This window comes from Anastrepha obliqua, chromosome 4, assembly GCF_027943255.1.
Source record: "Anastrepha obliqua isolate idAnaObli1 chromosome 4, idAnaObli1_1.0, whole genome shotgun sequence".
NCBI lineage: Eukaryota > Metazoa > Arthropoda > Insecta > Diptera > Tephritidae > Anastrepha > Anastrepha obliqua.
In genome coordinates, this window is record NC_072895.1 from 112,149,085 (window position 1) to 112,436,561 (window position 287,477).

Sequence of the window (287,477 nt, forward strand, 5' to 3'; positions counted from 1 at the left end):
TTATCAGTACAGGGAGCGAGTAATGCCACAATTTTCGGCCACCCAAATAAGACGAGCTTTGTTCTGTTTTACAACACTGTTCAGTTTTGTCTACATCCACCGACTAATTTCGAAGAGCAGCCTGGGTTAGCAAGGGCTATTAGTGCAGCTTAACTGCCACTACAAATTCCATCGTAGGAGTACTTTGTCTTCATCTAAGTACTATCCAGATTCGTTACCATCACTGCTTTTGCATCCATCGGTGTAGAAAGCGTACTGCAATCCCGTTATTAAGTTCTCTGGGCTCAACCATTGATCTCTAACGGGGATCAAAACGTCATACTTCCTACCGAAGCTAACGTAAGACACCCGATCGCCCGCTGGCATCGCGAACAGTGTGCACCAACCGCTCCGACAACTGGTGGCATATCTAACTAAAAAACAGTTACTTGTGGCACATAATTGATTATTTTTAGTTAGTTTTACACTGCCCTGTACTTTAATCTTTCTTATCGCTCTTTGATTACATTTCGCCAAAATTTAATTTTTACTAGAGTCATTCAGACATAGTAATGCGCTTTTGCTGATAGTTTTCGAGCGGGTGTATTGGCAGAAGGTTGAAAAAAGGGTGCAAATTTCCATAAAATTCTTTTGAAAATGTCGCAACTCGCAGTACGCGCCCTGAGCCCACAACTCCAGCAAGCTGCTATTACCCAGTTGCACGAGGTGCCTGAACGTGTTGCAGCCGACATAGAGGCGCTACGCACTTGGATCCAACAACAGCCGCATTTGCGTGCACGTGAGGATGATCAATTTCTGCTTAGCTTTCTGCGTGGCTGCAAATACAGTTTGGAAAAGGCAAAACTTAAGATTGATAAATTCTACACATTACGCACAAAATATCCGGAATTCTTTGCCGTCAACGATGTGGACGATGAGAAGCTTCGAAAGCTCATTAATTGCGGGTATGCTACTCTGTCAATCAAGCAGCGTCTGTCAGTCATTTACATTCGTGAAAAATTAAACTATTTGTATTTTTTTCGTAGCATCCTCGTTTATTTGCCAACACCTCTATTTGAGTGTGGGCCACGTATTGCTTATCTGCGCAGTGGCGTTTACTCAGCTGATGAATTTAAAGTAGACGATGTTGCGCGTGCCATGGAGGGCATACAAGAGATTTTACTACTCGAGGATGACTATGCGGTGGTCTATGGTGTGGTTAGTATAGTTGATCTGGAAAAGGCGAGTATGGCACATTTTATGCTAATGACGCCAACCAGTCTGAAAAAGATGGTCGTGTTCTCAGAAGAAGCTTTGCCATTGCGAACAAAGGGGGCGCACTTCATAAATACACAAAGCGGTTTCGAAACGTTCTTCAATTTATTTAAGCCAATGCTGCCGAAGAAGAGCCAAAAGAGGGTAAGTGATTGGTATGCGATGAAGGGAGTGAGTGGAGGGTTGAGTTGTAGTGCTATCTATAAAAAAAGTGAGGAGAGGTTTGAATTCTAATGCAAAAAAGTGAGCTGATGTGATAAATTGTCCAAAACACAGAAACTGTGAAAGAATATTTTAAACTCTTTGGAAGATGAGCTACCTGGCACTCCAATTATTTATTGCATTTTTTTTTCGTGTTAAGAAAAGTTTCCCCCGGAAGCGAACGCTTGTTGTTGTTGCTGTAGCAGTATAAACATTTCCCATACATGCACGGGGAATGCTGCTGGAGTGACAGTCCTTGACCGGATATAAATCCGGGCAGTTCCGGCAACGTAGAACCAACAGCCATGGGAAACCAACGCTTCTTACGTGACGCTGCAGGAAGGGGGATGACATTACCACAATGAGCTAGCTGGTGTATACAAAATCATTGCTGCCCTTGAGAATAGTTTAAAGTTCAACAACAATCAAATTTTCTCACATGCAACTCATCGCTAGTAAGTTTGATGTGTCGCTTTCCGGTTACGCGGCCATCAGTCTACCGCGAGAAGGTGTTCACTATGGCACGGCAGTAGGGGAAAAATCGAATTAGTGTTGCAATGATATACCATAGATGATTAGTGTCTGGATCAGGTCGAACAAGATATATACTGGGTCGAGCATCCTTGGTTAGGTGTTTGGCCGAGGTTTTCCTCCAACTTGGGGTATTCGCCTTAATTTTGTCTTATAAATGAAGTGACCTATTTTTTTTTGCAACTCCGAGCGACAAATGATTTTTATAAGGATTTTTTTAGCATAGCAGAAATGCAAACGGGAGTTTGCCATTACCAGCCAACCGCTATTAGAAACATATTTTTCTTTAATTTGGTGATTGATTTCGACCAGAAATGGTAGGTTTAAGATAGTATAATCTAGGTGGCATGAAACCAGACGTAGACCTTTTAGTCCATAGTGATAGCAGTTGGACTGCGACCCTTGAAGTAAACACTAGGTCACATGGTTGAAGTGCCAGTCCGGCACTCCTCAAGAAGCACTGAAACGCCGTTTTGATAAAACACTAAGTAAGTATAGAATATCAGCGCTCTTTGAGATGTTTTCTAGGTTATCAAATTAGGAGAGCCCCAGCGCTTAAGGGGTCCCGGTGGTCTACAGCTCGAAAATTTAGGATATTTTCAGGCATTTTTTTTTTTACAAAAAAAAATTAAAAAGATTTTTAAATTTTTTAGGCTTTTTATTTAACTTCTTTTACATACATGAAAATGAAAATAGTTCTTTTTATTTCAATAATTTTAAAAATGGCGTTCAAGTTTATATATAAGGTTGTCAAAAAAGTCTTGCGGTATTTTTATTGAATTTTCAATTGTTCATAAAATTGGTTGTATATATGTATATAATTGGCGCGTACACCCTTTTTGGGTGTTTGGCCGAGATCCTCCTCCTATTTGTGGTGTTCGTCTTGATGTTGTTCCACAAATGGAGGGACCTACAGTTTCAAGCCGACTCCGAACGGCAGATATTTTTATGAGGAGTTTTTCATGGCAGAAATACACTCGGAGGTTTGCCATTGCCTGCCGAGGGGCGACCGCTATAAAACATTTTTCTAATAGAAATAATTGATTAATTCTATATAGTACGTGCGATAGTCATTTTAGCTGTGAACAACATATTAAAATTTTAGACGATTCGGTTGAATAGTTCTTTTTTTTTGACAACACCAGGCCGAAAGAAGTAGTTTTGAGATAATTGAGTTTAAAGTTTTGACCATTAATATGCGATCATTGATGCCTTCCAAATTTGGCAGTATATTCTTAAAAGCCTATACTTTCGAAATATCAAAAAAAAACCAATTTTGTGACAATTCTAGACCGCCGGAACCCCTTAAGTCACCACAGAGTAGACACAAGGAGATATCCAAGGTTTACCCTGTTCTTTGCCCATTATACTTCCTACTTATGTGAGTAGGTATGTCATAAGTGATGATTCCCGTTTTGCATACAGGTCTCGCTAGCAAGATGTTGTTAGGCAGATACTGGGTTTTGCTGGTGACCAAATTTGGGTAGGAGAATATTTTCTATGACATAAATTTATGCTGCTTTGCATTACAAAATTACTTTTCCCGAAATATTTCGTACTCATCCCTTTACAATCATTACTTACAATCTACTTTTCTTCGTTCCTTTAAACATCGCTCCCTACTTCACTTTCAGCTCTCTGTGCACGGTAACAATTTGGATAAACTTTACGAACACGTCCCATTGAAATATTTACCCAAAGAATGTGGTGGTGAGAATGGTTCCATTGCGGAGGGCATTGTCGAGCTGAATAAGAAACTTGATGAATACCGAAACTATTTCAAGGAAAATGCACAATATGGCACCGATGAGACACTGCGTGTGGGAGAAACCACGGATTTCGATAATCTCTTCGGAACACAGGGTTCGTTTAGAAAGTTAGAAGTGGATTAAATTATAAACGAAAAAACCATATATATTACATACATACATATATATGTATTCATATGATTGTATGTGCAAATTTATTATATTTCGTTCATATATGCACAGGTATAAAACTAAAGATTAGCTAATTTTAAATGACTATTATTTTGTGGCGATTGAAGCTTATCTGGTAGCCAGGCAATCAATTGTTATTTGATCATAAAATATATGATATGTATGTACATATGTACCTATGTATGAATGGAAAAATTAAAAAAAAATTATTTTTGATAATCAAGACTTTAATTTTCTGTGTTACTAGTCTAAGTGTTTTGTTAAAATAAAATAAAAGATAAGCAACCGGCTTATTTTCATGCTTCTCTGTTTTGATGACATTCTTATCAATTTATCATTCTGCCGAAGGTACGTAACTATAAACTCCAAAAACAAAACAACTTTCAGTGGGTACTCCAGTTGAGCACAAAAAGTTGTGCTTGGCTTCAACAAAAACATTATATTGCACAATATTTTTGCACAAACACAAAGTATGTGCTAGAAATACATGTTGCGCAACTTTGTTGCTAGCAACAAAAGGCTGGTTATAACAGAGAATGTTTATATCATTTGTACTGAAATATTTAACAGTAACATTTACACCTTCTCATTCATTAAAATATTCTGATAGAATTGAGACATTGGCTTGGTGAGTAGTTGTCATTAATGCTAAATTTTGGGAATTTCACTTGTTTACTCTGTTATGTACAACCAAAAGAGAACGAAAGTAATGAAGCTGCTGAAATATAAAAAAAAATCCATGCTTATCATAAGTTGCGGTTAGGGAACAATAAAATTGCAGAAGACGACTGGCTACTTAACGAGCTAAGAACCATATTTTTCGCGATATTGATTCGCTGTACGTATTTGAATATAAATCGAAAAGTTAAGGGAGTTTCATTATGAAACTTGCAACGATTACTGAGCTAATAAAAAAGAAATAAAAAAATCTAAGAGATTTAAAAAAAACAATTATAATAAAATTTTGCTTCCCAAAACATTTTGTTAAAAAAATTTTCACATTTTTTTTTAAATATATAATATTTTATTAAAACAAAAACTGGTAATTTGTTTTTACAAAATTTTTTCTAAAGAACCAAAGATACATAAATTATCAAAAAATCCAAGAGGAAATTTAAAAAAAAAATTATAATATATACAATAAAACAAATTATAATAAAGTTGACAAAATCTTTTTTTATTTTATTTTTTATTTTTAAGGGTGGTTAAATTTCAAGGGCCGATGTTGAATGTGAACCACACCTAAACGTCAAATTTCTTTTCTGCATTTCGTTTCACATTTTTCAATTTCAGACTAATTCAATTTGAACCATGGAAAGATACACAATCGAGCAATGCGTTAAAGTTATTCAGGCTTATTATGAAAACGGGCGTTCAAATCAAAATGCATATCGCGCACTTCGTGAAGAAAATCATCTTCAGTCATGAGGCACATTTTCACCTCAGTGGATTCGTCAATAAGCAGAATTACCGCATTTGGGCGAATGATAATCCAAGAGTGATTGCCGAAACACCAAAGCACCCACAAAGAGTGACTGTTTGTTGCGGTTTATGGGCCGGCGGCATCATTGGGCCGTATTTTTTCCAAAATGAGACCGGTCAGGCAGTTACTGTGAATAGTGTTCGCTATCGTGAGATGATAACGAACTTTTTATGGCCCCAATTGGAAGATATGGATGTGGACGATATGTGGTTTCAACAGGACGGTGCCACTTGTCACACAGCTATCGAAACAATGGCACTTTTGCTCGAAAAATTTGATGACCGAATAATCTCACGTCGCGGCGATGTCAATTGGCTGCCAAGATCATGTGATTTGACACCACCGTTGGACTTCCTTCTTTGGGGTTATTTGAAAGAAAAGGTGTACGTCGATAACAACAATTCAAGAGCTAAAGGATGAGATAATTCGGCACATTAACGGCATAGAACCTCAATTATGCCTCAGCGTCAGGGATAATTTGGACCATCGGATGGAGGTGTGCCGCCTAGGTCGCGCCGGCCATTTTGCCGATATTTTGTTTCATACGTAATTGAGTCACACCAATATTATCATAATGAAGAGAAATTACAATAACTTCCTAAAATATTGTATTTTATTCAAAATCAACAGCGGCCTTTGAAACTTAACCAGCCTTTATAATATATTTCATTAAAAAATACCAGGAAATTTATCTTTTACCACAGTACCAAAGAACCGAAGATACATATTTTAATTACAAAAAAATATTAAAAGAATTAAATTATATATTAATTTAAATTTAATATTAAAACTAAATTATCAAGAAATCTTAGAGGGAACTTTATTCAAAAAATAATAATAATAAATATAATAAATAATATAAAAAAATTATAATAATTTTGACAAAAGTTTTTTCACAAATATTTTTTTTAATAATATATTTCATTTAAAATAAATGGAAATTTTTCTTTTATTAAAATTTAGAAAGAATCGAAAATACAAATTTTAATTTAAAAAGCTGTAATAATAAATAAAAAATTAAATTTAATATTACAATAAAAAGAAATTATGAAAAACTCTAAGAGGAAATTTTCTTCAAAAAAATTGTAATGAAATTTTGCTGTCCAAAAAATTTTAACAAATATTTTCCAAAAATTTTTTTTAAGACAATTAAGACATTCCTCATGTCAGTAACTTTAGCCGCTGTTTGTGCGAGATCCAACATTGCGCTTGCAGTTGCTTCTTCTGGAATAGCAGCCACATTGTTAGAAGGATGCCGTACGGCTCATTCAGCATTAAAATTGCCGTTAAATCTTCAAAAAATTGAAGAACCAACATGTAATATTTCAAAAAACTCAGCAATGGCCAAAGTTTTATCAGCATCGAAAATCATCATCTGGGACGAATGCACATTGGCGCATAAACGTGCATTAGAAGCACTTAACCGAACATTGAAAGATATACGCACATACTTCCGCCAAACACTGCCAGTAATTCCAAGATCAACGGCTGCTGACGAAATAAACGCTTGCCTCAAATCATCGAATCTATGGTATTCCCAAACCTCATTAATAACTACAAAAATAATGTGTGGTTGAGTGAGCGAGCAATTTTAGCGGCTAAGAATAAAGATGTAGATGACCTAAACTACATAATTCAAAATGATATCATTGGAACAATGCTTTCATTCAAATCCATTGACTGTATAACAAATGAAGATGAAGCCACCAACTATCCAATTGAATTTTTAAACTCCTTGGATGTGCCTGGCTTACCCCCGCACAATTTACGACTAAAAGTTGGCTTCGTAGTAATCATGCTTCGAAACATAAGCCCACCAAAACTTTGCAACGGTATGAGTTTGGTGGTAAATAAATTGATGAACAATGTGATTTACGCGACGATACTCAAAGGAAAATTCGAAGGTGAAGAAGTTCTCATTCCGAGGATCCCGACGATCCCAACCGATCTTCTGTTTGAGTTTAAAAGACTTCAATTTCCGATCCGTCTTGCTTTCGCTATAACCATTAACAAATCACAAGGCCAATCCTTGAAAATTTGTGGTCTGAATCTAGAAAATCAATGTTTCTCACATGGTCAATTATATGTGGCATGTTCAAGGGTCGGAAAACCATCTTCGTTGTTTGTTCTTGCAGCTGATAATAAAACAAAAAGTGTCGTGTATCACAAGTTGCTTAACTGAAGAGTGCAATCTATTAAAGCTTCATTGAAATACTTGATTAATAAAAAAATTAACTTAATAAAATCAAAAATCTGCTTTTTTATTCCCTCTAGGGCGGAATAAAGTTCGCGGGTCAGCTAGTAAATAATATAAAAACTTTATAATAATTTTAACAAAAATGAAAAAAAAAAATTTTTACTAACATTTTTTTAATAATATATGTATTTTATTTAAAAAAAACTGGAAAAATCCTAGAAAACACCGAAGATGCATATTTCAGTTCCAAAAACTATACGCCAGAATTTTCAACATGAAATAAATCTCGAAATTATTTTTTTTTTTTTTAATATTTACAGTTATACTTAAGCCTACAAATAAACAAATTTTTTGAAGAATTGACATCACTGGACTGGAGCCACTCATAACGAATTATATGTGTTTTATGTCGTTCGTGATATGTCAACTGCAATCACTTCAAATAAGGTTATTATGTAATAAGAAAGTGTTTGATGAGGTCATTGGGAAGCTCTTAGGGCATCTGTGGTATTTGACTCCTGAGTGGGGACGCTGGGCGTCGATCTCACTGTTTGTTGAATTGAGAAGTAGAATAAAACATTCAGTTCCATGAGAAAAGGCTACATGCCTTCATGCTTGGCTTTAAAAAAAACAATATTCTCAAGCCGAAAGATGAATAAAATTTTTTTGAGAAAGGTTTTGATGAGCTACTAGATCAGAGAAGCATAAAAAAAATTGCATAGAGCCGAAATTCTCTCAACATAAACTTTGAATACAGTCCAGTACTTTTGCAACTTTTTTTAATCCAGTGTAGTAATGCACATGAAATCATTGACTAAGAGCTTTGACTTAAAGCAGCCTTAAAGTCTTTGATTCCTTCACTAAATGCACTGATCTCAATTTAGGCGCTTCTGCTAGTGGCAACCGACCGTTTTGCTTCAAAAAAGTAAAACAATACTGCCTCTTTAGGCAGGTTATAGGGTCATCGCCCGCTTTCGAACATTTTCAGGTAATTTTCAAACAAATTTCAGGTAAAAATTAGCTGTGTGCCGCACAAGAAACAAAGAAAACTGCGAATTTTCGAGGAAAAAGGGGAATATTATGTGTGGCTGGCCACAGAACTGATCTGTAGTAATTCAGTAGTTTGTACCCAGCCTCAGTTCCTAATTCTAAGGTATTATTTTACTGATCCTATGGAGGAAAGAGCACTAAATACCACACGTTGGTTTTAACGTTTTTGTATTATATTATTTGAACATTTCTAAACACCGAATTTCTAGAATGACTATTGTAGAACATGTCCTGTGAAGGAACAAACGCTGTATTGAATACATACTTTCCTTCATGTCAGCATTTTATTTTAGAAATAAGGATCGAATCTGCGGCCACTGCATAATTTGTTTTAGAGAGACTTTACTGCACTTAGAGTGCAATTCAAATTAATGGAACTCCGCCTTAGTGAGCGTCTACTGTATTTGAGTTCTGCTAAGAGCCCATCAAGATGAAGGTAATTTAGTCCATTAAAGTTCCAAAGTTTATCAATAAATATCTACTGTTTTAAATAACTTTTTATAATCAATACAGCGATATCAAGCAATCAATTTGTATTGAATTTTGATAAAACATCTAATCATTTTCGTACGAATCCTTTGTCGCTTTCGTTAACTTTTGCAATTTAGTTTGCTTTCAAGTTCATTGCCGAGCAGTTCTAATACTTGCTCAACTACGCTAACTAATCTCGCACACCCAACCACGTCATGGCACAGCTCAATGTACGCCCCATCAGCAAAGAGCTGCAACAGATCGCCATTAAGCAGCTGAATGAAGTGCCCGAACGCATAGGCGCCGACATTGAAGCACTGCGCACCTGGATTCAACAACAGCCGCATTTGCGTGCACGTGACGATGATCAGTTTCTGTTGAGCTTTTTGCGAGGCTGCAAATTCAGTTTGGAAAAGGCAAAAAGCAAGATCGATAAATTCTATACATTACGCACAAAATATCCGGAATTCTTTGGTGCCTACGATGCGGATGAGGCGATCGTTAGAGCGCTCATCAATGCTGGGTAAGCAGCGCAAATAGCGTAAGAAGTATATTGAAATATATTTTTTATTTTTTATTTTAATTTTCGAAACATGTAGCTTAATTTTATTGCTGCCAACGCCATTGAATGAAAGTGGGCCACGTATTATACTTATCCACCAGGGTGGGCTGCCCGCTGACAAATATACGTTTGAGCAGTTCTCTCGCGCCGTTAGTCACTTACAAGAAATCATAATACGTGACGACGACTATGCCATCATATCCGGCATGATTTCGATTATTGATGTTGAGGATTGTACGCCCGCACATGTCATGCAAATGACGCCGAGCATTATGAAGAAAATGTCCATACATGCGGAGGAGGCGGTGCCGTTGCGTCCGCAACAACAGCATTTCATACATATCCCAAGTGGTTTTGAGGCGTTTTTCAATTTAATGAAGCCACTGATGACCAAAAAACAACAGGAGCGAGTAAATTGAGAATGAAATTGAAAATAAATTTTATATTAAATTTCTAAATTTGATAATTGTCCGTACACTTTTCAGATTTCAGTGCACGCCGACAAATTGGATAGATTTTACGATCACGTTCCTCAGCGTTATTTGCCAGTCGAATATGGAGGCGATAATGGCACCATAAAAGATATTATAGATTACACAAATAAACAGTTAGACGAGTATCGTGAATATTTTAAGGAAAATGTGAACTATGGCACCGATGAGAGTTTACGTATGGGTAAGCCCATCGATTTTGATAATTTGTTCGGAGTGGAAGGTTCTTTCAGAAAATTGGAAGTAGACTAGTAGCGTTAAATTTTGTATGAATTGTTATTAGAACATGGTTTAATATATTGTAAAGATCTACATAGAAAAAAATATATAATATATATACTAGGTTGTTCAATAAGTTTTGCGGTTCGATAAGAAAAACACAATTTTATGGTTTGAAATACACTTTAATATTTAGTGGAGGCTCCCTGAGCATCAATGCTCTAGTTCCAGTGAGACTCCAATTTATGAATTCCATCCCTGAAATGAGAGTATGGATGGGCTGCAAAATACGCTTCCACAGTTGTTATGGCCTCATTTAAAGAAAAACGCTTTTCACGCATTAATTTTTTTAGGTCTGGAAACAGAGGGTAGTCTGGGGAATATGGCGGATGGCCAACAATTCGAATTTTAATTCATAGATCTTGTGACGCGACACATTGTCCTAATGAAAAATAGTTTTTTTACTTTTGCAAACTGAGTATTTTTTCACGAATTTTTTCCTTCAGCTGGTTTAAAAGGTTACAATAATATACAGAATTTATTATATTACCAGTTTGCAGGTAATCTACAAACAAAATTCCTTTTGCATCCCAAAAAACTGAAGCTTACACCTTCTTGGCCGATTTTTGGACACAAACTCGTTTCGGAGCCGAAGCACCGGGCTCACACCACTCTTTTGCCTCTTATTTTGATTTAGGATTATCGTGGCGATCCTTCTGGTGATCACAAAATCTACTTTAGCCTTTCGAAAACGCTCTAAATGTTGCTGTGGAAGTCTCATTTAAATGTTTTTTTTGTTCCACTGTTATCGAATGCCGCAAACGTTGAGCGCACAGCTTTCTGAAACTGAATACTTCAGTCAAAATATTGCTTTCACAGCACAATGAGATGCCTAGAGTGGTAGCCTAGACCAACAACAACGTTTTGTACATAAGAATGTGTGGACGAAAGATTATAGAAAAGAAAGGGACGAACTGTGTTGAACAGCCGACATGCAGTTGAAGTTAGAAGTATTTTGTACTGGCATCTAAATGTACACGGCGAAAAAAAAAAACAAATCAGCTGGTCTAGCTGAAGGGACTCCCTTCCTCGCACCTGGACCTCGACGGTGGCGGTTGGGTGGCTTGCGTGCATCTGTGAAAGGCTGAGCTGTGCCAACGGAGTGCTTAGGTACTCGAAAAGGGTTACCCATGTTGGAGAGGTCAGCCTGGAGATGCCAGACAAAGACAGGTACGAGTCCGTCTGTGTTTTGAAACCAAAATCTTTGCCTCACCGAACAACTTTTCCGTAGGTCATCAACGTCCGTAAATCCAGAAGCGTCTGTCTCCAAATAAGCTGCTTCTCAACACAATATTATATTACCAAGCCTTTCACTGAATTTTAACAAACGTATAATTTCTATTCCTCAAAGCAACCGCCCTCAAACCAATTCTGTCCTACCGATGCGGTATACGGCGTTGGAAAACTGTACAGCAGCAAGCACAATTGACCGCACGGTATGAGCGACTTTCTCATTGTAAGCTTCGTCGTCTGAGCTTCATGGCTATATCACAAAGCAATGAAATTCAAATAAATTTTGCTGCGACCTTTAAAAAATCATTAATTGCTATCAAAGCGGAAGTTTGCGCAATGGAAAGATGCGCTCACTTTAACCTTGAACGCACAACAGAAGCATAGTCACTCTTACTGAGAGTCAGACAGCAATCAAGGCTTTCATCTCTCTCCGGGTTACATTATAACTGACGCTGGAATGTCTTGATAAGCTTATGATTTCTTACGCCAGAATAGTGAGGTACGTATTCTATGGTTTCCAGGGCATATAAAAATTAAGAGTAACGAAATGACAGATAAATTAGTCACGAAAGAGCGGCCCACATTTATAGGCCCAGAGTTATTTTGTGACCTAGGAAAGTGTAACTTTTCCTTTCTTATTCCGGAAGTAGAGAAAAGCCAAAGAAGATGAAACAGGGACAATCTACCGGGCTTCAAATCGCAATCAAAATCAATGATAGATAGCTTTAACCAAAACGAATTTACAAATTGTATTGATCGCCTGCCATCATAACAGGATTGGGGCTAAAATGGAGTCCGCAAGGAAGCAGAAGTCGCGGTCGCTCAAAAAACACTTGGAGACTATCAACACTACGCGAACCTGCAGCAGTCAATAAAATGTGGGGCAAGGCAAAAATAACTGCCTGGGCTCTCAGATGAAAAAGTCTTATAGCCCAAGAAGAGCAAAACAAGGAAGATTGATTGAATTAATAAGAATATTTTTTTATTTAGAATAATTACAGGAATTTAACAGGGCATTATCGATTAAAATTAAACGTATGCTAGAACCCAAGTATACATTATTAGTATAAGGCGGTTATGCGACCAATTTTAACGTATGGCTCGGTTGTTTGATGGAAAGCTCTAGAGAGAGAATACAACATCAAATTACTTGGGCAAAGTACAAAGATCAGCGTGCAATAACAGTCGGTGCAATCAGACCATGTCCTAGGGAGGCTCTGAACGCACTGACACACGTTATTCCGATAGATCTACATATCAAGAAGATGGCAACCATGAGTGCATTTAGGTTAAATGAAGCGGGTCGCTGGAAGACAAAACTTTATGGCCATGTCATTCTATTACAGCGACAAACCCAGTATACCTCGAAGAGGACTGACTACATCGTCCCGACGGTAACATTCAATAGAAATTTCGCCACTCTCTTTCCATGTAGGAAAGAATGGAATAAGGGATTCTCACTAAACAACTTCGACACTACAGTCGATACAGATGGCAGTAAAATGAATTGTGGTGTTGGAGCTGGTATATATTCTCATAGACTTAGAACTGAAAAATTTGTGCGTCTCCCTAATACTTGCAGTGTCTTTCAGGCGGAAGTACTGGCAATTGGAGAAGCTTGTAGATTACTAATCGCAGATCCCTCTCTTAAGGGTAATATCGCTATTCTTTCGGGTAGCCAAGTTGCGATCCAGGCACTGGATTCGGCGACAACAACCTCTAAACTGGTGGAACAAAGTAGGACTAGCCTTACCACCTTAAGCGAAAACCATAAAGTAACCTTAATCTGGGTCCCGGGTCACCGGAACATTGAAGGTAACGAAAAAGCAGATGAACTGACACGAGGGGGATCTGTCATGACTAACGATCTGGTGGAATCGGTATTCACACCAATACAATTTCCCTAAAATACCTCCGAATCGCGGATTGTAGATGGAGAGACCAGACGAAATGCAAAATTAGCAGAACGTTATGGCCCACCTACAACCTTAAGCAGTCGTCAGCATTGGTAAACATGAAACGATGGGATGCCTAGAGGCTAACGGCACTCATAACCGGCTTTTGGTCTGTGAGAGAACCAGCAGCCAAAATGGGCATCCCTCACAACGCATACTGCCATAGCTGCAAACAACCGGAGAAAAACGAAACAATCTTCCATTTCTTCTGTGAATGCCCTAGCCTATGGAAGGACAGAATGTTAACCCAGGGAAAACCGCTGTTCGGCATAGATGTCAACGACCTGATAAGGTTCCTGAGCCGCACAGACTGGATATAGTCATGCTGCAAATAACTGGTAAACAAGTTGGTAACGGGGATGTGGCAACAAAATGGTGCGGAAACGCTAGTTGGATTCTGGACGAATCACTACTTAAACCAACCAACCAACTATCGATTGAATTATCATCTTATTAAACTGCGAATGGAACTTGCGTTGTCGAACATAACTAATACCATATTTTTGAGCAGCTACCGCTTACGGCCCTCGTGTGAGTACCTGTATTTCCTTTTCCGAAACTCAAATTTCCGTTGCGAAGTCCATGCCAGAAAGGGCTTAAAGAAATGCTTCAAAGCGTAGAATAAATGTTGACAAAAACAAAGGTATTGCATATAGAGGTGAGGAGAGTACTTCGAAGGCTTCAAAATATTATATTTTTTGATGATTAAATTCTATTGTTCTATTGGTTCCATTGTCAAATTCCGATTAGAATTTTTTGCTGAGTAATTATTGTTATTCTACCATTTTTACTATTTTAAATTAGATGAAATATATTTATTTAATCAACATATCTTTTTTTGTTTTGTAAAAGTTCATTGAATTGTCTTTTTTTTTAATTTTTTTAAATTCCTATCAATATCGTTTTTCTTTCTTGTTCTCTTTCGCTGAAATCCTTATATTACCCTTATCTTATCATTTGGCTGATATTGCAAGACAACGAACGGCACGGAATAAATACAGTGACGGATGAGAAAAAGTAACGGCGTCCAGACGGCTGGTTTTGTACTGAGCGCTATTATACAATAATTTTTTTTTGTTTTTTTTTTGTTTTTTTGGTGTAGTCATAGACTGTGCTAATCGTCATATGTCTCCTAAGAGAACTGAGGTTTAGTCATAGAAAACTTCGCAGGCGCACAACGCACAGAAGTGAAAATTCAGTGAGACGGTTTGTGGAGACATTTGACTTGACTTGAGACGGTTCGCAAATGTCGTTTATTTTTCGGTCCACATAATGGATCTTCTTTAGAAAAGGTATTTAGAAGACGATGGCTAAATGAAAAATATAATAATTTAATTTGGCTGAGAATTCATGGGTGACGCTTTAACGCCCCATGCATCCACCACAAGTCACTGCTTGATGCACGTTCTGGTTTGGGAGAGTAATTATTGGGCTGCTCTTCATCGTGAATACTAAAATTTAGATGTAATGCAAAACTTTCTCAAAAGAACTAATGAGTCTAGTCAGATATTAGTTTTCAAAATTTGAAAATGTGCTATCTGAATGGAACATCTTTGATAAGATTCGATGCAGTTCTTATATGTTGTTATCAGTTTATTTTTTATGACAGAATTGGATCTTTTAAGCCCATATAACCACATATGAATATAATCGTAAATTAGGTCCACTTAACTACAACGAGGTGAGAGGAGGTCATGCTAGGGGCAATTATGAAAATATGTACATTAGGGTGCTTTACCAAAAAGAGATTTCATTGAGATTTATATATTTTAAGACTTCCACCAAACTATTTGGAAAAATATTAAGATTTACGTGAGCTGGATCCGTTTCCAGGTACCTTCAAAGATCGCAGATTTTATAAATGAAACTAGTTTCAAAAACATTTTTTTCTAAAAAATCACCTCAGGTGGGATCACAAAGGACTAATTTCTTGATTTTCGTTCAAGTGTTACCTCTCTATGGGCAACCATTTTAACCTAACCACCTCAGACGAGAGAAGAGTTTTAGCATAAAAGATTTGCAAACAAATTTAAAAAAAATTATCAGCGGAATCAAAGTAATAAGATTTTTTATGCAATTTTTTACTTTTTTTGGAAGTTATTTTTAAAGAAAACTTAAATAACTTAGCAAAATCGGAACCAATTTGGACGCCTAAGGTAACATCGGAAAGCTATTTTGTTATACTGTGCAGAAAACCTACCTACTTACTCACGTTTTAATCTTTTTTTTCGTATTTATTACTATTGTGATTTTGTTGATAAAATTTTTAAATAATAATCACTCCTGTAGGCATTTGCCAGAGGCTGAGCCACCTGCCAGGCGAGTCAAGAGACAACTGTTCGCCTACACTGACGAGATCCAGTACTAGACATTACTGCAGTTACTGGACCGGACAGTATACCGATAGTCTATTCTACGTTGCCAGCACCACACGTATTCATATCTAGTCAAGGAGTGATAGAATTCAGCAGCATTCCCGGTGAAATGTTTATGCTGCTTTAACAATAATATTAAACGATATTCATTGGGAGTCTCTCACCACCTTCCTAAGCTCCCGACCCCTGAATACCGTCATCAGAGTTCAGCCACCACCCATCGCAGACGAAGCGCTTCAGCTGTCTCGTGAGACCCGCTCAATTACGTTTTGCATATTGTAGTAGGTTAAACAACTACTTATCCAGAATCGACTTCGACATACTCCAGCATGGGCCCAGGTATGTCGCACGATACTTTTCATAAGCTGTATCCCCTTTACCTCGAGACCCAACTCATCAAAACAGCTTGTTTCCTGGGCCTACCGTTAGATGAGCTAGACGATGACTATCGGTGACTACACTGCACTGGCAGGGCTTGATGATTTAGACTTTACATACCCTCACAAACAAAAGTCCAAAAGTGTGATAACACACGATTTTTGTCGCCAGCCCACTGGTCCGAGACAAGAGATAAATTGCTCACTGAAACGATGACGCAGTAAATCTATTGTTTCACGAGGTGTAGAGTAAGTAACGCCATCTTGTTAGAACCAAATGTTGTGAGGATCACGGTCCTCAATTTCTGACATCCGGCATCAAAATCTCGTTTATCGTGGCGCGATAGCGTTCACCATTCACAGTTACATTGGCGGTAGCCTCTCCTTGAAGAAATATAGGCCGATGAACTCTCCAGCCCATAGGCCGCCCCAAATAGTTATTTTCAATGGATGTAATGGCTGTTCTTCAATGGCTTCGGGTTGCTCTTCAGCCCGAATAAGACAATTTTGCTTATAGACGTAGCGACTAAACCAAAAATGATCCTCATCGCTGAATACCATAAGTTGGGCCTAAGCGCACGATGAACACTTTTCATAGAGCGTCAATTTTCGTAAAGCATTTGTACGATTTGTAAACGTTGTGGAGGGGTAAGTCTTTCCACGATGAAATGCCAAAGAATACTGAAAAAAATAAGGATTTAGTTTGACAGCACTCCCGCTTGATCTGTCAAAAAGCCGCTATTGGAAACAGTACCTCCAATCTAATCACCCTTTATGTATAATCTATATTATATACTATATACATCCTTTATTGGATATTTTGCCTAGCTCCTCCTCCTATTTGCGGCGTGCGTCTGGATGTTGTTCCACAATTGGAGAGACCTACAGTTTTAAACCGACTCCGAAGGGCAAGTGATTTTTTATGAGCAGCTTTTTTTAGCAGCTTTTGGGAGGTTTGCCATTACCATTTATTAGAAAAATTTGGCATGACACGGAGATTCGAACCGGTGCATTTGAACTGTAAAATTGATTTCTGATTATTTAAAAAAGCATTCGTAATAACTTAACTTCTTATGAAACACCCAGTAATTGTAAAGATTACAAAAAAGCTTGCAATTTTTTTTTTTTTTTTTTTTTTGATTTAATACAACCTAAGTACTTACGCAAACCAACAAAACAACTACAGTCACATTTAGCACTTTGCTCGCATTATCTTTTGGTGTAATAATAATCATAAAAACTAATGAGACTAATATTAAATTAAACGACCCAACGATCAGCATTGGATGGCTTAAGTTCGATGAAAAAGCAACCTTCCGGTGAATGCTCACACTTTTTAATGCTATTTATAAATAAATTCAAATAACTATTACGCGCATTTAAGCCACACCAGCAGTCAGCGGACTACCGCAGTTAGGCGTAGTTAATAGTTTACTCTTCATCTAAAGGGCCCCTATCAACGACAAATGGCATTGCCCAATATACGTCCACTACCGGAGCACCTACAAAAGGTGGCGATCGAGGAGTTGAATGAAAAACCTGAGCGATTAGCGGAGGATCTGCAGGCGCTGAAGAGCTGGGCCGTGAAGGAGCCACATTTGAATGTGCGACTCAACGATCAGCTCCTGGTAGGATTCTTACGTGGCTGTAAATTCAGCTTAGAGAAGGCAAAGTCAAAGCTCGATTGGTTTTATACGTTGAAGACCAAGTATCCAGATTTTTACACCATTCCCGATGTGACCGATCCGAGTGTGGAGGAGCGCTTGAGATTTGGGTAAAGAGATGAGATTTTTTTTTTTTTTGAAAACAGAAAAGATTCCTAAAATGTATTGTTTATTCCAGTTCGGGTTCGTTGTTGCCCACACCCCTACATGAGACCGGTCCGCGCATAATGTTCATACGCGCCGGCAATTACCCAGCCGATAAATATACCTTCAAAGAAATAATGGCAGTGGCGCATGCGCTACAAGAATTGTGGGTGCTCGAAGATGACTATGCGACTGTGAATGGTTTTATTGATGTACTGGATATATCCCGTCTAACGGCAGCACATTTTGCACAGCATACGCCGAGTATTGTGAAAAAAATGCTAGTTTTTGCCGAGAAAGGTCTGCCCCTGCGGCAACGTGCCACTCATTTCATTAACATACCGGCGGGTTTCGACAAAGTATTCAATGTCTTGAAGCCGCTAATGCCAGCCAAGCAGCAGGAGCGTGTGAGTATAAAGTGAAGACGAAAACGAAAATATTATTTTACCAAAAAAACAAATGAAAATTTATTAAATTAAATTTAAAAAAATTCCACCAACAGCTTTATTTGCATGGCAACAACTTGGAGTCACTGTACGCACATATCCCCCAAAAATATTTGCCCATAGAGTATGGCGGTGAAAATGGTTCTCTTGAAGAGATTACAGAAGCCTCAACGAAATTTTTCCTGGATAGACGTGATTACTTAGAGGAAGATCAAAAATATCGGAACAATGAAAAGTTGCGTGTCGGCAAGCAGCCGGACTTTGACAGTATATTTGGCATGGAAGGCTCATTTCGAAAACTGGATGTGGATTAAGCAAAGGAAAACTACATGCGCTGAAGGGAAGAGGGCGAAGGGTGCTTTTATCTTTTTTTGTAATTATTATTTTTTTTGTAGTTACTATGTTGTTTTTTTTTTGTAATTATTTTTTTCGGGTTTAATATTGGAAATACATTGCATTAAAGGCAAGTAAAGATTAGTGAACTCGTTTGATTCGAAGATGAAAGCAGACACTTTTTTGACAACTTTTCGAGCAAGACATGTTTCGTGATTTTCGCTAAGATGGAAAAAGAGCAGTATCGGTTGGTTTCGCTTTTAGTTTTTGGATGGAAACAAATGCGAGGAGATAAAAGCAAAGTTGGATGCTGTCTATGGTGACGCTTCGCCATCTATGATCACCGTTAGATATTATTAGATTCAACGACTTTAAACGTGGGCGAACATCCGTTTATGATGAGCAGCAACCAGGACGCCCGGCAGAGATGCTTACCGAGGAAATCATTCAAAAAGTCCGCGACATGATTTTCGCTGATCGACAAACGAAAGTGCGCGAAGTAACAGAGTCCATTGGTATGTCGACCGGAACGGCAATTAATATTTTGGCGATGAAAAAATTGTCGGTCCAATAGCTCACAAGCAACAACAAGCGGATGCGGCTGTTAACTTTGAAGCAGTGTTTGGGGCAATTTAAGCGAGATCCGAAGGAATTTTTACGTCGAGTTCCCACCGTTGATGAAACCTGGATAGACGTGAAACCTGGATTTATTATTACACACCAAAAACTAAGCAACAATCAAAACAATAGATTTCTCCCGGTGAATCTGCTCGAAAGAAGGCGAAGACAGGCCCATCGGCCGGAAAGCTCATAGCGACGATTTTTTAGGATGGATTTTTTTAGAAAAGGAAGAACGATCACAGGGTAATACTTCAGTGAGTTATTGGACCTCTTTCACAAAAAAATTCATCTGGAGTTGTCGCCACCTAACTGCCACCGTATTCACCGATCTGGCTGCCTGCAACTTTTTCTTTTTCCCTAACATGACGAAATGGCTCGCGGCAAAAAAATTTAATTCAAACGAGGAAGCCATCGAAGAGATAGTGGCGTATTTTGGAGAGTTCGACAAATCCTATTTTTTGGAGGGGTTCAAAAATGGCCGGAGCGTTGGGAGAAGAATAACTTTCTAAAGGGGAATATGTTGAAAAATAGTTTTTTTTTTAAATAGTGTCTTCATTTCTAACACGGGTACTTATTGTACCCCCCTTGTATTTGATAATTTTTCTCCGCAAATTTTAGCCATCGTATTCCATGCCTCTTTTTAAAGTTTGCTACCCAGCCATTGCCAGCGTTGAAGCCTTCAGACTTTTCCTGGAAGAACCACGCCCTCTGACGATCTTTTCTTCAAACCTCCCCTAGATTTGGTTGGTAAACAGAATGCAGACAAAATTGTTGCTCGGCTTAATGCAGGTGTTGAACATTCTGCCTTAACACTCGCTCTGGGTCCAACTAATCCTTTTGACTTTTGTTTGAATGAACCATAATCATATTTTAAGGGGTTATTTAGTATATTACTATAATTCCAGCTAGACATGAGTGAGTTGACAATATACCGGGTCGGAAAAACTATTACAGTTCTTTACTGTTGGTTCAAAGCTTCACGATAAAGTTGGCTTTGGGGTCTACTGTAAAAAGCCAAAGGTAAACGTTTCGGCTCGCCTTCCTAATCATTGTAGCGTATTTCAGACTGAAATTCTGATGGTCTGAAGCTGATGGTTAGGCAAAAATGTGACTACCTTTAGAGAAATCTATATTTACTTCGGTTGCAAACCGGCGACTAAATCTCTTGTTGGGGTTGTCACTAATTCCATCATTGCTCGCAAATGCCGGGCATCTCTTAACGAAATGGCGGAATATTTCCGCATCCATTTGATATGGGTGTCAGACCGTAGTGACATACCAGGGAATTGTACGGCAGACGAATTAGCGAGAGAGGACACTACCAGTTGCCCCCCCTCTTATTTATGGAGATTGTAGGTAAACCCCTCTCAACTTACAAACTGAGTGGTACAAGTAGCCACTTCAGTCAACTCGAGATGGGTTGATAGTCTGACATGTAACACTACAAAATGAATTTGGCCAAAATGGGACATCAGGCGCTCAAAAGCGCTACTTAATCGCCCAATCGTCTTTATGTCTCCGATAGGACGGCATACTCAAAGATTGAATGTACCTCATTTCGACTATTGCAGAAGTTGCAAGAATGGATAGGAGGAAGCATCCCTCAGAAATCTTCTCTGTGTCACTGTCCTACGTGGCATGCCACTAGGTTTAGATACTTTGGCTCATCGTTCTTGAATGATATGAGTGTCAGCCAGTTCAATAGGTTTGCACTTAAAGCAAAATGGTTTAACGAGGAGCAGCAGGTAAACCGATGACAATATACGATGAGGCGTTCCTCCTTGGAGTGTTTGAGAGAAAAATTCTGCGGAAGACTTTTGAACTTCTGCGCGTTGGCGACGGCGAGTATCGTAGGCGATGGAACAATGAGCTGTTAGAGTTTTACGGCGACATAGACATTGAGCAGCGAATAAAAATCCAGCGGCTTCGTTGACTGGGTCATGTCGTCCGAATGCATGCACACGCTCTGGCCCTGAAAGTATTCGATGAGCAAAAGAAGACCTTCTCTGAAGAAGAAAACGCATGCAAACTTCTACTGTGGTATCACAATGGATCGACAACGGCCTGAATGAGTTTGTTTAAAGACCAACTGCCGCTTCTACCTACCTCCCTACACCCCTTTCCCTCTGGTTCCATCCTGTTGAAACTGCATGCTCCCAGGGTCTATCGTTAGATGAGATAGACGACGACGGTTGATGGTTTCACTGTGCTAGGCAGGGTTTCATAAACTGCTGCCATATATACTTTTACTATACACTTATTCTTTCCGCTCCATAGCGAAGCATAGGGCCACAACTGCCTCAATAACAACAGCTATAAAGTCGATTGAAACCTTTCAAGACTAGGATGCATTGTCTTACAAATAATTATTATATTATTTCTGTTTAGGAACTCGAAAGTTTATGGTATTTACTGGAGGTTTGCCCGGGGCGAACACCATTATGTTTTTCCATCATTTTCTTATTTGAGTTTCAAAGTAGACGTCGACTCTACAACCTTTGTATTATTAACCAATTTGTCATGTACCCTTCACTGACTTAAAATTAATTAGCAGATAGAGAAAGCATTTCAGAATTAAAGAGGCATAGAAAATGTGTTTGGAAAACTATTCGCTAAGCTACAATACGTAGCGAGTTTAATTTTATTTCACTCTACGAAACTCACATATGCGTATGTATGTAATAACTAAATTTACAATTAAAATATATATGTAAACAAATTACTTTATGTATGTAGTTGTATGACAATGTAGGAAAATTGTGCGCTGATAAACAAAAAGGCTCATTGTTCCGTTATCATTACAAAAATGGAACAGACCACAAGCAGATATCAGTAGTAGCAGTCATGGTGAAATTCACAATCATTTTCAACTCCAGCCATTTACGAATTCTTCTGTGTAATCTTCATAATCACGCTCTTCACTTCTGTGTAGTTCTGCAGCGCATATTCGCCATTCTCGCGACCGTGGCCGGACATCTTGTAGCCACCGAAAGGCATTTGTGCGCCGAATGCGTTGTACGTATTCACCCAGACGGTGCCGGCACGCAGGCCTTGCACAACGTAGTTGGCCTTGTCGAGGTCACGAGTGAAGACAGCCGCCGCCAAGCCATAGTCAGAATTGTTGGCACGCTCGATTACCTCATCCAAGCTCTTGAAGCGGATGAGTTGTTGCACGGGACCGAAGATTTCTTCGCGCGCAATCGTCATATGATCGTGCACATCGGCGAATACAGTGGGTTCGACGAAATAGCCAGGTAAGTGGTCAGGGCGATTGCCGCCTGCCACCAGTTTGGCGCCTTGCTTTTTACCTTCCTCGATCATGCCGAGAATGCGATGCAGCTGTTCCTGATCGACTTGTGGTCCTTGCTCCACATGCAATTCGAAGGGATTGCCAAGTGTGCGCTTCTTGGCGCGCTCAGCACTACGCTCCACAAATTCATCGTAGATTTTTTCTTCGACAAATGTACGAGAGCCAGCGCAACAAGTTTGTCCCATATTGAAGAAGAGACCAAAGTGAGCAGATTCGACGGCATAATCCAAATCGGTATCAGCCAAAACAATGTTAGGGCTTTTGCCGCCCAATTCCAAAGTGACACGCTTCAAATTGGTATGACCGGAAGCTTGCTGGATCAGTTTGCCCACTTCAGTCGAACCGGTGAAGGCGACTTTGTCGACGTCGTAATGATTGGCCAAAGCTGCGCCAGCTTCGCCGAAACCGGGCAACACATTGACCACACCTTCTGGGAAGCCAGCTTCCTTGACCAATTCCGCAATGTAAAGTGCGGTCAAGCTGGTCTGTTCGGCTGGTTTCAGTACAATGGTGTTGCCAGTAGCCAGAGCTGGACCCAACTTCCAGGCCATCATCAAAATTGGGAAATTCCATGGGATGATTTGGGCGCACACACCAACCGGTTCGTGGCGAGTGTAAGCGAAGTAGTCACCATCCATGGGAACGGTCTTGCCATGATTCTTATCCGCCCAACCGGCAAAATAGCGCAGATTCTTCACAGCCGTAGGTACGTCCACATTGTAAGCGACTGCATAGGGTTTGCCATTGTCCAATGTTTCCAAACTCTATAAAAGTTGCAAGTGTTATCAAGGGTGTGCCGCTATTACAAAAACAAAAACAAAAAAGGAAGAAAACGAAAACTTACGGCCAAGTAGACGCGGTCACGTTCGATCAGATCCGCCAAGCGATTGATATGCACACCACGTTCGGAGGCGTCCATGCGGCGCCATGGTGAACCAACTCTGTGAGCGATAAACAAAATTCACTTTAACATTTGATAAATGTATGTGAATGTAAGAGGTTTAACAAACTTGAAAGCGGTGCGTGCGGCCTGTACAGCAATGTCGACATCCTCCTTGCCAGCGCATTGGATTTCAGCAACCTGTTTTTCGGTGGCAGGATTAATGGAACCGAATGTTTTGCCACTTTTGCTTTTGTGCCATTCATTGTTAATGAAAAGCTGGAAATAGATATGAATTTAACAGGTAAATAAGGCAAAAAACTCAATAGAATTCTTAACTGATGCAAAATAATATTTTAGGCTTCAAACGCTATTTCTACGACCAAAAAAAAATTCTCAAAAATCAGTGTAATTTTTGATCTACTTGAAACTTGCACTTTATTATACCAAAATTCAATGCTCTATAAAACTGCATACCGGAAATTTTTCTAAATGTTTGAAATTTAGAGAAAATTGCCGAATTTTCGCAAAGTTTATACAAAGTGCGAAATTTCAATTTACATATTATATATGGTTTTTGTTGTAGTGTGAACTATATTTTTATTAAAAAAAAAATAAATAAATGAATAGTCAAAACTTATTAAAATGTGGCGTACACTTTACTGTACTTAGTCCTGCCATAAGTTCTATTACAAGTTAAATCCGTTATATTAGATATGAAATTAGAATACTTTTTGTAATGCAGTTAGTTTTATTTAATCATGTAAAAATAATAAAAAAAAATTTCAATTTTCATTCGAAATGATCACCATTTGCTTTTTCACAAGCCTTCAAGCGATTAGGCCATTCAGCTATTGCAGCACACATGGCTTCCATGCTCGTATCAAAGATTGCTTGAGACTCTACAAATTTCTGTGAGGTCTTCAACATGACCAGTTCTCCAATTCTTATCACAAACTGTTCAATGAATTCAGATCTGGACTTCCAGACGGCCAATCTTTTGCGGCTATGAACCCAGGAATATTGTTTTTTAGCATTTTTAACATTTTTAAACACAGCATAAAAGAAGAGCTTGTAGTCATTTCTGCATACTTATCTAAACAAATATTTTTTTGTTTATTTCTTTATTGACATAGAAACTTAATTTCATGCAAATGACTTCACGGCAGCCCATTTTGGCAACCAAATTTTTCAGTACATTTTTGCGAGTTCCAGCATTTACCTCATTAACGGTAACTTCTGCAATTTTCACTGAACTTTTTTAAATTTAATTTTTAATTTTAATATTTATCCTCAACGTCGCCCGAAAAATAATTTATCGCAGCTTACACAGAGTTTGAGCGTAATTTTGGTTGTTTTAACCCTACTTTTCGCACAAACCTAACCTCAACCTACCTATACTCAAATTAAAGCCTGAAAATTTATTGCAAAGGTTCTTGCAAAAGTGATACCTAGGTACATTTTTTAATGTTAGATGTTTTTTTCCTTATTCAGTGTTTTTTGGTCGACCGCAACCTGCGGGTTCCAGTCCAATGCCATGGCGCGTTAAATTTTATTAAAAATTATTATGAAAATTGTCCATCTTTAAGAAGAACATAGCGCAAAATTCCATTCTTTTTTTTTTTGTGGCAATAATCGCCCGAATGCGTCGACAATTCAAGGGTTGGTGAAAAAATTTCAAAAAACTGATTAAGATCGAATTGGAAAATCTCATGAGCTTATCGCATAAAGATTACTGCTCGAAGGTCTTTACAAATCCGAAGTTGGTTTTTCAAAATTCGAATTGGCAGATTCTGGATGACGGACGGAAAAATTAAAAACCTGAGCTAAGGTCAGGTCAGATTTTCGGTGTTGTTGTTGTTGTTTTTAACAGCGTAGCTAGCCCTGTCAGTGCAGGTATATCATCTGTCGTCTTCGTCTAGCTCATCTAGGGGTAGGCCCAGGAAACATGCTGTTTCGACAGGTTGGGTCCAGAGGGAGAGGGGGGTTAGATGAGTCTGTTTGAGGGGGCATGTGAAGAGGTGGTTAGTGTCGTGCGGGGTCCCTTCACATGCCGGACATGTGTTTGGTATGTCGGGGTCAATTCTGGATAGGTAGGAGTTTAACCTGCTACAATATCCAGAACGTAATTGTGCCAATGTTACACGAGTCTCACGGGGAAGCTGGAGCTCTTCATCTGCAATAGGTGGTGGTTGGACTCCGATTACGGCATTCACAGGACGGGAGTTCATGAAGGTGGTAACGGTCTCCCGGTGAATGTCGTTTATTGACTGTCTGAATACTGTCCTGTCCAGTAGGTCTCGGTTAGTTTTGTCCTGGAGTTCGTCAGCGTAGTCGAGGAGATGTCTCCTGACGTGCCTGGGAGGCGGCTCGGGCTCAAGCAGGTGTCTGCAGGGGTGAAACCTGCGGTAACACCCCAGCAGGAACTGCTTGCTGAGCAATTTGTTGTGCTCCGCAACTGGGAGCATTTGCGCCTCGTTGTGCAGGTGTTGTATGGGTGACATCAGGAGGCACCCGGTCGCTGTCCGAATGGCGGTATTCTGACAAGTCTGCAGCTTTGTCCACTGCGAATCACTAGTACCAGGCGACCAGACAGGCGCAGCATAGTTTAGAACCGGCCGGCCAATTGCCTTAAATGTCGAAAGCAACAGTTCTTTGTCCTTGCCCCAAGTGCTGCCGGCCAGCGATTTGAGGACCTTGTTGCGATTTTGGACTTTAGTGGCAATTGCGGTTGTGTGCGCAGAGAAGGAGAGCAAGCTGTCAAAGGTTACACCCAAAATTTTGGGGTTATTCACAGTCGGAATTGGTGTGTCATCGACTTTTACCTTAAGGGACAGCTTGACCTCCTTTGTCCAGGTGGTGAAAAGGGTCGCCGTGGACTTGGTGGGGGAAAGTTGGAGATTCCTCGCAGTGAAAAAGCGAGAAAGGTCGGCGAGGTAGTCGTTCACTTTGGAACACAGGCCATCGATGTCATTGCCCGACGCCATTATCGTGCAATCGTCAGCGTATGAGATCAGGGAAACTCCCGCTGGTGGTTGGGGGAGCTTCGAGATGTAGAAGTTAAAAAGCAAGGGTGAAAGGACACCACCCTGCGGTACGCCTTGCTTAATCTTCCTCTGCTTTGACATTTGATCTCGAAAAATCACTGACGACTGCCGACCGCTCAGGTAGTTCGCGGACCACCTCTTCAGCCCTGGCGGGAGTGTCGACTGATAAATATCATCTAGTAGCGTGGAATGGCTGACTGTATCGAAAGCCTTCTTTAGGTCCAACGCTACTAGGACAGTCCTCTCGCAGGGGCGGTTTTGGTTAAGCCCGCGATTTATCTGGGCGTTTATGGCGGTGAGTGCCGTGGTGGTGCTGTGCACTCGTCGGAATCCGTGCTGATGTGGGGCTGGGGCCAGGTGTGTCGTGAAGAGTGGGAGTAGGAGGGCCTCAAGTGTCTTCACTACTGGGGAAAGGAGAGTTATCGGCCGATAAGACTCCCCTTGGTTGGCGGGTTTCCCAGGTTTCAATAGTGGGACCACTCTCCCTGCTTTCCACTTGTCAGGGATGATGAGAGTGGCCAGAGACAAATTGAAGACCCTTGTGAGATATCCTACTCCCAGGGGTCCCAGATGTTTCAGCATCAGCGCGTTAAGTCCGTCAGGGCCAATGGCTTTCGATGTTTTCGATTTGTTGATGGCCCCCTGAACCTCATCACCGGAGAAGGTAAGTGGCGCACTGTCGTTCGTCAGTTTGTGCAGCCTTCTGGTAACACGACGTTTGGTTCTGTCGCCCGGAGGATGCAGTGTGAACAGCCGGCTAAAATAGCTCGCGCATCGCTTCGGGTCCGACGAAGTACAACCGTTGAAGGTGATTGCCACCTTGTCGTTGTGTTTCGTCGGGTTCGACAGGGACCTAACGGTGGTCCAGAGCTTACCCACTCCGGAGGTGAGGTTACAAGTCTTCAAGTGCTCAACCCATTTAGTCCGCTTGTGTTGATCTACCAGTTGCCGGATCTCCAAATTGAGATCCCTTATGCGGGGATCCCCGGGATCGGCCTGGCGTAGGTGGTCACGCTCGGTTGCTAAACTGGCTGCTTCTGCTGGGAAGTGAGGACGTATGTCCTTATAACATCCAGCTGGGATGAAGCGAGCCGCAGCAGCAGTGAGCACCTTGCGGAATGCGCGTTCGCCAACGCGCACATCAGTGGGGATGGGAAGAGCGGCGAAGGTGTCCTCGGTGAATTCCGTGAAGCCGGCCCAATTAGCTTTTTTAAAGTTAAAATAGGACCGGTGATTCGCGGAAACGAAATCGGCAGGTCTCTCGATCGAGATGATAATGGGCAAGTGGTCTGATGCAAGCGATAGCATAGGTCGCCACGTTATGCTATTTATCAGACCAGCGCTAGCAATTGTTAGGTCAGGCGAGCTGCTGCAATTGCCCACTACCCTGGTGGGGGCGTCGTCGTTTACTGTGCTGAATGTCGAGTCGTCTATCTGCTCTGCCAATTGCTGTCCCCTACGATCATTTGGCAGGCTTGAATGCCAAAGATCGTGATGCGCATTTAAGTCGCCTACTACCAATCGGTTTTCACCTCTGAGGAGCGCACCTATATCAGGGTGATATCCAGCCGGGCAGCAGGTGACAGGGGGTATATATATATTAAATATTTCGAGCTCGGAATCGCCTGACCGGACAGCTATGCCTTGACATTCTAAGGTGCTGTCCCTGCGGTCGGTTCCTTCATCGATAAGACGATACTGCACAGTGTGGTGGACTATAAACGCTAGGCCACCACCATTGTCTCGCTCGCGATCACGTCTGTGCACGTTATAGCCATCCCTGGTGATCAGAGATGACCTAGCGTGCAACTTTGTTTCCTGGACCGCAGCTATCTTGATACTGTGCCGATTCATGAAGTCGACTATCTCGTCGACCTTACTCGTAAGTCCGTTGCAGTTTAGCTGGAGAAGCTTGAAGCTTCTCGGTGAGGTCAGTGTAATCCGGGGGGTGAGGGACGCGTGGTGTTGTCTGCGTTGGGCCTGCTGCGCAATCCACTGTGGCTGTTGCGGCCTGATGGTGGTGGGCGGCCGCGCCTCCGAGGGCGGTTGTGGGTGCAGAGCTCTGCAGCAGGGGGCAACGTAGGCAGTTGTCCACTCACGGGTGGTGCGCAGGCCGGAACATCTCCGAAAATGGCACCAGCCATTGCAGGAATTGCACTGGACTGTTACCAGATTCCGAGGTATTACGACCTGACACACGGAACAGACTGTGCGGGGGACCAGGAGCTGCTGGTTTGTCCCCGCACTGGGGTTGGAGCTGGAAGGGAGGGGAGGGGTTGAAGGGGAGTTGTGTTGCTCCGATAGGCTCCTCACCGTGGAGGTGTGGGTTGTGGTGGCGGTTGGTATTGCCGGCCTATCAGGGGGTGTGCTAGCCGTGGAGGCATCAGACGCTTGTTGGCGGGAGCAACACGTGGCCACATACCGTGTGGTCCACTCCCTGTGTGACTTAAGGCCTGAGCAGGTCTTAAGGTGGCTCCACCCGTTGCACTTATTGCACCTAACCGAGGTGGAGTTCGGGTGGAGCCGTTGATGGCAGACGCAGCAGTAGAATACCTCTGGCCCAGGGTTGGATTCAACTCCAGCCCTGAGGAGAAGTATTTGGAGCAGGTTTGCTGCGAGAGTTTGCTCCTGTGACGTAAGAGTTTGGTTGATATACGGTGCACTAGACAGGGCTAGTGTACTGGGGCGGCAGCCCTTGGTCGGGAAAAACCCGAGTCATTCCGGTAACGTAGAACCGGCTGCCATGGGAATGGATTTTCGGTGTTGCGCCTTGATGAAGTAGGAAAAAAAATTGGCAATTGATGTACAGGAGGTCACATTTATGAGAAAAGCAGGGGTAAAAAACATCCAACAATAAGTTTCCATGGACTTCTCCCTAACCCTAACTTGATAGGCACTTTCAGAAAACAAAATAGTGGTCCACGCACAAAAACTCATCGGAAGATTGCCTCTGATAAAAACAAAACAAAACTATGTCGGCTTGTGTTACTTAATTTCCTAAAAGTGTCCAATATTTTTGGTAAACTACTACAACAACAACATAAGTAAATAAACTATTTGGAGGAATTTTTGAAAGTTCCTTTAAAAAATTTAAAAGTAGGAAATATTAAGAAAAAAAAACCAAAAATGTGTCTAATTGAATTCAACCCAGACTGTAATGTTATACGAGGGTCGTTTGAAGATCCGTAGAAAGTCAGAGAGATGGCACTACTGGCGTGTGCTAAGAGTAGGCTTAGTTAGTAACATCTCTTGCAGAACACACACCAAGTTTCAACCAGAACGATCTTTGGCTTTGTGTTTGGCATTCGTTTGAATCGAGCAATTCGAGTGATTTTCCTTCCTTCGATCCCCCGACAGTCGGTTCTACGCTACCGAAACGACCCGGTTTTACAATATATCCGGCCAAGGACTGTGACTCCAGCAGCACTCCACGTACATGTATGTATGGGGAATCTTTTTGCCTCTACAGCAACAACAACAACAGGGATTTTCCCTTTTCCATCACGACAACGCACCAGCTCACGCCTCAGCAGTTGTGGTCGCCAAATGAATGGCTTCCAATTCGTTTGACAGACTTGGCTTCCTCGGATCGCTCGGACCACTATTGATGCCCCAATTTAAAGAAATAGCTGGCGTGAAAAAGATTTTATTCATAGGAGGAGGTAATTGCAGAAACAGACTTGTACAAATCCTATCATTTCGAAAGTAATCAACAAACTAGAACAGCGTTGGACATTCCTTTGGCAGCCGGTTCTACGTTACCGTAATGACTTGGGTTTTTTCCGACCAAGGGCTGCCGCCACAGTAAACTTGCCCTGTCTAGTGCAAAACTATTGTTGGACGAAGTGCGCAAGTTTTTCTAGGCTTGTCGAAAAATATTTTAAAAAAAGTTTACTCCTAACATTAAAGTAGTTTTTATTTTCACACGGACTTTTCAAACGACTCTCGTGCGTACTTAACTAAACATCTGAATTGATTTTATTGCCAACGAAAGCTAAAATCAATTCAGTCAAGCCGACTCCGAACGGCAGATACTGTTTTTTTATTTTGTTTTTTTTTTTTATGAGGAGCTTTTTTATGGCAGAAATACACTCGGAGGTTTTCCATTGCCTGCCGAGGGGCGACCGCTATTAGAAAATACTTTTTCTTCATTTTGGTGTTTCACCGAATTGTGTGTAGTCACGCAACAACCCATTCGGGTACGGCGGCTAATTTGCTAAATATATTTTATAAAACATCCAGCTTAGCTTGCTGAAGAAATGCTCATAGCTCTTTTTTCTCTATTTCCAAATACAGTGCGCAGTAATAAAATGTTCACAAAGCGCTTTTAACGTGGAATTGTCTCCAAGATCATGTGGTTTGGCGCGATCTCAACTGATTATGGTGGCGCTATTTTGGTCATTGGTCATTGGTCTTGGCGTATAAGCTAAAAATTATTCCAGATTTATCGTTGAAATTTAGATGGCCGTGTAAGCAGCAGCTACAATTTCAAATTAAAACTGAGTGTTGAAACTTCGCAATTTGGAACTTGTGGAAACTTCGCTTGCTTGTTTTTTTTCGCCTCACACAACTTAATACACATTTTCTTATTAAAGTTATTATTAATATTATTATTATTATTTTTATTATTATTTACATAAATAATTTATATCAACAAAAATATGATGAGAAACGCTTTAGATTTTAACAGCATTACTTTTAAGAGTTCAAGACAAAACACCAAAAAAAAAAACAAAATCGAATATCAATTTCACAATTTTATCTCGAGTATGGCGATTGGGTCATTGCTACAAACTGCACCGAAAAGTAGTCGTAATAGTAATGTTGGGTTGCGATTTCCCTATAACGTATGGCCAAACAACGTGCATCACGAATCGCAAGTGAAATCTCCCCAAACAAGCAATAAACTCCCAATGAGCTTTGCCGCGCCTTCATCCACCTCGGCGACCAAATCTCATAAATTTCACCTGTGATATTTGTCAAACCAACATCGGTGTATGTTGGGCAACGCATCGATGCTACTCTACTCGATATAAGCTGGGATACGGTACCTAGTACGCCCATGTCTGCGTTGGTATTTCTCAAAGTATACTTAGTAGAACAACCGGCGATACGAAGAATACAATACAAAATGATTTGAACGTCTTCTCGTAAATGATTTGGCCCATAATCCGGTGGCATAATATCGTAGGGATTTAAAAGACAAACGCTTGGTTCGAATTGTTCCTCCTCAGCAGCGCATTTATATTTAGTAAATACACCGTATTTTCTTCTAGAACCCCATTTTGCACCAGGAATTGGATTATATTTCCAAAAGATGTAACGCGTTCGCTCGTCAGTGCGCGGATCGGCAAGCAAATTGACAGTATCGTGTAAATTATGGAAATTAACATTAATTGGATCGCAACAGCTATTGTGTATCAAGCACGGAAATCGTGGTATAAAAGTATCTTTGAAATAACGCGTAAAACCAACGACCGATAATAATCTATGTATTGCGATGAAGTCTACATCCAGCTTATCGAGTTCATTTAGGGAATCGCTATCTATGAATATTGGAGGTTCGAAGCCAGGTACGATTCCATTTACATATTGTAGGGAGTTATTTATTTTCAGATGTATTCTCAATAGCGTGACGCGATACAGCGCGTTGGTCAGCTTATAGAAATCGCAAACATCGCTTAGCTCGCTTTTCATGGCAGCAATAAGAAAGCGAACGGTAAATCCAACTCCACGCGTACTGATCGGTACCATTATGTGACAGGACGCCATATTGCAGTGATTATTAAATAATTACTTTATTCAAAGAAATAATTTAATATTAAAAACTGTAAACATTTAATTCTTCTCTTTAAGTTATTTATTTATCTTTTGCACAATGTCGAATGTGTGCGATCTCCAAACCAAACATTTACCGTTTTTGTTTCCACACAAATAGTTCCCAATGTGGATTATAGGACAATATTCAGTTGACCATGTTGCCAGGGGCTAATGCAGGCGTCGGCAAACTGAGGCGCGCGAGCCACATGCGGGTATGTATTTAATAAAAAAAAGAAAAAAATTAAAAAATCTTATTAAATCGATTAACAACCGATTCCATCTCTCAAGCATTTAAGAATACACACAGAAAATTTAATATTGTTCCAGTGAATATTTTTGAAAAATTGAAAAGGCGCTTCAGAGTGCTTGTAAAATGCTTTTCAAACTTTAAACGCGTTTTGCTGAAAATGGTGTTTTCAAAGTCGGTGAGCAACATTACTCGAAAACGGCTAAACCGATTAGTCTCAAATTTTAACACGAGATTCTTAAATATATTTTTTAGTAATTAATCGAAGATTTTTTCTCACCCATAAATATTTTTTTATAAACAATTTAAAGCCAAAATTTTGGTCGAAAATCGATTTTTTTTTTTTTTTGAGAAAACGCCATTTTGTCAAAAAAAATTATTTTGCTTATTCCTTCGATTGCTTATTCCTAGATTGAACATTACTTTAACGAAATCTGTTTGGTTTAATATATAATTTCAGTAGATCCAGTTCAGAGATATAGTGGTCACCGCAAAACGTCGTTTTTGAGAGAAGCTCCTGGAGATCAGCTGTAGTTCCTTTCCAAATAAATACTTTTTCTAATACTAAGACTCAAAATATAGTTAAAAGATAACATAATACGTGTACAAAATTTTTAGATCAATAAATTTAAAAGTTTTCTCAGAAAAAATTCTGCAAAATTTTTTTGGCCTTCTAACTGTATAAATGAGTTGAATCTGAAACTGCAAGGTAAAGGAAACCCAGCCTGTATTGTTTGGTAGAAAAATTGGTTTGTTTTGAAGAAAAATTACAAAAGATATTCAGAGCGGTAAATTACTTCATTTTCAATTACTAAAGCAATATCGTAAATAAAAAAGTAATAACCAGGGCAACATTTGACATGTTTTCCTCCAGCACAGCTGTAAAAAAAATTAAAGATGAATTCGCTGACAGATTTGAGCAATTCAAAACCAGCAAAGCCACTCTAGCATTCATAGTAAATCCTCGCAACACAAATATTTAGTAGCGAAACCCACATTCAGACGTTTGGAATTGTTACTGGGTCACTAGAATGCAATTGAACAATTTAAAAACTAAAGCTTTGTGGAGTGAAAATTCGCAGAATTGAAAAACAAGTTGGAGGAGTTGCAGAGCTGCTTAGTATTGCTACTACAACAACAACAGTTGGAGTTTCAGAAATGTATGTACATATGTACGCAACGCAACAAAAGTGCGCAGCTTTAAAAGAAATGCCGTAAGTTGATGCATTTCTGTGAGGTGAAGTAGTTGCCATTTGGAGTGCGATTATCTTCGAAGCGACATATTCGTGCGAGCAAACGTTCGATTGCATGAAAAAAATTAAAAATAAAGTAAGCAGCCAACTAACAAATGAAAATTTAGAGTCATTTTTGAAACTTAAAACAACAAATTATGAGCCAAATTTATCCAAACTTTCTAAAACCTTGCGAAGCCAACGCTCCCATTGAATTTATTTGCTCAAATGGTCGTTATTGAAGCACAAATTAGTAAATAAATGTTAAATTCTTTTAATTTTTCACTTAATAAATAATTATTAATAATGCCATATACTTATATATTATTTAAGGTATTGAATGAATAAATAAATTGAATTTTTTGAATTGAATGAATAAATAATATTTTTTCTTAAGAATAAATATATACATCCTTTTTCTTATGAACAAACAGATATTTTTTCTTATTATTTATTTTTATTTTTATTTTTTATTATTATTTTATTATCTTTTCATTTATTTCATTTTTTATTATTCTTTTATTATTTTTTATTTATTTAAGTATTTTTTTTTTTAATAGAAAAACTTTATGCGAGTACTATTTATTGTGGGCAAGAAAAAATTGTGTGACTCTTTAAAAACTTTAAAATTTTGTAAATTGTAATTTTTCACTCCCCCGACTCAAAAGATTGCCGGCCTCTGGGCTAGTGGAACGTATTTAGCAAAAGTGTAGCCAAATTAAATGAACGGAATTGGAGTTTACCTACAAAGCTTAAGCTTACGGTGCACAATCAAACTTTCGCTCTCCAAATATTTGCTACATTTTCAATATACACACATACAAATACCGACAGTGTGTTTAAGAAAAATTCGCTTACTTCTTGTAAGGTGCAAGAAAAATAGATTATAAAGGTTTTTCCAATAACAGGTGTTATTGGTGAATGGATTGCGCTATTTTCTTATGAACGGAATTGGATGGTATTGATCTGGACAACGTTTATTTTCAACAAGACGGCGATACGTGCCATACAAGCAACGAAACCATTGATCTTTTACGGGAAAAGTTTCCGGACCGTGTTATCTCTCGAAGAGGTGATCACAATTGGCCACCGAGACCTTGTGACTATTTTTCCTTTGGGGCCACGTGAAAGAGAAGGTCTACGCCAACGCACCAATAGCCTCAAAGATGGAATTCATAAGGCTATCGAGGACATAGGGCAGCCACTTTGCCATTCAGTTACGGAAAATTTCATGAAAAGGATATTGTCCTGTAAGGGTGACCGTGGTGGTCATTTGCCTGATGTTATTTTCCACTATTAACGGCATACCTCTCTCTTTATACTGAAATAAACATCCGATAATTTATATTAAAAAATAGATTTTTTCTTTGAATATCAAAAAAACTATTCTGTTTGGAAAACCCACATATTAAGAAAAAAAAATATATTGCAAAAAATAGAATTTTTATAGGATAGTACAAAATTAGTATAGTGTGCAATAGCCGACGAAAAGTAGTGAAGGTAAATGTAGTAATTTACTTTTAAATTACATATTATTTGGTTTTACATAATTTTGAAAAAAAAAAATGTTTAAAACCTTCGGGTGGGCACCCGGGTCTGTTGTAATTATTATTCAACCAAAAATGAAAACTACCAATAATTAGTAAAATAAATTAAATTTTTCGAAACAACAGCGGTATATCGTTCATAAAAACGGATATTTTCTACATCGATGTTTTTCAAGATGTTTTAGTCTTGACTAAAATGTTTGATGTTTTTATGAACGCTGGTGCATCCCTAGTCTTTACTCAGATCCTTCACAAATCGTATCAAAATAATATACTGCTCACATATTCAGTTAGATTATAACAGTACTTAAAAAAAAAAACACAAATACGAAAAATCAAAGTGCTCTACACAGGGCGTGTACTGTGAAAAGAAAATAATATTTATAATTCTGGTAGTAAAATTGCTACTTTTTGTGGCGAGTCAACCTATTATATGTACATATAAGTATATTTACAAATCAAAACTTAAAACAACAAAAAAATATATTAAAACTTTTAATATCACTTTTAGTTAGAAGAGATATTTGCTGTGTCATGAAGATTTTCTTTGATAAGAAATATATTTATAATTAATTTTTTTTTAATGTACTTAAGATTTTTAATACCTGAATATATTTTCCTAAACATTTACTACATATATGTATGTATGTACCTACATGCGTGCAAACAAATACTTACATATGTATGTGTCTTTATCATGCAAGTACTCGTACTAGGCTTGTCGCAAAGTAAAACGTACGTGGAAAAAAAAGTTATCAATTTCTTTATCATAGGCTTATTTTGCATAAGGACATTTACTATTATTAGAGTACTGATAATCTGAATAATCTGAGTGTGTCTGCACATACTAATTATTTCATAACTATAGAAGAGGATACGCAGCGGGGTGGAGAGTTGAAAGCTCTTTAGAAATATTCGTAATAACAGTTATTAAGATAAGGAGAGTTCGCTATCTGTATGTGACTGACCATTAGACTAAGAATTTGTGCTATTTTTCCCTAAATCCAAGCTCTCTAAAAATGCTTGTTTTAATTTGCAAGCTCGTCTTGTCCAATCAGCCCAATGCTTGAATTTTCAATTTGCTTTCTATACTATTCTTCTAATTTTTTTAAAATTAGCAACCAACAAAAACAACACAAGGTTCGCGAATAAACGAATGAGCGCTGTCTAATAAGCAAGTGCTGAGCGCCGACTTGAAAAAGTATCACCTACATGTATGTATGTATATGTGCTTGTAGTACTCACTCACCACAGTGTTTTTTATTATATTATTACTTATTCATTTATTTATGCGGCGTGAAATTCTAAGCCACAAAAGCAAAAGCAATTTGTTTAATTGTAATTCATCGAACGCAAATCTTCTGTATAGGGTAATTTTATCTATTCGATCGTTAATTATATAATGAATGAGTTAATTTATTTATTGCACTAATATTTAATGTACCGGTATGGCTATTATAAATTATTTCGGATGTGAACTAATCTATACGAGTGGAGAAACAAAATTGTTTGCCATAAAAATTAGACTATTCCAAACTGTTATACATATATACTTTCATGAGATTAGAAGTATATCTACCCGGCGACAAAGTGCATATATCATATCTTTATATGTATAAATATTTATTGTAGCTACATGAAATGAAAGTGAATGAGAGTTAGTTGCAATTGTATAAATTCATATACATATGCATACATATGAAGGTAATAAGTCGAATTTTTATTATATCATAAACTAGTCATATCCGGCATGCGTTGCTACGGTTAAAATTTTTATTGCTAAATATCTCGGCCGCTACCAAGCGGGCCAATTATAAGGAAAAGTATTTATTTCCTCTTAGCCCATGTAGATATGTACGTGCATATGATTTGAATTTGAGCCAAAGAGCCAAATCGGACTATAACTAGCATTTTTAGAATTATTTCGACGTCACGAACAGTTGAAGAACTTGAACTGCTCGGAAAATGTCTCGGTCAATCAGTGAAAGATCCGCCAAGGTTCATACGATCCGTAGATCATCGTATTAATACAGACAAACTGACACACGAAGTTTTCAAAAATGAGTTTATCATATCTGAAGCAGGGTTGCTTCAATTGTTCCAATAATTATATGCAATAATTATATAAAGATTACAAGAACTACTCCTCAAAAGAAGCTATAAAAAGGGATATCGAAGAGTATTTTGGCTCCAAGGACAAACAATTTTTTGAGCAGGGAATTAAAAATGTGCCTAAACGTAAATAATGAAGGAAAATATATTATTGATTAATAAATATTTTAAACATCTTTTTTATTAATTTTAAAACCACCTTTAAAAAATGCACGAACTTATGGACTGACCTGATACTAATTTTAAGAATTTTGTTTCGTTGATATAAAAATAAAATATTTAATAATAAAAGAATTGCGTTTTGTTTGTTATGTGAAAAATATACAAAGAAAATTGGTTTGATATTATTTTCTGATAATTTAAGCTTTTTGTTTTTGTTTTTTTTTATAATTATTGAAAAGTATATTTTTGTTATACACTGAACGGCAATACTGCTGTTTCCGTGGCGCCGCAAGTTAATGGCGGATTCTTATAGAACTCGACAAAAGAAAACGGAATGAAAGAGTAAAATTTTTTGATATCTCGCTTAGTTGTCGAGATATTAAATAAAAAATAATAATAATTTTTTCTTCAGTTTCGATAGAATTCGGCGAGATAAGACAAAATATAGGAGTAAAATTTCTCGATATCTCGTTTAGTTTTCGAGATGTGTTTTATCATCGATCGATGTGTTTTATCATTTTTGCGTAGAACTCCTTATCGCGTGGGCGGCCTTTGGCCGCGCTTCAAAAAAATAACCCTCATCAGTCCGACTCCGGCTACGCAATCCACCGTATTTTTGCGTAGAACTCCTTTTCGCGCGGGTTGGCGAAAGTTCCAAAGTTTCTTTGTGTGAAGTTCCAAAGGGCATTTTGAAGGCAAATAATTATGAAATTATTATTTTCCGAATAGTTTGGAGTTATAGAGTGTTCCTTAACACCTCACTAACATCTCCACCAAGTTTCATTAATAAAGACATAATAGTTTGCCAAAAATTGCCCAATATATGTACATTATTTTAAATTCCAGCCTTTTTTTTATTCAATATCTCGAAAACTAAGCGAGATATCAAAAAATTTTAATCTTTCATTTCGTTTTCTTTTGTCGAGTTCTATAAGATTGCGGCGCCACGAGAACAGCGGAATCCCCCACTGAACGTTATAACTTAATATAATTATTTTGAAAATAATTAAAATTAAACAATTTGTTTAAATATATTTTTTGATAATTAACGAATTTTTGTTTTTTGGTAATTATTAAAAAAAATTTTTGTTTGTTATTCACTTAACATTACAACTTAATATAAATTATTTCAGCAAAAAAAATAAATTTAATTCTACTTGATAAAATTAATTTCATTATTATCGACTGAATATTTATTATGCAGACACGACAATCCCACAGCTTCATTACAGTAGGTATATACATATATATGTATACAAAGTCGAACGAAACTAAAGCCCGAAGCTTGCACACATACATGAATATGTATCAAATAAGCATTTTGTGCAATTTAAAGTGCAGGCATGTATGCGATGTGTGGCTATCAAATAACAAGACTGGCGCTGCTGTAGAGTATGGCTGACTTCCTAAACGTCACGATGCAATGTGTACTGCGATGCGAAATCCATTGCGATGCAATTTTTCGATACCACTGCATTGCTTTGCATACATCTAGGTGGCAGCATTGTTTCATTTAAGAACACAGCTGATGCAATCAAAATGGATGTGACGGTGAAAAAATTAGCAATTTGCTCTTTCGCTGAGTTATTTAGTGAAAATCAATCCAGTAGTGATTTACTTATTGCAAAAAAGATGAGAAAAAGACACAAATTGATTTTTCACTTGTGGAAGACGCAGAGAATCGCGAGAAATATTCCAAAATGCAAAAAGTTTCTCGAGTGCATTGAAGAAATGCCCAACGATGTCTTTTATAGCCATTTCAGGATGCAAATACAAACATTCCAGGTAGTATACATAAATAATAAATATTAACGTAGTTTTATATTAATATTTTATATTTCAGACTCTTTGCGAAATAGTACAACCCTTTTGGCCGGCAAAAAATGCAGGACGTCCCAATATACCATTGAAGCTAGCATTGCATATTACGCTTTGGAGATTAGGAAATCAAAATAGTTTCCGTGAATTAAGTAATATATTTAACGTTGGTATTGGTGCTACTTATCGGGTATTTTTCAAAACGATTAAAATCTTATTAAAACTAAAAAGTCGTATCATAAAATTTCCCTTGACCGCATCAGAGCGTCGGATTGTTATGGAAAAATTTCAGGCAATGCGCAGCAACCCATTTCCGTTTGTCCTAGGATGCGTAGATGGGACACACATCAAAATCACCCAACCAACGCAAAGCAGCATCAGTTTTTATAATAGAAAAGGCACATTTTCAGTAATAGCGCAAGCTGTTGTGGATAGCGAATTGCGTTTTATCGACGTTTTTGCTGGATATCCTGGGAGGTGTCACGACGCTTCCGTGTGGCAAAGCAGCCCTTTACGTCAAGCAATAATAAACGGAGATATTCCCTTTCCTCCTGAGTGCCATTTGCTGGGAGATGCAGCTTATCCACTGGAGAGATTTCTTATGGTACCATATAAAGATACCGGCTTTTTAAGTGAGGGACAACAAAGATTTAATACTATTTTAAGTAGTACAAGAGTCTGCGTGGAACAAGCGTTTGGAATTTTAAAGAAAAAGTTCCGTATACTGAATTTCATTGAAATTCGCAACATCAAGCTTGTAAAAAATATTATAATTTCATGTATGATACTCCATAACATCATTATAAATAACGAAAGTTTTACCACTTCGGATCTTCCTGATATATTAGAAGATACAAGTACGGAATCCCGAGCAGACATCGAAGAGTTGGATGGTAGATCAAAACGAGATCAATTAACCAATTTATTATCAGCTTAAAACTTTAGTTTTTACAAAGAGCAACCTGAACTTTAAATTTCATTTTACGACATACATATGTATACGTACATTCCTTTAACATAAACAAAATAAAACTAATATCAACTAAAAATAAAACTAATGTTTTGTATTTCAACACATTTATTTTCTATTATTATTCAGGTTTTAACCTATTCAGGTAACAGTTCAAATGTAGCGTTTTTGTTTCAGTCTTTATGTTACCAAAATAAAATTAACATAAAAATTGTTTTATTAAAAATTTAAATTAATAGGAAAATCACTGCATGTTTGATAACAACTCTCGCAATTTTTTCATTTCTTCTATTTTCAAGCGTTCAATTTCCAACTTCTCTTTTTCCATTTGCAAAAACTCCTCCATGTACTTCTTGTCTGTCTCACAAATATCACTCATAATTTCCTTAACATCACGTTTAGATCTCTTTGAAGTGAAAGCAGGTTGCTCCTCACTTTCAGACAATTCTAATATTGATGAATCCAAGATATCTTCAGGAACCACAATATCTGCGCGTGTGCCGTAAATTTCATCTAAAAGATCAAAAAACTCCCAATTTGTCGCACCTTGCCCAGATGTGTTGTTCCTTTTTTTAATGCGCCTATAGGTTACCATTAGATTTAAAAACTTTCGAGTTATATCGTCACGAGTGAATGTCAGTCCTGGTTCAGTTTCTTTCATTTTAAGGAGCACCTGCTGCCACAAAACTGTCTTTTTGCGTTTTTTGCCCGCAAACTCCGGTTCACTTTCCAGCCTGGTCGTGATCAATAACTTGGTCAAATTGAATGTCCACTTCTTTTCACTAAAATGTAAATAATAAATAAATTAGTTGGGTACAACTCAAATTATTTTACAATTAAGCACATTTACTTACGTTTCAACCTCTGCCATTTTAATTGCCTTTTAAAATACAAGTATCACAAAATTTAGTGATGCGCAAATTTCGATTACGATGCAAGTCGATACCTGATGCATGCATTTAGGAATTTTCGACGGTAACGTATAATCGACTTTTGCATTTAGGAACATTTGACTTTGTACTTATGCAGCGCAAATGGCATTTAGGAAGTCAGCCTATGCATGCGCGAAACCCCACCGAGCGCCAGCTGTTTAGTGTGAAACTTTCTACTCGGTATGCAGTATCTCCTGCTTCTGTAGACAAATCAGTATTCCTGCGCATTACCGTTCATTTGTAACGCCAATCTAGAGTGAAAAGTTGCCAAGTTCACTTTTTCTAAAACAAACATCTATTTTAATGTAAGCAGCAAGAAATATAAAAAATGCATCGCTTCCTTCCGTGTTAAGCAATTTTGCCAATTCCAAAATAGTCAACGCAAATGTGATAAGTCACAAAGAATACAACTTTTGTTGTGGAAATCGATTCATTTGGATTTGTTTAGCCTTGGAATAAGCGAAATCTTGTGCTGGAGATGCTTGAAAATAAGTGCTTGAACAAAATGACTTTGAAATATTATTATTTTTCTCTTAATCACTTTTCACTCTAAGCTATTTTTAATATATATTTAATTTTTTTTGTTTGGTCAAAAAACTATAAAGTTTTAAAAATGGAAGAACGAATCATAGTGACATTTGTTTCTAAATCTTTCAACAATTAAATCAAGCTGTTAAATTTTGAATTGAGGCAGTTATAAGTTATATGCATAAAAGAGAGAGAGAAAAAGCATAAGCACTAATTAACCTTCAATCTAAAGCAGTGGAAAGAATTTCGCATACATCTTCGTATATTTGCATTTCTTATCTTCAAGAAAGCTTTCTAATCTCTTTAAAAACAAAACTCATTTCAATTTTAATTTCTTTCCTTTGCAGTAAAATTTGCCTCCTCATTTCAGTGTTTGTGTCTAGGCTCGACTGTTTTAAAAGTCATCAATCAATTAGTAAGTCACCGGCGTATGACAATTAGAAGCTAAGCGTCGACTAAACGCGCTTGCTCAGCCTCGGTTATCAGTTCGAATTCTTTATTATTTATGTTACTTATATATGTAGCTCACAATTATTAGCAAAAATTTGCCGCATTTAGAGGCAATGCATTTTGTACAGTGATTTTCAATTTATATGTATGTATGTATATAAATATATACGCATGTATTTTAAGCGCGTATTTTTTGCAATTCAGGAATTTCTTTTGCTATTTATAATTATAATGAGTTTTGCGTCATGAAATTTAACAACATACAATTAGTTAAATCATCCGTTTGTTTGGAGAACTGTAGCCCATGGTAGTGTCTCGGTAAAATGCGGAGCAGCGAGAGAAATGGTGTGCCGAACGACAAGGTACATGTGAAATTGAATCAACAGTTGTTTTTGGGAACATTGAGAGAAATAAGCATGATAAGCATGATGTGTATACAGAGATTTCAATATTGATAATTAACTTTTTATGCTTCTCAAAAAATGTCCAGTCATTTCGTGTTGAAATAAATACAGGGGCAAGTAAGCACGACGTTTGCAATTGGAAAAGTAGCATAGTTCCATATGCTAAATGCTTACACTGCCCAATGTCTCTGCAGAATAAGTGCGGCATGGGAAACAGGGTGTTAATCGCTCTGACCTAAACTGAGAGGCAACAAGTAAAATTCCATAGATTATAAAATTCTATGCCACACTATGTTCTAATCACATATATATTCATATACATACACATGTACATATGTATGTATATATAACAAACGATAAGTGCGTTCTCGCCTTCTCAATGCCATTGATCGGCAATATTTCATTTCATTTGGAATGAACACGTGAGTTGACCATCGCTGTTGTTGAGTCAAATTGACTAATTTCTTTAAAGAAACACGGTGTCAGTGAGATAGCAAATCGCTTATTTCAATCGCAAATAGTTATCATTTAAGAAGTATATGAACGTATTATATTTGAGTGTTTTTAGCAGATATAAATACATACATACATTTGTATATACAACTGGCGCACAAAAATTTCCAAGTCATTGGAGTGGATGACGGCAAAGAAGAATTATTATTATATATACACATATATACATATGTGTGGGCAAATCTTCGCGTTTGCATGTCATATATGTATGTATATACATCTATGTACGAATACATATAAACAAAAAACAAAGTATTTTCGCACGCGTTGCAGAATTAATAATATGAAAAACCAGTTTGCCTGAAATAACAGCTGCGAAGCACTAGCCCACATAGTTATTTAAATCAAAGTTTTTTATGTATGTGTGTGATACAATGTAGCTGCATACTGTGTGCATGCCCTATAGAGAAAACCTGAACAACGAATTGTTGAGAAAAGCTATAGGGCGTTTTCATTAGCATGCGAAGAGACTACGAAATGAATATTGCGTGCGAAAATTGTCATTATCTCGTTTTTTTTTAAATTATCTAATCAAAAAATTCCTATACAATTTTTTTATACCGCTGTTTCTGCAGTTTCAGAACTTAATATAATAATAAAAAAAGTTTAAATTTATTATATTTATTAAAGGGAAACTTCGAGTGGGAAAAAACTCCAAACTCGTTTAAATACGTATAAATACGATGTTTGAATAATAATAAAGTCAATAGTTTGTATAGCTTTTTATTTTATTTTTGTGTTCGCGATTTTAAAATTCTGCTAGCCGTTTTCGTTTTTGGCATGTGTTCAATGTGTTAAGAGATGCATATGCAATATGTTGCGATTGACAAAATACGTAAATAGGTAAAGAGATAAATATTTTGTTTTTGCCAGTCATCATGATTCCACAAAATAAAGTGAGGGTGTGTTTATTTTGGGCCGATGCCAACTAAGATTATGTTTTAAATGTATTTCTAAAAAAATACGCCAAAAATTATACCATATATATTAATATTCATACTATCTTTTTAGTGTTTTTGCGCTTTACTCTTCGTATTGATTTTCCCGCTTCAATAATTAATTTTGGCGATAAAATCAATCAATTAATATTTTAATTCACTGTGAAAGAGATAAGAGCATAGTTTCGTACGCAAATGTAGAAGTTTCAAAAGCTGCCCATTTGAGGCATTCAATTTTTCACAGAAAAAACTATTTGAGTAGTGAATTTTTTTTTTTTTTTTAACGAATCCATACCAGAATAAAAAACAAATAATAAACTCATGCATTTCACCCTCAGAACTTGAATTTCCACAAAAAATCTGTTTTTGCTGTTAAAAAACAAACAAAAACTGATACATATTTATTTCTTTAATTTCTTGCGGTTCATTTTTAATACGTTTATTTCTTTGAATAATGACTCATCTTAATTCGTTATTCGTTATCAAGGAGACAATTAAAACTTGCCGAATTACTCGACATAAAAATATCTCTGTACACATATGAATACATAGCATTATTACTATTAGTTATATTACTTAAATAGTTTATAAAACAAAAAGGTACCCAATTAATTACTAGAAGTGACGCCCAGGCAAGGCATTTTTGTTTTATCGCTGCCTGCACTATAATTTCTGCGTGAATTGCCAGAATATGCTAGAGTCGCTCTCGCCAGTTTAGCCACTGCAACCACAGCTAAAGAGCATCACTAAGCAGTGATTGAAGTACTGAAGCACGACGCAACGGTGACATAAATAGTAAAGTTATACATAAATTTTATTATTATTATTACTGTTCGAAACCGTAGATTTCCCTACAGGGTCGCACAGTTATGATCAAAGTAGGTACGTAAGTACATACATACACATGTATATGCAATACATAAATACACATTGGGGTATATACACACCGACACACACTTTAAAACGCATTAAAAGAGAATATGACTAGCAAAATTTAAAGGCGGCACGTAGAACAGCACAAAATATTGTACTAATACAAAAACCACTAACAACAACAAAATAATCGCAACCGGCTGCCGGTGGCCGATACATACAAATGCACATTCTATTTACTTTCTACTATTTATTCTCCTATGTCATATGTTCGCATTGGGTGAGACTAAAATAAACATAACACAAGTAAAGAAAATAAAGGGGAAATGTATTTTCTAGATGCGCTCGTGCGATAACTAATATCTAAGTTGAATTCCTGTACTGAAGTTGAGGCCGTGATTACGGCTGTAAAACAGATTTCGATTAACAATAGGGTGAACGCAAGCAACGCAGAGATTTTAAGAAATTCCACATGAAGTCGTAAACGCGCTCAAGCAGGAAATTGTGCGGATAAGATTAGCACAATCGTTCAATTGATCGCAAATATGTAGATTATGCACGCAAACATATGTACATACATAAATATAAATAGTGTGTGTATGTAGGTAAATATGCAAAGTTCGTTCAAAAACAGTAAAAACGTAAATTTTACTTACTCCAGTGTAAAGGACCTCGGGATTAATATGTGGATCTGGCACCTGGCTTGAGTATTTGGCAACTCCACCATTCATTGCCCCAATCAGTGATTTGCCGGAAGACACCAGCGCGTTACTTCTCAACAAACGCAACATTTTATTCAGCTACTAGACACTTTTTTGCACCGAAAAAAAATATTGTAAATTAACACTTAAGTTTAGAAACCAAAAAAGAATTAATTTGCAGTAGTCAATTGACTATTCGATTTCTTCTCTTTTCTTGACTCTTCTAGGCAACAAACTAGCGTTTACTTTGAAGTGTTTATGGCAACTGTTGGCCGTGCCAGTGCCTCATATACATATATTTTTGTATATTGCGAGCTGTGCCGCGTTCGGCCGCGGTCGATGATAGGCAGAAATCGTACGAATAGCTGAAGGTGTCAGCTGTTTTGTTCGTGCCTGGGTACAGTTTTAGTGGAGTTTCATTTTTAATGGGAACACAACTGCTAAGCGTTACTATTTAAAAATTTTACTGAAAGCTGTGTGTACGAACTTAACTGTGCTTTTGTAATTGAAAAGCCTTATTCATATAAAGTGGAAACAGTTTGAAGATTCAATAGATAAGAAAAAAAATTCATAAAAGCAGAAAGAATTTAAGAAATTGTAAAAGAAAAATAGTTCACAACGGACCCATTTCGTGGTCTAAGTGGCATCGTTGTCTCTATGTGCGATGCGGCTGCCAAAAGAAAAATAAATTACAAGAAATTATAAAGTAAAAGAAAGTTCATAAATAAAAAACTTATAAATTATAAAATAAATGAAAACAAAAACTATAAATAACAACCATAAATTAAAAACATTATAAATAAAACAAAAAATAAGTAAATAAATAAAATAATTGTAAATACATATAAAAAAACTATAAATAAAAATATATAAATTAAAAAGATAATAAGAAGATAATAAAAATAAATAAGATAATAATAACTTCAACAAATAACACTAGATATAAATAAAAAAGAGATATATTTAAAAAAAATAATCATTTAAAAAAATATCAATTCAGGACAGAAATAAAAACAAATAAAAAAAAACGTTACAAATTAAAAAAAGAAAATATTATAAAAACAATTATAAATTAAAAAAAAATTATAAATTAAAAAAAAAAAACTTTAAATTTAAGCAATAATTAAAAAAATATTTAAATTAACCAAAATTATAAATTAAGAACGAACAATAATTAAAAAAATATAACTTAAAAAACATCAATTAAAGACGGAAATAAATAAAATAAATTAGAACAAAAAAAATTAATATATAAATTAAACAAAAATATAACTTAAAAAAAGTGTCAATTAAAAACATAAATAAAAAAATAAATGAAAAAACCATAAATTTAAATTTAAGTAATAATTTAAGTTTTAATAATAATTTAAATAAAAAAAATGTTAATGAAAAAAAGAAGAAGAAGAAATAAAAAAACTATTATAGATTTAAAAATATATAAATTTAAAAAAATTCTAAATTAAAAAAAAAATCTACATTAAAAAAAATTTTTTAATTAAAAAACAATCTAAATTAAAAAAAAATCTAAATAAAAAACAAAGAAAATGTAAATATAAAAAGCAAATTAGTTTAAAAAAACTATAAATAAAAAAAAAAAATTATAAATTAAAAAACACGTTATTACATTAACATTAAAAAAGTATAAATTTAAAAAAATTCTTAATTAAAAAAGCAATAAAATAAAAACAATAAAATATAATGTAAAACAATTACAATTAAAAAATATAGAAAAAAGAAATTATAAATAATAAAGATTAATTAATTAAAAAAAAACTATAAATAAAAATATATATATAAAACAATTATAAATTTAAAAAAAATTATAAATTAAAAATAAGTAAAAAAAGAACGAATTAAACAAACCTATAATAAAAAACCAATTATACTAGGGCAACACAAAGGACCCAACTTGCGGTCTATGTGGCACTCCGATGCGGGGTCACCCTTAAACCAACCAACCAACCAATTATACGTAAAACAAAATGTAAATTTAAAAAAATGTAAATAAAAAATATAAATTGCACAAAATTATTATAAATCAAAACAACATAAAAATTAAAAACAAATTTAATTAAAAAAAACTATAATTAAAACAAACCATAATTTAAAAAAATATATAAATAAAAAAGAAATTATTAATTTAAAAAATTTAATTTAATTTAGTTAACTAAAAAAATCAATCATAAATAAATACATATATATAAATTAAATAAATAGATATATATAAATTAAATAAATATATATATATAAATATATATATACATATATAAACATAATATATAAGGGAGAATGGGGAGTTGTGAGACGGGTTTTGTTTTTGGACCCGTATTCTTCAAAATCTTAATTTTCTGCATATGTCAACGATGGAATCTTTAATCAATGAATACTGGAAGCTATTGGTATGGCCTATTTAACAAAACTACAATTTTCCTTAAAATTAAAATTGTATATAATAATATAAAATATAATACAAAATACAAAAATGTGGGGAGTTGTGAGACACCATGGCTTAAATCAATAAAAATTATTTATTTTAGTTGTCAGTTCTTTATTAAGATGAAAAATAAAAAAAAAAGACAATTGTTATAAAAAAGTATATAAAAAATGCAATGCCATCAATCTGATGATTCGCAGTGAGAACATGTATAATAACCAGTTCGTAAATTGGCACACTTTAGGTGCACAGCTCGATCGCATACATTGCAATGAATGGAGTTGTTTCTGCTTAACTTTTTCGGCATTGCACCTTTGCAGATGATATATATACAAACAATGCAGGAATATTGCGAGGTACTTATGAAAGATGCGTTAAAACATCGAAAAAAACGGTGTCTCACAACTCCCCACATTTGTTGTCTTACAACTCCCCAAATCGTTTTTTTTATAAATGACCGCGTAGTCATAAACACATCGAACGTTCATGCCCAAGTGAATGTGTAAATTCAAAGCTAATAGGACAATTAATAATTTGTATATATTGACATTTGCAATTTGCTATAACAACTGATCGAATGTATCGCAAAACAAATGATGAAAAAAACTTACCGAGACATTCCAAAACACAGTAACTGGAGAGACGCGTCGAATGCGTGTAAATATGACCAATGCTAGCTGAAAAGTGAGATCGCATCGAGAACACTTGTTGACACTTAAAATCGAATGTAAACAAATGAATAATGCCGAAAGGTAACAATGTCTCACAACTCCCTGTGTCTCACAACTCCCCATTTTCCCCTAATTATAACTTTTTTATTTATTTATTTATAGTTTTTTAAAATTAACTTTTTTTTATTTATAATTGTTTTTTCTTATTTTTTTTATTTATAATTTTTTTATTTATTTCGAACTATTTTTATTTAAATTTTTTTTATTTATAATTGTTTTTTCATTTATAGGTTTTTAAAATAATTTTTTTTTTCATTTATAATTGTTTTTTAATTAACTTTTTTTATTTATATTTCTTTATTTATTTAGAATTGTTTTTATTTAGAATTTTTTTATTTATATGTTTTTTATTTATAGTATTTTTTTATAAATGAAAAAAAGAATAGAATACAAATGCGACAAAGTTTTGATCATTTTATTTATTTTTTATTTTACTTATTTATATTTCATCCACTTCTTTTTTTATAAGAATATAGCACTTGTAGTATGCCAAAAACATATAACTCATTGTACCATCAAATTTTTAAACTTTTAACCAGAATTTATAGAAATTTCGGGGATGTAATTTTTTAAATCCATTAAATTTTAATATAAATGTGTGCTTATTAGTTTGTTTGCGGTGTATGTATTTTCTTCCAATCAACGAATGCTCAAAATTTTTTTACGTAGAAGAAAATGCACCTGCAACAGAAAAGGTTGTATTTTGAGCCATTCTAAACTTAACTTGTGCATGTCCATATGGAAGAAAAGCTCAGCATCGTGTGCAAAAAAAAAATTAAAAAAAAAATCAACGCGAATTTTTAAGCAACTTCAAACTTATACTTTATTATGCTAAAATTGAAAAGCCACATAACTAAAAAATTTCCAAGAATTCAGATGAAAAAATTGAAAATGACAATTTTTTGCGATTTGCGAATTTTGTGTAAGTTTGCAATTTTGTTTTATAAGGTTTTTGTTATGCAAAGAATTATATTTAAAAAAAACTTAACATAACATAACTTTATTATGCAAGCAAAAGTGTATGTATGTAAGCAATTTTATTACTCACAGTGCATCATCCACTAGCAGCTCAGCTGCACAGCTCGGCGTTAGCTTAAATTAATGTGGGGAACACTCGTTTAAACGCAACAACAATTGTTAGCAACTGTCAGAAAGACGTTCTCAACATTATAGAATTTTTTCATTGTGATTACACTTTGGTATGGATTAAGATTAATTGATTAATAGAAAGTGCAAGGCGCAATTCAATAAATATTTGAGTGAAACTGAAAATAGTCAAGTTTTATCTGTCGACGATGTCGAAGAAGGTCAATAGGAAAATAGGACGCATTGACTGGCATTGGAAGATAGTTTTTGCAAAAACCAGGAAAACAATGGCATTCAAAACTCATTCATAAGATCAGCTCCTGATTTCATTTGGAAGAAATTAAGAAAAAAAGCAATGGACGAAACACAGGAATAGAAAAAATTTCATTTAGTTGCTGTACACAAGGCGAATCTATTAAAGGTGGAATCGAAAACCAGCTGATTTGCCTTTTTTCCTTCGCCGTGTCCATCCAGATGTCAGCATAAAATGAAACGACGAAAACCCGTTCCATTCGCAATATCGCCATTTGCTTCTAGCTACAACTTCATGTCGGCTGTGCAACATAGTTCATCTTTTTCTTTTCTACTCTCTTTTTGTCGTGATATTCCAATGTACAAAACGTTGTTGTTGGGCTAGTGGAACCCCTTCGAAGTTCCACTTATACTGGCTTCAGAGGGTCATAACAAGGTTTATGACAAAAACAAACAGGTCTGCTAACAAATAGAAGAGAGAAGAGATAAAAACTTCAAGGAAAGAGAAAAAAAAGAAAAATATGGAAACTGCAAAAAAAAATTGTGCATATCTTTCTGGAGGGTATAATCAAAAATCTAAAAAATATCTAATTCATTAATACAAAAATATTTATTTATATCAAAAACAAAAAAGATCGTAAAATCATCACGTTAATAATAGTATACATATGTACGAAAAATTAAAAATTTGTATGAAAAATTTAAAAAAATTTGTATGAAAAATTAAAAATTTGCCCACATAACGAAGAATTTCTGAACATTACTTCTAATTGAGGTCGAAATATCGGCAAATATGTATGTAAATTGAAGCAATAATTCAATATGCTGTTTTGTTGTTAAAATTCAGATTAGAGTTTACAAATAAAAAAGAAAATACCAAAACTAAATCGTTGCCATGATAGATGGTTCTAAGTTACCGTAACTATCCCGATTTATACCTGACTAAAGCTACGATTAGTGGTGTCGTACCTTAGCCCTAACCGTAACCATAACAATCAGCTGTTCTGATCAAACATATGGGCAGCACTTATAAATGATAAACAACGTCATAACCGTAACCAGCCAGCACCACAGCCCCACCCACTGGTATAGAAATTTCAAAATTTCGATTTTTTTTGATATTTCGAAAGTAAAGGGTTTTCCAATAACAGGTGCTATTTTGAATGGCCCGCTATTTCGGTAGATGTCGCTTTTGAAGCTGTCATTTTTTGATATTTGACAAGTAGAAACTACACCATTAATAAAAATGGAACGATACACGCTTAAACAACGCATTGAAATTATTAAAATTCACTATAAAAATGGTGAAAATTTGGCAGAGACGGTTCGTAAAACTCGAACATATTTGGGTCATTCGGGCACCTTGTCGGACCGCAATACAGAAATTGGTGAAAAAGTTCGAGCTGTTGGCACAAGTTAGTGATGTGAAGAATAAAACCCGTCGACGTCGCTCAAGAACAGCCCAAAATATTGCTGTTGTAGCCGAAAGTGTTGAAGAAAACCCAGATTTGTCCATTCCTCGTCGCTCTTTGGAATTGGGCATTCCACAAACATCATTACACCGTATTCTGCATAACACCTTAAGGCTTATAAATTCCTATTAATACAAGAACTCAAGCCGGCCGATCATCAACAACGTCGTGTCCTTGCTGATTGCTGATTGGGTCGTTGAAATTCGTGAAAATGATCCGGAATTCATCGAAAAATCATCTTGAGGGATGAGGCCCATTTCGTGGCTTCGTCAACAAGCAAAATTGTCGGATCCGGGGCTCAGAAAATCCAAGAGTTATTGTTGAAAGAGAGGCTTTTCATCCTCAACGTGTGACTGTTTGGTGCAGTTTATGTTCCGGCAGAGTCAGAGGACCTTACTTTTTCGAAAATGAAGCTGGAGCAACAGTTACGGTGAATGGATTGCGCTATCGAGAGATGATTAACGATGTTTTATGGCTGGAATTGTATGGTATGGGTTTGAACAACGTTTATTTTGAACAAGACGGCGCTACGTGCCTCACAAGTAACGATACCATTGATCTTTTACGGGAATAATAACTCTTATTGGAAAACCCTTTATAGTATCTTAAGAATATACTTTGAAATTTTCATGCGGAAATTCCCAATATTATAGCTTCTACAGCCCGTTAAGGAGGTAGAGAGCGATCCGCGTGCTCCTGTACGTCAAACTTTGAACTCATTTATCTCGAAACGACTTTTTTTGGCCTGGTGTTGTCACAAAAAAAAAAACTATTCAACTGAATAGTCTGAAATTTTAATATGTTGTTTAGAACATCAATGGCTATCGCCCGTACTAGAATCATATTATCATTTCAATTATTTCGTATTTTTTTGATTAAAAAACTGAAAACAAACCAAACTTTAGAGTGTCAAATTCAAAATCACGCCATTTTGTCAAATTTTTTTCTTTTTAATTTTTTATTCTAGTACGGGCCATAGCTACAGTCATACTGACTAATAATTTTTTGGTTTTTGTGTTTCAGATAAATGTTTAACACAGTCCAGGTCCAATTTTTCGGGAGGGTCAACTTCAGCGCCATTTTTAAAATTATTAAAATTAAAAATTTTTGTTTTCAATTTTGTATGTTAAATAAGTTTTATTTAACTAAAAACTTTCAAGAACATTTTTCATTTTTTTATTGTCTACAAAAATTCCTAAAAGTACTCTAAATTTTCGAGCTCTAGACTACCGGAACCCCTTAAGAGCTGTTACATCAACAGCATGCTTCTAACTTTTCATTACAACAACAACAACAACTAAATATTTGGAGACCAGTAAAACAATTTAAGACAATTATTAAAATATTCCTCAAAGGTTGCCAGATATTTGTGCTCTAAAGAAAATCTTGTAAGGACTTTTTTGTTTTTTATTTCTGCATTTTGAAATTTTTGTGATTAGAAATAATTACATATTAATAATGATAATAATATTATTAGCCCTAATCCCATGTCGTTCCATCTGGCACCTTAATCCCATGTCGATGGGTCGTTCGCGTTCGGCGCTTATTTCTACTATATAACGCCAACAGAAAATTAGAAAAAAATCACAAGGTAATATATATTTTAAGCCTTAACTAAATATATCCGGAGATATTCTTTCAAAATTTTTTATTTAAATAATATTTTATCATAAACAAAAAGTATGAAACATGCACTGTGCAGTAGTTTCATGAAAAATTCATGATTAATGGACGGACACGAACGAACCATCGACATGGGATTAGGGTTAATTACGTAAATATAAAATTACTTATGTAAAAATATTATTAATTATTTAAAAAAATTTATTATTATTTTTTTTTATTTCATACAGCACAGCTGGGGCACTCTAGTAGAATTAGCGGAAGGAGGTGAATTCGATTTCAAATTCGGCTTTTGAAAAGTGTTTTAAAGATTGGAACAAGCTCGGGAATATTTGCATTGGTTGCCATGTGGATTATTTTGAAGAGAATCAGAAAATTATCAATGAATAATTAAACAGTTTCTTGTTTCATTCATGAATTCCGGCCACTTTTTAAATAAATGGCCACATTTTTTATGAGAAATATGAAATGAGTTTTTACAAATTTATGGAAAGAAATTATTTTCAGCTTGTCAAGATTCTGCAAACGTAAATATGTATCGCCTACCACATACATATATATTTTTATAATTCCTTGTAACACTGTTCCTACTGGCACACCTGCATGCGGTCACGTTTAATAAAGTGTTTGATATTGCAAATAATCGCTCGAGTGAAAAATAAATAAACAAAACACCACACATACAAACGTAAGTACATACATTTTTTATGGCGACATATTATATAAACCTAAAAGTAATTTTTTAATATCTAATCGAAAAGCATTCAATAGTAAACCGGCCATAAACGAGCAGTCATTATAACTCTGGCACTGGAAGTTTCCTCTGCATTGCATTAAAGTTCAAAGAGTTTTGAAACCCACCAGTATTTCGCCATTCCTAGAGTAGTACAGCATACACAGCGAAAAAGAAACCGACTAAATACGAACATGTCCACGCCCACACTAGACATACGCCCACTAACGCCGGTATTGCAACAGAAGGCAATCGCCGAATTGAACGAGGTGCCCGAACGACTACACGCGGACATCGCTGCGCTCAGAGAGTGGCTCCTAAAGCAGCCACACTTGAAGGCACGCACAAGTGATCAATTTCTCGTAAGCTTCTTGCGTGGCTGTAAGTTCAGTCTAGAGAAAGCGAAGCGAAAACTCGATCAGTACTACACTTTGCGCACAGCGCTGCCCGAATTGCATCAACACACATTCGTGGATGATCAACGTTTGCGCGCCATCATACGTTTGGGGTAAGACGAATACAAATTTATATACGGGTACAAATATACTATAAAGACGTAAATTATGTGAAATTCTTTATGCACTCCTCTAGTGTCACCCTCTATCTGCCACTACCGCTTATGGACGATGGGCCATGTATGGTGTTGATGCGCCCTGGCAAGTACGATCCAAATGCATTCAATATAACAGATATACTGCGCGCCAGCATCATATTACAGGATATATTTATAATAAACAATGATAATGCCATTGTTGGTGGTTTTATGCAAATCGGCGACTTTGAGGACTTCGGTTGGGCACATTTTCTACAAATGAGTCCATCACTCATGAAACGATTCAGTTTGTACGCCGAAGAGGGTTTACCGATACGCATTAAAAATTCACATTTTTTCAATACGGGTGCGGTCTTTGAAAAGCTGTTTGCCGTGCTAAAATTAGTGATGCCAAGCCAGATGATTGAAAGGGTGAGTTGGCGTGGAAGATGTGAAAATATAGAGTATATTTAATAGTAAATGTGTAATAATAGTAATATTGGTGTTAGCGTTGTTGTTGTTGCTGTTGGTGGTGATGGTGTTAGTGTTGTTGTTGTTATTGTAGCAGTAGAAACCTACATGTACGGGGAATCCAAATAGTTCCAATTTAGTACAACCGACTGTTGAAGGAACAGTAGTCGAGTGTTGTTGTAGCTGTTTACAAAAACGTAGTGTCTTTATGTGTGGCAAGTATAGAAATGAGAGGTTCCGAAGATTGCTCGATGAATGGTAACAGCATTTTTTTTTTAGCGTTCGTCCAGTTCACACTGCTGAAACCGAACTCGCAGGCTTGAAGCACTTGTGTTTAATATTTTATACTCCCGCATATCTCTATTTTTCCTAAAATATTTTGAAGGGAAATACGTTTAAAAATAATTCCATCTAAAATGGAAAAAATAATAGAAAAATTCTCAACTTATAGAAAACTATTAATTAATATTATATATTCAATGTTTACCCCTCTTCCACAGTTTCACGTACACCCCACATTTGATTCCCTGTGCGAAGCCGTGCCAATAAAGTACCTGCCAAAGGACTATGGTGGTGAAAATTACAGCATTGAGGAGATTATCGCAAGAAGTGAGCAAAAAATTTTGGAGTATCGTGAATATTTGTTGGATGAAGAAAATTATGGTGTGGATGAAAAGCTACGCGTAGGCGGTGCAACTAATTTCGAGGCACTGTTCGGACAGGAAGGTTCATTCAGAAAGCTGGACGTGGATTGACGTGGAATGTGAGGTTAGAATTGGAGATAATACTTCTTAGTGTGATTAATTTAATAATGCAAGTAAACCTTTTTGTTTCTGTTTGTAGGAGACAAGCACGCACAGCCAGAGACACATTTTGAAACTTAGTTAACTTAGAAACCAATTTACGCGTGTGGAATCTCGAGAGTCTGAAATAAATTGAGTTGAATATTAGTTGTGTTCGATACCACGCAAATTTGTAAAAGTTTTCCTAGTTTTTGCAAGCAGATGTTCGTTAACGAGAAAAAATTATCCATCATCCAAGAATTGAGAGCGCAAATTCACAGTTGTATGCAAGAGAGACGTTGATTTTGTGCTGGAGAGCTTTCGGCAGAAAAAAAATTTGATTGAACTTTTCCTGAATAAACTAATACATTTTTTGTGGAACCTGGTATTTTGTGCACTTTTGCCCTTGCCCAGATTTAAAGTTTGTAGTTTATAGACAGAAATAACAATATGAAAAATTTATCAAGAAAAAAACGAGAGTAGATAAATATATTTTTATATATTTTTTCAACTATTATTGAAATGGCTGTATGAAAATCCACAAAGTGTCATGGTATTCCACTTTTTTTTATTTTTTCATCATAAAACTGTACTCCGTCTGTTCCGTTATTACGGCAGCTTATTATACTTACATATATATGTCTATATAATTTATAATTATTTGTGATTATATTCGTAAAAAACTCTATCAAGAAAAGTCTTATGAACTTCACCACGCCGAGGTGAAAGGTTCCTTGCTGGAAAACAGAGAGTTGTAACTTTTTGTCATCTTAATTTATGAATTTGTGTTGTGGTTGATTTATTCTTAAAAAACTCGATCAAGAAAAAATCGTATGAACTTCACCACGGCGCGGTGAAAAGTTCCTTGTTGGGACAGTTGTAACCAAGGATGATAGATACCAGGTTTGCTCGTTGGGTAGGTAGGTAGGTTGGGTGGTTGTCGTAAAGACACACTTAGACCTTTCGCAGGTCCATTGTGATACCACTGGAGCTTATCTTTACACCCCATGGGTTCCTTTTCAAACCATCCGGTAGCTTTAATAAACGAGCAACGCTTCGTTAGTTTTAGATGGGCTATGTCCGCTACATCGGTTAGAAATGCTGTATCAAGAGTGCGCAGCCTTCTCATAGCTAAGCTTTCACACTCACATAAAAGGTGTCTGACTGTTTCCTCTTCTTCTGTATTAAAACAGCTTCTATAGAAATCGAAGTACGGGAGTCCTAACCTTCTAGCGTGGATGCCTATTAAACACTGACCAGTTAATACACCTATCACTTTTCTTATAGCTTCTCCGTTAAATCTTAACAAAATCTTCGATCGACCGCTGTTCCAGTTCGGCCATGTCTGTCTGCGTAGTTCGCATATTGAGAGGTTTTGACAACTTGTATTTACCTTTGTGATGGTTTCCCTGTCTGTAAGTAATTTACAAGTAGCTATGGGCATGGGTATCAGCGCCTTATCCGGTTTGAGATCGAGCGTTTTACCGGTTCGAGCAAGTTTATCCGCCATGCAGTTTCCTGCTATATTCCTGTGGCCTGGCACCCAGATAAGGTGCACTTTGTAGTATTTTGATACGTCATTTAGAAGTTTAAAACTTTCTAAAACTGTTTTTGACGAGTGAGTTTTAGATTTAAGCGCTTTTATTGCCGCTTGACTGTCCGAGTAAATGAAGACTTCATTTGTGGATGATACTCTCGTTTTTATTACCGTAAGCTCGTTCGGTATGATGAAAAACAATTTTTTTGAGGGGAACTTTAGGTTCTACGTCATTCGTTTTGTGTTTCACAAAATTTAGCTTTAGCTGTCAAATTCGCTCAGAGCCGAATAACGGTCTACTAGGTAGTACACCTTTAAGAATCTTTTCACTGTGAGTTGTAACTTTTTATCATCTCAATTTAGGAATTTTTGTTGTGGTTTTATTCCTAAAAAACTATCAAGAAAGTCTGATGAACACCACGACGAGGTGAAAAGTTCTTTGCTGGAAAACAGAGAGTTATACTTTTTTTGTTATCTCAATTTTTAAATTTTTGTTATGGTTTTGTTCTTACAAAATATTACTATCACTACGGTAAGATGAAAAGAAAATAGAGAAACAGAGAGTAATAATTCTTCTATAATGGGCAAGATCTTCAGCATTTATTTTTTTTCCTACATTTCTCAAAAATCCCCTATGTAGACAGACTAAGAAAGTTAGAGAGAAACCCACTGTGGAAACTACTTACAAACTTCAACTCTCGGTGCTTTGCAAAACCTTCTTTTGTTGAAGGTTCTCCCAGAACTGGGTTGCCTTTATTGCTACTAGTTTATACTTTTCGCAAACGCAAACTATTCTTTTTGGAGCGACTTCAATCCACTGGATACTCAGTGCGCTGTTTGGCGCCAATGGTGCACATTAGGAAGCTATACACCACGATTTTTGGTCCCCAAAAGTTCGGCAACATGGCGTGAAAGATCTTCGGTTTCAGCAGAACGCTGCTAGGTGCCATTATGCCCTCGAAAAAGTTGATTTATTAAAGGAAGTGTTCGATGATTACGACCGGAAATGTTCATCCTAACTAAGCAGCAAGTTAAGTGAGTTTTCCCCTCGGTCATTTGAAAAGTAATTTGCCTAAGCAAATAAGCCAGCCTTGACGACCATATGCTCAAAATCATTTTCCACCAATTATTTCATGAAACTGTGTACCAATCGAAAAAATATCATTTTTCTAGCTTTTTTTTATTTCAACTCATAATCCTACAGCTTTTCATCAACACCCTTTAGTATTATCTGCCATATAAAAACAAAAACCATATCGTTGGCAACAGTCTTGTTATCAGCTGCATACACACAAATGAGCTTACATTTTCACCACTGAATAAATAAATTAATTAAACCTAATTGCAAAATTTGTGTTTATTTCTTGGTGGAAATAATCGTTCGAATGAGTCGAATATTCAAAGGCAGGTGAAAAAATTCCAATAAACTGGTTCTGTCGAGGAAAGAAAACGGCCCTAAACAGGTCGTTCTGTTGAGAATATTCCTACCATAGCGCAAAGTGCTGCTGAACAACAACAGCAACAGCGACATCAATATCGATATCTCGACGTTCTCAGCAATGACGCATTCATGTATCGACCGATTGGCTATTTTTGCTTCAAAAGTAGTAGAAAAGTTCAAATAAAATTACAAGTTTTCTCGATATTTTAATTTTTTGAATTATGCCATCAGGAAACGGGCAATACGTACTATCTCATAAAATTTCAGTTTTCAGATTTGTTTTTAATAAAACAATAGTCTACAAAGTCTGCCCCATTAACTTTTCATTATCATTGTAGCCATGTTAGCGTTGTGCGGGTGGCCTGATAATTACTTTGTCTTTAGCTGTGGCAATCCCATCAATAATTCCATTGGCAACATGGATAAGTATATATCTCTTACACAATATAATATTATATGTACCTATAGCATAACATTTTCTAAAATGAAGGCAATGTTAAATTATTTCATACCAAAATGTTTTCAAAATTTTCGCAGAAAGAAATTTTCAACGAAATCTTCAAATACCACTGTCAAAATATAGTCGAATTAAATTTAACCAAGTCGGGAGAGCCTCTTATGGTCCCCCATCCAAGTACTAACCGTGCCCGACGCTGCTTAATTTCGGTGATCGGACGAGAGCCGATGTTTTCAAATGGCCTTTGACAGGACAGTCTGTTTTGCGTAATCGCAACGATCCGGATTTAAATCCGGCTAAGAACTGTCTTCACTCAAGCAGCATTCCTCGTATAAATGTATATGGAGAATGTTTATACTGCAACAACAAAAACAACAAGCCTCTAATGGTCGTTTACAGCAAAGAGAACTGTAATGAATTATGTTATGTTCTTTTGTTATGTTAGTAGAGAATGTTGATGAACCATTTCAACTAACATTCTCTATTAGAGCTGTTACAGCGAGAAATGTTAATTTGGGCACTGTCGGTTGACATGTGTGGAGACGACACAAACATAACAACAGGCAAACGAGAAAACAAATATGTAATTATTGAAGAGCAGATAAATTTAAAAATAATGTTAAAAAACTGCCCTTAAAGGTTATTTTCAGCAGTCAGATTCTTTTTTTTTAAGAGTAATTAAAAATTTTCAACGCAGCTGGGCAGTACCATTTTTTCAAGCACATATGTATGTATGTATGTAATTGTGAGTAAGGAGCTTTCCCAAATTGACAAATAGGTGAATTGTTAAAACAAAGATAACACATAATATATAATAACCTTTAAGAGTCATTGCTGTTTGCTACATTTATAGGTACATAATGTTGATTTTAGTTTCAGATTAAGAAATGTACTCGCAAACAAACAACACTATGCGAACATGTGAAAAAAATTAGTGTGAAAATTGATGACGGCATAAAAACGTTTAAATGCGAAAAATAAGCAAAGCGGCAGCATTATCAAGAAAAAGGCGTATATTACAGTTGTAGGCAAAATTATAGTAATGCACATAAAGGAAACACAAAACAGCGAATTCCTATATATAACTAACAACCATTTTTTTGTAGATTAGGAACTTTAATAATTTTGCGAAAATTTGAAGACTTTCATTCCGACAAAAATTTTTAATGGCATTGCCAATTACTATTAAATGGAAAAAATGTACTATACAATTTCATTAAATATTAGAATACGAGCGAAAGTTATTTAAAGCAGCTGTAATTCAAAAATATTTTTTATTAACGTTGCCACCTACTTTTTAATGGGAAGATAAAAATTAATTACAAAATCAAACAGCTTTCAATAGACTAAGAAGAATTTATTGGGAAACTTAACTAAATATTAGAATATGCGTGTCAACCGACAGTTGTTTAAGGTACTTTAGTACAAAAATATTTTTATCAGCTACTTTTTAATGAAAAAAATAGAAATTAAATATAAAATAAAGTAAATATTTATTAGCATATGGTTATCACACGAATTAGGATCAAAAGAAGAAGAAAGATTCCATTAATATTTTTTATGGCGTTGCCAACTAACTTTTAAGGAAAAAATGTTAAATAAGTGAAATTATATAGTAATTTTTTGTCTTACTGTTTCAAAAATATAATTTTCGGAGGGGTTTTATTTAACGTATTATATTTCTGGCTATTCTCTTTAAGGGGGGAGCCTGGTTTATAAAGTCAAAAAAATCAATTTTTTTTTTCATTTTAAGCGATTCCTAATATATTTCAGAATATTCACACAAAGTTACAGAGCCTAATTCTCAATATTTCCGTAGAAACAAAGCCAAAGGTAGGCGACCGTTAGGTAGTTACGCTGTGAGCGGACAGCTATAGTACAAACTTTATCTTCTTTTCTCGACTTTTCATTTCTTGTTCCCTTCAGTATTAAATTCTCTTCTATTTGAACTAACAAAATAGGTAAAAAAAAATGTTTCAAGATTTTTATACCAAGTTGAGGTGAATTTTTTTTTATACAAAGGCATTTTTTTCTTTAAAACCTCCAAAAAGTTGAAATTTTTGAATTTCTCTCAGTTTTCTTAGTTCATCTAGAACCTCCAAAAAGTTGAAATTTTTGAATTTCTCTCAGTTTTCTTAGTTCATCTAGAATAAAAAATCATGATAATTAGAAATCCATTTGAATTTTTTGCTTTAGTAATAATTACGAGCTATATCTTGTACGCCAGTTGGAAACTCCAGCTGCAACACTGCTCTACTAATTTCTATGTTAAACATTTTTTTCAACTTATTTTAACCAGTACAAAAATTTTTATACTTTTTAAATGTTCATTAAAAGATAGAAAAACAAAGTAAGTGCTAAAGTAATTTTTTCCTTAAAAAAAAAATCGCAAAGAGATGCAATTTTTAGACCTCATAAACCAGGCTCCCCTTTAAATAGATTTCTAGAATAACAAAAATTTTCCGAAAAATTAGAAAATCAATAGAAAAAACTGATTTTTTTTTTTTTTTTTTTTTTTTTTTTTTTTTTGTCGGGACAACTAGCAAGTGCAGCACTCAGACATTAATTGAGTCCATTGTACTACACTTGGATTCCCTTTTAATTTTCTTTAAATCTACCCGATCTCCGAAGAAATCTGAGTAGATCTTGTGGTGCCAAGGAGCCAAGATGGTCGCTTCTTAACACATCAGTGCCAAAGACCTCAAACCTGATTCGGGCGAAGGCGGGGCAGACACACAGGAAGTGGTCCGCCGTCTCATCCTCCTCTTCACAAGCTGGGCAGAGTACACTGTCTGAGATGCCCAACCTTTCCATGTGCTTTGCCCACAGAAAGTGGCCCGTCATTAGTCCAACCAGCCGTCTGCACTCCCCTCTGCTTAATGACAGAAGGGTTTGCGACAGTTGATCGGACATGACAGGTAACATCAGTTTTGTCCATCTGCAGCCTCTCTCAGCCTGCCAAGCTCGCTTGTGGGTAGTAGTTACCCATTTGCTAACCGTGGCCGTGATGGCCGCAGAGGGGAGTGGCAAAGCGGGCTCTGGGCCAAAGAAGTTGGCTTCAGAGCCCATCTTAGCTAAGGAGTCAGAGGTCTCGTTACCCGCGATACCCACGTGTCCCGGGACCCATGTTAGCATCAGGCTGTTATGTCTGCCGACATAGTTCAGCCTGGATTTACAGGACTTCACTACCCCTGATGTGGTTTGAGGGCTGTCTAAGGCCATAAGCGCTGCTTGGCTGTCGCTGCAGACACAAATAGATCTGCCTCTCCATCGTTTTTCCACAACAAAGTTCATCGCTTCTTGAACTGCATACACCTCCGCTTGAAACACAGATGCATGCATTCCAAGAGCAAAGTGCAGTTTTGTCCCGCTGGATTCCACGTAGACCCCAGAGCCGGAGCCATGCTCGGTCCTGGAGCCATCCGTAAAAATGCGAAAACAGTGTTTGCCGGGCTCATTTTCTGAGTCTCCCCACAACTGAGCCTCTGGTAACACTACACTGTATCTCTTTTCAAGTACGACTCTTGATGGCATTGAGTCAAGGGGCATGGAGAGAATCGTTGGATCGATGTCCATGCCTTCTCTGTGTTCCAATGCTGGACAAGGGCCGTACCAGTTCCCACTGTGTTTCAGTCTGCAGATGGCCTTCAGGGCCTCTCCTCGGATGAAAGCATCAAGTGGTGGTAAACCAATCAGAGCATCTAGTGCCGGGCCTGAAGTAGTCGGAAAAGCTTCGGTGCAACAGATGGCCACAGTGCGTTGTAGTCTCGATAAGGTCCTCCTGACTCCCACTAGGGATAGTCTACTCATCCAGACCACTGATGCATAGGTGATAATGGGTCTTATCATAGCTGTGTAGATCCATAGGACCTTGCTAGGAGAGAGACCCCACGTTTTCCCAAAGACACCTTTGCACTGCCAGAAGGCTGTCAGCGCTTTGGATGCCTTTGTCTCAACGTGTGATTTCCATAGGAGCTTACTATCGAGGATTACTCCTAGATATTTAATTTCCTTGGATAGCTGGATTGTGACTCCTTTTAGCTTTGGCAGAACTATTCCGTCAAGCTTCCTCCTTCTGGTAAAGAGGACAATACCAGTCTTGGCGGGATTTGCCGACAGCCCGTTCGCACAGCACCAAGTGTCAATCCGATCCAGAGTTTTCTGCACTTTCCTGCAGATGTTCATAAGCGAAGAGCCTGTTACTAAACAAGCAACGTCGTCCGCATATGCTGGTGCGTAGACTCCCGAATTGTTTAAGGTGGTGAGCAGAGGATCGATTACCATGCACCAGAGTAACGGAGACAGCACGCCGCCTTGGGGGCAGCCTCTGTTAACCCCAGATGACACCAGCAGATCTTCCTCTGCTCGCACCGAAACGATTCTTTGGGCCAGCATCGAACGAATCCAATTTACTAGCACCCGGTCTACGCCGTGCCTACTAGCAGAGTTACACATACTATCAAAAGTGGCATTATCAAACGCCCCCTCTATGTCTAAAAAGATACCCATAGCGTAGTCCCTCCTGTCGATGGCCAGCTCTATCCTAGCAACAAGGTTTTGCAGTGCCGACTCGCAGGATTTTCCACTCTGATAGGCATGCTGAAATAGAGACAGAGGGTGAGCCTTCAGCGACTTCTGACGTATGCGCAGTTCCACCAGTCGTTCGAGACTTTTCAGCATGAAAGAGGTCATGCTGATTGGTCTAAAGCTTTTGGGGCTGGTGTAGTCGTCTTTTCCAACCTTTGGGATGAAAGCGACCCTCACCATCCTCCAAGAGCGTGGTATGTAAGCCAGTGCCAGGCATGCCGAGAAGATTTTCTTCAGGGCTGCTGTCACGAACTCTGCACCCTCCTTCAGCATGGCAGGAAATATGCCATCTGGCCCGGGCGACTTGTAGTCGTCAAAAGATTTGATGGCAAATCGAATGGCGGCCTCATTCACCACAGATCTGGCAACGAACCAGTCATGCCGAGAAGGTGTAGCAGCTCTGACAACTGCCTCTATCAATAAGGGCTGTTGCCGGCTGATGCTTATCTGATTACCAGGAAAGTGAGACTCCATCAGCAAGCTGAGTGTCTCACTTTTCCGCTCCGTGAAGGAGCCATCAGATTTCCTAAGTGACCCCAGCTTTGCCGTTGGGTCCCTTTTCAGGATCCTAACCAACTTCGCCGTGTCACTCAGAGATTCAATACCGCTGCAGAATTCCCTATATGAGGCTTTTTTCGATTCCCGAATAAGCCTCTTGTAGTTCTTCTGAACATCACGGTATCGCTCCCAGTCCTCTGCAAGGTTAGTCTTGAGGGCCCGGTTTAGAAGTTTTCTCGACTCACGCCTCAGCATCTGGAGCTCTTGGTTCCACCACGGAACGGGAGTCCGGCTCGGGAGAGGTCGAGTTGGACAGGCTGACTCAAAACAGTCGGTTAGGGCAGCGTTAAGTTTCTCAACAGCCGCCTCAATGGCCTGTTCTTTTCGAAGTCTTGGTGGCGCAACGTCAAGGTCCCGCAACGCCTCCCTAAACTTCTGCCAGTCTGTTTTTCTTGGGTTTCTAGAGGGCAATGGCATATGTGCCTCCTCGCCACACTGAAACTCAATGTACCTGTGGTCCGAGCACGAATCTTCGGCAAGGACTCTCCAGTTCTTGATTGACCACCCAAGTTTTGAGTTTGATAGGGTTAGATCAATCACCTCCTGTCTTCTAGACGTTACAAACGTTGGCTGTGAGCCCTTGTTTTGTATGTCTAGGCAGGAGGACGCGATAAAAAACTGATAGTACTTCCTTCTAGGGAGTTTTTATCAGGACCATAACTCCCGATTCGAAATATAAGTAAAATAAGTTTGGGAAAGCTTTAATAATACAACATTCTAAACAGTGTTGCCACCTTTAACAAATTATATATATTTAATTTTTCGCCATAACCGCATGGTTTGCATTTTTCGAAAGTGGGACAATAAATAATAGAAGTTTTTTCTAACAGCGGTCACCTCATGGTAGGTGAATCTTCTATTACATTTTTGCCATAAAAGGGATCGTCACGAAAACCCATCTGTAATTCAGAGGGGGCATAAAACTGGAAGTAGGTGCACTCATTGAAGATCAGCAAACTGGAGGAAAAGCCAACGAAGTTTGAGTAAAAACTCTGGCATGGTTGATAATCGTACAAATTCATAACTCCAGAATCCATAGAAACACCAGAATTCATAAAAACTGCCGAATTCATATAAAATTAAAAAAATGGTAATAAAACACCGCACTCATTGCTCGCTGGTTTTGGGCACTACTACTATTGTTTCGACCTCAGCTGTATGTACTATACTTATACTCACCTGCGTATACATTTGTATTTGTAATACCTACGTATATTAGGTGTTTGTACTGATAAAATAATTTTATTAAATAGGGAGATTTTTTTTTATTTTTCTCGCTTTATTATTTTATAATTTCTACACGTACCTGATTTTAATTGCATGTATTCGTCTGAAGGCTTACACACAAATATTTTTATATAGTCATTTAGGTTTCAGTACCCAACTGGAATTTGACTCAGATAATTGATGAATAGCAAATGATTTTGAAAACCGACTGTGAGTATACCTATTTCTGGCGTGCATGACAAGATTTGAACAAAAATATACATATATTATATATGTATATATATTAATAGAATTAAAAAAAAAAAATACAAAAAAAAATAAAAAAAAAAATTACAAAAAAAAATATAAAAAAAATTAAAAAAATGTTTTCCAATTATGCCGGGCATTGGTAAGTTTCCAATTCATTTCTGACAAGTAAAACCCTATTAGCCGTTCCGATGCTGCATAAAATTATGAAATGTGCTGTTAAATTCTTTTCATATTCTGAAAAATAATTTTTCGTAATCGCATCGACGAAGATGGTTCTTAGCGTATAGAAAATAAGAAGTGCAATCTAGGGTTAAGAACACATAAGCGCCGCATTTTCTTCCATCATATCTTAATTTCGCCAAATCAGTTTCTGGTATTTCCATAATTCCATGTATGTATGTGTGTATGTACACTCTCAGCGAATGCGATTATTAATATTTTTCCGTAATTTTTGTTGTTTGTTTTATGTTAAATACTTTTGATTAATAACACAGGCCTGCGAAATCTCGCTTTCTTACAGTTTCTACAACCGCTATGGGTTTTTCTTGAAGGTTTTTTTATGCTAAATAGTATAACTTTTTTTATAATAATCGTAAAAATATCTTTAAAAATGAATTTTAAAGCAGAAAACTAGTACTTTGCGATGCCGTTGTGGAAAATTAAAAAAAAAACTTGCTGGAGCATTTTCAAGGTCATATTCGTTTTCAGCATAAAAAACCCATAGCCGTTTTAGAAACTGTACCTCGCAGGACTGTGAAATATATCCGATACATTTTGGTACATAAACTTTATTTTTACTTAATTGTGAAATGTGAAAAATTGATGGGTGATATAACTTTTTAATAATTTTTTTCGTAATTAGGACACCAAATTACAAAGTAATTAGTTAAAATTATCGAAAAAGTTTTTTGGTTGTTGGCCTGTGTAATTAAATTGCTTACGAAAAATCCAATGCATTTTGTTGGCTACACTCTGCACTAATCCAGCATCAATTCTTTGCTCTGTTCACTCTTTTTTCAAAAATTAGCTAGACAAGTTTTAATTGAAGATGTCGCTGACTATGATAAACTTACAACTAACTGAGTAGTTACTCAGCTGCGCGCGAGCTAGAATGTACAGAGGAGTCTTAAGTTGACATTCAAGATTAAAGTCATGTTTTCTGCAAACTACTCACTGTTTTATTTTAAATATATAATTCGCGCTTAAATAGTAGTAGAGATTTTGTATGCATGTGACATGATTTTTAGATTAGATTTGTGGAGGGTTGGACAAGTCCAAGCACATCAACATAGCCCTAGTTTTTTTTACTAATAAAGCCAGCTACATCAACATAGCCCTAGTCTTTTTACTAATATCGAAAGGTAGCGCGACGATCTGCCTACGGAACAATCATAATTCTTATGCACGAATTTGGCTAGATGAGATTTTAAAAATTTGAATGAATTTGCAACAAACTCTACATGGACTTGTGATTCCCTGTGGTATTTTTTTTTTTTTTTTTGTTTTTTAACTAATACCATGTTAAGACAGACATGGTTGATACACTATAGACAAAGTGGCTGACTATAGAGTATAGAAAAAATTTCCAGCTGGGTCTATACTAAGGCATTCACAAGCGAATCAATTTGTAAATCCCCGTATTTCATGGATTTAAGCATACAATCCCCATAACGCGGCATTCCGCGATATAATTTACGATATCGCGATTTCAATTTGGTACTAACCCAGTTTGAATAAACTTGCCTGTGCGCGTATGAAAATATTTAAATAAAACTAAATTTGAATGCCATTAAATAAAAAATCCTTGTATTTGCAACATTTAACTAAATTCATTATAGAGCCGGTATGCAGGAATTATTTTTTTAAATATTTTGCAATTTTAATTCTCGTCTAAGCACACTACGTCAAAAATTCGTTTTCCGTAGCAAGTTTAGCCAATGGGAGGCGTTTGAAAGCGCTTATAGCGCTTAATTTACCAGAAATAATGGGCCTATTCTATTCGCCAATTTCCTGCTCGCTATCTTTCTGCTTGGTTATGGCTAACTTAACGAAAAATTTGCATGTGAAAGCAACAACAAAGTTATTTGCCGCCAGCGAGTATGGTTGTGCCTCATTAGACTGGTATAACTCACTGCCTTACAAACACATGTAATTGAAGGCAGCTCTATTCCCGCGTTGCCAACATATGTTCAGCTATACTAGTTGCTACTTCTATTCGCCAAGCGTTAGCAAGTGGCTTTTTGTTGTTGCTTTCGCATGCAAATTTTTCGTCAAGTTAATCGAGCATAGAGATATCAAGTGGGGAAATGGCGAACAGAAGAGGTCAAATGGCAATTTCATTAAACACAGGGCGCTTCTTATGATTAAAAGTAATTATTTTGATGCAAGGTTTTAGCACTTCCGAAGGATTTATTTTCGGAATAAAGCAAGCAGTATACGAATACTAGGAATTCTGGATGCCAAGTTTCGGTATCAGTTGTTTTAGTATCTACACATACAAGTGAAACAAGTTTCTGGTTCAGAACTAGTACGATTTCATCAATTACGAACCACTTCGCTACTAGTCTGTCTTCTGAGTGAGATTATCGCAAAGCAGAAAAACGTACGTAAAATTCGCTATATGTGCCCATAACGACCTTGGTGTTTTGTGCTGAGAATGGCTTCTGCCTATGTAAATAATTGGATCCAGTCAGGCTGGAAAAGGATGCTGCTTTTTCGAATTCAATTAAAGAATTTGTGATAATTGTAACACATTTGAGTTTAATAATATAAAAGGTGGCGAAAAATTCATTTTGTATTTGAAAAACTTTTTGACTAAATAAAAATAATAATTTTGAGTGATGGAAATTTTGTTTTTAATCTTTGCGCGTTCCATTGCTTGTCTGTTTGTATACTGCAGCTGTTCACTGCACAAGTGTTGTTATTCGCAAAAATTATAAATCTTCCGATCGGGTGATTAATTTTACGTCACCTTGTACAAGTTTTTAAATTTTTACATTGGAGTACAAATAGAAAAGAAGAAAGATCAAAAAATTATTTGCCTGCTGAATAATCAAACTCAGGGTCTCTACACCATCGCTGAGCCAGCGACAGCAGCGAAAGCTAGAAAACAGAAAACACAATTTGTCGAATCCAGCAAAAAAACTAACTTTGCCTCGGAATCATCAAAAAAAAGCACGGAAAAACGCACTACTCCTCGAAGCTATCAAAGAAAGACAATGCAGCGAAAAATTATTACCAACTTCGACGCCGGCGCCAAAACATTTTCCAGCAGGGTATTATCAGCCAATTATGACGCTAGCAAAATATAATTCATTAAGGCGGTTCAGTTGCATGCCTATCACAGCCGGTGACAGTTGCCTATAGCCAGTAGATCAGACCAGCTCAGTGTGTTACAAAATAAAAGCGGCTGCAGTGTAAGTTAATTTCAAAATAAGTGAAGCAAAAATCAATCAAAAGCAAAAAAACGAAAAAAAGCATTACTGATAAAATGATAATAATTTTTAATAATAAAAATTTGCTTGTATAAGGGAAATTAAGCAAAACTGAAAGGCGGTGTTAAGAGCAGAATATTTTGTATATGCTGTTGTTGTAGCGGTATTACAGAATATTTTGTATTACAATTTGGTGAGATCAGGTTTAATTACCCAAGATGAAAGTACAAATAATACATATACAGTGGCAAGCAAAACCGAGTGTCTGTTCAAACTTTATACAAAATTTGGAAAAATTCAACAAAATATCAACTACGTTTTGAACTTTTAAGTCTAAGTTTTTAGAAAATTTCGAGTATGCAGTTTATAGTTCATTGAATTTTGTTATTAAACCAAAGTGCAAGCGCAAGTGCAAGTTTTAAGTGGCCAAAGAATCGCGTTGATTTTTAAAAAATATTTTTTTGGTGGCGACTCTTGCGGTTTTTTTTCATGTAAAAAGTGCGATTTATAAAAACTGGAGTTGATACTTTTTAATTTGTTTTTTTGCGCATTTTCTTCCATCAGAAATTAATTTTTATACAGAATAAAGCACAAAATCCCATCAGAAAAACAATTTTTAAAAATCTAAGCAACTTTTTGGCAGCTTAAAACTTCCACTTATTTCATGAGCACTCATTTCGGCCGCCGTAGCCGAATGCATTGGTGCGTAGCTACCATTCGGAAGTGCGTAGGTTCGAATGTCCGTGCATGAAACAGCAAAATGATAGAAAAGGTTTTTTCTAATAGCGATCGCCCGTCGGCAGACAATGGCAAAGTTCTGAGTGTATTTCTGTCATGAAAAAGTAAGTGGAGAAAAACACCTAAGAGAAGTGTACGCGCCACTTTTGAATTTCTTTATTTATTTTTAAATGTAAAAAAGTATTAGAAAAAAATGCTAAAAAATCCAGGTAATTTTTTAGCCACTTAAAACTTTCATTTCTTTTACTACATGTTGTTGTACCCTTCCAAATTGTCTAAAATTCAGATTAAGAAGTGCAAAATTTGTTGAATTTTTCTATATTTTGTATGAAGTTTGATTTACATGATTTTGATTAAATAATAAAAAATATGAAAATTTTTGTGTTTGAAATTTAACTTGGAAAACTTCGTAAATATTAAAAAAATTATTCATGCACTCATTTATGCTCGCCACTGTACATACATACATAAGGGTTGTTTAAACAATAATGCCATTAAAATTCAAGTTGCTGTTTATTAAATGAGTGTTTCAGTTAAAAAGGAAACAAACAAGAAAAGCAAATGAGTAATGAAACAACCGGATATTAATTAGTGCCCATTTATGCCATTTTCTTATAAATAAAGATTAAAAAAATATTTTGAGCTACAGGTATAGCATGCTAAAGTTAAACTGATATGTACATACAGGGTTGGCCATATTAAACTGACCCATGTGATTATTAAAAAAATATGGAAAAAGAAACATTTTCTTGTGTTTCATTGTGAAAAACATTTAATTTAGTTCAAGGAGATTCGTTTACATCGCTTTTTGAATATGATATCGCGCAAGTGGTCGCCCTTAGCTCGTATAGCGTAATGTGCCCGTTTTTCGGCGTTTTCCATAGTTTTGGCCAGCGTCTCGGCCGATATGGCGGCTATTTCCCGTCGGATATTGGCCTTAAGTGCGCCTAGTGTCTTTGGCTTGTTGACGTAAACCTTAGATTTCAAATTACAGTAAAAAGTTATAGGGTTACTCAATGGGTCAGTTTAATATGGCCAACCCTGTACATAGGTACGTACGTACAAGGAATTTTCAGTTCAAGTTTTTTAGCAGTATTTTGTTTTGACAGCTGTCACAGTTCGATAATGTTTGAATTCCCAGGTGTTAAGCAGAAAATGCAAAAATTACCAAAATGAACTCAATTCAGCTCAAGAAAGAATTAAAAAAATAAGAAAAAATATATAAAAAAATATAAAAAAATAAAAAGATAAATTAAAAAAATAAAAAATAAAAAAAAAAACAAAAACATTTTCAAAAATAACTAAAATCCATTACGAAAATGACAAATCTGTTAAATTCGTAATTTCACTAAATTGCATATAGTTTTGGTCATTATAATCGTGCTTTAGAGTCCGGAGTTAGGCCAGTGAACTGAAAACTGTCAATGTTTTGGCACTGGAAAATGTTGAGAAGCCTTTGCATTCCACGCCTCTTCACATTTGAGCCATTCTTAGTATAAAATGCAGCTGGAAGCAGCAGCTAACTGTCTACGGATCGCGAAATACTACAGTACGTTATTTTGCCAATACAGGGTCCGGCACTCGAAGTGTAACCAATTAAAAAGGCCATACATTTAGTTTGGAAAATTAATTTCATTAATTCAAAGTAAAAAATGTGTGAAAATAATACAAAATTAAGAATCAATTGCTTTTGCTCGATATGACTACCTTTTGCCTTGACTATGGACTTGAGACGGTCCAGAAACGAGTCGCAAGCTGCCCGAATGTGACTTGCAGTTATTTTGACCCATTTGCGGGCAATGGCTTTTGTCAGCGTCTCGAAACTGATGAATCTTTTAGTTCGGACCTTGCTCTCCAAAGTGGCCTAAAGAGAATAATCCATCGGGTTCGCGTCTGATGAATTTGAGAGTCATTGTGTTGAGCTCGAGCTTTGTGAGACGGGGCGGAGTGCTGTTGAAACGTCTATGGTCTGCTATCGAAATGTTTGTTTGCCCACGGCTTCAAAGTAACCTCGAGAATACTTTCCCCGATAATATTTTACATTTACCTTGATGCCAGGCTCGATGAAAACGATTGGAGAGCGGCCATCTGCGGTTACAGCGGCCCGAACCATTACCTGTGGTGGGTGCTGCCTCCTGGTGGCCAATCGATGACTCAAATTCTCGTATGAACGGCCGGTCAAACAAACCCTATCGTTTTTGCAGTTTACGAATTGCGCAAATTTAAAATTTTCTTGTCACACAATGTTCGGAAATTGACCGCTTTCGTCCAAGCGAAGCAACTCCTTCGCTCTCTCAAGTCTGACTTGCTGCTACTTGGGTGTGAGATCATGCGCCTTTTGGATCTTGTAGGACTTGACTTTGAGCTCATTTTTCAATATGCGGCGGATGCTACAGTCAGATATTTTCAGTTCTTTCGCCATTTGATTGGCACTTCATCGGGAATTTCGCTCAGATTGCTTCTTCACTTTTTGAACCATTTCATGTGACTTTGCAGTCTTTTGATGACCACCTCCATGACGTTTCGCAATGCTGCCAGTATCATCGTAACGAGTAATGGTGCGACAAATAAAAACTTTATTTACTTTAAGGTGCTCGAGCTCACGAACAATCACTGGTTGTGATTTTTCAGCCAAATATAATGTAAGCACACTATTCAGTTTGAAATTTATTACAGATTTCCTTTTTTCGCGTTTACTCTCAGCAAAATGCTTCCGCGCGCTTGTAAACAATACTCTGGGCTGTCATTTAGCCCACAGACAGCTGATTCCCGTAAATCAGCTGCGCAAGCGGTCTGAAGTTGGTTGCACTTGGAGTGCCGAACCCTGTGGTTGATGGTATGAATATTAGTTAGGGATATGTGATTTCCACAAGACGATGCCACCTGCCACACAGACCCAGCAAAATAATAAATTTACGACAAAGAAAGTTCCTATGAAGAATAATTTCATGTTATTTTACAGCAATTTAGCCTTACAGATCGCCTCTTTTAAAACTTTGGACTATTTGCGTAGGTAAATAAAACAAAAACATTTTAAGCTTTTAACTATAATATTCGTTGCTAAATTGCCGAGGCAGAGGCCAAATTCTGACTCAATGTCATTGAAATTTTCACCAAAAGTATCGACCACGACAGTCGGTTCTACCGGAACGACCCGCATTTATAACCGGCCGAGGATTGTCACTCTAGCAGCATTCCACGTACATGTACGCTGCTACAACAACAACAAAAAACAGCAAAAACTGTTTCAAATCACTTATCAGTCATAAATTTTAGTCCCACTGTGCATAAGTCAATAAGCAGATAATGAATTTACATTTAAAATTTATGTTTGTTAAAAAATCAACTCGCTGTAGAAAGGCCTTGTAAACTTCTTACAACAACAACTCACGTCGAATTAGTCCATTCTGAAGGATGATTTTTTAAGAGCTATAGGAAAGTTTGTCAAAAAAACACACGTAAAATTCAGGAAAAGGCTTGAAATTTTTATTTAAATCGATAGTACATATAATTTATTGTTTGAAGATTATTTCATGCAAACGTTGACCGCGACTGCGCTTCAAATGGTCCATCCGCTTAGTCCAATTTTGACTACTCTTTCCAATGTTTCGGCCGGTATCTCACATATAAATGCTTTAATGTTGTCTTCCAATGCGTTAATTGAAGCTGGCTTGTCTGAATAGACATGAGCTTTATCATAGCCCCACAAAAAATAATCTAAAGGCGTTATATCGCACGATCTGGGTGGCCAATTGACAGGTCCCGAACGTGAAATAAAATGTTCACCGAACTCGCCTCTCAACAAGTCCATTGTTACGCGTGTTGTGTGGCATGTGGCACCGTCTTGCTGAAACCACATGTCATGCAAGTCAAGCTCTTGCATTTTGGGCAAAAAAAAAGTTAGATATCATTTCACGGTAGCGCTCACCATTCACAGTTATATTACGTTACGATTCACAGCATCTTTAAAGAAGTACGGACCAATGAGACCTCCAGCTCATAAACGGCACCAAACTGTGACCTTTTCTGGATACATTGGTAGCTCTTGTAATTCTTCTGGGTGATCTTCACTCCAAAATCGACAATTCTGCTTATTTACGTACCCATTGATCCAAAAATGAGCTTCGACGCTGAACACAATTTTTCGATAAAAAAAGTGGATTTTCGGCCAACTTTCCAAGAGCCCATTCACCAAAAATGCTGCCCTGCGGTAGGTCGTTCGGCTTCAATTCTTGCACCAGCTGTATTTTGAAAGGCTTCACACCTAAATCCTTTCACAAAATTTTCCGCGTTGTTGAGTAGCAGAGGTCCAATTGCTGCGAACGGCGACGAATCGATAATTGATGGTCATCATTAACACTGGCCGATACAGCTGCGATATTTTCTTCAGTTCGCACTCTACGTAAGCGTGTTGATGGTTTGATGTCCAATAATGTAAATTTGGTTCTAAATTTAGTCACAATAGCTCGAATAGCCGCTTCAGTGGGTCGATTAAACTGACCATAAAATGGAAGAAGCACACGATAAACTTTCTTAACAGAACACTCATTAATAACTAAAAAATCACCCTTTATATGACAGGCAGTAAATTGCTGGAAAAAGTACTAATCATTCATATCTGATAAATTACAGTTTATACATTTCCTATGAAACATAAGTATTTATGAGTATAGAAACACAAATAGCTGCAGTCAAATAAGTTGTTTTGTGAAAAGTCTACAGATGACTTCACTTTGCGCAAACTCCAAAAAACAAAATAAAATAAGAAAGAAAATAAAAAAAATACCTTCAAAAAGTATGACCAATTTTGCAGCGATTGAGCTATAAATAACATTAAATTAGCTAGCTATAAAAGTACTTATAAAATGGTTGCTTATCCGACTATCAGCTTTGAAATTGACTAATAAATGAAAATAATTTTTTTTCTGACTAAAGCAGCATTTAATCAGTAACACCTCAGTAATCTAGACTCGCATATACGAAATAAAAACAGTAGTTAAATTTCGCTTCATGAGCATATCAAAATGTCATGACGAAATTATTAATAAATATATGTATATGTATATGCATACGAGTACATACATATGCGCATATGCTACAAAAATTGGCAACACATGGCGTATGAGTAATCCTACGGTGAGTAATCCTACAGAACACTCGTGCACTTGAACTTTCTAAACTATCATGACTGCCGTCGCCCCTGAAAGAGGGGTTAGGGGTGACTACGATTCGATTTTGTTCCGGGCTAAAGTCTGCTGCGGAAATAAAACGTCAAATGATAAAACATTTTTTTCTAATCGCGATCTCCAACGGGCAGGTAATCGCAAACTTCGAGTGTATTTTCTGCCATGAAAAAAGTTCTCAATAAAGCAACTGCCGTACGGAATTGAAATACAATTATAGGACTCTCAATTTGCAGAGCCAATCACATAGGTAGCACAACAAAAATTTAAGGAGCACCTAAAAAAAGGATGCATGCGTCAATTGCTTGTATAATATATAAAAGTTAGTTACATACATTTGTATGTACAAGTATATAAACGACCTTCTTCGAACGATAACAGCATAGGCAGAAAAAAAAATAAATACATACACATATGCACATACATTAAAACACGTGCGAATACATTTACTTGCGTGTTTTACCGCTGTTACTTTGGTGTTCTCTGTTAAATTTGTAACTGACGGTTCATTTGTACTTGTCTGTGCGTATATGTGTGCACATGGATTCAGCTTATCACTGCTGTTATTCTATTCCATTATCATTTCATGATATCTTACAGCTACATACGTATGTACATATATGTAATATAATTTCTTAACCCTCTAGCGTCTGAACCTTCGCTTAGGCGAACGCAATATTAGCTCTGGACTATTTTGTCAAGAAACTGAGTTCAGATACGCGATATCTATTACAGCTTATGCGCTCGGTGCGCTGAAACTGGTTAGTAAGTTGCTGCAACAACAGCAACAACATGACTCTGATTCCGCGCCCTATACCTGGCTAGCTTACTGGAGCGGCAGCCTGTGGTCGGGAAAACCCCGAGTCATTCCGGTACGTGGAACCGGCTGCCGTAGGAATGTGTCCGGCATTCGAAGGTACCCCGCATAAAATTAACCAACTATTCACATGGCCTCTTAAACCCACTCACCTAAACTCCTCTCCCTTTGGACCCAACCCGCCGAAACAGCATTTTTCCTGGGACTTGCGTTAGCTGAGCTAGACGATGGCGATCGGTGACTACACCGCACTGGCAGGGTTTGATGAGCTACTACAACAACAATAACATAACACTGATTCACAAATTTTGATTTTTTTTTTGTGTTTTTGTTTTTGTTCTTCGCATGCCATTATTTCTCATTTGCTTTGGTTTGTTTTAAGATATACGAGATTAAGTGGAACCACATTTTTATTTTGGCGGAATAACGGTAAATTGCAAATATCTCAGAATTTTTCACATACGAAAAAGGGAATGGGATAGTGGCATCCGGTGCCCATTCTTGCTGTAAACCAGTGTAATCTAATGTCTGCCTGTACAATTGGCACACAAAATTTATATTTTATTTTATATCAAATTTTACCAAAATTTACATTTCGAAAATCAAAACAAGTTTCTGTATCTGATGAGAGCATACGGCCGATAGCCTCTGCTGCTAGATGCCTTGATTTTGTAATATGATTATTTATAATTATATTTCAAGTAAATAAATAAATAAATAAATAAAAAAATTAGTTTTTTTTGCATTTTTGACTGCCAACAAAGACACTTCTGCCACTCTATTAACAATAACTTAGCAATTTTTTATCGATATTTATTCAAATTAGTTGCTGTTGTTGTTGTAGCAGCATTAACATTCCTCACATATATACAGTGAATGCTACTTGACCGGATATAAATCCGGATTAAGTAGAACCGACTGCCATGGAAACGAATCAAATTGGTCTTCCCGATGTCTTCCTCAATGTCAAATGGTATAAAATATTTCATTTTGAATATGAGTGCCTTCAAGCATTAGAGGACGTTGGCGGGTTAAACCAATATAAATTCAGTAAATTTAAAACATTTTAAGGCTTCACGCATTTTCTTTTGTTCGTTTCTTTTCTTTTGTTGTCAGTATTAGTTCACTGACTTTTATAAAAGTATCGCTGGATGAACGGTCGGTCGTCTGAACACTTGGTCAGTTAGCCAGCAAACGACATTTTGTCACATTCGCTCCTAAATTACATTTAACTTAGTCTGCTATTTCCTGCTGTCACAATTTACTATTATCTCCAAATTATTTTTGACTTTCCTATGAATTTATGTGTGTTTTGTATTTGAGTTGAGCTGTATTTGAGAAACACCACGCGGCAAAACGATGGCATATCAGCATTTGACTATTTTTTTCTTATTTATATATTTTGTAATATTTTTGTATAATTTTATAGCCCATTGTGTGTATCTAATTTTAAAATTTTATGTAAAAAAAATATCGCACATTTGTTATATGGAGCAAATGTACAAGATCGTCAGGGGAAAAAGTTTTTAAAAGTCAACGGAATTTTTTAGCAACTGAAAACTTCCATTTTATCATACTAAAATTTAATAAGCCATAAAACTGCATATAAAAATTTCTAGGGTATGAAATTAAATCCCTCACAAAGCAGCCGCCGTAGATGAATGACTTGGTGCGTGACTACCATTTGGGAGTGCGAATCTCTGTGAATGAACTAGCATGACTCGGCATCCAGTTGGCTGACGTAGGCATGCAGAACAACGAATGCACTTCAAGAAGCGACCGACGATTGTGGCCGAAAATGCTAAATGCACAGAATTTCTGCTAAGCCAAAAAAAATACTGAGTGATAGCAGACTGTCTGATAGGCAGACATGCCCAGAAGTTGGACGTGCGCACATATGGCTTCTGTTGAAGCTGTTTAATTAAAGAAGAGGAACAGACGAACTCGCACCTTCTGTGCCACTATCCAGCTCTATTCAGACGTAGGTAGACCATCCGCACCTTAGGTAAACAATTTTTTAACGACTTGAAAGATCTGGGTACTGTGAAAATCAGGAATCTTCTAAAGTTTTTGAAAAGTTCACATTGGAGTCGAATCACCACACCCGTGCAATGTACAACAAAAATAAATACAACTAAAATATAATATAATATAAATCACGCGGCATCACAATGGGCTATGAGCCCGAGTGTGTACCGTAGTGGACAGCCGCAACAATCTAACCTTGCCTAACCTAACCTCTAATTATAATAGATACCTCACGAAAATACTGTGGAGTTATTAATTTGTATGTAAAGTTTGAAATTTGGAGTTATATGGATTTTAACAGTGGGCAATAACCTATACTTTTATACAAAAATAAAGAAAATTAAAAAAACAAAAAAACAACAATCGTCATAACAGATCAATTGCCTCGAGCTGCCCACATTTTAATGAAACCTTTTAAACTAAATCCTTAATATAAAGTAAGTGGACAAATTAGATAGGCTAAAACCAAAAATGATATGCTCACCTTATATGAATAGGTCAACTTTAATTTTTTTTTAATTTGATATTTTATTTAAAATTTAAAATTTTTTTAATATTTGATATTTCATTCTATAAAATTGATAGAGGGACTGGAAATATCTACATTGCTTTTTTTTTGTTGGGACAACTAGCGAGTACAGCACTCAGATAACATTAAGTCCAATGTACTGCACTCGGGTTCCCTTTTTAATTTTCTTTAAATCTACCCCCGACCACCGAAGAAATCTGAGTAGATCTTGCGGTGCCAAGAGGCCAAGGTGGTCGCTTCTTAACACATCTGTGCCAAAGACTTTAAGTCTGATCCGAGCGAAGGCCGGGCAGACGCACAGAAAGTGGTGGAGGAAGAAGAAATCTGAGTAGATTTACATATAAAACCAATCGTTACCTGCAGCGCGCTGAGACTCAGAGACATAGGAAGCTGGACAACAAGGTCGTACGGACTACGCAGTCCCCGACCTTAACTTCAAGAAAGACTTTACGGTACGTTGTCCACCGACAGCCGAATGGAACGAAGGAAAAGTGATTGGTATATTCGACATTTAAATCTACACTGACGGTTCTAAGATGAACTGTGGTGTGGGAGCTGGCTTCCATTCGGAGCTACTCAACCTATCTCAGTCAATTAGACTTCCTGACTATGCCAGCGTGTTCCAGGCAGAACTTCTAGCTATCAAAGAAGCATGCAAATCACTAAAACTCAACAAGGAAGTTGGTGCAAGGGTAGCCATCTTTTCAGACATTCAAGCAGCTATCAAGGCCTTAGACTCCAACTCCATTTCATCCAAGCTAGTCTTACAGTGTAGAGAGGAACTGGAGTTACTTAGTCATCGACTTGAAATTACTCTGATATGGGTTTCCGGTCATAGGAATATACGGGGTATTGAGATAGCGGATGAGCTAGCAAGAAAAGGTTCGACACTAGACTTAGCAGAGGTGGTGGCAATCTGCACCTCACTCAACACATTAAAAGCATCCATTGCTTCACACTATCATGCTTTAGCCGAAAGAGGATGGAAGCAATTAACTACATGTATTACAACAAAAAACACATGGCCGTCGTACAAAATCCAAAGGATGAATGATCTGTTAGGATGTGCTCGGCCAAACATTTCACGCATCACTGCAACCCTTACAGGCCATTGAAAGGTAGGTGATCATGCAGCTAGACTCAACCTACCCTTCAACCCCATCTGCAGAAGCTGACATTCACTACTTATGTGAATGTCCAGGGCTAGCTAGGGCACGACTCCGTTCCTTCGGCAAGCCTTTCTTGCAGCAAATTAATGAGATCTCAGACATCGAGATAAGGAATTTGCTGCTGTACTTGGACCTCACTAAATGGATCTGACTTTGAACAAACAAAAAAAAAACAAAAACATCCATCAACCCACGAGGGCAGTGGTAGTAAAACGGCGCTGGTCACTAATTAGGATTATTTCAGGGGAAATAATCAACCACTTCAACAACTATAACAACAGATCCATTGGTTGATAAGCCAACAATATTATACATTTTTTACAAACAATTTTAGGACGACTTTTTTTTAATTTTGCACAATTAATACATCAAAATGAACCCCAAGTACTTCTGTCGATGCTCCCATGATCGAGTATAATCGGGTCAAAAAATGTTCTCAGTGCAGTTGATCCAGCCACGCTACTTTCGTGTAATACTTAAAAACAAAAAAAAAAAAAACAATAATGTGAGGCATTTATAATAAAGGGCCTCTTTCAGATATGATATTCATTTCATTATGTAATTTCCAAAATATGCACATTTTTCCCCTGCAATTGCAGCCTTACCCCGCTTTTTTCATTAAAAGCAAATTATAAAAACAATCTGAAATTATGTATGTGCATAATGTGAAGTATACGGGTCTCAACTTTATTAACCTCGCCGCCAAACGCAATGCCACATACACATACTCATATATAGTACATTTATATGTATGTGTTTATGCATTTGTTTAAGTGCCTCAAATTCTCACAGTTAATTGAGTTTATTTCAAATTGAACGTTTATGGCAGTCAATTTGTGAGACCTTACGATGGAAGCCAATTGAATTGCAAAAAAATTGTTTTTGTTTTAATTTAGTACGAAATCTATAGATTTGAGATAATTTTTATCTAAATGCGGTTACATTAATAAATATGTAAAAGTTAATTTGTGCAAGTTTACGTGCATATGTATGTGTGCTTACCGTCAACTGTTTGTGCTTTAGTATTGACTTTGTTTCCACTCTAATAATACAAAAACTAATAATATCAGATACCAAATACTGCGCTAAATAACTATAGCACTAGGAATTATTGACAATTTGTTAGCTTCTCATTTAATTTTAATGATTTTTCAAGAAAATATATTTCATTCTCCAACAAAACCCATAGAAATCCAAGCTCCAAACAGTGCGAAAATTTAAAAAAAAAATCAAAAAATTGTCATTAAAATTTCACACTTTTTTAACAGAAATTTAGAGTATACTCCATTAAATTTTGCTGCAAGAACGTGCAAATTTCGAACATAAAATATCTCGGAGTGTCGGCCATTGGACGCACTGCAAAAACTAAGTGCATATTCCAAGTGTCTCATAGCTCGCGTTGATTTTTTATATAATTTTTTCCCCAAGTGGTGCTATGCATTTTCCCCATAAAACGAATATACAATATTGTTTTTGCATGCGATGTGGACAATTTTCTTCCTTACAAAACACATGTTTGGAAGTCCTTCATATGGAAGAAAATGCGCAACAATTTCTAAAATTAGCGTGAGTTTTCAGCCACTTGAAATGTGTACTTTTTTATACTAAAATGGAATGGGCTATAAAACTGTATACCCAGAATTTTTACAAAGATTCTAACTAACAAGTTTGAAGTTTTAGTGTAAATTTGCCGAATTTTTATAAATTTTGTATAAAGTTTGAAACTTTGCGTTATATGTTTTGTTTAGTTTTTGAACTTTGTTTAAAAAAAATGTAAAAAATTAAGAAAATTAAACTTTTTTAAATAAAAAAAAAAAACATTAAAAAAAATTATTTTTTTCGGTCACACCTAAGGCGAATCTATTAAAGGATGCATCGGTAAACCAGCTGATTTGACTTTTTTCTTTCTCCGTGTCCATCCAGATATCAGCATAAAATAAAATGACAAAAAGCCGTTCCATTTGCAATATCATCGTATGTTTCTGGTTCCAATTTCATGTGGGCTGTGCAACATAGTCCGTCGTTTTCTTTTTCTTTTCTACTCTCTTTCGTCATGATATTCCATTGTATAAAACTTTGTTGTTAATCTAGTGCCACCACCTTAAATGAATACCCCTTGGTCACACCTGAAAGCAAACGTTTTCGTAGAGGTACGAGGAGTGTCGGAATAGTGGCTTCATTGCTCATGTGGGTCGGCATATTCCAGGGCAAGCAATAGCGATAACGATAAAGAGAGAGAGAGAGAGAGAGATAAAAAAAGAGACAGAGGGTTATAGTGTAAGAGAGATAGAGAGCAGAGATCAAAAGCCAACAAAGCTAAAGTAACTTACCTCCATTGAAGAAACCTGCTTGTACCAACAAACAAAATATTTTCTTCACAAAAATCTGTGTACGAGTAATTCGAAGTTATTGGGTTTAATCCCTTTTGCAAATATGTTGGTAGGCGATTATCATTCGCTATTACGATAGAGAAAATAATGAAGAGGCACCAATCGTGGTACCGCTATTCTGCTCTCAGCGAAGCCGCTGTGTGTGTATCATCTATGGTGTGTGTGACGTTGCACTTGTGCGATTTATTCGTGTGTTCTTTGTGTTTTTCGTCTTCTTTTTGCGTTCTTGTTTGCGCTATTTCGCCTTCTTTTTGCATTCTTAGTCACATTTTCACATCTCTCTCATGCAACCTATTCTTGTTTCTATGGTTCTTGAGTCGGTACATAATCTATAATATTTACAAAGCAAAACATACAAAAACGTCTGTCTGGCAGAAGCTATATAAAACCATAGAACCCTTCATTTGCTCAAACAAAGTTTAGACATCCTGATCTTCAGCTATTTCAAAAATTTTATCTGCAAGTCAACAACAGTCAGATAAAAAATTGTTCATTCGTTGATTGCTTTCGAGGTATCGATTTTTGGGGCCTGTTGAAATTGATCAGATATACTGAATGGTACAGCAAGAGGACTAAATGAGCCTGCGGTATTAATGGAGTCTCCTTATTGTAGTTACTGTTGTTGTTGTAGCAGTACAAACATTCCCAATGCATGTATGGAGGACGCTGCTGGAAAGACAGCTCTTGGCCGGATATAAATCCGGGTCGTTGCGGTGAAGTAGCACCGACTGTCGTGGGGATTCTATTTTCGGCGGCAGCCACTGCAATCTAATCCAACCTAAGTTGGAAATGTACCGTAGAACCGAATACCTTTCGTCCCTTATGTGGCGTAAACCCAGTTAATATTTTCACACCAAACTATTTCGCTAAATATCCCTAATGAGGTGTATTTATGAGAAAAGTATGGTTTCGCCTAACTTCGATTTTTCTCTGTTTTTTATTCATTTTATTTATAAGAGAAATTTGCATTTGAATCACTTTTTGTAGGCATACACATTTATTCTAACCCATACTATCCTATCAAATACTCCAATAAAGATAAACGGCAAATAAACGCAAACATAAAAAAATGAGATGAATAATGAATTGCGCATTTTGCTCCAAAGTGACATAACTCAAAATTTTCCGAAATCGAGTTTTCCATAATTTTAGTATTCCCACATACTAATTAGCAAAAGATGAGCTCACTTTTTGTTGAAAATTTCTGCCAAAATATTTTCCCCGTCATGTACCACCTCAGTTATACTGCCTTAAAATTTTTCCTTTTAATTTTCTGATGAAAAAAACACTTTGAGTTAAAATTTTGCGGATTTTAGTTATGTCCCTTTTGAAGAATACGTGCGAAGTATTATATTTTTACCAAGTAATAAGTGCGTTCATAAAAAGCTTAACTCAAGCCATCTAAAGATTAGCAATTAATGGAGCAAATGCGTTGCAATTTACATAAAAATATTTACTGCTTCGTAGTGCCCTGAGGTTAAGTAACAGCTGTTGGTTTTCAGTGGATCAAATGATAATCAGAATCAGGTAAATACATACACGTGAAAGCGTTTAAATAGAGCAAAGGCATAAAAATAATAAAATGAATCTGGGTATAGGATGTCTCATTGAGGGGCACTCTTTTGAAATTAAAAACAAAGAACTTCTCATCTTTTTTTTTGAAAAAGAAATATAGAAATGCAGGTTATGTATGAAACACAACATTCGATGACACTTGTTTGATTTTTTGATGGATCTTTTGCTGGCTCTTTGTCATAGTGCCGGTACTTATTTGTTCTTCCGATGAAATTTTCGATAAAAGTTTGGCACAACGCTGGCATAATTTCATCAATGCTGCATCTTCCAAGGCGGAAATTCTTTTGCGCTAAATAAAAGTTTCAAGCTTTACGTAAAACTTAGAATATTCTAAAAATTTTATATACAATTCCACGGTTTTAAATAGAATTAAAACAAAATAATTGTATAGCTCATTAATACAGTGAAGGTTTGAAATTGTTGAAACCACTATTTATTTTTTATAATTTTTTAGCTAAGAGTCTTATGCACTTTCTTCCATATAAAAAATTGTTTGTGAATACAAGTTTTTCAAATGATTACACTTAAAAACAGTCAAAATGTAAAAAAGACACCAAGAGATAGCGACGCTTTTTGTGCACTTCTAACGGGTGATTTTGTAGCTATTATCTTTTTAAGCAGTTGGTTTAAACAGCTGACGCACGTTTCGTGTTTTGTTTCACTGTAAAACATCTTCAGTTTGGTTTAAAATTTAACCATGAATCGTCTTACAAACGAACAACGCTTGCAAATCATTGAATTTTATTATAAAAATGCGTGTTCTGTTAAGAAAGTTTATCGCGCGCTTCTTCCATTTTATGGTCAGTTTAATCGACCCACTGAAGCGGCTATTCGAGCTATTGTGACTAAATTTAGAACCAAATTTATATTATTGGACATCAAACCACCAACACGCTTACGTAGAGTGCGAACTGAAGAAAATATCGCAGCTGTATCGGCCAGTGTTATCGATGACCATCAATTATCGATTCGTCGACGTTCGCAGCAATTGGGCCTCTGTTACTCAGCAACGTGGAAAATTTTGTGAAAGGATTTAGGTGTGAAGCCTTTCAAAATACAGCTGGTGGAAGAATTGAAGCCGAGCGACCTACCGCAACGCAGAATTTTTGGTGAATGGGCTCTTGGAAAGTTGGCCGAAGATCCACATTTCTATCGAAAAATTTTGTTCAGCGACGAAGCTCATAAATATAAGCAGAATTGTCGATTTTGGAGTGAAAATCAGCTACCAATGTATGCAGAAAAGATCACAGTTTGGTGCGGTTTATGGGCTGTAGGTATCATTGGACCGTACTTCTTCAAAGATGCTGCGAATCGTAACGTAACTGTGAATGGTGAGCGCTGCCGTGAAATGATGTCCAACTTTTTTTTGCCCAAAATACAAGAACTTGACTTGCATGACATGTGGTTTCAGCAAGACGGTGCCACATGCCACACAGAACGAGTAACAATGGACTTGTTGAGAGGCGAGTTCGGTGAACATTTTATTTCACGTTCGGGACCTGTCAATTGGCCACCCAGATCGTGCGATACAACGCTTTTAGATTATTTTTTGTGGGGCTATGTTAAAGCTCATGTCTATTCAGACAAGCCTGTTTCAATTAACGCATTGGAAGACAACATTAAAGCATTTATATGTGAGATAACGGCCGAAACATTGGAAAGAGTATGCCAAAATTGGACTAAGCGGATGGACCATTTGAAGCGCAGTCGCGGTCAACATTTGCATGAAATAATCTTCAAACATTAAATTATAGGGACTGTAATATCGATTTAAATAAAAATTTAAAGCATTTTCCTGAACTTTACGTGTGTTTTTTTGACAAACTTTCCTATAGCTCTTAAAAATCGCCCTTTAAAATCTTAAGTGCTAAATTATTTTGTGCTAAGATATAAGCGTAAAAATTAGTACTAAATGTTTTCATTTTCCAGAAGCAACTTTTTCAGGACGTCATTTGTGCTTAATTTCGCTTTCATTCGGAACTTCACGATCTATTTTCCTTTCAAAAAACTATTTACTTTCGCTAACAGCAGCAACGCTCCGTGTGCCACCTAGTCAATTAATAAAGTCCCCTCGCTATCTCAGAAAATTTGATTCATGATCTTTGATGTTGATTTTCCAATTTAAATTTCTTTGTGACTTTTCTCCCGCTTCTTTTCTTACTGCACCGACTCGTGCTTAGACTCAGCATTATATTATTAAATATTATTATATGAACGAATCCAGGCTTCATCCATGGAAATTTCATTCAAATCGGTCGAACACAAATCCAAAAAATCTTTACAAATCTCAAATAGTCACTGCTTGTCGACCTGTCTGAGCATTGGCAATACTCAATACGTACTATTTATTCATATTTTTATGTAAAATATCTTCAATTAGTATATTAATTTTTCGCTAATTTTTAGTTCATCTGCTATGATGCAATTTAATTATACGATCGGCGAATTTATCGAATTTTCATACATTTTCTTCAGTCACTCTCTTCACTGGGCGATCTGAGTGGGGTAGTTTCCACAAGTCTCTCGACCTTATTGAAATAGCCCAATCGTTTTTTTTTACCACTTAAAGGTTTGAGAAGATGTGGAGCCCTGAAGAAATGGTGGCACTGCTTCAAAAATTTGTTATTTTGTGTTATTTGAACTAACATTTATTTGTTTTTTTTTTTGTGCTGAAGTAGGGTTGAAAATGTCTTTGCACCATAGAGTAACCGCCATTACTACGTGTGTGGTGGCTCCACAAGACACATTTCTCCTCTTCGTCATCGTATTCAGTATCTCCATAATTGCAATTTGGTAGGTTCACCTTTCCCATTAGCCACAAATACTTGCGAAAGGACCCGTGTTTGGATATACATATTTTCCCCCCAAAAACACTGTTAAAGACATTAAATCGCTTGATATTAATTCACATCGCCTCAACCCGAATTCCTTTTCCTACCATCTCCGTAAAACTCTTTGCTTTTCGGTAATGGATTTTCACAATTTCTATGCTTGTGCGCCCGTAAAAATTCTCTACTACTAAACTTCAGTATTCACGCATGACAGCTGACAAAAAAATTCCGCTAAATTAAATAATAAATAAATAAAAATAATAAATAGACAGTCTTAATGGTACACCCCATACTCGAGAGTATAAGCAAATTTTCTACTATTCCAACTCAATGATAATCAGCAAAAAAATCGAAATTGCCAATCTAATCAGTCGGAACGTAGTCTGACTCATACGAGCATGAGAGCTTGAGACAGCGCATAAATCAGTTCGTCTGTTAGTTAGTTAGTTAGTTAGCACTTGGGTAACAGGTGTTCATTAGCTCAACAAAAGTACTTAAATTGAGTTGTACGCAAACAAATTGAAACTATTATATAAGGTCTGGTGTTTAGTTAAGTCATTTGGCAAAGGTCAATATTAAGAAAAAATTAAAAAAAAAACATATATTTGTAAAATTTTAAGTAATAATCAAATTTTATTCTATTTCTCTCTTTCAGCCTCACAAGCACAAGTGGCATCAAGTCAATTCTGAAATAAAACCAAAATCATGGCCAATATACGACCACTTACGCCAGAGTTGGCCAAACGTGCCAAAGAGGAGTTGGGTGAAGTGCCCGAACGCATCGATGCAGATATACAACAACTACGCGATTGGATATTGAAGCAGCCACATCTCACCGCTCGTACGGATGATCAATTTTTAGTAGCATTTCTGCGCGGCTGCAAATATAGTGTGGAGAAGGCGAAACATAAGTTCGATAACTACTATGCCATGAGAGGTGCGGTGCCCGAATTGTATAAGGATCGTTTCGTTAATGATGCAGCGATTGATATTCTACGATCGGGGTGAGTAAAAAGTGGCAAAAAAAGAAACAAAATTGTAAGTTCGATTATCAAAAAAAAACCTCAAATAATGAATAACAGACGTCCCAGAATCAGTAGCAATCTATTGCGATGTGTCGAACCGAAATGTCGAACCGAAAAGAGAGCGAAATGTTAGTGCGAATTTACTAGGAAGCGCTTTGGTGCAAAAAAAAAAATATATTAAGATTTTTTTTGTCTAAGTTAATGCAAAGAATAAAAAAGGGAACATCTCGTACATTAGAATGGAATAGATTTGATTTGAGATATGCACTTCGACTTCATGGTCTTTTGTTTCCTCTACCAAACCCAGTTCCCTTATTAAATTTAAGATAGAACTGGGTTGGGCTGAGTGTATATGCGTTTCTTCTGGCTGCTGTCGCATTAGATCAAATGACCTTCTCAGCCGAAAAAACCTCGTTAAAATGTTGATTTTTTTTTAATATGTTTTGCGCTAAACGGCACTCTAGCAACCGGTTTTGGTTAAAAACTAATTGCGGATGCATATCCTTCGTACCCGAAAGCCACAGAAAAACCATTGATGTTGAAAATATTTGCATTTCAATTAATTGTAATTTTTTTTAATACTTTTTTATGTGACTGGCACTAACATTTATACGATTTATCCTTGCTGTGCTAGGATCGATACATTTTTTTCCCTTGTTCACTCCACTCGAGAGCATAGAGCCTCGACAAGACTTAGCCTTGCATTGGTTTCGTTAATCTATTTTGCTTTCTGACAGGGTAGGTGATTAGCCTGCCGCTACCAGCCTTAAGTAGTGGGAATGCCCATCTGTCGTTGCTTAGGCACAACGCCTTCTAACTGCTTGGAGTGCCATCTGTGTTTCACATTTTGATGGCAGAAGGATCGCAAAGATGTTTGAGGACTTCGCTAAATTTCGTGTGTCTGCGCTATTACCGCGGCCGCCCGCTTCTTCTTGGTGTCGCCACTGATGCAATGTGTAACCGTGTCTTTTTCTTTGTTTTTTGCTTGTTTTAACAGCCACAATGCAAGTAATGCGCTGACTTTTGCGCGGGAGTAAGGATTGGAATGATGAGGTTTTTTGGGTTGAGTAAAGACATTTTTTTTTTAGTCTAGTCTAGTCTAGTCTTATAAAAAGAACACCTAAACATAGAAAACTGGAAAAAACGAGAAATAACCGAGACATACATACAACCCATACTTTCAGAAAAATTTGGTTTCATACATTCCCTAGCCGACTGCTGAATAGTGTAATTAGCTAACACTAGCATTACGGATGACTGTGCGATCATTAGGGTGGCCGCTGTTTCTGAAATTTGTTATTTTTATTGTTCGGAACAGCCTTTTGAAAATATGGGGTTACACACAAAATTTGCATCAAAATCTCACACGTTTAAATCAAAATTTATTAAAATAATGCGAATGCTCGACATTTTTTATATGGAAGAAAAGACTTTATAGCATTAGCAAAAATAAAAACAAAATCAAAAATCTATCAATTTTTAAGCCACTTGAAATTTGCACTTTGTTGTACCAAAATTCAATGGACTATAAAACTACATACACGGAATTTTCCTAGAAAATTCTGATTAAAAAGTGTGATATTTCGGCGAAATTTTTATTTTATTTTTTTATTTGCACAAAAGGTTAAACCAGTATTGAAATGATATCATAAAAAATTCCAACAATTAATATAGTAATAATAAAATAAAATATAAAATAATAACAAATGTGACCTGGTCTATGAAAAGGTACCTTACGTGTCAAAAAATCATTTTTCACTTTTTTGTTAATTCGAATAGTGTGTGGAAGGCTCTTTAAAATGGTGAAAACCAGAAAGTCATAATTTGTTTAGAAGTTTGTTAAAAGTAACAAAGTAAAAAAGCACAAATACGAAAATACAAAAGCTAACTTATTTTTTAAAACAATTTCTGCGATTTGCATTAACTTTTTCTTATTTATTTATATATAAAAAATGTTTTGCACTGCTTCTGTGATTTTATTGATACTGTGATCTATGCTGAAGAAAATAAGCCAAGCCGGATTGAAAAATATTAATATTTAAAAAAGTTCCAAGGGTTTTTAGAAGTTTAAACTTTAACTGCTGTTTTCTCGAAAACTTCTTTTCGCACGTAAGGTACCTTTTCGTAGACCAGGTCACCAATAAATTTTCAATAAGTCCCTGTGGTATATTTATTTCATGCAGTTATTTTTTACTGATTCGCTGTACGCATTTGAATAAGTAAGTAGATAAATTCAAAAGTTATGGGAATTCTATTATGAAACTTGCAGGGATTAGTGAGCATAGTCAAGAGAGTGAGCATATTCTAGTCAAGAAAAAAATTAGACAAAATTCTTGGGAGTTTGTTTTTCAAAAATTACCATATTTTTTTTCAAAATAATTTTTTTAAGTTGAAGATCTTGTCAGAACTTCTAAAACATTTCCGAACTATATTTATTTTGTAGTTTTTTTCTTCTATTTTTAATAACCTTATGTTACGTATCCAGAGCTTGTCCCCAATACAAATTATGGCCACCTTAGTGACAACAAAACATGCTGGCCAATGTGATATGATTTTAAACAACTTTTCCAGATTTGTTTATTGATAAATCAAAATAGCAAATCGTGCAAAGCATGCATTGCTCCGTTCTTGGTAGTTCTAATATTTTATTTTTAATAATTGTTTTTTTAAGGGAATGTTTAAATACAACAAAACAAATTAAATTTCAGGCAAATTTATTTTATCTCCTTCAAAATATGACCCGTCTGAAGCAACACACATGTGCCAACGTTTAACCCTTTAGTCCTCCATGCACCCCTGGTATCCCGGCGAAGGGATGGCCTTCAGCTCCTTCTTCGCATTCTCTTTGATCTCCTCTATCGACTGAAATCTCCTTCCGCGAAGTGGTAACTTCTACTAGGGAAACAAAAAGAAGTCGCACGGGGCCATATCAGGTGAATACGGTGCTTACGCGATGGTATTTACATGGTCAAATAATCAGGCACAATTTGGGTTCGGTGCGATGGCGCGTTCTCATCATGCAAAATCCAAGAATTGCTTGTCCACATTTCCGGCCGTTTGCGATGTACAGGCAGATACTAATGATCCGATGGCGCTAAAAAGTGACAGATGTGTATCTTACAGTACAACCAACATAAGAAAAAAATCTGGACCGGTTTCCACGTGCGCGGTTCGTTTGAATTAAAAATTCCCGGTAGTTTTGATCATAGGGTATACAGTTAGAAGGCCGAGAATTTGTTCTAAGAAAACGTTTAAATTTGTTGATCTAAACGTTTGTACACATATTATGTTATCTTTTGACTGTATTTTAAGACTTAGTATTAGTAAAAATATTTATTTGGAAAGGAGCTACAGCTAATCTCCGGGAGCTCCTCTCAAAAAAGACGGTGATCACTATATCTCTGAACTGGATCCTCTGAAATTAAAAAACCAAACAGATTTCGTTAAAGTAATGTTAAATCTAGTAATTAACCGAAGGAATAAGAAAAAAAATTTTTTTGACAAAGTGACGGTTTCTCAAAAAATTGGGGATCTAATCAAAATTTTTACTTAAATAAACTCTTAAATCCGGGTAAAATGCAGCTCGTTGCTACAAAATGTGGCGCATACACGAAATCAATTGAAACATTCTTCTTCACATAATAAATAACTGTAAACCCTGTAAATGCAATTTTTTTCATCCGCCTCTCAATTACCTCTCTTTACAGTGTCTACTTACCTCTGCCAAAACCAATAGCACCCGATGGTCCACGGATTCATGTCTCTCGCTATGGTGTTTTCGACAGCAGCAAATATTCTATGAGTGATATCATCAGGGTACGCACAATGCTTGGCGATATACAATTCCGCGAAGATGACAATGCCATGGTCATGGGTTTCATGGAGGTGATAGACTTTAAAGGTGTCAGCCCTGGACACATTTTCCATTTTAATGCGGTGTTGGTGAAAAAGATTTCAGTACTTGGCGACAAAGCGTGGCCATATCGTCCCAAAGGCTTTCATTTTATTAACGCTCATTCAAGCTGTGAAAAATTTTTGAACATTACCAAGAGTTTGATGAGCGATAAGATTAAGAAGCGTGTAAGTAGTAAATTACAACAAATGCTATGATTCACATAAAAATTCGTGTATGCTTATTTGTAATTTATCTACTTCAACAGTTCCACGTACACTCTAACTTGGAGTCGCTCTACGAACATATACCGAAAGAGTCGCTACCAGCTGAATATGGCGGCACCAATGGCACACTGGAAAGTGTCATTAACGGCTGGGAAAAGAAACTGCTTAGTTATAAGGAATATTTTGAGGAGGAGGCAAAATATGGAACGAATGAGAAATTACGTCGTGGCCGTCCAGTTAATTCCGAATCGCTATTCGGCATTGATGGCTCATTTAGAAAATTGGATATTGATTAGTTTGATTACTTGTTAATTTTAGTTATTTAAATGGAATTTTAAATGTTCATGCTTTATGTACAATTTAGTTAATTTAATGAAGTTCTGAAGTTTACAGTATTTGTAAATGCGTGTTGGCAAAATGGAACTGAAAAAAAGGAAAATTAAAAAAAGAGACTCCAAGTGGTTGTCTCCAGAATTTATTTGTCACTATAAATATTTGGATGCATAGAAATTTCGAATGATGAAGATGTATTTGGATGTGCTTACACATGAAGTACGAGTAGAAGACATATCACCACAAAGCAGCATCGATTTTAAGATTTTTATTAAATTACATTCCAGTAATTGAAATACTGTCAGCGTCAAAAGAAAGTGTATACCACAAACTGATAAGTTCTGACTATTTATTTATATATTTCGTAATTTTAATTATTTTTTTATAACAATCTAGTTCAAGAAAGCAAAGTTTGGAACTTTGTAAAAATTTTGTAAAATTCGGCAAATTTTCATAAAAATTTCAAACTTTCAAATTACAGAATTTTTAGACAAATTTCGGGTTTTTAGTTTTATAGATTATTGAATTTTCGTATAATAAAAATCAAGTTTCAAGTGGTTCAAACATTTTTTTCATTTTGCATGTTGTTGGGGCATTTCTTCCATATAAAAATAAAAGTGAATTAGGTATTAAAGGGACAAAAGACGGCGACCGAAAAAGAATTCTCAAAAATTCGTTGGATATTTTGATCTACTTGAAATTTGCATTTTCTTATAATTTACATAAACATACCCGAAAAATTCACCAAAATGTAATGAATTATAAAATCGCATACTTGAAATTTATCTTAAAATTCTGAGTGAAAAGTATGAAATTCTTATGAAAAATTGCCGAATTCTTATAAATTTTGTACAAAGTTTGAAATGTTGCTTTAAATGATTTTTGCTGTAGTATGAACTTTTTATAAAAGAACAATTTAAATTAAAAAGTAAATTCATGAATAGTTACAACTTGTCAATATTTGGCGTACACTTACTTTTGACAATGACTGTAGTTTAAATAAACGTTTTTTTAAATAAGCGTATTTCGTGAAAACTTGCCGTTGCTTTTAAGATTTTAGCATTGGGATTTCTCACGAATTATTCTAAGGCGTTTTAAGTAAAGTAGCAAAAAAAATCTCTGCACTTTTGACAAAGCAACTTGAATGGACCTATTACTTGCTGCATATCGGGAATAAAATTCTTCTTCTTGATTAGCGCGATAACCGCTTACGTGATTTTGACCGAGTTTAACATAGTTGAAGCCATTTCTTTCTCGTGCTAACCGGCGAGAGTTGGACATACCAAGTGAGGCCAAGTTCTTCTCCAGCGGATCTTTCCAACGCAGAGGAGGCCTTCCTCTTCCTCTGCTACCACCAGCTGGTACCGCATCGAATACTTTCAAAGCCGGAGCGTTTGTATCCATTCGGACGACATGACCCAGCCAACGTAGCTGCTGGATCTTTATTCGCTGCTGTATGTCTATGTCGTCGTAAAGCTCATACAGCTCATTGTTCCATCGCCTACGATACTCGCCGCCGCCAACGTGCAAAGGTCCAAAAATACAATGCAGAATCTTGCTCACAAACAAATTAAATCCCACTACTTAATATGAAACCTACAGAGTTATAGCTTTAGAAACTGTCTTAGTAAAGGTTTTTTATGCTTTTTTTATAAACCACCCGAATTCGTTTATCCAAATAACAATTCAAATAAGTTATTTTGTCGAAAGTACAAAAAATATCTTTGCAGTTATGCTGAAATCACATTTTTTATGCATTCACTGCTTTTAATTAGCGCCTCTGTGACTACAAGGTGACTTCATAAAAAAATCTTAAGCTAAATTTCACTTAAGCCACCATTAGAAATATTTATTTCTACTTCATATGTTTGCAAGCATTAAGTCTACAGCACCAAAAAACTAAATATCTACAAAACCACTTATAATTTGTTTCCAACTACAAAATTAATTAGTTTTTAGTGAGTAAAAATATTAAAATAAATTACAGCAGACGCCCATAAAGTGGATGCACTTCGTTTCTGGGGCAATTCCAGTTCTCAAAATGTTCTAATTGCAGAACATTTCTTACTCAAGCCGAAAATAGTAAACTATAGTGAAAATATAAGGTTTTTTCATTAAGCAAATATCATAGTTTGTAAATATTGTTATAAATTCTCATCTTTTGGTGATCATGTGCCCAAAAAGCTTGCAAAGTAGGGGAAAGTGAGAGAGCAAAATGGCACTTTATTGTGAGGGGAAGTTGCAAGTTGTGTCTGGAGAAATTTGTACTTGTAAGAATTTGCAAGTGAGAAAAACAGCTGATCGCAAAGTAAAATTAAACACGAATTCAAATTTGCGAATTGAGTCAAAATTCTAAATTTAAATAAAAAATGGTGAATAAAATGCAGTATGTAAGTAAATATATTTTAGTTAAAATTTATAAAGTTTATTTGAAGCCATATTAAATAGGAATCGACCAATAATTTAGAGGTTTGTACTTCTGAACCACAGCCTGCAGTCACCGTTACTGCAGTTTCCGAAATATAAATTGAAAGTAATGAAGGTGTCTTTCGTGTTTCATCCTTGTACTTTTTGGTTATTAACTAATTTGGAAATATACAGGGTGCACCATCTTTTATGTCGGTATGTAAACGCTGAATAACTTTGTCATTTACCAACCGATCGACTTCAATATACATGTTTTCGAAACGTCAATTCAGTTTAATTTCAACCATGGATCGTTTTACACTGAAACAACGCGCTGAAATAGTGACGCTATGCATCGAAAATAGTCGTTATATTGTTCTAGCTCAACGCGCATATCGGAAAAAGTATCGCGGCAAACAGGCACCGTCTGACAATACTATTCGTCGTTTGGCGTCGAATCTTTTTGAGCACGCTACAGCAGGAGATCGTCAACATGCCGTTCATCAACGACGAAGACCTTCCAATGAACTTGTTGAAGCAGTGAGGGAAAGCGTTGTCCAGGAGTGTCGTATCGTCGTCGCGCTCTGCATTTTGGCGTCAGTGAAACCACAATTCAATTTTTTTTTTCAAACTTATTCAATGTTTTCATACCGACATAAAAGATGGCGCACCCTGCGTTTACACGACAGTCGGTTCTATGTTACCGGAACGACCAGGATTTATATCCGGCCAAGGACTGTCACTTTAGTAGCATTCCTGCTGCATATATATGGGGGATGTTTATGTTGCTAAAACAACAACAACATGGCGCACCCTGTATGTATGAAGCAAGGTAAATATGAAGAAAGCTGTGATTGCCATAACAAAGCAATTGCTAATGGAATTTTCTTCGCCTGACAGTGTTGCCGAAATGGGACAAACTATTGTGAACAGAATAAAATCATGTGATACTAAACTCGTTTTTTTGCATTTTATTTGCTTAATTTTTTTTTTATACGAAGTAGCTCAATCGAAAAAATGTTTACTTTTTGTGATTTTTTCAACCAACAATTTAATCAGCTGTTCGTAAAACTTGCAAATTGTTACTGGTTTTGCGTTCATGCCATTTTTTACTTTGAGAACGAATTCTCGGAAATGAAATTACTGGTAAGTTATTGGATAATTTTTCCATGAACAGACCAATAATCAGCCGCCATACTTCCTTTTTGAAGGTGTTGTTGTTTTACTAGTGACGGTTAGTGTTTAAATTATTAGCAATTTCCTTTTGTTTTTTGGCCCAATAAAGTCCTACGGCACGGTAAGTAAAAAAAGACCCCTTATTTTTAACAAATTCATGATCGTTTCCTTCTGTTGCCCACTCACTACCTAAATCTGTACTTCCCAAATTTGTCTTGAGTAATATTATCTTTTCATTGTTCTATTTAAACATACTGACGTTATCATTTGGTTAAATTTCTGCAAGAATATTTAGATTTCTTTCAAGAATTTCCCGGCACTTCTTATGTTTTTATTTCCGAATTCGAATTCAATAATTTGGGTAACACTTGTCAAGTGTACTTGGTTGTATATCATTGCAAAACCTGTTTCGCAAATACTCTTGCACCACGAATTAAATGGGGTTTCAAAACATTTTCTGAGTTGCCTTATTCGGCTATTACCTGAGTCAGTAGCTTAATTCTGTGCAATTATTTTGTAATCTTAATGAGATTCTGTTCCGTTGGTTCATTGATAATCAACTATTTTTCCATTGTAACTTTGATGTTTCTCAATTGGAGCATGAACAAAACAATTATCAATAAGCAAGTGTGCATTTGGAGGCAAATTAGTTTCTTTAGAAAAATTTTATAAAATCATAAAACCAAAATTAGGAATAATACCATAGGCAATTTATTATATATGTATTAAACTATGTTGATGTAAATTATTTAATTAATTAAATTAATTAAATTTAAATTTATTAAAAAATATTGAAAATTGACAAATTTATGTGAATAAGCGTAACGAGTTAAAAAAAATGACGTCATCTGGTGGCAGCGATAAAGCAATGAATAATCATCTGAAATCAAAAAACCAGAAATTTTATTAATCTACACAATAGTGGCTATCGTTGAACGTAGCCGTTTTTTTTTTTTGTTTTTGGTGGTGATTTGAATTTCGATGTGTGTTTTTCACCATTTTTTTGATTTTCAACAGGCCCAAAAAATAGTTATTTTCAAAATTTTGAAAATCGGCTACGTACAACGATAGCCAGTGCGATAACAAAAATTTTGAAAAAAAGAAAATTAAAATCGATTAATAAGTCTTCGAGAAATGGTTGCCACCGTATCAAAAAAAGTCGAACCGACGTGCGCTAACTTAAGTGCACATAGGAACGGGAATAAAGCGAATTTCGCTTTAAAATGTTTACCACATTTTCTTGAGTAGTTATACAAACAATTTATGCAAAAAAAAATCGATTTTTTTGAATTTTCACAGTGGCGTTCCCCCTTAACAACCTTTGCTCGAATTGTTTCACTAGCCATTTTTAAATAAACAGCATAGCCGCCGCGCGGTTTTCATTCACCCGTAATTGGTTTGGAACACACTTTCATATGCTTTTTATCACGTTTACTGCAGTGATAATTTATTTACTTTAAATTAAATTATCTGATTTTAAATTTAGAATAATTATTTTAATTTTTTAAATAAAAATAAAAAATTTGTAAAAATTATTCAAAATTTAAATTTACAACTATTCTAACTTTTTTACACACTTGAAACTATTTCTACAAGTGAAAATATAAACGCTTACTACTATTCACTTTAATTATCCGGTTTCATTCCAGATTTCTTGTAGACAAATTCGTGTGCTGCATCATAATGCGGGTTCGCTTGTGCACGCACACGCATTAACCACTCAGCGATTTTTGGAAATTTCTTACCAGCATCATATTGTGCCAGTTCTGCAAAAACAAACAAACCATATACATTTAGCCCTTTATAATATTTTTATTCACCTGCCCACTTACTTGTCTGCTCCACTTCGCAAGCACCAAACAAATCGGCCACAGTCATTTCATTGCCCACCACAAACTTGGTGTCCTTCAACCAAATCTCATCTAAAATTTTTAGTTGTACTTCCATATTTTTACATAATTTTGCTGCCTTTTCAGCGTTCGGTTTGGGCTTAGAGCCGCTAATGGGAAGTAGCCACATATCGCGAAAATAGAGCGTACAACCAAGGCGTACACCCAAATGCTGCCATTCTAGAAATTCATCGACGCGTGCACGTTGTTTCAATGCCTTTGGATAGAATGCGTCACCTAATTGATGCTTGTCGGCGAGGTAGCTAGAAGTAAAGATAATAAATAAAATTATAAGAAAAATATTTTTAAGTACCATAACAATTGGGCTTATATTAATAGGATAGTGAGATTATTTTAAGGGGTTAGGAATAGTCAGAATTTTCAAAAAAATTGATTTTTTTTTGCAGTTGTGAAAATTTGAATTAAATCCGACAAATACTTTTCGAGTTATTCAACAATTAACAAAGGTCGCTCGGGCGCTCCGGAGCGTTCGCAAAATTTTAAATGCGTGTTTCTCTAAACTATGTTTTTTGAACTGGTGATCACTGTAACTTAAAAACCGCTTGGTAGATTTCAATAAAATGTATACTACTTTTGAAAAACATAAAAGACTCGGGCTGATCGAAGGATTTTTTTCTATTATTTTTAAACAATTAATTGTCGGTTTTTTCTCGAAATTCTGAAAAATATTTCCTGATGCCACCATATTGTTAATTTTGCAAAAAAAAATAAACTACTAATAAAACTAATTTCTCTCGTCCGATTGATTTTAGATGAATTTCCAAGGACTTGTGATATTCACCTCAAGGGACTTCTGGAGAAACGGGCTCCACACAGACAGCGATAACTTTTACAATTATAAATTTTTGTTGAACTTTTGCTATAGTCAAGTCGAAATATGATGTACTAATGCTATGTTTTTATTTTTGTAAAATAAAGCCATTGACTAGCAAAACAAAAATTTTTTGAAAATAATAATTTTTTCGGGCCTCTGACTACCCCTAACCCCTTAACAGGATGCAGTGCAAGCCTAAGATATCTATTTTGGCTTTTATTATTAACTAAAAACTTTGCAGCTTTCTTAGCAATCCTATATTTGCTATAACGATAGTATTTACTTTCCGGAAGATTATACTGTGTCCAAAAAATAAGGTGACATTTGATTTTAAACTGCGCGCTTTGAAGGATTAGGAGAATTCTTTTTTTTTTTAGGTTGGTAGTACTGTGAGTGACATCTATGTCAAATTTCATGTGAAATATTCATTTACTGTTTGAGATACGCGTCGTTTTGTGAGCTGCTAAAAGTGAGTTTCTCGTTTTTTGCAATGTCGAAATTTGTTGAGCAAAGAATTTGCATTAAATTTTGTTTGCGGAATCAATTTTCGGATACGTTGAGGATGGTGCAGAAAGCCTTTGGTGATGAGGCTATGTCTAAAAAAAATGTTTACAAGTGGTATAGTGAGTTCCAAGCCGGTCGTGAACGTGTCGAAGACGAAGAGCGTCCTGGGCGACCATCAACCTCAACTGACGAAGCTCACGTCCAACAAATCAAAGATTTGGTGTTGAAAAACCGTCGATTAACGATTAGAGACCTTGCTGATGATGTTGGCATATCGAAAGGCTCAGTCAATACCATTTTGAAGGATGTTTTGGGCCTCAAGCGCGTCAAATCTCGACTGGTACCGAAAACATTGAATTTTTTGGACTCGTAATTCGTGATCATTTCATCAAAAACTCAACCCATATCGTTCCGCAACCACCGTATTCACCTGATCTGGCACCGTGCGACTTCTGGCTGTTCAGCAGGCTCAAAAGACCGCTCCGGGGACACCGTTTTGACACGATAGAGGAGATTCAAGCCGCAACGAAGACGGAACTGAAGGCCATCCCGGAAAGTGACTACAACCAGTGTTTCGAAAATTGGAAAAAACGTTGGCATAAGTGCATTGTGTCGGGAGGGGATTACTTTGAAGGGGATGAAATTGATTTGGAAGAATAAATAAAGAATTTTCAAAATAAATACAATGTCACCTTATTTTTTGGACACAGTAGTATAAAAGAAACAACTTAATTATATAGTCGAAAAGACATACCAGTTCTGAGTTTGTGCAAATAGTTTTTCAGCCTGCAATGACCTGCAACATTCTAAAATTGTAGTGCTCCTTAGCTCTTAACCCGCTGCGGACATAAAAAATAGTATGGGAAACCGATTTTTGGTGAGTGGTGAGGCGATTTGAAGTAGCGGTGGTTCGACGGCATGCAATGGCAAACCTTCGAGTGTAATTCTCACAAGAATTGCATACCATTCGGAACGACATAAAATTGTGGAGCCTTAAATTTATAGGAAAACATCAAGACTATATTTAAGAAGTCGATGGAGTGGTTGTGTCTCTCCAGAGCTCTAATCTCTTCAATGAGAATTGTTACTAGACTATTTACTTTCTATTTATTTTTCTGCTACAACTTGGTACGCGAAGAGCCTGAATGGAGTTGATACGCTCATTATAGATATCAAAGCAAGTTGTGATGGGGAGAGGAATACTCCTCAGTCGCTTGTTGCTAATATAAATCCAGGTCGTTCCGATTACGTAGAACCGACTGTCGTGGGGACGCCTTAGTCGCTTGCCTTATTTTCTATCTTTTACATCAAGGCACAACGAATTTTTTACTCCCAATTCAATATTTGGCTAATTATGCCACCACTCACCGTACGATCGCCACACTCTCGCCCAGATGAAAATCTCCATCCACCAGCGCTGGCACTTTTCGAAACCGATTGATTTGCTTGTACTCCGGCTTAAGATGTTCTGCTGCAATTTAGAATTGTAGAAACATACTTTTACTGTTTTTTGTTAAATCTATATATAATATAATATATAAAAATTCAGCCGTTTTTCGCGTTGTGATGAACTTTACGGAGAATCGGATACCAGGGTCTCGAGAAATAGGCCAAAACGTGGACCCGGGTAACCCTAGGATGTGTTTGTACAATATGGATATCAAATGGAAGCTGTTGGTGAATGCTTTAGTACAGAGTATTTTTCATGCCGCTCCGTGACTGGGGTCTCGAGATATAGGTCAAAACGTGGACCCGGGTAACCTTTGGTTGTGTATGTACAATATGGGTATCAAATGAAAGCTGTTGATAAGTGCTTTAATACGGGGTAATTTTCATACCTATCGATGACTAGGGTCTCGAAATATATGCCAAAACGTGGACCCGCCGCGTCTTTGCACCGAATTAAACCAAACTTACACACATTGTTAAGTAAGTATTGAAAATGGGTTTCGTAAAGTTTGGTTGTAATTCGGAACACCGGCAACGCGTACAGCGTTCTTTTGAACCAGCCATAATGTCGTTTACTTTTTTAACGCTTGAGGAGGAACTGAACTGTCAAATTGACAGTGTGAGTTACAATGTGTCAATATTTCTTTCTGATTTGGACGCCATAAGGAGAAGAGGTAAATGCAAAGTGTAAACATTTTTTGTGAATTTTTTTGGAGTGGATTTTGGAACAGTGAATAATTTCTTACGAAATTTGAGAATTTAATGTGAAATCCGAATGTTCAAATGGAATTATGTTTTGTGGATTTTTTTTTTGGTTCATAAGCGATAAGCTACGATACACCATGAGTGAAAAAAATGGTAAAAAAAAAAATGAAAAAACAAAAGAAATTGTTAAAGGATGCAAAAGAAGAGCACGAAAAATGCGTAACTTTGATGAAAAAATTCATAGTCTTATCATGCAAATTGTCAACAATTTTCAGAAGAAAAGAGATGATTTAAGAAAATCACAACTAAATAAAATAATTCTGACCATGTGGACTTGGGTTTTTAAACACATTTGCATCGAAAATATAATCCACAAAATTGAAAAAAAAACATGTTTTAAAATCTCAGAATACCATAATTACAATCATGTTTATTACAGTACAAATGCCAAGACAATCACGTAATCATATTGGTCGTTCGACAAATAATAATAGGCGCATGAGAAATGCCCGGAATAACGCGACATCAGAAGAACGTCAAGAACAAAATGAAGTAGTCAAACGATTGATGAATAATGTTATCCAAGCAACTATTTTAATTGGCAAATTCAAGAATGAAGACGTTCTAATACCAAGAAGTCCAATGATTCCACCTGAATTGCCATTTGAATTCAAGCGTTTGCAACTGCCCATTCGTTTAGCATTTGCAATAACTATCAATAAATCACAAGGGCAAACTTTAGAAATATGCGGGATGAATTTAGAAGAACCAGTATTCACCCATGGTCAACTATACGTTGGCTGTTCACGTGTTGGGAAGCCACCAACATTATATATTTACTCAAAAACAAATAGAAAAACAAAAAATATGGTTTATGTCAAAGCGCTTGAATAAAGAATAAAGAAATAAATAATATGAAAACCATATCTTTTCTGTTCTAAACCATATATATTCTATTTTAGTGTGCCCAGCGAAGCGGGCCGGGTTTGCTAGTTTTTTTATAAAATCACACTTTACTTACACTTTCTTAACGCCACAGGACAATCCTCAAATGGAATCTTGTTCAATCGCAATGCGATCCACAAGGCACGCGAGGGCTGTGAAAGCAAATCGTAGTAATATTTGAACTTTGCCATCGCACATTAATTAATGCAATATTTCCTTATTATTCTTTGTCTAAACTATCAACATTCGCCACCTGCCTACTGTCAAGCACAAATTTCGTAGTAGTTCCGTGAAATCTATTTGGCTTATCTTTCTTGTTTACAAATTTTATTCTGCAAACTCATTTGTCTAAGTGCAATACAGAGAACGTTAATGAATAGAGAAGTCTTAATGACTGGAAAGTGTTCATTTTCGAGGGGTACTCGTGTCGCGAAGACAATTCACCACTGACACATTTTTCAACAAAAATTAACAGGAAGGGGCTGAATTATGTAAATTTAGCAGCAGTCGATAAGAATTTCTTGGTGATTAGAAGCAAAGAATGTTAGGTAGCTTTTTAATATGACCTATATATTTGAATTTCTCCAAATCATCCAAATTATGTACATATGTTATGTCTGTCTGTCTGGTGTCTGTAAAACTTTGTTGAATTACCTTCTGAATCAAAATCCTCTATAGCAAACGCTTCATTACCAGGCGCACAGGAAGATGGCATATGCAAATGTAAATTTGTGAATTTTTATACATTTGTGAATGTATATACATTTGCGCATATGTATATGCTGTGTGTATGTGTGCTCACCAGCCACAGCTCAAGATAAAACGGTAAAACTTCGCAAGAAATCCAGCGCGCACTCATGGCGCAGCGCACATTCATTGGCACAGCATTGTGCATATACACATATTTACGTACATATATTGATGCATACATATGTACGATGCCGCGGGCACTCGACTTGACAAAAATTGAAGATTTATCAAATATTGGCAAATAATTCTACGCGAAATATTCCAATATTGACTATTTTCGAATTGTCGAGAAAATTGGCATATGGGCGGCTCGTTTTATGAATGAAAATTCTTGCTCTTAGAACTATGAGCTCGAATTTATCAATGAATTTTTTGAAGATGAGTTTTTGTTGCACATTACAATAGTTGAAACTGTTCGGCGCCGCGGCGACTGTTCAGCGCTATGACAACTAGAATGATAGCCGCTACGCCTGCGTCTATGACTGCATTTTGTTCTTGTAGTCGCTAGGCATAGAATTTTAGCTTTGAACGACATACGCATTTTGAGGAACAGAGCGAATGCCCTGTGTGTGCGGTTGTATGTACATGCATATGTGTATATTAATAAGCATTGTTTTGCTTGAATTCAATATTTATATTTGCATATGCCATCTTCCTGTGTGCCTGGTAATGAAGCGTTTGTATACAGAATTTTTTGATTTGTTTGAAGGGATCAGCACCAAGTGTACATACGCACATACAAATATGTACATGAGTATTCAAAAGAAATTTGTTTTAGCATTTGTGAGGCAGGATTTGATCATTAGGTTATTTACATGAAATATAAGGCGATGCTCGTGAGGTAGGTCATGTTGCTTCAGTGCATACATATGCGTGCAACACTATTTATTAAAGATGCAATAGAACTTAGTTGTCCCATATATGCAAATACGTTTCTTTGAAGTTTTCCTTTATTTATTTTAAACTTTTATACTATCTAGAAAATGCATACATACAAATGTATGTACATATATTATTATTCCCTGTAATAAAATGTAAATTGAAAAAGATTTGGTTTGCCAAAGGAACAAATAAATGCATGTTCAAATGTAAATACATATGTCGATATACCAAAACACTTGTATGCTATGAATTAATTTCGACTCAAAAAATTAGTAAAAATTTTCATCAAATTTGTTTAGTTTTAAATTTACTAAAACGCACATACCAAAATGTGAGAGGTCGTTTTATAATGTATTTTTTTAAATTAAATCAAAATATTAAAGTTACTTTGATTTGATTTGGCGCATATTCAATCATTTTTTTCATCACCTTTGTTTGAAAATACAAATTGAATAAATTTTCGTTTACCAAGGGAACATAAAAATGCACAAGCAAATGCCTTGCAAAATGCCGTCGGCATTCGTCAATTTGATTTCATACAGAAACCAAAAACTGAGCAGAGCCAATGTACTTGTACATAATTCACTGTAATCAGCTCTGTTAAAAACTTCCCCGCCTTCGAGTTGAGCGAGGTGAAACAGTGTTCGCCGTTTCACTTCATTTTTGACAATTCACACTATTCGTAGCTCGTGAGAATTCTCTATATTTAACGTTCTCTGTGCAATATTCTTGTTTGTTTCTGTTTTTGTTTTCTGTTTCTTGTTTTGTTTTCTGTTTCTTTTTTTTAAATATTCTTCTTTTTGTGCCTTTAAAAATGTGTGCAATACTAAAACTACAAGAATTTACTAGTAGTGAGCTTTTAGTTGCGGTCTAGTCGGGCTTTAAAAGCTTAGTAAGTGGGGACAGTTGAAGTATAAAAAATGTTGCCAGATATGAAAAGCAAATATCCTCCAATTTATACCTGCATATATTGAATTTTGTGAGTGTCCACCCACATTCTTAAGGTGGACAATAGATTCTTATAGAAGTAACGAAAATTTTAATAAAACTATTTGAATTATTTCTTTGATATTAGATTACAAAAATCAAATGTTAGTGTTACTTGTTTTTTAAGTGGCAAAAATTGCGGGATTAGTTGGTAGGAATCCGGTCTAGAGCTGGAAAAATTAGAGTATTTCCAGGGGTTTTACAATGAAAAAGTTAAAAACGATATTTTAATTTTTTAAACTTTTTATTTAACTTCTTTTACGTACAAAAATATTTTTTTTTTTTTTTAATTTGAATAATTTTAAAAAAGGCGCTGAAGTTGACCCTCCCGAAAAATTTATTTATCTGCAACACAAAAACCTACTGGAATAAAAAATGAAAAAGAAAAAATTTGACAAAATGGCGCGGTTTTGAATTTCACACTCTAAAATTCGGTTTTTTATGTAAGTTTTTTAATAAAAAAAATACGAAATAATTGAAATAATAATATGATTCTAGTACGGGCGATAGCCATTGATGTTATGAACAACATATTAAAATTTCAGACGATTCGGTTGAATATTGTTTTTTTTTTGTGACAACACCAGGCCAAAAAAAGTCGTTTCGAGATAAATGAGTTCAAAGTTTGACGTACAGGAGCGCGCGGACCGCTCTCTACCTAGTTAATGGACTGTAGAAGCTATAATATTGGGAATTCCCGCATGAAGTTTTCACAGTATATTTTTAACTAGGTACATATGCTATACTTTCGAAATATCGAAAAAAAAAATCGATTTTTTAAAATTTCCACACCACCGGGTCCCCTTAAGTTGGTTTTTGTATTACTTTAACCACTTCACGCTCGGGTTTTTTGATACGTTTTATAAAACACTTACAAAAAATTTATATAAAGCTTTATAAAATGTAAGAAAAGAAACCATATAAAGAAGCCGATACAAATGACAAGTAGCGATTGGCAAGCACGATTCGTTCATGTGTCGTATGTAATACAAACATGTCGAAACCTGCACAGCATCGGTTTGGTAAGTTAGAGTATTCCACCGCACGCGAGTGTTGTTCCTTGAAAATCATAAAGCAGTTAAGAAAATATATTACAATTATTTTCCAAATGGTCTATGACAAAAATTTCATCACAAATTTTTCATTTACTTCGATATTGTTAATTATAACAAAAAAAATAAATAAATGAGTAGGCAGATGAGTAACCACAAGCTCTTCTTTTGTGATGTGTAAAAAATTCATGGCGATAGCTATAAACAGTATCTCATTAGATGAATATATGTAATCGGTGTTTTTTTAGCTACATGAGAACTATTGATATCGATAACTATCGTATGGCAGCTGAGAATGGCAAACTGTTCAGTGAAGTCTCTGATAAGTCATCATGAATCATTTAACGCCAGAACAACGCTTCCAAATTGTGAAAATTTACTTTGAAAGAAAGAAAAAAATTAAACCTGTTCGCGAGGCTCGTAGAGCACTAGCGGCATTATCGATCCTTATTTTTCTTTTTGAAAGAAATGAGCTGCCGTTACGTTGAATGGTCAACGTCTTTTAGTTCCAACAAGACGGCGCAACTAGCCATGCAGCGCGCTTAAAAATCGATTTATTGCAATATTCAAGCTATCATTGATGTCATATGGCCAGATTTATTTGGAAAAGTAGTCGAAAATTAGACTAATCGAATGGATTATATACATAAATCATAGCCGCGGCGGATATACTTGTATGCCGGATATCATATTAAAAAAATAAAAACCATAGATCTTAATAAAACAAAATTCATTTCCACAATATTTCTGTTTCGTATCATTTTAAGTTCTACAACTCTTAAGGGATTTAACACCAACTCACTTACAGGTAGATGGTTGTCGATCCATTGTGATAGAGGCATAGTATTGGGTTGTTCGGTTGTTGTATTTTTTCACAGCTAACTTCACACTTAAGTCGCATTGTCATTCTATGTTTTGACAGCTGATATAGCACAAGGCTTGTGTGTGTGAATAAATTCAATTGATTTTACGCAGTAGTTTTTTTTCGGTGCCCTTTTAAATATGGCGAGCAATAAGCAGCATTTTCGTCATATTTTACTTTTTTACTATAGAAAAGGTAAAAACGCTGTTCAAGCCAGAAAGAAATCAGTCGATACGTATGGAGCAGATATGTTGACAAGTACCAGAACTGGTTTGCAAAATTTCGGGCCGGCAATTTTGATGTCAAAGATGCACCACGTTCTGGAAGGCCGGCTGAAGCTGATAAAGACGCGTTAAAGGCATTAGTTGATGCAAACCGGTGAATAACAACACGCGAGAGCGGTGAGAGGTTAAATTTATCAAATTCAACTATTTATGAACACCTGAAAGGCCTGGGTTTAACCTCGAAGCTCGATATATCCACACAAAAAAAAAAACGAAATTACTTTCCGAACAACCCAATAAATTGAACGTTTTAGCTCTGTTCCTCTCAAACTTTTGATTTTTAGATTAAGACACTCCTGCCGTAAATGAGCGATAAGCATTGCTGTTTTCTTATTAAAAATAATAAAAAATACTTACCTCCAACTTACTTCCCTTGCAACATATCAGTTCGTCAACATGTTGATTTTTTGCGCCCAAAGGATTTTTGCACAAACTTGATTATTTTTGTTTTTGTTTTGAATACACCTTTTTTAAAACAAAAAATGCAGTGTTCTAAAATTGTAATATATTTTTCAATTTTTTCTTTATTATTAGGTAAATATAGTGTTTGGATTACAATTTTTATGAACTTAATAAGTTCCATATATTGAAGGAAGATTTCTGAAAATAAATAATGTAAATTGATAATTAAAGAAAATGTCAGGGCAATGAATGGGATTTTTTCATATTTAGAATTTTGATAAATTTTTTTGAAGAAATAGGTATTATAGGATAAAATAATTTAAAGCGAATTAATATAAAAAATAAAGCCACAAAATAACTTACGAATTAAATATTTTTAAGGTAAAAATTAAGAACGCTTAAGAAATCGTGTGCACCAAAATGAAAAATATAAATCAATAAAAACTACGTATCGCCAAAAAAATGTGCAATTTTAATTTAAAATTAAGTAATTAAGTAATATGAATATCTCATTCACGTTGAGGTGTGTGCAAATGGAGAGTTTTTGTGATTTTCTGAAACGTAAGTGAGTTAAGATAATTTTCTGGCGGCGAAAAATTATTTTTATGTCTATCATTTTTGAACCACACATTACTCACTTTTTTTGGAAATTAGTACTTTGCTTTCTGTTTTTGTATTATGCGCTTTTTCTGATTTTTAATCAATTCAGCTAGCGTTAATGCGTGAAGCTTTTGCCTATTACATAGAAGAGTCTATTTGGCCTTTTTGTATAGTTTATAAATACTGAGCGAGCATACATTCTGTCGAAAAAATGTCGGGAATTGTTCATTTAAAAACCGCGCGTTATATATATGTCTAAATTTTTTTTGCTGGAATGTTGGTACAACTGTCCACCATAGTGTTGCAGAGTTTGAGCATGATCTGTCAACTAGCTTGTTTTTGGCATTTAATTATATCAGTCAACCGCAGATGAGTTCTAAGATTTTCACTAAGGATAAAAATATCGAACAAAGAATTTGTCTTAAATTGTGTGTGTTTCAACGGGATTTCGTGTGCCGAATCGTTGAAAATGTTGCAGAAAGCCTATGGCGAGTGTGCTTAACGGGTCTACAAGTAGTATAAGACCTTTGCAGAGAGCCGAGAAGTCGTGAAAGATTTGCCGCGATTTGGTCGCCAATCGACTTCTTCAACGGATGAAAACGTCGAAAAAGTCAAGGAAATGGTGCTGGAAAACCATTATTTAAGTTTGACATTCAAAATTTATCGCAACATTTTACACCATCAATTGGGTATGAGACGCATGGCTGCTCGACTCGTTTCAAAATAGTTGAATTTCTTTCAAAAAATTCATCGGAAGAAGGTGGCTGAAGACTTGCTTGAGCATTGTGAATTCGGACCCAACCAACATAACAGGTGATGAGACGTGGGTGTATGAGTTCGACATTCAAACCAGTCAGCAGGCGGCTGAATGGCGATATCCACATGAGCCGAAACCCAAAAAACCACGTCAAAGTCGGTCAAAAGTGAAAGTCATGCTACTCGTTTTATTTGGGTATCATGGTGTTGTGCAGTCGTTGTTCATTCCAAATGGTTCTACGGCAAATAAATAATATTATTTGGAAGTTATACGAAGTTTGAGAGAGAATGTGCCTAGGAAGCGGCTCAATTTGTGGAAAGAAAATTCATGGATCTTGCACCATGATAACGCACCGTCTCGGAAGGCTCATATTGTGAACATTTTTTTGACCAAAAGCTCGACAAATATCATCGAACAATCACAGTATCCACAGGCTTTAGTCCCTTGGGACTTTTTCCTTTTCCAAAACTTAAATTGCCACCCCGCGGACGCCGCTTTGAGTCGATAGAGGCCATTAAGGAGAATGCGCTGAAGGAGCTGAAGAAGATCTCTTCAAACGCGTTTAAAAGGTGCTTTGATGACTGGACTAATCGTTGCATATGTGCATTGCTTCGAATGGAGCCTATTTTGAAGGCGACAGAATAAATTTTGATGATTAAACAATTATTTTGCGTTTTATTGAACAATCCCCTCTGTTAGGTATTTGGCCGAGCAGAAACATGAATTTATCAATAAATATGTGGTGTATGCAGTTTATGGCGAACTGAATGAATAACTGATTATTGAATTTTTATAGAACTAATAAATCATACGACGCCTTTTTTTAACAATAATCATCAGAAACTCAACCAAATGGTGAACTTTGCGATACCAAATAAATTTATGCTTATCAAGTTTCGTAAATAATTTCAGTTTTTACTTTTCTGTTTCCATTTCGCTTGATTAAATAAAATCTATCAGGGATTTCGAATGCTATTAACTGGTAAGATTATCATCGGCTGTTGCGTAACTATTGCCAGACGTTTTTAAACCGAAGAAAAAGCACTTATTCATTTTGTTCTACTATATAATCGCAATGGATTTATAGTTTGAAAACTTGTAAACATAATAGACGGCTTGTGGATGGAAGAATGAAGCACCAGAACCAGAACTGCAGAGCGAGAAATAAAAGAAGAAACGCTAAGACTATGGCAAGACCATTAGAGATATGAAACGCGCGGTAGATGGAGGGCGAGACTAATAAATGATATGCAGCACATGGCACAGCAGGAACTTCGATAAAGTAAACTTTTCACAATCCAAATACTGTCGGGGTATTTTAGGTATTTATGTTCAAAATGAGGAATGCATATACGGCGCTGCAGCCGAAGATGACGCTGAACACATTCGCGTTGGAAATAAGAACGACAAACATTAGAGAAGGCAGTCGGCCATATAACCATTGGAAATATAATCGACAAAGGGATACGCGGTGAGGAAATGCGAGAAAGCATCAACATATTTGCGGAAAATATTCAATGAATCAATGCGAAAGCGGTTTCAAACCAGGGAGGATTTTAGTATATGTTGTTGTTGTTGCTGTAGCAGAGCAAACTATCGAAGGTGACACCCAAAAGTTTGGGGTTGTTAACGGTTGTTGTTGTTGTAGCAGCATAAACAATCCCCATACATAAACTGGGAATGCTGCTGACCGTCCTTGGTCGGTTATAAATCCGGGTAGTGGGAACGCAGTTAACGATCGGTGGTGTTGGTGTGTCATCGACTTTCACCTTTATAGCTGCGGTTTGAACTGCTTCGTCCAGATGATAAAAAGGTCGCAGGTGAGATAAAAGTTCACTTTGGAACTCAAGTCTCTACCGGACGCCATTAACGAACAAGCGTCAGCTTACGAGACCAGTGAAACTGTGCTGGTGTTTCGCGAAGTTTCAAGATAAAGAAGTGGAAAAGCAAGAGTGAAAGGACACCAGACTGCGGCACACCTTGCTTTATTCACCTGTCCTCCTCTGCTTTGGGCTGTGGTCTCAAAAAATGACATGCATACCAATGCTGCGACGGCGGATTTGATGATGCGTCGCGCATTTTAAACACCCTCATGTGGAAAAAGAGACGGTCGCCTGCCTTCAAAAGTAAAATTTACATTCTTTCGGGTATTTCAAATTTCATATGAGAACTTCCTAGCGTAGCTAATTACTTATAATATAAGAGAGATATGGAGAAACTGCGTATGATGATGCGGAGCACACATTCTTTAAATGCGAGAGGTGGAACATAGCTATTGCAACGAGCTATTGGTGTATTTACATCTGAAGAAATAATCGAGAAAATGATGATAGACGAAGAAATATGGAATGCCGTCGCAAATGTCTTGAAGGCTATTATACGAAAAAAGAAGCGCGATACGGAAACCTCTGCTGAAGAACATTGAGCATGGGTTTCTCAAAACAGGCGACCCTGGACACAGGGTGAGTAAATAAGTGGCCTTTTTAGGACGCCGTCTTGGCCCTCTACCTCGAAGCAATGCGGAAGCAGTCCCGGGGTGGAGGGAAAAATCCAAGAGAAGGGATATTTTTAGTGAACTCATCACACACGTAGAAGCGACGGTTACTATATGGTGCGAAGGCATTTTTAACCCAATCTCACCGCAAAAAAAAATAATAATATAAGAGTGCTTAAAATTAAAAAACAAATACATATATACGTTGCTTGCGTTCTGGTAGAAAACTTTCTTATCTATATTAGAAAAATCACTTACAGCTCAGAATCATCACAAAAAAATTTCAAAAATTAAATCAATGCCTTTTTTCATATAGGTTCTTCTCGTGTAGGAAGGACGGTTAAAAAACTTAAGTATTTATGTAATGTAATACCGAATTGAGTTAATACATAAGCATAAACTTACTTATAATGTTTAGTAGGATATCTTGTTTTTTTTTATTTGTTAGTGAAATTAAAAATTGTATGAACTACAAAAATTGGGTTTTCAATGCTGATGAAATGATTACAATAAGTAAATTACAATAACATTTTTTTTAATACACCTTCGCCTTAAAAGCATTGCAAGCTAAGAAATATACAATTAATGTCTAAAATTCAAATTTTTTCCGATAAGTTCCAATCGTTTTTTTTTAAATAGGATTGCTTGCTGCAATAAAACGTATAGCGAAGCTGGTCGAATGATTAAGTTATGAGAAACATTTTTTATTAGAAATGAAAATGAAAACAAATTCGATCGGAACTTAAATTTCAAAGAAATATGTTCAGCTTAGTCAGAAATCTCAACGATATTTTAGTTTTTTCCACGGGCAATATTCGGAACACCACGTTCAACAATTAAATGCTTAGTGATATAACAAAAAATGTTACACAGAAAATGGAATTCGCGTAATTGAATACAATTAATAATATTTTATAGTGTTAGTTCGTGTTAGTTTCACTTAAAATGGTAATGATTAACACACTGCATAGTATTATGCATGTACATATAAATGTATGTAAGTATATATGTTCATATATACCTACAATGAGTTTTATTTGCAATGCAAAATTACTTTTTTCTTATTTCATTTTTTTTTTGTTTTGTTTTTGGAATTTTTGTGTGTATATGTATATTATATATATATGTATGGGTGTATGTATTTATATTATTTATATATTTATGTATGTATATATAGTTTTTGTTGTTCACAAATTTTAATTTCACAAGATATCTCCTCTCTTTCCAAAATCCACCTCGCACTTAAAACATATATATTTATATATATATATATATGTAGGTATGTACATTCACAAAAAATCGTTCCCAAAAATAAATGTTTACATCTGCATAAAATATGTATGTGAATGAAGCCTTTAAAAAATGTTGCTCTATATGGATCTGTGTGTGTGTATGTATATATGGGTCCTCTTCAAGTATTCTGCATATATATATGTATATGTATATGTATTTGTATTTGTATTATATGTATGTATGCATATATACACATTATAATATATATATATATTTTTTTTTATGGTTATGTGTACTCTTATGTCAACATTCTATTTAAGTAAATATAATTGCAATAGTTGCTATTGCTTTTTGTATTTCGGCTTCCGCGTGTAGTGCAGCTTTCATAAAATTTTACTATTAATTTTTCGTTTGTCTGGTTGCTCTAGGCATTAGTTAGTTTGTTGGCTCCGTGTATGAAAACTCAGTAATAATTACAATACGTCACTAAATAACACTAATATTCGGAGTTAATGATTTCTTTTTTTTGTTACTATTTACGCAGTGGTTGATCTCCTTTTGTTAGTTTAACTCTTTTACTTAATTTTTTTTTTTTTTTTAATTATTATTTTCACTTAGTTCACGAACGCACAAAAGAACGAAAAACTATTTATATTTCCGCCGCTGCCAATTCGGCTTCGTATTATTTTTTTCTAATTGTTTGTTTGGTTTTCTTGTGTTTTAATTTTTTTATTGTTTTTTTTTTGTTTTGTTTGTGGTTACTTTTTTGTTTGTCCATTTCATTATAACGTACGTTGGTCGTTTCTTTATATAGTGCTTTTCTTTCGTTAAATTTATATGTATATTTATATATATTTTTAATTTAATCGATATTCAATTTACGAAAAGACCCCTCAGGTACACTCACACATTTGGGCGATGGCGGCGATGCTGGTGAGGGCGGCGTCTTATTGGCTCCTACTGTAGACTCACTTTGTCGCAATTTCTCATCGACTCCATACTTTTCATCCTCATTGAAATAGTCGCTGTATTCATTGAGCTGTTGTTCGTAATTTGCCATGGCTTCATCGTAGCTACCATTACTGCCACCATATTCGACGGGTAGGTACTCCTTTCCAATGGCTTTTTGTAGAGACTCCAGCGTTGAATGTATGTGGAGCTGTGGTAAATGGAAATTTAATTAGTAATAGAAAAAAAGCGATAAAGAGATTTATGTACAAATTTATTTCAGTGCTGTATTTTCTATATTCCACCTATCTCTCTCAAATTGCACTCAAATTGCCAAATACAAGTAAAACTTGAATTGACGGGTTTTGCGCCTTTTGTAGCATCTACTGAAATTTTGCAATACATGTTCTCATGGAACATTTAAGTCCTCAAATATCGTGTTTTTGTGTTTTTCATAAGAAAGATAAGCTAGGGGGTTAAAATGTGCCACAAAAATTATTCATAAAATTCTACTACGGAGCATTCATAATAAAATATCTATTTGAAATGGACTTATAATTTTTTTTACAGGTATTATAGAGACTTGGCGGCCGCCGTAGTCGAATGGGTTGGTGCGTGATTACCATTCGGAATTCACAAAGAGAACGTCGGTTCGAGTCCCGGTGAAGCACCAAAAATTAAGAAAAACATTTTTCTAATAGCGGTCGCCCCTCGGCAGGCAATGGCAAACCTCCGAGTGTATTTCTGCCATGAAGAAGCTCCTCATAAAAATATCTGCCGTTCGGAGTCGGCTTGAAACTGTAGGTCTCTCTATTTGTGGAACAACATCAAGACGCACACCACAAATAGGAGGAGGAGCTCGGCCAAACACCCAAAAAAGGGTGTACGCGCCAATTATATATATATATATGCAGACTTTTATAACCAAATTTTGGACCTACTGTAAAAAAAACTGAGAAACGCTGAATTATATCTTTGTTCCACAGAAGTGGTCTACTCACTTTCAGAATTATCTGGTCGTTTTACTGTTACAAAAGTGCTAATGGACAGTGTAATGGCAGTCAATATACTAAAAGAAATTGAGTTTTGCTTATTTTGTTTAATTTTTAAACAGATACAGGTGATCAGAATGGAAGTACTTTTTTCCAAGAGATTTTTTTGACAGAGATCACTTTGGCGATCAGCGATGGGCAAAATTGCCGTATTTGGGCTGAAAAACAACTCGCAGCCATTCAAGAAAAGCCATTAATTACGTCCTTTGAAAAACAACCTTTTGGTGCGGCCTATGAGCTGGGGGAATCATTGGCACATATTTCTTCAAGGATCAGTCTGGCGCCAATGTAACAGTGAATGGTGAACGCTATCGCGCCATGATAAACGACCTTTTCATGCCAGGTGACGAAATTTGAAGCCCGTGATCTCCACAACATTTGATTCCAACAAGACGGCGCTAATTGCCATACAGCCCGTGAAACAATCTCTCGTCTCAGACCAATGGATTAGCCACCAAGATCATGTAATATCACATCTTTTGACTTTTATTTGTGGGGGTATGTAAAATCTAAATGCTTTGTGAATAAACCAACTTTGATTGAGGCATTGGAAGCCAACATTACTAATGTTATTCACGAGATACCGACCGAAGTCTTCTAGCGAGTCATTCAAAATTGGTGTTTACGGCGCAGTTGCGAGCAACATTTGAAAGGGATTATCTTTAAAATGTAAATGTCATCATGCACCATGTAGAACCACACAAATAATAAAGATTGTCCAATCAATTTGAATTTTCGTTGTTTTATTTCATTTTAAAATCCGATACACGTAATTTAACACCCTTTACTTGCATTTGGGCCTTATTTGTTTGGACCTTTATTGATATTAGTTCACGCTCCATGCGGCTCTACGCTAACCAAACCAGCCGCACTTACTTTTCAGCCATAGACTTTTCCTCCTACAGCTTTCCCAAAAACGTATGTGTTTTATGTACAATATCATTAACCTACAATAATGGGCTCTATGCTAGCATTGTACAGGTCGGTCCACAGCTTTTTATGGCGTTTGGAGATTTGTACAATGTATGGTACAAAATATTTTGGCGCGAAACGCAAATACTTGCGCGACATGCTGCAAGGTTTTGATTATTTATTTATTTTTTATTTAATTTTTTATAAAAAATATAGTAAGGGTTTTCCAATAACAGGTGTTAGGTGTTAAACAGGAGAGATGATTAACGATTTTTTATGGCCGAAATTGGATGGTATTGATCTGGACAACGTTTATTTTCAACAAGACGGCGCTACGTGCCACACAAGCAACGAAACCATTGATCTTTTACGGGAAAAGTTTCCGGACCACTCGAAGAGGTGATAACAATTGGCCACCGAGATCTTATGACTTTTTTCTTTGGGGCCACGTGAAAGAGAAGGTCTACACCAATAGCCCAGGATCGATTCAAGACTTCAAAGATGGAATTCATGAAGCTATCGAGGACATAGGGCAGCCACTTTGCAATTCGGTTATGGAAAATTTCATGGTCGTGGTGGACATTTGCCTGATGTTATTTTCAACTATTAAAACATCCAACAACTAATAAACATACAACCATTTATATTAAAAAATAGCATTTTTCTTTGAATATCAAAATAACACCTCTTATTGGAAACCCCTTTATATACCACAAAAGCCTTATAACTTTAAGTTTCAAGCTTTAAACAAAATTGAAAATAAATTCAACAAATTTTCATAAAAATTTTAAACTTTTTATGTAAACAGTCCATTGAATTTTAGCATAAAAAGCAATTCTAAATGACTAAAAACTGATAAAGGAATTGTTTTTTTATATTTTTTGTGGATGGTTATTATTATTATTATTATTATTATCATTTAATGGGCTACAAAACTGCAGGCCTAGAATTTTTCTAAAACTGAAATGGTAATTATTTTAGTATAAAAAAGAAAACACTATTAAATAAAAAATATATAAATAGTCAAAACAATGCAATATATTACGCTGCCACTTCAGCAGCATTCTCTAAAGGCGTTTGCAAAGTGTTTCACGCTCTTGCAGCAACAATAAAAACAAACGTACGTCCAGTCTTAATAAAAACGAAACCAAGTAGTTTCGAAAACCAATCTTTTTGCATCTCGCAATTTCGAAATCTAACGCATTTGCCTGGTAGGTAAGTAAATAGAAGTGGTAGTCGTTAAATTCTTCATTAAATTATTTTGTTTTAAGTGCAAACCCATTGATCTGGCTGACACTTAATCTAACTAACGATAAAAACTTTTCAAATTTTATTTATCCATCACTCACCCCCTATTGTTCTTTCTATTTAATGGCAAGTTTTGTCATCATTCACTCACCAATTCCTTTTGTTTCATAACTAAGCGCACTAAATTTAAAATGATTAGGGCATCCATGGAAGCATTTACGATGTGTGTACCCACGAGATTAGTAGGCACGCCATATTCTAAGAATGCGGCCATCTTTTTGAATAAATTCGGTTCGAATTGACGTAACAACGCATATGGGATTTTGGAGAAATCGATTATCTCAAGTACACCGCTAATAATCCAATTATCATCGGTGTTGGCCTCAATTTCGGAACGGAACATTATATAACGGAAGATATCTTTGGCCGTATAAAGAGAAGTATCAATTTGGCCCATACGTGTGAAGTGTATGCGTGGACCGCCAGGACCTGCTGGCTTCGGAAGTGTAGCGAATATGCTGTGGGGGAAAAAAGTAATTAATAAAAAATAGGTTCATAGGTCTGTCAATCTCATGAACTCACCCCGCACGGCAGATACCGTAAACTTTATCGTCAAGGCATCGACTCTTCAGCAAATCGCCGGCTGTCGTTTTGTATGTGTAATAGTAATCGATGCGTTTCTTTGCATCATCCATATTGTATTTGCAAAAACGCAGGAAACCCACAAGGAATTGATCATCGGTGCGCGCTGTCAAATATGGCTGATCTTCAATCCACTGACGCAGTTCGACAATGTCGCCGGCAATACGTGATTCCACTTCGTTGAGTTCGGTGGCGGCGACCGCAGCCAATTCAGGTGCCAATGGTCGAATTTGTGCCATTTTATGGAGATTTTGTTCTTGAACCGAATATGGTATTAAATATATGATTTTGAACCAGAACGATTTTTCAACTGTTTTTGCTTAGAATTTTCTTTAAAGACGGTTTAACAAAAGATATAACTGTAAAGAAACATTTGAAAGAAAATTTAGAAATCTAGAAGTAATTACTTTTTATTTTTATATTTAATTTCTAAACAAAAATATTCAGAAGTTTGAAGCAAAGTTTGTGAAAGTCATCAAAACCTAGTACGCAATTTATTGAAAGGGGAGTAGGCGTAGCAGTGAATAGCTTTTAAGCCACAAATAATGATAAACATTTTAATGGGCAAAATCAGCACGAAATGGCGTATGTTTACGTATGCAAATGAACATAAACAAAATGGAAATGTACGAGTAATCTTGTTGTCGCTGCTTGGGTGCGAACTTCACTGTGGAGGACAGTAAATATCAAACATTTTGAGTTGTTTATTTGCGGTTGGTCTCGTTGGTATCGTTGTCCTTTATTCGGCTGACACAAAAATAGCACCTTGTTTGGCACATACCTAAAACACGTTTCCAGGATAAATAATACACTTGTGTACACAATAATAGCAGCGCCACATATTGCTAAGTTTTGACTATTTATTTAATTTTAATTTTATTTATTTCATTTTTTTATAAAAATACAGTTCACACTACAATAAAAACTATACAACTCAAAGTTTACGTCTTTGTATAACACTTTCAAAAATTTTTTAAATTTCATTCAAATTTCAAATTTTTAGTTAGAATTTTTGGAAAAAGAGAAGGTGTACGTCGATAAGCCAGCAGCAGTTCAAGAGCTAAAGGATGAGATAATTCGGCACATTAACGGCATAGAACCTCAATTATGCCTCAGCGTTATCGAAAGTTTGGACCATCGGATGGAGGTGTGCCGCCGAGGCCGCGGCGGCCATTTGGCCGATATTTTGTTCCATACGTAATACCTTTATATGGTGAAAAAGCGTAACACTGTCGGGAAAAAAATTATAAAAAATCAACGCGAATTTCGAGCCAGTTCTAATTGGCACTTTATTACACCAAATTCAATGGGCTACAAAACTGCGTACTTGAAATTTTTCTAAGTATCCGGATTAAAAATATTCTGATTATCCAAAATTTTTATGAAAATTCGTTAAATTCGCTTTAAGCTAAATGGCTTAGGAGAAACTATATTTTTATGACAAAATAAAAAAAATTTTAATAAAAAATAAATAAATAGTCCAAACTTTGTAATACGCCGCGCTGCTATTATTGTGAACACAGATGTATATGAAAAATTATAAAAAAAATTATTTTCTATTGCTACTTTTTTATTAAATTATTATTATTAAATTAATATTACTATATTTTGATTAATAGTTTGTCATTCAACCAGCTTTTAAATCATTATTTTAAGCCACAGTTAAGAATAAAATAATTTAAAGAATACACTTTCCAATACACTATTAAATTTTAGATTTTTTTCTTTTTTTATATATTTTTATATAGCCAGCTGATTCCCCCTGAGTTTAAAACACAATTTTTAACATAAAATTTGTTTTTGGTATTTTATCGATTTCCATAAATTTCCCTTATGCTTTGTTTGTTTATTAATATCACCAACAATATTCGCTTAAACTCGAAATCAAACTGATTAGGAACTACCGGCGCAAAGTGCAGCATTGAATTGAACACTAGCCGAACACTCTCGTCTCTACAGCCTCTTGCCTCGCCAAGCACTAATATGAAACTTTCACCCGATCACCCCCGATAAAGCAAATTGATTGTCGCTGATTAATGGGTCGACACCGATAAAATTTTTTATTGATAAGATATTTAAATACATGCACATGTACGTGTGTGTATGTGCCTAGCGTGTGCGTATATTTAATATTTAATCCTAACTACGCAGGCACAAAAACACTATTAAAATTTTTCAATTACAAAATAACAATATTTTTTGTTTGAGAAATCTTGGATATATTTAGCTATAGTCGATAGAAAATCCACTTAACGATAGGAGATTGATGCGAGCTGGTTTAGCGCGTATGAATAGATGATTAAAGTAACAGAAGCAAAGTCTATCGTAATCTTTTTTGCATTACATACCGGTTCTATTGAGTTTCCTGATAAATAAGGCTGACGGCAGAGCGTGTACTTGAAGCAAACTCTGCCTGAATGCTGTTTCTCTTATCGCGAATTTGAAATCGAAAACTGTCCCTTATATTTTTGAAACATTCAGTTGTTTTCCATGTGACGTTTACGATTAGAAAAATAGAAATTTGGTGATAGTATCGCGATAAGGATAAATGTTTATTTTGTGCTATAGGCAATGTTGCCAAATTTCAGAACAAGCTATTTAAGACACGAACTCCTCTTGCTTTCCAAAAATTAAAACAAAAACAGAATTTAATGCTAGATTCTTTTAGTAAGCCATAACTTATGAGTTATATTATACACAAGTTATATTATACGGCGATTTAAGGGGTTAGGGTCAGAGGCCCGTAAAACTTATGGTTTTCAATAATTTTTTTTTGCTAGTCCATTGCTTTAGTTTACAAAAAAAAAAAAACATAGCATTAATACATGGTGAACAATATGAAGTGTTACCTATTTAAAACACCATAACTTTTTTGTGTGAAATTAGTTTTTATGGATTTCAAAGACAAAATTGTTCAAAAATGATTACAATTTTAACATATGTACATATGTATATTCACTTTAGCTCGATATGACCACCTTTTGCCTTGACTATAGCCTTCAAACGGTCAAAAAATGAGTTGCATGCTGCACGAATGTGATCTTGAGGTATTTTGGCCCATTCTCGTATAACGCTTTTTTCAGCGCATCCAAATGGCATATTTTTTAGTCCTCACCTTGCCCTCCAAAATGGACAAGATAGAATAGTCTGGCGAATTCGAAAGCCATTGTGTGGACGAAATGAAGTGTGGAACATGATTTTTTAACCATTCTTGGTTCACACGAGCTTTATGAGAAGGTGCCGAGTCCTGTTGGAACGTCCATGGTATACGACCGAAATGTTTGCGTGTCCACGGCTCTAAAGCAGCTTCTAAAACATTTTCCCGATAATAAGTCGCATTCAGTTTGATACCAGACTCGATAAAATCGATTGGAGAGCGCCCATCAGCGGTCACTGCGGCCCAAACCATTATTTGAGATGGGAAATTGCTTCGAGTGACCATACGTAGGCTCAAATTCTCGTATGAGCGTTCGGTCAAGTAAACACGATCGTTTTGAGTGTTTATGAACTGCTCAATTGGGAAATTTTTTTCATCAGAAAACACAATGTTAGGAAATTCGCCACGTTCATGCAAGCGCAACAACTCCTTTGCTCTTTCGCACCGAACTTTTTTTGCTGCGGTGAAAGATCGTATGCTTTTTGGAACTTGTAAGCCTTGACCTTGGGCTCATTTTTCAATATGCGTCGAATGCTGTCTTGCGATATTTTCAGTTCTTTGGCCATTTTTCTTCCACTTCGACGTGGATTTCGTTCAAGTCGAGCCTTCACTTTCCGAACCATTTCTGGCGTTGTTGCGGTTTTTTTTATCTACCTCCATAGCGTTTTGCAATGCTACCAGTATCATTGTAACGTTTTATAGTGCGATACACAAACATTTTATTCACTTTGAGGTGACTGAGCTGACGAACAATGGCTGGTTGTGATTTTCCAGCCAAATATAACGCAATCACACTTTTACGATTGAATCCCATCACAGACAAAAGTTCAACAAAACTGAGACGCAAACGCTTTTGATGGCTTATAAACAATACATTGAACTGTCATTAGAAAAATTTTGACGTTGATGTCATAAGCTGTTTTACAGATACAAGCAGTGTGAAGTTGGTAACACTTCATATCGTTCACCCTGTACATCATGTTTCGACTTGATTTTAGCAAAATTTCAAAAAAAAAATTTATAATTGTAAAAGTTATCGCTGTTTGTGTGGAGCCCGTTTCTCCAGAAGTCTCTTGCGGTGATCATCACAAGTCCTTAGATTTTCATCTAAAATCAATCGAAGAAGTGAAATTAGTTTTATTAATAGTTTATTTTTTTCAAAATTAACAATATGGCGGCCTCAGGAAATATTTTTCATATTTTCGAGAAAAAACCGACAGTTAATTGTTTAAAAATAATCGAAATTTAAAAAGAAAAAATCCTTGGATCAGGCACGAATTTTTTATGTTTTTAAAAGCAGTATAAATTTTATTGATAAATAACTCGAAAAGTATTTGTCGGATTCATTTCAAATTTTCACACAATATTTGAAAGATTTTATACTTTAAGAAAATACAGAAAAAACAATTTTTTGAGAATTCTGACTACCCCTAACCCCTTAAAGAAAATAATACACTTCAAAAAGAAAGTTCTTTGACAGTTTGGTATTTGGTGAAACCATGCAAAACCAGCGAAAATTCGATGCACACTCCAGTACCACTATGACGAAGGTGAACAGTCGACTCAGGCGCCAAAAAATGTATACTGCCGTCTATGGACCCAATACGACATCGGTTGCAACAGCAAAGCGGTGATTCCAGCAATTACGTTCTGGTAGGTCAATGGGCGGTTATGAGAACAGTTTTTCCATTGCCCAGGAATTGAATATTAAGCCGAACATCTTTCGTTCCAATTTCTAGGAACGGCGTATAATGACCCAATTTGGTGCATTTTCACTGAAGCACCTTGGGCTATTATTTTTTCGGTGCACGGTCTCATTGGTACAGCAACATACAAAAGTTAATATGATGACACAAATTTATCCACTAACATACGATTACGACAACCATTTTAAACGGCTTAAAAATGTGGTCATGGAAAAGAATTTCGGCAGTAATTTTTATTAATTTTCAAACGATGCTCACTCGTGAACTTCTGTCATGATAAAAATTTTAACGTTGAATGTCGCTTTGACATTTCCATATCATAAAATTGTCAATCACTACTACTCTCACGCTCGCTTCACTCTTATAAAAACAGCTTTTTAGTGAACTAAAGAGTATTTTAAGTGGTGCAAATAAGTCGCATCCCTTTCAGTGCGCACTCTGTGGTCAGCCTAAAACAAATTGTTAATGAAGTATTTAGATACGTTGAAAAAAGTGATGCTTTTCTCCTGTAATACATTTCAATGAATAATTCGATTTTCACTTCGGATCACAGTTTATAAATACTCGTGCAGCAATAAAGGCAATTCTTAACAGTTAATGAAAAAGTGAACTTTCTAAACTTTCAGCAAAACGTTCCTCATAAAAAATATGTAAAATACGGAAACGCCATAAAAATGTTGGACCCTCTATTTGTTGGATAACATCAACAAGAGTCACATGCCTTATTAAAGAAGAAGCGTGACCTAAGCATTTGCCAACAGACATACTCTTGATTCTGCTTTTCGAGTTTAAATTTTTTATAAAACCATCGTGGGATTAAAGGCGAAGGTATTTTTATTGCTGAATTATTGAAGAAGTGAGCGAGGTAACGGCTTCTAGTCAATATGGACAAGTCGTAGATTATTGAAGAAATTAATTAAAATAAGTGGAGTTAGTATGTTTGTTCGCAAAAGATGTCAAATCACTAACCGCTGACTAACCCCATCGAAAGCGAGATCCGATTCTACAGACTATACAGACTATGCGTGAATGGCTAACGGTCGACGAAAAAACACACTCGATTCATAAAAAAATAAAAAATTGCCCATAAACTAACTCTTATAGAATATAATATAACCTTACAACAGGAATTAATAGGTTTTGACTTTGAATCTTCCGTTCGCACTTTAATTAAGTGAAATTTTTGTACAATGAATATTTCTTAGCCCCCAGCGTGCGGATATACCTGTCAAATTTAAATGAGTATTACAAGTAAGCGCCTCGTTTTAAATCATGACTATCCATGACTCAGCATAAGGGACTGTTACTGCTTTGGCTAGTCGCCTCCTCTCTGTTACTGGCTAGTCGAGACAAAGATAAGATTAAATTATTTTATTTTTTTTAGTTGAAAAATAACACTGCACAACAATTAAATGCCGCAAAAAAAATGTTAGCTAATACTAAAGTTTATGAATTCGAACAATAAAAAACCAACATTTATTTTTCTGGAAAACAAAATCTCAGAAATATTTTTCAAATTTCTTATGATCCCGATCTCTTAGTGTTCAGATAAAGACTAGTTACTCTCAACAGATATAAATACATGTATGTTGATAATTTAATTTTTATTTTATGTTTTGAGACCAACTGAACTTTCCAGTTCTTTAGTAAATAGATATAACATAGCAATGGCTCTAATAGCTGCCTAATCAAGCCTACAGTGAGTTTACTAACTATAGCACAGCGACTTATTGACAAGTTTCAGCAATTTATTTGTTTCTTATTTAATTTTAATATTAAATTTATGAATTATTTATGAAACTTTAGTTCATCCTCCTACCATATATTTTGTACAAAATTTATAAAACGACGACCTTTAATCAAAATCTCCAACTTTTTCACTAGAAGTAAAAAGTAATTTGACGTCGTTTTATAGTTCTTTAAATTTTAGTATAATAAATAATAAATAAATAATAACATAAAAAAATGTTGCGTATTCCATATATGAAGAAAATGCGCAATAACGTCACGGAAAAAAATATAAAAAAAAATCAAGGACAATTTCGAGCCAGAAAAACTTGCACTTACGCCCTCTTTAGTTGTTTGACCGAGCACTTCCGAACGGCGCTGCATAAATAAACTACATAGCCAAAATTTTTTTTTATTTAAAAAATTTTTTTTTTTATTTTAAATTTTTTTTTTATTTTAAATTTTTTTTTTTAATTTAAAAATATTTTTTTAATTTAAAAATTTTTTAAATTTTTTTTATATTTATTTTTTAATTTTTTTATATTTTTTTTATTGTTTTTTTTTTTTTTAATTTTTTTAATTGTTTTTTTAATTTATTTTTATTTTTAAATTTATTTTTTTTTTTATTGTAAATTTTTTTTTTCAACATTTCGAATAAGTGTGCAATTTGGATGAATATAAAAAACTTCGATTATAAAGCCATATTAAAATTCATTTTAAAAAATATATTTTCAAAACTGATATGAGGGGGCCTTAATAAGAAAGTGAGGTTAATAAGAATCTAGTCGCTTTCACTTGCAAAGATGATCATCCTGCAGTCCACTACTATTCTGAAAGTGAGCTATTGACGAAGGTGAAAGTTATCGAAATATTCCCCAACTCCTCACATAGACTCATTTATATCGGCAGGTTGACTTCTCTCCCGAACCTTAGTTTTCAAAATTGGAACATTCGACAATATTCAGCAATTTAATACAAAACCTTAGGACAGCACTGAAACATGTGAACAATAACTGAACCGTCCGCTCTAATAAAGATAATTCCGCAGAAAATATTTCTTTTTCATAAAAAATGTAAATTATTAAATTGAGCTAAATAGCTAATGAATTTCCCTAACAGAACTACAGGACCGCACGAATACACATTTTTTGTAAAATAATTTATAATTTTATAAAATTTTTGCAAATGGCATCGTATATACGTCAATCATATTTGCCACATGCGAACTAGGCAGCTACAGTATACAAACAGACAAGCAATGGAGCGCGTAAAAGTCAAAATAAAGATTTCCATAGCTCAATACCATTTTTGTTTATTTATTAAAAAAAGTTATTCAAGAACTTTTATTATGTAGATTATTATAAAAATCAGTGGGATTTTTCAGCAACTTCAAACTTGCACCTCAATATGCTAAAATTTAATAAGCTATAAAATTGTATATCAAAAAATCTTGCTAAAAGTTCTAATTAAAACTCGTTGAATTGGAATAAAAAGTTGAGCAATTTTGCTAATTTTTAATTATATAAAATTTGAAAATGACATTTATGTATATGGTTTTATTAGAGATGAGTGCCAAAACAAATAAATTCCATTGGCGTCGATTTGCAGCTTTTGACTTTAGGTATCTGCGGCCAAGTGAGCTAGTCGTCAGATGTCGTAAATTCATCATACAGGCTTCGTCTACATGTTCCTTTCGGCCGCCCTCTTCGGCGAGAGCCTTGCGGATTCCAGTCTAGGGATATTCTGCGGATGCCAGTCGCAAGTTTAAGAATTGTATGGCCGTTAGCGCAGTAATTTTTTACATATTTCAATATAACTCGAAAAGATAATGGAATCTTTCTATGAAACTTTCAGGGATTGCCAAACATAGTCTGAGCTATTAATGAGAAAATAAGATAAAATTCGGAGCGGAGGAGTTTTTCACAAATGACAAAAAAAAAACAAATTTTCTAGAAATGTTGAACAAAGCGTGTTTTTGTAAAAGTATATTTTAGCCTAATAAAAAAAGAAAAAGAAATACATAAATAATAAGATATAAAAAAATTTAAATTTAAATTTATTTTTAAAATTTATAAAGAGGCGAAGATATTTGACAATAAAAAACTTTAATTCAATTTTTTCAGTTTACTTCTTTTATACTCAAACTTACAAATAAACCAATTTTCAGCCAAATAGAAGACCATGACCAAAATTCGTGAGCAAAACAATTTTTTGTTAAAGTATATTTTCTAATAAACAAAACAAAAATAAAAAATGTAAAAACAAAAATGCAAAAATTAAAAAACAAAAATTAAAAATTTTTTTTTTAATTTTAAAGAATTGAAAAAAAAAAATATATTAAAATAATTAAAAAATAAAAAATTTTAAATAAAAAAAAACATTTAAGTAATAAAAAAAAATATATTAAAAATGTTACAAAGAACCGAAGATAATTGCCTATAAAAAACTCTATACCATACTTTTTCCATAACTCCCAAAGTTATTTATTCATTTTTTTTATTATACTCCAGCTTACAAATAGAAGGCCATGAACAAAATTCTTGGCTCACTTGACATGGAAGCGCTCATATGTAGATTTCCCTTTCCAAGAACCTACTTTCAGAGTCTGTAAATTCATGAGAAATTTAGGTGATTTAAGAAATCATTCCACGGCTGTTCCCTCACAGTAGTACAGTGTTGACTAACTTCCGCCTATGCTCAATCCACTTCTATTAGAGGAAAGCACTGCATTACAAAAACATTGCCCCTCCAAAGCATCAACAAAAACGCACCTAAACGCAAATGTTTACCTATGTAATTGGATTTAAATTGCGTAAAATTGCTGCAATAGCACATACTTAGAAACATGTAAATGTTTTTTGCCCATTTAGTAACAATTAAAAAAATTATCATATCTTTTTATATAAATCAGAATTATTATTATAAAACGTTCCGATTTAGTTCATGGGCTAAAGCAATGAACCGCTTCGCTTGTTCATAAACCAATCAGTTGTATTTAAATCTTTATAGTGGGCAGTTCATACTGGCATCTTACTTATAAATACGCATACGCCCAGACTAAACACACGTCCAAACAAATATGGCCGCCATACGACCCTTGAGCGCAGAAATGCAAAAAATTGCCATCGAACAGCTAAACGAGGTGCCCGAACGTGTGCCACAGGACATAGCAGCGTTACGCGACTGGATACGAAAACAACCACATTTGCGCGCACGCACCGACGATCAATTTTTGGTGAGCTTTCTGCGTGGCTGCAAATACAGTCTGGAGAAGGTCAAGTCAAAGATAGATCATTTCTATACGATACGCACCATGTTGCCCGGGATGTTCGCGAATAACACAATAGATGATCCCAAGAATTTGCTGATCGTACGATCGGGGTAAGTTGTTTATGTCAGATTGGTTAAGATCGACCACGCAAAGCACAAAGAAAGCTAGTAAAAGTAACACAGCTACTATTAGGATTTTTATAAAAACATCGCTCCACAGTCGTCTCATATCGAACCCTGTTGGATGCTCTGAAGTGCCGATAAGGCGAGATCGAAAATTTAAAATCTTTGCTTCAATTTTTGCACTTCTTTTTCAGCGGCATCGTAGCGCTACCGAAAACGCTAGGAGTCGGCGGTCCAGCCATTGGCTTCTCACGCTATAAAATATTAGATGATTTGGGAATTACCGTTAAGGATTTCTGCCGTTACACAGCTCTGGTGACGGACAAGAGTATCGTCGATACAGACGCTTTCGTAATAGGCGGTTATATGGAAATCGTTGATGTTGATAAAGTCGGCTTGGGTGCGATGTCGAAACTTGATCCGATCACTGCCAAACAATTCACCACCTACTGTGTCAAAGGCTCAGCTATTCGTATCAAAGGTGTACATATTATAAATGTACCCAAAGATGGTTTAAGCGCTCTGAAAATTATACGAAATCTCTTCCCAGCTCACATCAAAGAAAGGGTACGTTATTGGTGGAAAAAAATTATAAAAAATTAGTATTCTTACTGTAAATTTTCCCACTTTTCAATTTCAAGTATTTCATACACAGTACTATGGAGGATTTGTACAAGCATGTGCCCAAGGAATATCTACCAATCGAATATGGTGGCACCAATGGTTCACTGGCAGAACTGCCGGTGAAACATGAGAAGGAATTGAAGGCTTTTAATAGCTATTTTGAAGAAAATGACAAATATGGTGTAGATGAGAATTTGAGGCAGGGGCAAAAGGCCGACATGAATTCGATATTTGGACTCGAAGGCAGCTTCCGAAAACTGGAATATGATTAGTGACGTTGAGTAAAAAATAAAGTGATTTTTGATGAATTGTAAGAATGCCATTTGTACTTTTTACATAAATCATTCAAACAAAATAAAGTAGGGCCATTTGTCTCACAGACATTAATTACTGCAAATTGAAGTCAGGGCGTAATTTGGCTAACTATCAATGCTGAACTACATAGTATATCGAAGCAAAATTTTTCCAAAAGATGGCGCTGTAAGTTATTGGTATTTATATTTCTTTTTTTGGGATTACAATCTTTCAAATGCAGTGCAAGATACAGTGCGTTAGAGAACTATAGCATATTGACTTATTGACAAGTTTTGAGAAATTATTTGCTTCTTATTTAATTTTACTAATTTTTCCATCAAAATATAGTTTATGCACCGACGAAAGCCATACAAATCCCAGCTTCGAATTTTAGCAAATTTACCATAAAAGAACCAACAAACTTTCATAAAAATTTTACACTTCACTAAATTTCGAGTATGCAGTTTTACAGCCCATTGAATTTTGGTATAGTGCAAATCGCGTTGGTTTCCGACCATTTTTAATGACGCCGTTGGCTGTTTTCCTGCACATAACAAAAACTACGAGTATTCGTTGGAGAAAATGCTCAAGAACACCAATAAAAAAAAGAACTTTTTCGATTTTTGAGCCACTTTAAATTTAGATCTGTTACTAAAATACCAATTCAATGGGCTATAAAACTGCATAGATGAAATTTTTCTGCAAGTTCTGATTTTTTTTTTTTAATTTTATAGCCTATTAAATTTTAGAATAACAAGTAGAAGTTGAAACGGCTCAAATTTCTCTTTGATTTTTGGCAATTTTTTTTAGCTGAGCATGTTATGTTCACTCATATGAAAGACATCTGCTTTATACGGAAGAAAATTGTCAACATCGTATACAAAAAAAAAAAAAAATTTGAAAAATCAACGCAATTTTTGAACGACTTCTAACTAACAGTTCACTATACTAGCAATGGTTTGGCTATGAAACTGCATACTTTGGAGTTTGATTACAAAATTGATTTTTATTATTGAATTTTTTAAATTTTGCAAGCTTCAAGTGGTTAAAAAATCGCTTTGATTTTTGACAAATTTTCTTCAAAATAATTGTTACTTTGACAATTTCGCGCTCAAGATCATATCTCGAAGATACGAAACGCACGGCTTTACGCTTGAAGAAGATTTTGAAGGAGCGACAGTTTTGCTTAAAAAAATCTAATTTTCGGACAAGATCGACTTTTAATATGACAGCTACGTTGAAAAGCAAAGTTGTCGTATTTGAGGGTCATAAAGTCCACGTATAGACTAAGCGAAGCTAATGCGCCCTCCTCAGAGTGCCACTTTTCGATCTAGCTTTTGCAACAGGAGCCAGCAGCAATGCTATAGCAGGTTAGATGCAGAGCGCTACAAAGACCAGGGCGCTATAAAGCGCAAAAGTATGACTAGTTTTGCCAGAATATTGAAGAATTTGACACGAGTAATTATTTCTGGTTTCGGCGAGATGACGCTACGTGCCATACAAGTCGTCCCACTATCGATCTTTTGCGCATTAAGCAGTGATTTGACAACAGCCATCATCATCATCCATCAGCATTACAGCCAAGCGAGAGCTTTAGCTTACTCAACGATCCTATTCCATTTTACTCGATCAAGAGCTGCTGTTTTCCAGTTTTTTACTTTAAGCTTCTTCAGGTTTTCGGTGATGTTTTGTAACCATGTCAGCTTAGGTCTGCATTTGACACCAGTAGACTTTTTTTATCGGTGACAATAAAGATCTATGTTATACTGATAATCCAAAAACGATTCAGTGGCTAAAATCATCGGAACTGTAATGCAAAATTGTGTTGAGAGGCTGGGCTAATGCGGGAACAGCCGAGGCAGCCAGTTGAATGAAGTTATCAGGCATCTACTGCAGATCGGTGCAATATGCAAAATATTTAGGAATATTTTATTTTTATTTTTTATTTATTTGTTTTAATAATCTACAACAGTACAAAATACCTTACAGACTAAACAAAAATGCAGAGAAAATCAAGCCAAATTTGAAAACTAAAATATTAGCAATCAATACAAATCCAATATTAAGCAACTAAATTTATCGTTTTTATAAAATGGGATCAAGATAAAGCGAAATCGGGCAGGCTGGAATTGGATAAAGAATTTTAGTCACGAAGTGCGCCAGCAAATTTTGTCTTAAAGTTTGCCCCATAAAAAGGGGATACAACTTGCGAAGACTTCATTGCGCAGCATTAAAGCTCGAGTAGACCTGGACAGCCGTCGATGCCATCAACAACAGTGAAAATAAACGAAAGTGAAAGGGGGCAATCCTCTCGTTTCTAGAGATTCTAAATTAATTAGCTTTATCCGCGAATTATATATTAGAATAAATGAAATTATAATTTTTTTTTCATATGGAATTTTCTAGAAGGAAATTATTTGCGTCAAATGCTCCATCTTAGTGCCAGATTTTTGATTTTTTGTTAAGGAATCTCCGAAATAGGCTTTATAAAGCGCATTGAATCTCCGAAATAGGCTTTATAAAGCGTACGATTTTGCAGTAATCGACTATATATTCCACAATTATTCAGAATGTTTACTCTTTCGCATAAAGTGCAAGTCATTTTTATAGCACTTTTAAAAAGAAACCAGCCCACGCTTAAAAATATATATTCTTATATTTATTATGCACAAACAAATAATACGTAAATTGAAAATAACGAAATATCCCAATACCTGATTGCTTTATAAATGCAGCGACCATTCATGGATTACCGCTAATACTTAATAAGAAAGAGTATGGGAGTGTGTGTGTATGTATGTATGTGTATGCTATGTATGTGCAGTAGTAGATATGGGCGGATATATTGCCAAAGGTCATTATGGATGAAACCGTTAACGCTACCATACAAGCGAATATATAAAATATAATTTACAAAAACAGGAAAAAAAATGAAAAAAGCACATTAAAAGATGCGCAGAGCGGAAGACCACATACTCATCTTACATATGAACAGCGCGTGAAAGACTTGCCAAAAAAAGTTATTAAAACACATATATGCATGCATATATGTAAAAACTAAAACTAGCTAATATACTGATGAAAGAAGGGAATAATCAATACGCACATACATACATACACTTGTGTTCAAAATAATAGAAGTGCGACGAATTAAGTTTTAAATATTTTTTTCAGTTAATTTTTGAGCGACTTCAAACTAACACTAATAAAATTTAATTGACTATAAAACTGAGCTACTTTGAAGTTTCTGATTGAATTGGAGTTTTTTTTAATTTGTTAAGCTTTTGTGTTCAAAATAATGGGAGTGCGACGAACTACTAAGTTTTAACTATTTTTTTAGTTTAGTTTAGTTTAAAAAAAAAAAATAGTGCATTTTACAACAAAAACCATATAACTCAAAACATCAAATTTTGGGCAAAATTCATAAAAAAAAGAAAAAAAGTACATCAAAATTTCCAACTTTTTAACAGTTTTTCGACCAATTCTGGGTACGCAGTTTTATAATCCACTACATTTTAGAATAGCAAAACGCAAGCTCAAGCTGTTCAAAATTCTCTTTGATTTTTGTCATTTTTTCGCTTAGGTGTTGCGCATTTCGTTCCATATGAAAGACTTTCAAACATGTGTTTTATACGGAAGAAAAGTGTCAACATCGCATGCGAAAAAAAATTGTGAAAAATCAATGCGATTTTTGAGAGACATCAAATTCACAATTTACTATACTAAAATTGAATTGGCCATAAAACTGCATACTTTGAAGTTTTCAAAAGATTCTGGTTAAAACATTTAAATTTTTTTTTAGTTTGTTAATAGTTTTGAATAGGACGAATGACCAAGTATTAACTTTTTGTAAAATTTATTTGTTTTAGTTTTTTTATTGTAAAAGTATAGTTCTTTTTCACCAAAACCCATACCACTCAAACCACTAAACTGTGTACAAAACTGGCAAAAATTTAACAAATTAAAAAAAAAGTGACACCAAAAATTTAACAAATTAAAACAAAAATTACATAACATTACATAACTACTTTTTAACCGAATATTTAAACAAATTCTGGGTATGCAGTTTTATAGCGAATCAAGCGGTTCAAAATTCTCTTTGTTTTATCCACTTTTTTTCACTGATTAAAAAATTTTAATTTTTTTATTTGTTAAGTTTTTGTGAATTTTGTGCAACGTTTGGAGCTTTAAAAAAATAAAGAACGTAAGATTTTTAGATAAAAACTTGTTAATTCGTTACACTCCTATTATTTTGAACACAGGTGTGCATACTTACAAGCGAATTGGCAAAAAGTAGATAGATGCGTGCTTTCACGCTAACCGGTTAGTTACGTATGTAGACATTTATTTTGTGGACGCATGTATGTTTTTGTGAAGCAGCAGCGAAATATTTAAGCTACATTTATTATAATTTTTGGTAAGTTTTATGACACTGAAAAGCAACAGTAAAGCAAGCGAAACAGCAGCAATAAAAACCAGAAGAGTCATATAATAAAAATCAACGCTTCAATGAAAGTGTTACAATTATGACAGAATTCCCCGAGCGTCTAAGAGATAATCAACTGTAGTTATAGAAAATTTCTGCACATAAATGATTTAATGAACATTTTTACTCCACTTAAAATTCATACTTATTGCACATATGAACATGTATGCACTAAAAAAAACAAAAACCGCTTTATGCGCATGCGCGCGCATAAAAACCCTACAGCCAATGGCTTCAAATGGTCAAAAGCTTGCAAATTGCAGCACGGTCAACACTCACTCAACGGCGGCGTCTACGTACACGGTACATATCCATAGTGAATCAGTGAGTAAGCGCATAGACGCAGTCTCAGTGCAGAGAAAAAAAGGTATTTTCACATAAACAGGCACGCCAAATAAATAGCAGCTCACCAGTGTCGAACGATTTCAGTTGCATCGTAGATAGCCAACGCTACAACGCAAACAATATTAGAAAAAAAGGCAGACTAACGAAGTCAAATTCACAAGCCATACATACATTTACTTACACACTCGCGCTAACTAAGAAAGAAATGGTGATTCTACGCCCACTACCTGACGATTTGGCAAAGAAAGCCGCCGAGGAGTTGAATGAGAAGAGCGTTGACAATGAATACTACGTGAATTCGTTGCGCGAGTGGATCGAGAAGCAGCCCTATTTGCGCGCGCGCACCGACGATCAATTCCTGATCGCATTCCTGCGTGGTTCCAAGTTTAGTTTGGAGAAAGCGAAACAGAAATTAGAGAATTTCTATATACTGCGCGCCGCTATGCCAGAAATCTTCCGCAATCGAAGTTTGAGTGAATCCAAATATGAGGCGATCGTCAAGTCGGGGTGAGTGTGGGGATAGAAGGAGAGTGTATAGAAAAGATTGTGACCAAAACTAAATCAAAGTAATATTTATTAAAATAAATATTATTTTTTGGTTTTTTACAGTGCTGCTGCTTTTCTGCCTGAGCCTGTGAGCGAGGGTGGGCCGCTGGTGGTGTTGCTGCGTCCAAGTGAATTCAATATGGAGCAGCATACGATCAATGATGTGCTGAGAGTCGGTTCAATGATGATCGATATTCTAATGCAGGAGAACGATCGCGTCTTTATCGCTGGCTATACATTCATTATTGATCTGGGTAATATTTCAAAGGCTGTGCTGTTGAATTTCGAGCCGGAGTTCATACGTAAACTGACTATACTAGTCAATAAAGCTGCGCCCACGCGCATGAAGGGCTTCCATTTTATCAATGTGTTGCCGATCTTTGAGAAACTATTCGGCATGGTGAAGAGTGTGATTAGTGCAAAATTGAAAGAGCGGGTGAGTTCAGTGAAAATTTGTGTAATGAAAATGAGATACCGGGAACTCTAGCTATTTGCAGGATTATTAGTTAGGGTTTGTTTGATTGTAAGCAAAATTAAAAAAATCGATATTACCCTAGTAAAAATACTTAAATCCAAATGCACCACTAAATAAAATTTTTTTTTTTTTGACAAAAAAATTAAATTGGAAAATCTGCAGTTCTGAAATCTGGCCTCAAACTTAAACAAAATATAACCCCCATAGTCTATTAATCCTCATTTCTGATACAATACTCGTAAAAACTATACGAATTAATTTTTTTTTTTAATTTTTACGAAGCTGCGAACCGTGAATATTAGTAGAAATCCTAGATATTTTCCAAAAATTGAAGAGACCAAATGCCCTTTCAGGCATTAATTTCTTAGGGAGATTTCTGCGAAGCAGAATATTCTTCAGAAGTATCTCTCCTCTTAGAAAAACGTGGAGTGACACTGGAAAATGTGTTGTTACACCAATTTTCCAACGGTTACGTATACTCACAAGTCTCTTCAGCGGGAGTTGTAAGGCTGATGAAGAAGAGCTGGTGTCCATTCAGCAATTCCTCTGCTGTTATATACACAAGGCTACCATTGGAGCACCTGAAACATTTGCAGCCACGCTTTTTCACTCGCGAAAACCGTAGTAAATGTGTTAGATCTACACAAGAAACAACGGCAGTGCATTTTACTTGCACTCACAGAGTGCATTTATGCTAGGAAATTTTGTCCGAGCCCTCTTGAGCTAGCTACAGTTGTCCCATAGTTTAAAAGGGATCCCAGTGGCATCACAAAGGACCTACAACAGCTCTCAGTGTGTCAGACCTAGTTTCTTTTTTGTTTGTCTCCAAACTCAGGTACTTTGTATAGGAATAACACAATGGCGTTTTCAGAAGCCATTGTCTAAGCGAACTTCACTATTTATATTATTATTTCATTTCTCTGTTTGGTAGAGAGCCACTGTAATCCCAAACAGGCTTATGAAAACAACAAAATAAACGAGCATTTGAAGTCTATATGGAATTGCCCAAATTTTACTAATAAAAAAACTTTATTTTACTTGAAAATGTTTTTTTTTTCTTCGCCCAGTTCTATGTGCATGGCAACAACTTGGAGGAACTTTACAAATACGTACCCAAACATGTGCTGCCGAAGGAATATGGCGGTGATTGTGATATAGAAAGTCTACAGGCAGAGTGGTGGCAAAAATTGAATGATTACAAGAAATTCTTCGAAGAGGAGGAGCAATACGGCATTGCTGAAGGCTACGAACGACTCAAGCAAGTGAAGGAACTTATCGCAGATACCAGCGTCTTACAGGGCACAGATGGCTCTTTTCGGCAATTGGAGTTCGACTAAAGCGACGTACAACGTACAGTTAGTCTAGTAATTATCAGCAACCAAAGCAATTAGCGCAATATTTTCTAATTTTTTATACTATCTTTTTAATATGATACTTATTTAAAATGATATTCATACTTATTTGGCTGGCAGTTTAGCTGAAAAGCATAATCAAAAACATTAAATATTAAAAACAAAAATAAATAAATAAATAAAAGATTATCTTATGCCGAATATTTTTTATTACATCAATTGTATTTATTTCGCAATAAAGGCACTTATACATATGCATCTTACCTCACAGAAACATAACAACAAATATAAAAAAGCTTGCACGCTAATAACTTTTAGTCATTTTTCAGCCGTTGTCAGTCGATGCGATACATTAATACAATTATGATTTTTTTTAATATCATTTGTTTTTGTGTAACTGAACAGTACTGCATGTAGGTTTGGTGTTAATCGCGCATTGAAGTGGACAATCAAATATACCATACATACTTACAGTGTGTGTCGTTGAAAATCGGACAATAATTTTTTTGTAACATGCGAAATGCTTTAGAAGTTACTACTTTTCGTAAGTTCACTATAAAAATATATTTTTTATATTCTAACGAAAACAAGTATACATTTTTTATTTATTTTATTCAATTATTAGCTTAAAATTAAAATGCTAAACTAATGGGGACTCTTAGCTTTGGCATGACATGAATTATAGTAAAACAAATTCAAAATTATTCATCAAAAAACCAAAAACTGTAATGGAATTTTTTAGAATATATCGACTTAATTTAACCCCGTCACGTCTTTGGCCACATATTCGGGCATCTAGTTTTTATAATAATGGTAACCCTAGAAAAGGCGGCCGCTGTAGTCCAATAGGTTGGTGGTGCGTGACTACCATTCGGAGCTCAGAGAGAACGTGGGTTCGAATCTCGGTGAAACACCAAAATTAAGAAAAACATTTTTCTAATAGCGGTCGCCCCACGGCAGGCAATGGCAAACCTCCAAGTGTATCTCTGCCATGAAAAAGCTCCTCACAAAAAATATCTGCAGTTCGGAGTCGGCTTGAAACTGTGGGTCCATCCATTTGTGGAACAACATCAAGACGCACGACACAAATAGGAGGAGAAGCTCGGCCAAACATCCAAAAAGGGTGTACGCGCCAATTATATAACTTTCATAACAATAGTAACCCTCGTAAAATTTACGAATTCATCTTAACAAAAGCAAACGTATTGCTCTGAACGTGGTGCTAAACTTTTAATAACTGTTCAAAGAATTTCGAAATTTATTGAACTTTTTTCAAATCAAATAATTAGAAATGAAATGTAAAAATTTTAAATTATAAAATTAAGACGCTTTATTTATTAGATTAATTAGATATTATATAAAATAGAGCAGTCATGGAATTTACGAGGTTTACATTTAACGTAACTTTCTATGACTAATAATAGACATATACAGCCTGTGTCAGAAGAAAATAACCGATATTTTTCTTGTAACTTCAAGATATATTTCGTTCTGCTTTTTGCTGCGTAATAGTCCCACTCAAGGGCTACGACGCCAGTGCTAACTCAGGTTAGTGTCGTTCGAAACTTTCCAGTAAACGCAACCAAACAAAAATGACTGAGAAGTACTCGAAGCGTTTCGCAGCAGTATTTTTATGCACGCATTCGAAAGGGCCGAAATTGTATTATGTGATTAAAAAATCAAAAAAGTTAGTTGTGATGTGGAATCAGCGGTACAAAGTGTACAAAAATGGTGATGACTTTTCCGAGCGCGGCTTGAAGCGAGTGACGACAAAAAAGCAGGATAAAGTGATCGTCAAACTTTTTAAGCGGGACCCTTCTTTGTGACCACGCCAAGCGCGATCAATTCTTGCTAAAAAGAGAGTAGATGTGAGTATCAACACCATCGAATGACGACTCTAGGAGGCGAACATATCCTACCGTCCCACATCATCAAAACCACTGCTCTCAGAAAAACACATTGAGAAATAACAAAACAAGAAAATGGCGACACAGCAATGGACTGGCCTTCCCAGTCCCCAAACGTCAACTCCATTGAAAATGTGTGGGGAATTATGAAAACGCATCTTACCGGAAAGCCAATTCACGATATAAAGGAACTCGTGCGACAAGTTCGCAAAATCTGGTCTTCTTTGTCGACGAGCTACGCAGAAAAGTTGGCTCGAAGCATGCCGAGAAGATGCCAGGCTACTCGACAGCGATGAAGACTACACGGCTTATTGAGTAATTGCGCCTCGTAGTTTTGTACATACTTTCTTCTAAAAAAAAAAATTTAAACATATATCTTTTATACTTCATGAATAATCGCGGTTCCTTTTTTCTGACACAGACTGTTATTATGGGCTATTTACAGTAAAAAATATATAAAATTTATGTAGACGAAAATGCGCAAGGCTGGCAGCTAAAAAACTGCATAAATGAAATTAAAAAAAAAATTAAAAAAAAAAAACAAATCTTAGAAAATCAATTTTTTAAATTTTGATACAATTTTCAGATTTTTTTTTAAGTTGTTTTTAAGTCGCGTATCCACATAATTTATGGTACAATTATTAGGATATGAAACCACCAACCATGTAATAAACTAATAAAAAACGTAAGTAACCAGTTGTACGATTTTCAGTAGCACTCACTGTATACACTTTGCTAGACAGTGCCCACACTAATTACCTCACGCTTAATTTATGGCTTGGCTGAGTTTTTAAGCTCAGCATTAAAGAGTGAAGTTTCGATTACGAAATTATAATGTACTCGTAATCAGTATTGAGTATTTTTAACCTACATAGTTTTGTATGGAAAATGCTTTTTTGGTGAAAAATCACTAATGTTCAAGTATACACATTGCGGGCAGCAGAAAATAATTGCAGCTTTATAATTTAATATAAAAGCGACAATAAAAATAAATTAACCAAAATACAAGCTAATAAGAAATGCATAACAAATAAGGAATGCATATAAATTTTTTATTTATTGAACTTTGAATATCCCAAGTACAACTTTTATAGCCGCAAGCCAAATAGACTGTTTGGCAAGCCAGCTAGGGAAGTGTTTATTGACGTGCATTTCTGCTATACTCAGACTCTGGGTATCACTAATATCACTGGATCACTTCAAAGTTAGAATGGTGTTAGAAAGTGCGTATCAACGAGGCTCCATTTGAGAATTGGCCAAAGCGCCAAGGACTTGTGGGCAAACAGAACAAACGGGCGAGATCTCACTATAATTGGAACTAAAAGATAAAAACTAAAGATGCAGAAAGTTACCTTTGTCGATGAGCTCATCCATGACTACCATTCGGTGCATCATGAAATAGAGTTCAGTGAAGCATGAAACATTAGATAATGGAACAAGTTTCTTATAAAAACCAATTGTCGTTCAAAGGCGGATAACAGCAGCTCTAGCGGACAAAAGTAAGCACAATAAAAATGCATTAATGCTTCAACGATGGTTTCTACTTCCCAGGTTCTCTCCGCAGAGGAAAAAAAAGAAAGATGGAATCAGTTCAACACCACTCACCCCTCCTCATCAGCCAGAGTAAAAATAATGTTTTCCAGTCAGCAGCCAACAGTATTTGCTTTGTATACAAGGAAACCTTGCCACCAACTTGCAAGCCGATAGAGACAAAGTGATAGAAACGAAACAATTCCTGGGATATGCCATTGCGGTAACTAATATCGAAATTTCCAGTTTTGTGTCAAACAACCACTGCAAAAAACACCTGAAATACTGAAACGATAACACCAAGCAGCGTTTGAAATTGCTTTCGGTTTTTTTATTTAATTTGCTTCGGCTTTACTTTGGCTACGAAAATTGCAGCTGCCACAGCGAAAGCAAAGCTCCAATACCAAAATAAACCGAAGCCGTGCTATAGCTTTGAAAGAGACCACAGATGTTGTCCACAGATGTTGACCACAGATGTTGATTAGGTCGAGCAGTAAACGTAGTTAAAAATCTGCAAAGTTCCAAGTAATGGACGTATTTCTTTTTTTTTTTTAAGTTGAGTTGTGCTGTCGCTCTTCCACAGCTAAAAACACAGCATATTCAAACGGGTAAAAATTTTAAACTGTGCTGTGACTGAGCTACTTGAAAGAGCGCCTCGGCACAGCTAAACGAATAACTTATTTGTGCTGTGCTGTTGAACCGTGCGCAGCATAGCAAAGCTGAAATGGTGCTCAGAAAAGTGATTGCTTTCGCAGCACGGCCACAGCATATTTTTTAGTGCTGCTGCCATTTTGCTGGCAGTTTTTCAAACGCTGCTGACACCAAGACGCTGAAAGTCATTCCATTTGTTGTTGAAGCAGAATAAACACTCCCCATACATACACGGGAATTACGTATAACCGACTGTCGTGGGAACGGAAAGTCATTCCTCGAAAACCATCCTACCTCCATCTATGAGACACCGCTAATTGCAGCCTTGAGAAGACGACTTATCATCTAAACTTTAAGGGTTTCAGCCATACTCCTGATGTTTAATAAAATATGTTGCAGCTTATTTCAGCACATTTTATTATTTTTTATTGAAAACAAAAAAAAATAAAAATTAAAAAAAAAAATAGAATTTTTCGTGTGGGAATGCAAACCTGAAAATTTATTTTTGTTTTTCTACAGAATGCATTACCACTAAATTCGCAATCTGTTTAAAACACAAAACGTTAGAAGAAAAAGAATTTTTGTTTGTCAAGATTTAAGAAGCAATTACCTTATAAAGTGATGGCAGTATGCGAAAAGAACAAATTAAATTAGAAATGGTTGTTCAATTAATAATGCCATAATCGGTAGAACAACATACAAATTGATAATTTTACAATAATCATGCAAATTTATGTAATGAAATCATCACTTGTTGACTTCATTAAATTTGAATTTTATTAACCAATTTCTTCAGTAAATAGACAGTGAGGAGTGCAAATTAAGAAAAGCAACATCGAAGTATTCAAAAGCTAAATATTAATTTACAATAACAATCAGAAGTGATTAAGAAACGAAATCGAGCACAAGGTACGGCGAAAACAAACATTACTTTTTAAAATTATGAGAATTTCTAGTGTGACTCTAAACATATTCGCCCACTGAAATCCACAATCATTGCGGGTTCCTTCAATTTGTGCAATAATTAATCAAATATCAGCCAAGCTCCTCATAGAAAATGGAATTCACTATCTTCAAAACACCAAAATATAGAAATTTTCACTCAACATTTGGGCTATCGTATGTTTTTTTCTGCACAAGTTGGCTGCGCCACATTATGTGACCGACTTATGACCGATTTTTTGATTGAAGATGGCATTTAACTATCAACTACTCTCGGTGGAGGTGTGGCCAACATCAAATTTTTAATCGGCTCTCAGCGATTTGCTGACGCAACAGGAGATGGGACAACGGTTTTTCTACAACAGAGGTCGACAAAAAGTGAAATTGTGTTGGTAATATACGAAAAAGTCCAAGCAGCTACAGCCATGTTATTTCGTTGCCGTCTGAAAAATGTCTGATTGGAAGACTGATTGTATTCAACTAACCTCACTTTACACTTTTTTTTTCGTTTCATTCACCTCTCTCTATTTCAGATCCCCTAAAACGTTAACGAAAAGTAAAGAAATTGTGAAAGTAACGAAAGTTGCTCTCACAAGTTTGCTTCGGATGGCTAAACCTTGTAAGCTATCATCCTAGTCAAACACTAACCCCGTATTCAACTAATTTGCATCACGAAATTTGTTTCTTTTTTTCATAAAAATATATTTACCCATGAGAGGAAAGCATTTTGTGGAATAGAAGACAACCAAATGGTTTTTAGCTGCAATTTAAAGATACTTCGGATGAAATCTACGCTCAACTTGCAGGCTTTGAAATTACACTAATAACGGTATTGAGATACGAGGGATCTATTTAAAAAAAATTAAATGGATTTTGCTTAAAAGAAATGATTTTGTTCTTATTGATAATATTTTAATGGTTTATATTAAATTTTTTAAAAACACCGTACTAGGCTTTTTCTTTCATATAAAAAATTCTAGCGTGCACTTTGTATGGAAGAAAAGACGAGACACCTCAGCAAAAAAAATCGTCAACGAGATTTTGTAGTCAGTTGAACTTGTAAAGTTGTTATACTAAAATTTAATGTGCTATAAAACTGCATACCTAGAAAAATTGTAGAAATTCTGGTTAAAAGGTTGAAAGTGTAATGAAATTTTGAAAAACACTGAAATTTTGAAAAATATTGAAATATTGGAAAATAATGAAGTTTTGAAAAATATTAAAGTTTTGAAAAATATTTAAATTTTGAAAAATATTGAAATTTTGAAAAATATTGAAATTTTGAAAAATATTGAAATTTTGAAAAATATTGAAATTTTGAAAAATATTGAATTTTTGAAACATATTAAAATTTTGAAAAATATTAAAATTTTGAAAAATATTAAAATTTTGAAAAGTATTGAAATTTTGAAAAATATTAAAATTTTGGAAAATATTAAAATTTTGATAAATATTGAAATTTTGAAAAATATTAAAATTTTTGTACCAATTTTGAGACTTTGTGTTATATGGTTTTTGTGGTAGTATGAATTATGTGTTTATAAAACAAAAATAGTGGTGCGTTTATAATTTGTAACGGGGTGTATATGAGCAGAAATCGTATTGTACGAAATAGTGGTTACGGCAAGTGCACTTGTGCCATTGCTCCTTATAATTAGGACAAGTACATTTCTGCTCTTGCTTCATCCAATGCTCGAGGCACTTAAAATAAGCCCTTTTTTGTATAGCATTGAACTCTTCCAGCAATGTGGCCTTTATTTCCTCAATCGTGGAAAATCTCCGTTCTTTCATTGGTCTTTTGAGTTTTGGGAACAGGTAAAGGTCGCAGAGGGCCAAGTTCCATTAATTTTTTGAAGCATTTTACGAAAGCAAAAAATTGCCAAGCACACCAACAAAACACGTCTTATCTTCATATTTGTCAACAAACTGGCCAAACAAGCAAAATTGCTGATAATGTCAACTAATGGCTGGGGGCCCAACATAACGAAAGAAAATCGACAGCACGCGAAATTTGGAGTTACCATGTTTGCATGCACAAATTTCGTACGTCTATGGAAAATATTAAATTATCTGTAATATCCCAATTTAGCAATAAAATATTTATATTATATAAACATAATGTACATGATAATAATTACACGTGTTCATCGGGCATGCTAATGTAAACTAAATGCTTTTAGCCAAAATTTGACAGACAGACAATTGACACAATGAGCAATCGCAGGCGCAGCAACAATAACAATTTACGTAAACCAAAATCAATGCTGGTAAATATGACTACAATTAAAGTAAAAAAATGTGTGGCTGATAGCCAATTGATATTGTGGTTTTCATAATATTTTGCATTTACTTATGTATGTATGTGTGTGCTTTTACGTATCCAAGTACATACATATATTGTTAACAGGAGATAGATATTCAAGCATGATGTTAGCTGGCGTCAATGGACCTTATCTACATGCATCGGTATGTATGTATGCAAGTATCGTTTTATACTTGTTTTATCAATCGAGACAGGTGGACGACTTGACGGCGGCAAATGGACAATCCTCGCGCACAGGCCCGCATCGCTGGGTGGTGGTAGGGTTAGTTAACGCTCCTAATGAAAGTGTGACACTTTCCGGAACGCACGCAAATGCGACTAATACGCAAAACGGCCTAACAAAAGTGAGTGCTAATTTACACTATTCTGTTTTAATCAAATTAATTTAGCGAACAGTTGCGCCAGAGCAACCAAGAGAGTAGCAAGTGGATCTTTGTGGAACTAAAATTATATTAACTATTGTGGGCAAGAAATACAAGTATATATGCATGTGTTTATTAAGGCACATGTTTGGTAAATTTGGATGGATATTCATTAAGCGAATGGCATTTCTAGTGATAACGACTAAAGGACTAAAGTGAAAAGTGTAGTAAAATGGAATCTGCCAATGCGTACTTGTCGTATGAAAAGGATACAAAATTGGTGAGAGGGAATAAGTAATTGAGTTACTCGCTATCACATTAAATTAGCGCGAAAAGGATTTTACTTAAATTAGATGTATTCTGTGTACAGGGCAGTAAGACATTTGAAAGAAAAAAAGGGTTTTTAGAGAAAATCAAATATTTGTTTAAAGATTAAGATCCAACACCTATGAAATAGTGCAAAAACTATATTTCTCCCAAGGAGCAAAAAACGAAGTGTCTCGCGCCCATGCAGCACTGAGTCAAAAGTAAAAACGGCTTTTTTTGTATTAAATACTAGGCGCATATCTATGAAACCGGAATTCCCTGTTGCTGTGTTGTAGTTGTTGTTGTTGTTTCACCAGCATAAACATTCCCCATGCATGTACGCTGAATGTACGCGCGTTCCGGTAACGTAAAATCGTTGGCTACAAATTATGAGTTTTCGAACCGAACTTCCAACAATTTATAGTTCAAAACATTCCAACTTAACCGCAACAACTCCTCCTCCTCTTATTTGCGGTGTTCATTTTGATGTTGTTCGACAAATGGAGGGACCTACAGTTTTAAGCCGACTCCGAATAGTAAATTGTTTTTTATGAGGAGCTTTTGCATGGTAAAAAACAACGTCATGCTGGCAGCAAAAAAACATATTTGAAATGCTGCTTACCACGGCTAAATGAAAATATTTGTCTGCAATGAACCCGTTATAGCTGATGTATGTAAGTAATTCGAAAATTTCGAAATAAAAAAATCGTATTGAGGGCGTTGGTCAACCGACCACCGGAACAACAAAGCTAAATCTCTTCGCAAAAAGCAAAGAATGTGAGCCTGTGGAAGCTTCTGCAATTAGGTGAAGAAACTCTTCGCCATCAGCAATAATTCATCGCATTTAAATGTACTCTGTTTCAAAAACTCGCAGTACTTATATTAAACGAAGCAAAATAAAGTGATTTCCCTTGAACGCATTCCACCATCGAGTAAAGAGTACCAAAGAAATGATAACAGCAACATTACCTAATGCAGTTCACTCACCAGAAATTGTAGAATTTGTATGGTGAAACTTTTAATAAAAATTGTTTACCATTTTGGCATAAAAAATGTGTATTTTGTCATTAAGAAACGCATAGATATATAGCAGGTGCAAATTTTAGCGCTGTTGCCTAGTATGCAAGTACATTCCGGAGTAGTAGTGAAAAAAAGCAACGAGGATAAAAAATCAGACGATCAAAAATACATTTAAATTAAATACTAAAATTAATAATTGTCAAGTAATTTTATTTCCATACTGCCCAAAAATTTAGAAAAGATTTTTCAGAGGCAAAGCAATATCATATTTAAGTTATATGATAAGTTGTTAAAATACCAAAAAAACTTAAAAAATTAAAATTAAGATACAAAAAAAATAAATAAAAAAATGAATGAAAAAGAATATAAAAAGAATATATAAATATGAAAAAAACAAAAACATATAAAAAAAAATATATATATATAAAAAATAACAAAAATCATTTTTTTTAATTTAAAAAATTAAACAAAATAAATAATTTAAAAAAATACAAATAATAATAAAAAAAAAACAAAAATAAAAAAAAATATAAAATAAAAAACAAAAATAAATATTTAAACAATTTAACAAAATAAATAATTAAAAAAAAAAAAAATAATTAAAAAAAAAATAAACTATTTAAAAAAGTAATTAAAAAAAAATTTTTATTAAAAAAAATAAAAAAAACTATTTAAAAAAATAAAAAAGAAATATTTAAAAAACATAGTTTAAAAAAATAAAAAAAATAATAATTTACAAAAATAAAAAGAATAATTAAAAAAAAACAATTAAAAAAAAATAAAAAATAATATAAAACAATTAAAAAAAAATAAAAATATATACAAAAATTTTTCAAATAACAAAAAATAAAAAAATAAAAATAAATTTTTTTTTAAACATTAAAACAATATTAAATAATGTAAACAAATTTACAAAAAACTAATTAATTAACTAATTTATTATTTAATTTTAACTGATCGGAGGTGGCGAGTGGAAACTACTTGCGTTACGACCAGACAAATCTGGCCATCCTACAATCTGAAACAGACAAAAACCCTTATAAGTCTATCGAAACACGAACTAAGGCATATAATATCTCTTATCACCGGCCACTGCCTTTTGGGCACTCACGCACGTCGGCTCGGGGTTCCTCAAAACGACCTGTGCAGATACTGCGAGGACGAAGAAGAGGAAGTATCGAGCGGGCATTTGCTGTGCAGTCCCGGTCTAGCCAGAAGTCGGCTCGCTCTTCTAGGCTCTCCAACAATTGACAATCTTTCAGTACTCTCGAACCTGAAAATCGAATCTGTCATCAAATTCTCGAAACGAATTAATATCTTTGACCAAAATCTACAATAAAAATCTCGGTTAGGTGGGGAAATCATATAACATAATGAGCTCTAGGGCAACACAACGGACCCAACTTGCGGTCTATGTGGCACTCCGATGCGGGGTCACCCTTTAACCAACCAACTAATTTAAAAATTTCTCAATGGTTGAATAGACAATTCACTACCATAATTTTATTTCAGTACTGCCCAAAAATTTAGAAAAGATTTTTCAAAGGCAAAGCAATATCACATTTAAGTTATATGATAAGTTGTTAAAATCCAAAAAAAAAAACACAAAACAAAATAAATAAAAAAAATAATAATTAAAAATAATAATTGAAAATAATAATTGAAAAAATACAAAAACAGTTTAAAAAACTAAAAAAAGTTTATTTAAACAAATAAAAAAAAATTATTTAAAAAAAAAAAATTAAAAAAAAAAATATTATTTAAAAAATAAAAAGAATAATTTAAAAAAAATAAAAAAAATATTTAAAGAAATTTAAAAAAAATAAAACTATATAAAAAAAATTTTCAAATAACAAAAAATAAAATAATAAAAATACATTTTTTTTAATTAAAACTATATTAAATAATACAAAAAAATTCACAAAAAATTAATCAACTAATTTAAAAATTTCTCAATTGTTGCATAGACAATTTACTAAATGCACACTTGAGCTCACTTAAGTAACTCACTTTACTTTTTATAATATTCGCTACATTTTTCATGCTAAATGTTTTTCGCTAATTCTTTAGAAATATATAAAACATTGTATAACAAAAACCTTATAAATCAATAATTAAGAAAATTCAAATATTTGCACAAAATCCACAAAAATTTAATGAATTTCAAAAATGTTTCACAAAAGTTTCAACTTTTTAATTAGAGTCTTTAGAAAACTTGAAAGTATGCAGTTTTATAGCCAATCGAAGTATAGTAAAATGTGAGTTTGAAGTCAGTCAAACATTTCGTTGATTTCTACATACAATGTTGACAATTTTCTTCCGCATAAAGCACATGTTTGAAAGTCTTTCATATGGAAGAAAATGCTCACAACACCTCAGCGCCCACGTATTGTTTGAAGTCGCTCAAAAATAGCTTTAATTATTGAGAATTTTTTTCCATATAAAAGGCTTTCGAACATAACCTAAAATAATAAATATTGCGAACATTGTAAAACGGCAAAATTACTTAATTATGTGCAGAAGTGTATATTAAAAATCATATCCATAAATGTGCGACGAAAATAAATATAATAATATCATCGTCATTCGAGCTAAAATACTTAGGTAGGTAGAAGTGGCAGTCACTAAACCAAGTGAGCGTTGCCGATCTATTGTGAGCAAAAATATTTATGTAAAATTTTAGAACCAAGTGAAAATCTGGAAGAATTTTTTGGCAAAAAAGTGAGCGAAATAATTAGAAAATAAAAAAAATTCGAAAAACCTAAAATGCAGTCTGTGCTCCGTGATATTCATTGCGATCACAGTCGATGACTTTTGCGAAACGGCTTAAAAAGACAACATCCCACCAAGGTCTGTCACTCCAACATTTGTTAAAAATTATTTGGGTAACATACTAAAAATTACAACAGCAACAAACTAAGTACAGAACCTCGCCGGGCATTTTTCGCTCAAAAAAGCAATATATCTATAGGTTTTTCAGAAGTATTAAAGTTGTTATTGTTGTAACAATAAATATTCCCCATACATTTTTGGTGAATGTTACTACGGAGGAGTTCCTTAACGGGATGAAAATCATTCGAATGTTTTGAATTTCCCTACCTCGCTAGAGCTGTAAAATATAATTTGGATCACAAGCCATTGCCAGCAAGAGACCCATTGAGACCCGATCTGCAAAATTTAATTAAGTGAAAATTTTAATGAAAAACTGTATACATTGTAAAGTTAATTTTTGGGTTGGCTTTGGTTCGAGTGTCTGACATCCAACCAATTTTCATCACTTTATTGCTTTTGTAAGACTGCTTTTTGTGGGGATTAGCCACGATTGACGAGTTAACATTCGGCAGTTATACGGAAAAAAGTAGAAAAAAAATTAACTGACCTGGTGGTCTTAAATAAATTTGCTCATAAAATTTGCAAGCAAATCAAACTAATATACGAGAGTATTGGCCTTTACATTCAGTTTTTTTTTTTCTTTTCTTTTTGTTTTTTGCGGCCTTACTTTCAAAATTCTATTGTAAATCTTATTATAGAGCCCTTTTCGGATGAACTCGATTTTTTTAAAATAGTAAATTTCATAAGCACCATTTTTTCTGCTTTCCCATTGTTCATTCCCTACAGATCAACTACAGCGATGTCAACTTCCCTGAGGACCGCATTTGGACACGCATACCCGACTGGGATATAACACTCAAGATCAGCACATTTGTACCGGTAATCATATTCGGTTTCTATGGCAATTTTGTCATACTCCAGCTAATCGTGCTCAATCGGGCGCTACGCACACCGACCAATATGCTTGTGGTCAATATGGCAATAGCCGATATGGTGACGCTACTGATTTGCCCAGTTATGTTTATGATAAATGACTTCTACCAGAACTATCAATTGGGTTCTTTTGGTTGTAAAACGGAAGGATTCTTGGATGTGGCCTTTCTCATTACAGCTGTTTTGAATCTATCGGCTGTAAGTTATGATCGTCTAACAGCAATCGTTTTGCCGACGGAAACACGCTTAACAATGCGTGGTGTGAAATTTGTGATTGCATTCACATGGTTGGGTGGTTTTTTAATTGCCATGCCATTAGCCATATATAGAACGTATAAGGCGAGCCAGAAAATCAAATACTTTGTATTTACATATTTCATTTGATTGCTTTATTTACTCTAAATTCCATAGGTACGCCAGTGGAAGAACTTTAGGGAGATGTATTGTAAGGAGAATACGGACATTTTACCCAAATATTGGTATGTCTTAATTACGGTTATGGTGTGGTTTCCGCTCAGCGTAATGCTGATCTGCTACTCAGCGATCTTTTATAAGGTAAGCGAAGGCGAAAAAAACAATTGAAGCAAACAAAATATTTGAGTAGAATAATAATAATTCACAGCTGATTTTTCTTGTTTGTTGGTAAATAAATGTAAATAAATTTAGCGCAAATTTTTCATGTATTTTTTCTACAGCTCGATCGCTATGAGAAACGTGTGCTCAATCGCGAGCATCCACTCAGCGTATCCTATAAGAAAAAAGTGGCGAAAACACTATTCATTGTGGTGGTCGTTTTCATTGCGCTACGGCTACCTTTCACAATATTGGTTATTTTACGTGATCAGTACATAACCAATCAGGATAGCACTATAAATAATAGTTTTCGTATTTTCTGGTATATATCGCAGTTTTTGATGTTTCTGAATTCAGCAGTAAATCCACTCATCTACGGTTTTAATAATGACAACTTTAGACGCGCTTACGACCAGACGCCATTGTGCAATTGTTGTAAACGGAATCAAAACAAAATTGAGTCGAACGTAAGTCGAACTGGGTGTTCTACTTATTTATTTATTTAACTATTTGTTTATTTAACCATTTATTTATTCAACTATTTATTCATTTTTTAACTATTTATTTAACTATTTATACCTATGATGATATGTATAAATAATTAATAATGCATTATTTTATACTCCTTTGCTAATTAGAAAACTTCCAGTGACAAGAGTTGCCTTAGCTCTTTGAAAAATTCGTTTAATCAGATTTGTTGCTGTCTTTGCCTGAGAAGCAAAAAACGATTTTCTTTTTCTGAAAATCAGCATGCACAGAAAGCAGAGGTGCTGCGTAGCGTAGCCAATGGAACGTCGGAGCCGCATATGCTCGCAAAAGAAACGAATTTGACGAATGCACTAACAACATATAATCGCTTCGACAACGAGGGCTGCCATAATAAAGTTTTGAGTGATGATTTTATATGATTTGTTTGGCAAATATGTATGAGCGCTAGCTTAAATTCATAATGTTTGGTTTTAATAAATGTTATTGTTGGTTTAAATGGCAAACAAAAAATTTTGCGATGGTGCCGTTTGAGTGGCTACACCCGTTGACTATTCTTATTCGATTCCTATAGAAGTTGACGAAACTCTCGACGAGTATTAAAAACAAAAATATTAATCATTTTTATTTTACATACAATATTTTTAAATTGAATATTTATTTTTATTTAGTGGATTTTTTTTTTTTATAATTTTTAATATTTGCTATTAAATAACTAAACAATTACATTATCTCGTGGATTTTTGAGATTTTTTTCGTTGATGGTGGGTACTTTGTATGGAAGAAAAGGCATGGATATTCAGTGGAAAAATAAAATTCTAAAATCAACGGTAGTTTGCATTCACCTCAAACTTACACTCGTTTATACTAAAATTGAAATTCTAAAAATTCTAGTCATAAAGTTTAAAGTTTCGACGAAGTTTCAAACAAATTTTGTAAAAATGTTGTTTGTTTAAAACTTTTCGTTGCATGCTTTTTGTTTTAGTACGAAATATGTTTTTATAAAAAATAGTGGCGTACTTATAATTTTGCAACGGAGTGTATATAAGAAGAAATTGTAGGAGTACGAAATAATAGTGGACCAGGCAAGAATACAGGCTTACAGCGAAAATAATAGAATATTTTCATTTTTTTTTTTAATTAAACTTGAACTTACACTTACGGACAAATTAATAGAATGACCATATTTTGAGAAGTTTTGACTACTTTTTTTTTAATTTTCATTTATTTTTTCTATAAAAATATAGCTACAAAAATGTTAAGAATTAAGCTAAGAATTAAAGCTTACCATCTTTAGAAAAAGTTTCAGAATTTGTTAAAATTAAATTTATACTTAGCATACACCTGCGGACAAATAGAATCACAATATTTTGAAAAGCCTTGACTACTTTTTTCAATTTCATTCATTTTTCCTATAAAAATATAGCTCATTCTGCAAATATAAAACTCAAAGTTTCAAACTTATACCAAAAATTCAACAAATTATTCATAAAAATAGAAAATTTTTAGTCAGAATTTTCTAAAAAATTCCGAATATATAGTTGTATAGCCGAAGGAATTTTGGTATGATAAAGTGCTAATTACAAGTGTCGCAAAAATCGCGTTGATTTCTGAAATTTTCTTTTATCGCTGAGGTGCTGAGATTTTTATTTTTTTTTTAATACAAAACATCCGGACAGTTCTTTTTAATGGAAAAAAATTGTATTTACTTATGCAAAAAATTCTGAAAATTTTTTCACACCCGTTGCTTCAATTCTTAGTTGGTGTTTGAACCGACTATTTTTTTAGTCTCTGAAAAAAGTGATATGTTTCCCAGATTGTTTTCTTCAAAGTGTAAGGACGTTGAAATGAAAAAAAAAAAATTTAAATATGTGAAAAAAATTTAAAAATATGTGAAAATATTTAAAAAATATGTGAAGAATTTTTTTTTAATCTCAAACGTTACCCAACAATTAAGTTAACTTAAATGAACGGAAAACAAACAAAAAATAAAAATTCCTCCAATTCCTTTCCTCAACCCCAAAAAAAAACTGACCTTTTCCATCCTTACTCCCGCACAATAGTCTGCGCATTATTTGCATTGTGGCTGCTAAAACAAGAAAAAAAAAACAAAGAAAAGCATACAGTTACACATTGCATCAGTGGAGCCAGCAAGAGGAAGCGGGCGACCACGGTACTTCTGCCAGAAAAATGTGAAACACAGATGGCACTCCAAGCAGTAAGAAGGCGTTGTGCCTAAGCAACGACAGATGGGCATTCCCACTACTTAGGACTGGTAGCGACAGGCTAATCACCTACCCTGCCAGAAATCAAAAATAGATTAACCAAACCAACGCAAGACTGAGTCTTGTCGAGGCCCTATGTTCCCGGAAGGGGTGAACAAAGAATAAACTTGCACAAAGTTACACTACCATAAAAATTGTTAAGTTTGCCACCAAGATAATTTGTTACTCGTTAAAAAAAAAAAAAATAAATAAATAATTGGCGCGTACACTTCTGTTAGGTGTTTGGCCGAGCTCTTCCTCCTGTTTGTGGTGTGCGTCTTGATGTTGTTCCACAAATGGAGGGACCTACAGTTTCAAGTCGACTCCGAACGGCAGATATTTTATGAGGAGCTTTTTCATGGCAGAAATACACTCGGAGGTTTGCCATTGCCTGCCGAGGGGCGACCGCTATTATAAAAATGTTTTTATTAATTTTGCTTTCACCGAGATTCGAACCAACGACCTCCGACTCGTTAGCTTATAATAAAATAATCTAGCAAAAACAAAGAAATTCGCGCAAAAATGCTGAGTGAAGAGTAACAAGGCAATAGATTCGGTGTGAATACCCCTAATGCATACTCAACAAATACAAAATTTGTCTAATTTTTCTAAATTTGCTAATATGCTAAAAATTTAAAATAGATTTCTTTTACTTTTTCGAAAATTTTTTTTAAACATGCCCACCTAGTAAGCTCCCAAAGGGTTAATAAATAATATTTGGGCAAACTACGCACAGTCTTATGCCCGTTTTAATTATTCTCTCATACATACTCTTCTCAAATATATAGCCTTATTTTACAGTTACACGGTGGACTGCTCCCCTTGCCTTCCTTAGCTGGTCATTACGCAAATATATAAAAGAAACTTGCGTTTTACACGCTCACATTAGTAATTTGAGGTTTAAACGAATGGAGAAAAATATTCGCACAAAAAATAATTGTTTATAAAACTATTAAAATTTGTATACTTACAAAGTAAAAATGTTTTGTTATATATTTGTATTGCTTTTTATGAATTGTATGAATAATTGTTGGTGTTTGGATGTGAATTTTCGCAAATTTTATGGCGCACAACTCGAACCGTTTCATACGCAAATGCAAAAACGTGAAATGACACAATTTTTCGATAAAGGTAAGAGGAGGCGAAGGCAAATAGTTGTAAGTGGTTAAAAAAAATTTAGAAAATTATTTAGTTTTTCTTATTTACAAAAAATAAAAAAGAGTTAACTGTTTAAGAGGAGATTTTCTTTTAGGCAACACTGGGGCAGGCAAAATAAAAGTTAGGAGTGGAAATTTTCAATATATCACTTACTTTGCAGTATCGAAATAAAAAATAATAATGATACTAATAAAAAATTAGGGTAAATGCGGTCATGAAAAAGCTCCTCATAAAAATATCTGCCGTTCGGAGTCGGCTTAAAACTGTAGGTCCCTCCATTTGTGGAACAACATCAAGACGCACACCAAAAATAGGAGGAGGAGCTCGGCCAAACACCCAAAAAGGGTGTACGCACCCATTATATATATATATAAATGCGGTCAGTAACACAGTAAATAATTAATTTCTATGGAAAAGAAAATTTGAATTGTGTCACAAAAAAAATCTTATCAAATCAATATTTCGTCAAATCAGCAACATTTCGAGAATTTGTAATTTAACACTTCTACAGAATACGCCATAAAAATGTGTAACTATTAAAATAAAAAGTAAGAAAAAAATTTCGAATACTTAACAGCGGTAAGAGTCGTTTTCATTGCTTTTTTGTGACGTGCATTTTGTCAGGGCATCCAGCGAAAATGACGTATGTTTTTACCACAATGGCGCTCTTTGTTGTAAAAAAATTACATAGTGAAAGCTAGATATGGATTTATTTTTCACTTTTTCGTTGTGTTTTATGTGCATACGAGTTTAAGAAAGCACCATCAAGAAAACAGCAGAGCCCAGGAAGAAAGAAAAACAGACTCGTTTGCAAATAAAAAGAAAAAATGTTGCTTAGAATTTTTTTTCAGTTCACTAAGTAATTATGTATAGATACTGATTTTTAAAGAAAAACTGCACAAAAATTATTTTGAAGTACTTCACCACTTTTATTTCGCTGACAAATTTTAATTTTTATATTATTTAACAAATTTTAATTTTTATTTAACAAATTTTAATTTCATCAAAAAAAATATATAGTATTGAAAATTTATGTATAAGCTAAAATTGAAAATATCAAAAAAAATGAAGAATAACACTACATACTTGTATATCAAAGTATATTTTTCTTCTCTTTTTTTTAATTTAATTTTTTGTGCCGCACTCCCGTTTATAGTTTTTCATTTATTCAACTCGCCACTACTCCAAACCGAACAGCTCCTTCTTCATGTAACCCGATTTGTGAGCCTCCAAATATTTGATGAACAGCCCCATATTCATTACACCATCCTCATTGTCGAGATCATCACAGAAGAGCTGCTCTTTGAAACCATCAAAGCGTCGTCGCTTCTTCAGTTTCCCCTGCCAGGGTTCGCTCTTGCAAATCGTTATATGCTGCCAGCGCATAGCCTTAATTATGCGCCAAAATTCCTGCGTGCTCTCCCGCAAGCCCTCTACACATATAATTCCCGGCTTGCCAGGACGCGAAAATCCAGTCAAGTCCAAATTACGCGCCTCCCTTTGTATTTCTTGCCGCTTTTTCTTCGACTTGATATGATGCGAGTAAATCCATAACCGCTCGCATTCCATCACACTTTCCATCTCATCCACTACATCATCCTTGTACGCAAATTCGCTGGCATCGCGCACAATCAATTCATTCAATTCGTCCTGCAACCAGGAGACCACTTGAAACACATAACATTCAGTCTTATCCATTGTCTCTATGTACTTTTCAATTTCACGCTTCAAATACAACTCTTTAGCTTTGCCCAGCAGCGCGTTGAAGACAGTCACTATAGCATTCTCCAGCAATGGATAGAGATTGGGCAACTCAATGCGTATATCCATTTTCTCTTTGCACTTGCCCTGCATCACGATCAGAGTTATCGTGAAATCCAAATGTGCCTTCAGCGCATTCGCAGGATTGGCTGTAGGCGTGTTGAGGAAGTCATTGAAGTCGCTAATTACGCTGGCATCCAAAATATGCATTTCACCGGGTGTACAGTAGATCGATGAAAGCATGTCGACCTCCTCCAGTTGTTTTGTAATACATTGCACATACAGTTCACGTTCGTCCAGGTGTTCGATTTGTGGGATTTGCTGCTGAATATCCGTCATTATTGCTGTAAGAACAGAAATGTTCAATCAGATCGGTATACAATGTATATTGGCACATATACATAGAAATGTATAGACCCCAAATATATTATATGCCGATAGATTAGTAAATATTTCTGTACTTGACTTTAGGCGGTGAGTTTACATATTAAAAGGAACGTACAAAAATAGTAGGTTTTCGTGTGTATGTGCTTATGAGAAGCATATGAAGATCTAAGATTTTCAGACAAGCCAAACTTTGATAAACGGTAATTGAGTAAGGACATAGAAATAGGCATAGTGAACTTAGCTGTAAAATATTCGTATGAATTCATTTTGAACTTTACTTCGTTCGAAATTCAATGTTAGAGTTGTTTTGGCAGATTCATTTATGAAATAAATAAAACATAGCAAATGTTTACGATTTCGAAAAGGTTTTGAAAGTTATGGCAGATTAAGGAATAAGTAAAGATGACGCCCGATTTAACTAGAAAAAAATAAAAATGTTGTTCGATACAACTTTTTATGCTGATTATAACAATACCCTTGGACGAAGAATACGAATTCATCCTTTGTGATACCATTGTGAAGGAAGTAAGGTGAAGGAAGTAATAGGTAGACCGATGAGACGAAAGAATAGGGCGGAGACAGTATCTTCGTTATCTCCTCCATTTTTAATGTGGGCATAAAACTTTTTTTCCAATTTTGTTTGTTTTTTTAACTAATCGGTGCGTTGCTTATTACCCGATTAGTTTATAAAAAAACCCTAGAAAATTATTTTAAAAAGGGTTTGACAGTTACACTACAGCCATACTAGTTGAGTTGATGAGAAGTTTATTCGTTGTATTTGTTATTGTTATAACAGCAGTAGAAAATCTCTGTCTCTAAAGAGTTTTTCACTCTCCCACTTCTAATCCAACCCATATGAGATTCAGAAAGCATAGAATGCGCACTAGTGGAGTCCGAAGGGAATTTGAAGATCAAAAAGTTAGATGGCGCTCGTATATGAGTAGGTGATGAATACTCTACAGGTCTTCTCTACAACCTCCGCAAACGCTTACTGAGTGCAGAATCCCACCAGATATCAAAAAGTTCAAACAAGTAGAAACAATTTATATCGTAAATTATTTTATAATAATTTCCCGTACATTTTTATGGAATGCTACTCGTAGTAGCACTCCTTGGTCTAATGTATGTAAATTCAGGTCATTCCGATAAAGTGGAGCCGACTGGGATGGCTGTCTTCGCTCTAGATCTACAAAATTAAGAAGCGTGTTTGAGAAAGTACTTTATAATTGAACACGATGGAGGAAGTTCCTTCTCAAGAAAATCGTCACCACTCTCTATTATTGTTGTGTTGCTGTGTAATCATAATTGTCTAAGGAATACTGCTGAAGTGACAGTCCTTGGCCAGAGTCGGCACCCCCTTGCCCATAGTGCAGCTGACTAGCAATGTTTTTGTGGAATGCTTCGTAAGTGACAGCCCTTGGCCGGGTTGAAATCACGGAACCGACTGTTAAGAAGCGAGAGCACCCAGGCTGTTGTTGTTTTTGTAGCAGTTCTTCAAGTTCTGCCCGTACGGTCGACATCGTTTATCTCAACTAACCTTAGGCCCAAGAAACATACTGTTTCAACGTGGTGGGTCCAAAAGGAAAGCGATGTTAGGTGAGTGGGTTTAGGAGGTCACGTGAATACGTCGTACGGTGTAATTCCACATATCGGACATACTTGTATATTGAGAATGACGGTCTGAATCCTAGATGGGTCGAAGTTAAACTTACTACTACTATATACTGAAGCTTTTAGGCTGCGAGGGTGTCACAGACATATAGGTTAGTTGTGGCGTAGGTAGCTTCCAATAGGTTTTCAAAGGTACCACCTATTACACAAAACTTTAACTACCACTAATTTTTAAATCTATCTCTCGCCCAGACTGTCCATCTGGTGAGCTCAGACCCCTGACGACGAAAAACCGAACAATTCATTTCTGTATTTATGTCCCAGCTATGCCTGTCATTCCAACAGCATTTTTTTTTAGTATTTAATGCTGCTTTATAAACAACAACAGCGAAAATATATATCTTTTAAATAAAAAAAATTTTTGTAGCTGCCTATTCCTTTAATGGTCTCGAGAAAATCGCGTCGGTGCCCGTTTCCTTCCCAATTGATATTTGTATACTCCCTTTGGAAGATGTAAAGTATGCAGCATCGTTACATAAAACCAAAAATGGTGTACGGCATTTTACAGTATACAAAAATGTGGTACGTATTAAAAATGATTTATTTTGCATATGAACTAAATTTTTTTCACCAGAATCAAAACTACCACGAACTGTACAATATTGCTACGCCCAATGCCATCGCAATGGATTGCAAAGCGATCGGCTCCAAGGGCTACATCGCATTGGCGTTGAATATCACCCAAGTGATTGAGAACGCACGAGATGGCTCACCGATCTACGAACTCACCGCCGACGATCGACTGCGAGCTGTACAATTCTTTGCCGCTACACATTTATATTCGGTTTATCTACGCACCTCAGCCAACGATTTGTTTATGTTGCAAACATTTCGTAGCAGCAACGAAAAAGCCAGCCCACACTGTCCCTACTACAAGTGGTCGGGCACATCGTTCACCCTACTCGCACGCATTCCATGTAGCAATGCACGTCACGTTGAACCATTTGCCATTAACTTTGAAAACTATGTGGCCTTAGCGAATTATGCCGATCAAACGGGTCGCACCACAACACATTCAGAAATCTATAAATTTAATCGCGAAAAGAAAAAATTCGAGCTCGTGCAGAAGATACGCACCCATGGGGCGGTGGATGTGCGATATTTTAGTGCACCGTTGGATGAGGTGAAACGACGTCACTTTCTAGTTTATGCAAATTCGGTCGACACGAGGAAGACTGGCGGTGGAGATGCTAATGAAGCGGATTCAATATTTTATCTCTTTGATAAGGGACAATTTGTGCCTTATCAAAGTTTGTCATTATATGCGGTAGAACAGTTCTTGCCTGTACAGGTAATGGGGGTTAAATTCTGTAGCATTAAAACTAATAACGAAAAATTAATTTTTGATTAAACGAAAAAAAAAGAATGTAGATGCTGAAAAATTTTTGCTACTCATTGCCAGTAAGGATCAGGATACGAAAATTTATAATCTGAACGATTGGAAGTTCGAGCCTTCTAATGTGCAGTTCACCGAAGGTGCATTGGGGCGAGGCGTATCAAAAATGCGAATTCATCAAGAGGATGACAAGAGCTACTTAGGTAAGTTTTGGAGTTTTGTAAGGATGAAACAGAAGAAAGAATTAAAAACTAGTCTGTTGGAAATAAAATACGAATAAACGAAAACAAAATTGTACAAAAAAGTGTGCAGAAGATTTTTAACTATTACAGTGTACTCTCTCCTAACGAGCCACACTCTTAAGCGGACACCTCCTATAAGCGGACACTGTTTTCAGTACATACCAGAAATCCTTAAGAATTTTTTTTAATTTTTTTCTCTTGAACGGGAAACCCTCCCATGGTTGGTTTAAGTGGTAATTCGTCGACTATCGCTAACTCTCCCAAAAGCGGACTAATTTTTCAGTCCCTTAGGTGTCCGCTTGAGAGATAGGAGTACACTTTATTACATTTTATTTAACAGCTTTGATAATTAAAAAAAAAGAGCTGTCAAATCGATTTTCCGAAGATCGGCTATCATCTTACGTTTGTTTCAATAAATCGAAGCTATTACAGGCAAAATGGTGCGCATTTCTGCATACTAAAACCACGAAATTCGAGTTTTTCTCCGGCCAAAAGCAGTCACGCCTACCATTCGACAGTGCCGTGGTTCGGAACTGCGCGCATAAAACATCAAATGATAAAAAAAAATTCGAATAGCAATCGCCCCTCGACAGCCAACAGCAAACCTCACACACAGTGTATTTCCGCCATGAAAAAGCGTATTTAAAAAAGAAAACATCTGCCATTCGGAAGCGGCATAAAACTGTAGGTCCCCCATTTGTGAAAAGCATCAAGAGTCACATCATAAATAGGAGGAAACACCCAAAAAGGATGTAAGCGCCAATTATAAGTGCAGTTATGAAAAATTTTCAAAAAAATTATGAGCAGTGTCCGCATAACGGTACGAAAAATCTATTTTTCGATAGTTCACGAGTCACAACCATACTGTATCTACCGCCACTTTAGCAGCAAAATAATGATGATCAGTATAGCCGTAAAACCAACGAACAAAACTAACACTCTACAAGGCTCCCATCATGCCCGTCCTAACGTATGGCGCAGAAGCTTGGACGATGACAACATCCGATGAAGCGACGCTTGGAGTGTTCGAGAGAAAGATTCTGCGTAAGATTTTTGGACCTTTGCACGTTGGCAACAGCGAATATCGCAGGCGGTGGAACGATGAGCTGTATGAGCTTTACAACGACATAGACATAGCGCAGCGAATAAAGATCCAGCGGCTACGTTGGCTGGGTCATGTCGTCCGAATGGATGCAAACGCTCCGGCTTTGAAAGTATTCGATGCGGTACCAGCTGGTGGTAGCAGAGGAAGAGGAAGGCCTCCTCTGCGTTGGAAAGATTAGGCGGAGAAGGACTTGGCTTCACTTGGTGTGTCCAACTGGCGCCGGTTAGCACGAGAAAGAAACGACTGGCGCGCTTTGTTAAACTCGGCAAAAATCGCTTAAGCGGTTATAGCGCCAATTAAGAAGAAGAAGAAGCTTTAAAACCATTTTTTGTTAAAGATTCAAATTTTAGGTGATATTCTTATTATAGTCAGTAAATTTTTACGATACTTTCCATTTACTTGTTCTCGCGTTAAAATTTATTTTCGCTTTAAACCAATTTTCGTTTTCTGAGCTGTCTGCTATGGATGTGCCATCGGTAAATTTAACAGGCAATGAATGCACTGGTTAACATATGTCGCTTCGGCAGTGCCATCTTTTTTTTGTTTGTAAACTCGAAACAGCTGATTGGATAGGTAGATTTATATTATTCTCGTTGATGGTCTGTGTTTAACAGGTTGTTGAGAAAGAATGTTTAATGATCTTCACTCAGGAGGGAAAAACTTAAAGTTTTTGTTTTTTTAATTCCACACTTCGAAAAAGTCCTTTATGCCAAAATTCTGGTAACAAGTTAAAAAGAAAAATAAATATATTTAAAGCGTGAACACCAACGCCCTAAGAATTATAGATTTGGATAGGATTTTTCAGCTTTCAATATAAAGCTTTGTTTGATTATATTCAATATTTTACTAAGACTTTTTATCTCAATACGGCACTTACTTCAATTTTCCCGATTTCTTTTATTTTCCTTTATAAATAAACAGTAAAGAATCTTTGATTTTCAGTAATCGCAAATGAAAAGATGAACGAAAATGACACAAACATTTTTCTACCGATCTTCAAGCAAGATGAGCATGTAAATTCTTTGCGGCAGCAGATCATCGATTGGACTAAAACGCAAATAGAGCGTTTGGCGCAAATCGATGTCAATAAGCTAAAAACTGAAGTAGAGGTGAGAGAGCAAACACTGTAGAATAAACATTGCATTAACACATTAAACAACATATACACATTTTCAGCAAAAACTCGAACAAAGTCAACGCCTAAATGTCAAAATGCAAGTACAAGACATTCCCCAGGCGGATATACAAACTGTGAATACCAATTCAGTAAGCATTCCTTCCACATACGAGTATCCATCAAATATTATTAATTTTTTCTCGGATCATAGTTCGTTTATCCGAAATATCATTTCACCAGCCACTATTGGCAGGCATTGAATTTCGCTACCCAAGCAGTTGATGGTCTAGAAGTCTTGCTCAAGTCACCTACTGCAGCAAAACGCTTCAGACGCGCCACCACCCCAACTGAGCCCATTAAGGAATTTGACACCATTAAAGTCGGCACACTTATTGTTAAAGAGGACTTAAATGCGTACCAAGTGAATGGCGTCGATGCAGCTGAGCCCACTTTTGAGCGCGTCAACGCGAAAAAAGTGCGTGTAACGGGTAGGTATCAAGCTGCTGAACGTACGCCAACCGAAAATGTGGCAATGACGCCGGCCACCACTATTGTGGTACCCACACTAGCAGCAAAACACCTGCAAATCAATGGTACTTTGAATAAGCATAAATGGTATGATTTGCTAAATAATACGTTGAAGCGTGATGGAGTGCAATTTGTGAACCAGCCAGCTCATATAGTCAACCTAGTTGCGGAATCTGTGCGAGTGTTGGGAGATGAAATTAAAGGCAAAAATTTGCACGAACTGATATCAATCGATGGTGGCGACAGCGTTATTGTGGTGAATCAGTCAGTAATCTTTGAAGAGCCTGTCAAAGCTAAAGAGCTGTTAATACATGAGCGCTTAAATCACATAAAAGTGCATCAGGAAAAGTTGGATGTGCTGCTGAAGCGTACAAATGCGACACAAGTGGTGGAGGGTGCAAAGAGATTTGAGAATGTGCGCATATTGCAGCCGATCGAAATGGTGGTAAGTGAAGGGGTAAGTACAATAAAAAAAATTTTTTTATTTTTAAATTTTTTTAATTAAAAAAAACAATAAAAAATATGAAAAAATAAATGAAAAATAAAAAAATAAATAAAATTAAAAAATAAAAAATATAAAAAAATAAAAAAATAAATGAAAAATAAAAAAATAAATAAAATAAATAAAAAAAAAAATAAAATAAAAAATAGTAAAAATAAAATAAAAAATAGTAAAAATAATAAAAAAATAAAAAATATGAAAAAATAAATGAAAAAAAAAATAAATAAAATTAAAAAATAAAAAAATAAAAAATATAAAAAAATAAATGAAAAATAAAAAAATAAATAAAATTAAAAAATAAAATAAAAAATAGTAAAAATAATAAAAAAATAAAAAATATTAAAAAAATAAAAAATAATAAATAAAAAAACAAGAAAAAAATAATAAAAAACTTAATAAAAAATAAAAAACTTAATAAAAAATAATAAAAAACTTAACGAAAAAATAATAAAAACTGAATAAAAAATAAATAAAAAATATAAACAACTTAATAAAAAAATATAATAATAAAAAACTTAATAAGAAAATAATAAAAGATAATAATAAAAAATAGTAAAAAATAATAAGAAATAATAATAATAAATAATACAATAATAATAAAAAATGCAATGAAAATAATAATAATAATAAAAAATTATAATAATAAAAATAATAAAAAACTTATTAAAAGAAATAATAAAAAACTTAAAAAAATATAGTAAAAAACTTAATAAAAAAATAAAAATCTTAAAAAATAATAAAAAATTCAAAATAATAATAATAAAATATAATACGATAATAAAAAAATAATAATAAATAGTAAAAAATAATAAGAAATAAGAATAAAAAACAACGCAGATGTACAACTTCAATCCAAGCAAAATACCGTACTTCAGATGCACCCCAGAACCTGTTCAAGAAGACTCCAACTACCGAACAATTTTAATAAATACCACAAAAGACCACAATAGGCCAGATATTTTCCTTATTGATATTGCTATTCCTCTAAACAGAAACATACAAAAAACATATGCAGAAAAAATATCCAAATATTCTGACTTAGGCATTGATGTCAAACGCCAGTGGAAGCTAAGGAAGGTGCACATACTACCAATTATCATCTCAGCCCACGGACTAGTGCATAAAAACTTAGCAGACAACGTGAAAACTTTTAATATTTAATTTTCGACATGCAGAAAGCATCTTTACTCAATTCTTGTCATATAGTATAGTCCGAAACGTTTTTCTTGTGTGTAAAATTGTTAACTATTTTATATATCTTTCAATACTCTCGGACCTGAAAATGGAATCTGTCATCAAATTCTCGAAACGAACTAATATCTTGCGGTCTATGTGGCACTCCTAGGATTCGATTCGATTCGAATCGAATGGGATTCGCACACCCCTACCTTAAACCAACCAACCAACCAACCAATACAAAAAAAAAAACAAATAATAAATAAAAGATAATAAAAAAATAGTAAAAATAATATTATTATTTATAGGGGATATATACAATGTAACTCTAACTTAATTAGCACACTGGCTACTAGGTAAAAAAAATAAATAAAAGGTAATAACAAATAATAATAAAAAATAATAAGTAAAAGGTAATAAAAAATAAAAAAAAAAAAGAATAATAATAAAAATAATAAAAACAAACAATACATAAATAAAATATAATATATAAATAAAAGATAATAAATAATAAGTAAATAAAAGATAATAAATAAATAAAAATATTTTGTAAATAAGAGATAAGAAATAAATAAAAAATAATATGTAAATAAAATCGTGAAAGGTGTAAAACTTGGTCTACAGTGAACATTTAATATGCTTTTCAAACAGTTGTTCTTTCCTTTTGTTTATTTATTTTTCTTTCCCACTGCAGGGTCAAACACTGGGCCCACGTTTACAGGCATTGGCTTCGCAACAGATTGTGCACGGCAATTTCATCCTTAATGGCGATTTTACTATCAAAGGCGACGCAATCGTTGCAGACTTTCTAAGCGTCAACGACTTAATAGATCAAAGTTCTCAAATGAGCACCAAGCAGACACTTCTGAATGGACTCGATATTACCCAACCCTTGGAGGATATAAATATTAAGTTCGAGCAGCCGTTGGAAGCAAATAACACTCTACTAACATTTGTCAACGCAATCGATATGCAACAGCTCATCAAAACGAACTTCAGTGACTTGCAAGTAATCGAGGGTGAAAAGCATTTCAACCAGACGCTGGTAGTGCGCGAAGGTTACATTGAAGTGAAATATTTGAATGGCGTAGATACTGAAAATTTGACTGAACATTTGCTATTGAAGAGCGCAAACCAGAGCATCCAAGTACCAATGTATTTTGGCAAGATACAGACTCCAAGGTGTGTAGTGAAAGTTAACAAATCGTCCCCTTAGTATTAAAATAGCCTATAAATTTTTTGATGTTTTGAGAAAATGAATTTCAAACTTTTTGTCGAAAGTAGCTCTCACTCAAATCTCGTTATGTCTGTAAATATTTATTATTTTTTTACTGACGTTTTGACCCACTTTGTGGAACTAGAATTTGACAAAATTTTGACCACATATAAAATCGACGATGGAGAATCCAAAAATTCAATAAAAAAATAATAGCCTATGAGCACATAGGCTATTGTTATACTAAGGGGACGAAATATAAGTTCTAGTAGTTATGTATTAATTAAACAGTAATCAAAAATTAATACGCAACAATTCACTCGTCGTTCACTTGTAGTATTATAGCACACAATCTAACGTTGAGGGATAAGCCACTTGAAGTATTTGTTACGCGCGGCGAACAACAGCATATGCCCATGACACTTAGTGTGGCAGAATTAAGTGCGCAAACATTGAATATTGAACAACTGCATACCAGTGGACGCATTTGTGGCAAATCAGTAATCTCAGAACACGAACAACCACTAATAGCGCAATTATTATCTAATGTGACTAAATACAGTGATTTATTGCCACCAGGACAGAAATTTAGAAACACCATAGTCGTAGACAATTTACTCTTGGGCAATGGCAGTGTTAATGGACGTAAGGTGCAAGACATAGAGAAGCAGCTACAGCATCTAAATGCTGATATACAGTTGGAAGGAAATCACAAATTCAACTATGATATGAATATCAGTCAATTAACGTTCCAGGGAAAATTCAATGATATACCTGCGGAAGAATTTGGGCGTTGCTGGTTGCAGAAAAGTGGCGCGCAAATGTTTACTGCACCGCAAAGTTTTTCTGATGTAAATTGCCTGGAGGGAGTGCAACTTGAGGGTTCACTTAATGGACGTGCGCTAGATGATTTCACTTTGAAGGCCTATTGGATAAATCGAGATGAATTTATTAATACAATGGAATTCCGTAAGTAGCTAAACATACTAGATACCGACATAGTATGAATTTTTAATATTGCATTCATTGGCATATTTATCAATTAACTTTTCTTTTCTTACGCTGTTCTTAGAAAATCCCATTCAAATGCAAGCGCCACTTAGCACATCCACTCTAAATGGCGTACATGTACCGCTGGATATAATCTACGCTAACTCCTCTGTACCACAAATTATCTACGCCAGCGCTTCAATTCATGGACAACTTAATGTAATTGGCTCTGGCGCTATTTGCAATGTCTCCACATTGAATGGCATGCACCTGTTGAAGTTACAACAATTTCTCAAAGCTGGTGGTGCTGATACTTTGCATGTGGAACATGCTAATTTTGCGCAGACTCCACTTTATCACAGTTTAAACCATCACGAGTTGGCAATATTGCTGGATAGAGTTTGGCTTGCCAATGAAAATGTGCGCCTGAGCCAGCATGTGGAGTTGGCTAATACGACTTTTGAGGGTCTGTTAGAATTTGAGGTATTTAAGCAAACCAGAAATTTGTATGAATAAAAATAAGCATTTTATTGATTTCATAGGGTTTAGTAAACAATATAAATTTGCATTATTTGAAAGACAACTACTTGAGCTTATCACGACCACAAGAAATTGGTACAGAACTGATTCTCGCTAGTGAGGCAAACTTTGAAGGTGATTTGACTGCTAATAACGTACAGCTGGAGGGATTGCTTGTGGAAAGTAGCAGGTAATTTCTTACCAAATAACAGGTAATAAAAAATAAGTTGGCTGAAATGAAATTCCCCTCCGTACATGTATGTACTTATTTCCCCTCTAAGTTCAGACATTTTGAACAGGTTTTCTTTTTAAGAATGCATGTTACAATGTATGTATACATACATTTCTTTTTGCACCGTCGTGTTAGTCATCTATTTTGATAAAAATTTATATTTTACTACAATTTTTATTTACCTACAAATAACCGCCGTTTACCTTGCGCATTCCATACAACTTACAAAAAAAAAAAAAAATAAAGAGAAAATCAATTCACTGCGCAGTTTCAAAGCCACTGTAGATAGTTACTTAAACAAAGCGACGAAAAAGGGGAGAAACAAAAACAGATGATTCACAAATCAATGCGCAGACGATAACCTGCCAACAACTACATTTATTTGCATATCTTTACACCTGTTTTCAACTTAATTGCAGTATGTATATATTACCTTTCTATTATTTCAATTTATAGCACATGAATTTTTGCAAAATTTTTACACAAAAAATCGAAGGCCACACGCGAGACAAACTTCACTATTTACTTCAACAAAACATCACAACTGACAACGATGACGCAGTATTGCCACATCTGGTTAATGGTAAAAAAATTAGATTTCCCAACAACGAAAATATAAACATAAATGGTTTTTGAACTTACATTGGGGTTACACAAGGCAATGCTCTGAAAACAAATGAAAAACGTATTAACTGTCTAAAAGGAGAAAAAATGTTGTTGTAATGTAGATATCCATACAGTTATAAAGACAATTCACTTGTGTGCAACGACCTTTAGTGTCGCTTCATATAAATTACAAGCTTTAGATCGATTTGTTTGGGTTTACATTTAAGTTAAGCATTGATATAATAATATTTCAAAAACACTAACCAAGTCTCGAATATGAAATAGATTTCTCCGAATTAGACACTTTTTTGTGATTCTTTCCACAATTAAAATGAAACTTCCCCAAATTAGCGATTTACGTCAAATAACTTGTAAAATGTACGATTTATCATAGACGGTGATGAAGACAATGAGAGAGTTGTGAATGCATTAGTAAAAATTGTGAATACATTGCTATTTTCTTTGCAAAACTGTTCCGTGCAAGCGTCTAATTAGTTAAGGTTAACATTAAGGTTCTCATTTCCGAGCGCACTTCATTCCATTTTTTTAGCAATTGCAATGCAATTCACTTGGAAATGAGTTACTGAACTTCTCCGAATACTTCAAGATTTATTTAATTATGTTTATAAATAGCATTTACTGCTAAGGGCAAGTTTTTTAGTACTAGACTAATTTTTAAGCTGAGTTTAAACAAAGAACATATTAAGACAGTCAGTTTGTGGTCCGTCTCGATTTAAAAATTGATCACCAAAAACCAATTCGAACTAATTAAAACCCGTTTAAATTTTTGGTGCTGAATTTCCTAACCGAGTTTTGTTGGTGGAGCGAGCCGAGAACTCCACTTTCTCGTCTTTATAAGTTCTTTGGCTTAAGCTCTCAAAATTGGACATTTAAACCTAGCCTAACAGGAAAGTGTGGTTGAACTAACACTGAAAAACTTGTCTTACTTCTTATCTACACCTTCTAACAGATGTATCGTAACATCTGTTAAATTTCTGCTTTAACATTTAATTTTCAAAATGGCATCAAGAATATTGGATCGCTGTACTTGTGCACGCAAATGGCGCGGTAAAATTAAAATGATGTTGTCAAACTACGAAAAAAATAACTGATGGTACGAGAGTGATGGCAAGAAATTCGGTAACTTAACGTTTCTACACTAAATTTTTGATGTCTTTCAATGGGCAATTTCAATGAAATTACCAATCAAGGCAGCAAATTAAATGAAGTTCATGTTATGAAATATTTTAGGTCACATACTGCTAACGCCCGTGAAGCAATGAGCTGTCAGTTTGCATATTGACAGCCATTTGATATTTTTTGCGACGCGACACTTTTGAAAATTTTAGATTTCCAGACTTTGCATTTCCCTTCTTTGCAAAAAAAGGATTCATCCAGAATCTCCACCTTCTTCTTTCCTATTTCAAACAATAATGAGCGCGGGAACAACGTATTAGCTTACTTGACGACATTTTCGAAATGATAATACCATAACACGCCAATGTCCTCCCTTAAAAGATTTCGAGATGTATATGTTATAACAGTGAAACTTGATATGTTTTAACAGTGAAACTTGCGATCTCCATCTGACACTTCTGTTTTAACAAAGCTTGATTATTATAATATATAGAAGGTGTAGATGTGGGGTTAAGGACATAAATTGAGAAGAGAAAGTTCATTCATTATTCAATAAGTGGCAGCACCGAGAGTTGTGACGGAAACTTACGAATACAGTAGCCACCAAACTGTTTTCCGCTACTGTTTAGAAACATTGCTGTTTTCGAAAAAAAAAAAAAAATATATTGAAAAAATTTTTATTGAAATCAGATTTTTTTCTAACCGATTAGGTTTCTATTTTTAATTTTTTATTAGGAAATTACCTACTCCAAAAAGAATTTTGGCTTACATTCTTCTGCGGATTAAAATTTGCTCTCTAAAATCATTTATAATAAAAAAATAAATTATGCATTCCTATATTCGCACATACATATATACAGTATTTTTATGTTTAGTTTTTATTTATTTGTGTTTTCTTTTTGTATGTATTCTAAGATTGCTGACGCTCACAAAAGCCTCTGCCGTCCTACTCAAACCCCTCCATTGTGCTTTTCTTGCAGCAATTTAAGTACAAATTTCGATGAATTCGTTGGAAATACACTGAAAACAGATGGCCCCCATGAAGTGCTCGCAGCCTGGAGCCTACTAAGCGCGCTTATACAGGGTGATATTGAAAATGTACAAATAAACAATTTAAATTTGGTTCAAGATGTAGTGCGTTTGGATATACCTTCTGCCCCCATAACAGCGCCAAAGCGTTTAACTGCGGCCAGTATTGAAAAACTATATTCTGAAATTAGCAGTACTATAAATGCTGTACCAATCGTTGATTGGATTAACGGCGCGGTATACATACACGGGAATCACACGATAAATGGTACAACTTTTCTTGATACCGTCAACATGTACAATGATTTAGGCGTATTAGGTGCCATTAATAGTATTGCGAATTTTGGCGAAAAAACATTATTGTTGCGAAATCTTCCGCAAACGTTGCACGGCGATGTACACATCAATAATTTCTTTCCCAAGGATAGACGCATATTAATGAATAATTTTGAAAATTTGCGCGCCAAAAGCATCAATGGACAACAAATCGATATGTTCTATAAGCAGCACGCAAAGTCGTCCAGTGAGATTACGATTCAGGGGAGTTTGGTGTTCTTGCAGCCATTAGTCGTGCAGGACTATCATAATCAACCTGTAAGTGAATTAAAATGGAAACGAAATTCATCATCAGTTGTTGATGTTCTAAACACGAACAACCAGCAAATGAGCGAGATGCCCAGCTGGAAAACAATGCTTACGATGGTGCAGCAGTTGAAACAGTCACTCGATAGTAAGTTTCGAAAATATGTGGAAATTGTACAGAAACACTTTCAAGATGTGTCTGTTCGAAAATATAAAATTTAAATTAATTACGAGCATAAATTATAGCAAACAAATTTTTATTCTATTTTCAGCACCCTATTATCTCTTGGACAAATTTATTATTCGTCAAAAACTATCAATTAATGCAACAAAAATAGTACCTCTTAAAATAAGAGAGGGGCATGGTCAAACGCTGGATGTTATAGCGGTTGTTGATAAAACAAATGCGACTATGCCTTTACATTACTATGAATGGTCAATACAGGAAAAACAATTTCAACCCATTCAAGGTAAGGTTTTATATATAATGTATACTGCCCAGTGCAGTCCACTCGTCAAACACTTTTTTTTTTTTTTTAATGGGGCATAAAAGTTAAACATCAATGATTTTTCAAACTCGATGAGAATTAGTTTTGTTGAATTCTTGGGGAAAATGTGTGAGAAAATTTAATAGATTTAGCAAAATCATCAAGAAAACAAGTTTTGTTTACTATATAATAATTACTTTATTACTTTTAAACAGCTTGACATTTCGTGGGCATTTTATGTCTTATTGACATTCGAATATAAGAGATAAAAATATGTCAAAACAAATGCAGAAAGAAAACTTGAAATAGTATATATTAACTTAGCTCCAAAATTTAAAAGTATAATTTTTATACTGCTTCTTCGGTAGATGCAAGCCCAATATAAAAAATTTCTCTGCCAAAATGAACGGCGTTGCTTCTTTCTCATCTCTTAAAAGATTCATGCAGTATGTATCAGCGTAAAAAATATATTCCAAAATACTAATAAAAAATTTAATTGGAGTGTGCTACTCTGTTTTTTTTTTTTTTAATCACCGTTTAATCACCGTTTCCCCTTTTCATTGCTCCAATTCATCGCTTTGGACATCGATTATTGCTCGCAATATACCCAATTCGAGTTTTGCAGCCGATCGCGGTCGCAAACGATTCATTACGTTAGCAACGTAAAGACCCAAAGCTTCATGACGTGATGAGTTACAAAGATTCTTGAAGAATGTTGGTGGCAGTGAATTGTCGAAATTTCCTAAATTAATAATACCACCAGTTGCATTTGCATGATTTGGATGATTAACTGCGCCTGCAACAGTACCATTAATGGGACCATTGCCCGCGTCAAAAATAATGTCATTACGAAAGTCAATCTCCTCTAATCGTGGTGAATAACCATTCGTTGATGTGGATGCTACAGTAGCGGCGGTTGATGAGGAAGGACCACCTCCTACACCACCATTTGTCAATTCAACACGTGAATTTCCAGTTATTGTAATTAAATTTATCCCAGCGGGCGGACCATTTCCGTCGTTTGGTTCCTGTTTAATATTGACCGATTGTACATTATTATTTAAAGCGAGTGTACTCTCTTGTAAAGTAGCACTAGTGTTGCCGCTGCTAACACTTGGAGAATTTCTGGCAGCTGTTGTTGTTGCAGCTGACTGAACAGGCGACGCTGTCGCAGATGACTGTGCAGCATTGTTTGCTTTTTTAGTAGGTTGTGGTCCAGGCTGTGTTTCGACCAATTTACGTTTAATTGATTCAGGCAATTGTATAGTTTCGCCGACTCCCAATACCTGACCTGCTACTCGTATAGTCGCGTTTTTGGATTGTGCGTTGCTGCTGGTGGCTTGGGTTGCGCGCGGTGTTCCGCTAGCTGTAGTCCCGGTTGTAGCAGCTGATGAAGTTTTCTTCATGGTTATTCCTTTTTTGTGTAGTGCAGCAGCCGTTGCAGCTGTTGACGTATTCGATGTAGGCGTGGAATTAACACCAGCGTTTAATGTTGGACGCGATGAAGGAGCTAACGAATTCAATAATTTTTTCTCCTCAGCCGCTGGGCATGAAGCTTTGTTGGAAGTGGTAGCAGTAGCCGCGGATTTAACAGCCGTTTTTAACAATGGTTTCGATTCTTTCTCTGGCGTTGTTTCGTTAGAGCCTCCAGATTTCACACCTTTTGAAGGGCTTTCGCCATCTGATGTCGAAGGTAACTTTCCTTGTGCAGTTGCTGGCTCTTCCTCTTCTTGTACCTCAAGCATCTCATATTCTTCATCCTCTTCCATAGACACCATGCCATCACTTAACAAAATAATTTATTTAACTCTGTAAGCACACGAAAAAATCCAAATTTAAACTTACTCTTCTTGCTTTGTATCTTCATCTTTCATTGGTTGATGTATTTTTTCCATTAGATCAAATAGTTTCCATGACGGTGTGCGTTTGGTCTTCTCCTGTTCATACTTCTTTTGCAGTACTTTGAATATTGACCGTGCCTCGTGTACTACAGTTAATTTGAAAACCGTGAAAAACAACAAATAAAAATAAATTTTTCCTTTTATTTACCCGATAATTTATTATTTTTGCCTACGCGCGCCCAGGCATCATCTACGTCTTTTTTGCCTGCTGGCGGATAATTTGGATGCAGCACTTTTTCCTCAGCTATATCAGCCAATATTTTATCCAACTGTATAGGCATTGTTTACAAATCTGTGTGCTTATATAAGCTACGAAGTTTATTATAAGAACTTTAACTTTAACTTTTAAGATAAATTATAAATTAGAGATTTTGTACGCCGATTTTGTTACTTCTTCATTTGCTTTCTATACTTTTCGACGTTTTTGTGTGTGTAGTCACAGAACGCGGGGCAACGCGTCCCTCGCAAAACAAAGCGGCTGCGAGCGATAAATGAAACGGCGCGCAATGGATACGGTTTGCAAAATACACGGATAATAGTGTAACTATCTCGTTTTTGCTTGCAAGAATTTGGCGAACTATCAACTTAATGCAGCACATGCCATTTCGTATTCAAGGCTATTGCAAAAGGAAATGTTTGGAAAGTAGCTAACAGCCATATTAAACCCCAATTATAAATGTTTTTATACATTGAATCATGTTTTCATACATACTTTTTGACAAAAAAAAAACACTTATTTAGGAAAAAATTCCAATTTGTTGAAAGGCAAGGATTTTTGTCGTAAAAGTTTGCTATCGTCAATATAAATTTTATATAATGGTTTCGTGAGCGGAAATTACGAAGAGTTTGAGATTCACTGTAGTGATAAAGAAAAATCAAAGTTTATTTTCATAGTTTTAAAAATCATATATTTCTACAATAATGGATTGAGTTTAACAACAGCGCAGTGAGTCAACATGCAGTTTGTGCTATACTCATTGTGTAGTATATTTGCCAGTATTCTGGCTTTAAAACCCACTGCTTCTCAAAATCATGTACCAACATTCCGTAACAACAGGTCGTTACCGCTTGTTATCAATACATGGGCGTTCACTGAGGCAAACGCAGCCGCTTGGCGTGTCCTAAATCACCAACCAGGTGGCAATGCTCTGGATGCGCTTGTCGAAGGTTGTGCAACTTGTGAACGTTTACAATGTGATGGTACCGTCGGTTATGGTGGCTCACCGGATGAGAATGGCGAAACAACACTTGATGCTATGATCATGGATGGCAGCAATATGAATATTGGAGCAGTTGCAGGACTGCGCCAAGTAAAGAATGTAATAAGTGTAGCACGCCATGTATTGGAACACACAAAACACACACTACTGGTGGGTGATGCGGCAAGTAATTTTGCTGAGGCGATGGGATTTCGTCGCGAGAGTCTCACCACCAACAAATCCAAAGATATTTGGACAAAGTGGCGTCATCAGTTTTGTCAACCAAACTACTGGGTAAACGTTTATCCAGATCCAACGAAAAATTGTGGTCCATACAGTCCAATTTCGTGGGAAATCAATGACCAAGCAAAAAGCACACGTTACGAATATCAAATTGGACGGTGGAATCATGACACTATTGGCATGATTGTCATTGATACAAATGGTCAGATCTATGCGGGAACCTCCACTAATGGCGCCAGCCACAAAATACCAGGACGTGTTGGCGATTCACCAATACCCGGCGCTGGTGCTTATGCGGACAATGAAATTGGTGCAGCTGTAGCTACTGGCGATGGCGATGTAATGATGCGTTTCCTGCCCGCACTGATTGCTGTGGAAGCCCTGCGTGCTGGTAACAATCCCTCAGTAGCCGCAGAGATCGCAATGCAACGCATTGTGCGACATTATCCAGATTTCAGTGGTGGATTGGTGGTAGTTAATCGCATGGGCAATTACGGTGCGGCTTGCGTAGGAATGAGCAAATTTCCATACTCAATTGTCAATGGTGATGCAAAGCAAAACACGGGAGTAGAATACAAGTATTGCAAAGAAATACCGAAATTTTTGTAATTCAAATAGTCAGAGAAGGAAAGGTTAGAATTTTATAGATGTTCATTTGTACACACATACATACACACATATGTAAACCTAAATGCATAATAAAGGAATTGAAACAATTGCAAAATGTGGTTTTGTTGTGGTAACGGCGTAAAGTAACAAAACAATTTTTGGAAATGCCGTTAGAGCGATAGGTTGCTTTGTTTTGCTATTTTATGCCCGACTTATTCTAGGTATGTATGTGGAGTAGCATGTATCATACTAACGCATGATTGGGATATAAAAATTTTGCAGAAAAAAGTTGTACATTGTCTTATTTTGCTAACATGTTGATTATTTCTATATGTTTTCCCTAAATTTCAGATTATTCATGGCTACCAAAAGAGGAAACGCTTGACTTGGTAACTTTTATCTCTAGCGAATTCAACAACGGATTAAATTTTGCTGTAGTGAATAAAACATCTCCACCTTACCTCTTATCGAATCTGAAGTCAGTTTTAGGCAATTTACTACAGGGCGAGCAACACAACATAAAACTGACATTTCTCACAATAAACGGCGAACGCTGCTTTCTACCACATCCGGTAACAAAAAGTGTCTTAAACAAAATATTTTGTCTTAAAAAGGAATTTGAGACGCGAATAGTTGTTTACGAAAAGTTCGTTATACCCAGGAAAGATATTAGAGAGGTAATGGCCATATTTTATGTCAACACAGACCATGTGTGTGATACCTCCTTTCTCACTCGTCTAGGTACTGCAAGTATCACCGAATAAAATAGTGCTCCTGCTATCCGACTGCGTTGAGATATGGAGAATAGATCCAAGTTTCGAGGTTCTAAAACGTCTGCCATTTTCCAAGGCAGCTAAAATAGCAACCGGCGCATTAAACAATACTGTTTTCTTAGCAGTACAAACCGAAAAGGAACCCAACAGCTTACATTGCAACACTCTGGAAATTTATAGGTATGAATGTGTGCATACATACGCACATAAATGCTTACATATGTATGTGAATTCTTTTCTTATTTTATAGCTCTATTAATTCAGCTCATTTTGAACGTCTGCAAAGTTTGGATTGTGTGGACCCGCTACAGTTTTCGTTTAGCAATGTCACAGCAACTGGGGACTTATTGCTGTATATCTTGAGTCGTACTACTGAAGCGCCATTAACAATATATCAATATAAAGGTGTTTTGGGTTTCAAACAAATTTTGGGTTCGACCTCTCTCCCAGCAATGCAGTCGCACAAGGTGCTGCATTTGGAAAATGCAACTAAATCAATGATTGTGTTAATGCGAGATGGAGATTTGACATTTGTGGAAATTGGTTTGAGAAAATTTTGAAAAAAAAGTATACATAGTAAATTAAATAAAGAATTCCAAATATTTAGAAATTTTGTAAATAAAATATGAATATATGTAGCCTAAAATAAAGCGGTGTATGTTCTTATTTAGACTTGCAAGTAATTGGGGATTGATTGAAAGCAATATCATTAAATTTATAATTTTTCCATCTGGTGCCATTCCATCATTGAAAGAACATTTAATTATATTCACATTAGAATTTCCTCTTCCACATCACATACAAAACAACCATTGATTCGCACATCACTTTTACCAAAGAACTTGAATGCTTATTTTCCTTTTGTTTCACGTTTTTTGCAAATAAAAAATGAATTTATTAACATTAGTCTGTAATTTTAATAAACTTCTAAACCCGGACGATGTATTTAGTTAATTGCATACACACATGCAATATTCCATTATTTTGTTTAATCATCGCTGGATTCAACATTTTCCGTTTGCAGGTTCTTAAATGTGGAAACTGGCACATATGTCACCAATGTGTACAATTTGTTGGGTGAATCCTCATCATCGTTTCTCCTGCGAGCAAGGCGCACACGTACGCGAACTGGAGTCGAACTGCAAGAAAATCATTTGTTGTTGTTGACTACATATTGAATATAGTTTCGTATGTAAAACTTACCGGATACCCTTGGACCAGATGTGCTTGTTTAGGCGAGTATCGATTCTCACATCATTGGTGCCCATTTCCTTTTCAGCGAATTTGCGGATTTCCTTGATGGCGCGTGGTGCTCGCTTTTTGAAACCAATGTTGTGTACACGCTTCGACAAGTGAATCGTGCACTCGCGTGTAACCACCTCATTGATGGCAGACTTGTTACGTTTCTCAACCTTTTTTGTTTTCGCCATTTTTTGACTGGAATTTCTTGCCTGCTAACAAACTCCTGTAAAATTAAACACACAATTTAATGATGATTTATGATGATGAGCACTTTCTGCAACAATCATTCTGCACTTTTATAAATTTTCAAAACCATCCCGTATAGGCTATTGGTATTGAAAATTTTTATACGAATCAACAAAAAACAAATTTAAGCACGCAATTTCACTCATTTTTACAATTATAATTTGCAGAATTTATCGATGCTTTTAGATTTTATTTAAGAAAATTACGAAAACCAACCTCTCGGAAATGAAAGCTTGACGTAAAAGAATCTGACAGCCGTCAAACATAAACGTCAACGCCATTTTTCCCCTAATTTGACATATGTACGGAAATATCCTAATGACCACTGTGCCATCAAGCGGTCAGCTCGGTGAAAGAACTCTCAAATATGGTAATGCATTTAACCTTTAACTGGTGACGTAGGGCCTGAGAGGCCGCGTGAAGGAAGCATAACGCTTTTTCACCCCTTTCCCCGCGCACTCCGGATTTGTGCGTCTCAGTAGCTTAGAGTTTAGTTGCGCCCGCGCTGTAGATGGAGAAATTTGTGCCACCCGCAGCCAAATAGGTAAGTACGATTAATGCAAACTTTTCTTGCGGCCTCTCAGGCCCGATGTCACTGCTTACGTAACAAATATTGGATTTCAAAGCAGAATGAGATACCAAAGACAAGACCGCCCAGAACTACATGATCTGGACATGATTGAATTACACGCTTTCCTGGGCCTCCTAATGTACACAGCCGTTTTCAAATCCAACCACGAAAACTGTGAATACATTTTTGCTACAGATGGAACAGGAAGAGATATATTTCGATGTGTTATGTCTCAGAAACGATTCCAAAATATTTTGATGTGTTTACGTTTTGATAATAGTCTAGACAGAGAAGAACGCAAGCAAAATGACAAACTTGCTGCAATAAGTAAAATATTTAATATATTTGTAAACAATTGCCAAATGCTTTATACTATAGGAGAGTGTGCTACAATTGACGAAATGCTAATTGCATTTAGAGGGCGTTCATATTTTGTTTTATACATGCCAAAGAAACCATCTAAGTACGGCTTAAAGATGATGTGTTTGTGCGATTCCAAAACTAGCTACTTTTACAATGGTTACATCTACTCAGGAAAGGGATCTGATGGTCAAACTTTGTCTATCGACGAAAATAAATTATTAGTTCCATCACAGGCAGTTATTCGTTTGTCTGAGCCTATACACAACACCAACCGCAATATCACATTTGATAATTGGTTCACGTCGATCGAATTGGTAGATCAATTAAAGAAACGCGGACTTACTTGCGTAGGAACACTAAAAAAAAATAAACGGGAAATTCCCAAAGAATTCCAGCCGTCCAAAACGAGAGATGTAGGAACCACTCTTTATGGATTTACTAACCAAATTACAATGTTGTCTCATGTACCAAAAAAACGTAAAGCAGTTCTCTTAGTTTCCTCCATGCATCACTCTATTGAAACTGATGAAACTACAGGCAAACCTGAAATTATAGCCTATTATAATTCAACAAAAGGAGGGGTTGATGATATTGATAAAAAGTGTTCTATTTACACAAGCAGCCGCCGAACACGCAGATGGCCCATGGTAATTTTTTACAGAATGTTGGACATAAGTCTAGTCAATAGCCACATTTTGTATCAAATTCATGAACCTAGAAACAAAGACCGAGGACGTTTTACTAAAACTCTAGCAAGGCGCTTGGTTTTATTACATGCACAGCGTCGAGTTTACAACCTGCGAATTCCTCGAGAAATAAGAACCAGCTTGGAGCGAATCTTGGGTTCCGATATGCCACCTAACCAGCAGGCAACAGAAATCACACAGAAGACGAGAAAAGTATGTGCTTCCTGTCCACCAAAACTGAATCGAAAGTCAAATCATCAGTGTTATTCATGCAAAAAACATGTGTGTCTACAGTGCGCCAAACAAGTTTGTCCTGATTGTGAATAGTAAAATAACTAAAGTTCAGTCGGTGTCATTTTTTATATTTTTTTATTATTTGTAACGTTTAGGTGATTTTTGTGTTTTAAGAAGTCTATTTGAGTTATGGAAAATGATCATTTATGTATGAAATTAAAATTTTGTTCTGTTTTGCGCAACTATAAATAAGAAGTCTATTTTATTATATTTCTTAAATTACATTACATGGTTAAAAGTTCCCAATACAGAAATAAATAATTAGTAACATTTATTTTGTTTTTCTTATAGATAAATATGTATCCTTACCATATAATAACATTAAAGTCACTTTCCGTAATTTTTTTCTAACGAATAAGGACATTTTATATAGGGGCATCTGAGGCCCCACGTCACAAACAACGTTATAAAACAACCACGTCACCAGTCAAAGGTTAAGACAATTTTAATTTTAAAAATCAATTATGTCAACACTAATCGCACGCTGCGACATTTTGTAGCTGGTCAATTTACGCATACAGTTTGAGATATTAGCTCCGCTCGTTGTATAAATATAAATTTACGCCGTACAGCGTCATCTAGCGTTCACATTCAAGTACCACTACAAACAGCTGTATTTGAAATGTAAATAAACAAAGATAAACACCGCATATTTTCTCGAAAATGATAAACACGGTTTGTAAGTTTTTTTTTTTATATTTAAAAAGTCATAAATTATCACAAATATCCCGCAGTGTCGCTTTTAGCGGTTGGTCTGTTATGGGGCGCAACGAATCCTTTCATACGTCTTGGTAGCGCAGGCATTGACAATGTGGACACTGGATCTCGATGGCTTAATCTATGGCAGGAGCTTCGCATGATAAGCACAAGACTCCATTACTGGATACCGTTTCTGTTAAATCAATTGGGCAGCGTTTTATACGTGTGGACCCTGCAACACATCAACATAACCATAGCTGTACCAGTTGCAAATTCATTGGGCTTTGCTTTTACAGCTCTTACAGGTTATTTATTGGGAGAAAAACTGCCCGGAAAATGTAAATAAAGCAAACACATTTAGTACACTAGTCCACACATATATTTCTATGCAATTTTTTATTTGCAGCGGTCATGATCGGTACCCTATTGGTCTGCTTTGGCAGTTCACTGATGTTGTACGACAAAATTGGAATCGAAAATAAAGGGCGAACATAGGTCATACTTTCGTACATAAATAAAATGTTTTCTTTATAATTTTAGCAACCTAACAATCGAATCTTTTATTTGCTGCAAGACAATAAGTTGCTATTAGAAAAATTTACAATGTTAAAGTATTGTTCCATATCACCACAATGTTTAAAGTGCTTTATGCACAGCATCGACTAACGTTTCCATGCTTACGATAGGCGTTTGCGGTGTAATGCCATGCCCCAGATTAGCAATATAGCGTTCTTTTCCAAATTTTCGCACCATTTCTGTAGTTAGTGCACGTATTTCTTCGGGAGTTTTATACATATCCTGTGGGTCCAAATTCCCTTGAAGTGTGATATTGGGACCAACTTCTTTTCGTGCCTCAACTGGATCCACGGTCCAATCTAAGCCTATAACATCATACCCTAAAGCGGCTTGTTCTTTCAATGAATGGCCCGCCCCTTTAGCGAAAATTGTCTGTGAAGTAAACAATATTTTGAAATAAAGGCTGCATGAACCCAATATAGTACATACCAACGGCACAACTGGTATCGACTGCTGATTTAAGCGCTCATATAATTTATCCCGAATTTCTTTTATATAAGGCACTGACCATTTGATAAAATCTTCCTTGCTTAAATGTTCTGCTGACGATTCGAAAATTTGCAATAACTGCGCACCAGCTTTCACCTGCATTTCCAAATAATCGACAATTGCAGCTGTCAACATGCTCAATAGTTTTGTCGCATCGTCGGGATAGTCTGTTAGCCAAGCTTTTGATTTAGCCATTGTTTTACTGCCTCCCCCTTCAATCATGTATCCCATCAAAGTCCACTGGCAGTCGGCAAAATTTTCATCATAATTAAATGTACATATTTATTTGTTATTATGCTGATATAAACTTACGGGTGCACCAGTGAAGCCGATGAGCGGCACACGACCCTCCAGCATGTGACGCATCATTGTAATAGCATCCCCCACATATGTCAAACGTCCCACCGCGCCTTCCGGAGTGAGTTTAGCTAAGTCCGCAGGTGTTTGTAATGGCTCAGGAAATACAGGTCCCTTTAATCGGATACAGGAAATGTTAGCAAATGCACATTTTCTTTACTCACTTTACTTATAACACTTACCACACCCGCGTGCATTTCTACTGTCATGCCAAGCGCTTGAGGTATCACCAGAATGTCCGAAAATATAATAGACGCATCCAAATCGAAGCGCCTCAGCGGCTGCATTGTTACCTCACAAGCTAATTCGGGTGTGCGGCAAACGGTAAAGAAATCGTGTTGCTTGCGCACCTCTTGGAATTCGGGTAAATAACGTCCAGCCTGACGCATGACCCAGACAGGCACTCGGTCAACGGGTTCTCCACGAGCTGCTCGCAACAGGTTGTCATTTTTTAATGGCGGAAAGTTCTAAAAAAAATATAACAAAATAAAAATATTTACATATATATAAGACGGTATTATATTTATTAAATTTTACATGGCATTAGTATAGTACATTTCCGTATTCTTCAATTTGTACATACGTGTGAAATAGCATCATGCTCTATTGCACGCGTACTGCTAATTATCAAAATATATAGCAATTTTGTTAAATCACGATGCATTGCTAATTTCTTATTTCTAAATCTTTGAACTTTAATGTAACCCATGATGTAATTTATTCCATTCTGTTTGAAAAAACTTCCTTTAACTTGCCTTTGTGTCTTTCATTTTCCTTTGTGAGTTGATTAGTTTTCCACTATATATTATATTTTTTATTGCTGTAAACTAATTCCTTCACTTTAGTCTTGTTAAAAGTAGAACATATGATATATTGGCCGGCAAACATAAATTGCACCACTTTGCTTATCAACTTTTATTTTCGTTTTGGAAAAGTTGCAGGGTTGTATTGGAGAATTACTTAAATATGCAAGTACACAAAACTGAGTAACTGAAATGTTTACTACTCTACTTGTTGTTGTTGTTTGTTGTTTTTAACAGCGTAGTTAGCCCTGTCAGTGTAGGTATATCATCTGTCATCTTCGTCTAGCTCATCTAGGGGTAGGCCCAGGAAACATGCTGTTTCGACAGGTTGGGTCCAGAGGGAGAGGGGGGTTAGATGAGTCTGATTGAGGGGGCATGTGAAGAGGTGGTTAGTGTCGTGCGGGGTCCCTTCACATGCCGGACATGTGTTTGGTATGTCGGGGTCAATTCTGGATAGGTAGGAGTTTAACCTGCTACAATATCCAGAACGTAATTGTGCCAATGTTACACGAGTCTCACGGGGAAGCTGGAGCTCTTCATCTGCAATGGGTGGTGGTTGGACTCCGGTTACGGCATTCACAGGACGGGAGTTCATGAAGGTGGTAACGGTCTCCCGGTGAATGTCGTTTATTGACTGTCTGAATACTGTCCTGTCCAGTAGGTCTCGGTTAGTTTTGTCCTGGAGTTCGTCAGCGTAGTCGAGGAGATGTCTCCTGACGTGTCTGGGAGGCGGCTCGGGCTCAAGCAGGTGTCTGCAGGGGTGAAACCTGCGGTAGCACCCCAGCAGGAACTGCTTGCTGAGCAATTTGTTGTGCTCCGCAACTGGGAGCATTTGTGCCTCGTTGTGCAGGTGTTGTATGGGCGACATCAGGAGGCACCCGGTCGCTGTCCGAATGGCGGTATTCTGACATGTCTGCAGCTTTGTCCACTGCGAATCACTAGTACCAGGCGACCAGACAGGCGCAGCCCCAGTACACTAGCCCTGTCTAGTGTATCGTATATCATACTACTCTACTTCTATGGCCGTGGTTACATAATGAACACAATGCAAATATATGGCAAACATCAAACCGTTACTTGGCTCTCAGCAAATTTAAAGGTATCAGCAAAATTGTTTGATTTATTAGGGGTTACGACAGCTGTTTGCTTACGGCAGAGGTCAGCAAAAACTAAAATTGCATTGGTGCTGTGTGAAAAAATCAACGCAGCCACTATTCAGGTTACTTCGTTACCGTCTGAGTAATGAACAATTCTACTGACAAAATCCCTGTGACTTAACAGCCAAAGTTACGCTCAAAATTTACTTCGGAAGGCCAAACTTTGTGTTCTATCATCTACGATAGTTACTCCGTAAGCCATGAAATTAACATATCGCATGCGAAAACCCATCACAAATGGATGTGAGGTTACCACATTAACTTATCCCATAAATTTTTAAGAAATGCAATTTGAAAATCAAAATAAAGGGGCAGCCTTTAAGGCTCGTCTACAATAAGAATTTTATAAAAGATTGTGTCATGAGCGTTCCGCGTTCTTTTTTAGTTTGAGCTTGATAGGCTTCGTGGCGTCTTAAATGAAAGGAATATATATCAAGACAAGCCAACAAAAAATGTTACATGCATAATTTACATAAATTAAAAAAATAAAACGTGATTTTCTTTACTGAAGTATGCACATATGCAGTCGAGAGCTACAATAACAATAGTTCAAATAAATCATTAAAATATATTCCTCTTTTTCATCCAATGCAGCCGTTTTAAAAAAGTGATTTAGTTGCTGTCAGCGATCAAGTCCTTTCACATTTGCTTCGCACAGTTAAGTTGACAGTTAAGATAAAAATATACATTTATATGAAGACGTTCATATAGTCGACGCTGAACGCCTAGCATAAAGTTGTGCAACAGACACATGTGAAAAATAAACTTTCCGCATAACACCATAAAGGTGGAGGCCCAATGCAGGCTGGACTTGCTTGCTTGGCTTCGATAACGGTAAAAAATGAGTAAATCGACACTAAAATATATGAATCGAGGCCAAATGGCAGCTTTGCTTGAAGCGCTTGAAGTACGGCGAAGTTTCAAATACCTCAATGTTCTATTTACAGTGCTTTTGACATTAGGAATTGAACACCCCGGTCACTCATTTAAATTGATTTGGTTTAGCTTCATTTGCGAATTTTATGTTTTAGAAAGAGTGGAAGGGAAGCCGAAGTCGTTCCGTTACCGCTGGTAGTTCAAAGCAGTAGTAAAAAAATTTTAAGCGCCCTCTGTATTTGGAGTAGTAGTAGAAAAAAAAAATTGGAATCGGCCGGAGCGCTACTTGGAAAATTAGTCATGTGTACGAATTTTAGCAGATAGTCCAGTAAGAATGCAAAAACAACAAGGAACTGAAACTCTTGAAATATAGACTAGCGACACCATAAGAATTCAAAGGGCTTGGTTTTTACAAATAATGAGGCAATTAACGCAGTTGTTACGTGCCCCAAATATATAAAAAGGGAAAATGATTTCAAACTACTTTGATTGGCACTTTATTTTCTACATTTTTACTAAAGGAAAATTAGCAAAATGTTTTCACAGCTTCTAATTAGCATCAAGAATAAAAAATGTAGTATGTATTATTGAAAATGGCTAACATGTCTGTTTACCTTTTCCATTTACGAATCATCTGATGGCAGCTTTAAAGCGCCCATTTGGCCATACCAGTTGTCACAGCCAAGCAAAACAAGTATAGCAAGCAAAGCCGGCCTGCACTGGGCGAGCACCTTAAGTGATTTTTCGAGTCTCTGGACGGTGCGTAGCAGAATGGAAACATAACATAACTGAAAAACACGTATGAAGACAAAAACAACACACTAAAAATCAAATAAATATTGCTTTTTTGTTTAAATTCTTTTTCCAAATCATACGAAAGAGGTGTTTGAAGTACAACCAGATTAAAATCTGAAAAGAAAAAGTGCTTTCGTGTCACACAAAAATACGACTACAGTTCAACGCAACAACAAATTCCTATACACCAATACCAGCTCCGCCATCCAATCAGAGCGGCCAGAAGCAGAAGTTGTTTGTACTTGTAGGAAAATTCTAAAAATACCCATAAAACAGTAAACAGTAGAGAAGTAAAGGTAGAAATAAAAAGCAGGTGCGTAATTTACAAAAGGCAAATAAGTGTAAATTAGTTGTTCTAAAATGAGTAATTATTACCAATTGTTACCTTTTACGTGATTTTAGGTGCATTCGGAATCAAATAGTATTTTGTAAGTGGAAAATGGCAGATGAGCAACCAAATCTTGTAGCTGGACATCCACCAGCAGGTACGTACAGTTAATTTCTCTTTAAATTAATTATACGACGTTGATACGTGCATATGAGGGAATAACAGGCAGATGAAGGAAAAATATGCGCAGTAAGTGAGGTAAATCAATGAAGTAGAAATCGGGCGTGTGAAACGTCCTTGAGTTATGTTGTTAGTGATACTCGGGAGCGGCTGATTGCACCGCTAATATTTGTATGTGTGCATGCATATGCATACGTGGAATTCTTTATTACAAATGTGATAACAACTTTTAGTAGGAAATATCGATAAGGTTTTTTTTTATTATTAAGTTTTGATAGCTTATAAGACTAGAAAAAACTTTTTACGACTAAATTTTACTATCCTCTTTTTACAGTCAAAGCGGGTGGCATGCGCATTGTGCAACACAAAGCTCCTAACGCAGAGCGTCCGGCCAAGGATGCCGAAGATTGCACTGGATTGACGGTAAATAATTTGAATAGTTATATATACATATATAGTATATGTGGAAACGTGCCTTTATTGATACGCATATGCATTTTAATTTTAGCAACCAGTTGCTGTCAACAGCATGTCTGTGAGTGGTGCACCAGTTAAGGGTAATATCGATTATACGCCACAGGCGGCACAGGTGGCACATTCACCCAAACCACCTTCGTTTGTTGCCCAGAAACCTCAAATAAATATTCAACAACCGCGTAAATGAGTGATCGCTACGCGTTCCTGTCGTTCAAAGCCTCAGCAACATCAATCACAACAACAACAAATACAACCACGACAACAAATTCAACCACAACAGGAACAGCAAACACATTCCAATTCTAAAGTGCAGAATCAGAAGAAAGTTCATTCACAGCGTCAACAAAAAAAGCGAGATGCGTAAAATACAAGAATACAATTTTTTTATGGATTATCACATTATGATGAATAGATATTTGTAAAACAAAAAAGAATAAGCATTTAGATATATTGCTACACCCCGATGAGAAGTAGAAAACTAATATTACAGTAACTTTGGTGGCTTCAAATTTATGAATTCAAGCAGTATAATTCCATCAAAATTTTAAGCTGTTGCTTAAATGTTTTTCATCTCCACGATTTTATTCAAATTAAGTTATTTGAAGCACTTTCTTCTAGAATTTGCACCAATTAAATTGAACATATACATACATATTGCGCCGAATTCAACTAAGCAAAAGTTTCAATATTAAAGGGATTTAGTTTTAGTAATATATACAGCTTTTTTTTTAAATTAATTTCATTCCAGTTGCAATAATCTTCAAATAATTCTTTAAGCACCCATTTTTGTAAAACAAATACAAATAAAAAATGATTTTTTAAACTATTGTCACGAAATCTACTTTTTATGCAATTATTATTTTTAAACAAAAATGTATTAGGCATGACTTGGACTTGGTTAAATACAGTGCGGAGAATACATATATGTATTTAGGTTAGGTTAGTTAGCGTGGATGGCATTAAGCCATGCATAAACCTTTTGGTGCCTAGCGATGCCAGATGGAGACCGACCTCTATGAATACTGAAAGTAGACATTATGTAGGATGTCAACGCTTATATGTACATATTTACTTTTGAACCAAAAAACATGGTGAACATTTAATCGAATTGATTGATGGTTGGTTGATTTGTTGGTTTAAGTGGTGATTCGTCCAGACTCCAATTAGCACTTTCGCACCATTTTGTTGCCACATCCTCGTTACCAACTTGTCAAGCAGTTATTTGCAGCATGACTATATCCAGTCTGTGCAGTTATGGAACCTTAGCAGGTTCTTCAGTTGTTCGAGACTCTTGAAGAGCGGTTTGCCCAGGGTTAACATTCTGTCCTTCCATAGGGCAGGGCACTCGCAAAGGAAATGGAAGATTGTTTCCTTTATAAGTTAAAGTATAAGTTTTAAAGGGGATGCCCATTTTGGCTGCTTGTTCTATTTGAGAAATTTTAAGAACAAAAATTAATATTTTTTTTGGTTTAGTTCAATTTTTATATTTTTCGCCTTGCTATCGCTTTCAGTGTAGTTCACGAGTGAAATGTATCAACTTTCACTGTTGGAAAGAGGTTGATGGAAAGCTAGACCCAGTAAACCATAAGATATGAGAAACGGACACATAATAGATAATAGACACACAAAAGCGTGCGGACGCACATATATATATATAAAATATATTCACATAGTGTAAGCGCATCTAGTAAATTAGTAGGTATTGCATATTGCAATATAAATGCAATTAAGTATGCAGTTCTTTATAATCTTATCTTATTTACAACTTAGAATATCGCAGTGTTATATAAACTTTCGTTCACGACCGCGAAATCTGTAATTCATAGATGCATTTTCTTCACATTGTCTATTTAAATTGTGACGTCTGACTTAAATTAATTGCCTCTCTGAGCTTCGGTGGTCCGGGGTGCAGACTTCAAATCTGTAGTCGATTAACGTCGAAGTGGTTCGATTCCACCTGAGGGGCGGATGGTAGCGCTAAGCTAATGAAATTTTTACGTTAATGTTACCACTAACAAAAAAAAAACGTTGAAATTTTATGAACTGCTTAAAATTTTAGAAATTATTTTAATTTTCTTATAATGCGTGTTCCTATCAATACTAATCAACGCTGTAAGTGTCCTTGGTATTTGAGAGAACTCAACCGTCTGAAGGACCTTAGGAGAGATAAATATTTGAAAAAGTTCAATTCATCGAAAGATCCACGATGCTATGACTTATAATCCCTACTAATATTATAAATGTGAATGTAAGTTTGTTTGTTACGCTTTCACGCCAAAACTACTTAACCAATTATTATCAAACTTTGTACACATTTGTTTTGGAGGTGTTAGAAGTAACATAGGATACTTTTTATTAAAAAAAAATTATTTTTTTGAATGTTAAAAAAAAATGTTTGTCAAAAAATCTCAAAATTTCAGCTGTTTGAAATTTTTCTATATTTATTGTTTTTTTATTAAACAGTTTTATTTAGCTTGCCCAGTTTATTTATTTGCTTGTTTGGGTCAAATTTAGTAATTGGAATTTTACCTTTTTCTTAATGATTTGATATTTGGTATTCTTCTGTTATATATTTTTATATTTTTATATAAAATATATAAAATTTTGATTTTTTAGGTTTGGTGTCATTTTTGTGGTTCGATGTCACTTGCTTATTTTAAATCTTACCACTGATTTTAATTCTTACTCTGTTCTTGCCTCGGAAACGGAAATCTGATCTATCTAGAGAGGACTTTATCTCCTCCTAAGACCACGCTGACTGCCTTTTTCCACCTTTGTCAGAATGATACTTTTGCAAGGACATTATTGTACTCTGAGGTTCCCCGTTATTATACATGGAACACCTCAAAAAAAGAGTGGCATCGTCGTGTTCAAGGTACACCTGTTGAAAATCAACCTGGGGTTAAAGCATCGGATGCTCTTGGTCGTGTCTTTACTGTACATGTTACAAATTTCGAATGCTTTTGTCTGCGTATGTTATTGCATCATGTTAGAGGTCCAACTAGCTTTACGGAACTTAAAATTGTCAATGGTCAGGAATGTCAAACATACAGAGAAGCATGTGAATCTCGGCGATTGTTAGAAAATGATAATCATTGGGACGAAACTATGGAGGAAGCGGTACAATGTCGATCAGCAGATAAAATCAGGCAACTTTACGCTACGCTTTTATCTTCTTGCGGTCTTTCTAATCCTCAAACTCTTTGGGATAAGTACAAGAATAGATACATGGCCGAAGATATTTTACATCAACTGCACCGAGTACATACAGATATGACTTTCAATGAAGATATCTACAACGAAACGCTAATTATAATCGAAAATAAGGTTTTTACAATGATTGGAAAAAAATTAAATGATTTTGGAATGCAAAGCCCTCGACGAAACAATACAGATGACTTTAATAATGGAATTGCTCGAGAGCTAGATTATGATTTTATAGCACTGCAACACCAAGTAACAGAATTAGTCCCTCAATTAATTCCAGAGCGAAATCATGTTTTCCACCAAGTTTTACGTAAAATAGACTCCGGCAATGGTGGACTCTTCTTTCTCGACGCACCAGGAGGAACCGGAAAGACGTTCTTGCTTAACCTATTATTAAGGTCCGTCAGAAAAGACAAACAATAGCAGTTGCTGTAGCTTCTTCGGGTATTGCCGCGACGTTATTACACGGCGGCCGTACAGCACATTCTGTTTTAAAATTACCATTAAATCTGGCACAGGAAGATCTGTAATTTCAGTAAAAATAGTTCGCGAGGTAGGATGCTGCGAGAATGTAAGCTTTTAGTGTGGGATGAAAGTACAATGTCTCACAAGAAGGCTATAGAAGCTTTAAACTGGACAGCAGATGAAATTCAAGCATGTATTAAATCATTATGCTTATGGTCGAAAGTTGAAAAACTCAGCCTGCAAACGAATATGAGAGTTCATCTTCATAATGACGTGGACTCGGGACTTTATGCAGAAATGTTGTTGAAAATTGGTGATGGTTGTTTAGACGTTGACTAAGAAGGTTATATATCACTATCAAGAGAATTTTGCAATTTAGTAGAAAATGATGTGGATCTCATCGCTCATGTTTTTCCGGAATTGCAACAAAATTTGAGTTGTGATCAGTGGTTGTGAGCAAGAGCAATATTAAATGAAATAGTTTCTATTGAATTAATTGAAGTTGTTTCTAGGATCAACACTGACATTTTTAAAGAGGTGCAAAGACAAATGGAGGAATATTTGTCAATGGATACAATTATGGATACGGAACTAAGTACTTCATATCCTATGGAATTTTTAAACTCACTTGAACTGTCGGGTGTACCGTCACATAAAATTCAATTAAAATTGAATGTACCAGTGATGCTTATGCGAAATCTAAATGCTCCTCTGCTATGTAATGGAACAAGGCTTCGGATAACAAAATTGGGGCAAAATATACCTGGTGCTACTATTTGAACAAGTATGGGTAAGGGAAAAAGTGTCGCATTCCAATTATTCCCACTGACCTTCCATTCCAATTCAAAAGGGTCCAGTTTCCCGTCAAGCTTAGCTTTGCTGTTACCATAAACAAAGCGCAAGGACAGACATTGCAGGTAGCGGGAGTGCATTTAGAAAAGCCATGCTTCTCTCACGGTCAACTATATGTAGCATGTTCGCGAGTGTCTAATGCCCGGAATTTACACATATTTGCAAAAGACGGAAAAACTTATAATATAGTCTACAAAAATATCCTAGCTTACTACTCTCCATTATATCTTTTTGAATTAAATATAAGAATTTAAAATTATTTATTTTTGTTACAGTGAAATATATTTTAACATTTGTTGTTGTAATTAAATAAAGCATATTTTAAGTTTTTGAAACTGATTGTATGTAGTAATTTTTAAATACTAAATCACATTGATTCAGTCCTATTGAAATGTAATGATCTTTGATATTTATTTAAGGGCTTCAACGCGAGCGAAGCCGTGGGTAACAGCTAGTCTACCTATAAATGAGGCGTATCTCATATCCTCACGATCGTGTTTTATAATAAAAAAAGAGCCAAATTCACTTTCAGCCGATGCACATCTTTTTTGCTGAGTTCTCATCGAATTTTGTGTCAAATGATGGCGAAAGTTTAGACGGCTGACTTTTCAAAAATGTGCGCAGCGAATTCCTCACTTGATATCAAATATTTGGTTCTGACTGAAGCGGATACACTGGAGGGTATGAGGAATCTGAAAATGTTTTCACAGACAGATATTGTTGGATTTTCTGTTAGTCTGTTAAAAATCTATTCATCGTTTATGAAGCCACTTATAGCAATATTCAACTAATCTCTTTATATCTGCTGGCGTTAGTTAGTAAGGTTTTTAGGAGGAACTTTTTCATGGCAGAAATACACTCGGGGGTCAATGTCTGGCGAGGAGCGACCGCTAAAAACAAAAAACATTTTCTATACAGTAGAAGCCCGATAAGTACAATTGGAAAATTTCACCAATGATTGTACTTAGCGAAAAATTGCACTTTTGCGAATTTCTCCTGTGGATCGAGGAATACCTAGGGAAAAATATTTTAACTCTATTCAATGCAATTAATGAGCTCAAAAGGTCGATATTCAAGAAAAATGAACACATATTTATTGAAATTAATACAAAGAGATCCATGCGGAAGGACATATGAGTGTGTGCTCCAAAACTCAATTATAGTTTTTGGAAAAACTTTGTTATTTTCGATTGCGTTTTCTCGTAACACTTTTCAAGTGCTTTTGATCGGATATCATGCAAACAAGCGATCTGATTGAATGACAGTACATCGTTCTGTTCACCCCATTTCAAAATTGTATTGACACAGCCAAAAATCGATTCACTATCACCTTCATCTATTCCTAATTCCAAAACCCAATTGCGGATTTCATCTGTGTCTGCTTCACCCACATGGTTTTCGACCATCTCATTTAACCGTTGTAATCCTCCAACAAGAAGGCGGTCGTCAATTTCGATATCCAATGGCATATCGTCTGGAATAGATTCAATAATCGCGTCAACTGTTGGGCTTGTACCCAATACGCTTTTCCAGCATTTAGCGATCGTTTCAGGGAGCAATTTCCCCCATGCTTGGCTCAACATGATCACGGCGGTTTTCAAATCAATTTTCTTCAATAGTTCATGTAATCAAGAATCTTTTTCACTAATTATGGTTTCCATTAGCAATGTTTTGTATTGAATTTTTGTCAAGTTAATAACACCTTGATCCATTGGCTGTAAAATCGCTGTGCAATTGGCCGGAAAATACATCACTTCGATCTCACCACAAACTAATTCTTCTTCGGGCGGATGAGATAGGGATTGATCCAGCAAAAGTAATGCTTTGGGTGGAACATCATTTTCTTTGGCGAATTTTTTCACTTCTTCGACAAAATTATCAAAGAACCACTTTTTGAAAATATCCCGCGTCATCCAAGCAGTCTTGTTTCCAGCATAATTCACCGGTAGACGAAAATTTTTAAAACAACGCGGATTCATAGATTTGCCGATCGTTAATGGTTTTATTTTGTGGCTGCCATCACCATTTGCACACAAAAGAACACTGATTCGATCTTTTGAAACTTTGTTGCCTGGAGCACTCTTTTCATCTTTCGAAACGTAGGTTTTATTTGGCAAAAGTTTCCAAAAGAGCCCCGTTTCACCAGCATTATATATAATATTTGTGATGTTACATATCCTTTTTCAGCGATTTTCGCCGTCAATTTTTCCTTAAATGGCTCAATGGCTTCTGGATCACAAGATAATGATTCATCAGTCACAGTCAAATAGCGAAGTCCGAAGCATTTCTTGAATCGCGAAAACCATCCATCACTTGCATTGAATTGTTCTCCATCCTTTTTTATTTCATCAAATATTTTTAATGCTTTGCTTTTCAATATCAAGCTAAAAACAGGAGCATTTCGTCGCCGCTGATTCATGAAAAACTGGTACAAACGCTTCTCGAGCTCTGGATGATTGCCAAACCGCAAAGTTTTCCGTTTATTTCCAAGTGAAAATGAATTGTATGCATTTTCTTTTAATGAACGGGATTGTTTTTTTATTCGGCGAATCGTTGCGCAATCAACTTTGTATTCGAATGCAAGATCTCGTTGTTTAACGCCTTTTTCAATTTTTTGGAGAATCTCATCTCTTTCTTTCAATGTAAGAAAATGTAGATTCTTTTTCACTTTTCCCATGATTTTATTTGATGAAAGCAAAAAAAAAATGATTCAAACTCCGAACGATTGTTTTACTCTCAAGAACCAGCTTGAAACTAACGCGTGTTGAATGTCACAAACGATTCGATGCCATATTTTATGATAGCAGCGCTACAATTTTACAGTTATTTGTAAAAATCAAAAATCACAAAGCGTGAGAACAGTGCTTTTGGTCGCAATAATTCCGAGAACCATAACTGTGCATAGCTATAAAGCTGTGTCTTCGCGCGTGATGAACGCAAATACATTGCCGTATTAAGTAAAAAATTTCTTCGAACAAGAATTCTTTTGCGCCCGAAAATTGCAATTTTTTATTGCTCTTTTCGAGTTTTCTATGGACTCAAAATCGAATTGTACTTTCCGCGAAATTGCAGTTATCGGTATTGCACTTATCGGGCTTCTACTGTATTAGTGTTTCGAACCTGTGCACTTCCGAATGGTTGCCACGCAATAACACATTCGGCTACGGTGGTAAAATTATACATTTAATTTTATGTGTAACCGTTTGTAAGAAATGTTGTAGGTCTCTAAGAATTGCAGTTCATAGACAAATTCTAAATAAATAAATAAATAAATATTGTATTAGAAATCTCTATGTATGTAAATGTATAGATATTTTTGTTTGTAATAAAATAGCACTCGTTAAAGCGCTATTCGCCATTTTGTTTTGCTATAGAAATGCCATGTTCGTTTGACAATTTCCCTTTCTAACGGCTGACACGATTTGCTATAAGCGCGCACAATGAAACACAGTTTGGGCGACGTTGTAGTAACGAATACCATTTCATTACTAAGTAACATTTCGGGATCGATCAAACAATTGAATCATGATTGGAAAATAAGGTATAGACATATTAAGACTTCAAGCATTGGTTTTGTTTGAAAACATTTCTCACAATTAAAAACGTCAACAATGTCGCAAATCGATAAAATTACGCCGGAAGAGTTGCTGAGACTTCGCGCTGATTGTTTGGAGCGTCTACACGAGTCAAAACTCTATGAATTGCGTAATGATGCTAAGTTACGTGCTGTGAATACGACTCAAACGTATGACGAATTCAGGTGAGTAAATATAGTTTGTAGTTATCAATTATCTAGAAATCTGAAGTATGAAATACATGTTTTCTCCTTTTTGGGCAGGGATATTGTGGATGCGGCACATTTGCAGCCGATAAGCAGGCAGGATAAAATGAATGCGAAGACGAAGAATCGCCTGTGGAATTCAGCAGCGCGCGAAGAATAATTGGAATGAAAGCTAACATACACCCAGGGTCGTGCTCATATGTACATATGTCTGTATATGTACTACGTTTGTATGTTCTTGTGTAAATATTTCTTATAAATTTCTTATGTATTTATTCTTAATGCAAAATTGTGCAAACTATACTCCGTTGGAGGCATCAGAAATATATGTATGAGTTTTTTTATGCATTTATGGGTATACAAAACAATGATTATATTCGTAACTGCACAAAAAATGTGGTTTGTATTAAAAAAAAAAAATTGTTATGTCCTAATCAAGGCGCATTCATTGTGGTGGCACTAGACCCACAACACTGTTCACTAGGGCGGGTCGATTTAAAAATCGCTCATTGCTCTGTGAAAATCGTATTCTAGGGATCAAAATAAGAAACTTTGCCGAAGGAACCATACCTCTAAAACGAATTCTGATTTCCCCCAATTTCAAAATATCACCATTTTTGGCCACTAAAAGTTCGACCCAAATTGGGGGACATCAGAATTCATTTTAGAGGTATGGTTCCTTCGGCAAAGTTTCTTATTTTGATCCCTAGAATATGATTTTCACAGAGCAATGGGCGATTTATTTGCCTCCCCACAAATCGACCCGACCTACTGCTTACCCTCTCAGCTGATTTACCAACACCACCTTTAACCTTCCTATACCCGCGCGTTGGTCTGTGAGACCACCAAAATGATTTTACGTAAATTTTTGTTTTTCCAGAAACTCTACAAAGTTGAATTTACTGCTAGCTTCCGCTTTTCTTGCAAGCTCTATATTAGTGTTGATTTGGCGTTTGCACTAGACAGGTGTGTTGGTGAATTTTATAAAAGAGACGACGCGGGTATATGTGTAATTTTTTGTGAAGTTAAAGCAGTTATTTTGTTTTTTGTTTCTTTCTTATTTTTTTACGTTTTACTATTTTGCACTTACTTTTTAATATTATAATGAATGAAGAGCAAATCAGACTACTTTTGGAGGAAGAAAATTCGACTTCTGATTATGAGGATGAAAATGACAGCGACGTTGAAGACTTTGTTGCAGGAGATGTAGAAAGTTATGATACCGAGCAAGAAGATGATGAAGAATGCCATAAAAATTTACGCCTTAACAGATGCCAAAATATTTTATACCTCGAAAATGGAAGTTTACGTAGGAAAGCAACCTAGTGGCCCATATGAAGTTGTTAACTCGTCCATGGAATTAGATGTTCGACTAAGCGAAAGTATTCACAATTCTGGCCGGAATATCACATGTGATAACTTTTTCACTAGTATCCCATTGCTGAATAAACATTAATCTAAGCACAAACTGACCATTATTGGGACAATAAGGAAAAAGTAAGAAAGAATTACCCAAACAATTCACCGAGATAAGAGGAGGAGCGGAAAAATCCAGCTTGTTCGGACACCGTGGCAACTGCAGTCTTGTTTCGTATGTTCCCAAAAAGGGGGAAAATGTGCTTCTTGTATCGAGCATGCATACTGGTGTTGAAATCAATGAGATTACTAATAAACCAGAAATGATAATGGACTATAATATGACGTTTAATAAAAGTGGTCGCTGTGGATACTGTTCCTCAAAGAAAAACCGAAAAACGCGTTACAACTGTGCTACATGCCGACAGTATTTTTGTTTGGAACATGCTATTATGGTGTTTCCTGAGTGTTTCCGTAAGGATAATGAATAAGATATTATAGTTTGACGTTTTTATTGCAAATAAATATTTTTTAAGTTAGAAAAGGCATTTTTTGTTTTTTTGAAGAGGTAAAAGCGTAAGTTTTCTTTTTAAGGCAGATTTTTACATGAATTGCGATATGCCATGATTTTTTATTTCAAGACTAAAAACTAATGTTTTTTAGTAGACTACTGTTATAGTGAATTTAATTCTGCGTCGAATGAGCTATATTTGACTGTAATTGAATTAAAATTCATAGAGGTGTGTGAGTTTTAAAATTTAATTTTTTTGTCTAATTTTGTATGTACGTATATCTGAGCTAAATCGGAATAAGTGCGCGTTGCGAAGCATAAAAATGATAACAAGTGTCAGTATAAACACATCATATTTATTGGAGTATAGATATACAGTACAGTGCTGCACTATACGGTATGGTACGGTGCGGTACGATGCAGTACACAACGGAACTGGTTCCAAACTTAAAAATGCATTGGAAACGGCTCTTTGGAGTTTAGTATGGTACACTATAGTATAGTATAGTACGGTACACTATAGTACAGTACAGTATGGTACAATATATTAAGGAACAGTACATTAAACAGGTTTAAAATTTTAGGAGATGTCGGGAAATACTAATCTTGATTTCAAAAATGTTTGCTAGACCTGCTCCGTTCATAAGAGTCATCACTTGTTTTATGTTTCAAGGACCAGAAATAATCAGCAAGCATGTTGATGGAGTTCTTCCCTTGAAAACGTTTTTCGATGACTCCTGTCTCCTGGTGAAATCGTTCATCCTGTTCATCGCTCATCTGGCCCAGATTTTTCGGGAAAAGATTCAAATGTGAGTGCAGGAAGTGTATCTTGATGGACATATTGCATTCCATTTTTTCGTACGCACTCAAAAACTATTTGACGACTTCAACATAATCAGAGCTCTTTTTATTTCCAAGGAACTTCTCACACAATGATTTAAAACTTTCCCATGCCCGTCTTTCCACTGCACTGAGCTTACTCGTAAATTTCTCATCTCGCATGAGTTTTAGAATCTACTATTAAAAAATATGAGAATAATGTGTTACCTCCATCATCAGCACTGAGTTGAACTTCCTTCATTTCATGACCTGCAGCTGAGTCAATCATATCGTCCAAGACTACGGGGTTCTTAACAGTTGCAACATCAGCATACTTTATGTGCTTTCGAGTTTTATAATGATGACCGTTTACGTCCGTTTTACAAAAAAAACAGACGTTTTGATTTATATCTCTTGAATTTCAATGAACACTCAGTAAAAGGAAATTCCGGTTCATACCAGCGATCAGAAGTAGGTGTATACCTAAGCTTAAAGAAATCGTTGTAGCCATCAACCAGAGCTCTATTATTCTGTAACTTCAAACGATGCTTTTGATCCAGCAACAAACCACATATGAAACAAAACTTATTGCGATTATAGCACATTTCTTTTTCACAAATTGAAGCAAAACAATAAAACTTTGACGTGATTAATAACAAACTTCAATGTACAATGCGAACTTAGGTACACTTGGGAGCTTTTTCATATTTCTATTGAAAAAGAAATGCGTGGTAATATGTGAGATATTTTTGAAAGTTCTAATCAGTTCTGTTGTATGCAGTACAGTGTACTCTTATGTATACATATATACTCCAATAAATATTATGTATCTATCATATAGTAACGCATCAAAACACGCCCTTATTCCGATTTAGCGTCAGTTATACCTACATACCAAATTAATAAAAATAAAAAATCTTAAAACTCACACAACTCTCTGAATTTTAATTCAATTACAGTCAAATATAGCTCATTCGACGCAAAATTAAATATACTATAGCAGTAGTGTACTAAAAAACATTCTCAATATCGGATAATATCGTAAAAATGATGTCAAAAGTGAAAAATAGAGAAAAAATTTAAAAAATCCAAATACTTCCGTCTACAGCTTCGTCAGTTATCATTTTAGAAAAATTGTCAACACACTGTCAAAAAGGCTTGTTTTTTTCTTTCGAACTAAAAAAACAAATTTGAAATCGGATGGAAATTGGCGAAGTTAGGAGTGATTGTCCACATCAACCTACTGAAAAACGGTTTTTTGGCCATAAAATGAGATTTTGGGGGTGTATTGGAAATTTCTCCTATACCATTTATTTTAGTTTTACTATACCTACAAGTTGTGCTAGGTCTTCATAAAAGTATAATATAACTGTCGCCCAGTGTTATTGCTATTTGGACCTAAACATATATTTTTTGGTTAAGGTGAAAAAAATAATTTAAATAGAAGGGAAGTATTATTGAGCACATCGCCATCAGACTGATCATATTGAACCACGGCACCGTGCTTATTTTATACATATGTACACTTTTATAAAACTAACAATATTCCAGTGAAATAAGAGTTGTTTAAAAAAAACCTAAATTTTATTCATTTGTTATTACTTTATGTCACTTATACCGAATCAGCAGCGCTCACCACCCACGAACGCAGTGCCGCCACGTCTGAGTACACACCCGGATAGTTGGCGTATGCACAACCGTAACCCCAGGATACAACTCCTACCAGCACTCCACCAGACACCATTGGCCCACCAGAATCACCTTGGCAAGAGTCTTTGCCGGCGGTATAAGCACAGATCATAGTTTCTGTTACCGCATTACCATAGCCATACGAACTCGAGGAACAATTGGCTAAACTGACCACACTTACATTAACGTACCGCAATTGCGTCGGTAGCGCCGCAGAGCCAGATACGGTAGTGCCCCAGCCGGACACAGCAGCGGCGGCGCCATCGGCAGGCGCAGTATCAGCCAAACCAATTGCTTTGATGGTAGAGCTAAACGAAAGTGAACTTGCCAAACGGATAACGGCAATATCGTTCTGCATGGTGCTAGAACTGTAACCTTCATGATTGCTGTATGCCGAGACCTGCAGTAGTACACCGCCGGAGTTCCAGTATGATGAACCAGCGCGTATCTTCAATATAGAAGTGGAAACACCTTGTAAGCAGTGAGCCGCGGTTATAATAATGGTAGAGCTGTAAATTGAACCACCGCATGAATGTGAGCCCGAACGCTGCAATGATATTTGCCATGGAACGGAGCTGATCGTGGTGGCAGCACCGCCAACAATACGTCCATCTAACTGCGGCAGAAGACCCTCAGGCTGAGGCGCACCCAGTACGCAGACAAACGCCGACAACACGATCACGAACTTCAACATTTTTGGAAGTACAGTTAACAGTGTGTGGAAAGGTGCGAGCTTTTATAGTTGGCCACAAAGTGTGGCGACATATGACAGCTGTTGATTGGAATTGGCAAGGCTGGATGATGGCATACCTATGCATATGTGAGTAAGTAAGCCTTGTAATTTTATCAATAAGATTTATAGGGAGGCTTTTTGGAGTAAGGGTTTGCAAATAGGAATTTAATTATTTTATTATCGATTCAGTTGATATGATATGAAATGCTTGTAAATTATGCTTTAAGTTATAGTGAAACATATTTTATTTAGTATCACAATGCCATTTTCCTTAGTTTTATTTCTTATCAAAGTACAGTTAGGTGGTTCACAAGGTCTCGTAAGTGCCTAATTGTCTTATGTCGTAAAGTTTTTAACGGCTAAATAAAAGTTTAGAGGAATTAAGACCACAAACAACTATTTTAGCTGGGTGACATAATATGACTTGTGTGGTACCTTCCAAGTGGTTGAAAGCAGCTTTATTAAATTTCAAAATATTCTCCATGATGATTAATACACTTTTGCTTACGTTTGAATTAATCTTCGAAACAGCGACCGCGAGAAAGTTTATTGGCTAAAGATATTTTACAGAAGAGAGAGAGAGATCGAGAGATCAAGAGAGAAGAGGTACACTAGACAGGGCTAGTTTACTGGGGCGGCAACCCTTGGTCGGGAAAAACCCGAGTCATTCCGGTAACGTAGAACCGGCTGCTATGGGAATGGCGCTTTTTACGCTTTCTCGCTCTTTCACTGCGAGGAATCTTCAACTTTCCCCCACTAAGTTCATGGCGACCCTCTTTACCACCTGGACAAAGGAGGTCAAACTCCCTATCAAGGTAAAAGTCGATGACACACCAATTCCGACGGTAAACAATGTCAAAATTTTGGGTGTAACCTTCGACAGTTTGCTCTCCTTCTCTGCGCACACAATCGCAATTGCCACTAAAGTTCAAGGTCCTCAAATCGCTTGCCGGCAGCACTTGGGGCAAAGACAAAGAATTGTCGCTATCGACATTTAAGGCAATTTGCCGATTGGTTCTAAACTATGCTGCATCTGACTGGTCGCCTGGAGCCAGTGACACGCAGTGTATAAAGCTCCAGACATGCCAAAACACTGCCATTCGGACAGCGACGGGCTGCCTCCTGATGTCCCCAATACAACACCTTCACAACGAGGCCAATATGCTACCTGTTAAGGAGCATAACAAACTGCTCAGCAAGCAGTTCCTGTTAGGGTGCTACCGTACGTTTCACCCTTGCAGACACCTGCATGAGCCAGAGCCGCCTCCCTGGCACGTCAGGAGACATCTACTACACTACGCTGACGAGATCCAGGACAAAACAAACTGACCCCTGCTGGACCAGTCAGTGTTTAGACAGACATTAGACGACATTCACCGGGAGACTGCGCATTCGAAAGAGATGGCTTCATGCTACACAGGTGGTGGTCGTTGATGTCAGGCGCATGCTGTTGGTAGCATCATTCTCGTTATTTAATTCTTACCCGTCCTTTGTTTATTGCACTTCATCCGTCCCTGATATGTTTTCGAAAATTAGACAAATTCAAATCAAATTAAAAAAAAGCTTAGTGCTTAAGTGCATTTTCAACAATTTTTATTTGTTTATGAACAGAGAAATGAGAAAAAAGACAGAATCATATAAAAAATTCAATTTCTTTAAGAATTAAAAAAATGATTCCATTATAAATTTTCTGGATAATTTTACTTCATGCGCCTTATTATACGATCTGTTGATGTAAAAATTATGCAGCAACTTGCCAGTAACTTTATTTCCGAGAATTCGCTCACAAAGAGAAAATTATCCAAAATGTACATGAAGACAAAGCCAGTAACAATTTGCATGATTTACCAATCAACCAAAAAAAGTTTTTCAGTTGAGCTATCTCGTATTAAATTAAAAAAAGAACATAAAGCAAGTAAATTAAATTAAAATAAAGCAAATAAAATGCAAAATAACGAACTTAGTATCGCATGATTTATTTTATCCTTTGAATATTGCCGTCAGATGAAGAATATTTCATTGTGGAAATCATAGCTTTCTTCATATTTTCCTTGCTTCCGTCTATGTATGTATTATATACATATTATATTATTATATATATTATATATTGCCAAATTAATTAATAACCAAGAAACACAAGCATAAAACACAAAGATTCGATTTGTATTTCGGAAACTGCAGCAACGGGGTCCTCCAGTCACATGTGGTTCAGCAGTACATACCTCTAAATTATTAGTAGATTCCTATTTAATATGACTTCAAATTAACTCTATTCTTTATATAATATATATTTACTTATGTTACATACTGCATTTTATTAACCATTTTTATTTAAATTTAGAATTTTGACTTAGTTTGCAAATTTGCATTCGTGTTTAATTTTACTTTGCGATCAGCTGTTTTTCGCACTGGCAAATTCTTACAAGAACAAATGTATCCAGTAAGAATTTACAACTTCCCCTCACAATGAAATGTCATTTCGCTCTCTCACTTTCCCCTACTTTGCAAGTTTTTTGGATACATGAACATTGATACTTGAACTTGATAATTTGTATCAATTTTTACAAATTATTTGCTTCATGAACATACCTTCATTTATTAACTAATTATTATAAAATTCTTGCCAAGCTGGTAATTTATAGTATAACCAAAAATCATGCATATATTGAATACTCACAAGAGGCAATAAAGTATCTAGGCGTAATGATTGCTGCACGGCTCTGCTTTAAATCACATTTAGCAACTGTGGGTTCCAAAGCAGCGGCAGTCAACGGTGCTCTTACAAGAATTCTTCCAAATATAGGCGGACCGCAAGGCGCCAGAGGGCACCTCCTGACAAGTGTGGTGGATTCAGTCATCTTATATGCTGCTTCTATATGGGCAGGAGCTAAGCTATCGAATGTTAGACCAGTAGCTCAAGTGCACCGACGAAATGCACTTACAGTCCCGTGCGCCTACAGGACCGTATCAGACGACGCGGTTTGTGTCATCGCTGGAAAGTTCCCAATAGATATACATACATACTTGTGCAGCAAATGGGACAACTTTATGACAGACAAGGAGTAAAGCCGACAACTGAAGCGAAAGCTGCAGAACGTCTGCATTCGTTAGTAAATTGGCAAATCAGATGGGACTCGTCTGTTAACGGACGTTGGGCCTATAGACTTATCCCCAAAATTGTCCAATGGGTGACCAGAAGGCACGGTGACGTAGACCACTATTTAACCCAAATATTTCTTGGAGTACTTCCATCGCTTTCACATGGAGGACACTTCGTTCTGTCCAAGCTGCTACAATGCAATAGAAAGCGCGGAGCACGTGTTCTTCTACTGCGATCGTTTCAACGAAGAACGCCGAACGCTTGAGTTAGTCTTGGGTGAACAGCTAAGGCCAGACAGCTTAATCAATAACATGTGTGCATCACATGACTGTTGGAACGCAGTTAAAAGTTTTGCAAAGAGGATAATGCTGCACCTGCAACGCGCGAAGTGGCAGCGCAAAACGCAGAGAAAAACAAATCAGCCCTGGACTTTCTACGAACTGATGTTTATTTGTCGGCGGTCGAGTCATGTGCTCACGACGGCATAAAACGGTACAATATTATCGCAACATCTTCTTTGCTGCAGATGTAAAAGAAACCTCGATTGCGTATAACATCCATTCGCCCATGTGAGAGGAACCTGAGAGCATGCCACACATATCACTGAGCCATTAGAAGACGAGCCTATAGCATGAAACTGGCTACAAATATGGTGGACCCAGACGTGGGTGAATAGTATTGGTCCATTTAATGGACACCGTTCTGGGCCTTCCCGAAGTAATGCAAGGTAGTTCTGGGAAGGGAGTCTCCCCAGAAGAGGAGGAGGGATTGTTTTAGTGGCTACACCATTCGATGCAGTTGACGACGGTCGCTGTAAGTGCGAAGGCCACAAAAAAAAAACAAAAATATTGAAATATTTGCAACGCAAAATAGAGTGAGCCTAAAAATTGGATTGCATGGCGCATTGATTGGTACAGCAACTTCTAATTAATTTAATGGTACAGCAACTTCTAATTACTACGCTACGTTAGAACAAAGACCTGAATGACTACCCTATCGACGGCCCTGCAAACAACTAATGCCTGTGTGTATTATGCCCTAGAGCCCCGTGCTATCAATTTATATCAGCCACAATTTTCTAAAGCATTTCTGTTGAAATCTTTTTAACTATGTTTGTATGTACAGGGTGCGCCATCTCGAGCTTCGGTATGGAAATATTGAATAACTTTGCTATCCATTGTCAGAAGGACTTGAGAAAAAATAATTTGGAAACGTCAATTCAGCACAATTTTAACGATGGTCGTTCAATTGTGCTTGCTCAACGTGCATACCGTCGAAAATACCGCGGTCGTAAAGTGCCTTCTGATAACACCATACGCAATCTGACTAAAAATTTTGAAGAATCGGGGTCTGTAGCAAATCATCAACGTGTTTCAGTTCGAAAAAGACGCTCCAATGAAATTGTTGAAACTGTCAAGCAGAGTGTTTTGAAAAGCCCAAATCTGTTATATCGTCACTGTGCCCAGCAGCTAAACATAAAAGGAACCACTCTTAGAAGGATTTTAAAAGAGGATCTTTACATGTTTCCTTACAAAGTGCAAATAACTCAACGATTATTGCCTACAGATGAGCCCCGTCGCTTGGAATACGGAAAAAGCGTGGTTCGAATGGCCCAGGTTGATTCCGAGTTTTGGAATCAAATTTTGTTCACGGACGAGGCCCATTTCCATCTCTCTGGCGGAGTGAACAAACAAAATTGTCGATTCTGGGGCACAGACAATCCTCACATTATCCACGAGAAGCCACTGCATGACCAGAAAGTCAACATTAGATCTGAAATAGAGGCAATATCACCCGAAATGCTAGCAAAAGTAATGGAAAATTCGAAAAAAAGAGCACAATATTGTGTGGCTCGTAAAGGTGGTCATTTATTGGTTGTTGTGTTCTAAGTGCATTTGAAACAGATTGTAAAGGACAAAATCAAATAAAAAAATACCAACAAACATTCAATTTTGCTAGTTGCTAAAGTTATTCAATATTTCCATACCGAAGCTCGAGATGGCGCACCCTGTATGTATTATGCCCTAGAGCCCCGTGCTATCAATTTATATCAGCCACAATTTTCTAAAGCATTTCGGTTCAAATCTTTTTAACTATGTTTGTATGTATGTATATATTATTTCAATACCAAAAAAAAAATCATGAAACCATCACTGTAACTGGTCGGCATAATAGCTTCAGCGGTCACTTATCAGTCAATGAAAAAGGTTATTTAAAACAAAAACAAAATGAATAACAAACTGTTTCCTACATACATATGTAAGTATGTATGTAGTATTTACTCAAAGCTTAGTAAAATTCTTTATTGTGTGTTAGCTACCTTTTTCCTGTTCACGGCATGTGCACCTACATCTGTATTTATAAGAAAATATCAGCAGAAACTCACTCCATATTTTTTCATTTACTATATCGTCATGTCATATGAAGGCTTTGAATTGATCTTTTTAATGAATGTATGTAGTTTAGTTTTAGTTGTTTTTTTTATAAATAAGTCGTTGATGTTTTTATCAGTAAACTATTAGCTTTAACGCGATAGGCTTTGCCTACCCTACGTATGAAAAGAGCGGCAGATCTGATGCATTAGAATTCGAGTCAGGAGTGTGTATGTATATTACACCGGAACTAAATGATTTGAAAATGCATCCAGAAATGGAGTTTTTTATATAATATATAAAATTAGTTTTCAAAAATAAATTTGCAAAAAAATCACCCCGATTTTTGGTGATATTTTTAAATCGATCCGACTCACGTAAATTCTGAAATATTTTAGCGGAAGTCTAAAAATGTAATAAATAATATTCTGAACTTTTGAGCGGATGCACATTAATACTAAAAATGTACATATAAGTGATTATTTAATATCGTTTTTACTGCATGTCGGGTAGCATTAACATTTTTTTTTAAATATATCGACTCCAGCGCCACCATACTAGGTGAATATGAACCAAATCGGGCGAAGAATAAAATTTGTAGAAATACCTCAATTTTAGCGCCACCTAAATAAACGACATTAGCACCACCGATAAACAAATCCTATGGGAGCTTGACTATAGAAGCTTTAACTCTTAGATGCGGCAGTCGATTTTGGGAATGACTTAAATTTCCACTTACCGACAGAAGAAATCTGATGCAGCTCTAAATAAAGGGTGTTTTTTTTAGAGGTTAGGTTTTCAAGATGAAATAAAACGTATATAATTTAATGTTATGGCCAAGAATTTAGCTTTATTATAAAGTTAAGGGTTTGCCATTATGTTTTAAAAATGATTTCGGGCAAGTGGCCGCCGCGGCTGGCTCGAATAAATTCCAGCCGAGAGGCCCAATTTTCGACCACTTTTTGCAGCAATTGGGGCCGTATGTCAGCAATAACGCGCCGAATATTCTCTTCCAAGACGTCAATCGTCTCGGGCTTATCTGCGTAGACAAGCGACTTCACATATCCCCACAAGAAATAGTCCAGCGGTGTTATATCGATCTTGGAGGCCACGCCACAGGTCCACGGCGCGAGATAATGCGCTCACCAAAAGTTTCCTTCAATAAATCGATTGTTGCGTTGGCTGTATGGCATGTAGCGCCGTCTTGTTGGAACCAAAGGTCGTCCACATCAACATCGTCCAATTCAGGCACGAAAAAGTCATTAATCATGGCTCTATAGCGCTCTCCATTGACTGTAACATTATGGCCGGCTTCATTTTTAAAGAAATATGGACCAATGATTCCCTCTGCCCATAGAGGGCTCAAAATTGAATCTCGCGTCTACTCCCAGCAAACATCACTTAGAGTAGCTTACAGTTTTGAAGCAAAGCTGGGTGTGCTTGATTTACAGTTTACCCACAACGAATTCTGCAGGAGTAGTAGTCGTAGAGACAGAGAGAGAATACTTTCCACACTTTCTACGCGAACCACCTAAACTTCGAAGAATGCGCTACAGATTTTTGGGATAATACCGTCCAAGTAATGGAAAAACAAAAATTGTATTGGGGAAATTTTTCATTCGTAGACATTGCAATGTATTTCTATTGGACTTTTATTTTGTCGGGACAGACTAGCAAGTACAGCACTCAGACATAATTAAGTCCATTGTACTGCACTCGGATTCCCTTTTTCATTTTTTTCAAAACTATCCGACCTCCGAAGAAATCTGAGTAGATATTGCGGTGCCAAGGAGCCAAGGTGGTCGCTTCTTAATACATCAGTGCCAAAGACCTCAAACCTGATTCGAGCGAAGGCGGGGCAGACGCACAGATAGTGGTTCGCCATCTCATCCTCCTACCTACCTTTCCATGTGCTTCCTCCATAGAAAGTGGCCGTCATCAGTCCAACCAGCAGCCGGACATAACAGGTAACATCAGTTCTGTCCATTTGCAGTCTCTCTCAGTCTGCCAAGCTCGCTTGTGGGTTAGAGTAACCCGTTTGCTAACAGTGGCTTTGATGGCTGCAGAAGGGAGTGGCAGAACGTGCTCCGGGCCAAGGAAGTTGGCCTCAGAACCCATTCTGGGTAAAGAGTCAGAGATCTCGTTACCCGCGATAACCACGTGTCCCGGCACCCATGTTGGCATCAGGCTATTAAGTCTATGCACATAGTTCCGCCTGGATTTACAGGACTCAACTACCCTTGAAGTGGTTGGGGACTGTCTAAGGCCATGAGCGCAGCTTGGCTGTCGCTACAGACACATACAGATTTGCTTTTCCATCTGTTTTCCACAACAAAGTTCATCGCTTTTTGAACACCATTCACCTCCGCTTGAAACACAGATGCATGCATTCCAAGAGCAAAGTGCAGTTTTGTCCCGCTGGATTCCACGTAGATGCCAGAGGCGGAGCCGTGCTCGGTCCTGGGGCCAACCGTGAAAATGCGAAAACAGTGTTTTTCGCGCTCATTTTCTGAATTTGACCACAGTTGAGCCTCTGGCAGCACCACACTGTATCTCTTGTCAATAACGACTCTGAATGGCATGGAGTCAAGGGGCATGGCAAGGATCGTGGGATCGTAGTCCATGCCTACTCTGTTGTGAAATGAGGTATAGGGACCGTACCAATTCCCATTGTGTTTCAGCCTGCAGATGGCCTTCAAGGCCTCTCCTTCAATGAAAACGTCAAGTGGTGGTAGACTAATCAGGACATCTAATGCCGGGCTTGAAGTAGTGCGTTGTAGTCTCGATAAGGTCCTCTTGACTCCCACGAGAGGGAGTCTACTCATCCAGACCACTGATGCATAGGTGATAATAGGTCTTATCATAGCCGTATAGATCCATAGGACCTTGCTAGGATAAATACCCCACGTTTTTTCAAAAACACCCTTGCACTGCCAGAAGGCTGTCAGTGCTATGGATTTCTTTGTTTCAACGTTTGATTTCCAGAAGAGTTTACGATCGAGGATTACTCCAAGATATTTAATTTCCTTGGATAGCTAGATTGTGACTCCTTTTAGCTTAGGCAGAATGAGTACATCAAGCTTCCTCCATCTGGTGAAGAGGACAATGCCAGTCTTGGTGGGATTTGCAGATATGTGCAAATGTCAATCATATCCAGAGTTTTCTGCACTTTCCTGCAGATGTTCATAAGCGAAGGGCCTGTTACCAAACAGCCAAAGTCCACGTTTATCTAAAGCTCATAGCAACAAGAAATGTACGAGCACACCTTTTGGTTGTTCAAAAACTATACCGAGTAGCAGTCAGGCACAAACCTACTGACCAAATAAAGGAAACAAATTATTTGAATATTTAGGGGTTTCCGTTCTGGTTTATCCAACGCTTATGCTTACTTTCGGTCCTCTTCTAATAGTGGGCCCTAGCTCGAGTGAATTACTTTGCTCGCGTAAGAGATATGAGATTTATCTTAGTGCAGGGTATATTTTGATGATCTCATAAAGCTTTCTATGCCCTACTCACCACGGTGGAGAGAATCTATCATCCTCACTACGCTATCACTTGCACTCCAGAAATGATATGATCGCACAAACCGCTTTTTGTCTAATGAATTATTCTCTTAGTTTGCAAAATAGGCACGTGGCTTTTGTTTTTGGGGATTTCCTTCTCGCTGATAACTTATCAATTTTTATTTTGCGACTTTCGAAAACTTCTTAAGAGGATATTTCATATATTTAAATAGAACACCTTGCCGTCACGCGTGCAGCCAGTTTTTTCTCATATAAGCACCTACACATATTTGCGCAATATTTTAAAACTTATCTGCTAATAGGCTGTGATAAGTAACACTTGCCTTAAGCAGATATTGTTCAATAAGCAAAATCATCCACTTAAAAACTAACTATAAAAAAAACTAAACTCCAGCCTTTGGGTTTGTTGCAAATGTCTTCTTCCTTATACAAGTAAAATATTAGATTAGCTCGCTCCATTATCAAGGCTCATCATCTCCATCTACTACAGCGCGAACTTCTAGTGCATACCCATGTTTTAAAACCTCCGCCGAGAATACCGCCCAAAGAATATTCAAAGATTGTTGTGTTTTGAAATTATCTGAATCTTTGCGGAAATCTTCCAGAGTCCATTACTTTCGCTTGGCTGAAAATGCATCAGTCACAGGAATCTAACGCAGGGCAGAAGGGTTGAGGCTGGGGCAACCGTTCACTGATTGAAAGTTTTTTTTTGTGTTTTGGTAAAATATGTATACCTTTAATAGGTACATCATCAATTTGTTTACTTTTGGCTTTTACCAAGTCGTTTACCCACAATTATAGTTACAAATCACAGGTAAAGTCAAGTCAAATCACAGTAAAGTTTCGGGAATTTGTTTCGGGGGAGGGAGTTGGGTATTTGTGGAAGACAAACTAGCGATAACTGAGTTGCGTTGTGTAACCGAGAGTTAAATGAGGGCCAAGATGTCTAAATCTTAGCCCAGCGAGAGCAGCTAAGGAGGTGAGAAGATTCCACTCCATCCTCCAAACAGCTGACGCAAAAAGGACACGAAGTAAAGCCGAGTCTCACAACATGCATACCTGACCAACAATATCCTGTAAGGGCACCCACGAGATTCGAGAGCTGAAAATTTTAAAACTTCATAAGAGCCTTCGAATGCTGCCGATCCACTCGTGGCCAGGATGATTTCGCGACCTTACAAGTTTGTGTACTTGCGTACTTGCCCAGCGCTCGTTAAGTAGACGTGAAGCCCACTCTTCCAGAAGGAGACTGCATGTAGTTAAGGGGATCTCAACTTTCCCCTTTTGCAGAAAAATTATCTCGTAGATCCCTTGCCTAGCCAACTTATCCATATCGCAGTTTTTTGCAATGTTGCTATGACCAGGTACCCAGAAGAGGATGCGTTCAAAAGTGAAGTCTGCTTTTCCCGATCGTTTTCGAGTGCACTGTCATCGAGTCCAGTACATATTTACTTACTTAACAGTTCTTAGATAAATAAGCAACCAATCAGCTGCTTCCTTGATTGCTTGGAACACACTGCAGTGGTCCGGTAACGTGAAAACTCCTCCGCCAAATCTTCCATCCAACTTCGACGTGTCTCCGAATACTGCCCACCGCCTTCTCCCCCCTTGTTAGAACGGGAGTGGAGAATAATCTTCTTGGACTAAGAGAGGATGTACATTGATCAGTCGCCAAGGAGAGTGAATCTAAAGTTCCTAAGAATACTTGAGTGTGCGTAAGCGAGGTTGAGCTTCTCATGCTTTAACGTTGCGTACTGGTTATTAATCATTATCAACAATAACAGACAGCTACATAATAGAAAATGTTTAGGTAGACACGCAAAAGCCTTGTTATTGTTGTATATTTAGTAAACTTTGCCCAGGAGTGGTAAACTGTTAAGTTTTGTCTTCGAGTTTATATAGCAGAAGCAATACCAAACGACGGAATTCGGTTGGGTTGAACTCAAGGAAAGGAAGTTGTTGAATCAGTTAATTTATATGGGAACTCGGTGGCATATGGGAAATGTATTTGACTAATTCTTTCGAGAATAAATCAACACAAGCGATGTAAGTTACGACGAAAATTTAATTAGTTTATTTTATTAGTTTAGTTAATTTAATTAATGAAGCACCAAATGATAGAAAAAGTTGTATCTAATAACACTGTGTGACAAAAAAAAAATTAAATATACTTTTATGGAGACCTAGCCCAACTTGTGGCTATAGAAAAACTAAACACAATGGTATAAGAGAAATTTCCAATACACCCCCAAAATCTCATTTTATGGCCATAAAACCGTTTTTCAGTAGGTTGATGTGAAGAATCACTCCTAACTTCGCCAATTTCCATCCGATTTCGAATTTTTTAGTTCGAAAGAACAAAAACAAGCCTTTTTGACAGTGTGTTGACATTTTTTCTGAAATGACAACTGACGAGACTGTAGACGGAATTATTTGGATTTTTTTTATTTTTTCTCTATTTTTTCAACTTTGACATAATTTTTACGATATTATCCGATATTGAGGATTTTTTTTAGTACCCTACTGTTATAGTAAATTTAATTTTGCGTCAAATGAGCTATATTTGACTGTAATTAAATTAAAATTAATAGAGTTGTGTGAGTTTTAAGATTTTTTCTTTTTTTTACTACGAGATTTGGTATGCGTTTCGAAGCATGAAAATGATAACAAGTGTCATTATAAACACATAATATTTATTGGAGTATTGTGCAGTGCAGCACTGAACGGTGCGGTACGGTGCAGTACACAACGGAACTGGTTCCAAACTTAAAAATGCATTGGAAACGGCCCTTTGGAGTTTAGTATGGTACGGTACATTTGTCATTCCCTTCATCAGTTTTCAATACTTCTCTGTAAGAAATTCGATCATCATCATTCATCTGAAGTCGTCATCAACTAAATTCCATTGTTTAAATCGAGAAGCGAGCGTTTCAGATTGTCTTCCCGATAGAAGTAAATCACGAGAAAGATCCTGAAAATCTGAATTTGATACAATGTGTCGTTCTGAAGGCTTAGAACCAGACGGAAAGTAGTCTTCATCATCAGGTTTATTGTTATCAGTTTGATCATCATCAGCAGTTCATGACCTGCAGTTGAGTCAATCATATCGTCCAAGACTACGGGGTTCTTAACAGTTGCAACATCAGCATACTTTATGTGCTTTCGAGTTTTATAATGATGACCGTTTACGTCCGTTTTACAAAAATAACAATCATCTGATTTATGATAAGGCTGATGATGCCACATCATCGGAGAATATTGAGAAATTCGACTTTTCTGGCAACGTTTTGATTTATATCTCTTGAATTTCAATGAAACAAACAATAAAACTTTGCCGTTTTAATAAGGTTAAATTATAATAACAAACTTATTTTGTTAATCAATGTACAGTGTGAACTTTGGTACACTTGGGAGCTTTTTCATATGTCTATTGAAAAAAAAAAAGTGCTATAATGTGTCAGATATTTTCGTAAGTTCTAACCAGTTCTGTTGTATGCTGTACAGTGTACTCTTATGTATACATATACACTCCAATAAATATTACGTATCTATAATAACGCATCAAAACACGCCCTTATTCCCATTTAGAGTAAGTTATACCTACATACCAAATTAGAAAAAAAATAAAATAAAATTTTAAAACTCACACAACTCTTTTAATTTTATTTCAATTACAGTCAAATATAGCTCATTTGACGCAAAATTAAATTTACTATAACAGTAGGGTACTAAAAAAAATCCTCAATATCGGATAATATCGTAAAAATTATGTCAAAGTTGAAAAAATAGAGAAAAAATAAAAAAATTCCAAATACTTCCGTCTACAGTCTCGTCAGTTGTCATTTCAGAAAAAATGTCAACACACTGTCAAAAAGGCTTGTTTTTGTTCTTTCGAACTAAAAAAACAAATTCCAAATCGGATGGAAATTGGCGAAGTTAGGAGTTATTCTTCACATCAACCTACTGAAAAACGGTTTTATGGCCATAAAACGAGATTTTGGGGGTGTATTGGAAATTTCTCCTATACCATTTTTCTTAGTTTTACTATACCTATAAGTTGAACTAGGTCTCCATAAAAGTATAATTTCACTGTCGCACAGTGTAATGGTAGCGACAGGAAATATCAAACCTCCGAGTGCATTTCCGCTATGAAAAAGCTGCTGATAAGAAACCATCTGCAGTTCGGGGCCAGCATACAACAGTGAGCCCCTTCATTTGTTGAAAAACATCGCGACAAATAGAAGGAGGAGCTTGGCCAAACACCCAATAGAGGGTGTAAACGCCAAATGACGGCAAAATCCTGGCTGGCACTTCGGAAGTTCCCGGATTGGAGAACTATGCACTCCCGTCTACACTTGTCATTACAACGTTCCCGATCCTCCTACCCTCAAGGGAAGAGTGGGAACGGGATGATGTAAGACAGGGCGAGTCTATCCATGTATACACAGATGGCTCAAAGCTCGAGCGCAGGGTGGGCGAAGGTGTATACTCTGAGCATCTGGGGGTCTCCTTCAGTTTTCGGCTCTCCGACTACTGTAGTGTTTTTCAGGCTGAACTGATGGCAATAATGAAAGCCACGACACTGGTACAGTGTGATGCGATATCTGGAAATGACATCTACATTTTCACTGACTACCAGGCGGTGATAAAATCCCTCACAAAACAATCGACAGCCTCCAAGGTAGCAATGAAATGCCGTACATCTCTTAACGAGATGGCTGAGCTATTTCGCTTAAGGATAATATGGGTTCCTGGCCATCGCGACATTGAGGGTAACTGCAGACCCGATGAACTAGCAAAACTCGGCACCAATTTGACCAATGAGTACATAGACAATGACATGGGCATACCCTTACAAACATGCAAGCTACTTATGCTTGAAGAAATCGTAAGGATAGCAAACGAAAGATGGCGTAACGAAGTCACCTGCAAAATCGCGCGTCAACTGTGGCCAACTTTCAATGCTAAACGCACAAAGTCTTTGCTAAGCCAAAATAAGCACAGTCTTAGCACACTGATTTTAGTCATAACGGGACACTGCCTAATAGGTAGGCATGCCCAAAGGATGTGTGTGCAAGCACATGTCTTCTGTAGAAGTTGTCTTGAGGAGGAAGAGAAATTCTTGCACCTTCTGTGCCATTGTTCTGCTCTCTTCAGACGGAGATTTGCTATTCTAGGCAGACAAGTTTTTAACGAATTGGAAGATCTCAGTTCTGCAGAAATAGGAGGTATTCTAAAATTTTTGAGCACACGATGGTTTTAGGAGAAATAGGGAAAGCTCCCCATGCGGCATCACAATGGGCTATGAGCTTGAATGTGTTCCACAGGACAACCGCTGCAACCTAGCCTAACGCCAAATATAAAAATATATTCTTGGATCTTGGAATGCCATAGAGTTATAAGGAAAAGGTGCTAATTCGAATGAGACATAAAACAGGTGGTTGAAAAATAGTCAATGAATTATTACAAAGAATTTTTTCTTTGCAGATATTTATCAATTATTTTCATTTACTCTTTCTTCGCTTCTTCTTTTTCCTGACGCATGCCGTTTCTTATCTTTTCCTTATTAAAAGTTAATAAACAACTATTGAAGTGGTTGAATGTAGTACCAGCTAATCTAATTTTTGATTAATTTACTAAATACAAATTTAGCATATCGAAGAAAGTAGACATAACACCAATTTTTGTTAAGTGTTTCAGTAATTGAAAAAGCACAAATACAAAAAATACAAATTAAATGCGCACGTTTATAAAAACACACGAGGGTGGCTAGCTGGGATTAAGTATTTATTTACAAATACATAAGCAGTCTCAGACAAGCAGCGGATGGGGATAATGAGCGTGGGTGTTATTGCCTTGGGGTAAGGCAAGTCCTTGAAAAACTCACTGGGCTACCATTTACAATATTTACCAGAAGTGTTTGTAAAAATAAGAGAAACCAATCGCAGAAAACGAATCACACATCGTCTCCAACAAGTAAATTTTTGAGAGCTCAAAACATTGAGTTGATGGGTTTTGCGCCGCGCCGTCCTGATTTGGCAGCAGATCATCCCCATTCTTACTACCGCAAATTAAAAACAAAATGTGAGTTTAAGGTTTTTCGACGGCTGAAGCAGCGGTTGATGCCTTAAAAAAATGTTTTTGAGGGCGCCATATTTTTAATGAGCTGTGCGTTGGAAGTTACATCTCTAGCTGACTTCCAGTGAAAGCTTGGTGACATTCGGTTCAGTGGAAACGAAGTTATTGTGTTTAAAGTGTCAGTATGTTCATGTCATCGGTACAAAAATGAGTTTCGAACAAAGAAGCACAAATCAGTAATCGCCGAAAACTCTATTGAAATTCTTTGTAAATTTATCAAAAATGAACCGAAATCATCGTTGAAATTCATGGAATTGGAGTTAAATATCTCCAAAACATCGATTTATCGCATTTTAACTGATCATTTGGGCTTACGAAAGGTCTGTGCACGTTTCACTCCGAACAAATTAACTGAGGACCAAAAATTGCTCAGAATTCAACATTCCAAAGACCTCATTAAAGGGGCGAAAACGACGAGAACTTCCTTTACAACATTGTAACTGGTGATGAAACGTGGTGTTTCCAACATCAACCTGACACTAAACGTCAAAGTGCCGAGTGGAAGGCCGCAGACGAGCTACCACCCAAAAAATCGCGCTAGGAGAAGTCAAACATCAAGTCGATGGTCATTTGTTTTTACGATTCCAAGGAAATTGTCCACAAGGAGTTCGTGCCAATGGGCCAAACTGTCAATGCAATGTTCTATCTTGGCATTTTGAAGCGTTTATTGCAACGCAATCGACGAATTCTCCCTGAATGCCCCGAGGGAGGAGCTGGCGCTTATTGCATGATAATGCACCATCTCATCGATTCACTCTTGTGACTGATTTTTTGACTAGAAATCGCATTTCAATCATCAATCACTCACCGTATTCGCCTGATTTGGCTCCCTGTGACTTCTACCTATTCAGGAAATTGCATTTGGCCATGAAAGGAAAACCGTTTGCGTCCGCAGAGGCCATCGAAAAGGCTTGTACCGAGATCCTGAGGGCCATTACGGTCAATGATCCGAAACACTCTTTCGAAAAGCTTTGACCTCGCGTAAAACAGTGTATCGAGGCCAGATGGGACTATTTTGAATAAATAAACTCGAAGTTATCAGATCAAAGTTTCTGTCGTTTCTATTTTAGCTCAGTCTTGTGTATTTAGGACTTCACCTCGTAAACTCATTTTCGATTACAAATATTTAAATTTACTTGCCTAGCTCACAACAGAATTAACCACCCTCGCAAAAACTTATAAGTATACATACATATGTATTGTTGCAATTCACTCTACTAACATTAAAATAAATCAAGTTTAGCAAACTTTCGATAGCGAGAACTGGAATTTTGGTTCAATATAAATTTCATACATATAAACATTTATCTGAAAATCATACTTTTATATTTATTAAGTATTTGATTAGATTACAGTTCAATTGCGCTTCTACGTCATTCACATTTCAGAAAAACCGTGCGTACCTGTCAGATGTCTAATTTTTAACTGCGAAAGATAGTCACGAAAATTGAGGATATAATGTGACATATGACTCTATAAGGACGCACGTACTTTACTATGCTTCTTATTTGGAATGATTGCTTCAAGACTGCTTTGTGTTCAGCCTGTGCAGTGGTTGTACAGGGTGGTCGAATACAAGCACAGCCTTCTTCTTCTTCTTAATTGGCGCGATAACCGCTTACGCGATTTGGCCGAGTTTAACAAAATGCGCCAGTCGTTTCTTTCTCGTGCTAACCGGCGACAGTTGGACACACCAAGTAAAGCCAAGTCCTTCTCCACCTGATCTTTCCAACGCAGAGGAGGCCTTCCTCTTCCTCTGCTACCACTAGCGTAGTCGGTACCGCATCGAATACTTTCACAGCCGGAGCGTTTGTATCCATTTGGTCGACATGACCCATCCAACGTACCCGCTGGATCTTTATTCGCTGCGCTATGTTTATGTCGTCATAAAGCTCATACAGCTTATCGTTCCATCGTCTGCGATATTCGCCGTTGACAACGTGCAAGGGTCCAAAAATCTTCCGCAGAATATTTCTCTCAAACACTCCAAGCGTCGCTTCATCGGATGTTGTCATCGTCAAGCTTCTGCACCATACGTTAGGACGGGCATGATGAGAGTCTTGTAGAGTGTTAGTTTTGTTCGTCGAGAGAGGGCTTTATTGCTCAGTTGCCTACTTAGTCCAAAGTAGCACTTGTTGGCAAGAGAGATTCTATGTTGGATTTCAAGGCTGACATTGTTATCGGTGTTAATGCTGGTTCCTAAATAAACAAAGTCTTTTACAACCTCGAACAACAGCGATGTGGGTGCCGATACGCGAGTGCGCCGACTGTTTCTTTGATGACAGGAGGTACTTCGTTTTGGCCTCGTTCACCACCAGACCGATCCGCTTTGCCTCTTTATCCAGTTTGGAGAAGGTAGAACTAACAGCGCGGTTGTTAAGACCGATGATGTCAATATCATCGGCATACGCCAACAATTGTACGCTCTTATAAAATATTGTGAACGTTACCAAAGAATAATTCAAAGAGATCAGAGAGTTCAGATGCATATTTTTTTGTAAACAAATTGGGTAGATCACATTTTCAAGCAGTCAGTCCACTTTTCAGCTACAGCTTATGACAGTAAACAGTTCCAAGTCAAAGAATTTTGCTTAGAAATATCGCGAGCAGTATCGACAAAACCTCACTCTGGCATTAGAAGATATTTTGGCATAAAATAGTCTGAAAGATTGTCACAAGAACAATGACCACATAACTTAGTGGAATTATATGAAATTATATATTAAAATTATATTATATTATATAAAGAAAAAATTGATTTGAATCTTTATAATTGAAAGTGCGCCTTTTCACTGATAAAGGCGTCCGGCGAAAGACATGTTACGAGTATCGAAAGCATTAAAAGCTATAAGAACGATATCAAATAGCAGAGATAATAATATCAAATGTTTGCTATTATGGCATAGTCCTTCCATCAAGAGATAACGCTTAAGTTTGTCCATTATCTGCGTTATTGTTGTTGTTCCCTTCTTGTGATATCAGTCGCACCGGCCACTATATAAAACCGTTGCCGATTCTACACAATCAACAGTCAATTTTTGAAAATGTTTCGCTTTGTAGCCCTCTTCGCTTTGGTTAGCTTGGCTTGTGGTGCGTCCTTGCCAGACGAATTAGATGGACGTATTGTGAATGGTGTAGACACCACCATTGCAGCTCACCCTTACCAGGTGTCCTTGCAACTCAAGTCCGGTTCACACTTTTGCGGTGGCAGTATCGTCAGCTCTGAGTTCATCGTTACCGCCGCCCATTGCTTGCAATCGTATTCGGCATCACAAATCTACGTTCGTTTGGGTTCAACCTATTACAACAGTGGTGGCGAATTGGTTTCTGTAAAATCATTCACTTACCATCCTGGCTACAATTCAAAGACCATGGTCAACGACATTGCTGTGATCCGCTTGTCTTCTCCAGTGGCAGAGTCCAGCAATATTAAATACATCGAATTGGCCGAAGAGACACCAGCAACTGGCACTTTGGCTGTAGTCACCGGTTGGGGTACTAAATGCTACCTTACTTGCATATCTTTGCCCACTACTCTCCAAGAGGTCGAAGTAGATATTGTTGATGAGGCGGATTGCGCCTCTAGCACGTACAAGTATGGTTCGCAAATCCAGGAAACAATGGTTTGCGCTTATGCAGTGAGTAAGGATGCTTGCCAGGGTGACTCTGGTGGTCCATTGGTGGCTAACAGCAAATTGGTTGGTGTTGTATCATGGGGTTACGGCTGTGCCAGGACTGGCTACCCTGGTGTGTACTCTGATGTACCTTCACTACGCTCGTGGGTCGAGTCTACCATGGCTAGCATGGCTTAAATCGATAATTTTCAGCAAATAAAGAATTTTTTCACAAAAAGCAAATATTAAAAAAAAAACTGTGTTTGAATTTTATTTCGACGATTAACCGGAAATATCTGACATGATGTTAGATCATTTACTCGTACTCTCAATGAGAGAGTCTAACATTTATGCTCTGACAAAACAAATGGTAATCAAAGCGAATTCTTGCAATGAGAAGTCAGTAGAGCAAAAACAACATTTACACGTATTTGGTTTTTGCAAAGTCAAAATGAATAAAGGCAAACAAACAAAGGAACACAAAAAAAATGGACCACTATTATATAAAAAAATAATAATTGGCGCTTACACTTCTGTTCGTTGTTTGTTTTGTCATCCTTCTATTTGTGGCATGCGTCTTGATGTTCTTCCACAAATGGAGAGTCGTACAGTTTTAGGCCGACTGCGAATGGCAAGTAATTTTTATGAAAAGCTTTTTCACGGCAGAAATACATTCGGAGGTTTGCCATTGACTGCCGAGGGGCGATCGCTATTCGAAAAAAGTTTTCTATTATTTGATGTTCATGAAGGATATTCGAACCTCTGCTCTCCTGAATAGCAGTCACGCACTAACGCTTTCGGCTACGGTGACCACCGTATATAAGGATCCGTTTTAATTGAGACCAAATGAAGAACTGTTACTTAGGCGTGATTTTGCTTGCACCTCATTTAGCCTTGTATTAAAGGGTCTTTCAAAAATGCGCTTAAATGTTGTTTTAAAATAAACCATATAAAAATGTAGATTCTTTCAGGTTTCATTTTTTTATATTCAAAACAAGGCTCTTAGCAGTTATATGTGAAAAATTACTTCATTTAAATGTCCACCATGAGCTCGTCTACGGGTAAAATCCTCCAAACAGTCGACTCATAATTGTTGAGAACGTCGATATATCGATGTTGAAGGTGGTTCAGCAGTACTTTGAGCTACAGAACGCCCAATTGATGGTCTACCCGTCTTCTTATATCCTTGACAAAACCAGTTTTTTGAAATTTTTTCACCAACCTTTGAATTCTCGACTCATTTGGGCGATTATTTCCACAAAATAAATAACGAATTTTGCACTATGTTGCAGTAGGAGTTATTCTCTACTGACATCTGTGCGTCTCTTTTGAAAGGTCCTTTACCTACACTCTTACGCGGCGTCTTGAGTCCAAGTTCGGTAAAATTAGAATTCGATATTTGCTAAATCAGTAAACTTTCAAAGTTTGCATGTATTTGTTTTTCGCTCTTTCTCGGCCGCAAATAAGCAACAATAAATATGACAAAATAAATTAATTTTCGACTTATAAGCTTAAAAGCAGTCTCAGAGCAAAATAAATGGGTGAAATAATTGTCGACACAAAACTACATAACGCCACACAATTTGTCTCTTTCCGCACAAACTTACTTTGGAGTATTTACTTTAACGATATTTTGTGGATCCGAGGGAAATTCAATGATTGGGTGAAAATTTAAATAAGGAACAAATTTAATAAAAATAAATAAATATTATAATTAAAAAAAAATTTAAATAAAAAAGTTTTTTTTTTCAACATAGACTCTTTTTAGTCGACGACACACTATTTTATCCAACGTTCGTTTCATCGATGGCCTCTCTTCAGTCGACTGTTTGACCAAAAAAATACTTCTACTACTTCATTTGCCGGCGGAAACATCTTGACATTCTTTGGCTACGATTCACTACGGGAAGTCCACTAGACTGTAGCTTAATCTCTGGTGGGTTGTCACCAATTCAAGTTTTGTTAAGAAGCGAAATGCAATCGAACACCGCCAAACATTACTTTGAAGTAGTCAAGCGAATGCGTTTGTTGTTAATTACAGCGGCAGTCTTATGAATAGATGCTTTATATCTAAATAGTCGCAAAATATTGAAAATGCGATAAGTCCGAAGACTCATCAATATGAGTACGTGCTTGTCGAAACGCCCGGTGTCACCTGTGCTGTAAAGACTGCAACGAAATTGTGCTAGTGCCGGAAGGTTCCGATCGTTGGTGGAGATGCCTCGTAGTACGTTTCAAGCTTTTATTCATGACTGGTATGACATTAGTCAATAAAATAAAAAAAATAAATAAAATTTCATCCCGCACTGTTAAAATATTTCATGTAGGGCGATATCCAAACAATGAAAAGCGAACAAAATTTGGTTTCGATTGTAACCATTTTCCTCTATGATCAGCTCCCAAATATTGTGAGCATCCTCAAGGGGCAGTATCCGCGGAGCATACATGCCGTGAGACTTGGAATTACTTCGAGCCCCTTTTACGTTAGCTTTATGGTGGGATCATCTCAGCACCTGCTCGCTCTCGCGGGAATAAGATTTAACTCCCACTTCTTTTCTGCGCCTGCTGACATAGTAGGTCTTGATTTCAAAAATCTGATGAACTTCATCAGCAGCATAAAACGGCTAACATAGCCGCACAAATTAGTCACCGTTCATAGTTCACAAATACCCCCTACCCCTCTCCTTTTCGCCCTTTCGTTTTCCTTCACTTCTTTTTCCCCCTCTGCAATGGTATCACAAAGGATGATCCAAACTTGTTTCGTCCAAGTGGGCCCACTTTCTGGGCAACCATTACAACCTAACCTATTGATATGGGTATATATGTAAAGGGTGATAAATTTAGAGGTAGACGCATTCGAATTTTAGAAGCATTCATGACATCTCCCTACAAGACAGCTGACTATCATATAAGCACTCATATTATCATCATCACTATCCTCATCCAACTACACATTTTTGTTATAGCCATGGGAAAGTTCTGATAGTTCCCCCTTGTCGGTGTGATATTCTATCTCTCTTTTACCAATAGAAATTTCTTATAACTGAAAAATATATCTGCTATGCTCTAAACTACTCATTTTCGTCATCAAAAAGTAATCAGCACAAACTTCTCAATAACTCCTCATTTTCGTTAAAAAGTAATCAGACTGAGGAGTTTCGTTTAATTGTTTTATTTAGAAATTATAAAATTTATATTTGTGTTTTCATTGCGATTCGAACTTGCGACTTTCAACAAAAACAGCTAAATTTCACACTAGTACTTTTTTTAGAGCACCACTTTATTTCGTTAAAATTATTCAACACTGATGACAATAACTCATCATTTTCGTTAAAAAATAATCAGAATGAGGAGTTTCGTTAAAACGTTTTATTTAGAGAAATTGTAAAATTTATATTTTACGGAGATCTGAACTCAAGAATTTTCAAGTCTTAGCCAAGCATCTACTCATTCGGCTATGGCGACCCTACAACAACAGCAGCCAAATTACACACTAGAACTTTTTTCAGAACAGTCACATTATAAGCATATAAATGAGCTGCCTTGACGTTTAAAGTACAGTAGATATGTTTTTCACTTATATGAAATTGCTATTGGTAAAAGAGAGATAGAATTCACACCGAACAGGGGAAAAGAATATCAAATGAAATATTTGATTTTCCCATTAAAAAATGTCGTATATGCCATTCTGATAATGCGCATGTATTAGATACTAATAAAATACTTGTAAATGTGTTGGGATTTTTGTCGAAAGTCTGTCTCAGCACTGTCTAGTAGGGTTATTTTTTAAAGATAGTCCCCTTCAAATGTGAGCCGCAACTGCGCCGTAGTTCGGTCATCCGTAAAAACCAATTTTTTAAGATTCGCTGGAGGACTTCGGTCGGAATCTCGTGAATAACTTTAGTAATGTTGGTTGCCAATACCTCAATTGAAACTGGTTTATCCACAAAGTATTTAGACTTTTTATAGCCAAACAAATAAAAGTACAAAGGTGTGATATTACACGATCTTGGTGTGCAAACCACTGGTCTGAGACGCGATATAAATTGCTGACCGAAACGATGACGTCGTATTGTCCATTGCTTCACGAGCTGTATGGAAATTACCGTCGTCTTGTTGGAACCAAATTTTGTGAAGATCACGGGCTTCAATTTCCGGCATCCGGCATAAAAAGTCGTTTATCAAGGTGCGATAGCGTTCGCCATTCACTGTTGCATTGGCGCCAGCCTCATTGGGCCGATGATTCTTCTTCCATCTCATAGGCCGCACCAAACGGTTGTTTTCAATTGATGTAATGGCTGTTATTGAATGGCTTCGGATTGCTCTTCAGCTCAAATATGGCAATTTTGTTTATTGACGTCGTCATTAAGGTAAAAATGGACGTCATCGCTGAACAAAATTCGGGTCCCAACAACAACAAGTTGTTGTTCTTCCGTGTCCTCGGCAAAACTCTCATTTACAGGGGTCTAAGTGGTCGAGTATCATCCAATAATGTAAAATTATTATCTATTTTGTCGATGGTTTGCCGAATAGTGCGTTCGGTAGGACGACTATGTACACCGCCTGAACGTGCGATGAACACTTTTCACAGAGCGTCGATTCGTACATCTCGTTAGAAAATTATAAACACACCACTAGTTTTTTTATGAAAATATAGTTCATACTACAACAAAAATTATGTAACGCAAAGTTTGAAATTTTGCGAAAAATTGACTAATTAAATTTTTGTATAGCAAAAGCAAGTTTCAAATGACTACAAAGCGCCGTTTATTTTTGGGATTTTTTTTCGTTATTGGCGCTGGGCTTTTTCTAGCAAATTAGAGCAAATACTTTGGGCTATAAAACTGCAATGAGCAATAAAACTGCAACGGGCAATAAAGCTGCATACGAAGAGTTGTGATAAAAAATTGGTTGATTAATACGATTTTTATTGTAGTATAAACTATATTTTTATAAATAAAAAAATAAAAAGAATTATATAAAAAGTAAATATATGGCCAAACTTTGCCATATGTCGCGCTGCTATTATTGTCAACACAGGTGATTGTACTTTTATATTGGCGTGCCTTCTTAGTGAATCAAAAACAAAAACAAAAAATAAAATATGAAAATAATACCCAGTTGTCCAGTGTAAGAAACAATAAAAGTGCAGTTAAAAAATAAAATTAAATTAAATTTGGCAGTCTTGCCGAGATTTAATACAATTAATTTGTGCAAATACAGGGTCTTTCAAGTTTCTTTTTTAAATTCAAATTTAATACATTTTTTGAATGGGTATTCATTTAATATCTGATAGCGGCAGGCTAATCACCTACCCTGTCAGAAATCAAATAGATTAAGGAAACCAATACAAGACAAGTAGTGTCGGGCTGATAAATGAATGGCTGATAAATGATATTTCACAAATGTCCTCAAATGGCGTTTCTTTTGGTGAAATTTCCGATGTAATTTAGATATAATTGGGTCTCTTTTTCCGCGTCGCAAATTACCTTTCAATTCAATTGAGGGTTCATCAATTATTGCTGGTTTATTCACATGAACCCTATCTTTGATTTGGCTGCACATCAAATAGTCTCAAGGCGTAAAATAACCCAATATTGGCGACCAAATTGGTGCAGAATTTCGTGAAATTATTCTTAAGGGGTTAGGGGTAGTCAGAATTTTCAAAAAATCGATTTTTTTTTGCATTTTCTTAAAGTATAATGTTTTAAAAATATTGTGTAAAAATTTGAAGTGAATCCGACAAATACTTTTCAAGTTATTCAACAATTAACAAAAGGCGCTCGGCCGCTCCGGAGCCGATAGCAAAACTTTAAATGCGTTTTTCTCAAAACTATGTTTTTCAAACTGGTGAACACTGTAACTTAAAAACCGCTACGTAGATTTCAATAAAATTTATACAGCTTTTGAAAAACATAAAAAACTTGTGCCTGATCGAAGGATTTTTTTTTTTCAAAAATTTCGATTTTTTTTAACAATTAACTGTTGGTTTTTTTTTCTAAAATCTGGAAAAAATTTTCTGAGGCCGCCATTTTGTTCATTTTGAAAAAAAAAGCTTCGATCAGGCACAAGATTATCTATTAATAAAACTAATTTTTCTTGTCCGATTGGTTTTAGATGAATCTGCAAGGACTTGTGATGTTCACCGCAAGGGACTTCTGGAGAAACGGGCTTCACACAATAGCGATAACTTTTGCAATTATTAATTTTTTTTTTTGAAATTTTGGTGAAGTCAAGTTAAAACATGATGTTTTTATGCTATGTTTTTATTTTTGTTAAATAAATTAATTAAGTAGCAAAAAAAAATTCGTGAAAATCATCATTTTTTCGGGTCTCTGACTACCCCTAACCCTTTAATGAAAACTTCATTTGCAATACATCGACTGCTTCGTTGGCTGTGTGGTCATCGCCGTCTAGTTGTGATCATCCATACCGTATCAACATTAGGCTCTCCTTTCTATAAGAGAAACGCTTGTCTCTTCTTGAGAAAGCTGGTATTCTTCACTGGAGTAACTGTTGAGAATTTGACGTTGAAGGTTTGCGAGGTACGTTACTTTCCATATTGAACTTCTGTTAGGTATTTGAACGAGCTCCTCTTCCTCCTATTTGTGGCGTGCGTCTTCATATTGCTCCACAAATGGAGGGACCTACACTTTTAAGCCGACTACGAACGGCAGATATTTTGCATGAGGAGTTTTTCATGACAGAAATACACTCGGACGTTTGCCATTGTCTGCCGAGGGGCGACCGCTATTCGAAAAAACTTTTTCTATAATTTTGTTGTTTCATGCACGGAGATTCGAACCTACGCACCACCGAATGGTAGTCAATCTTAGACGTTAAATGTAGAATAATTCATCTCTTTGCGTTCAGATGCATATTTTTTTGTAGACAAATTGGTTAAATTCAGCTACAGCTTATGACAGTAAACAGTTCCAAGTCAAAGAATTTTGCTTAGAAATATCGCGAGCAGTATCGACAAAACCTCACTCTGGCATTAGAAGATATTTTAGCATAAAATAGTCTGAAAGATTGTCACAAGAACAATGACCACATAACTTAGTGGAATTATATGAAATTATATATTAAAATTATATTATATTATATAAAGAAAAAATTGATTTGAATCTTTATAATTGGAAGTGCGCCTTTCCACTGATAAAGGCGTCCGGCGAAAGACATGTTACGAGTATCGAAAGCATTAAAAGCTATAAGAACGATATCAAATAGCAGAGATAATAATATCAAATGTTTGCTATTATGGCATAGTCCTTCCATCAAGAGATAACGCTTAAGTTTGTCCATTATCTGCGTTATTGTTGTTGTTCCCTTCTTGTGATATCAGTCGCACCGGCCACTATATAAAACCGTTGCCGATTCTACACAATCAACAGTCAATTTTTGAAAATGTTTCGCTTTGTAGCCCTCTTCGCTTTGGTTAGCTTGGCTTGTGGTGCGTCCTTGCCAGACGAATTAGATGGACGTATTGTGAATGGTGTAGACACCACCATTGCAGCTCACCCTTACCAGGTGTCCTTGCAACTCAAGTCCGGTTCACACTTTTGCGGTGGCAGTATCGTCAGCTCTGAGTTCATCGTTACCGCCGCCCATTGCTTGCAATCGTATTCGGCATCACAAATCTACGTTCGTTTGGGTTCAACCTATTACAACAGTGGTGGCGAATTGGTTTCTGTAAAATCATTCACTTACCATCCTGGCTACAATTCAAAGACCATGGTCAACGACATTGCTGTGATCCGCTTGTCTTCTCCAGTGGCAGAGTCCAGCAATATTAAATACATCGAATTGGCCGAAGAGACACCAGCAACTGGCACTTTGGCTGTAGTCACCGGTTGGGGTACTAAATGCTACCTTACTTGCATATCTTTGCCCACTACTCTCCAAGAGGTCGAAGTAGATATTGTTGATGAGGCGGATTGCGCCTCTAGCACGTACAAGTATGGTTCGCAAATCCAGGAAACAATGGTTTGCGCTTATGCAGTGAGTAAGGATGCTTGCCAGGGAGACTCTGGTGGTCCATTGGTGGCTAACAGCAAATTGGTTGGTGTTGTATCATGGGGTTACGGCTGTGCCAGGACTGGCTACCCTGGTGTGTACTCTGATGTACCTTCACTACGCTCGTGGGTCGAGTCTACCATGGCTAGCATGGCTTAAATCGATAATTTTCAGCAAATAAAGAATTTTTTCACAAAAAGCAAATATTAAAAAAAAAACTGTGTTTGAATTTTATTTCGACGATTAACCGGAAATATCTGACATGATGTTAGATCATTTACTCGTACTCTCAATGAGAGAGTCTAACATTTATGCTCTGACAAAACAAATGGTAATCAAAGCGAATTCTTACAATGAGAAGTCACTAGAGCAAAAACAACATTTACACGTATTTGGTTTCTGCAAAGTCAAAATGAATAAAGGCAAACCAACAAAGGAACACAAAAAAAATATACCACTATTATATAAAAAAATAATAATTGGCGCTTGCACTTCTGTTCGTTGTTTGTTTTGTCATCCTCCTATTTGTGGCATGCGTCTTGATGTTCTTCCACAAATGGAGAGTCGTACAGTTTTAGGCCGACTGCGAATGGCAAGTAACTTTTATGAAAAGCTTAGTCACGGCAGAAATACACTCGGAGGTTTGCCATTGACTGCCGAGGGGCGATCGCTATTCGAAAAAAGTTTTCTATTATTTGATGTTCATGAAGGATATTCGAACCTCCGCTCTCCTGAATAGCAGTCACGCACTAACGCATTCGGCTACGGTGACCACCGTATATATGGATCCGTTTCAATTGAGACCCAATGAAGAACTGTTACTTAAGCGTGATTTTGCTTGCACCTCATTTAGAATTGTATTAAAGGGTCTTTCAAAAATGCGCTTAGATGTTGTTTTAAAATAAACCATGTAAAAATGTAGATTCTTTCAGGTTTCGCTATTTTATATTCAAAACAAGGCCCGTAGCAATTATATGTATGTGAAAAATTACTTCATTTAAATGTCCACCATGAGCTCGTCTACGGGTAAAATCCTCCAAACAGTCGACTCATAATTGTTGAGAACGTCGATATATCGATGTTGGAGGTGGTTCAGCAGAACTTTGAGCTACAGAACGCCCAATTGATGGTCTACCCGTCTTCTTATATCATTGACAAAACCAGTTTTTTGAAATTTTTTCATCAACCTTTGAATTCTCGACTCATTTGGGCGATTATTTCCACAAAATAAATAACGAATTTTGCACTATGTTGTAGTAGGAGTTATTCACTACTGACATCTGTGCGTCTCTTTTGAAAGGTCCTTTACTTACACTCTTACGCGGCGTCTTGAGTCCAAGTTCGGTAAAATTAGAATTCGATATTTGCTAAATCAGTAAACTTTCAAAGTTTGCATGTATTTGTTTTTCGCTCTTTCTCGGCCGCAAATAAGCAACAATAAATATGACAAAATAAATTAATTTTCGACTTATAAGCTTAAAAGCAGTCTCAGAGCAAAATAAATGGGTGAAATAATTGTCGACACAAAACCACATAATCACATAATGCTACACAATTTGTCTCTTTCTGCACAAACTTACTTTGGAGTATTTACTTTAACGATATTTTGTGGATCTGAGGGAAATTCAATGATTGGGTGAAAATTTAAATAAGTAACAAATTTAATAAAAATAAATAATTATAATATTTATTTAAGTTTTTTTTTTCAACATAGACTCTTTAGTCGACGACACACTATTTTATCCAACGTTCGTTTCATCGATGGCCTCTCTTCGTTCGACTGTTTGGGATCTGCCCTTTTTAATACCAAAAAATTACTTCTACTACTTCGTTTGCCGGCGGAAACATCTCGACATTCTTTGGCTACGATTCACTACGGGAAGTCCACTAGACTGTTGCTTAATCTCTGGTGGGTTGTCACCAATTCATGTTTTGTTAAGAAGCGAAATGCAATCGAACACCGCCAAACATTACTTTGAAGTAGTCAAGCGAATGCGTTTGTTGTTAATTACAGCGGCCATCGTATGAATAGATGCTTTATATCCAAATAGTCGCAAAATATTGAAAATGTGATAAGTCCGTAGACTCATCAATATGAGTACGTGCTTGCCGAAACGCCCGGTGTCACCTGTGCTGTAAAGACTGCAACGAAATTGTGCTAGTGCCGGAAGGTTCCGATCGTTGGTGGAGAGGCCTCGTAATACGTTTCAAGCTTTTATTCATGCCTGGGCAATATCAGTTAGTGCTTGCAATGCAACTCTTGCGGTCTCAAACGAGCTTTGCTGATTAGATAATAAAGTCCAATATATTCAAATAGGTTCACCGAATATTTTCCGATACCACAGCCGCTGGAGCAAAGACATCTATCTGCCTCTGCTGTTTTAGAAAGACTATGCGTTAGTTCACCTGGAGTAAAGGAAATCACTGCTACGCATAGTTGAAATCATACAAAAGTGCTTAAGGGTACAGATACCTGTAAACAGCCATATTCTCCCTGATTTTCAATAAAATTATTTAAAATGAAGAAGTAAACATTTTTTTTTTTCAAAATTTGCATACAGTTTATTTATATAGGGTGATCAATCATGCGGTGCTTTTTTCAATAGTTAAAAAAAAACAAAAATGTAAATTATGTTCAAAACCTTTATTTATCATTTGAAAGGACATTCTTTGACATTTACTTTTTGAATATGACTTCATTCAAATGTTGGCCGCAACTACGCTTAAGGTGGTCCATTCTGAAGGTCCAATTTTCAATCACTCGTTCGAGCATTTCGACTGGTATGTCGTGAATAACACGCATAATGTTGGCTTCCAGAGCTTCAATCGTAGCTGGTTTATCAGCATAGACCTTGGACTTCACGAATCCCCAAAGAAAAAAGTCCAAAGGTGTGATATCACAAGATCTTGGTGGCCAACTCACAGGTCCTACACGTGAAATCAGCTGCTCTCCGAAATGACTTCTCAATAAAGTCATTGTTTCACGAGCTGTATGGCAACAGAACGCTGATTTTCATAATACAGTTGAACAATTTGTAGACGTTGTTGCGGTGTGAGTCTTTCCATGATGAAATGCCAAACGCTGTTCAACAAATCCACCATGACAGTTTGCCACAACTCGCGCGCGATCTGTAAAAAAAACGCAAATGAAAAAAACTCCTCTTAATTGATCACCCTATACATTAAAATAATATAAATTTTTTAAAACCAAAGATTTGCTTGTTTATTAATGTCATAATTTCTATATGAATTAAAAACAAATGGAAAAAAATTCGCGGAATAGAATGCTTAAAAAAAAACGAATTTTGGGGCGAATTTTAAAAAAAAAAATTTCCGAAAACTTGAAACACAAAGAAAGTAATATCATAAAAAAGATGTGTGCACAATTTTATGGAGATCGGTCAATAACTTTTCGAGTTATCGTGTACGCCAATTCGAAAAATATATTTAGTTTTGAGAAAAAGGCGTCTAAAGTCGGCAACGTAACTATACCTCTCCCAGCGCTCGAACGGAAAGAATAGAGTCGTCACGGTTGACGATCTATAATATAAGAAATACTTAAATTTAATTTACGTTCTAAATTTTTTTGACATATTCTTAAAAGATTATTTTAACATTTTTTGAAAAAAAAAAAATTCGAAATTTTACAGTTATCGGCCCCTTAAGTGGGTATAGGGCCAATAAAAATACGTTCCTTTCAGCACTATGTATATTTACGATCAACTATGGGACTTTAGAGCTTGCATTATTTATGCATTACTTAGCTAATGCCACTTATTTACGATTCCCATCCGCTCCACTGGCACGCTGATAAAGCAGACATTTTTATGCATTTCAATGTTTAAGCTGCTGACGCAAATTTTCCCACTATAAAAGTGCATCCCCGATGTCTGCTGCCATCAGTAAAGTATTACAATGTTGCGCTTCATAATTATTATTTGCGCACTCCTCAGTCTCGCATTTGGTGCATATATGTCTCCTCATCTGGATGGACGCATCGTGGGCGGCAAGGCTACGACTATTGAAGAACATCCCTATCAAGTTTCACTCTCCACCAAGTTGGGCGGTCACTTTTGTGGCGGCAGTCTCATTAGTGAAAATATTGTTGTTACTGCTGCCCATTGTTTGCAGAGTTTCAAGGCTTCGAGTATCCGTATACGCGCCGGTTCCACGAACAATAAAAAGGGTGGTGAATTGGTGAAGGTTGCAGCTGTGAAATATCATCCCAACTATAATGCCTCAACCATAGAGAATGATGTTGGCATATTAAAACTTGCTACAGCTATACAAAAAACGGAGAGTGTAGGATACATAGAATTGGCCCAGACGTCACCGGCTACCGGCATATCAGCCGTAGTGACGGGTTGGGGTACCAAATGTTTTGCCTACTGCTTAATACCGCCTACCACTTTGCAAGCCGTCGAGCTGGAGATTGTACAACGTGCAGATTGCGCTTCGAATACTTACAAGTATGGCGATCTAATCAAGGAGTCGATGTTGTGTGCCTATGCGTTGAAGAAGGACTCGTGCCAGGGCGATTCGGGTGGTCCATTGGTTGCTGAAGGAAAACTGGTCGGCATCGTTTCATGGGGTTATGCCTGTGCTAAAAAGGGTTACCCTGGTGTATACAGTGATGTCGCCTCGTTGCGCGGTTGGATATTGGAGGCGATCGCCGAAATTTAAAGGTGCCTTTATACAAGAAAGTTTGGGGAAAGCGTTTAAAAATTTCAAATAAAGTTAACTGAAGAAATGCATTTTTATTTTAGTAGCAAATGATAGCTAAGGCACTGGCCTTCTTGTGGTCCGAATTAGACGTCTGCAGGGCATCATTTAATTCGTGACAGGCATAATCGAATTCATGTCGTCACTTCATAGCAGACTTTGTATGGGCAGGAGTGGGGAAGGAACACAAGCGCATACGTTCATTTCATCGATAGCTCCCATAAGATAGAATAAATAAATAAAATGAAATATAATTGGCGCTTGAACCCTTTGGTTGGGTATTTGGCCGAGTTTGTCCTCTTATTTGTGGGGTAGGTAGGCAGGTGAAATGGTTGAAGTGCTAGTCTGGCATTCCTCGAGTAACACTGAAGCGCTGTTTTGATACCATTATGAGACCTCCAACAGACAGATATCTACAGCCTGCCAGAGCTGTTGATACAATGGAGAAGATTGATGGGATTTTGGTTGGCGCACTGCCCCAGGCTGTCGAAAAAAGGAGCACCCAGTGACCTTAATCGTCTAGCTGCCAAGCCCGGATATTTAGAAAGAAAGTGCTCCACAGGCTCTTTCTCTGAAAGGTCCCCACAGTTTTTGCAATGAGGGTTAAATGGTAACCCTAGCTTTTCCGCGTATGTGCCGATCGTCTGTGACCGGTAAACACAGCTAGGAGTTTTCAAATTGTATGGCGAGTAGTCCCCAGAACTTTCTGAGTCCTTCGTATATTGTCAAAGGGGGGCCAGAGAGTTTTCGAAATATCACATGAAAAAATGAAGCTCCATCTTTTCTACGCTCTCCTGAGAAATAATTTGTGCGGTTCCCCTTTAACAACTGTCAGGGGGATGCCGATGACCGGGTAGGACGTCTCTGAGGCCAATTCAGTCCCCTTCCCGGCAAGGTCATCAGCAATTTCATTTCCCTCTATGTTCCTATGTTCTGGAACCCAGATCAGACAAATGTTACTTGCACACCCAAGATATTTGATCTCCTCCTTACAGGAGTTTACTAATTTCGTTCTGCACCATGGCGTCGTCAGAGCCTTCATCGCGGCTTGACTATCGGAGAAAATGTGAATATCTCCCTCGCTCCCGCGTTTCTAAGCATTTTGCATGCCTGCAGGATCGCAAAGACTTCTGCTTGAGAAACACTAGCAGTAGTCGGCAGCTTAAAGGAGATAGATAAATTGGCTGATTTAGAGGAAACCCCTGCTCCGACTCCCGATTCCATCTTCGAGCTGTCAGTGAACACAAGGGTGGAAGCTTCGGTGTGCTTTTTGAAGTTTTCCCCACTAATTGTAGGGATCTACTGTTTCATACCGACTTCGAACGGCCGATAGTTTTTAATGAGGAGCTTTTTCATGACAGAATGCACTCAGAGGCTTACCATTGCCTGCCGGGGGACGACTGTTTTTACTTTTTCTTTGCTGCACTCATTTTGCTGTTTCATGTCCGGTGCTTCGAACCCGAGCACTACCGAATAGTAGTCACGCACCAACTCATTCCACCGGCTACAGCGGCCGCTAGGTAGAGATTAAATAGATAATGCATATGAAACAGGTGTCTGATTTGTGTTTTGATTTGCGCTATGTAATCGTTTATCATAAATTATGGGCGTTTGAAATTTCTTGGTCAACGTTATAGATATATTTACCGTTACTCTTGAAAGATTAAATTATGCGTTCGTTTTCTTCGGCCATCGAAGCTAAGTGGGCATGTGTGTGACTACCCTTCTGCTCGCCAAGAGCTCAATGCCTACTATGAAGCTTGAAAAATTTTAAAATATATGTAAGTGCCAGTTTTTTTTCAATTAGCGTTCGCCCTCCACAGAAATTAGCAAGTGGCCGAGTGAATTTCTCACATGAAATAGGGAATCTTATAAAAATAGCTAAAGCCCCCCATTTTTGGTGCAGAAGCTCGGCCAAATGTTTGGCCAAAGAAGTGTGATCTAACTGTATTTAAATCATCGTTTTATTACTTATAAGAAAACGTTTCCTAATCCGTTTTATCAGCAGTTTACTAAAAGTTCTACAACGTCATGTATCGTCTCCTAATCTTAGGTGCTCTACTCAGCTCCGCCTTTACCGCTTCTATACCAGATGAATCCAGTGAGCGTATTGTCGGTGGTGAGGATACCTCTATTGAAGCGCATTCTTACCAAGTTTCATCACGGTTAATTGACGAGGGAATGCACTTCTGTACTTCTGTGGTGGCAGTCTCGCTAGTGAAGATATCGTCGTGACAGCAGCGCATTGTTTCTGGTTGGGGTACTAAATGTGCCAGTCTTTGCATATTAACAGCAAGGATCTTGCAGGCGGTTGATGTAGATATTGTACATACAACGCGAAGGTATCGCTTTGGACACTTATAAGTATGGGGATCAAATTATGGAGTCGATGGTTTGTGCTTATGCATTGAAGAAGGATGCCTGCAATGGCGATTCGGGTGGTCCGTTGGTGGCTGACGGTGTACTAGTTGGTGTTGTTTCGTGGGCAGAAAGCTGTGCAAAGAAAGATTACCCAGGTGCGTATGCTAGCGTGCCAGAGCTACGCCAGTGGATATTGAATGCTGTGGCAGAGTTGTAAAGAAAAAAATGCGTGGAAATGTTTGATAAATGGTAAAGTCGCGTATTTCATAATAAATAAAAGATAACAGAAAAAAGTTTCTGTAGTCAAGGTGGCTAAAAGGTTAATAAAATTTTTGGAGGAATAACGTATTTGACTCGTTTAAGTGCCGAGAAAAATAAGCCTATTGGGGACATTTTTTTCGGCGGGATAATAGTCGTGTAATATATAAGTATATAATTGGCAATTATACCCTTTTTAGGTGTTTGACCGAGCTCCTCCTCCTATTTGTGGTGCGCGTCTTGATGTTTTTCCACAAATAGAGAGACAGACCTACAGTTTTAAGCCGACTACGAAAGGCTGATGTTTTTTATGAGGAGCTTTTTCATGGCAGAAATACACTCGGACGTTTGCTATTGCCTGCCGAGGAGTGGCCGTTATTGGATGAAAGCTTTTTCTATCAAACTTGGGCACTTCCAAATGTTAGTAGCGCACCACTTGTTAACAAACAAATTAATTTTTTGTCGAATCTTTTGTTTTTTGTCGGCCAACTAGCACGTACATACAACACTCAGACAACATTAGGTCCGCTGTACTGCAATCGGGTTCCCTTCTTAATTTTCTTTAAGTCTACTTGACCTCCGAAGAAATCTGTGTGGATCTTGTGGTGCCAAGGAGCCAAGATGACCGCTTCTTAACACATCAGTGCCAAAGACCTCAAGTCCGATTCGAGCGAAGGCCCGACAGACGCACAGAAAGTGGTCCGCCGTCTCATCCTCCTCTCCACATGCTGGACAGAGTGTACTGTCTAAGATGTTTACCTTTTCCATCTGCTTCGCCCATAGAAAGTGGCCCGTCATCAGTCCAACCAGCTGCCTATAATCCTTTTTGCTTAATTACAGTCGATCGGACATGACAGGTAAAATCAATTTTGTCCATCGCTTGTGGGTTGACTTTGATAGCTGCTAGTTCCTAGCTAAAGAGTCAGAGGTCTCGTTACCCGCGTTACCCACGTGTTCCGGGACCTATATTAGCATCAGGATATTAGGTCTACCGACATAGTTCAGCCTGGATTTACAGCACTCAGCTACCCTTCGAGTGTTTGGAGGGCTATCTAAGGCCATGAGGCAACTTTGCTGTCGCTACAGACACATACAGATCTGCCTCACCACCTGTTTCCCAAAACAAAGTTCATTGATTTTTGAACAGCATACACCTCCGCTTGAAACAAAGATGCGTACATTCCAAGAAAAAAGTGTACAGGCTCCGGTACTCGATGTGTAACCAACTTCGGACCGCTCGCGCAGCTGATGCACGAGCATCTAAAAGATTCACCAGTTTCGAGGCGCTGGAAAAAGCCATTGGCCAAAATACCTGTAAGTCACATTCGGACAGCTTGCAATTCGTTTTTGGACCGTCTCAAGGCCATAGTCAAGGCAAAAGATGGTCATATCAAGCAAAAGTAAATTGATTCTTAATTTTGCATTATTTTCACACATTTTTTACTTTAAATTGAATAAAAGTAATTTTAGAAACTAAATTTATGGCCTTTTTAAATGGCTATAAACTCAGCTCATATGTCTTCTTCTATTTGCTTTGCAAGTGGATAATTTTCCGTTCGATTCTCTTTGAGAGAGAATTTGTGCTTACGCTCTTGATTTGATAGAATAGATATTTTTCGCTATTTGAATTTTATAAGGTTTGGAACCATCATTTATGTTCATTGTTGTACAATGAATTAATGAATTAATATTTTTCTTAAAAAGTAACGAAAAAAAATTGGCATGGAAAATTTTGCGAATATCGAAAACTGCTAAGTCAATTATTTATGTGAGCACAGGTGCATGTTTGTATGTTCAGCCTATAACAGAAACTAACTACAGGCATTGTATGCACGTAATCAACTATATGAATCGCTAGCAACAACAATGTGTCTAACCCGGAAACTCAGTTGCGCACTTAATATCATGAAACTGCGGTTAAACCGCCTTAGCCCCTCTTCATGCGCCTCCATCTCTTTGCATTGCATGCTTCCCAGCCACACCAACATTGCCTGCGAAAGTTTTCCTGAACAGCTTTATCTCGGCCAGCTGTGTCGGTTCGGTTAATAACTCTCTAGACTTTATACAAAACCACCTAAAATGACTAAAAACTTTCTAACTGTTTTGCAATATCGCGTACAAGAAGTACAGGGTGCCCAGTGGCACGACCACAATTTGCGTAAAAATTTCTGCGAGACAATATTGGAGCGATTTCGTACGGTAAACACTAGGGCGGGTCGATTTAAAAATCGCTCATTGCTCTGTGAAAATCGTATTCTAGGGATCAAAATAAGAAACTTTGCCGAAGGAACCATACTTCTAAAACGAATTCTGATGTTCCCCAATTTGGGTCGAACGAAAAATCCCACTTTGACCCATTTAGAGTGCTCCAATCGAGCCCAAATGTATGACCGACCCCCACTAACTTTGGACGGCCGATCCACCCATGCCAGTGGCACACCCCCTGGAACTCCCCTGGGGCGTTCCCCATACAATCATTTCAAAACATCACCATTTTTGGCCTTTACATGAGAAAATAAACTAAAAAGTTCGACCCAAATTGGAGGACATCAGAATTCGTTTTAGAGGTATAATTCCTTCGTCAAAGTTTCTTATTTTGATCCCTAGAATATGATTTTCACAGAGCAATGGGCGATTTTTTTGCCACCCCACAAAAGATACTAAAAGTTAGACCCAAATTGGGGGGCATCAGAATTCGTTTTAGAGGTATAATTCCTTCGGCAAAGTTTATTATTTTGATCCCTAGAATATGATTTTCACAGAGCAATGGGCGATTTTTTTGCCTCCCCACAAATCGACCCGGCCTAGTAAACACTATATTTTCTAGTGATGAAGTCCATTTTCATTTAAATGAAAGTGTAAATTAGCGAAATTGTCGTTAAAAGTCACCACTAATAAAACATCGACAGCCACTTCATAGTCCCAAAGAGACGGTTTGGTGTGCATTGCCAAGGAGCGTAAAATTGGACCAAATTTTTTTGAAAATCGCCGATGGCATGCAATTTCTGTGGACGATAAGACACATCGACGCGTGCTGAACGATGGTTTTCTGCCAATAATGAGAGAACAGCCCTCCTTCAGTACACACACACACACACACATGGTTTTTAATAAGATCGCGTGACTCCGCAGAGGTCAGAGAGGCCATGACGATAACGCGTGATTTCTTACCTAACAAAATGGATAAGCCATTTCGGTGACATTTCCTGACCACCCAGGTCTCCCGAACTTACTACTATGAATTCTTTTTATGTGGGGTACCTCAAAAGCAAAGTCTATGAAGCAAACCCAACAACCACGGCAGTCGGTTCTACGTAACCGGAATCCGTATGTGCGGCCAAGGACTGTGACTTCAGGAGCATTCACCGTATATGTATGGGGGATGTTTATGCTGCTACAACAACAACAACCATTTCAGATCTAAAATAAAATATTGTACGCGATGTTAACTGCACATCTAGACATGCGATTGCCGATCGCATACGAACTCTCAGTTTTCTCCCAAACGAAACGGTCAACTCAAGAGAGTATCTTTTCGTCGGCAATTCATCGCATACCATTTCATTTGAAAAATGTCGTCGAGCAAAGCACCTGTCTGCTTTAATACAATCAAAACATTGCAAGACACTTAGACTTGAAAAAAAAACGCATGAATCCAAACCTCCAACGAGCTAAATGGAGACTTCGAGGTAGTGAAACGCAAAATTAAGAGACTTCGAGGTAGTCAAACGCAAAATCAAAAAATTTTAACTCGAAAAGTATCATATTACAAATATTACAAAAAAAAGAGGTTGTCTGTAAAGTCGGTTTACTGACGATAGTTTAACGTGATAACGTCATAAGAAAACACTGATTGAATGGTTGCATTTTTAAAAAGTTAACATTAACATAACATAATATACTTTAACATAACATAACATAACATAACATAACATAACATAACATAACATAACATAACATAACATAACATAACATAACATAACATAACATAACATAACATAACATAACATAACATAACATAACATAACATAACATAACATAACATAACATAACATAACATAACATAACATAACATAACATAACATAACATAACATAACATAACATAACATAACATAACATAACAAATTACCCCGTATTAAAGCACTTATCAACAGCTTTCATTTGATATCCATATTGTACATACACAACCAAAGGTTACCCGGGTCCACGTTTTGACCTATATCTCGAGACCCCAGTCACGGAGCGGCATGAAAAATACTCTGTACTAAAGCATTCACCAACAGCTTCAATTTGATATCCATATTGTACAAACATATTCTAGGGTCCACGTTTTGGTCTCTATCTCGAGACCCTAGTCACGGAGCGGCATGAAAAATACTCTGGACTAAAGCATTCACGAACAGCTTCCATTTTATACCCATATTGTACATACACATCCGAAGGTTACCCGGGTCCACGTTTTGACCTATATCTCGAGCCCTATTTCCAAAATAAAATATAATCCATGTTACTCGTGGAGGATGTAGCTTTCGAATGGTGAACGAATTTTTAAAATCGGTCTAGTAGTTTTTGAGCCTCTTCATTACAAACAAACAAAGTTTTCCTCTTTATAATATTAGTATAGACAACATATCTTATAAGGTATATGGTAAATATTACCATACATTTTTTCCTTCATATATAATAAAAAAATTAATAATAATAACATTAAAACAACAGGTATTATTAACAAAGTTGGTTTTATTTTAAATTCTTCAAGTGAATACAATTAATAATAATCAATAAGAAGGCATATGCAAATACAAATACGTAAATTTATATATGTACATATGCGCATATACATACATATATACGCTCACTTAAGTAGGAGAGAGCAAGATGTCGAACGTTGCCGTTCGTTTGCTTTGTTTGCTTTGTCGTTCGTTCCGTGCTTTCGCTTGCAGTTCATTCAATGCAATGAGCAAGGTAACTACATATGAGCAAGGTAACACTAATGAGCAAGGTAACACTAATGAGCAAGGTAACTACATATGAGCAAGGTAACACTAATATGAGCAAGGTAACTACATATGAGCAAGGTAACACTAATATGAGAAAGGTAACACTAATGAGCAAGGTAACGACACATTTTTTCGTGCGTGCAGCCTGTTAAATCGAATTATAAGACGTTATCACGTCAAAAAATAAAAATAAAGTACATGTAGCGTAGTACACATAACAGAAGTGAAACTTTCAAGGCAGATAAAGAAAGAGAGAGATATCCGAGAGAAAATGAGAGAGAATGAATATATATCTAAATAAATTCACAACATTTGCGGAGAATACAAATATACAAAATTTATAAAAAACGGAGAAGGGTCGAGGTAGGTAAAAAAAAATCTAGAAAATATTGAATATCTAAATGTTGCTATTCACGGATTTCACTGTTTTCCGCTTCATTGACTTCAAAGAAAATCTACCGAATTAGCTGTCAAATCCTGAATTCGATAGTTCATGGCATGCGAACTAAATCATACGATACATATATCTTACTTGATTCATATACCTTTTGCTATGAACGGTCTACACAAGCGATTTATCCCTTACGATGTATCGTATGAAATTGCCCATAGCAGGTATAGATGCAGCATTAGCAGCAATGACATTTCGACATACTTATATTGTCCAGCGAGTGGCACGAAGTACGGCGGTCAAATTCCAAAAGTTTATCCGACGTAATAGTCAACGATAGATTAACGAAACCAACGCAAGAATGAGTCTTGTCGAAGCCCTATGCTCTCGAGTGGAGTGAACAAGGAAAAAAAGGTCAACTTTGAGCCCAAATTATTTTTAAAAATAAAATGCGCACTTACCTGCTTTATAATAGTTATTGAAATGAATTTTTCTTATCATTAGTAACTCGTTTTTAATTACCGGACGCCCTGTACATACTCTTTACAGTTTTTTGACACCATAACAGAGCTCTTAACTGCATTTAAGTTCGTGGTGAAAATAGACATGCGGAAACTCTCATACAAAAGTTGTTTCCTTTCCGTAGTAAGCTCGATGATAGAATTAGAATAATAAATAAACAGATGAAAATATTTGCTTGAAAATACAAAGAATTCATCACTTTTCAACAACTTGTTTTGACTGATTTTAAAAGTTTCATCTACACCTCGTGGGACCTTTTCCTCACGTGATAAATACTACTGTTTATTAGTTTATTCAAGTCCTCAGCATTTTGGCAGCAATTAGCCAAGCATCGCTTCAAGTGTTTTATGAAGAAATGAGGGGAAAAATTTATAAATAGTTTCTAAATTGTATGACCTTTGTAGCTTTATAGATTCTTGAGATTGTACAAAATTAAGTAAAAACATATTTTGATTGAAATAATACTCGTTTTTCTTTGGTTTATTGGCAATTAGTGTGCGCGATAACGGTATTGATAATAGTAATAAAAGTAGTGTGGCGCACAAGACGTTGTCAAGTTTAGGCCGAGAATATTCTTTCTTCGTGTATTGTGGGTCTTTGAATTGTTTGGCATATCAAAGGGCCTACTCTTTTTGCATATTGATTTTTATACGGAGCTTCTTCCTGGTACTCGTAGATATGTACTTGGTTGCTTAACTTGGAGCAATCACCTTAAGTTATAACATTTTCTACGCCTACGAATGATTCACTCACAGATTTGGGTGCGAAATCATGACTCTCGAATTAATAATCGATATGCCGTGCACTATCACATTCAGTGTGGCAAAAGTTTACAGCTTTAGTAACAGTAAAAGTTAACGGTTGAGACTCCTCATTTTAATATGATTACCTCCACTTGAAATTGCATTTAGTCTTCGTTTTGTGTGCCGTACAAGCGTATCATCCAACCTCATCCAACCAATGTCCGCTGTTTCGTTAATTCTTTTCACGCTCCTGCTTGTGGCCACGGCCGCTACAGATGACAACAGCCGAATACAGCTGAACGAGGGTCGCATCATAGGCGGCAAAGAGGCATCGATTGTACGTCATCCGCATCAAGTTTCGTTGCGACACAGAACTTGTGTCGAGTGCGCCTACGTGCACGAATGTGGCGGTAGCATACTGAACGAGGACACCATACTGACGGCGGCGCATTGTGTTTTGAATCGCGATGTGCGTAATTTTACGGTGATCGCTGGCACCGACAAACGCGCCAGTTGTGATGGCATAGTGGCGCGCGTGGACAAACTGCTCATGCACGAACTTTACAATGCCTCTACAACGGATAATGATGTGGCATTGCTTTTTCTCTCCACACCGCTGACAATCGACAATTTATTTATTGCATCTGCTGCACTGGCAATGACTGCACCAGCAGTTGGCGCAAAGGCCACCATCACTGGTTGGGGTACAGTTGAAGAGGGTGGTGTGGCTGCGAGCAAATTGCAAGAAGTCAATGTTTTCGTGCTGGACCAAAAATACTGCAGTTTGGCCTATGGGGGCCGCTTTACGGGCGCTATGCTGTGTGCGGGTGTGGTTAATGGTGGCAAGGATGCTTGTCAGAGGGATTCAGGTGGTCCGCTATTGGTGGAACGCCAACTGGCCGGTATCATTTCTTGGGGCATTGGTTGTGCACGTCCGCAGTACCCCGGTGTCTATGTGAATGTGTCGCATGTGCGTCGGTGGATCGAGTCAAATGTCGCTGCCAATTCATTGTACAAATTGAAATGAACTGAGCATATATACTAGAATGTTTGTATGTGCATGAAAATTGATTAACAAAACAAAAAAAAAGAAATTTGCTCTTTTGAATGAGTGATACAACTCGGTATGTTTTATGATTTCTACTAAATATTTTTGCTCAGCATATTGTTGGTTATTCGTCAAATTAATTGCGTTGGAATTTATGTTTAAATTAGATTATTTTATAAAAAAAATGTCTAAGTTTACATTTTTCAAGCATTTAGGGAGGTGCAAAGAAAAATAAGACTCAATTCAAGAAAATTAGTAATCGACTATATCGTGTCTATGTTATCTCAATCGATTTTCAGGTGTAGGAAAATTTAGAAACATCAAAATTTCAAAATGCGATATCTCTGCGAAAAAAAATGATATTTGAGCAAACAAAACGCCATTTGAAAGAAGAAGACTTGTACTTAAAGATGCCAACCTATTTTTTTGGTGAAAGAAAACATCTGCAAGGCTATATAACCTCAAATATGGGCAAAAACGGTGTTTTTTGCACTTTTAGGTTAGGATATCTCGAAAACCAGAGCTGATAGAGCAATTCTGAGGCCAGATTTGGATTCAGCGCATCATAAACCTTCGAAAATATATAGTCTGGTTTCTGGGTCTGAATGTTGGTTAAATTGTGTCGGCCTGTGTTATTTATACAAGCGTCTTTTATTAATTAAACAGAAAATTATTTGTATTAGCTTGCCATCTTTTTTAAATTATTGAAAATGTGAAAAAAAATATCAGAATGAGGATATGAAATGAAAGGTAATTTATAGTTTTAATTCCAAAAAATTTGGGAATGGTGTTGCTACATAATTAAAAAAAAATTCTTTATTAAATAATGTCTTACAATTAATAAGTGAAAGAAGTGAAAATTCTTTATTTACATAGATAGACTCCATCCGAGAGAATACTTTTTTTATAGCTTTTACATATTTTAATAATTGTAAAACGTAAATTATCTATGGGGAAAACAATAATTTTATAAATTAGAATTAATTTAATAAATAAAAATTAATTTTATACCGTTAATTCAAAAAAACTTGGCAATGTGGTTGCCACCTATGATTTAGTTACTTAAAAAATCACATACGAAATAGTCTAGCCTGATTTCTATAAGGGTGTCACCTATTTTAAATTATTTAAAAATAAATGAAAAATTACAATTTGAAATGAGAACTTTAATGCTTAAAATATTTTCAAATAAAGTTGCATTTAATAATTGAAACTTGTATTTAATTAATTATTTAAAAAGTTGCGACACAATGCATAGATACTTCTTCTTAATTGGCGTGATAACCGCTTACGCGTTTTTGGCCGAGTTTAACAAAGCGCGCCAGTCGTTTCTTTCTCGTGCTAACCGACGACAGTTGGACACACCAAGTGAAGCCAAGTCCTTCTCCGCCTAATCTTTCCAACGCAGAGGAGGCCTTCCTCTTCCTCTGCTACCACCAGCTGGTACCGCATCGAATACTTTCAAAGCCGGAGCGTTTGCATCCATTCGGACGACATGACCCAGCCAACGTAGCCGCTGGATCTTTATTCGCTTCGCTATGTCTATGTCGTCGTAAAGCTCATACAGCTCATCGTTCCATCGCCTGCAATATTCGCCGTTGCCAACAAGCAAAGGTTCAAAAATCTTACGCAGAATCTTTCTCTCAAACACTCCAAGCGTCGCTTCATCGGATGTTGTCATCGTCCAAGCTTCTGCGCCATACGTTAGGACGGGCATAATGAGAGCCTTATATGTACATATATATGCGTAGATACATAGATGTATAAATAACGAACGAAAGATGATAAGAAAGCTTTATCTCTATTATCCCTGAAAATATTCGTATAAGGTTGCCGCCTATTTCTAATAACAAATTAAAAATTAAATGCATTATTATGACTTGTGCATGAGATGAGAAGTACTTTAGATAGTTTTAATCAATAATATTGTTTTAATAGTGTTGCCACCTAATTTCTAATAAGAAATTAAAAATTAAATGCAATATTATGACTTGTGTATAAACGAGAAGTACTTTAAACAATTTTAATCAATAATATTATTTTAATAGTGTTGCCACCTAATTTGTAATAAGAACTTCGTATTTAATTAATTATTTTAAATGTTCACAAGCAAAAATGTTAAGAGTAGCTTTATTTATATAGGTTTTATCTCAGTTAACATTCTTATAAGTTTGCCATCTGTTTTAAATTACTTAAAGGAAAAATATGAAATACATTTTAATTTGGGGAAAAAGAAATCCATTATTTGGTGGTTTAAAAATCTTTTATGGTCGATCTTAAGCTCTTGGGCGACCTGGCTTGCATTTTCGCTTTTATCAAAGAAAAGCTGTACCGAATTTTCTCTTTGCTGACTTCCATTTTTGACACCCAGTAACTCGCAACTGAATGGAATAAACAAAAAATAGCAAAAGAATTTTTTAGTGTAAAATGTCACCTTGACGACGAGCATAAACTTTAAATTGTTTGATCGATACCTTATGAGATATGGATAACTACAGCCATCTACCGAGAAAATAATGGATGACTATTTCCTCATTAAAGCGCTGTAAACCCATTTCAATAGGCCTACCAACTCATTCTTAATACGAAATTCACTTTTAATTAATGCAATAAAAATGTAAAACATATTAACTTGATAAAAAACGAAAAATGCTAAAAAACTTTAAATAAAGCAATAAATTGGGTAGAATGCCAGCAGGTTTTTATAATAAAATGTAAACTAATTTAAAAGGTAAGTGAAAGTGGCATTTATAGTTTGACTTGGATAAATTTTTAAAACGTCTCACTGAAACGTGAAAAAAAGTAAATTAATATACAAACAACTTTTCTCAAGCACACCAAAGCTTGCGCTTGATGCTGACATCTTGAATAAATACCCCCAATTATTTCACGGTTTTGGCAACTGTTCAAACGACATCACAACGTAGTTAGTGCAAAATTAGAAAAAATGTCGTCGAAGAAAGCAAATAAAAAGACAATAAAAAGGTCTACAGCTAAGAAAATATTTGCTTCCTCGTTAGATTTCTATATATGTATGTATATTTACTTAAAAAAAAAAACGTCAGTTATTCTCAGTGAGTAAAATTTTTTTCGCAAGCTCTTGGCTACTGAGGCCCAAGCTCTTCTTTGAAATACATTATTTTCTCGGTGATCGAAGTCTCGTAAAGTATCGATCAAACAATTTAAAGTTTGTGCTCATTGTAGGGTGAAATTTCGCACTAAAAAAATCTTTTGCTGCTTGTTGGAGTTGCAGTTGGAAACACCAAGTGAAGCCAAGCCCTTCTCGATCTGATTCATCCAATGCAGAGGATAGATGCATATCTTTTTTTTCCTACAAATAATGAACCACCATTTTTTTCGAAACACAAACGGATGGTTCAGATTTTTCTTAACAATTTTTATTTTCCATATTTAGTGTAGGTTTTGAACCCTTACCTTGGTACAACGACCCGCTATGCAACATGACGGTTTGCGTTTTAATTACCTAAACAATATTTTCTTTACCATGAAAGCCAGCAATTTTTCAATTTTTGTTTTTTATATGTACCTATGTATATAAAAACCGCACCAGTTATGTTTGCGCCACTACAGTTATCTGCAAGTCTCGGCGAGAAGTATAGTACTTAATATTTCGCACTTAAAATGTTCGCACATATTGCCTGTCGCGCATTGCCGTTTTTGATTGCGGTCTATACCACCGTTTCTCATGCTGATGGCTTTATTGGAGGTACACAAGTCAAAGCTGAGACTTATCCATCCCTGGTCTCTCTGCAGACAATCAATGGAGCACATGTCTGTGGTGGCGCTTTAGTCAGCAAGAGTGTTGTCGTCTCTGCTGCACAATGCTTTGAGTTCTACGATCCTACAGAATTGTACGTCCGTCTTGGCACCAGCGACTATGCCAGTGGTGGAGAGCTCATTTCCATTGCCTCCTACAAAGTTAATGAGAACTTCGACTTTACCACCATGGATAGTGATCTGGTTGTGGTTAAGCTGAACAAAACTATTCACAAAACACACAAGATGCGTTCGATAAAAGTGTCCAAAAAGGAACCGAAGACTGGCAAAAGTGGTGTGCTAGCCGGTTGGAATGCCAAGGAGCAGCTTGCAGAAGTTGATGTGAAAATTATCAGTGTCGAAGACTGCGGTTCAGGCAATTATACCTATAGCAGTGATGACTTAACGAAAACTATGATCTGTGCAAAGCCGGTGGATGCGGAAATATGTGGTGCTGAACCAGGCAGTCCTTTGATAGTTAAAAAAGATTTGGTCGGCTTGATTTCATGGGGCTATGGTTGTGGTAATAAGGGAAACCCAGCTGTTTACACCGATATTACCAAGTTCCGCAAATGGATAAAGAAGACGGCAAACGAATTAGAAAAGTAAGCGCACATAAATAAGAAATTAAAGAAAATAAGGATAAATATAAAGAATAAATATAAAATAAATAGAATAAAATGTGCTAAATATTTTCAATAAATGTGTGTACTTCAAGTATTCAATATTTCAATAGATTAATTAGTCTACGAGTATACAAAATAATTTAATAGAAGGATTGACCAATAAATGCAATGTTTTCTTTTTCGTTTTTCAAAAATGCTCCACTGTACAAAAATCCGTACCAATGCAAGTACAATTAGTATCAGCGTAGCGTATGTAATCACGCTAGAAGGCAGGATTTATGTAATCCTCTAACACTTAAGAGTGCCTCAGGACACTAATTACAAAAGCTCTTTAAATTTTTTGATGAACTTTTTTTTTAACTTAACGGGTTTTTAATTGCTTCATGCATAGATTTGCCAGGTTTGCGCTTTAACTGCGGCGCTTTAATTGTGAGGGGAATTTCGGCTGCCACGTCACAGGGGATGCGGCAGCCGAATTCTGCACAATCATTTCACATGCAGTCAAATGCTCGTCCATTCAGTCGTTGTAGAGACAGTATTGCTAATTTAGCGACTTTGTCGCTAGAATTGACGACTTTTGCTTGAGTCTTGGCGAAAAAACACGTTTTGACGACAAAAATTATTTAGCGACCTATCTGGCGACTTTTGGAGAGCAAATTTGAACCGATTTAGGCAATACATACTTTTCTGTCAACTTGATTACCCATGAATGCCCTTTACCTTGCATACTCTAGAGCAGTGGTCGCCAACCTTTTCAATGACTACTTTCAAGATTTTGAAATAAACAGCGAGCTACTTGCACAAGCCAACATAAATTAAATAATACACAGTTATATTCGACATACAATACATGTATTTATTTTACTAATATACGTTCTAAATATAGTAAACTTATGACTTATAGTCATAGCGGCCGCCGTAGCCGAATGGGTTGGTGCGTGACTACCATTCGGAATTCACAGAGAGAACGTAGGTTCGAATCTCGGTGAAACACCAAAATTAGGAAAAAAATGTCTAATAGCGGTCGCCCCTCGGCAGGCAATGGCAAGCCTCCGAGTGTATTTCTGCCATGAAAAAGCTCCTTATAAAAATATCTGCCGTTCGGAGTCGGCTTGAAACTGTAGCTCCCCCCATTTGTGGAACAACATCAAGACGCACACCACAAATAGGAGGAGGAGCTCGGCCAAAAACCCAAAAACGGGTGTACGCGCCAATTATATATATATATGACTTATAGTGCATATACTTATGCATAACTACATCCATGTTCACACCTATCAATCGTAACAAAATTTTTTGCAGTCATAATGGCAAATCACAAGCGACTTAAAAAAACAACAAAACAGTAATAGTAAATTATTATATAAATAAAATATGGGCAGATAAAAAGAGCATATTTAATGAGAAGGTTGACATTCTGACTCATCGATTTAATATTTGATACAGTCATTCGAATACAGTTATCCAAATGTATATCTGTAAGCCGATTGCGGTATTTATTTTTAATAAATTTCATATTGGAAAAAGAAGATTCACACAAATAAGTTGAACTGAATAACGCTTTCACTTTCAACGCAACACTACATAAAACTGAATACTTATCTTTACTTACTAAAGTCCAATACATTTTGTATTTGAACCTAAAGATTTTAAAGTCAAGTCACTTTGAAAAGCAATCAGTTCCATTTCTGTCACAGCAATATCTTCGCCAAAGTTGTTCATAACACAAGTTGCAAACTGTTGTATATCAATGTCCATGATGGGTGAAACAACAAATTGCGTCACTAAAGCAATTTTGCTGAAATCCTTGAAACGATTTTTGAAGTTTTCCTTCAAGTTAGAAACTATTTCCATATGATATTTACTGTCATAGGGCTCTAATAGATTTTTGGATATCTTTTCGGAAAGAATAGGAAAATGCTTAGTATCGCGGTTTTTTAGGTTTTGTTCCCAAAATTCAAGTTTTGTAATAAATGCATTTATATCAGAAATCATTTCCGCTAATTCTTTATCCCTGCCTTGAAGCTGCAAGTTAAGCTCATTTAATTTCTCTGTAATGTCCACAAGAAAACCAAAATCTCTGAGCCAAGTCCAATTTTCCAGTTCAGGAATCGGTTCATCGCGTTCTTTGAAAAATTGGAGTATAGCAGGCAGGACATCATTGAAACGTCTGAGCACTCGTCCTCTGCTTAACCATCGCACTTCAGAGTGAAGAAGTAGCTCTCCGTATTGACAGTCAATTTCATCAGCCAAGGTTTTAAATAATCTTCTTTGTAACGTCTGAGCTCTAATCTTGTTCACAATTTTCACCACCAGTTTCATAACGTTGTTCAAGTTTAGAAAATTTCCACATAATGCTTGCTGATGTATAATACAGTGGTTACTCAGAAATTGTGGAAAACTTTCATCCTTATGACATAGCGCCACGAGCCCCTTATCACAACCCACCATAGCTGGAGCACCGTCAGTTGTCAGGCCTACCATTTTTGATATTGGAATTTTCTCAGAAGAGATGAGATTTTTTAAATGAGAAAACAGCTCTAGCCCAGTAGTATGTCCTTTGAGTGGAATAAACTTCAAAAGATCTTCTTTAATTGTAAAATCACTAAAAGCCATCCTGACAAATATGGCCATCTGTGAGGTGTCAACTATATCTGTTGATTCATCCAGTTGCAGTGAAAAATAAATACAGTTATCTAAGTCACTTCTTAAAAAAATACAATTGCTCATTACTTCTACTCGCCTCATCACTGTATTAGCAGAAAGTTGCATAGATTTTATAGCAGACACTATTTCGTCTTTATTTCTAAAGTTGGCGAATAAAGAATCTGCAGCTTCCAAAAATGCTTGTTTTATGATTTCCCCGTCTTCATAAGGTTTTTTCTTTTGTGCAATTATCTGGGAAACACGATAAGATGCTTCAGTTGCAGCCTTATTTTTGTCGATTGTTTTCAAAAATATTCACTGTTGTCCAATTAACTGGATTTTTAAATGTTTCAGTTTTTCTTTTCTGGTGGCAGAATTTAACGGGAATGCCTTCCAAAATTCGAATGTACAGTTTTATGATGTCTCTCAATATTTCCTTTTTTAGGAACTGACACAGATGTATTACATAACAAACAAACACTTTTGCCTTTAACTTCTGTGAAGAAGTATTGTTCTTCCCATTCCGAATGGAAATGGTATGTCCTCGCCTTCTTACTACTGCTTCCCATAATGTTTCGAACTCTAACCCAACCGCTGCACGCAGAATGTTGATAATGCCGTTCAGTATTAAACTGAGCGCAATGACGACGTGCATTGCGTATATATAAAGCCAAAAAATTCTCGAACACGCTAATCGGTTCCAGCCGATCCTAGAACGGAGACGCGACTTCGCGTCGTGTTTGTCGGCGCGAAATCGCTTACCGCAGTGCTGCCGCTGTTTAGCTATTTTATTTATTATGAAACTTTCTGAGATTTGCTAATACTGGTATGATTTTCAGACTTTTGGATTTTTTGCAACGTGAGCAGCGCGAGCTACCAGAATTGCCTTTGCGAGCTACCGGCAGCTCGCGATCGACGGGTTGGCGTCCACTGCTCTAGAGTAACAATTTACTGACTATAGGTAAAATAACGCACTACCTATTGGTGTGTTATCGTTGATAAATTATCGATCTGTAATTGAAATTTTAAATTTGTTTTTACCTTAAATATATAAAAATATATCCAATTCAATTAGACCTTGTTTCACACAATTGTAATGAGTAAGCAAATTATTTTTACCACTGATCACATAAGAGCAATGCGGTCGGGGAATCCCCGGATTTTATTATGTTCTGTATGTGAAGCAATTGAATTGATATATCGGCTCAGTTGATTGATTACTATCGTCTAGCTTAGTTACTTTTTAATTCATTTTAAGTAAATATAAAATATTTAAATCTATCTGTCAGAATGAAATTTAGGATCCGCCCCTGATGGAGTTAGCGACTTTTGATATTGGCCCTAGCGACTCAGATTTATTGGCGTTGGCAACACTGTGTTCAGATAGCAACAAAGTGACATGAGCATAGACTGTTTTGATTTATTTTTCGTACATCACTAACACAATCTTATCGTCAGCCGAAATTTGCACAAACATTTCACACATATTCACACACTCGTCCAATCAGTCGTAGTTCAAACGGCAACGAAGTCTCATTGGATGATTTTTTATCACCGTTTATTACCAACACAATTTTAGTTTTTCGTAAACACATCCCACGTGACGTCAGCCTAGTAGCTGATTCTAAAGAGCACACCTCTAAAAATCTTTTCATCAGGCATGTTTTTGCTGTTTTCATCTAAGAGCTTTCAATGCCCTTTCTCTTCATTTAGTGTTTTAATTTTGTGATATCATATTTTTAACAGCAAAGAGGTGTGCTTGCGAATGGGTGCGTTGCTCCATAAATGAAGCGCTTTAGATCGTAGCGATTTTTTTTTTTTTTTTTCAAAAAAAGTAATATTTCCATTTAACTTATAAACTTTTTTCGAAAAAATTGGTGGCAGTGTAAGTTTCGAAAGCGAAAATCGATAAGTTCCCTGTTGGGGCTTACGGCGATTATTTGTTGTTTGGATGTTCCTTTTCGTGGTCGCTATTTTACACAAGATCCTGTGGTTCTTTTATATTTTTCATCATTAAAAAATAGCTGACAGAGTTCATCATCATTTGGCATACAGTCCGGGGTGGACCATTGCCTCCTCTACAATACACTTCCATTCTTCGCGCCAGTCCGCTTTCGCTCTATTTTGTGAGATTTTCGTTTTTCATATATCGTCTTCTACGTCTTGCAACCGTCGTCTCCTTGGTCGGCCTCTCCTTCTTGTTCCTTCAGGGTTTGCTTTAAATACTTTTGTGGTCGTTTTTTCGCTGCTCATTCTTTGTAATCTTTGGGACTTTACTTCCGCGATTAAAACTCCGAGCTCGTGATTATACCGTATACGGTATGTACCGTCTTCTAATCGTATTGGGCCGAATATTCTTCTAAGAATTTTTCTTTTAAATCGCATCAGTAAATTCACGTCATTACCTTTAAAGACCCATGTTTCACAGCCGTAGGTGAGCACCGGTCTTATTATAGTTTTGTACATCTGGAGTTTTTGTTCCTTTGATATCAATGAAGACTTCATAAGTTAGATATGGCCAAAGTATGCTCTGTTAGCTGCCTGAATATGGTCTTCTATTCTTGTAGACATTCCTTCAGTTTTTTAAGGAGTGCTTTAGGATGAGCCGGCACTCCTTTGCATTTTTCTGTAACGAAGTCATAAGAATCGCTTGATTTCTTTTATTCCATACACACAGACGATGAATTTAGCGTCGCCTTGCTTTTCTTCATATGATGGATAGCAAAGTGAAATGAAATATAAATGCCACATTGAGCTTATCGGACCGAAATTGGTACTAAAAAATGTTCTCTTTTTTTATTATTGTAGAAGCGACACAGGTTAACAATAGTTATTACAGAGCTGTCTTTTCTCCTTTGAGTCATTTTTTTTATGCGCGAATAGTTTTTTAATAAATTACAAGTTTAAGTGGCATTTTTCCAAGTTTCATTTGAAAATTCCAAGCTCACATGCAAAGTAAATCTATTAAAGGTGGTGTTGGTAAATCAACTGATTAGTTTTTGGTTTTTTTCTTTGGCTTTGTCCATGTGCCTGTCAGTACAGAATAAAACAAGGCGAATTAACTTTTTGTTTTCTACTTTTCCAATACTTTGCCGTGAAAATCAAACGTACAAAACATTGTTGTTGGTCTAGTGACCCCACCTTTAATAGATTCGCCTTGCCCACATTCAAGTGTCAAAAATGTATTCGGAAAATTGCTTATAACTGAAAATTAGCTGCCAGTCAAAAAAGTGATCAAAAAGGAATTGGAAGAATTGCCAAGTTCAAAAAAGAGCTACCAGATGTGATGGCTGCATGTAGTGCTGCCAGTGCAGTATATTCAGATGTGTTTACATAAGTAAGAGTTACTGAATTCAAGAGAGACAATTTCAAGCCAAACAGCATCGGATTTTCTTCCAAAAAAGCAGCACGGACTCTCACAAATTACTTTAAAGGAATAAATAACTCCAAGAGCCTTCAAGGCAACTTGTTGATTCAGGCTCCCAAAATATATTCTTCTTTATGTGCATTTTCTTAATACAGAATGTAAGCGATCACAGTAATAAATTGTTCCTTAATTCTAATACAAATGTTATAAATAATTATTTACATTAAGGTTAGGTTAGGTTAGCCTGGTTGGCAATTAGCCACGCATAGACCTTTTGGTCCCTAGCGATATCAGATGGAGACCGACCTCTATGAATACTGAAAGTAGACATCATGTAGGATGTCAGCGCTTTTGGCGAATCTAAGCAGCGCTGGGAGATCCGCTTTTGAGACGTCCTCCAGACCCTCAAACAATGGGACTCCCAGGCATTTTAAACGGCGTTTTTAATAATGCTGGACAGACGCACAGATGTGTTCTAAAGTTTCCCCAACATCCTTTCTGCATTTCCTGCATTTGTCTGTGTCTGCAATCCCTATTTTGTACGCATGTGCAGCCAACAAATTATGACCTGTTAACATACCAATGATATTTAGGACCACGCAATCTTTAATGTCCATGCCTCCACATCATACAACAAACAAAACAATAAGAGGTGTTATTCACGTAAAAGTTCAATGTTTGCGTTGCTTGTGTGGCACGTAGCGACGTCCTGTTGAAAATAAACGTTGTCCAGATCAATACCATCCAATTCCGGCCATAAAAAATCGTTAATCATCTCTCGATAGCGCACTCCATTCACCGTAACTGTTGCTCCTGCTTCATTTTCTAAAAAGTAAAGTTCAATAACTCCGCCAGACCATAAACCGCAGCAAACAGTCACTCGCTGTGGATAGAGAGGTTTTTCAACAATAACTCTTGGATTTTCTGAGCCCCAGATTCGACAATTTTGCTTGTTGACGAAGCCAACGAGGTGGAAATGGGCCTCATCACTCAAGATGATTTTTCGATGGAATTCCGGATCACTTTTATGCATTTCAATGGCCCAATCAGCAAAGACACGTCGTGGTTGATGATCGGTCGGTTTGAGTTCTTGTGTTAAGAGGTTACATGGGTTTCGTCGGGTACAAAACGGCCTATTATTTATTTAATTCAAACTTTTTTCTGTCTTATAGATACATATTTAAGAAATAATTTCTGAAATTTTCAAAAAAAAAAAAAATTAAAACTCCTCCATTGTGACCTCATTTCCGGGACCCCTCGAAAGAAAGGTACATCCACGTTGTCAGCATAACTCCTGACAGGATCATCGAAAATGAAAGAACAAAAATAAGTGTTTTAGTTAAGACCATAAGCTCGTGCTTGAACGAAGGAAAGAAAAAAAAGTAAAAATTGGAATTTTGGCAGACATTTTTCCAAAAAAATGAAAACTTCGGTCAAATTTGCTTGACATTTTTTTTTTAAATAGTTGTAATTGGAAAAAAAGTCCTTTGTCCAAGCACGAGTAAATTGTATCTCGAACACCTGTGTAAAATTTCATCAAGGTCGGTTCAGTAGTTTTCGAGAACATTTCACAACCGACTTTTAAAACACGGTTCCGAGAAAAACGCGTTTACAGTTTTGAGTAACAATAAAAGTGGCTTGAAGCGCTCAGCTCGATCCGACACGGTGCTTCACGATGACCCAAAAATGTTCGAGTTTTACCAACCGTCTCTGCCAAATTTTTACCATTTTTATAGTGCATTTTAATAATTTCAATGCGTTGTCTAAGCGCGTATCGTTCCATTTTTATTAATGGCGTAGTTTCTACTTGTCAAATATCAAAAAATGACAGCTTCAAAAGTAACATCTACCAAAATAGCGGGCTATTCAAAATAACACCTGTTATTGGAAAACCCTTTAGTTAGGCCGTATTGCAGACTTTTCCCACTGACTTCTTTAAGAAAATATTGCAAAACCAAGCCACTGCCAAGCTTGTTCAGACTTGACGAAATAAAAGCTAGACATTTGCCGCTTTCGATACGTTTTCTCTACAGGGTATATTCTGGGGATTGTGGGCATCTACTAATATCTAGCCAAAGAACTAAAACATAATTTTAGGAATGCGATTCTTTGTTTTAAAAATAGAAATGAAAATTTGATTCGCGCTCTGTGCATCCTTCTCACACTCACAGAGACCAGCGGCAAGCTAATAGGCCTCTTCTCTTCGCCAAACGTTAGCAAGTGATAGCCTTAGATGACATGTGTTTGTAAGATAGTGCGTTATACCAGTTTAATGAGCGGCGCCGACTCTTACTCGATAACTTTGTTGTTGCTTTCCCATGCAAATTTTTCGTCACGTTAATCGAGCAAAGAAATGTAAGCAGGGAAGTGGTGGTCGTTATTTCTTTTATTTGTACGCGACGACATACCGACTGTTATTCTAGAATGCGTGGGTTTGTACTCTACGATATACAGTAAGCGTGATAATTCTACGCCCTCCTATTTTAAATACTATTTATTTGCCAATGAAATTCAAAGGTAAGATCAGTGCGAATTTAGATTCTTTTTCATTTTCATCTTTGTTGTTTAGTCTCGTGGTAGTCATGCTGGCGACAAAATGTTTGTTATCACTGCAATGTGTCGCCATCAAGTCTAACGGTACTGGTTATCGGTAATACGTAGTAAGGCGATTGTTGAAAGTGTACGCTAATCATTTGCAGATTGGGTTTTTGTGTTCTTAGGACGATTTTTTTGTAAGGAAAATTATTATTTTCATTTAATAAGCTATTAATTTATTGGTTTTCAATAAAATTGAAGGCAAGAATAAAAGAAATTGAATTTGGCGAGAGAAAAATTATAATAGAAGTGCGGGAAAAAGGCCAAAATTATCGAGAAATAGGAAGAACAGCAGGCAGGGTGTGGACATCGGTTCGGACAGTAATTCAAAAATACGAAAATACCGGAATTATAAGTTCAAGGCCAAGAGCAGAGCATCCTTGGAAACTAACAGAAACGAAAAAATGCAAGATTCATCATCATCAATTCCTTTTGTTTCAGTCGCATTATTTATTTGCATAAAATCACGATTTTTTTCCTTGTTCACTTTACTCGAGACCATAGGGCCTCGACAAGACTCAGTCTTGCGTTGGTTTCGTTAATCTGTTTTGCTTTCTGTCGGGTAGATGTTTAGCCTGCCGCTACCAGTCCTAAGTAGTGGAAATGCCCACCTGTCGCCTTCTTACTGCTTGAAGCGCCATCTGTGGGTCACATTTTTCTGGCAGAAGGATCACACAGATGGTTGAAGAGTTCGCTAAATTTCGTGTGCCTGCGCTATTACCGCGATTGCTTGCTTCCTCTTGCTGGTGCCACTGATGCAATGTGTAACTGTGTCTTTTTTCTTTGTTTTTTGCTTGTTTTAACAGCCACAATGCAAGTAATGCGCTGACTTTTGTGCGGGAGTAAGGATTGGAAGGTTGGTTGGTTGTTGGGGTTGAGGAATGCAATTTTTTCTTTTTTTTTTTGCCGCACTTCCAAATCCGACGTGCATGCATGGGTACCACTTGGAGGTTATATTCCCCGCGGCCTGCATTCAAGGTTTTCATATCTACAGCTCGAAAAAGTGTAAGATCAAATAAGAAATACGTTTCAAGAATATATTAATGCTTCAAGAGTCAAGAGAAGAGTCTTAAGGAAAGCCGGCTATCCTGCAAGAGTGGCTGGGAAGAAGCCATTGATTTCCCAAAGAAATAAGCAAAGACGCATTGACTTGTAAATGAGTATATTACACAAGCCTCTAGAATTTTGGAAAAACGTAGTTATTGTTTTGGGCTGAAAGCAAATTTTGCATTCTTGCTATCAAAGGAGGAAAAATGGTGTGGAAGAAATCTGTGTCAAAGCTGATGGTGTGGGGATGTATGCCAACCGGTGAAGTGGGAAAACTGCAATTTATTGATTCTACAATGAATAAGAGTGTTCATTTGGATATTTTAAAACAAAATTGAAACATTGAAACGTCGTGGATACTCAAGCTACTAAAAACGTGCATATTTTTTTGAGTTTTTTTACACATTTGAAATGTTTTATAAATGAGCGTAGACTTTTGATTATGTAATTTTTGGGTTTTAAATAAAATGTATTATTTTATTGTTAAATGCTGGGATGAAAAATGAATTATGCAGTTTATTTAATAAATTTAATGCCGCTATATATTGTAGTTAAAAATAAAAAATTAAGAAAAACCTAAAACCTAAAAACTTTTCATCGCATTAATTTCTCAACGGTCCCACAAAGGGTCGTAGACTTGTGACACTAAGGGTACAGGGTGAACGATATGAAGTGTTACGAACTTCACATGCTCATGCTCACAGCTCATGACATCAACGTCAAAATCATAGATGACTAGATGTGAAACTCTTTTTCTCGTGAGAGCGCTGAAAAATGTGCATTTTTTATAACATTTTCCAATATTGCCACACCGGTAGAAACATGAATTGGGTATTTTTGAACCAAAGGTCTGGAATTTTTAGTTTCCACACCACCATTGAGGTTAGTATTTAGTGTGCGGTTGCCCAATAGCCTTATATCACTCGTAAACACCTACATATACTAAAAATAAGCATAATCCGTATGAAATATGTACATAAATAAGCAAAAAATTTAAAAATTTATATGTAAATGAAATTATTTAAAACTGAAATACAAAAGTAATTTAATAATAATAAAGTAATGAACGCGAAAAACATAAGTTATAATTAAAAACATGACTTATTGCGATTTTTTAGTATAACACAGAAATTGGGTAACAAAAAAAAAAAATTCTCAAACAACGAACAGAATAAGTTAAAGCAGATTACCTTTAATTTTTGTAAAATATCTCAAACAGAAAGTCAGTTCCCTTACCTACGCTTTTCAACCATAGAATATATACGTATATACAAATTTACATAAGCCAACACACAGTTTTCAATAAAATTACATTATGTACATAAGACTAATTAAACGTACAAGTTGAAAAGGATATAACGAGCTTTGGATTCTACAAACTCACTTAAATTCAAATTATTACATTTCAATTGAATTAATTTTAAGACAAATAATTATAAACATTTCAACACGTCATTTCTCCATTAAGCAAAAACGAACTGTTTTCGTCTGTTATTTTTGGCGCGTTTCTTCTGGCAGTCTGCCATTTCGACTATCAGCTGTTCAAAATCCCATAATGTGTGAGTGCTGCCAAGTTTTGAAACATCCTCATGGGCGCGCTCTCTCTCAAAATGAATAAGTTTCACATCTAGTTATCTATGGTCAAAATTGTTCTAATGACAGTTCAATATATTGTTAATAAGCCATCAAAAGCATTTGCGTCTCAGTTTTGTTGAATTTTTTTTCTGTGATGGAATTCAAACGTAATATTGTGATTGCGTTATATTTGTCTGGAAAATCACAACCAGCTATTGTTCGTGAGCTCAGTCACCTCAAAGTGAATAAAATGTTTGTGTATCGCACTATAAAACGTTACAATGATACCGGTAGCATTGCAAAACGCTATGGAGGTGGACCAAAAAAAACCGCAACAACGTCAGAAATGGTTCGGAAAATGAAGGCACGACTTGAACGAAATCCACGTCGAAGTGGAAGAAAAATGGCCAAAGAACTGAAAATCTCGCAAGACAGCATTCGACGCATATTGAAAAATGAGCTCAAGGTCAAGGCGTACAAGTTCCAAAAAGCACACGATCTTTCACCACAGCAAAAAAAGTTCAGTGCAAAAGAGCAAAGGAGTTGTTGCGCTTGTATGAACGTGGCGAATTTCCTAACATTGTGTTTTCTGAAAAAAATGTCCCAATTGAGCAGTTCATAAACACTCAAAACGATCGTGTTAACTTGACCGAACGCTCATACGAGAATTTGAGCCTACGTATGGCCACTCGAAGCAATTTCCCATCGCAAGTAATGGTTTGGGCCGCAGTGACCGCTGATGGACGCTCTCCAATCGTTTTTATCGAGTCTGGTGCCAAAGTGAATACGACTTATTATCGGGAAAATGTTTTAGAAGCTGCTTTAGAGCCGTGGGCACGCAAACATTTCGGTCGTAGACCATGGACGTTCCAACAGGACTCGGCACCGTCTCATAAAGGTCGTGTGAACCAAGAATGGTTAAAAAATCATGTTCCACACTTCATTTCGTCCACACAATGGCTTTCGAATTCGCCAGACGCAAATCCGATGGACTATTCCATCTGATCCATTTTGGAGAGCAAGGTAAGGACTAAAAAATATGCCAGTATGGATGCGCTGAAAAAAGCGATTATACGAGAATGGGCCAAAATACCTCAAGATCACATTCGTGCAGCATACAACTCATTTTTTGAGCATTTGAAGGCTATAGTCAAGGCAAAAGGTGGTCATATCGAGCTAAAGTGAATATACATATGTTAAAATTGTAATCATTTTTGAACAATCTTGTCTTTGAAATCAATAAAAACTATTTTCACACAAAAAAGTTATGATGTTTTGAATAGGTAACACTTCATATCGTTCACCCTGTATATGAAATGTCAATATTTTGCAAATGAAATCCAGTTGCGCACTGTAACTTTTAAGCTAATTTTCCTTAAGCGACTCATTGAAGGCGTAAAAGAAGTAAAAAACCTCTTTCTTGCTTCATGCGTTTAATTTTAGGTGGTGTTGCGGTGGTGGTGGTCCCGCTTATTTAATTACGCAGTTAACTTATTTAAGTTATTTGTCGTTATGTTTTATTCTTATAAATTTGCTGTTTCTTATTTCTCCAGTTTATGTATGTACGAGATGTGTTCAAAAAGTATCGCGAATTTTGTGTTTTTTCAAAAATTATTTATTTATTCATTAATATCTATTTTGTTCCCTTCAAAGTAATCCCCATGAGACATTATGCACTTGTGCCAACGTTTTTTCCAATCTTCGAAGCACTTCAAAAAATATTTTTTTTTTTATCTTGTTCAGCTCCTCCTTCGATGCCGTCTTTATCTCGTCAATCTTAGTGTAGCGCCGTATTTCATGGGTCTCATCAGTTTCGGGAACAAGAAAAAGTTACAGCGGGCCAGATCTGGGGAATACGGTGGCTGTTTGTGGGTAATATTCCTTATATTCCGTTATACCCTGTGGCAAGAACTCGAAGAAAACGGTAAGCAAAACTTTTACAGTCGACCGCACTTGGCGCGCTTTTTTCGGTCTTGGTTCGTGCCGCAGCTACCATTGAGATGATTGAGCTTTGGTTTCCACGTCATAACCATAAAGCCACGATTCGTCACCAGTTACGACCCTCTGGAGCAAATTTGGGTCGTTGTGGGCAGAGTCCAACATATCATTAGCAATGTTCATGCGATGCTGCTTTTGGTCGAAATTGAGCAGTTTTTGTACGCATTTTGCGGCGACCCGTCTCATGCCTAAATCGTTGAAAAAAATCGAGTGGCCAATCGATATGCCTAGGTGCTCAGTAACTTCTCTAACGGTGATTCGACGATTGGCCAATACCATTTTCTTCACTTCATCAATTTTTTCGTCTGTTGTTGAAGTGCTCGGACGTCCGGCACGCTTTTCGTCGTTCACATCTTCTCGGCCTTCTGAGAAAATTTGGTACCACCGATAAACGTTGCTTTGATCCAAAGTAGCATCTCCGTATGACACAGTCGACATTCGGAATGCATCCGCGCACTTAATTTCGTTTTTCACACAAAATTTGATACAGGTTCTTTGATCCATCTTTTTGAATAGGTAAAAATCGAAGACGCATCGAAACACGTGCAACCAAAGCAGCTGTCAACAGTGGCCGAACTCGTCGGCATGAGTGAGAGACATGAGTACCAACATAAACCGGGATGCGTTTTCTGGCTGCATATATAAATGTACGGTAAACGTAATTGATGGAACCGTTCACCTATCCGGTAAGTCATCTCTTTTCCATTTCAATCCACAAGCGAGCTTGGTAGGCTGAGAGAGGAGGTAGAGGGACAAAACTCATGTTACCTGTCATGTCCGATCGACTGTCATTAAGCAGAAGGGACTGTGGACTGTAGGTAGTTACTTGGACTGATGACGGGTCACTTTTTATGGGTGAAGCACATGGAAAAGGTAGGCACCTCAGACAGTGCACTCTGCCCAGCATGTGGAGAGGAAGATGAGACGGCGGACCACTTTCTGTGCGTCTGCCCGGCCTTCGCTCGAATCTGGTCCCTCTACCTTGAGGTCTTTGGAACTGATGTGTTAAGAAGCGACCACAAGATCTACTCAGACTTCTTCGGAGGTCGGATAGATTTAAAGAAAAAATGAAAAACGTAAACCAAGTAACTGTTCGCTGTTCACTCACATTTTTTATATTTTGTCCGCCTATGAGGAGAGCGCGTACGCTCAAAAGGGGTTTTTGTTTGATTTGTTATGAAAATAAATCTTTACGTCCTCTGATAAGAAGTTCGCGTCTCCTGAATAGAGGTTTTCTTTTTTGCGCATTAGGAGAGAGGTTTCACTGTATTTATATTATATATTTTAGACGCTGGCAGCCAATCAAATTGTTTCGATATTGATAAGCTGCAAAACAATGGCCCCATCTTCTGATAAGAATGCAATAACAAAACAGAAACAATCACGTAAATAAACACTATTGACACCATTCGATATTAAAATGCGTATAAAACCGCCGTTACGGCCGCCGTAGCCGAATGCATTGGCGCGCGTTTAATATTTGCAAGTGCGTAGGTTCAAATCTCCGTGCACGAAACACAAAAATCTTGGGAAAAGTTTTTTCTAATAGCGGTCGCCCCTCGGCAGATAATGGCAAACCTCCGAGTGTATTTCTGCCCAGAAAAAAAGTGCGTGTAGCGTAGTACACATAACAGAAGTGAAAGAAGAAAGAGGGAGAGACCCGAGAGAGAGCGAGAGAAAGAATATATATCTAAATAAATTCACAACATTTGTAGAGAATACAAATAGACAAAATTTACGAAAATAATAATACACGTGGTATATCAACTGCGTATATAGAGCGTCTGTCGCCAACGCGTACTGCCACAGCACGCACAATACGATATGTTGTATTCTAACTATACGTTGCTCTCTCTCGCTCCGATGTATCAGCGTGGCGTTAGTGCCGTGCGCACATATAGCGTCTAACACTATAACGAGCAAAGACAAGGCACGTGCATGCGCAATACTATCTATCCTATTCTAACAATATGTTGCTATCTTTCGCTCTACTAAAGTAATATGGCGTAAGTGCTGTACGTTTACACGTCACTCTCTTTCTCTCTCTGTTATATTCTTACGCCTTGTATATAATGTAAACGTGGTTCTCTCCTGTTCTTACAATACGAGTAACGTCGTACGACTTAGACTAGAGCTTTAGCGTAGGAGTGGGAGAAGAGACGAAGGACCGCACAAAAGGGAGACGTGAAAAGTGTATCTAAGATTTATATAAGGTATAGCTTTCTCTCTCTTTTTTTCTCTACTTTATATCTTTTTTCTCTCTCGCGGAATGAAAATGCCCAAAACGTTGCATGGCCTTTTTTTACTCTCCATTTTCGCTCTTCCATTGACGCCTAAGAAGTTTCATTTCAAAAATTCCTCATAAAAAACCATTTGCCGTTCGGAGTCGGCTTAAAACTGTAGGTTCCTCCATTTGTGGAACAACATGAAGACGCTCACCGAAAATAGGAGGAGGAGCTCGGCCAAACACCTAGAGAGGGGTTAAGCGCCATTCATAAACGTATATACTAAATTAGCCCAACACAACACGCTGTGAAAGATGGGTTTCAAATGGATTTTTGTTATGATAAATATTTGAACGCGATTTCACAAGTGTTTTGGCTGGTGTTTGCGCTTAAACACGCTTAGTGGCAACAAACCCAGACGTGCAATTTGTAAATTTAGGCTTGCCATGCGTCAGATATTTGGTCATTAGATAATATTTCTTGGTTGCCTAAGATGCCTTGCTATGCATTTCTCAATAAAACTAGAACTCAACAACTCACGTTTTTAAGGCATTTCATTCGTACAACTTTATAGCATGGTGGAAAAATTTTTTGCGATGTGTGGCCGAGATCAGACCTTTAGCCGGTTCTCAGCGAATTTGAAGGAATCAGCTGATTGGCTGACGTAGCCGGGATCGTGACAGCGAGATTGTGTTGGTGATATACGCAAACAATCAATACAGTCTACGCTCAAGCGAATTGAATATCGAAGGGTGGCGTCTTTCGAAAACCATTTCTTTATTTTTTGCGGCTTTGACAAAGCTGACGTTATGCACCATATAATACTGTTGTGACCTGAACCAACTTAAAAATATCAAAAAATCTCATTATGTTCACTACGTGGATAAAATTTATATAGGCAGGTCTTTGGAGCGTAAACTTTTATATCTGCGGTAAATTTTTGAAAAAAAAAATTGGGTACGGGAATAAGTTTCCGCCCTCGTACGCCCTCTACGTTGGCCCCGACGTCCCGAAAAAATAGCACTTGCGGGAAGTCATGCTTCATTATTATCTTTTAAAGAAAAGTGCAGCTAAATATTTACGGTAATCACGCAATTTCGCGAAGGGGCACCGAAAAACATTCGAATTCAACTACAACAATTATTGGATGAAGACGCATGTCGAATCCTTGATGATATGTCTAAAGAGTTGGATGCTGACAGACCAACCGTCGGTAAACGTTAGCATACGATTGGAACGGTCCAGAAAGCAGGTAACTGAATGCCAAATCAACTGAACTGTGAGATGCTGCTTGAACGGCAGAAAAGAAAAGGTTTTCTGCATCGCATCGTCTTTGGCGATGAAAAATGGATCTATTATGATAACCCTAATCGTCGAAAATGTTGGAGCCTGCCAGGTGAACCAAGTCCATCGACAACAAAAAAAAAAATCATGTTTCAAAGATTATGTTGTGCATCTGGTGGGTTCAGAAACCATCACTGGCGATTGTTACCGACTGCAGCTAATGCGTTTGAATCGAATTCTCCAAGAAAAGTGGCCGGAATGGGACGGTCGACATGACAAACTGATTTTGCTGCATGACAACGCCAGGTCACACGTTGCTAAATTCGTCCAGAAATATTTCTAGGGGCTGAATTGGCAAATCTTGAATTGGGAAACCCGTCGTATTCCTAGACATTGCACCTTCGAATTACCATCTGTTCCGATCATTGCCGTCAGCCCTTATTGGAGAGCGATTCTTTAATTGTTTGAATAATTCGTTACTTTGACTAAGAAGGGAGGGAAACTTATTCCGATACCCAATACAAAACAACTAAACAAAGTTAACAAAAGGAGGAGAAATTGCATGTTTGTAAAAATTTGATTTGTTAAAACGAAGTGCCGCGTGTTAAATTGTGAGAGTGCGATTTATAAAAATACCCCCAAATGCAGGTTTTTTATGCGGATGACACCGTGGCAATAATGTTTTTGTTTTTTGTTTTTTACGAGGAGGAAGCATCGTAAGCCTAACCCCGTGGCAATAATGTGTGTAAAATTTTTGTTGTTTCCTGTAGTTTGTGTTTGTGTAGTTTTCTATTGTTTTTGCCTACTCTTCCCCTTCTCAAACAAGTAATTCCCCTTCTTTTTGTTTGTTTATTCATGGGCCTTTAGTCACGCCGAATTCGGTGGGCGCCATCATCTTGGTCTACACTCATTTTGCTTCGCTGCGTTTGCTCCATAAAACGAATGCTCGACGTTTTATTTTTTTATGGAAGAAAAAATCAAATACATTACTTGTTTGTTTTTGTTTTTATAGTTAAACGTTAAAAATGTATGGTAAGCCTAACCACAATGGGTTGTTTATGGATGTTGCAGTATATGGATGTATTAGTTCTGCCAATGAAATTGCCACAGAAGCTCGATCGTACATATACATATTTGCTCGCAGAATACGCAAGTTAACGGATAATTAAACATCTATTCATAATTATTTACTCTGAAATATTAAAAACACCAAAAAGCACCAATGTTCGCAGTTGTTCAAATAAAAAATTTTGAAAATAAGTTAGGACAAAATACGTACACAACACATTTGGCTGGCATAGAATGTAAGATTTAGTCAAAACAATGAACCATCCGCCAATTTCTAGTTATATGTATAAAAGCACCACCACTTCCATGTGCAGTTGGTAGATAATAGTCACGGCGAAAAGTACTTAATAATTTCGCACTTAAAATGTTCGCGCACATTGCATGTCGCGCACTGCCGCTTTTGATTGCGGTCTATACCACCGTTTCTCATGCCGATGGCTTCATTGGCGGTACACAAACCAAAATTCAGAATTATCCAGCCGTGGCCTCTTTGGAGACAAGCAATGGAACAGTTGTCTGTGGCGGTGCTTTAGTCAGCACGAGTGTGGTCGTCTCTGCTGCGCAATGCTTGGAGTACAATGATCCTGCCGATCTGTACGTCCGCCTGGGCACCAGCGACTATGCCAGTGGTGGAGAGCGCATTTCCATTGCCTCCTACAAAATTCATGAGGACTTCGATTGCGACACCATGGCCAATGATTTGGTTGTAATTAAGCTGGCAAAATCAATTAAGAAAACAAAGACGGTGCGTACCATAAAAATGCCTAAGAAGGAACCAAAAGCTGGAAAAATTGGTGCTTTAGTCGGTTGGAATGCCAATGAGCAGCTCGCCGAAGCTGAAGCGAAAATTATCAGCACTAAGGAATGTGGTTCTGGCCAATATGCCTATAGCAGTGATGACCTAACCGCTAGTATGCTCTGTGCAGCGCCGGTGGATGCGGAAGTATGTGATGCACAACCGGGCACACCGTTGATAATTAAAAGAAATTTGGTTGGTGTGGTTTCATGGGGCTATGGTTGTTGTGGTGATAAGGGCCACCCAGTCATTTACACAGAAATCAGTAAGCTTCGTAAATGGATCAAGAATACGGCAAAGAAATTAAAAAATTAAACGCACAGACGCAAATATTAAATAAATAATTCTTATGAAAAATGTGACAATTAGTTTCAATAAATCTCGTTATTTCGTGTTGCATTTAATAAATTAGTTAATTAATTTAAATTGAAATAATAAAATACGTTTATAGAAAGTATTAGAAAACTTAATGTTTATTTTTGTTTTTTGATTGCACAAAAATTGGCACCTATAAACGGCCGTACTTACAGGCCGTCTACAGCTCACAAGGATTACTGCAGAAGTTTTAGGGTTCAAAATGAACAGTAAACTCATTTTCTATGTAGATGAGCAGCTTTATCGAGGAAACGGTGGATTGCTCAGGAGCGTTTGAGTAGAGTTCGCTGCGCGATTTGTGCATTCACAATATCTATGCCATTCTCAACTTTATCAACTGCGTTGTTTGTCAGGATAGACTTCCGGGGACTTTGCTATGAAAGTAACAGCACTTAGTTGTTGCCGCGGCATTCAGACTTTTCGCCACAATTCTAACCTACATACATACATACATACCTACATACATACATACATAATTGGCGCTTACACCCTTTGCTTTGGTATTTGACCGAGCTCCTCTTCCAACTTGTGGTGTGCGGTTAGATGCAGTTCCACAAATGGAGGGATCTACAGTTTTATGCCGCCGCCGAATGGCAAGTCGGTTTTTTATGAGGAGCCTTGTTTTGAGGCACAGGTGCACTTGAAGGTTTGCCAGTGCCTGTCGAGGAAAACACTTTTTTCTATCACTTGGTGTTTCATGCTCGGCGATTCGAGCCCGCGCACTTTCGAATGATGGCGGCCACCTAACCTGAAATCAAGCTGGTTTAATACGCAGTGTGGCTATTAGAGAACGAGAGTGACAGTGCAAAACTCTTTATTTTGATTTCACAGAAATTTATTTATTATCATCTCTCAGATAACCCACTCACCCACAATATACCGAACGGCGTCAGCAAAGAAATTGATCAAAATCAGTTACATTATTTTCGAGCCGTTAGAAACTTGGAATATTCCTTAAACTATAAAACTGCATATTTTAAATTTGCATAATAATTCTGATTAAAAAGTTTGATATTGTTTTGAAAAGTTAATGAGATTTATTTAACTTGTTCGAAGTTTGAAATTTTTCATAATATTTTCGTAAAAATATTATTAAGATTAAATTAGAAACAAAAAAAATTGTCAAATTTTTTCTCCAAAAGCGGTATTCACGTATCCGCTCTCACGACTTACTTTGCCGTGAAGCACAAAGGGCGTCTAAGGACAATTTTTTGATGTGGTCTTCCTAAATTTATTAATTAAATGCTTAATATCAAATCACTACCAAGCCAGTTCACACTTGCAGAAATAGAAGTTATGAAAAGCTAGACAGGTGCCGCTTTTTGGTAGGTTTTCTCTACAAGATATAATATGTTTCTGTGGTTGTTGCCATCTAATTTTATATAGAAGCATACTTTTAGGCGTGCGGTTCGTGGTTTCGTATGTATGTACTGTAACTAGAATGGTGGGTTGATGTTTAGTGCAGATTTGCAATAAAAATTATACAAATATTAAAAAGAATATTCCATATTGCCCCACTGTTATTGGTTAATTTAATTCAAAAACTTTATATGCAATAATGACCAAGGTTTGATAGAAAAAGGGCGGCAATTTCGAAGCAAGGGAAGAAGAGTGCAGGCCGGAGGTTGACTTATCACTATAATAAAAAATAACAACTTTTTATGGAATTTCTAGTTAGAGTAAAGTGCCTTCTTCTCTCACTCGCCTCTTCCCTAATGCAACCTGTATGGTGCTCACACTCACCAACGTAAATGTACGCCCAAGGATGATAGATACCAGGTTTGCTTGTTAGGTATGGTGAAAAAAAAAATTGTTGAGGGAAACTTTGGATTCTACGTCATTCGTTTTGTGTTTCACATAATTTAGTTTTAGCATAGTGAAACACAAAACCAATAACGTTGGTATATCTGTCAAATCCACTCAGAGCCGAATAATGGTCTACTAGGTAGTACACCTCTAAAAATCTATTCACTGTGCCGTATGCCCGTATCAGCTGAAACGATGAAACAACGATCTACGATACTACGAAACGGAATGGTGGTGAGAATTTATTTACATGGTTTCATCGTGTCAGCTGATACGGGCGTACGTTTTCGTTGGGGAGTGTGAACACCAGTAGGCTAGTTAGGTATTTTTTTATTTGCAGAAAATATGATCAATGAGCAATTATCATAAATTGCTAAAGAGGGCAATATGTTAGATTATTACCCTTTTAATAATTAAATATAAACCAAAACCGTTATTTAGTACTTCCCTCGAATTTCGGCCAAAATATTTTTGTTGATGGCTAGCTAAAGTCTATATTCTATTTATTTACACTACGATAAATATTCTAAGAAAAGGGGCATGACATATGTTTGTATATTTGACAATTGTTCAAACAAAAGTTAACAAAAATATTTGGTCAGCATAAAAAATAAATAAAAATAAAAAAGTTGAAAAAAATCCGGCTGACGCTGCTCTGCCGTTAAGGCAAAGTATATTCTCTTGCAAAAGAGTAGTGAGCAACCAAATAGTAGATAATAAGATGCGCAAATGCTCTTTCATTTTGTGTGAGAGCGCGCCCAGGAACTCGTTTCAATACTTGGCAGTATTGCCAATCTCTGGGCTGATAGCCGAAATAGCGGGTTGCCAGAAGAATGCCACCATAAATAACTCACGCAAACATTTCGTTTTTGCGTTAATGGAAAAATGTCGCAATTTAAATATTTATAATTACATGTTTTTTTTTAATAAATTCGGTTGAAACGTAATAGTTTAAATCAAAGTGTGTTTTTAAAATTTTCCAAAGCCTCTTATAAACAACTTTACAAATATACTTTCCCTAAGTTACAGGGTCCGGCACTCGAAGTGTAACCGATTAAAAAGGCCATACATTTAGTTTGGAAAATTACTTTTAATCAATTCAAAGTAAAAAATGTGTGAAAACAATATGTACAAATTTTGTTTTTTAGCCATTTCTGTTCACTCGAATTTTGTGAGACGGTGTCGAGTCTTGCTGAAACGTGCTTGATCTGCCACTGATTTGTTTGTCTGCCCACGACTTCAAAGCAACCTCCAGAATACTTTTCCGATAATATTTCGCAGTCACCAGACTCGATGAAAACGATTGGAGAGCACCAATCTGCGGTTAAAGCGGCCCAAACCATTACCTGTGGTGGGTGCTGCCTCCTGGTGGCCAATCGATGTCTCAAATTCTCGTATGAACGGTCAGTCAAATAAACCCTATCGTTTTGGGGAGTTAACGAATTGCTCAATTTGAAAAATTTTCTCGTCAGAAAACACAATGTACGGAAATTTACCGCTTTCGGCCAGGCGCAGCAACTCCTTCGCGCTCTCAAGTCTGACTTGTTGCTAGTTTGGTGTGAGGTTTTGCGCCTTTTGGATCTTGTAAGGCTTGACTTTGAGATAATTTTCCAGTATGCGGTGGATGCTATGGTCAGGTATTTTCAATTCTTTCGGTTTAATTTGATTGGCACTTCGTGAGGATTTCACTCAAGTCACTTTTTCACGTTTTGAACCATTTCACGTGACGTTGCAGTCTTTTGATTACCACCTCATTTTTTTGCTTCTTTTGAGGTAATGCAAAAATATTGGATCTACTTCTCCCAACCTTTCTTTTGAATTTACTGAATACTATTTAAAGCTAGAGAGGCAAAAAAAAAAAATAAATAAATACCAGATAACACTGAAGAAACCATAACGACCTTTTTCAAAAAGGAGTACCTCATTTATTTATTCATTCATTAATGTGTAGCAAAATTCAGAACAGATATTTAAGATATAAATTCAGAACTCAAATACAAATTTATAAAATTTAATATTAAAAAGTGTAGTAAAATTAGATTATAAACATAGGGAACCATTAAATTGCTAAAAATATATACAAGTTACAATTGAATTTTAACGAAATTAATAAAAAAAGGTATTAATATGATTTCTTACATAGAGAGTAATTTTTTAATTTCATTTGAAATACTTGTTTGGCCCTAGAAAGGTCCAAATCCAAAAAGGTTGAGAAGTATATTAAATAGGGTCAGACAAGGTTCTAACGAGTAGCGCATTGGCACTATATAATGTCCAACTAAAACCAAGGCGAAAAATCTTGTAAAGGCGAAAATTTTTGCAGGGAACATTAAATTGTATTCTTTCTAGAAGGGCCGAGCAGTCAATTTTGCCATTAATGAGATCACAGGTAAATGATACTGCCTGAAAAGTACCCCTGCCAGTTAATGGAAAGAGACTAATAAAGCGACAGCGAGATTCGTATGATGGTTTCGGGTCTGAGAAATTGAGTGAATGTAGTGCGAAACGCACTCAAAGTTTTTAAACCCTCTCCACTCAATTTATTAGTTGATTTTGTTACATAAACTCAAAAATAGCAAAAAAGTGTTTTTCGGCAAATTTTTAATGTATTTTTCTGCCCCTTCGGTCCATAACACATTTAAAAAACCAAAAACCCGTAAATTTGTCACGCATAAAAAGCGATTTAGTAACTCAATACAAATTTGGTATTTTATATTCTTTAAATGGACATTTTAAAGCTTTTTTGTATCCAAAACTAGGCAACACTGCAGTTGCGAGAGAGAGATTTGCCTGCTCGAAAAAGAACACCAAACTTGAAAAAAATTTAAATAAAGCGAAAAAATATCTCTTCATTGTGAGCAGAAATCAGAGCAATTATAAAAATCATCTTTGCTCATGATTCAATTATTAAAGGTTTGCTCACTTGTGACATTAGAATTCTGACCATGGATAATAAGATGTGAATGTTTTGTGTTGGTTTATGTCAATTTATATATACGTTCTATGGTTGAAAAGAGTAGGTATGGGAATTGAATTTTAGTTTGAGATATTTTACAAAAATTAAAGGTAATCTGCTTTAACTTATTCTGTTCGTTGTTTGAGATTTTTTTTTTGTTACCCACTTTCTGTGTTATATTAAAAAATCGCAATATGTCATGTTTTTAATTATAACTTATGTTTTTCGCGTTCATTAATTTATTATTATTAAATTACTTTTGTATTTCAGTTTTAAATAATTTCATTTACATATAAATTTTTAAATTTTTTGCTTATTTATGTACATATGTATTTCATACGGATTGTGCCTATTTTTAGTATATGTAGGTGTTTACGAGTAATATATTATACTATTGGGCAACCGCACACTAAATACTAACCTCAATGGTGGTGTGGAAACTAAAAATTCCCAATTTTTGTTTAAAAAAATACCCAATTCATGTTTCTACCGGTGTGGCAATATTGGAAAATGTTATAAAAAATTCACATTTTTCAGTGCTCTCACGAGAAAAACAGTTTCACATATAGTCATCTCTACTGACGTGGCGAAAAAGTACGCCATGGCTCACAGACAACGTTTAAGTACACATGTCAACGTTGAAGCATTGGCTTTGCTTCAGCCAAATACTCATCGTCGGCGGCTCAAGCGTAAAACAGTTTCAGACCAGATGGGCACCCAGTAGCAGCTGTACCTTATATATTTATACATTTATAATGAATTTATGAATATTGGGGCATCTTAGTTTTTTCCTTTTTAATATATATGTTCAATAAAAATTGCTCGTTAGTATCTTTATTTCGTTGTACTAGTTGTAATTTCTAAACGTTATTCTGCTTATACTTTAAGATGCGTTAATAAAAAAAAAAAAAAAAAAAAAAAAAAAAAAAAAAAATATAGTCATCTATGATTCTGACACTCCCTTACACAAGGTCGCATTTAAGAAGGGCGAAGGAGTAGAAAAAATACCTTTTTGGTAAAAGTGGTAGCAAAAACTGTTTTGTTTTTACTTAAATTTTAAATGCTACAAACCGAAATTGCCAGAAATAATATTAAAAAAAAGTTATTAAGTTAAACCCAGATTGATATTTTGTGAATTAGTTTTTAAATTGAAAACTGATCACGAAGTTGGGAAGTTTTGCCAATATGAAGCTACTACAGGGTGAACGATATGAAGTGTTACCAACTTCACACTGCTTGTATCTGTAAAACAGCTCATGACATCAACGTCAAAATTGTTCTAATGACAATTCAATATATTGTTTATAAGCCTTCAAAAGCGCTTGCGTCTCAGTTTTGTTGCATTTTTTTTCTGTGATGGAATTCAAACGTAATAGTGTGATTGAGTTATATTTGGCTGGAAAATCACAACCAGCTATTGTTCGTGAGCTCAGTCACCTCAAAGTGAATAAAATGTTTGTGTATCGCACTATAAAACGTTACAATGATACTGGTAGCATTGCAAAACGCTATGGAGGTGGACCAAAAAAAACCGCAACAACGCCAGAAATGGTTCGGAAAGTGAAGGCTCGACTTGACCGAAATCCGCGTCGAAGTGGAAGAAAAATGGCCAAAGAACTGAAAATATTGCAAGACAGCATTCGACGCATATTGAAAAATGAGCTCAAGGTCAAGGCGTACAAGCTCCAAAACGCACACGATCTTTCACCCCAGTAAAAAAAAGTGCGGTGCAAAAGAGTAAAGGAGTGGTTGCGCTTGCATGAACGTGGCGAATTTTTTAACATTGTATTTTCTGATGAAAAAAATTTTCCAATTGAGCAGTTCATAAACACTCAAAACGATCGTGTTTACTTGACCGAACGCTCATACGAGAATTTGAGCCTACATATGGTCGCTCGAAGCAATTTCCCATCGCAAGTAATGGTTTGGGCCGCAGTGACTGCAGTGACCGCTGATGGACGCTCTCCAATCGTTTTTATCGAGTCTGGTGCCAAAGTGAATGCGACTTATTATGGGGAAAATGTTTTAGAAGCTGCTTTAGAGCCGTGGACACGCAAACATTTCGGTCGTAGACCATGGACGTTCCAAGCTCGTGTGAGCCAAGAATGACTAAAAAATCATGTTCCACACTTCATTTCGTCCACACAATGGCTTTCGAATTCGCCAGACGCAAATCCGATGGACTATTCCATCTGGTCCATTTTGGAGACCAAGGTGAGGACTAAAAACTTATTTTTTGACCGTTTAAAGGCTATAGTCAAGGCAAAAGGTAGTCATATCGAGCTAAAGTGAATATACATATGTATGTAATTGTAATCATTTTGGAACAATTTTGTCTTTGAAATCAATAAAAATTAGTTTCACACCTGTATATTGTTCACCCTGTATATTACCTACATAAGTAATATGGCCCTAATGAAAGCCTCTCAGAGGAGAAGCGAACTCATCATAAATTCAGCTGACTAACAACAAGCTGTGAACATACTCACGCCTTGCTTTACTATGCTATGCCCACGTAAGTTTGGAGTTTTGACCCACAAGTCGAGATTATTCTTACATTTCTAACTACTGGACAAACTACTTAGGGCATCAAACACCAAATGATAGAAAATGTTGTTTGTAATAGCGGAGGCTCCTCAAAAGGCAATGGCACACCTCCGAGCCATGAAAAAACTCCTCATAAAAAACCATCTGCCATTAGGAGGCAGCGATTAATTACATATTGATAAATGACTTCTTTGTTGGTAACTTATGTATCCTTAAAGTAACCTATGTAGTAAGTACTTCTCCAACCTGTATTTGAAAGGCATCGGACTCAAATTGTCAAAACGTCCATCTTTCACGTTCATTGCCCCAAAAAGATGCTTTATGATATCCTGATTTAAGCTGTATGTCAGGTTGTTTTCGAGCAAGTGACACCCTTTTGAAAATGAAATGTTTTTCCTACAAATTTTACTTTTCTTCCACTTTTGCTAAACATTTCTCGAGTTAGCAGCTCAGTGTCTTGCTAAGGGAGCCGATTTTTCAAGAGGGAATGAGAAAGCTGCTTACTGAGCAAACCTTTTATTATTGAATTTGCTTTGCCTGTTTGTTCCCACTTATTGGAATTTGGCACAAGGCGAGCATACATAAGTACGTACAATCGACAATTAAAAAAAAAAATTGTTAATTAATTTAAACTTTTTATTTGTTTTTGAAAGTTTAAAGTTTGATTAACGCAGACGGATAGTAAACATTTGAAAGTTTTATTTCACAAAATTTAATTTGAATTGAATTGAAAATTCTGATGTAGAAAGACGCAGAATAAAAAGATCAACCGGTCTCCATGAAGTAAATTAGACGGTGAGTTTATTGAACAGTTTGCTTATTCATAATACATATAACGGAAAATTATATACGTACATATGTATGTATATATTGTGGTACATACTTTAATGCTTCTTACATATTAAAGAGAAATATTCTTGGAAAGTATCAAAATAACTGTGAAATCGCAGATAGAAAGAGAATAGGAGAATGATCTGATACAATAAACAGTAAGCGACTTAAACATTAGGACGCTTAACATATGAATTGAAGTCCATGATTTAGTAGGATTTGGCAACGTTGGCAACAGCGAATATCGCAGACGATGGAACGATGAGCTGTATGAGCTTTACGACGACATAAACATAGCGCAGCGAATAAAGATCCAGCGACTACGTTGGCTGGGTCATGTCGTCCGAATGGATGCAAACGCTCCGGCACTGAAAGTATTCGATGCGATACCAGCTGGTGGTAGTAGAGGAAGAGGAAGGCCTCCTCTGCGTTGGAAAGATCAGGTGGAGAAGGACTTGTCTTCACTTGGTGTGCCCAATTTGCGCCGGTTAGCACGAGAAAGAAACGACTGGCGCGCTTTGTTAAACTCGGCCAAAATCGCGTAAGCGGTTATCGCGCCAATTAAGAAGAAGAAGTCGGAACATATGGCGGAAACAAATGCTCTCCAATCTGTCAGCCGCTATGTATGTGTCTGATTTGGTTCCAGAAGGTGGTGGAAAAACTCTCGTGGGAGAATTTGCGTTTCATGTGGGCGATTCTACGTCGACTTCCTTGCGAATGCCATTGAAAAGCCAACATTATCGTCTTGTCTACGTAGAGTAGGTCCAATCCGATTCCATTTTCGTCGGAATTAATTGACCAGCTTTTAGTAAGCAGAAGAAGGTCCATATTGGAGATTGTGCTCGACAAAAAGTCACAGCATATTATTCTGCGGCATTTGTTGACAAACGTTTGTAAAGCGTTTTTCAATAGGTGCGCTTCAACTCTTTTCCGATAGGGAGGGCGAACGACGCAATATTTTTTATTTTTCGCTTGTCATTTATAAACTTCATTAGTATACATTTCATCATGGAACGCTACACACTTGAGCAACGATTGCCAATCGTGCAAATTTTTTATGAAAATAATCGTTCTGTTGCTGCTACTTTGATCCAGATTTTTTCCAAAAAATCATCTTCAGTGATGAAGCTCACTTTTGGCTCAATGGCTTTGTCAACAAGCAAAATATGCGTTACTGGGCAGAAAGCAATCCACACGTGATTCATGAGGCACCGTTGCATCCCGAAAAAATCACTGTTTGGTGCGGTTTACATGCCGGCGGCGTAATTGGCCCATATTTTTTCGTTGACGAGAACGATCGCCACGTTACTGTGAATGGAAATCTATACTGGGACATGATAAACGATTATTTTTGGCCGCAATTGAATGGTATGGACTTAGACGACATGTGGTTTCAACAGGACGGGGCCACAAGCCACACAGCACACGCTACAATTGATTTGTTGAAGAGTAAGTTCGATGAGCGCATTATTTCCAGAAATGGACCGGTCGAATGGCCGCCGCGCTCGTGTGATTTGACGCCTCTAGACTATTTTCTTTGGGGTTTTGTGAAGTCATTGGTCTACAGTAACAAGTCGGCGACGATTTGTGAGCTCAGAGCCAATATTTAACGCGACATTGCTGGAATTTCGGCCGATTTATGTAAAAGAGTGGTCGAAAATTGGGTTCAACGATTGGACTTCGTAAAACGTGTACGCGGTGGTCATGCAAAAGAAATCGAATTTCATACTTAAATGTATACATATGTTCAAACTCGATAATAAAAAAAAAATTAGTTAAAAAAGTCAAACCGTTTGTGTTTTATTAAAAAAAAAAGTTGAAGCGCTCTTACTGAAAAACGCTTTAGAACTCGACGACTTATGTGGTCAGACACAAGCGAGGTCTCAGAACCATATATCATAGATAACTAGATGTGAAACTTATTCATTTTGAGAGAGAGCGCGCCTATGAGGACGTTTCAAAACTTGGAAGCACTCACACATTATGGGATTTTGAACAGCTGATAGGCGAAATGGCAGACTGCCAGAAGAAACGCGCCAAAAATAACAGACGAAAACAGTTCGTTTTTGCTTAATGGAGAAATGACGTGTTAAAATTTTTAAAATTATTTGTCTTAAAGTTAATTCAATTGAAATGTAATAATTTGAATTTAAGTGAGTTTGTAGAATCCAAAGCTCGTTATATCCTTTTCGACTTCTACTTTTAATTAGTTTTATGTAAATAATGTAATTTTATTGAAAACTGTGTGTTGGTTTATGTAAATTTGTATATACGTAAATATTCTATGGTTGAAAAGAGTAGGTAAGGGAATTGAATTTTAGTTTGAGATATTTTACAAAAATTAAAGGTAATCTGCTTTAACTTATTCTGTTCGTTGTTTGAGATTTTTTTTTTTTGTTACCCACTTTCTGTGTTATATTAAAAAATCGCAATATGTCATGTTTTTAATTATAACTTATGTTTTTTGCGTTCATTACTTTATTATTATTAAATTACTTTTGTATTTCAGTTTTAAATAATTTCATTTACATACAAATTTTTAAATTTTTTGCTTATTTATGTACATATTTCATACGGATTGTGCTTATTTTTAGTATATGTAGGTGTTTACGAGTGATATAAGGCTATTGGGCAACCGCACACTAAATACTAACCTCAATGGTGGTGTGGAAACTAAAAATTCCAGACCTTTGGTTCAAAAATACCCAATTCATGTTTCTACCGGTGTGGCAATATTGGAAAATGTTATAAAAAATGCACATTTTTCAGCGCTCTCACGAGAAAAAGAGTTTCACATCTAGTCATCTATGCCATATAGGAGGATCGATTTTAGGCGAGTATTGTGGATTTTAAGTTTTATTTTTAGTGACAGGATGCGAGATCGCCACAGTCTGCTAAGCTTATGAAACGTAGTTGGTGCTTTGCAATTACGAGCTGCCACATCTTTAACTGCGCCACCATCCTTTGTAATTTGGCTACCGAGGTAGCAGAACTCATCTACATCTTCGATAATATGGCGTTTTCGTTGGTATTAAGTTCAGAAGGAGATGTGTTTGTTGTTTATATTCCCATAAGTTTAGTTTTTGTGAAGTTCATTTTAGAACTTTTTATTTTCTAGTTGGCGAAGTTTGGCAACGTCAGCTAATGTGTGAGTTATAAAAACGGCATACTCGACATTTTTCTAAAAACTCTGATTAAACATTTGGAAATTTTGATGTGTTTTTAATTTTTAATTTTAAAAAGGAAGGCTTCCTTTGCGGTAGAAAGATTAGGTGGAAGAGGCCTTGGTTTCACTTGGTGTGTCCAACTGATGCTGATCACCAGGAGAAACAAACGATTGGAGTGCTTTGTTAAATTCGGCCAAAATCGCTTAATCGGTTTCCGCGCTATAAATATATAGTTTTGTTTAGATTATGACACTATTTTAGCCAACAAGTGAACGATGTGTGCTAAAACAGCTTTAATAAATATTTAACTTAATTCCAATTAACTTTGGTATAGAACTCTTTAGAAGCTGTGTAAGCGATAAATGGCAGAGTATATAAGAACGCAAAAATTTGAGCAAAGTCACAGTTGAAAGCTTCGCACTAAACCCAGCACATCCTTCAAAATGGCCAACAAATTCATTTGTACTTTATTGCTGATTGCCGTATGCGCCAAAAGCATATCCGCCGATGGAATTGAGAATGGTAATGCCACCACCATTTCGGCACATCCTTACGTAGTCGCTATACAGGGAACCGATGGAACACGCGTCTGCGAGGGTGCCTTAATCGATTCGAATGTCGTTGTCACAGCTGCTCAGTGCTTGGCTAACTACGATGTTTCACAATTGGTCGTGAGTGTAAATAACAGTAAGATTGTAAGCATTGCCAAGAGTACCTTCGATGGTAACTTCGATTATACGACCATGGAATATGATGCTGCCGTCTTAAAATTGGCAGAGGAAGTAAGTGTTGATACCATTGAATTAGCTTCCGAGGAACCAGCTACCGGTGCCAGTGGTGTAGTCACCGGTTGGTCTTCAAGTGGTGCTCTGGTAGATGTTTCGGAGTCTATCATCAGTGCCAGTGATTGCGTTTCGGGAGAGTATACCTACGAAGAGGGTGACGTTTTAAGTTCAATGTTGTGTGGTCTCGCAGCAAACAAAGCTTGCGACGCTCTACCAGGAAGTCCTTTGGTGGCCAACAACCAATTAGTTGGTTTGGTTTCATGGGGCTATGGCTGTGCCAACAGTGCCAACCCAGCTGTTTTCACCAACATCGCTTCAGTTAAGTCATGGGTAGATCAAACTGTACAGTCTTTGTAAAAGTTTTTAATTTCTGGCGGAGTAAATACACATTTTCTAGAGCATTAGATGACTAAAACTAATGTCTATAACTAAAAAACTGTGTATAAATAAAAATTTGAATAAAGTAAATACAGTATATAAATTTTAAGACTTACAACACTCATATCATTTTGATCGACGTCTTCATGACCAGCCCATATTAAAGCCTTGTTGAAAATTTCAACTGCTTCAGGCAGCTTAATTTTCTGCAGTTGCTCTGATACGCTGTCATCATCGGATTCGTCCTCTTGTTGATGATCGTCATCTCCATTGCCCTCCTCGATATCTTCGTTCCATTCATGTATGGCTGGTAACGTGAAATCTGAAATTTTTATAAAAAAAGATTTTTCAATAACCCACATACATATCTTTGAGCATATCTGCGAACACGAACGAACCTCAGGATTTAAACTACTAAGGAGATCGACGGTGTTGCTCATCAAGGTGCGAAGTTCAGCTTCCCATTTTTCTTTTAAAACCAACGGAACATTATCTTCGGGATCATCATTGTTTACCGCAAAATTTAAAATACTGTTCCATCACTTACTTAGCTAATGTTGCTTCAGCAACACGAAACCAAGTCGCATCCAAAAGATTTATAGCGGATTTTTTTCAACGACTCGGGCAAATTAGACTTTGTCGCTGCTACTGAAGCGAGAAGGCTGTTTCTGTAATATAACTTAGTGATTTTTATTGCATTCTGATCCTTCGGTTGAGTGAGGGGAGTAACGTTTGGTGGCATAAACATTGCCGAAATTTGCCCATTCTCCGTTGTCAGTTCAGCTTCATTTGGGTGAGAAGGAGCGTTGTCGATTAGGAGGAGAGCTTTAATTGGTAAGGCTTTCTCCTTTAAAAACGATGTAACCTTAAAAAAGCAACCATTTAACCTTAAAAATCGGACAAAACTTAAAAGGAATATTCACCTGTGGAACAAATGACTCATGAAAGCATTGCTTGAAAATAGCCGAAGTCATCCAGGAGGATTTCGAGCTCTTATAGTCGGTGGGATACTGAAAGTGCAGCAGCGTGGATTCTTCGCCTTTCCAATTACCAAAAGCTTAAGCTTGTGGGATCCAGTGGCGTTTGAACAGCATAAAAATGTGATTCGCTGCTTCTCGGACTTTACCCCTGGGGCTCTCTTCTCCAAACTTGACGCTTACGTTTTCTCTGACAAAAGTCTCCACAATAACTCCGGAAACGGATCCACTAGCTGAAGTTGCGAAGACAGTTTTTCGCCTGATATTTTAAGAAGACGAATACCGTGCCTCTTCTTGAATCTTTGGAGCCATCCATCACTAGCGAAGAAGTTTGTTTCATTTTCTCTAAACTTTGCATACAGTGTTTTTGCGGTTTCTTTCAACATTAGAGCACTTACTGGCCAGTTTTTATCTCGCATTCGGATAAACCAACGATAAAGAGCTCTCTCCATTTTGGGCAACTCTAAAGAATGCAGTGTTTTTCTATATCCAGGTCCACAATATGTGTTGTTTACGCATTTTAAAATCACTTGCTTTTTCGCTTTAATGTTACAAATTGTTGATTTAGCAACATTATATTTCCTTGCTAAACTCGTCACAGATGAGCCTTTTTTTAGAAAGCCGAGAATTTTAGCCTTCTCTTTTAATGTCAACCACACGGGTTTTTTAGAACTCATTTTCACCAGAAAACATAAGACGAAACACGCTTTGCAAAACCAAAACCGCGACTGAAATATTTTACTCCTTACATGCAATTACGAATAAAATGCCTATTTTATAATTAGGGGATTCCCCAATTTCAGAACTACTTGAGATCAATGTAAACTACATTCAAATAATTGTAACGTTTATCGTTCATGTTACAGAGCTTTTTGGGTTTGTTCGCGTTTTAGAGTTGTCAATACAAAAAATTTAGGTTCACGTTTTGGGGGGTTCACGCTTTAGAGAGTTCACGTTATCGAGCGTGCGCTGTATAGTAGATGAATTTCGGTCACTGAGGAATACTAGTATACATATATTTACATACTAGCTTTAACCCGGGACCCGCCTTTTTAGATTAAATTTAAGCAAATAATGAGAGTGGTGGCGCAGCCTGGGGGCTGTGGGAAGCGAGTTCCATCATAAAAACATGCCTATAATCTTCATTGGGTGAAAATATGAATGTATAAACATTTTTTCGTCATTTGGTGTTGTTGTTTCGTAGTGAAGCGCGGACAACGTACAGTCATTCACCTTTATAGTACAGATACGTACATACATACATACATACATATGTATGTAAATATACGAGTACATATGGCTCACTCACTTCAGTAGTGTCATAGCTCAAAAACACGATTTTTGCGTAGAGGATGTGAAAAGTGCGCGGCATAATAATAAATTATTTGCGATTCGTAGCAAATTAGGGCATGTGATAAAAATACGCCGTTATTCTATTTGTTATGGTTTATAGTTATGGTTTTTCAGCACAACAATCTTAGTTGTGCAAGAGTTATCATTAGTGTGATGCTCGTTGGTTCGTCTGTTCACAAGTGAAATAAACTGTTTTCTTGGAGCAACACTATCATCATGCCCAGTTTTACGTAAGACTTTTCTAGTAGCTGCCGCGCAAAAACTGTTTCAAATGTTTCGTTTACGTTTTCAACAAATTTTGCTGACGTAGGTCGAGGGTTCATCTTTGTCATATGATTATAGTGTTGTCGGACGCCCAGAACTGGGATTAGATGTTGAAATTCCGGTTTAGTTAAACAAAGGAATGCGTTCTCCCAATGTCTTTGCCAACTATTCGGAAACTATTCCTACCTTTCCTCAATTTCATGACTATTTTTCATTTCGTTACACTAATTTCTTTTCCGTGGTTTCCATGCTTTCAAATTACCACTTCTAAAAGAAACGTACAGCTGAGTTCACAAACCCATCAACTACAATAGCAAAAAATGTAAATTGAGCAAAAACGAGAAAAACCCTAATAAAATAATGGTATTGCTAATAGAAACAAAGTGAACGCAGGCTTTTTGGTTGCTATATATACAGTTGCTGTAATTACTTATCGTTATGTAAAAAATAAAGTGAAGAATCCCGTTGTTAATATTATTATTTCTTTTTTCCTTTTGTAACATTTTTTTTAGTATATTATATTTAATATTTCATCTCGTTTTTTTACCATGATTAAAAATAAAAATTAAAATATAGCAATAAATAAATAAATATGTAAATATGTATGTATATATTTTAGTCATTTTGCGTTTCCGATGTCTAACATTCGTGCCATCTCTTAGCACGTCGTGCAGGCGTTCTGTTTGTTTGCAACCTTCCACCCACTGCAACTCTAGCCAGTTCGCTAGTTCGCCAGCTCTCATCGCTTTGAATCGATTTGTTTACGAAAAAGCTAAGAATGTGTTAGTGATAAACGAAAAACAATTAACTAATGTAAGTGACATTGCCGCCTGAACAACGACGGATTTGACGAGTGTGTGAATACGACCTCGTTAATGTGCAGATTTCAGCTGGTGATAAGATTGTGTTAGTGGTGTACGAAAAAAAGCAACAGAGTCTATGCTCATGTCACTTCGTTGCTAATGAACAACGACTGATTAGTCGAGTGTGTGAATACATGTGCTGGTGATAAGACTGTGTTAATGATAAACGAAAAAAATTAACCGAATGTCACTTCGTTACTAATGAACGACGACTGATTAGTCGAGTGTGTGAATACATGTGAAATGATCGTACAGAATTCGGCTGGCGAGCTAACACCGTTACGTTTTAGCCGAAGTTCCTCTCACAATTTGTTTTTCCACAATAGTTATTGGCCAATCTATCATCATTGGGTGGGAGGCATGTTTTATAAATTCGCGTTTTCCTTTTCACACTCATGTGTTTGTTTCTCCACACCATGCCCCTTAAAAAGCCAGAAATGCGTGCTGCTTTCACTGTTTGTGTATTAACCTCATTGGCTGCATCTCTTTGAGTTGTTACTTATGCATATTAGTACTCATATATTGAAACCTCATCACTTGCTCCATGATTCGTCCAAACACGGCAAGTTTGCACCTAAGAGGATGCTTTGATGTGGTCATGGATTTTGATTTTGTATCAGAGATCCACATGTGGAATTTTGTTGCAGATTGTTAGAATGTATAAAAAAGCATTTGTGCATTATCTTCAGTATCCGATAAAATAACTGCGCCGTCTGCATAACACACAATTTTTATTTCTCTGCTACCAATTGTATAGCCACTTGCTGATGTTGAGTTAACACCATTGATTATCTCATCCCTTATAACATCAAACAAAATAGGGCTGAGACTGTCTTAGCTACCTCAAAATTTTATTTCATAATTACACTTTTTATACGATCGCTAATGGCAAAGCATCGACGACAACAAATATTTGGAATAGAATTTTACTTTCGCTTGACAAGCAGCTGAAAAGCAATTATTTTGTTTGTGGTTAAGGCAGCTTATCACAAAGTGACATGCCAGCTGGAAAATTTGAATTTGAATTTGAATTTATTTATTACTAGTATAATAATACATTATAATTTACAATAAACTGTAAGTCCTACAGAGACTATTAAAAGTCTGTTCGTAGACTAGTAGCATTTATAATGACAATCTTACAAACTAAATATAACATTTAACAAAATAAATTTTGTATGCAACATACGTAACATACATTTGACTTACTAACTAACTAACAACAAACTTACTTATATCTAGCGGTTCTATGAAGGACATAAAATAATTTTCCTTTTTTTTTTTATTTTACAATGAAATATTAAGATAGAATTTCTTCCTCCTAACACAACCGCGCTAATACAGCCTCGGGACCACGTTCCCAAGGCACTCGGTTCTACGTAACCGGAAAGACCCGGATTTAAGTCCAGCCAAGGACTGCCACCTCAGCAACATTCCCCGTATATGTATGAGAAATGTTTATGCTGTTACAACAACAACAAGCCTCTGGACCAAGGCGTGATCCATGCATTTCAGTACATACAAATTATTGACCAAAATCAAATTTGCGCGCTGGAGCGACAAATTTCTGGACCGGCGTGTCGGATGGTAAAGCCACAACCTATTGTCAACTGTTTCAAGAACGTAACATCACCACAACAATGAACTTCTTGAAGCTTATGTAAACATTTATTATTATATTTTTTAGGCCAAATTTCGCTCAACGACCTATGAAACTGATTCCGAAGGCGATATTGAAGATTTATTTTTTTTTATCAAATACCAAACAAAGCTGAATACGTGAACTGTGATAGCGATTTGCAATGCTATGGCCAACTTAGTGAAAACGATATTATGCAAAGCTGGGAAGAAGAAGAGGAAGAAGGCGATGATAACAATAATGCACACATTTTAGATAGGGCGGGTGCACAAATGTTGACGAGAGAAACCAAAATCTTGTAGGATGAAACCACAATCCAGCTGTTGATCAGTAAGGAAACCAAAATCCTGTTATTTGCGACGAAAGGAGGACGAGACAAAAATTCTGTTGCTTGAGACGAAATGACGAAAACATAATGCTTAAAGAAACCAAAATCCTGCAGCTTGAGACGAAATGACGACAGTTAATTTTTACTACACTTCAAATTACGTTTTTACATATGTATATTTCCCCTTTATATACAAAAAATATTTGAATCAAAACCTACTTATTTTTACAGAAAACAAAACCTTCTTCAAACAAGCACTTTCCGTGCAAGCTGACATGGAGGATTTGGATCCTTCCGATAATAGTCGCGCCGATTTAGAAGACAGCTACGTGGCTGTAAAGCTCAGCATACAAAAACAACTTGAGGAGGATGGAAATACTACGGTGAAATACGCTGAGGCGGCTACATCAGCAGCTGACGGCACGACGTCGCATCTCCCGAAGTTGTCGCTGCCGAAGTTGTCACCTTCAACGGAGACTATCACCGGATTTACACACGAAGACATATGGAAGGAAGACACTGGAAATTCTCTTTTCATGTTTCATGTTTAGCATCTTCTGGTTCGAATATATTCTACAACCCGCTAACGTGTAAATCGGAAAACGTTCGTCAACAGTTTCTTAACACGTTCGCGGACGTGAATGCTATAGCATTCATTTTTATAGTGACGCAAAATGACATGAATGCTACAGCATTCAAATTTTAAAGTCAGGTTTTGTTCATTTAATGTCATGTAACTTTAAGTTTAAGTAAGGCGGCCGCCGTAGCCGAATGGGTTGGTGCGTGACTACCATTCGGAATTCAGAGAGTGAGCGTCGGTTCGAATCTCGGTGAAAGATCAAAAAATTAAGAAAAAGTTTTTTCTAAAAACGGTCGCCCCTCGACAGGCAATGGCAAACCTCCGAGTGTATTTCTGCCATGAAAAAGCTCCTCATAAAAAATATCTGCCGTTCGGAGTCGGCTTTAAACTGTAGGTCCCTCCCTTTGTGGAACAACATCAAGAAGCACACCACAAATAGGAGGAGGAGCTCGGCCAAACACCTAGAAAGGGTGTACGCGCCAATTATATATATACATATATATAACTTTAAGTTTTTGTAATTAATATACTCACATTTCAAAGTAATGACCAATTGATTCATTAAACAGTTGACTTATATAACAGTTATAATACGCCGTTCTATATGTATTATCAGATTTTGGATATCACAACTAGTTTCAAAAATAATTCCCTGTCTATTTTTGCAGCTCCCTGGAATTTTTAGTGTCCGCGAACGTGTTAAATACAGCAGTGAAGAATGCAAACTGGTTGAATAATAAATAATTTGTTGTTTTTTTTTACTTAAACATATTTATAAATTGTTGTACTTGAATAAAAAAAATTAAATTAAAAATACTTCATATATAAATAATTAACTTGAGTATCTAGAAAGGCGGCGAAAACTTAGAATTCAACATAAACATGTCCCATAACTATCATATTTTAAATTATACTTACTTTACTAGCAAAAATTATCGTGCATTTCCCAAGCAGCGTTCGGATGTTTGTCATCGTTGCTATCTTCCGTTTGATTGAAAACCAACACTTAACTCAGAACTTTCTCCCACAAAAGAAGAAAACAAATGAAGCAACTGTGAAAAATTGTTTTAAGATTGGAAATACGAATAAGAAGAGCAAAGCGTGTCGCCAGTACAGGAGACAAATTCCCTTCTCTCTGCCGCGGCCGTTCTTCTCCCCCGAACAAAATGTTTCCCTTCCAAATGTTTCCGTGTGTAAATGGGCACTATGCTGAGTATAAAAATTGTATAATGTCCTTTACTCAAATAATCTCACGTGAATCCAGATTATCGAATATAGAGCCTGGTGCCATAGTAAAAACATTTCACTTGATTTCAAAAACAGGAAAAGGGTAAGATCACGCGATTTACTTAGGAAACGCGTGCACGAATGTGACGTGAAAAAAAAAACAAACGAGTTCCACACGAAACACGTGTGTTCAGCGCGCGCGCTACTATGTATTCTAATTTATTTACACTAATTAAAATACTCTAAGCTAAATAAGCGAATGTACATACACCTAAGCATATATGTACATATGTTTGTATGTATGTAGGTGACAATTGTTCAAACAAAAGTTACCTAATATATTAAATGTACATAGATCAGCCCTACAAAAAACTTCACAATTCTATACCGTGTATCTTTTTTGATACATACAGAATTATTATTAAAAATGAAACAAACTAATGTGTTTTTAACTAGATTTTGAGATAGTTATAAAATTAAGCTTTATTGACGCATTTTGTACAAATATTTTCCATATGTTTGTCTTTACAATAAGGTTTTTTGCCTTTCCTGCAATATAAAGAGGTCCATTTGTTTTTATTTTCTCCGGAACTATAACACATACAACATCTTGCTCGATTCTTTTTTTCCAAACTTTCCATTTTAGCCATTTTGATGATCCAGCTTCGTTCTCGTCTGCACTGTTGACGACGCCAGTAAAGAAAATCGACGAAAGCATGCCATTTTGAGTACGTTGGGATTGTTTTTCAACATAAGGTTTAGCTAATGAAATGGCAAGTTCATGAAGAAAACACTTGCGTTTTGTGTGCTTCCTTGTAGACTTCCAGTTTGGATCTATTTCATTATATATAATATATGAGTTTAATGCTGAGATGTCAATCATATTGGAAAAAACTGCCATAGTCCAACGATTGTTTTTTCGCTTGCAACTGTAACAGGTTAACATTTTGTCCACCGTATCAACTCCTCCTTTCGTCGAGTTATAAAAGGAAATTAATTCTGGCAATTTTTTTGAGTTACCTAGAACATTCGCGTCGTGGTGCATTGTGCTCATAACAATTGTGCATTTGTTTTTATGGCTCATATACGAAACAAGAGTAGTGTCCGGAGTAAATGCAAAAGTTGAATTAAATCTAGGAATGTTTTTGCACTGAAGTAACTTTGGAGGAATGGATTTCTTATTTTTGCGCATTGTTCCAACCATTGTTAGATTTCGTTTTAAAAGTTTTTGACCCAAAGTATGCGATGAGAAAAAGTTGTCCATGGCAACGTTGTGACCTTTCAATCCTTCCACTAAATCAAGTACGACCCGCTCGCCTTGGTTGCGCTCTGGAACTCCAGTAATTCCTTTTCCCAAATAAGGCTGTATTTTCCAAACATAACATGTTTCGGAATCAACGGCCAACCAAAACTTTATACCGTACTTCTCGGGTTTCGACGGAATGTACTGGCGAAACTTACAGCGGCCGTGAAACCCCAATAATTGTTCGTCTACTGTGATGCAATCATGAGGATTATAGAACGTAGAGAGTAGTTTTACCCAAAGATCGCGAATTGGTGCAAATTTATCTTCACTTCTTCTCTCTCGTCGACTAAGTACGTCATCAAAGCGTATAACTTTCAATACATATAAAAATGTTTTTTCGGTCATAATTGTGCGAAATATAGGTCGCCCATATGTAGTATCGAATAAATCATGCAAAGTTTCATTTTTAGATCTATATAAGTACTAGCTGTTACCCGCGGCTTCGCTCACGTTGAAGCCCTTAAATAAATATCAAAGATCATTACATTTCTATAGGACTGAATCAATGTGATTTAGTATTTAAAAATTACTACATACAATCAGTTTCAAAAACTTAAAATATGCTTTATTTAATTACAAAAACAAATGTTAAAATATATTTCACTGTAACAAAAATAAATAATTTTAAATTCTTATATTTAATTCAAAAAGATATAATGGAGAGTAGTAAGCTAGGATATTTTTGTAGACTATATTATAAGTTTTTCCGTCTTTTGCAAATATGTGTAAATTCCGGTCATTAGACACTCGCGAACATGCTACATATAGTTGGCCGTGAGAGAAGCATGGCTTTTCTAAATGCACTCCCGCTACCTGCAATGTCTGCCCTTGCGCTTTGTTTATGGTAACAGCAAAGCTAAGCTTGACGGGAAACTGGACCCTTTTGAATTGGAATGGAAGGTCAGTGGGAATAATTGGAATGCGACACTTTTTCCCTTACTCATACTTGTTCAAATAGTATCACCAAGTATATTTTGCCCCAATTTTGTTATCCGAAGCCTTGTTGCATTACATAGCAGAGGAGCATTTAGATTTCGCATAAGCATCACTGGTACATTCAATTTTAATTGAATTTTATGTGACGGTACACCCGACAGTTCAAGTGAGTTTAAAAATTCCATAGGATATGAAGTACTTAGTTCCGTATCCATAATTGTATCCATTGACAAATATTCCTCCATTTCTCTTTGCACCTCTTTAAAAATGTCAGTGTTGATCCTAGAAACAACTTCAATTAATTCAATAGAAACTATTTCATTTAATATTGCTCTTGCTCACAACCACTGATCACAACTCAAATTTTGTTGCAATTCCGGAAAAACATGAGCGATGAGATCCACATCATTTTCTACTAAATTGCAAAATTCTCTTGATAGTGATATATAACCTTCTTTGTCAACGTCTAAACAACCATCACCAATTTTCAACAACATTTCTGCATAAAATCCCGAGTCCACGTCATTATGAAGATGAACTCTCATATTCGTTTGCAGGCTGAGTTTTTCAACTTTCGACCATAAGCATGATGATTTAATACATGCTTGAATTTCATCTGCTGGTGTCCCTCTCTGAATGAAGGGCTTGTCGGAAATCACCAGCCAATAAAACTACCATTCCTCCCATTATATCTGAACTATCTCGCAAGTCCTGGAGAGTCCAGTTTAAAGCTTGTATAGCCTTCTTGTGAGACATTGTACTTTCATCCCACACTAAAAGCTTACATTCTCGCAGCATCCTACCTCGCGAACTATTTTTACTGAAATTACAGATCTTCCTGTGCCAGATTTAATGGTAATTTTAAAACAGAATGTGCTGTACGGCCGCCGTTTAATAGCGTCGCGGCAATACCCGAAGAAGTTACAGCAACTGCTATTTGTTTGTCTTTTCTGACGGACCTTAATAATAGGTTAAGCAAGAACGTCTTTCCGGTTCCTCCTGGTGCATCGAGAAAGAAGAGTCCACCATTGCTGGAGTCTATTTTACGTAAAACTTGGTGGAAAACATGATATTGCTCTGGAATTAATTGAGGGACTAATTCTGTTACTTGATGTTGCAGTGCTATAAAATCATAATCTAGCTCTCGAGCTATTTCATTATTAAAGTCATCTGTATTGTTTCGTCGAGGGCTTTGCATTCCAAAATCATTTAATTTTTTTCCAACCATTGTAAAAACCTTATTTTCGATTATAATTAGCGTTTCGTTGTAGATATCTTCATTGAAAGTCATATCTGTATGTACTCGCTGCAGTTGATGTAAAATATCTTCGGCCATGTATCTATTCTTGTACTTATCCCAAAGAGTTTGAGGATTAGAAAGACCGCAAGAAGATAAAAGCGTAGCGTAAAGTTGCCTGATTTTATCTGGTGATCGACATTGTACCGCTTCCTCCATAGTTTCGTCCCAATGATTATCATTTTCTAACAATCGCCGAGATTCACATGCTTCTCTGTATGTTTGACATTCCTGACCATTGACAATTTTAAGTTCTGTAAAGCTAGTTGGACCTCTAACATGATGCAATAACATACGCAGACAAAAGCATTCGAAATTTGTAACATGTACAGTAAAGACACGACCAAGAGCATCCGATGCTTTAACCCCAGGTTGATTTTCAACAGGTGTACCTTGAACACGACGATGCCACTCTTTTTTTGAGGTGTTCCATGTATAATAACGGGGAACCTCAGAGTACAATAATGTCCTTGCAAAAGTATCATTCTGACAAAGGTGGAAAAAGGCAGTCAGCGTGGTCTTAGGAGGAGATAAAGTCCTCTCTAGATAGATCAGATTTCCGTTTCCGAGGCATTTTTAAAGAAGAACAGAGTAAGAATTAAAATCAGTGGTAAGATTTAAAATAATCAAGTGACATCTAACCACAAAAATGACACCAAACCTAAAAAATCAAAATTTTATATATAATATTTTATATAAAAATATAAAAATAACAGAAGAATACCAAATATCAGATCATCAAGAAAAGGGTAAAACTCCAATGACTAAATTTCACCCAAACCAACAAATAAACAAACTGGGCAAGCTACATAAAACTGTTTAATAAAAAAACAATAAATATAGAAAAATTTCAAACAGCTGAAATTTTGAGATTTTTTGACAAACAATTTTTTTATCATTCAAAAAAAATACTTTTTTTAATAAGAAGTATCCTATGTTACTTCTAACACCTTCAAAAACATGTGTACAAAGTTTCATAATAATTGGTTAAGTAGTTTTGGCGTGAAAGTGTAACAAACAAACTTACATTCACATTTATAATATTAGTAGGGATTCCAAAAAAACAATTTTTTATTTATGATATTTTAGTTTTTGAATATATGTATTAACGTACTTATATACACCAGCCAATATCGAAACAGCCAGAAAAGCCAGAAGTAGATCTTCATCAATTTCTAAATGTTTATCTCCGTGCAATTCTTTCCCATACTTATTCGAATTTTCAATTATTATTTTCGTAATCGATGTAGGGAAAAATAATAGCATGGAATCTCGGATGTTTCCAACTCGGCTAGATGCGTTTCTT

The 287,477-nt window shown here is 36.3% G+C and overlaps 27 protein-coding genes, 1 non-coding gene and 1 pseudogene across 37 annotated transcripts; 20 read left to right on the plus strand and 9 right to left on the minus strand.

Moving 5' to 3' along the window:
- Positions 1-636: 636 nt before the first annotated feature.
- On the plus strand, positions 637-3,878 carry LOC129246039 (alpha-tocopherol transfer protein-like). Its single transcript, XM_054884547.1, has 3 exons — positions 637-944; positions 1,026-1,398; positions 3,621-3,878. The coding sequence occupies exons 1-3, from the start codon at positions 637-639 to the stop codon at positions 3,876-3,878; spliced, it is 939 nt and encodes a 312-aa protein (XP_054740522.1).
- Positions 3,879-9,281: 5,403 nt separating this feature from the next.
- LOC129245650 (retinaldehyde-binding protein 1-like) lies at positions 9,282-10,432 on the plus strand. Its single transcript, XM_054883959.1, has 3 exons — positions 9,282-9,650; positions 9,727-10,099; positions 10,175-10,432. The coding sequence occupies exons 1-3, from the start codon at positions 9,343-9,345 to the stop codon at positions 10,430-10,432; spliced, it is 939 nt and encodes a 312-aa protein (XP_054739934.1). The 5' UTR covers positions 9,282-9,342.
- Positions 10,433-17,756: 7,324 nt separating this feature from the next.
- On the plus strand, positions 17,757-19,130 carry LOC129243809 (alpha-tocopherol transfer protein-like). Its single transcript, XM_054881135.1, has 3 exons — positions 17,757-18,173; positions 18,242-18,614; positions 18,710-19,130. The coding sequence occupies exons 1-3, from the start codon at positions 17,866-17,868 to the stop codon at positions 18,965-18,967; spliced, it is 939 nt and encodes a 312-aa protein (XP_054737110.1). The 5' UTR covers positions 17,757-17,865; the 3' UTR covers positions 18,968-19,130.
- Positions 19,131-22,201: 3,071 nt separating this feature from the next.
- LOC129243800 (aldehyde dehydrogenase, mitochondrial) lies at positions 22,202-46,372 on the minus strand. Its single transcript, XM_054881120.1, has 4 exons — positions 46,047-46,372; positions 23,928-24,076; positions 23,762-23,858; positions 22,202-23,681 (listed from the first exon to the last, which is right to left on the minus strand). The coding sequence occupies exons 1-4, from the start codon at positions 46,179-46,181 to the stop codon at positions 22,488-22,490; spliced, it is 1,575 nt and encodes a 524-aa protein (XP_054737095.1). The 5' UTR covers positions 46,182-46,372; the 3' UTR covers positions 22,202-22,487.
- Positions 39,367-40,819, plus strand: LOC129243803 (uncharacterized). Its single transcript, XM_054881124.1, has 2 exons — positions 39,367-39,749; positions 39,808-40,819. The coding sequence occupies exons 1-2, from the start codon at positions 39,417-39,419 to the stop codon at positions 40,717-40,719; spliced, it is 1,245 nt and encodes a 414-aa protein (XP_054737099.1). The 5' UTR covers positions 39,367-39,416; the 3' UTR covers positions 40,720-40,819.
- LOC129243815 (uncharacterized) lies at positions 40,883-41,735 on the minus strand. Its single transcript, XM_054881140.1, has 2 exons — positions 41,607-41,735; positions 40,883-41,534 (listed from the first exon to the last, which is right to left on the minus strand). The coding sequence occupies exons 1-2, from the start codon at positions 41,621-41,623 to the stop codon at positions 40,997-40,999; spliced, it is 555 nt and encodes a 184-aa protein (XP_054737115.1). The 5' UTR covers positions 41,624-41,735; the 3' UTR covers positions 40,883-40,996.
- LOC129243808 (alpha-tocopherol transfer protein-like) lies at positions 41,863-56,663 on the plus strand. Of its 4 annotated transcripts, XM_054881132.1 has the most exons (7): positions 41,863-41,989; positions 42,560-42,627; positions 53,920-54,377; positions 54,451-54,930; positions 55,014-55,386; positions 55,926-56,193; positions 56,269-56,663. In XM_054881132.1, the coding sequence occupies exons 4-6, from the start codon at positions 54,617-54,619 to the stop codon at positions 56,178-56,180; spliced, it is 942 nt and encodes a 313-aa protein (XP_054737107.1). In that variant the 5' UTR covers positions 41,863-41,989; positions 42,560-42,627; positions 53,920-54,377; positions 54,451-54,616; the 3' UTR covers positions 56,181-56,193; positions 56,269-56,663. The 4 variants fall into 4 exon arrangements, with proteins under 4 accessions (XP_054737107.1, XP_054737105.1, XP_054737108.1 ...); XM_054881130.1 differs by lacking the exon at positions 42,560-42,627; XM_054881133.1 differs by lacking the exon at positions 42,560-42,627 and having other exon boundaries at positions 53,925-54,377.
- A 12,923-nt stretch (positions 56,664-69,586) lies between these two features.
- LOC129243811 (alpha-tocopherol transfer protein-like) lies at positions 69,587-92,579 on the plus strand. Its single transcript, XM_054881137.1, has 4 exons — positions 69,587-69,679; positions 87,613-87,961; positions 91,690-92,062; positions 92,143-92,579. Exons 2-4 carry the CDS (start codon positions 87,663-87,665, stop codon positions 92,395-92,397), a joined length of 927 nt encoding a protein of 308 aa, XP_054737112.1. The 5' UTR covers positions 69,587-69,679; positions 87,613-87,662; the 3' UTR covers positions 92,398-92,579.
- Positions 92,580-96,802: 4,223 nt separating this feature from the next.
- On the minus strand, positions 96,803-102,697 carry LOC129243813 (glutathione S-transferase theta-1). Its single transcript, XM_054881139.1, has 5 exons — positions 102,420-102,697; positions 100,613-100,715; positions 97,849-98,168; positions 97,632-97,782; positions 96,803-96,896 (listed from the first exon to the last, which is right to left on the minus strand). The coding sequence occupies exons 1-4, from the start codon at positions 102,532-102,534 to the stop codon at positions 97,643-97,645; spliced, it is 678 nt and encodes a 225-aa protein (XP_054737114.1). The 5' UTR covers positions 102,535-102,697; the 3' UTR covers positions 96,803-96,896; positions 97,632-97,642.
- A 4,953-nt stretch (positions 102,698-107,650) lies between these two features.
- On the minus strand, positions 107,651-166,160 carry LOC129243805 (clavesin-2). Of its 3 annotated transcripts, XM_054881128.1 has the most exons (5): positions 166,057-166,160; positions 117,389-117,807; positions 116,958-117,324; positions 113,554-113,805; positions 107,651-107,760 (listed from the first exon to the last, which is right to left on the minus strand). In XM_054881128.1, the coding sequence occupies exons 2-5, from the start codon at positions 117,685-117,687 to the stop codon at positions 107,722-107,724; spliced, it is 957 nt and encodes a 318-aa protein (XP_054737103.1). In that variant the 5' UTR covers positions 117,688-117,807; positions 166,057-166,160; the 3' UTR covers positions 107,651-107,721. The 3 variants fall into 3 exon arrangements, with proteins under 3 accessions (XP_054737103.1, XP_054737101.1, XP_054737102.1); XM_054881126.1 differs by lacking the exon at positions 107,651-107,760 and having other exon boundaries at positions 112,903-113,805; XM_054881127.1 differs by lacking the exons at positions 107,651-107,760; positions 166,057-166,160 and adding an exon at positions 152,655-152,770 and having other exon boundaries at positions 112,903-113,805.
- Positions 127,027-128,458, plus strand: LOC129243810 (alpha-tocopherol transfer protein-like). The gene is made up of 3 exons (XM_054881136.1): positions 127,027-127,420; positions 127,627-127,999; positions 128,074-128,458. The coding sequence occupies exons 1-3, from the start codon at positions 127,119-127,121 to the stop codon at positions 128,326-128,328; spliced, it is 930 nt and encodes a 309-aa protein (XP_054737111.1). The 5' UTR covers positions 127,027-127,118; the 3' UTR covers positions 128,329-128,458.
- Positions 133,160-135,703, plus strand: LOC129243807 (alpha-tocopherol transfer protein-like). Its single transcript, XM_054881129.1, has 3 exons — positions 133,160-133,688; positions 133,791-134,163; positions 135,270-135,703. The coding sequence occupies exons 1-3, from the start codon at positions 133,387-133,389 to the stop codon at positions 135,537-135,539; spliced, it is 945 nt and encodes a 314-aa protein (XP_054737104.1). The 5' UTR covers positions 133,160-133,386; the 3' UTR covers positions 135,540-135,703.
- Positions 142,971-150,079, plus strand: LOC129243802 (neuropeptide FF receptor 2). 2 transcript variants are annotated; one of them, XM_054881122.1, is made up of 5 exons: positions 142,971-143,050; positions 148,214-148,699; positions 148,772-148,915; positions 149,056-149,400; positions 149,572-150,079. In XM_054881122.1, the coding sequence occupies exons 1-5, from the start codon at positions 143,009-143,011 to the stop codon at positions 149,839-149,841; spliced, it is 1,287 nt and encodes a 428-aa protein (XP_054737097.1). In that variant the 5' UTR covers positions 142,971-143,008; the 3' UTR covers positions 149,842-150,079. The 2 variants fall into 2 exon arrangements, with proteins under 2 accessions (XP_054737097.1, XP_054737098.1); XM_054881123.1 differs by lacking the exon at positions 142,971-143,050 and adding an exon at positions 143,464-143,549.
- Positions 152,664-174,840, plus strand: LOC129243799 (uncharacterized). Of its 3 annotated transcripts, none has more exons than XM_054881116.1 (16): positions 152,664-152,814; positions 157,028-157,182; positions 157,235-157,951; positions 158,025-158,199; positions 160,286-160,452; positions 160,520-160,609; positions 160,672-161,445; positions 163,361-163,848; positions 164,220-164,851; positions 164,955-165,355; positions 165,415-165,581; positions 168,347-169,125; positions 169,250-169,447; positions 173,769-174,094; positions 174,159-174,370; positions 174,441-174,840. In XM_054881116.1, the coding sequence occupies exons 1-16, from the start codon at positions 152,664-152,666 to the stop codon at positions 174,748-174,750; spliced, it is 5,742 nt and encodes a 1,913-aa protein (XP_054737091.1). In that variant the 3' UTR covers positions 174,751-174,840. The 3 variants fall into 3 exon arrangements, with proteins under 3 accessions (XP_054737091.1, XP_054737092.1, XP_054737093.1); XM_054881117.1 differs by having other exon boundaries at positions 160,672-161,433; XM_054881118.1 differs by lacking the exons at positions 157,028-157,182; positions 157,235-157,951; positions 158,025-158,199.
- LOC129243812 (RWD domain-containing protein 2A) lies at positions 153,905-166,160 on the minus strand. The gene is made up of 2 exons (XM_054881138.1): positions 166,057-166,160; positions 153,905-154,946 (listed from the first exon to the last, which is right to left on the minus strand). The coding sequence occupies exon 2, from the start codon at positions 154,939-154,941 to the stop codon at positions 154,021-154,023; it is 921 nt and encodes a 306-aa protein (XP_054737113.1). The 5' UTR covers positions 154,942-154,946; positions 166,057-166,160; the 3' UTR covers positions 153,905-154,020.
- Positions 169,980-171,858, minus strand: LOC129243801 (uncharacterized). Its single transcript, XM_054881121.1, has 3 exons — positions 171,515-171,858; positions 171,311-171,452; positions 169,980-171,250 (listed from the first exon to the last, which is right to left on the minus strand). The coding sequence occupies exons 1-3, from the start codon at positions 171,645-171,647 to the stop codon at positions 170,023-170,025; spliced, it is 1,503 nt and encodes a 500-aa protein (XP_054737096.1). The 5' UTR covers positions 171,648-171,858; the 3' UTR covers positions 169,980-170,022.
- Positions 172,319-173,600, plus strand: LOC129243804 (putative N(4)-(beta-N-acetylglucosaminyl)-L-asparaginase GA14866). The gene has a single exon (XM_054881125.1). The coding sequence runs from the start codon at positions 172,323-172,325 to the stop codon at positions 173,415-173,417; it is 1,095 nt and encodes a 364-aa protein (XP_054737100.1). The 5' UTR covers positions 172,319-172,322; the 3' UTR covers positions 173,418-173,600.
- Positions 174,841-175,083: 243 nt separating the features above from the next.
- LOC129243816 (60S ribosomal protein L31) lies at positions 175,084-175,947 on the minus strand. Its single transcript, XM_054881141.1, has 3 exons — positions 175,895-175,947; positions 175,394-175,655; positions 175,084-175,329 (listed from the first exon to the last, which is right to left on the minus strand). The coding sequence occupies exons 2-3, from the start codon at positions 175,618-175,620 to the stop codon at positions 175,179-175,181; spliced, it is 378 nt and encodes a 125-aa protein (XP_054737116.1). The 5' UTR covers positions 175,621-175,655; positions 175,895-175,947; the 3' UTR covers positions 175,084-175,178.
- A 2,234-nt stretch (positions 175,948-178,181) lies between these two features.
- On the plus strand, positions 178,182-178,842 carry LOC129245708 (transmembrane protein 234 homolog). Its single transcript, XM_054884051.1, has 3 exons — positions 178,182-178,271; positions 178,327-178,629; positions 178,698-178,842. The coding sequence occupies exons 1-3, from the start codon at positions 178,256-178,258 to the stop codon at positions 178,784-178,786; spliced, it is 408 nt and encodes a 135-aa protein (XP_054740026.1). The 5' UTR covers positions 178,182-178,255; the 3' UTR covers positions 178,787-178,842.
- On the minus strand, positions 178,814-180,640 carry LOC129245707 (uroporphyrinogen decarboxylase). Its single transcript, XM_054884050.1, has 5 exons — positions 180,469-180,640; positions 179,896-180,180; positions 179,669-179,827; positions 179,297-179,596; positions 178,814-179,239 (listed from the first exon to the last, which is right to left on the minus strand). Exons 1-5 carry the CDS (start codon positions 180,481-180,483, stop codon positions 178,928-178,930), a joined length of 1,071 nt encoding a protein of 356 aa, XP_054740025.1. The 5' UTR covers positions 180,484-180,640; the 3' UTR covers positions 178,814-178,927.
- Positions 180,641-183,240: 2,600 nt separating this feature from the next.
- On the plus strand, positions 183,241-184,746 carry LOC129245698 (death-associated protein 1). 2 transcript variants are annotated; one of them, XM_054884038.1, is made up of 5 exons: positions 183,241-183,348; positions 183,430-183,657; positions 183,747-183,829; positions 184,187-184,275; positions 184,361-184,746. In XM_054884038.1, exons 3-5 carry the CDS (start codon positions 183,784-183,786, stop codon positions 184,514-184,516), a joined length of 291 nt encoding a protein of 96 aa, XP_054740013.1. In that variant the 5' UTR covers positions 183,241-183,348; positions 183,430-183,657; positions 183,747-183,783; the 3' UTR covers positions 184,517-184,746. The 2 variants fall into 2 exon arrangements, with proteins under 2 accessions (XP_054740013.1, XP_054740012.1); XM_054884037.1 differs by having other exon boundaries at positions 183,266-183,657.
- Positions 184,747-186,209: 1,463 nt separating this feature from the next.
- Trnastop-uca (transfer RNA opal suppressor (anticodon UCA)) lies at positions 186,210-186,296 on the plus strand. The gene has a single exon. It is a non-coding gene; the product is annotated as a tRNA-Sec (tRNA).
- A 6,059-nt stretch (positions 186,297-192,355) lies between these two features.
- LOC129245882 (coiled-coil domain-containing protein 103) lies at positions 192,356-192,832 on the plus strand. Its single transcript, XM_054884317.1, has 2 exons — positions 192,356-192,613; positions 192,692-192,832. The coding sequence occupies exons 1-2, from the start codon at positions 192,465-192,467 to the stop codon at positions 192,792-192,794; spliced, it is 252 nt and encodes an 83-aa protein (XP_054740292.1). The 5' UTR covers positions 192,356-192,464; the 3' UTR covers positions 192,795-192,832.
- A 4,091-nt stretch (positions 192,833-196,923) lies between these two features.
- LOC129244931 (trypsin beta-like) lies at positions 196,924-197,703 on the minus strand. Its single transcript, XM_054882846.1, has one exon. It carries the CDS (start codon positions 197,701-197,703, stop codon positions 196,933-196,935), a length of 771 nt encoding a protein of 256 aa, XP_054738821.1. The 3' UTR covers positions 196,924-196,932.
- An 18,213-nt stretch (positions 197,704-215,916) lies between these two features.
- On the plus strand, positions 215,917-229,328 carry LOC129244347 (transmembrane protease serine 9-like). The gene is made up of 5 exons (XM_054881967.1): positions 215,917-216,682; positions 223,760-223,785; positions 223,885-224,654; positions 226,221-226,254; positions 228,415-229,328. Exons 1-5 carry the CDS (start codon positions 215,921-215,923, stop codon positions 229,187-229,189), a joined length of 2,367 nt encoding a protein of 788 aa, XP_054737942.1. The 5' UTR covers positions 215,917-215,920; the 3' UTR covers positions 229,190-229,328.
- Positions 229,329-238,721: 9,393 nt separating this feature from the next.
- LOC129244348 (trypsin eta) lies at positions 238,722-239,531 on the plus strand. Its single transcript, XM_054881968.1, has one exon. It carries the CDS (start codon positions 238,722-238,724, stop codon positions 239,529-239,531), a length of 810 nt encoding a protein of 269 aa, XP_054737943.1.
- A 3,663-nt stretch (positions 239,532-243,194) lies between these two features.
- LOC129244349 (trypsin alpha-3-like) lies at positions 243,195-243,956 on the plus strand (annotated as a pseudogene).
- A 17,909-nt stretch (positions 243,957-261,865) lies between these two features.
- LOC129246062 (trypsin alpha-3-like) lies at positions 261,866-262,924 on the plus strand. Its single transcript, XM_054884583.1, has one exon. It carries the CDS (start codon positions 262,125-262,127, stop codon positions 262,869-262,871), a length of 747 nt encoding a protein of 248 aa, XP_054740558.1. The 5' UTR covers positions 261,866-262,124; the 3' UTR covers positions 262,872-262,924.
- An 11,757-nt stretch (positions 262,925-274,681) lies between these two features.
- LOC129244350 (trypsin theta-like) lies at positions 274,682-275,380 on the plus strand. The gene has a single exon (XM_054881970.1). It carries the CDS (start codon positions 274,682-274,684, stop codon positions 275,378-275,380), a length of 699 nt encoding a protein of 232 aa, XP_054737945.1.
- Positions 275,381-287,477: the final 12,097 nt, after the last annotated feature.

Excerpts from the sequence above, each read along its gene's own strand:
- LOC129246039 (XM_054884547.1), top strand. The coding sequence starts at position 637 with ATGTCGCAACTCGCAGTACGCGCCCTGAGCCCACAACTCCAGCAAGCT. Across the intron at positions 945-1,025 it reads CGAAAGCTCATTAATTGCGG|CATCCTCGTTTATTTGCCAA; the intron begins GTATGCTACTCT and ends TTTTTTTCGTAG. Across the intron at positions 1,399-3,620 it reads CGAAGAAGAGCCAAAAGAGG|CTCTCTGTGCACGGTAACAA; the intron begins GTAAGTGATTGG and ends CTTCACTTTCAG.
- LOC129245882 (XM_054884317.1), top strand. The coding sequence starts at position 192,465 with ATGTCGCAAATCGATAAAATTACGCCGGAAGAGTTGCTGAGACTTCGC. Across the intron at positions 192,614-192,691 it reads CAAACGTATGACGAATTCAG|GGATATTGTGGATGCGGCAC; the intron begins GTGAGTAAATAT and ends CTTTTTGGGCAG.
- LOC129243808 (XM_054881132.1), top strand. The coding sequence starts at position 54,617 with ATGTCCACGCCCACACTAGACATACGCCCACTAACGCCGGTATTGCAA. Across the intron at positions 54,931-55,013 it reads CGCGCCATCATACGTTTGGG|TGTCACCCTCTATCTGCCAC; the intron begins GTAAGACGAATA and ends GCACTCCTCTAG. Across the intron at positions 55,387-55,925 it reads CAAGCCAGATGATTGAAAGG|TTTCACGTACACCCCACATT; the intron begins GTGAGTTGGCGT and ends CCTCTTCCACAG.
- LOC129243801 (XM_054881121.1), bottom strand. The coding sequence starts at position 171,647 with ATGCCTATACAGTTGGATAAAATATTGGCTGATATAGCTGAGGAAAAA. Across the intron at positions 171,453-171,514 it reads CAAAAATAATAAATTATCGG|TACACGAGGCACGGTCAATA; the intron begins GTAAATAAAAGG and ends AATTAACTGTAG. Across the intron at positions 171,251-171,310 it reads GAAGATACAAAGCAAGAAGA|TGATGGCATGGTGTCTATGG; the intron begins GTAAGTTTAAAT and ends TATTTTGTTAAG.
- LOC129245708 (XM_054884051.1), top strand. Across the intron at positions 178,630-178,697 it reads AGAAAAACTGCCCGGAAAAT|CGGTCATGATCGGTACCCTA; the intron begins GTAAATAAAGCA and ends TTTTATTTGCAG.
- LOC129243802 (XM_054881123.1), top strand. The coding sequence starts at position 143,502 with ATGGAATCTGCCAATGCGTACTTGTCGTATGAAAAGGATACAAAATTG. Across the intron at positions 143,550-148,213 it reads ATGAAAAGGATACAAAATTG|ATCAACTACAGCGATGTCAA; the intron begins GTGAGAGGGAAT and ends CATTCCCTACAG. Across the intron at positions 148,916-149,055 it reads ACTCAGCGATCTTTTATAAG|CTCGATCGCTATGAGAAACG; the intron begins GTAAGCGAAGGC and ends TTTTTTCTACAG.
- LOC129243807 (XM_054881129.1), top strand. The coding sequence starts at position 133,387 with ATGGTGATTCTACGCCCACTACCTGACGATTTGGCAAAGAAAGCCGCC. Across the intron at positions 133,689-133,790 it reads GAGGCGATCGTCAAGTCGGG|TGCTGCTGCTTTTCTGCCTG; the intron begins GTGAGTGTGGGG and ends GGTTTTTTACAG. Across the intron at positions 134,164-135,269 it reads GTGCAAAATTGAAAGAGCGG|TTCTATGTGCATGGCAACAA; the intron begins GTGAGTTCAGTG and ends TTCTTCGCCCAG.
- LOC129243810 (XM_054881136.1), top strand. The coding sequence starts at position 127,119 with ATGGCCGCCATACGACCCTTGAGCGCAGAAATGCAAAAAATTGCCATC. Across the intron at positions 127,421-127,626 it reads TTGCTGATCGTACGATCGGG|CGGCATCGTAGCGCTACCGA; the intron begins GTAAGTTGTTTA and ends CTTCTTTTTCAG. Across the intron at positions 128,000-128,073 it reads CAGCTCACATCAAAGAAAGG|TATTTCATACACAGTACTAT; the intron begins GTACGTTATTGG and ends TTCAATTTCAAG.
- LOC129244347 (XM_054881967.1), top strand. The coding sequence starts at position 215,921 with ATGTTTCGCTTTGTAGCCCTCTTCGCTTTGGTTAGCTTGGCTTGTGGT. Across the intron at positions 223,786-223,884 it reads CATCAAGAGATAACGCTTAA|TCAATTTTTGAAAATGTTTC; the intron begins GTTTGTCCATTA and ends CACAATCAACAG. Across the intron at positions 226,255-228,414 it reads GACACACTATTTTATCCAAC|TATTACAATGTTGCGCTTCA; the intron begins GTTCGTTTCATC and ends CCATCAGTAAAG.
- LOC129244348 (XM_054881968.1), top strand. The coding sequence starts at position 238,722 with ATGTCCGCTGTTTCGTTAATTCTTTTCACGCTCCTGCTTGTGGCCACG.
- LOC129244931 (XM_054882846.1), bottom strand. The coding sequence starts at position 197,703 with ATGTTGAAGTTCGTGATCGTGTTGTCGGCGTTTGTCTGCGTACTGGGT.
- LOC129243800 (XM_054881120.1), bottom strand. The coding sequence starts at position 46,181 with ATGTTGCGTTTGTTGAGAAGTAACGCGCTGGTGTCTTCCGGCAAATCA. Across the intron at positions 23,859-23,927 it reads GCCGCACGCACCGCTTTCAA|AGTTGGTTCACCATGGCGCC; the intron begins GTTTGTTAAACC and ends TATCGCTCACAG. Across the intron at positions 23,682-23,761 it reads GTGACCGCGTCTACTTGGCC|AGTTTGGAAACATTGGACAA; the intron begins GTAAGTTTTCGT and ends CAACTTTTATAG.
- LOC129243809 (XM_054881135.1), top strand. The coding sequence starts at position 17,866 with ATGGCATTGCCCAATATACGTCCACTACCGGAGCACCTACAAAAGGTG. Across the intron at positions 18,174-18,241 it reads GAGGAGCGCTTGAGATTTGG|TTCGGGTTCGTTGTTGCCCA; the intron begins GTAAAGAGATGA and ends TGTTTATTCCAG. Across the intron at positions 18,615-18,709 it reads CAGCCAAGCAGCAGGAGCGT|CTTTATTTGCATGGCAACAA; the intron begins GTGAGTATAAAG and ends TTCCACCAACAG.
- LOC129245650 (XM_054883959.1), top strand. The coding sequence starts at position 9,343 with ATGGCACAGCTCAATGTACGCCCCATCAGCAAAGAGCTGCAACAGATC. Across the intron at positions 9,651-9,726 it reads AGAGCGCTCATCAATGCTGG|CTTAATTTTATTGCTGCCAA; the intron begins GTAAGCAGCGCA and ends CGAAACATGTAG. Across the intron at positions 10,100-10,174 it reads CCAAAAAACAACAGGAGCGA|ATTTCAGTGCACGCCGACAA; the intron begins GTAAATTGAGAA and ends TACACTTTTCAG.
- LOC129243813 (XM_054881139.1), bottom strand. The coding sequence starts at position 102,534 with ATGGCAAAGTTCAAATATTACTACGATTTGCTTTCACAGCCCTCGCGT. Across the intron at positions 98,169-100,612 it reads GAGAGTGTGGCGATCGTACG|CTACCTCGCCGACAAGCATC; the intron begins GTGAGTGGTGGC and ends CTTTACTTCTAG. Across the intron at positions 97,783-97,848 it reads TTGCGAAGTGGAGCAGACAA|AACTGGCACAATATGATGCT; the intron begins GTAAGTGGGCAG and ends TTGTTTTTGCAG.
- LOC129243812 (XM_054881138.1), bottom strand. The coding sequence starts at position 154,941 with ATGACGGATATTCAGCAGCAAATCCCACAAATCGAACACCTGGACGAA.
- LOC129243803 (XM_054881124.1), top strand. The coding sequence starts at position 39,417 with ATGCAATTTTTCGATACCACTGCATTGCTTTGCATACATCTAGGTGGC. Across the intron at positions 39,750-39,807 it reads TGCAAATACAAACATTCCAG|ACTCTTTGCGAAATAGTACA; the intron begins GTAGTATACATA and ends TTTATATTTCAG.
- LOC129245698 (XM_054884038.1), top strand. The coding sequence starts at position 183,784 with ATGGCAGATGAGCAACCAAATCTTGTAGCTGGACATCCACCAGCAG. Across the intron at positions 183,830-184,186 it reads AGCTGGACATCCACCAGCAG|TCAAAGCGGGTGGCATGCGC; the intron begins GTACGTACAGTT and ends CTCTTTTTACAG. Across the intron at positions 184,276-184,360 it reads AAGATTGCACTGGATTGACG|CAACCAGTTGCTGTCAACAG; the intron begins GTAAATAATTTG and ends TTTTAATTTTAG.
- LOC129243799 (XM_054881116.1), top strand. The coding sequence starts at position 152,664 with ATGTTTTGTTATATATTTGTATTGCTTTTTATGAATTGTATGAATAAT. Across the intron at positions 157,952-158,024 it reads AACAGTTCTTGCCTGTACAG|AATGTAGATGCTGAAAAATT; the intron begins GTAATGGGGGTT and ends CGAAAAAAAAAG. Across the intron at positions 165,356-165,414 it reads AGGGTCTGTTAGAATTTGAG|GGTTTAGTAAACAATATAAA; the intron begins GTATTTAAGCAA and ends TTGATTTCATAG.
- LOC129244350 (XM_054881970.1), top strand. The coding sequence starts at position 274,682 with ATGGCCAACAAATTCATTTGTACTTTATTGCTGATTGCCGTATGCGCC.
- LOC129243811 (XM_054881137.1), top strand. The coding sequence starts at position 87,663 with ATGGCCAATATACGACCACTTACGCCAGAGTTGGCCAAACGTGCCAAA. Across the intron at positions 87,962-91,689 it reads ATTGATATTCTACGATCGGG|TGTCTACTTACCTCTGCCAA; the intron begins GTGAGTAAAAAG and ends CTCTCTTTACAG. Across the intron at positions 92,063-92,142 it reads GCGATAAGATTAAGAAGCGT|TTCCACGTACACTCTAACTT; the intron begins GTAAGTAGTAAA and ends CTACTTCAACAG.
- LOC129243805 (XM_054881126.1), bottom strand. The coding sequence starts at position 117,687 with ATGGCACAAATTCGACCATTGGCACCTGAATTGGCTGCGGTCGCCGCC. Across the intron at positions 117,325-117,388 it reads TACGGTATCTGCCGTGCGGG|CATATTCGCTACACTTCCGA; the intron begins GTGAGTTCATGA and ends TTTCCCCCACAG. Across the intron at positions 113,806-116,957 it reads TTATGAAACAAAAGGAATTG|CTCCACATACATTCAACGCT; the intron begins GTGAGTGAATGA and ends CATTTACCACAG.
- LOC129243816 (XM_054881141.1), bottom strand. The coding sequence starts at position 175,620 with ATGGCGAAAACAAAAAAGGTTGAGAAACGTAACAAGTCTGCCATCAAT. Across the intron at positions 175,330-175,393 it reads ATCTGGTCCAAGGGTATCCG|TTCGACTCCAGTTCGCGTAC; the intron begins GTAAGTTTTACA and ends ATTTTCTTGCAG.
- LOC129246062 (XM_054884583.1), top strand. The coding sequence starts at position 262,125 with ATGTTCGCGCACATTGCATGTCGCGCACTGCCGCTTTTGATTGCGGTC.
- LOC129243804 (XM_054881125.1), top strand. The coding sequence starts at position 172,323 with ATGCAGTTTGTGCTATACTCATTGTGTAGTATATTTGCCAGTATTCTG.
- LOC129245707 (XM_054884050.1), bottom strand. Across the intron at positions 179,828-179,895 it reads TAGAAATGCACGCGGGTGTG|GGACCTGTATTTCCTGAGCC; the intron begins GTAAGTGTTATA and ends ATCCGATTAAAG. Across the intron at positions 179,597-179,668 it reads TCGGCTTCACTGGTGCACCC|TGGACTTTGATGGGATACAT; the intron begins GTAAGTTTATAT and ends GCCGACTGCCAG.